Source organism: Hirundo rustica, chromosome 10 (assembly GCF_015227805.2).
Source record: "Hirundo rustica isolate bHirRus1 chromosome 10, bHirRus1.pri.v3, whole genome shotgun sequence".
Lineage (NCBI taxonomy): Eukaryota > Metazoa > Chordata > Aves > Passeriformes > Hirundinidae > Hirundo > Hirundo rustica.
Window position 1 is genome coordinate 16,181,737 of NC_053459.1, and position 230,723 is coordinate 16,412,459.

Consider the following 230,723-nt stretch of genomic DNA (forward strand, 5'->3'; position numbering starts at 1 on the left):
AAAACAACTCAGCCGAAGCAAGATGCTGGCCCCAGCCTGCCTGCAAGCTCTTGTCTGTGCTCCACAGGGGCCAGCACTGTCTGGAGACCCTTGTGCCTGCAACTCCTGCCCCTGCTGTTCCCCAGAAACACCCATCTCCCAGCAGATTCACAGAGCTGACAAACACTCATCCCTCTGCTCAGGCTTTGGCACACCCTCCCAAGAAAGCCCAGAGCCACCTCATCTTGAGGACAGTACCCTGTTACCACTCTGGGAAGGGGCTTTTTATTGATTTTTTTGCTGTGTCTGAAACCAAGGTCCTGGCAAGGCGCTGGTTCCTGTAAGAGTCATTAATCTGCTGTTACCGATGACCAAAGCATCATGTGGGCACTGGAGCCCTTCAGGAGCCTGTAGCCAAGGGGCAATTCCATGAACCCCAGCACTCAGGGGCTCTGCACCATCCAGCATGGCAGAACATGGCCCAGCACAGTGCCTTATCGGCTTTCCTGGAATTAATGGGCTGGTTGTTCCAGTCCTGTGGAGAACACAGCATCTCCTGCTGGCTCCCCTCCAGCCTCCTGGCAAGGGCATTTGGAGAGGGCTCAGGGGTAGCAATGGGGGAAACCAGGTTATCCATCAACCCCACAGGTTCTGGATGACTTGGCATGCTGGGTGTGTTGCAACACCCTCCTGCCAAAGAGTGGGAGCTGGGCTATAGCCATCAGCAGGGGTGAAGGGAAGGGGGACACTGCAAGGAACACCTGAGTCACAGGGGACTTGAGACACGCCCCATGATGCTGCCAGGTCCTCTGAAGGTGACAGTCATGTTGGACACAAGATTTGTTCATTTGGACGGTGCTGAGAGATTGGAACTCTTTTGTGGACTGGGAAAGCAGCAGGACTTGGATCCAGCTGCCCCAGCCTCTCTGGTCAGCGCTCTCTGTCAGGCGAGCAGCCATGGGGTGAAGGTGGCACCTCAAGGACAGCAGGCACGGAGAGTATGGGCAGTCAGGGGCTTGTCAGAGCTCTGTGACACCACTGCCTGGGCAGTGACACCACTCCCATGGGAGCCACATCCTCCCACTGTGCCCCTCTTCTCCCTCCCAGGCTGGTGGCAGAGGGGACCAGAGCACCACCTCCCCCCAGAGCCCCCAACCACGATAACGGCTGTGCCAGCAGAGAACAGTGAGTACCCTGGTCACCTTTTCATCCCAGCACTTCGGGACCTTTTCCTCCCTTTGTGACGCAGTTTGGCTCCATTACCCCGGTCTTGGCACCCTGCCATGTCCCGGGGTCTGAAGTTATGGATTCAACAGCCGGAGAAAACAGCCCAGTGGGACGCGATGTGGGAGGACTCCTGGCCCAGCTCCAAGGCGTAGGCAGACCACAAGGATTTCTTTCCCAGCACCCCACCAAGCAGCCGGCACAGGGACCCCTTCCAGCAAGCTTTGCCCTGCTCCCCAGATCCTTGTCCAGCTGCTAAGGGACCTCTCTCAGCCTCAACGGGTCCAACAAGCGCACAAAAGTCAGGCAGCATCCTAAAAAGCAAAGGGGCCACTCTGGAACGCGATGGGCACCCCAAATGGGAGCATCCTGACGAGCCGCCTGGGCACAGCCCCCAGCCCAGCCTCTCCCAGGCCCTGTGAACTGGCAGGCAGCTGGGTGATCCCACGGTGTCTCTCCCCATCCTGTCCAGCTGCTGGCTCCTTCCCGGCCGGCTGACAATCCAGGCAGCCTGAGAGGAGTCCCCAGGTTAGGAATCCTACAAGCCCACACACCCCCTCCCAGCCCTCCCTGTGCCGGGGCAGTGAGAGCTGCCAGTGAGCAGCAGGGATCAGCCAAAAACAACCCCTGACACGCAACAAGGCTATTTTGCTAATTATTTCAGTCTTCAATCTCCAGGCGAGGTGGCTTGCTTAGGCTAATAATTGCTTCAGTTGGATTTTATCTGGCTAATTAATCAGTTAATAAATGACTTTGCTGCAGGGGGACAGATGTTGCAGCCGTCTCCTTAGTTGGGGACTGGAAAAAACAGGGAAGGAGCACAGCCCGAGGGATTTCCACAGCCCCACATTGCTGCCCCTGTAGCGGTGGGCTCTCATGGGGCAGGGACCACCAGTCTGCCGGGGTGCTGAGCCATCCTCAGGAATGTCTGCAGCAGCCCCTGGTGGGATGGGACAGCGCTGAGCCCGTCTCTCCATGCAAATCTCTCGGGACTCAGCTTTCCTCACCGGTACCGCCAATAGACGGCAAAGCTGAAAATCGGGAAAGGCAGCTTGGAAAATAAAGAAGTCATCACTTCAACACAGAAAACGTGGAATTTCTTTTTACTGCCCGGCACGGGTGTTCTCCTCTGTCAGCAATACCACAGGTGAGCCTTGGGCACAGCAGTACTGGGGGCTTCAGGTCTCCTTCCTCTCATTCCTCTGTCCCCAGGGTGGCTTTGATGGCAGAGCCAGCTCAGTCCCAGGTGTAAAAGCCCCATCCCGTGGGGTTCCCTTCTCCCAGCCCCCAGCAGAGCTGGAGGGGGTCCCACCACAGGAATCAGGTCTGGAGCAGGGTGGTGGGAGGGCTCGGGCTCTTCAGACAGGCTGTGGGAAGGGGCAGGAGGGGCACAGATTGAAGGACAGGAAGCCCCAGGTAGAAGAGGAGCTGTATGGGATTCCCAGGGGCCTGCACCACCATGGAGTGAGGAGCTGGGAGCAGCTGTCTTGGCAGTCCAGGCGGGAGCAGGCTGGGTGAGGGGCAGCAGTCAAGTCCTCCTCTTCCCTCGCCACGCCAGTGACAGGCCAGCACACGGGAATGCTGTCTGCAGGTCCTCCCGGAGCTGGGGGAAAGAACAGCCATCAAACTGTGCCACAGGGGGCTTCCTACCCCCTGTCCCACACAGAAAGGGCCTGATCCTGGACTGTGGCAGCCAAAGGAGGGTCTGGATGACATTCAATGCAAGATGCAGCCACTCCCCTCCCTGACTGAGCAAGCCGCAGCTGGCAGGTGCAGAGTGAGATCTCTTCCTGCACACCTCACCTTGGACAACACCAGCTCCTGCACCGTGGTGTTCCCCAGGTCCAGAGGGGTGCTTAGCCGCAGTGACAGAAAGAGGTGAGATGCACCTATGGATTAAAAATAGGACTCTGGTTATTGCCTTTGAACCCTGGGCTATGCCAGAGGACCTGGGGGTCTCTCCTCAGGGTTGCTGGCACAGATAAGGAACATCCTCCCAAGTTAATTGTGTCATGGACACACTACACTCTCAGAAGAAGCCTCCACAGCAAACCACATGTACCCCAAAGCATCAGCACCTCCACACTGAGAGCACAGCAAGAGGAGGGGGGCTCCAGCAGCCCTGCACTGGCCCCAAGCCCTGTTGCTGGTGGTGGTGATGCCCACGGGCACGGCACTTACTGGTGTTGGACGAGCCAGAGGGGCAGACTGGCACCATTGACAGGTCTGTAGGTGTGCTGAGGGTAGTAGTCTCTGAGGTCTGGGCTGAGCTGGTGGCAGGGGAAGAGGGCTCAGTGCCTGGACAAAGCAATGATAGGTTAGTGCTGTCTGCAGAGTACAGGGTGCTCCTGCAGCTGGGGACAGCCCCAGGTGAAGTGGCCTATGTGAAGCCACCCCAGCACGTGGGATTCCCATGGGGATTTGTCACCCTGACCGTGTCCCTGCCTTCCAGGTGCTCCCCAGCTGAACCCACCCATGGCTGCACCAGGGGTCCCAGATACTGTCAGGGTACCTGCAGTCGACTCCAGAGTGGAGGGGAAGATGTCAGGGGTGGTCGTGTCTGGGTAGCTTGAAGAGGGGGTGCTCATGGGGTCTGATGTGCTGATAACAGGGCTGGCTGTGGCGTCTGCCAGCGCTGTCGAGGACTCTGCCGAATCTTCTGTAGTTGTGGTGGGAAGAAGCTCAGTGGGAGGTGAGGTGTTGCCAGTCTCTGCGGATGTACTGGACTCCTCCGAGGTGGAGGCCTCTGTTTCAGGGCTGGAGGAAAGGAGGGTGGCTGTGGTGGTGGAATCAGTGGTAGGCAGCAGTGTTGAGCTCTCCATAGGTGTTGAGGAGGTAGGGAGAGCTGGGGACACGGTTGCTGTCACACCCATGGCCGTGGTCTCTGCAAAGAGTTGGGACAATGAGATGCACAAGGGTTGGCAATGAAAAGCTGAGTCCAGGGCTGTGCTGGGCGTGGTGCAGCATCACCACCACCGTGAGCTCCCCGAGGAACTCAGAGCTGCACATGAGCCACGGAGCATTGGGAGTGGGAGCTCACTGTCCTGCAGGGATCAAACGCACGGATCTCTTCAATGGGTATCAGCCAGGCAGACCACGTAAATCCCCAGCCTGACAAAGCAGGAACAAGCCACGGCCATCGCTGGTTTCAGGGCAGAAACTCCTCTCGGCGCCAGCCCTAAGACCCATTCCACCATCTTCACCCATCCCTGGAGGAAGTCAGACAAACCCGTCCGACAGGAAGAGCCGAGCAGGAACTGGTGACCGTGAGACGGTCTGGAAATGCAGCAGCAGCAGTTTAAACAAACCCTCCGTGCTGCAGATAGCCAGGAACTGATAGCGTTGGGTGTAAATAATGGCAAGGGGGGAAGCAGCCCCACAAAGGAACAGATCCCAGCTTGCAGCTCAGGATGAGCCGTTAGAGACGTGCTGTGACCCACAAAAGATCTGGGGGAGGGGGTGGGACACAGGAGGGCTGCTCTCTCTTCCACTATGGACTCTACTGGAGCAGTGTGCTGTCCCCAGAAAAGCCCAGGGATCTGGAACCCTCTCCATAGGATAGGTAGGACAGCCTGGCTGCCTGGACCTTTGTCTATGAGGTGGTGGCTTTGGGATATCAGAGTGGATTCCCCAGTGATCCCAGTACAAACCCAGTGAGTCTGGGGCTCTGCTCGCATGAGGATGGGAAAGTGAACCACAAGCTGCCTTCTGCTTTCAGCCAACCCAGCCAGAAACTTCCAAAACCCCTGGCAGCCACGCTCTCCTGGTTAAATAAAAATAGAGAAGGGCAAAGAGCTGACCCCAGCCCTTGCCAGGTGAGTGTCTGCACAGAAGGGCCTCATCCTGACAAAAGGAGAAGCAGCCAGCCCACCTTTGCTTCCCATTGAAGAAGCAGAAAACACAACATTCTACCCCACAGCATTCCACCCCCCTGCACCCCACAGGTGCCGCCCCTCCTCCCTGGGGAATGATGCTCCCCGATCACCACCCACCCTGTGGAGAGCACCGCATCCCACTCAGCCCTTACCCAGAGCCAGGTGCAGCACAGCCAGGCAGGTGAGGCTCAGCAGCAGCAGCAGCAGGGACCAGGACAGGGGCAGGGACAGCCCTCCTCTCTGCCCAGCCATGTCCAGGTGAGCAGGAGCTGACAAACCTGCTCTGAGTGCTCCCCACAGCCCCAGCACTGGGGTTTCCAGGTCTCCTTCACCCAGCAGAGGAGGAGCATCCAGGTGGGTCCTTTTACCCTCCAGGTGCTGGCAGCGAAGCAGTGGGTTCCACCTGACACAGACACTCCCAGGGACCGGTGCAATGCCCAGAAAACATCAACTGCCCGGCTGGACCCAGAACAGCCGCAAAAAGTGGGCAGGACAGGCCACCACTACCACAGACCTGGCTCCTGTGGCCGTCCTCTGCCTGCTGCGGGGAGGGTGACAACGGAAAAAAGCCCAGGGATGAGCCAGGCTGCCTGGAACCCGCAATTCACCACAGGGGTGATGTTTGGCGGTGGCCCCCAGCACCAACGCCCTCAGGAGACAGCAGCCAGCCCTGTCCGAGCGAGTGCGAGGAGCTGGCCGAGAGCACAGGCGGCGCTCAGGAAGGGCGTGCTCCAGGCTGAGGGTTTGTCCCCTGGGCTGTCTGTACAGGCATCACTTCCCCGTGTCACGGCGTATCGCGGCGAAGCGCACTGCTGGGGCTGCTTCCTTCTTCTCAGGGTCAGGGACAAGAGCACTCGGAGGCGCCTGGAGGCACCGGGCCAGGTGCTGGCGTTCCACAGGCAGGCAGGCATGCAGGAGGATTGTCAGGGCACAGCCACCCCGCTGCTGAACAGCTGCCTGGGGGCACTGCCAGGGCACAGGCACACAGAGGCCATCACCGGGGTGCCGGCGCTCTGATGAGGCGCTCTCACACCAAAGGCATGGGGCCAGGGTACTCTGTGAGGGTACCGTGGCTCTGCTGGGGTACAGGGACACCAGGAACACGTGCATGGCCAGGAGTACCGGGGCAGGGTACGGTCTCCCTGTCCGGGTTGAGGTGCAGGGAGTGGGCTGTCACCAGGGTACATCTGCAGTGCCAGGATTAAAGCTCCTGCAACAGCCACACTGACAGGACACGGGTGCCCAGTAAGCAGCACTGCCAGGGGACAGCGGCCTGGGGACACTGCTGGGGTACAGCCACACTCCTTGGGGTACAGGCTACAGAGATTCTCCAGGGTGTGTGTGTGTGTACAGGCTCAGTGCAGGGGGCACAGCCACAGGGCAGTGCTGTCACAGCACAGCATAGGTCCCCAGCCTGGGACCCACCCACCGGCCTGCAGGGCCTGGGGACCGGGCGGCCCCTGGGGGAAGAAGCCAAGTGCCTGGCTGAGCAAGATGGGAGATCTCGTGGGGATTTACCACCCTGACCCTGCCCTCCGGGTGCCCTGTAGCTGTACTCACCTGCAGTGTCACTGGGGGTCTCTGGTTCTGGTGGGGTGGAGGTACCAGGGGTGGTCCTAGGCATGGTCCCAACCAGCTGGCTGGGGGCAGGGGTGCTCCTAGGGACCTCTGTGGTGGTAACAAGGGAGGCTGTGGTGTCTGATGGGGTCTTCAAGGGCCCATCTGAAGTGTCTGTCACTCCTGGGGTGGTGGAAGAAGAGGTAGTGCTGGTCCCTGGGGATGTGCTGCCAAGCAGTGTGGTCATGGCTGGCCCTTGGTGGGGACTGGTGCCAAGTGTGGTGCCCACCCCAGTGGAGGAGAGAAGAGTAGAGTTGGGGGGAGGCAGCGTGCTCATTTCAACTCTAAATGAGCTGGCAGCCAGGGCCGTGCTGGTCCCCACAGACGTGAAAGCGGTGGTCTTGTCACAGGTGGGTGTCGTGGCTGTGGAGGTTGGAGTTGGCGTCCTGCTGGTGCTGGGTTCCAGCCCTGCTGGGGTCCTGCTGGTGGTGGGTTCCAGCCCTGCTGGGGTCCTGCTGGTGCTGGGTTCCAGCCCCGCTGGGGGCCTGCTGGTGCTGGGTTCCAGCCCTGCTGGGGTCCTGCTGGTGCTGGGTTCCAGCCCTGCTGGGGTCCTGCTGGTGGTAGTGGGTTCCAGCCCTGCTGGGGTCCTGCTGGTGCTGGGTTCCAGCCCTGCTGGGGTCCTGCTGGTGGTAGTGGGTTCCAGCCCTGCTGGGGTCCTGCTGGTGCTGGGTTCCAGCCCTGCTGGGGTCCTGCTGGTGCTGGGTTCCAGCCCTGCTGGGGTCCTGCTGGTGGTAGTGGGTTCCAGCCCTGCTGGGGTCCTGCTGGTGCTGGGTTCCAGCCCTGCTGGGGTCCTGCCGGTGCTGGGTTCCAGCCCTGCTGGGGTCCTGCTGGTGGTAGTGGGTTCCAGCCCTGCTGGGGTCCTGCTGGTGCTGGGTTCCAGCCCTGCTGGGGTCCTGCTGGTGGTAGTGGGTTCCAGCCCTGCTGGGGTCCTGCTGGTGCTGGGTTCCAGCCCTGCTGGGGTCCTGCTGGTGCTGGGTTCCAGCCCTGCTGGGGTCCTGCTGGTGGTGGTGGGTTCCAGCCCTGCTGGGGTCCTGCTGGTGCTGGGTTCCAGCCCTGCTGGGGTCCTGCTGGTGGTAGTGGGTTCCAGCCCTGCTGGGGTCCTGCTGGTGCTGGGTTCCAGCCCTGCTGGGGTCCTGCTGGTGCTGGGTTCCAGCCCTGCTGGGGTCCTGCTGGTGGTGGTGGGTCCCAGCCCAGGCGACACAGGAGTGCTATGAGTTGTATTGCCCTTTGCCTGCGGTGTGGTGATGCTGGAGGCTGCCAGGCTGCTCCGCTGAGCTGTAGCAGCATTGGATGTGAAGGCATCCATTGGCATCTGTGGGGTGGAGGTTGCAGGACGAGAGGAAGGGAAGGTGGCTGCAGCGCTTGTACTGGTGTTGGGCAGCAGTGCCATGGTCTCTGTGGATGTCAAGGAGGTTGGGAGAGTCAGGGATGCAGAGTTTGTCATATCTTTGACAGTGGTCCCTACAAAAAGGTGGGAGACGGCACACAAGGGCTGGCAGAGAAAGGCTGGGACCACGGCTGTGCCGGGCATGCTGCAATATTACTACTACCATGAACTGCCCCAGTCTTGCATCAGCCATGGATCATCAGGAGTGGGGATTCCCTGTCCTGCATGGATCGAACACGTGGATCCCCTGAATAGCAGGATGACAATCAGGCAGGCAGACCACGTAAATCCCCAGCCTGGCAAAGCAGGAACAAGCCACGGCCATCGCTGGTTTCAGGGCAGAAACTCCTCCCGGCGCCAGCCCTAAGACCCATTCCACCATCTTCACCCATCCCTGGAGGAAGTCAGACAAACCCGTCCGACAGGAAGAGCCGAGCAGGAACTGGTGACCGTGAGACGGTCTGGAAATGCAGCAGCAGCAGTTTAAACAAACCCTCCGTGCCGCAGATAGCCAGGAACTGATAGCGGTGGGTGTAAATAATGGCCACGGGGGAATGCTTTGTGGAACTAGACCCACAAAGGAACAGATCCCAGCTTGCAGCTCAGGGCAAGTCCATGAGAGACCTGTTGCAACCCACAAAAGCTCTGGGAGGGGGTTGAGGGGTGCAGCAGGAGGGGACCCACAGCTCTAGTTTAAGGCTCTCAGGAGGTATAAGCTGCAGATTAATTCACAGCACTCCGCTCAAGACTGCTCTTACTTTGCATCAAGTGCAAATGTTGGGATGGCATTTGAAGTTTTCCAGGCCAAGCACATCCCAGTGAGGTTGCCATCTGGGCAGGGCCATTTGGTGCTGCTGGGCAGGTTGTAGCAAAGGCAGTGAGCCCAGCAAGGCTCAGCAAGGGGGTGCAGCTGGGCCTAAGGTCTTGTCTCCCCAGACAGAGACCCACATCAGAGACAAAAGAAGTAGAGTTTGTTGCTTCTGTTCTATAAAGCACTGCCCCGTTTGCTCACTAGGACAGGGCCAAGATGCTGGAGAGCAAATAACGCCCAAAGTGTTTCACCTCTGTGGGTGAAGTCACGCCAGGGCCACCCTCCACCCTGGAGAGCGATGCTCCTCGCTCAGCCCCCACCCCAAGGATAGCTCCACATACCGCTCCACCCTTACCCGGTGGGAGATCCAGCACAGCAAGGCTCAGCAGCAGCAGGGACAGCCCTCCCGCGCCCCGAGTCATGTCCAAAGCCAGCACCCCAACGCTTTGCAAGGTGTGGGACCTGAGCACACAGGCCGTGGGGAAGGTGCCAGCAAGGAACTGCGCTGCCGAGTAATGGCTGAAGGCAGCTGGAGCTGCTTCCTCGTTCCCGGGCACAGGGAGGGGAAGCAACAGAGGGCATTGCCACCCCTCCCGGGGCAGGTGCAGCGCCGGGGACATCGGGCAGCACCCGCGCCCGTGTGCGGGGGGCGGTGCCGGCGGCGGAGCCGCGCCCCTCGGGACACGGCCACGCCCGTGGGCACGCCCTTCGCACCCGCCCACGGCTTGTGTAACACTCGGGGCCCGCGTGGTTGCCAGGTAGGGACCGGCACCGGCACCGGCACCGGCACCGGCACCGGCACCGGCACCGGGATCGGGATCGGGATCGGGCCCGGGCCGGGGACAGTAACACCGTTATTCCCCGGTTCCCGAGGACCAGGATGGGCAGGGGCCCAGCATCGCCCGGGCTCTGGGGGCGGACCGGGGCCCGGGGTTCGCAAGGAGGAGCGGGAGCTCAGTGCCGCCCGTTCTCCTCTCGCAGCGGCCGCACGCAACCACGCTGCTGCGGGCGGTGCTGAGGATGCGGCGGGGACAAGGGAAGCGAAAGGCCGAGGTGAAGGAGGAGCCGTGCGCGTCTCGGAGGAGGACGGAGGAAGAGGAGGCGATACAGGAGGCCCGTCGGAGGGCGGCCCCGTCCGTTCGAGAGTTCAAGTACAACAAGAAGCGGGTTCGCCTCGTCTCGCAGGGCCCGGACCTGAAGGATGATGCTCGGTGCATCCTTTACTGGATGTGCCGGGATCAGCGTGTGCAAGGTGCGAACCAGCTGCTGGAAGGGGCTCCCATGGGTGGTAAAAGCGCTGGGACCCTCCATCGGTAACTTTGGTGCTGGCCCCACTCTCTACAGGGGGATCTGAAGGGAAACCTGTGAAACCCCATCCTGTCAGTGAAGCAGCCTCCCGACGTTGCCCTGTGTACTTTCTACTTTCCCCCCAGATAACTGGGCGTTCCTCTACGCCCAGCGCCTGGCCCTCAAACAGGAGCTGCCTCTGCGCGTCTGCTTCTGCTTGGTGCCCAAATTTCTGGAGGCCACCATCCGCCACTACAGGTTCATGCTGAGGGGCCTGCAGGAGGTAGCAGAGGTACAGCCAGGGGATGTCCGTGCTGGGTGGGACAGGGCTCCTGGGGAAGGGGGGAGGCAGATCCATCTCTTCAGCAGATGGTGGTTGGGTGGGGTTTGCAGAGCCAAGAACTGTCCCACAGCCATTTCCCTGTCACTGCAGGAGTGTGCAGAGCTGAACATCTCCTTCCACTTGCTGCTGGGCTATGCCAAGGACGTGCTGCCCACGTTTGTGGCGGAGCACGGCGTGGGTGGGCTGGTGACAGACTTCAATCCCCTCCGCCTCCCACGGCAGTGGGTAGAGGACGTCAGGGAACGGTTGCCAGAGGATGTGCCGTTTGCACAGGTGGGTGCCAGCACTCTGGGAGTGGAAAACGGACCGGTGAGATTTGGGACAAACTTGTCTCCTGTGTCTCCTGCGCTGGATTGACTTGAGTAGAGAGCATGCCTGTTGTGCTGTCAGGATTGTTTGCTTCTCATACCTTTTCCACCGCTTTGCTTCCCAGGTTGATGCCCACAACATCGTGCCCTGCTGGGTCGCCTCCCCCAAGCAGGAGTACAGTGCCAGGACCATCCGGGGCAAGATCCACGCTCAGCTCCCCGAGTTCCTCACCGAGTTTCCCCCTGTTGTTCGGCACCCACATCCTCCCTCCTGCCCAGCAGAGGTACCAGCAGGAGACACTCCAAACCCATTCCTGGGCAGGTCTCAAAGTGTTTCGCAGGTCCTTTGTGATCCTGGGAGGGGTTGGCAAGGAATGAGGACAGTGACCTGCCTAAGGTCACACACAGAGGGTGTGAAGATGACGATGCCCTGGGGAAAGGGAGGTTCCCATCTCATTCATTCATTTCCCACATCTCTGCCATGCAGAGGGCTAGTTACGAGGAGGAGGCTGGCATAGACTTGGGGACTTGGCTGGTTGGGGACATAACACTCAGGGCAGCCCTCGCTGCAAAGATTCTACAGATGCACTCACTGCTTGATTGCCGCCCAGCCCATCGCTTGGGAGGCCTGTTATTCCAGCTTGCAGGTGGACCACACTGTGAAGGAGGTGGAGTGGGCAACCCCTGGCACAGCTGCAGGGATGGCTGTGCTGAAGTCCTTCATTGCAGAGCGGCTGAAATCCTTCAGCACCCACAGGAACGATCCCAACAAGGCGGCTCTCAGCAACCTGTCCCCGTGGCTTCACTTCGGTGAGTATCCCAGGCTTCCCACTGCAGTAGGACTGAGCACTGTGGCTTGGACCAGCAGCTCCTTTCCCGTGTCCCCAGGCCAGGTTTCCACCCAAAGAGCCATCCTGGAGGTGCAGAAGCACCGGCGCAATTACAAGGACTCAGTGGATGCATTCGTGGAGGAGGCTGTGGTGCGGCGGGAGCTGGCTGAAAACTTCTGCTACTACAATGAGAACTACGACAGTGTGCAGGGTAACATCCTGGGTCACACGGGCAGTGCTGGGAACTCCAGCTTGGCAATCCCATTTCTGCTAGGAGAAGGGCTGTGGGGGCACTAATGTGCCATCATTTGGTCTCCTCTGGAGGTAGGACAGAAGGTGGTGAGTGCCCTCTTCAAGACTGGTGCCTCCAGGGCACAGTGCCCTCAGTAGCCCGGCTCTCAGGACCCTGCAGAACAGGTTGCTCAGTGTTGCTCCTCATCTCTTGCTCACAGGTGCCTATGACTGGGCACAAACCACCTTGAAGCTCCACGCCAAAGACAAGAGGCCTTATCTGTACAGTCTGCAGGAGCTGGAGCAGGGCACCACACATGACCCACTCTGGAACGCTGCCCAGGTACTGCCCTACATCTTCCCCACAAAATGCCGAGCTTTTTTCCGAGGCGCGGAGGTGCGCTGCCACGGAGCGACCCTTACAGCTGTCTCTATCCCCGCAGCTGCAAATGGTCCGGGAGGGCAAAATGCACGGCTTCCTGCGGATGTACTGGGCCAAGAAGATCCTGGAGTGGACGCGCTCCCCTGAGGAGGCCCTGCAGTTTGCCATCTACCTCAACGACCGCTACGAGCTGGACGGGAGGGACCCCAATGGATACGTAGGCAAGCTGCAGGATGGGGGCACGCCATGGGAGGCCTTAGCTGTGCTGGCCAAGGCTGCCTGGGGGCTCTCTGCGGGCAATTCCAGCCCATCCTGCTTTGCACCCACATCCCACTAGTGCTCTGGGTGCTTTGAGCAGGGGGGAGAGCTGACACTTTTGTCCCTGTGCCGGGCAGGCTGCCTGTGGTCCATCTGTGGCATTCACGACCAGGGCTGGGCGGAGCGGCCCATCTTCGGGAAGATTCGCTACATGAACTACGCCGGCTGCAAGCGCAAGTTTGATGTCGACTGGTTCGAGCGTCGCTACGCCCCCACGCACTCCCAGTGACCCTCTGTGCTGGGGCAGATGTGCCTTTGCCAAGTTGCCAGATTGCAGGGATCATCCTGGGATGTTGAAGGGCTCCCTGTAGCAGCAGCAAGCTCCAGGGTTTTGCAGGTCTTTGCCATCACTCACTGCTCAATTTGCCACACTGGGGCAGCTGCTGGAGCCCTTCTGCTGCCACAGGTTTGCTGGCAGCTGTGAGAGCCCATCCTCAGCATGCCTGTGCCTGCCAGAAACCTTTTCTACGACCACTGTCCTCAGGAACAGCCCAGGTCACCATTGCTGCTGGTAACCACAGCTGAGCAGGGTGTTTCTAAGGAAAAGCCCCCAAGAAGAGGCTCTTTGTGGAGCCAGTGCTGCGCTGTCAGACACATCTTTCAACAGCTGTTTTAAAGTTTACACTTTCTATCACCTGTGTTGATGGTGTTTATGGGGAGATGCGCAACACTGCTGTGAAGGGAGAGCCGGATGGCGTGGAATGGGGATGCAAGCTCGGATGGGGCAGCCAAGGCCAGGCCCCTGGGCCCCACTGCCAGCAGCACAGGCAGGCTCTGGGAAGGGACAGGCACTACAGTGAGCCCCTCACTCAGTGGCTTGTACCTCCTGCTCTGAGTCCAGCAGGCAGTTTGCAGGGGGAGGCCACAAACCAGATGAATTAGTCAGGGGTAGTGACAATAATCCCCTCGCAGTGACTGCACCACCAGCTGCACAAGCTGTCCCTTCCATTGCTCCTTGCCATCAGCAGCACACCCTGCCTGCCCCATCACCTCAAGGTGCCATACATACCATGACCCCACCTGAAACAACGTCACAACACAACCAGACTCCTTATTAACTTAGTTTATTAAGGACGGCGTTTTAATTGCTGTGCAATAATAATCCCATTGTGAGGGCTCCAGTTAACGGCCAGGGCAGCCCCCAGCTCTCCCTCCCAAAGAGCTCCCTGTCTTGGCCAGTTCCAGTGTTAGTTGTAGCAGTCAGTGCTGGGCAGCAGTGTCAGTGCTGGGCACAGTCTTGCCCTGGAGACCTCTGCCAGGTTTGTGAGTCCTGCTGCTTCCACACACAGTCCATGGCGGTGGGTGGAAACCATACCTAAGCCAGAATTCCTTCCCTCTTCTCAGAAAGTACTCAGTGCTTCTATAAAGGGATCTGGGCAGCCTCTCAGCTGCAGTCCCATGACATTAAAGTGCTTCAAACAAAATAGGGTGGATGGAGGTGTGCTGCTGAGGCAACTCCAGGGAAGGGGGTCCAGGGAAGACTCCAGGTCTGAGCAGCAGCAGGAGGATTTGGCCTGGGCCTGGGGACAGGCAAGACCAAGGCAGAGCATTATCTGGCAGCCCCAGGGCTAGCAGAGACAGAGTCAGCAGAAGAGCAGCTGCTCTGCTGGGGAAAACAAGCAGAAGCAAGACACAAGGCAGCACAAACCCCGGGGGAGCATGTGGAGAAGTGAACCCTGCTTCCAAGAATTAGTCAGGGTGCTGCAGGCAGAGGAGATGCTGCTGTGCAGCAGCCTGGCCCCCAGCAGCAAGGCTTGCAGCCACCCTCCATGACCCAGCCCTGCAGCCACCTCTCCTGGTCCCAGCCTCTTCTTCTCTCCCCAGCCCTGCCACCCCCACAGGGAAAGCTCACGAGGGGTCACATCCAGCCTCAAATCGGGGCATGCACTGGAAGAGCCACTGCCCCCTGAGGCCTCCTGCCAGCACATTGCTCTCTGGTCTCTCAAAACCCTCCTTGCACGTACACAGGCCACACCATCCTTCCTAACACCCCACATCCCACCTGTGCTGAGGTGGTCTGGACATGCCATGGCTAAAGCATCCCCAAGATGCAGAGCCACCTCCTCGACTGCGCACAGAGCTCACCTTGTCCCAGTGGGTCTGACCCTGACCCTGCACAGCTGTCACTTGTGGCAGGTGGCTCTGCACCAGTGAGGAACCAGTCCTTGGCAGAACCCCAGTGCCAAACCCCTCCCCTCTGGGTATCCCCACTGCAAGCAGCCTGCCTGACCACCCCACCACAGCACAGCTCGGAAGCTTCAAGGCTTTGCCTGGCTCAGGGACCCCTCCTCTCCCAAAGGAAGCAGGAGATCCTGCTGGGAGAGGGGACCAGCTCCATCCAGCGGTGAGGAACCAAGAGCAGGATAGCCTTGGGGATTTTATACTGGTGAGCCCCAAGCAGACCCAATGCCCCCTAAGAAGGCATTTCCAGCAGCACCTCCTTGAAAGGGAACACACAATTAAAAATACAAACAAGAACATTAAAAAAATGAAACCAAGTCCAGCAGATTAAAAAAAAAAAAAAAAAAAAAAAACTAAAACAAACCGAGACAGGCTTGGGGATGCAGCTGGAGGGATGAGCCTTCACCTGCATCCCGACAGGTCTCAGGCAGAGAGGCAGCTCCACACAAGGCAGGTCCTGGCACCACCAGAGTGAGGTCCCATGTCATCCTTAAAGGAGGACACATGTCCCTGGTAGGACAGATTGGCAGCATGAGGAGGAAGTAGGGTCAGAAGCCTCACCGTATCCCGTGGAGGCAGATTTCCATGGAGCCATGGGGATCTGCCTGCCAAAAGTCCATCAGCACATCCACTTGTGCAGCTGCTCCAGGGCCAATGTCCCTCTGCAGCACAGGGAAATTGGTATTTTCACCATTGCCACCTCTTCTGCTCTGATTCTGGAGTGAGAGCAACTGCTCTCCAGCAGAGTCCCACAGCACATTTGAGAAAAGAAGCTATTAAATACACAACCAACCCCAAACCCCACCCTCCCTCCATGCACACAACCCCCAGCAGCAGAATGGAGGATCAGAGGACTGTGATTCCCTCCTCCAAGGAGCAGATGTGACCAGAGCCTCCCAGTATACAGCTGATGAGCAGGAAGTGCTGACTCTTCAGGGAACCCTGTTCATCTCGGAGCAGGGCACAGGGATAGACAGCACAACCCTGCCAGGTCCAGGCATGAACAGCTGCTCGGAAAAGGTCCCTGCTGTACCTGCAGGACAGGCAGGAGCAGCTGCCTCCCCCCGTAGCAAAGGCATCAGGGAGTGGGAGTGGTACCCGGAGCAGATCCACATGGTGGAATATGCTCCTTTCCCAGCCCAGCACAACTGCATGAGGGAAGAGAGATCCCTCCAAGGCAGTGCTCCAGGCCTCCCAACAATCCTCCTCATCCCCAGCCCGTGTGGCTCAGTCTCTGGTGATGAAGGCCATGCACATAAATAAACCCATGATCTGCTCCTTGGCTACAACATGCTCATGTGGCCGCCGCTGCCTGCGGCTGCTCCAGCTCGTCGTCGCAGTCCGAGATGTAGGACTCAGAGCTCTGCTTGTCCATCAGCTCCCTCCGGGCCTGAAGACGCTCGCAGCGGGGACAGTGGGTGGATTTGAAGCAGGATTTGTGGTAGCAGGCTTTGCACTCTGTGAGGGAGAGCATGGCTGAGTGCGGGTACAGAGTGCCTGACACTCCACACCCTACGTCCCTGCACTAGCTCATGAAGCTTTGGAAGCACAGGAGGGAGGATTTCTGCTCCGCACAAGGTCCCTCCCCAAGCTCTCCTGATACTCCAAGGAAACAGTGACTTTGCCCCAAGTTTTCTCTGGCACTGCACCTGCCAAACCAAGGCTTGCATGTTGTCAGGAGCCACTTTATGCCAGTTCAGAGGCTGGTCCCAAGATGTAGGGCCAAGCTCTACTCAGCCATTAATACTGGGCATTATCAAGGATGTCTCCTGAAGGGGCCTTGGGATTTCTTAGCAGGCAGGAAGGACACAGAGATAAAGCATTCAGGCTCTCTCTGCTCTGCAAGGTCGGCTCCAGCCATCCAAGCAGGGGCAGGGGAGCTGTGTGCAGGCTGCAGCCTGTCCTGTAACTGCAGCAGGAGGGAAGCCAAGGCTCCCAAAAACCCGCTGGCAACAGTGACAGCCTGACTGCCCACAGCTGCCAGGGCAGGTAGCACACAGCGTGGTTCTACACGCTTTACCAGGCCAGCAAAAACTGTAACAATCATGATTTGCTGCTGTTTTAACATTGCAGACATAGGCCATGCACAGGGGCACTCTGGTCTGGCTGGCTAGGACTCTGTACCTCTTGCTAGCACAAATGCCACTCAAACTGGAAGCAGACCTTGGTGGCCCCAGGGTCTGCCCCCTCCCTGTTTTTCCCTAGTATCTCACCTTCACATGTTTTGCACTTGTTGAGCTCAAAGGGGAAGATGATGTCATCCTCATTCTGGCAGAACTCACAGATGAAGCCTTTGGCTTGGCACAGCTGGAAAGAGAAAAGATGAGGGAGAAGCAGCTAAATGCTCATCTTCCTGGCAAGTAGGGCAGAAGGAAGAGTAAAGCAGGACAGCAGGCCACAGTGCCCTGCTCTAAGCATGTGGGACAGCCCTTCCCCAGCATGGAGCACAGGAAGGATGAATCAACCTGTGTCAGGGGCAGGGGAGAGCCAAAATGGGGTAGCAAATATCCTATTTGGGCTGCGTAGGAGCTCTGTGAAGCAGGCAGGAACAGTCAGCATTGAATCAGTTGATTTGGTGGCCACCCTGCACACCAAAGCCTCCCCATCAGTTATCTTTGCAGCAAAGCCTGCTCCCAAGGGTCCAGAGCCATGCAGGAGGCAGGAGAGGAGGCCTTACCATACACTTGTCAATGTGCAGGCTGCCTGCCTTCAGGAGCTCTGCCAGGCGAGGCATCAGGTCCCCTTTCTTGATGGCACTGAAGTCACTCAGCGAGTAGAGGTGCAAATCCTCTGTCAAGTGGCCGGGCACTGTGTCAAAGGAGTCCAGGAGGCTGCAAGGACAGAGAAACCAGAGCTCAGAGCAAAGTGACTCTGCTAAGACCCCTCCCATTACTCCTTATGCTTTCTCTCCCCCTCCAGCCCCTTCTCTCCCCAGAGCTCAATGCACAAGCTGCACAGATTCCCAGGGCAATTGCAGGGGACAGAACCAGGACAGCAAAACACCCCAGGACTCACTCTTTAGCGAGCCGGCACGTCTTGAACATGTTCTTCATGTGGAAAAGCTGGATTCGCAGCAGCTGGAGAGGAAGGGGGGGACAAAGAATCAGTAAACAAAAGACAGTCCTTGGCCAAACAGGTCTGCCCCATTCCCTATGCTGCTGAAACAACTGCTGCTCCTCAGCTGCTGCTCTCCTGTTTCCAAAATGTTTACATCACACAGGGCAAGGTGAGCACAATCATCATCACGTGCTCCAGGAGATAAACTGAAGCCCAGCTGGATACGAGCCAGAAATTCCATCCGACATTCCTATACCACTGAAGCAATCAGAAGAGGTGATTGGAATGACACAGTGACGAGGTTTTAAGCTTCCAAAACTGAAATATCTGCTTCTCCCCAGCTTCCCTGAAATGCGGTTTACAGTTGGCAGCCACCCACCTCACCCAAACTCCACTCAGGAAGGCATGGAAAGGGTCTTACCCGCACTTGGTTGAGAGCCTTCACTTTCTGGTACAGGGCAGGATTGATAGCTTGCACGTTAAAGAGTGGGTCACTCCAGATCTTGCTCAGCAGGTCTTTGGAGAAGTTGCTCACATAGTACTTGCTGAAGTCCCACTTGCGCAGGATGTGGCTGGGGATGATGGTCTGGGCGTTCTCATGGCAGCACTGGCAGAAATACCTGCCCAGGTACTCGCAGTACCGCATCCGCTTGATGTAATCTGCCAGGCAGACAGGCAGGGTCAGCCCAGGCACGGCCTCTGCTGCACTCCCAGCATTGCTCAGCATTTCCAAGCAAGGAACTCTGCCCTGCTGGCATCTCCACCAGCCCAAAGTGCTCAGCACTGGGGTCTGCAAGCACCCCCCGACTGCAAAAGCCTTTGGGACCAATAGTCCAGTCTCATGCAGCCACATCTACCTACCCATTCAGGGAAGGGTTCTGCAGCTGCAGAACCTGCTGGGAGCTTGAGGACCCAACAGAGGACTTTGCTTTACAAGAGTCAACATCTGAAATGCCCTCCTAAGGGCAGGCTGGCTGCTCTTTGCCTCCACCAGCCCTGTGACCTCCTAGAAGAGGAAGCTCCTCTGTGGATGGTGCACACCAGTGTCCAGGCAGAGCTGGCAATGGCAGTGTAGCACTGCTCCAGGCACCTTGTGCTGAGCTCTACCACCACCCACTCACTCAGCACCTTCCCACTTGTCTGTAGGTTCTTCCCCGCCACTCTCCAACTACAGGTCAGGCTCCCAACACTCACCAGGATCAGTCCGGATGCCACAGCCTGCACACCGGTAATTCTGCTTGGCCACAGCCACCTTCCTCCTGCCAGAGACAGAACACAACATGCATGACCCAGCCCTGATGGTGCCTGGCACCACTAGATGGGTGCCAGCACAGGCCTGGGAGGTTTATGTGGACAACACATCCAAGGGAAAAGCCCCGCTGTGTCATGGGTCACACCAAAGGCACTAACCCCAGGCACCGGCCATCTCACCATCTCACAGTGGTGACCACCATGGATTTACCAGGCTCAGAGCAGGGAAACCCCAGCAACCAGAGGATAAACAACCTCGGTGCTGATGGAAAAGGGATGGAAAGGGCAGCTCCCCTGAGAGGCCCCAGCCACACAGGTCCTTACGCCGGGGCTGAGTGAACGTTGAAGATGATCTGCGGTCGCGGCGGGGCCCACTCCAGGTTTCCGCGCACCCGAATCCTCAGCTTGTAGATGTCGGCATGCTCTCCGTCGTCGGGAGAGATAGGCAGAGAGTCAGGGATGGGCAGGAGCTGGGAGAGGCAGGCAAGAGGGTCAAATCTCTATCTTGTAGTGCAAAGGAAGTGCACCTGACTGGACTGCCAGAAACCTGCAACTGCAGGAAAACTGCCAGGCACCAAGTTGCCCCTCCAACTGAATTGGGGGCTGAAGATGTTTGGAGATCTTTTGGGCTTTCTCCACAGATCTGGACAATTATGTACGAGGCTGCAGTGACACAACATTGCTTGGCTGCATCCATCTCCAAAGCCCAGATAAACCCCCTCCCCAAGATCCACAAAGGGAGCACTGGGGCAAGCAAAGCTCCCTCAGCAGTGCCCTGAAGACAGGGGTCCAGGGAAGATCAAATGTAATCAGTGACAGGAACTCACAGCCTTACCTTCTGTGGGGCGTCATGCTCAGGGACCAGCCACTCCAATTCAGAGGCAGCTGGGAGCTGCATGCCCTCAAACTGCTTCAGCAAGCCCATGGCCACTGCCTCTGCCGAGTTTGAATTGAGGAAGGAGTGGGATCTAGACAGGAAAGGAATTGTTAGTACTGGATCTCACAGCTGTGCCCTTCCTGCAGCCCCATGCCAGTCCCAGCTCAAGTCAAAGATCTTCCCTCTAGTACCTTAATTCTGCATTGCTAGCCAGGCTTAAAATTAGTACACATGATTGATTTCTGTCTTTGCAGCTGTCCCCAAGCAAAGCTGGCTAATGGCACCACAACTCTTCGGAAGAGCAAGCAGAACTTAACTCACTTGGCAAAACCTGTGCCTGTTTGCAGGGGAAGCTGCAAAGTGACAGCCAGTGCCTGTGTAAGTCAGAAACAACTGCTCTCCCAGAATGAACCTACCCAAGCAGCTGCCAACCATGGACACAGCTTCGTATTTCATCACACAAAGCAAAGGAGTCCCCACAGAAGGAGGGAGGGAGGGATATCTACTCCAGTGCAAAACAGAAACTGATGCACGTGGAAGAGCACAGTTGGGTAGGAAAGAGAACATGGTACCAAGATGTGTCACCATGAGGTTGAAGACATACACGGAGTCCGAGGAGAGAAAAGACCTCCTGCTGGAGTCTGGGTTCCTCTTGATGTCTGCATCTGAATCACAAACAGACAAGGTTGAACAGATGGGACAGGGCAGGGGGATACACTCATTTCAAACCAAAGCTTCAAGGTAGAACTCATCAAGCTGTTCAAAAGCACGTGAACTACAGCATCAACTTCTACCAGTGGCACTGAGCAGCAAGGAGGGGTGCAGTCTAATCAGTCAGCTATCAGAACTACAAGGGAAGGGCACGGTGGGATGCTGTGAACAGCCAGCCTGAAGTTTGGGGAAGACAAGTGGCTGCTGGTACAGGTCACACTCCAAGTCCTAGCAGTAACATGGCCTGACACAGAACACACAGGAGCCTGAAGAGCAGGACTACAGGGTTAGCAAGGTTTAGTAGCTCTCTCCACACAGTATAGATGCTGGAAGGAATTAGCAACGAGATGCAGAGCCCTTCTCTCTATTTGGCTGTAACCTGTAAGGTCAGACATTGGCCACGCCACAGCTTGTCAGGGACTGCACAGCCAGGGCTGGCAGCCTGTGCCCAGCACTGCCCAGACACATCAGCATCCCTGCAGAGAAAGGGCCAGCAGCCATGAGGCCAGCCCTCTGCAGAGGTCACAGACTCATCTCCTGAGGAGGGAGGGGTCCAAGACAAGGTGCAGGACATCGCAGTCCTGCTCCCTACACCCCTCCATCAGCTCCCAAAGAGCCCTGGGCTGCCCTGCAGCTCCGGTACCAGGCAGTACCCAGTGGTACATTCACCACTTATCCTTCTTTCACTCCAGCAAGCTAAACCCCAACAGGAAATCCATCTCAACAGTAGAAGACCCCTATGTCAGGACATTTCCAGCTGTACAACGCAGATGGAAGCAGGCAGAAACCTGCTTTGTGGCAGATAAGGCTCCCAGAAAAGGCAAGAAGGCGTGCAAGGGGAAAGTACTACAGGTCAGGACAGAAGAGTGGCCAAAGCCACAGCCTTCATCCCAGTAGGTCTGCTGTTTCATACCTCTGGGGAGCTCTAGGAATGCTCTGCAGTGACCACAGCACCCCCAAACAAAATCCCCTGCCCCAGCGCCTGGCATGGGGAGGCACAGCTCAGGGTTCCTGCTCCTGTACCCCAAGCAGGCTGACTAACACCGATCTGCAGAGAGCCCACATGATCCCAGCCAGGCACCAACTGCACACTGAGGCCAAGGGAATCACAGCCTGTGATGCAAGGGAATCACAGGCTGAGCAAAGAGTGTCCCCTGCCCCAAGCTTTTCTACAGAGAGCAGGACTGCCCTAGCAACAAAGGAAGCAAGTCCTGCAAATTTACAGACTCACAATACTGGAATTCAGCTTGGACACTTGACCTTCATTGTTTGACATCCATTGCTAAAACAGACACAGGAAAGCATCCTAATGTTAAGGAATCCACATATCTACGTCATGCAAACTGAATTCTAGCTGCAGAAAACAGGAAATTCAGGCAAACAGCCTCATGACCTTGTAGGGCACCAGCCAGACACACCTGCCATGCTTTGGTGCCCTCTGCTCGGCACAGGAAGGTCTCACATGGTCCTAGACTACGATGAACACGGGCAAAGAGGGGCACACACAGCACAGAGCGGGCCAGGTGCTATGGGGAGGCAGAGCCAGCATACTCAGGCAGTGACATGGTCTCAGAGGTGGCAGAGGAAGCCAGATCTGACCCTAAGCTTCCACAGGAGCTAACACTGGGATCCTAACACCACTCACTTTCCAACATTAATTGTAAACACACCCCAAATCCTCATTAGCTACCCAAGACATCTCTGCTGCCAATGCTACCAAGTGGGATAGTCCCCAGGAAGTTTGTGAACAGCCCCCAAATCTAAAGACATCACCCCACGCCCCATGTGCCAGCTTCAGCCAGGATCACAACAAATGTGGTCTGTGAACACAACAGGGCTGACAGGAAAGATCCAAACCCAGCAGGAGCAACGTGCTGGTGCTGAACACCTGACAGGAGACAGCAGCAGCAGCCCAGCAGGCTGTTCCCTTGCTAAAGCAAACAGGGAGCACATGAAGGTTATTTAAACACGACCAGCAGACCAGAAGGATTACCTAGTACTACTGTAAACAATAAAAACACTAAAGCTGCATGTGATCCCACGGGATTAGGACCTCCAGCATGAACAAACTGCCTGTGCCCTGTCTGATCTCACTCCTTCTCCCTCCAGAACTTCTTTCTAGAAGGATTCCACTCCAAGTCAAGTCTGAGCAGAACGGGAAGGCTGTGGTTCAGAATAAAGCTATGGCACACCAGCTCTGCCAAGTCAAGCAGGATAGTGCTCTCCAAGGCACTTGGGATGGAGACCTGGTCCCACATCGAAGAGGACTCTGCTCATTCAGCCCAGGCTCAGCCTTCAACACCTAACAGAGCCTCACTGTCCTGTGAAGTCCTACCCCAGACAAGACAGCTCTTCACCACAGCAGGCACTTTTGATACATCCAAAATACTGCATGGCAAAATGCACTTGGGGATGGAGCCCACAGCAGAACTCCTCTGCATCCACTCTACTCAATCCTGCGACATCATTCTGCCACAGCTTTTCCTGCTGACATCTGGATGATACTGGAGCTAATTCCCAACTCTGAAGCCAGGCGGATTTCGAAGAAGTGTGCCCGTGCACACACACACACAGCTTGCACACACACGCGCGCGTGCCCAGGGAGCACGGCAGGGTACCTGAGAACAAGGAAGCCATTGACACTGAGAGGCCGCTCTTGGACATTTGAATCAGGTTAGATCCATCGTTACCATCTGTATGACATGGTGATGACAAAACAGTTGACTTCAGTGCTTCAGCCAGGCCAGAGAGAAAGGGCATAAAACAAGAGCAGCACTCACACGAGGAGAGCCCAGAACTGAATTCACACACTCCTCCATGGGCTACAAAACTGAGCCAAAACCTCACCCTCAGGGACTGAGAGGTTGCTGTCAATAGTCAGGAGACAAGAAGTTTAAAGCTGAAGACCAGAAAACTCCATCTTTTTAACATAAGAGAGATGGAGGTACTGCTGAGAAGTAAGTCATCCACTTCAGAAGATGAACAAGGCTCTGAAGGAAATGAATACCCAGGGACTTGGGATGGTCTCCTGTGGGTGATAAGCTCAGCCACCCAAGCTGCCAGGAGCAGAGGTTACAGGTATTGCAGGTCGGGATGTGACCAATACCCACCATCCAAGAGGTAAATGGTCAGAGCTATGGCTCCTTCTGCCTGGGGAAGAGAGGATGGCACCCCTCCCACCTCTCTAGCTGTGACAGCAGCTACGTGTACCAGGCAATGAAATGAAAACCACCTACCAGCCAGAGGCACAGATTATGACTGAGTTACACAAGATTTTGAAGGAAAGTCATGCCACAGAGGGAAACTGATTGCTCAGCTTATACTCAGAATTCAGCCATTTGTTTGGGAAAAGCCATCCTGAAGGCCAGAGGGACAGGGTCTTCTTCAGCAGGACTGACCCCAACACAACCACACCAGGAAGCCTGTTTTTATGAAAGAAGCCAACACAGCCATTCCCTCCTACCTCGGATCTCATACTCTTCCACATCCTCGGCAGAGCCAGAGTCAGAGAGCCGCATGGAGCCGTGGGAGCTGAACTGGGACCCACTGTCTGTTGCCAGGAGACCTGGAGAAAGGCATCACAGCCAGGTCATCAGTGGAAGTGCTCCAAAGGGTCACTGACAGCTATGGGAGATGGGGATAGACAGCTTCGGCCAGGGTAAGGAGGGATGGAGCTCAAGGATGGAAAACACTATGGGTTCAAAATGAAATGACATTCCATAACTCAGCATCAGCAGTGTTACCAGTGGATGGTAGCTGTCAAATTATGGTCTTCAATACAGCAGTTTCACAAATCTTGGCACCACCTTGGTAGAAATTAAATTGTTCCCTAGGAACGGGCAGGAAGGTAGGCAGCTATAGAATAGGCAATGGACAGAAAACCCACATCCCACTAGCTGATGAGCCCAAAACACATCACCCACCGTCTGAGCCCATCTCCTGGCAGGTAGGGAACAGGTGCCTGGTGCGGATCTGCTGGCGCCGAATGCGAATCTTTTGTTTAAGCTCCTGGATCTCCTTGTCACTGTCTTCTTCCTCCTCCTCCAGCTGCCGGCTCATCATGTTGCACTTCATCAGCTCAATGGCAGCGATCAGGGATTCTGAGATGCTGAAGTGGGCGTTCTCCTGCAAGAGCAAAAGCATTCAAAGCTATGCCTTGGACAAACTAGGAAGACTTGGTAACATTTTGCTCCACACCTATGCCAGGAAAGAGCTTATTACTCATGGATGGTGGCAGAAGGATGTTAATCTCTGTCAAAATATGACTCTTCTATGAGGACCTAGAAAACAAAGCCTTCCTGGGCATCAGTATATTCACGAAACACAGGAGACATCCCACAAAGAGGATGTGCAACACATCCACTCTGGGGGGTCAGCACACGGCCCTGAGGGGCCCTAATATGTTGCAAAGCCGCCATGTATATGAGAGATGGACAGATCCCAGCTACCAGACACCACTGAGGAGCTCAGCCTTGGAGTTCTGTGCACAGGTCTACAATAGGCAATACCATGGCATGATACTGAACCTGCAGTAAGATACATTCCCCAATGCACACAGGCTGCTGCTCCTTCCCTCACCTTCTCCAGGTCTGCACAGCTGCCAAAGTCCTGCTCAGAGAGGTAGCTGATGAGGGACTGCCCTTCTGAAGGTCTCCTGAACATCCCTTCCCCCGAGCTCAGGTACTGTCCAGAGTCTAGAAAAGCAAGAGACACAGGTCTGAGGGAAGGACCTGCTATCTCCATGCCACCAAGCCCTGCCAGCCCCCAGACAGCATCCCACAAGCAAGTGCCAGCACTAGAGGCCACTGCAGCTCATGGAGGAACCTGACCAAGACTGAGTGTGTCCCCCTGAGGCTGGCTGTACTCACCATACTCCATGTAGAGGGAGCTGGGTGTGCTCAGTTCACTGCTCTGTGTGGAAGCAGAGACCGGCCCTCTCCCTCCACTTGGATCACCATGGGACTCTGGAAGGGAAGATGACATCAGGAACACCTCAGTAACTCAGAGGCAACCTGCCACTGCACAGGGTGAAATGAAAGGGGCATCACACACAGAGGCACAAATGGATGGAAATAAAGAGAGACATCTTCCTGCTCCATGCCACAGCTGAGGGCAAGCCCAGGAGACAAAACTAGAAAGGCATTTCAGGCAGGAGAAGGGGAATGAAGGAGAGAAGATCACGAGCGACGTGGAACAGTCCTGAGCCTTCCTCTGTTTACCCCAGAGTAGACTTTAGTGATAAAACAGGCTCCAGCAAGTACCTCCTGCCAGCCCTTTCTTCCTGAGGGCAGAGTTATCCCCCAGAACAGAGGAGACAGGGAATTAGGAGCAGCTAAAGGATCTGTGCGGGTTCCTGCCCTGCAAAGAAGCCTGGACCCCAGTGTAAAGAGGCGTCCGAAGGACATGCTCCTGCTCCACTATGAGCAAGGACTCCCCAGACACAGCACTGGAGCCTGGGTGCAGTGCTCAAGGTGACCTACACGGGCGGTGGGCAGGGCTCTGCCCCACACACACACTGTGCTGCCAGACTGAGCCAGAGGAGACTGCCGGGAGCTGGCCTGACCGAGACCAGAACGGGTGGTGCTCTGCAGAGCCATGGCCCCAGGGAGCACCTGGGTGACAGAGGACTGCTGAAGGAGACTGAAAACACCCAGCCTGGAGTGGGACAGGAGCATACAGCTCTGGATACAGGACAGGTGCCAGCTGACAATCCTGAGCATAACAGAAGGGCAATCCTGTCCTCTCAACCTGCTACTTGCTTTTGCTCCCAGCTTTGTGCCATAACTCTGATGTGGCTGGAGGCCCCTGAGCCCACCAATACCAGCCTCTCCCTGTCAAGCCATGAAGCAGCAGTCACCAGGATGGAGCCTGGGATCAACCCACCCCACAGGCTGGGAGACAAGAGACTTGTCAGGGTAGGAGACTCTCACAGCTACTCACTGCAGCCTGACAGGGTGTCCTGCAGCCACCTCAACACAGAAACCACCTCATGGGGTGGATGCCTAGGGATGCCACATACAACAGAGCCTACTGCTGAAAGGCAAAGTGAGGCAGTGCTCAGCATCATCTGTTGGAGCAGGACACACCTGTTGGGCTGGACACATCTCTCTGAACACCCATCACCCCCAGGGAGAGCCTTCCCAGACACAGAACCCTCAGCACCCAGATGTGAGCTCAACAAATCCAGTGCCACTGTTCAGTGGATGCAAAACAAAACAGCCCTTTTTTTTTGAGTTGCTGACTTCTTCTGCACATTGGGCAAAGGGGTGGCAGCACCCCAGCATTTCTGCTCGGGGTAAAACCTGCCCTGAACCCAAAAGAGCATCCAAGAGCCTCAGCTGTGGGTATATACACTGCAAATAAGTCAACATTGAACCTCTCTGTGCCACAGATCCATGAAATAAAAGGAAAAATTAGATGCTCAAGCCCATGCCTGGTTAGCTGCCAGCCCATATTCACTAGGTAAGAGATGAAACCTCTCCTGGCTTCTGAGACATTGGGTGGAGGGAAGGGCAGGGGATGCAGCTCAGAGACTTGGAGGCCAGCACTCCCTAACGCCATGCAGGGGAGCTGGACACACTTCTGGGCCTGGTCCACTGCTTCCACAAACCAAGCTGAGATTTTTGGTCAGGTCACATGCATAAACCAGACCACACTTCAAAGCATCAGCTGGGACACAGCAAAGGGGTTTTTTTGTTTGTTTTCTAAATGAACACTAATGGATTGATGGCAGTCCTGAACTTGATGCAATGATCACTAATGAAGGGCTGTTATACTGGCTCCCAAACCTGCCACTGGATCTTCTATTATAATGGTGATATCCCTGAGGCCTCCTGGGCAGACAGAGGAGGAGGAGGGCAGCGTTAAGGGAGAGAAAACAGAGACAGACTAGTTACTACTCAGCAAGGACCTCCACTTCTCCAACGAAGGCAGCATCAGGGCAAACTCCCACAAACTGGTTGTCCCCTCACACCCCTGTCTCCCCATCCCCATGTAGTCACTCACTCAAGACCAGAGGAGAAGCCAGCAGGTTACCAGTGGGATGAGCCCAGGCCCCAGTCCCATATCCCAGGCAAGCAAGGCCAGTGCAGAAAAACAGCTGATGCCACAGCACTGCTGCCATTTTCTAAGATTTTAGTAAAAGCTGGCAATACCAGCAACAGTCCAGCCCAGGGCATTCTGGGAAGCAGGATGTGATCCCATCATTCCAAATTGGAGCTGAAAAGCTAAGGGAAAAGACCAACCACTTGCCCCTTGCCCACTGTCCCTCTCTCCAGTGTGATCCATGGAATCAAGGGGGTGGCCAGCATCAGCCTTCTGGTACCAGAGACTCCCACGCCCAAAAGCCACCCCAGAAAAGCTGTCCCCTTACCGTGCAACTTCCCAGAAGTCACATTGGTGTCAGAGTGTGAGCGCACGTGGCTCTTCTTGAGGATGCCCTGTGGAGCTGAAGACTGTCCCTCTGAGAAGCTGGACCGACGCAACAGGCTCAGGCCCCTGCTGCCACCTCCACTTGCCCCCTGCTCCCCCAGGGATGACACTGAGTCCAGCTTCTGGGAGCTGCTGGAGGAGAAGAGTTTGGAGCTACTGCTCTTGGTGCTGCTGCTGCTGGTGCTGCTGCATGCCCGGCCCCGGCGTCCCAAGTTCCCAATGGCCAGGTACTCTGGCCCATCATTAACATCACTCTGTGGATCATCCTGACTCCCTGTCCAAGTATCCTCGCTCTGGCTGGTGGTGCTGGAGCTCATCTCGCTGGCTGGAGAGAAGGGGTCTTTGGATGAGGGGACGTGGAAGCGGGTGACAGAGTTGGGCTGCTCCAGAGGGGATCTGCCCTCGCTGAAGGAGGAGGACCGGGTGGACGGGCAGCGCTCCTGAGCCTGGCTGGAGTTGGAGCTGCTACAGGAACTCACTGGTCTCCTGTCTGGACAGAGGCAGGAGCATGATTTCACACACTCCGGCACAAGGAGACAAGGAGACATATCCTGTGGCAATAACATTGTGGCTTCACACCAACATGCCCACCCACCACAGGCAAATCCCTCCCTCCCATCACGGGCAGAAGTCCTCCATACCCATCCACCCCAACAAATACATAGGCAGATAAAAAGGTAAAGTCTTTTCTGAGTCTAGTCTAAGCTCCCCAGCCTACCCTTGATACCTGAGAGGCCAGAGGAGGCTGGATGTTGGAGGCTGGAGAAAGACCCAAAGCAGCGTTGCTGTGTGCAGGTGGCAGCAGGGACACAGGGAGATGCAGCGAGGGCAGTCAGGCTCTGACTCTTGGTCACTGGAGACGGATTGTCACTCTTCCTGGTAAGCTGAAGAGAGGTGGCATCATCAGTACATCAGCATCTATGGGGCTACACATCAAAAGAGCAGCAACAGAAAGGGATCCACAGGCAAATGCCTGGTCACCAACCACAAACGATGCGGCAGCCCTGGGAACGCGAGGGCGAGGCGGGAGAAACGCGGCAGCACAGAAGGGAAGCAGCTCTCTGCTCACAGGACAGCTTCCCACCGGGAAATTACCAGGCTCTCAGAGAAATGATCCAGGCAGCCCAGCGCTCCCGGCAGACGGCCTTTGTGTCCCTCACCACTGCCATCACACATCTCTCTTGTCCCAGCAGAAGGATCTGACGCGCACAGGGATGGCAGTGACGTGCCGGCCAGCTGAAAGAACACAGCCCCTTTTAACGAAGCCTCACTAATTGCTCTCCTCTTGGGACTGTGCAAAGAAGGCAGCTGCTGTTTCCCTCCTCTGGAGAGGGGGCAGCTGGCACAGGGCTGCACAGGGGGTCGCTGGCATAATGAGCAGGAGTAGGCACCCAGCTGTCCCGGGGAGTTGCCCATCCCCTCAAGAAGGTGACTGTCCCTCATGACCAGGCAGCTCTGCATGCCAACCCTGACGCCTGGGACTGTTGGAGAGGGCTTTAAAGGTGCCTCTTACAAGGAACTGGTCCTCAGGTCCCTACTCAAATCCTTGGTGCAAGCCTGAACCAAGGTGCCCCACTACAGGCTCCACACAGCCATCTCCCCCACCCTGACCCCTTACAGGTCACACAGGATAAGGACCAGTTCCCCACTCTCCTCCCCTCTTGGAGCAACTTTTACTAGTTCCAAGTCCAGCCTCTCATCCAAGAGCTCCACATGCCATGAATGTGACCTTGAGGGAGCAGCCACAGCCAGCTGGCATCTGGGGAGAGCCAGATGTAAAAATCTGGTACCTCAACTCACCATGGAGGTGTCGATCTGAGCCAGAAGCCTGGGGTTGTTCTGCTCAACAGCTTCCAGGCACTGCAGCATGGCCGTGACGTGGGCGTCACTGAGAAGGAAGGCAGTATCTGGGGAGAAAAAAATGCTGCTCAAGGGAGTCCCTCTCACCCACACAGTTCGACGCACCGGTTGCTCACATGCAAACCAACTTTTCTGCTGTCCTCCCTCACTCCCACACAGCTTGGAAATGCCACCAGCTAGATATTTTCCTAGCGAGAAGGAAAAGGCCTGTTGCTCTTTACCTGTGTAGAACTTGCGAATGTACTGCCGGTTCCCCAGGAGCGGCCTCAGCTGTGCTGACAGGCAGTGGCACTGCAGGCTGTGCTGCAGCCACAGCTGCGCAATGGCCTGGTCCCCTGCGCCCTCGGGGTCACGCTGGCCGCTCTCCTGCAGGCTGATGAACTGCAAAGGGACGTCAGGCACAGGTTAAGGCAGGCAGCGGCAAGAGGAGCAGGGCTTGTCCCACCACATGGCTCTGGTCCCTTTGATAACAGCAGCTTTCCCATGCCAGTCACCGTCAGCAGGAAAGAGGGCATGCCCCAGCAGCTTCCCAGCCACCAGGCAGGCAAAAGCACCAGGCAGGAACAATGTTCAAAGGTCAGCCAGTGACCAAAGTCCTCTGACAGCCACCAGCACAATGAATTTCTCGTGCACACTCTCCCATCCATGAGTCTTGCCCCTGACCTGGAGGGACCCGACGCTCCCAAACCCAATCTGACCCCGGTGGCGACAGTCATTTTCTTGTTGATACATTAACTGGGAAAGGCTATGGCAATGCCTGAGCTGCTGCAGCTTGCAGAGCTGGACTGGAGTTACACCCCAGCAGCAGGGGGATACAGGCACCACCAGTGGCCAGCCCTTTGTGCCCATCCACAGCAGGAACCGTGGATGTCAGTACAGGGCAGCCGAGGACCAGGAGCATCCCCATATGCCAGTGGTTGGCACAATTCAGGAATAGGAGAATAAATGCATGAAGTCAGATCCCAGAAATGGGATGGCCCAGACCCTTAGAGATGTGCACAGACACTTGAATTACCCCTGCACACACACGAGCACTGCTTGTACCAGTTCCCTTGGTGATGCCTGCTGCACCCAGCCCAGCAGAACTGGAGACTGGCCTGGGAGAAATAAGCAGCCAATTGTCTCAGCCCAAGCCACACTGAGCTCCCAGGACACAGCTTGTACCCAAAAGCACAGCTGTGTCAGCTTCCACAAGGCGTGGAGCCACTTTACTCACAACAGCCCAGGCACCACTGTCCCGCGGGTGAGGCTCCAGCCCAGCTGCCCTCTCCCCCCACACTGGGAACACAAGGCCACCCCACGAGAACCCACCTTCTCCAGGTGATGAGCAGAGCCTGGACTCAGCCAGCGAAAGTCCTTCACAAACTGCCAGTAATCCTTCTGTCTGCAGCACACCTGCCCAGGACAGGCACAGTCAGGTACCACCTCCCAAGTGCCAATTAAATGAGCACCTCCCTGTTAGTCCTTGCTGCCATGAGTGGCCATGCTGTTTGCCTCAGCTTTATTCAGACAATGAAGGGTTTTCTTAGTTATTCTTCTCGTTAGAGAGGAACTGCAACAGAGTTTCTGTTTTCCTCTCCATCCTATTGGTTGTAAACACAGACCCAAATAGTGTCTGTTCACCAAAAAGCTGATTATTTTTACTTCCATCCCTATTTCCTCTTTCACAAGTGACAGAAGAATGGCTTCTGTTTAGGTGGTTTATTTGGTTTGGCGAGGAGTAGTTTGTTTTATAAGACTAGAAAACTAACATGGCAATTTTAGTTTTCTAGACTGAATTTGGTTTTCTGGACAAACAAAATTAACTCTAAAGTTTCAAAACCTCTTACCCTGGTTTTCTTAACTTACATTGTACATATGTAATCCATTGTACATATGGATTTTCTTCACCTTTTTTTTCTAATTCCCAACTGTAGGCAAAAAAGTTGCCAAGAAAATAAAAAGTAAACGGATATGTTTTGCTGGAGCAACTATGAGCCAACTGCTGTTTGGGAGCTGTATTTTTACATGCCTCTTTTTGCAACTCCTGTTGCTTGACTGGTGCCACACATGCCTGATCAGAGGAGACATTCCTGAGTGGAAGAGCTATCTTTGCCTATAGTAAAAGCACTGAGGAAGGTAACACACCATCCTCCTTTGCAGTTCTGGCATGAACTGCTACCAACAAACAGTTGAGTATAAATCATTTAAACCTCACTTCCTGAGGCCTGTGAATAGCAGGTCTGTCAGAAGGGAGCGCTTCCCTCCTCACATGGAAAACGTAGCTCCTCTCTCTGTCAATCTCCCAGAGAAGGTCCCTGGTTCACGCAGCTGGGGACTAACAGGAAGAGAGCAGCACCTCAACTAATGCTGTCTGCAAACTTAATAAATCCAGGGAGTAAAGCTCACTGCTTGGACAACCTGCCAGTCTGGCTCTTCCTGGAGGTTTATTAGCTTGGGTGCAGCGCTGCATCGGTGCAGTTTTCCTGATCTGGGACGCAGCTAGCCCATGCAAGCTGCCTGGGGCTCTTCCGCGCTGTTCTCTTCTCTCTGCATGGCAGAGCCACTGATGGGAAGCCTGTCCCCAGGCAAACCCTGCAGCCTTGCTTCAGCTTTCCACTGTAAATTAATTGTGCTGGTAATTGCAAGCTGAAGGGGAAATCTTCAAGCCTCTGCACACAAGTGGGAAAGAGAAATTCTTCCAGGCAGCCATGGAAGAGGGGAAGGCTGGGTGAGCAACTGCAGGCACAACAAGAGCCTGGAAAGAGTGATCCCATTCACGCAGAGCGCGGGGCTGGCTGCCAGCTCCTGTTACTAACACAGCTAACCAGAAACAGTAAAGATGCGAGGTTTCTCTTGCCAGGCCTCGCTGGGGACTTGTCCAAGTGCAGATGATATGGGGCTGACTCACTGCAAATGCAATTTAATCACTTGGCTGCAGCAGAAAGAAAGGAGAGAGGGGCTGGCCTCAGCACGGGAGGCACAAGTACTTAGAAAAACCATATTGAAAGTAGATGAGATAGAAAGAACGTGCACCCAGGTCCCTCTGACAAGCACAGCATTCACCAGGCAAGCTCAGTCCCTGCTTGGGGCACTTCCCACCCTGTTACAAGCGCTGTGCCCACTCTGCTATGAGCACAGAAGTGAGCTCTAGCACCTGCTTGTGACAGGCACTGAGGCCATGGCAGACAGCCAGTCCTGCTGGCAGGACAGAGCCATACCTTGTCATGGATGAGCCCATGGTAGAGGATGCTGTGCATGTCTCTGCAGAGCCGTTCCAAGCCGCCATACTTGGACCAGACATTTGGGTTGCTTATGGACACCAAACCTTCCACTGTGGTCTTCAGGTTGCCAAGGAGCTTCCAGTGCTCCTTCCTGCAGAGGAACACAGCAAGATATATCAGAGATACAGCAAGAGGAGCTTCGCAACAGGAACATGGCATTGCACTCTCTCGAAGGAAACTCTATTCAGGCTGAAACCTTTGGTGGTCTAAAAGCTAGCAAAGGTGAGCTGAAGCACTCTGCACATCCCTGTGGTCTCCCACACATGGTTTGCGGGCAACAGGTCATATTGCAATGATTCTTCTCATGAGCGGTAGCCACCACCAGGAGACAGAACAGACTGTTGCCTCCTGCAAAGTACTACATGCTCTGTCTGACCAAAAAAGCTGGGGCTTAGCTTTCTAGCAGGCTCTTGCTTCACTGACATGTTCTCCCTAAGGGAGCAGCAGCCCACAGGAGCACAGCAGCTGTGCGGAAGGGTGTGAGGGCTGCCACATCGAGCAGACCCCGTGTTTACAGAGCAGCAGCCCCTGAGCAATGCACATCACACCGAGAGCTCCAGCCCTGTCAGGATGCAGATGTGCTCCTCTCCCAGGGACGAGACCCTTCACCTGCATCTCCAGCTGTGCAGCCGCTGTCTGGGCCCTGACCTGCTGTAGGCACAACTTGCACAAACAACATCGTGTTATGGACAGAGATTAGCAAACTGCTGGTGAACTCTAGAGTATGCACAACAGTTCATCAGTACCATCCCCCTTGGCTGCCCTGCACGCAGCAAGAAACCATCATTATCTAGCACAAAGCAGGAGTGATGGTGGAGACAGGGAACATCATTTGACTATGAAAAAGCAGCTTTGGGGGAGGAAGCTTTGGATGACTGAGGTTCCTACTCCAGCTGCTTGACAATGTTGCCAGATGAACAGCACCTGTCAAAAACACATATTCAAATAGGAGACACTCTCTTAGAAGAACAGGAATGTTGCAAGGTAAAGTTAGGAGTATAAATAACAACAACAAAAAAATGTCTCTGCAGCGTTTGTAACAAAAGCACCCTCATTGACACCTTAGAGTGAAAGTTCAGGTTTTCAACCGGCAAGAAACAAGATGGTGTTTCAGCAGTTAGAGCTTTCCACAGCCAAAATCAAACTGGATTTCCAAAGCACAAGGGGAAAAAGAAGGAAAAAAAACTTAAAATAAATAACTATTTAAAACTGCTCTTGTTTTCATCCCTTGGGGATCAAAGTGTGGGCTGCATATTTCTGGTAATTAAAACAAAGCTTTTCTCACCAATATTCTCTTTTTGAGACCTGCTCACTACTGCCAAACTGATTAGTTGAACAAGCAGATCATTAATTATTGGCTCTACTTCAAGCTCCCCATTCACTTCCCTTTTTCATGAGGGAAACATCACCACTTTCAGTGCCCACCTAAGCTTAAACCACACAGAAGCCAACCCATCCCACCAGCAAAGCCTGTCACCCTGACAGCACCAGAGCTCTAAAACAGACCTGCAGTGCATGTGGCAGCATGTGTATGTTTGTGTTGCACTTAGACTAATAGGCACAGGGCTTTATCTCAGAAGAGACTGAAGAAAAATGCAAAGGCAGCTTCCTGAAGGAGATACAGCTTGGGGAGACACAAAGAAATGATCCAGCTCTGCTGAATTTATGGTCTTTTCCCATCCCTGCCCTGAGTGATGCAGATATTTGTTGTCTGTGAATGCCCAGAGAGGAATGGGCAGTCCCTGGTCAAAGAGCACCTGCAGCCACTGAGCTCAAAACACCAGCAGCTCCTCCCTAAGATATTTCTAACACCCAAGAGTTAGGAAATGCAAGTGAAAGCTCAGCCATGCCACTGATATTCCAAGTCAGTGAGTCAGGGGAACTCCCTCCCATGTTATTTCATGCTATTAAAAGCAGGTGATGCACACAAGGATGTGAGGGTAGCACACGCAGAGATGTGCCTTTCCAAATGAATGGTCTCATCAAAGGACTTGTGCATCTCAAGAGCTAGGAAACCAGCATCCATGGCTCTTTCCTAGCACAGGGAAACTAAAGGTAAGCAATCCTTGAACAAAATAATCTCAAAATGTTAAAACATTGAACACAGAAGCATAGAGAACATAGAGAATAAGCTGCATAATTAAAGCACCTTTGTAGATGTGATCTTGAACCCACCAAAAGTGAGTTAAATCCTGGTAGGACAGTAAGTATCCTATGGGACTTGTCGACCTAAAGCAGTTCACAAGTTGGACACACAAGACCTTTCTGATACACAAACTCCAGCTGTTTCTGGGCTGGAACATGCTGAAAAGCACACAGCGACACAAGGCTGAAGAAAGGATGACCCATATAGTCGGCTGCAGGTGGCAGAGAAATTGAGAGAGCACAGCTAACCACATTTCAGCTTTGAGTGGACTTTGGGGCAACCCTGAATTAGCAGCAGGGTTTGCTCCCCACCCACTGACAGAGCCCGGGTTTCAGCTGCCAGGAGGGATGGAGAAAGCCCAAGTTCCCTTTTCTGCTGGTGTTGAGAGCATTATTAAGAAGTCTGCTTTTTTTTTTTCCTGAATAAGGAGAATTCTCCTTTGCTACTGCTACAGAAAGCCTGGCATGGAGTAAGGCCAGTTCATATTATATCATGAAAACACCCCAATTTACCATAAGGGCAAAGTGAGTAATACCCCAGAGGGTCACAGAACAAGACCAGAGCTTCCCCTGCAAGAACCACACATGCTTCTGCTCTCCTGATCTAGCAGAGCTTGGCTCCCCCAGCCAGAAGGGCCAAGGGTGCTTGCAAGTGCCATGGAGCAGCAGCGAGATCTCAGCTGCATCCCTCTCCTCCCTTAAAGACAACCTCTGATCCAGCCTCTAATTTTAACCACCAGCTCCACAAACTTGCCACTGGGTCTCCTTTCTTTAGCACCACAAACTCCATCTTCAAGTACAGCAACATCAACCTACCATCGAGAACTGTCCCAAACATAACTGAACCTTTTGCACTGGAGTGATAAAAGACAAAATCCAGCCTTCTAGCAAAAAATGGTTTAATGCTGCCACTACTGACAACAGGGAATGCTGCTTGCTCTTTCAAGGCTTTCTCAGCCCATCCATGCCAGCAAGGGTAGGAACTTCTTTTAGTCCAAGTCAGCAAATGTGACTCACAGCAGAGGCAGGAAGCCATGCTGCTGATTTTTTCATTTAAAATAAAACCGAACCCTCATTACTTTCTGAAACAGAATGACACAGGTAGCCAATGTTCAAAAATGAAAAATAAAAATGAAGCTCATCTTTCTTGCCAGAAACATCATCTGCTGTGCATCTCCTGCGCTCTGCAGGAGGCACCTAGCAATGGCTGCTTGAATCCTGACCTCCACCTGGAAGACTCTCTTGATCCTTCTTAGAACACTAAAGAGGTTGGGCGAAGGATGCTGAGGTTATGGAGGGACTTCTGACAAATCTCCGAGGACACTCATTCCTGTGCTGGCTGTCAGTTCCTCCTGCAGAAACCGAAGATTCCACGTAACCTGCCCTGCACAGAGCCTGCTCCCGCCTCGTTGTCCCCAGATCTCCCAGACAACCAGCAACCCCTTTCCTGGACTCCCCCGCCTGCTCCTCCTCCAGCAGGCTCAGCACTGCTGGGAAAAAGGATTAAAGAAAGCCAGGCTTCGTGCAATTCATCTGCAGTCGCAGGGAGTGGCTGACGAGGCAGAGGAAGCCAGAAGAGCTCTGCCAGCCCAGAAGGGATGGGCAGGAATAGCTGAGCGGGCTGGCTGGAAAAGGGACACGCAGGGTAACTCGCATCTACGCCAAAAGCTGGCACTGATATAAAATGGGGGCATAACCACGAAAGGTGCCCCCAGCAAACACAGCCCAGAGGTGCTGCTTGCTGATGCATTCTTGCTCTGCACTGGCAAAGGATGAGGGAAGAAAATAGGGATTAAAGGTGTTTTTTAACCTTCCCATGGCAAATAGCTTTACCTGTTCATCTGGCTATGTCTCTCACAAGCAGATGACCAAAACCTGCAGACTCGGGGTACTGTCCATTGGGCTTCACACTGCACAGGACCTGCCTGTGACAAGCGTGCAGGCAGTGAGAGGCAGTGACAGGCAGAGCAGACCCCCACAGCAGCCCACCTTCCTGAGAGCAGCTGCTCACACCCCTCCACTGCCCACAGCACAGGTTCCCTTTAGGAACCTTGTCCTCTGGCCCTGTTGTCCCTGAGGGTCTTGCTGGAGCCAAAGGTTGCCACCTTTGGTTGCCGCTCTTTGCTAACCTGCCCAGCTGACCACTGGTCCATCTGCTCCCCCTAGGACTGCTGTGTCCTCTGCACCACCCCAAAAGCCCTGCTCTCTGCCCAGCAGGACAGAACTAAACCTCCTGCCTCCAAGGACAATGTCCTCCCTGGATATTGGCATTACAGCCCTGCTGCTAGGAGGAAAAATCCAGCACAAATGCCTCATTTTCCTCTCCTGTGCTGGCAGAAGGATGGACTTCAGAAAAATAACTTTTGCTTCTGCATTTTCTGTAATCCACATGAAGATAGATCCAGTGATCTCTATCTTATTACTTATTGGTAACTGCCACAATTCAGTGTGAAATGGCACCTCACTGGGAATAAAAATGCTAACCACATCACACAAAGGACAAGACAGCGTAAGGCCCATACAAGATCCTTCCCAAGGCATTTGTGCCAGCCAGAACAAGCAGGCTCCTGCGTGTGCCAGCACTGGTGGGGGACGATGCTCTCCTTCTCCCCGGGGGAGTGCTGGGGGTGGCACCACCCCAGCCCTATTAGTCACACGATGACAGAGTCTGGTAGTGCAGAACTTGTGCCTGCAAAGGCAAGAAAATGCACAAACATGAGCCTGGAAAGACAAAGCCGTGAATGCAGTCAACTCCTTTTACCTTTTGGAACCTGCTGTGTCTGAAACATTAGTAAAGAGGGAGAACAACTCGAACCGTGCAAATCAGAAGGCACCCCAGACCTGCGCTATAGCTTTAAAAGCACCGGTAGCATTTTCCCTGCTGATATGGCAAGCAGGAATAGAGGGCTGAACCCCTTAGATAAGGAATGCCTCTCTCCCATATCAAGTTTCAGCTGCTCCTTCCTCTCCAGCCAACACTTCCAATTTCCATCCAACATTCACCCCGTGTTTGTGAGCACCAGGGCAAAAACAAGGCACATGTAAAAACCCAAAGTAAAGAGGATTCGCCATCAAAACACCTCCAGGAAACAGCCTCTGCAGCTCATAAATGCTAACAAGAAAAACCAGGCCTGAAGCACATACGAAGACCACACAGCCGAGGTCACCATGCTCCCTGTCATGTGCAGGCACAGAGCCTCGCCTCCAGGAACAAAGAGATAAATAAAGAAATTTCTGTTCAGCACCTAGAAGAGGGGATGCAGATGACTGCCAGGAAGGACAGGAGATAGAATCCCAGAGAAGCAAGCTGCAGAGCCACTGGAATGGTGGCAGCGTGGCGTTAGGGCGGGGTGGTTTCGCCCTTAAGCTCAAGTGTGAAGCAGAGGTCCGACAGCTGCTGTGCTGGCCATGGCTGATGGGGGATAGAGTGGGCACAGAGCATCAGATCCTGTGGGCACACATCCGTGGCTGTCACTGCCCCTCCAGGGGCCAAGACCCCTCCCCAGGGCATGGAATAGGGAGATGTGCTGGCTCTGGGAGGGTGATGGCTCCGATATCCCGGCCCACTGTGCGCTTCCTCCCACGAGAGACCGAGCCGGGGGCAGTGTCACGTTCTGCAAGCAGTGATCCCACTCACGAGGGGTCTGTTCATCCCCTGCTCGCCCCCAAGCACCGCCACACCTGTGCCCTGGCGCTGGCTGTGCACACACTCCCACTCACCCACGAAGGACGTGAGCCCTCCGGGAGCATCCCCTGCGCATCCCTACTGCTGCCCAGGGCACTGCTGCCGCCCGCGTTCCTGCACGCACATCCCGTGTCCCACATACATTTACACACACACACGAGTGCGCGCCACCCCACGCTGTACACGCAGGACGCTGCCGCCCCCAGGCGCGCACACGCTGCCCACAGCCCGGCACCGGCGCCGCGCGCCACGCCCGCGCCCCGTGTCACGCCTCCACCGGGCGCCCACGCGGGCCGTGCCCCCGGGACACTCGCGCCCGCCGCCCCGCCCGCGCGCCCCGCCGCGCGCGGCCCCACCTGCTCTCCGCGTGCCCCGCGTGGGGCCCGATCTCCATCCCGGGCGCGCGCGCGGCCCCGCCGCCGCCACCGCTGCCACCGCGACGTCGTCACGCGGGAGGGGCGAGCGCCCGCCCCGCCCCGCCGCGCCCACGGACTACAGCTCCCGGCGCGCACCGCGCCCCCCCTGCGCACCCGGCGTCGCGGCGGACTACAGCTCCCGGCGTTCACCGCGGCGTTCGGGCGCCATGATGGGCGGTTCGCTGCAGCCTACCCGGCCTGGAGCTTTCGGTGTCCCCCCGACTTCAAAGCGCTGGTAAAAAACCACAATGATGGCTGAGATAACTCTCACCAAATCCTGTCTTGGACGTGATGAGGAAAATGCGATGGCAAGGGGAAAAAAAACAAACAACGTGTCCCTGAGGGACGGCTCATGCACGGATCACACCTGCAGAGACAGAAACGGAAAGAGGGTTCTGTTCTACCGCCCACTGTGAGGAGGATGTCAAAAATACAGCAGAAATGCAGTGAAGTGAAACTTCAAAAAGGAAAAAGTGATGCTGCAGTCTTTCGACTGAGAATAGTCAATGACAAATTATTGGAGATGAAACCTAGATACGTCTCTGGAGTCGTCTGACACCTCAGAAACCAAAGCCAGGCATTTGCACAATGGAAATTCCCTATAACTGTTATTTGGATTGATAACTATATGCTGCATACATGAAAAAACACCCCTTGACCTGACTTTTCTATGTGGTTTATTTTACCAGTACAGTACTTCTGCAGCACATGGGGTACATGGTTCTATACTGCTGTTCTTGATAACAACAACAGTAATGTATTTTTCAGAAGGTGCTTAATGAAGAGACAAGGACTGCTCATGCCTCGTAATTGTATACAAGTGTGGAACAACTTAAATCCAGTCATCAGGAAGAAATTTCCTTTCATAGAGCCTCCTGCACTGATTAAAAACACTGCCTGTACATGGCATGATAGGTCTCAGGGCTTCAGACTGTGTTGACTCTCACAGTAAACATATTGTAGGAAATCAAATCATCCGGACTATTGCCATTGTTAGATGATAATGTCTGGTGAAATGGAGCATGAAGATAAAGCTAACAGATCTAATTTAGCTCCTCCATCAGGAATTACAAGATTCTTCTAGCTCCACAAGTTAGAAATAGTCTGGATATTGCTCAGCAGTGACTTTTTAAAATTCTTCAGGAAAAAAAAACTTCATTTCCCCTGCTTCATTATGTTGTTTTGCATATGTTACTTATAGTCATTGTTTACTTAACTATTGTCAATGCCCACATCAATTTATATGCCCACATATAAAAAACCATCAGTAAAAAGCTTGTGGTCACACACAGATGTGAGCTTCTGGGTCTGCACTGAGGTTAAACTGGACATTAATCCTCCAGTGTAAAATTTAAGAAGTGCCAATAGAAGTCAACAACTGTATGTTATATATATATCTATAAATATGAGATCAAAGTAGGTTTGATATTCCACAGCTCACCACATTCAGCTTGGACTAGACAGTCCCCTCTGGCTTTAAATCTTTGAGTACACTTAGCATTTGATCCTTTGGGTGTTGTTTCTGCTTGGTAATTTTAACACTTCATCCCAGGAATTTCTACATGTTCAGCACAGGTAATCTACTCTGCAATTCCTCCACAATTCCTCTGCAACTCCTCCTACTGAAACATCAGGGGTTACTGAGCAGACAAGCCATGAGGTCTTATTTTTGTGACGAGACAACTGGTCCTCCGGAAAAGTGTGGGAAAAGCCCAGGAAAGAACCAGCCCCAAAATTTACTACAGCCTGTGGGTGTTTTAGACACACTCAGCACAACTGAGTCATTCTGGACTTTATATGGAGTTAAAATATTGGTTCTTTGTAGCTCTCAGTGCCACATGGAATCTTTGTCACTTGGCTGGATGCTGAGAGCCACATAGCAAACCAAGAGCTGATGTTTGCATGGTTGCCTTTGTGATCCCCAGCCATTTTGAACACAGAAAGAAAACACTCTTCAGGATCACAACTTGTGCCTGGTTTTCTGTTGTGCTGAGCAGCAGACAGCTGGCGTCCTGTTTGTATAATAAACACAACTCATGGATGTGTTTATTATGTAAAATCTGGATTTTGTCTGATTTCCACTTGTCACGAGGACAGGTAGCATCTGCCACCCTTGCAGTTCATGTGTTTGTTTGGGGTAAACAGACCATTTATTTATTAATGTGACGCAGTCCCCAGATGGAACTCGACCCTACAGCCTCGTGGGAAGTTGACATAATGCTTTTTTAAAAATACATCTTTTCACACCTCTATTTTTAGTAGCTCTTGGTAATCTGGCAATAGCATATTTGCTTTAGAAATGTAGCCTGATTAGAAGAACTTCCTACTCATCATCAATCACTTGTCATCTCATCTCACCTGGGGGAAAATGTTATCAAAAGTTTTCAAATCTGTGGGTCCAAAATTCCACATCTGAACTTCTGCTGCCCACGGAGAACACAGAAAAGAAAACAGAGTGGAACTGTCAGCCTCCGGCACTGTGGTCACGAGTTTCTCCTGCCTGAAGGGAAAATCTCTCACTAGCTAAAGGTGTCCTGTGACAGTAACCGAGCCATTCTCTTCTAGACAGTAGGAAGCAGCAAGAGGAACATCCAGAAATACATTTTTTGCCTTATTTAAAAAGAAATGGATAAAGAGTGTAAATGGAGAGAGCAAGGCCTCGTCAACAGTACAGGACACAACTGAGGATAGAAAGCCTCAACTCACTCCTCTTATTCTTGTCTTTCACAGTAACACTCCTAGAAAGATCTCCCGTTCTTAAGGCCTGCACAGTATTTCAGTGCAGGTAGCTCCTGGCACAGCAGGACAGAGCTGTGACAGGGATTACACACACCGGAGCTCGTTGTGTGTCAGGTACTCAGGATATTGCACTTGGCACAGAGTGTTTATTTTAGCAAATGTACATATGGAATATCTGGGCAATTAAAGAAACATGGTAGTGTTCACGCTGGAAGGAGGTGTGTGCAAGGTCAGGTACGGAAATAATCATCCCTACACAAGGGCATTTGCAGTACAGTCCCTGCAGTCTCGTATGGAGCTCCCCCTCGGGAGGCAAGCAGGCAGACCCTAAAACAAGCTATCCTTTGGTCAAGGGGAAGGAAGGCACCTTTAGGATGGCAGCCTCAGCACAGCTCCCGTAGAAAACACAGGGAGATGTGGACAGTAACACCAGGTGACCGTTGTGAGCAGGGGAAAGGGATGTGGGCTTTCCTATCAGCATTTACTGCCTGGCTTCTGAAGGAAGTTTGTCCTTTATGATCACCTTGTCAGTCCATCTGCTCATTCCTTTTCTGCCTCTGGAGCTCAGTGACAATTTCAACCAACCAGGAGCAAGATGCAGAGACTCCAGAGATAATCACTATCCCTTAATTCTAACAGAGTATCAAGTGAAGAAAGTGTTGTTGTGTAAAAAAAGCCCTGTTACATGTAACTTGTTTAGCAGCAGCCAGCTGCCCACTGGGCACCTGTGTACTGCTGACCCACCAATACCCACAGCTCCAAAGAATGCAAATATACAGGGAGGAGGGAAAGGTTTTGCTAGAGTCCATGTTTCAAAAAACAATTTCTCAGTCATGTGATTCTGACCAAAAACTGGCGAAGATAACAACTCTGAAAAAAACCAAAGGAGAACAAAGTCTCTATGGACACACTGTTCTGGGTTTAAGTAGTAATTTTAAGCTTTACAGGGTATTTTGAAATAGGAACCTAGTTTGAACTCTGCTGTTTGACATTTGAAAACATAATTCTGCTCAAAACCACTCCGCATTGGTGTTTTTGTTCACGGAACAGATTATTTCTCTCAGTTGCACAAGGGTCACAGGCAAGGGTATCTCATAGTCAGCTTCTCAGCTGAACACCCTTTCCTACTCTGCAACATAGAATGGTTGAGTTGGAGGGGTCATTTAGAGGTCATGTGGTCCAACCCTCCTGCCATGAGCAGGGACATTTTCAACTAGATCAGGCTGCTCAGAGCCCTATCCAACCTGACCTTGAATGTTTCCAAGGATAGGGCATCCACCACCCCCCTGGGTAATCTGTGCCAGTGTTCTATCACCCTCATTGTAAAAAACCCCTTCCTTATATCCCGTCTAAATCGACCCTCTTTCGATTTAAAGCCAACACCTCTTGTCCTGTTGCAACAAACGCTGCTGAAAAAATCTGTCCCCATCTTTCTTAGAGGCCCCTTCAAGTACTGGAAGCCTGTAATGAGACCTCCCGGAGCCTTCTCTTCTCTTTGGCTTCCCCAAATCTCTCAGCCTGTCTTCACAGAAAAGGCGCTCCATGCTTCCAATCACCTCCGTGGCCCCTCTCAGCACCCATCAGCTCTGCAGCCAGCCCAGGATTCCGTGCCCTACGGCACAACTGCCCCGTCCCCCAGCCTCCTGCACCCTGCCCGCAGCTCTGCTTCCCAGCGCCCCCCGCCACTCCCCGGGCCAGGCCGATGTGCCACTCATTCCTCCCAAGGACACTGTTCCTGGAGAAGCCGCTTCTGGAAGCGGCCGCCAGCACCCAGCGGGTCCCCGCGGCCCCGCCATCGCCCCCCGCCATCGCCCCCCGCCATCGCCCCCCGCCACCGCCCCCCGCCATCGCCCCCCGCCATCGCCCCCCGCCATCGCCCCCCGCCATCGCCCCCCGCCATCGCCCCCCGCCATCGCCCCCCGCCATCGCCCCCCGCCATCGCCCCCCGCCCGCTGTACCTGCTCCTCCCGGCCGCCAGGAGGCGCGGTGCCAGACGGGCGCTGCGCCGCTCCCGGCGCGGGCGTCGGTGCCCTGGGCTGGGCGGAGCTGCTGCTCATGCGCGGGCCCGGCTGGGGGCGGTCCGGTCTGAGGGAGGGCGGCCATGAACGCGTTCGGGGCTGCGGCACCGCTCTCGGGCTCCTCGGCCGCGGCGGGGGCCCGGCACGGCGGCGGCGAGAGCCTGGAGAAGATCGACATGTCCCTGGGTGAGGAGCGGGGCTGGGGCGGTCGCTGTGGCCGACAGGGCGGGGGGCTCGGGCTGACGGGGGCGGGGGAGGGGCGGAAGGAACCAACGGGGCTGAGCCGGGCACCGGCGCGGGCGGAACCAACGAGGGCGGGGGGGTGGGGAGGGGAAAGGACGGGACCCTCCCACAGCGACGGCGCAGGAAGGACGAGGGTGGCGCCGGGGGCTGGGCACGGGGGCGAGTCCCGGGCGTGTCACCGGGAGCAGCGGGAATCCGGGGATCGCGATCCTTGGCGGGGAAGAGCCGGGGCCCCTTTGTGTCGCTTGGTGGTCTGAGCAGGCCGCAGACAGGGGCACTGCCTCCTTTTGGCCCTGTGAGGCCCTCAGCACTCGGGCCTTAGCCTGGGTGACCCTCGAGGAGCGTCCCAGGGCCTCGCCTGGCGCTCATAACTACAGAGATGGGTTTGGTGGTCTCTCAGCAGGCCTGGCATTTTTATTCTTCTCAGGTTTGGAAGTCGGCAGTGGCAAGTCCCCCGTCTAACCTCTTTGCAGTATAAGACCAGGCACACCAAGCATGACATCACCTCTACCACGTAGTTTCCTGTGACAAGCTGCCCCATTTTTCCCCTGCCCTCCTATTGCGGGGTGTGTGTGTTAGGAAGTTGCACAGACTCATTACAAACCTGCAGAGCTGTGTGTCTCCAGCGTGTCCAAGAAACTGACATCCACACTGTAGATACTTCAGTGAGGTATCTCAGAGAAGTTCTGTTCTGGTGCTGTGTACTGAGTCCCCTTAACAGTCAAGGATAATTTGATGTGTTCGTGGACTGCATCTTCCAGTTTACTTCTATTAAAAAAAAAGAAAAAGTTGGTTTTGTACACTCCAGGACTGCTCTGTGGTACTACCAGAGCATGATAGATTGGTGCTATCAAGAGACGTTGTTCAAAAAGCAGAATCAATGTGTGAACTGATATTATTAATGGTGGACTTGGCTTCTTTGTGGGCTACTGTAAAATAGGAGGATTTGTACAATTTCAGTAATTAATTCAGTGGAGTTCTTTGTTTGGGCAGTGGAGGTAACTTGTGAAATGATGTTTAGAGTTTGTCTGAATGTAGAGTAATGCTACAGCATTCATTGAAAAACTAAATCTGGTTTTTACCCATTGCAGACAGTCTGTGTTTTCAGGGTTGCTAATAGAGTTATTGATCCTGTTTGTTGTACTTTCACATATTGTAATGTTTCCTGGATGAGTCAAGTTTTCAGTCAGTCATTGCTACATGTCCTGGCCATTAATTAATAACTGATTGCAAAGGACTGTTGTAGTGTCATGAGGATGTTGTTTTAAAGTGCTGGTGTGAAGTGGCTGTGTCCCTCAGCTTCTTTGGGTGTATGAGAATGTTTTCACCCCAGCTGCTGTCTGTGTCAGGTATAACCAGAGAGAAGATGCAGTCCCACATCAGAGTGTGTTATCAAAGAAATTGACATGATCTTAATCTAGGAAACTTAAGATTGAGATCATGATGTTGAGTAAATTCTCCTATAGTTAAGATTAAACCATGTTTTGATTGTGTTATGTGCAGATGAGCTCCCAGTTTGATACTGTTCCCTGAGAACTCTGCTGTTCCAGCTGTAATTGTGGTCTCTGGTCACAAGATAGAAGACTGTTTCAGTGTGTCTCCTCTAACAAATGCATGAAGTCCCAAATGTCCTTCATTTACCCAAATAAGAGAATAGCTGAAACTTAAGTCCTTTTGTTTAAAAAGTTGTGACCTTGTGTGCAGCAACTTGCAAAAATTGGATTTAAGACGAAGCAGATGAACTGTGAAGCGTGAATTCATGTTAGAAGTGGCTTTGGTTTCCTTTGTGTATAAAAGGCTAGTTTGGAATCCTTGTTCCAGGGCCAACCCCTTTGGTAACGAAGATTCAGTAGAGATCAAACCCTGAGTGAACTGTATCAGTATTCTTGTCCTAGTAGATTTTTGCAGCAAAATGAATTAATTTTCTCTTAGCTTTGCTTTGACAGTGTGCAAACCATTGGATAACAGTGTTGTGATTTTGGTGGTTTGGTTTTTTATGCTGTTCTCTCTGTTCTACCACTTATGAGTCCATTTGAACTCAGCCACAAACACAGTAACCGATTTCCATCTTTCCTTGACTGAAAAAAGACTGTCCACGTATTTGGGGAGGCTACCTATTGAAACATGACATTTTTTATCTGTTGTACTCTCATGATAAAGATGCAGTAAACACAGTTTAAGAGTTTCCTTTAAGATGTTCTTGTAAAGAAGCTGACAGTCAGATAAAAGCTGCCACACCTCTTGCTTTACTCTTCTCTCCTGAGCTGGCTACCAGGTCATTGAAGGAAATCAAACTGGTGTAGCATAATTTACCCTGGAACCTGCTGTTCACTTTTCATCAGCTTGTTTCTTACACATATTTTTGAACTGATTAATAACTTGTCTGAGATTGTTTCCCTGGATTATAGATAAGGTGATTGCTTTGGATTGTAGATTCTTGGGGAGAGATGTCTTGCTTTTTTCCCCATCAGTCCTGGTGAACATCTGAAGATAACTGATGGCCTGAGTTGTCTCTGTGTGATCTTTTTTAAGTAGCTTAGGATGAAAGAACTAAGGCTGGAATTGATGTTTTATCTGAATTCTTCAAAGTCTGGGCATGAGATTGGATTTTCTTTAACAGTGTACAAAAACTAATGGAGTCATTCAAATTAAAATTTAATGCTGGGCTGAATGCCATGATCTTACATGTGTCTTGCATTTTCTGGATATATGCAGCTGCTTCCCTTTTGCTGGGGCATTGTATTATAAAGTTCTATAAGACTTAACAGGGACTGGATGTTTATAGTGCTAATGTTTCTGGAACCTTAACTTGTATGTACTGCCTTTGCAGGATTGATTGGTCTGTCTCCTGTGACTCCAGGCTGTTTGTAGTTTTTATTCAGGATGTTAAACTTTATACAGTATGTCAGTTTTTCCTTTTTCTTCTTGTAGATGATATAATCAAGCTGAACAAGAAAGAAGAGAGAAAGCAATATTCTCCCAAAATAAAAAGAGGGCTTCAGCAGAATCGAGCTCAACAGTTCAGTTCACCAGGCTCCAAGTGGGGAATCCAACAGCAGAAAGGTGTGTGCCAAACGTAACACAGATTCCACATTATCCTTTTTTGAGCTGAAAAGTAGCATAATGCAATGTGTGGATTGACATGGTCGGTTCACGTGTCTTTCAAACAGTGTCTTTTGATTATAATTCAGGGGTATTTTTAATCTCTTTATACTTGATTTTGTTTCTGATTCAGTGTGAGAAAGTAATTGACGTGTTTGGCCACCAGGGAGTTTAGATGCTTGAGGGACCATCTTTGAGTCAAGAATGAATTGACTTGCCTTCTGGTTCTTCAATTTGATTTTAATTTTGGAAATTGTGGTGATACCTTGCCCTTTCTCAGAGATGGATGGAACAAATGCTTATGCCAAAGCCTGTGTATTGGGAGATGTGGAGGCCTTGCCAGAGCTCAGAGCTTTGTGCAAAAGAAAAGAATATTTGCTGGTTAGAATTCTCTTTTATAGGCCTCCCCAAAGTATCTGTTACTGCAGGCTGTGGTCCTGGCTCAGGAACATTTAAATGGATAGTGCAGAGTGTGAGTTGGCTTTTCTTGGTAAGAGCTTGAGATGCAAAGGAAGTACTGTTTCAGCCTTCTTAAGCCAGTGTTTTTACAGTGGAATACGGAAATGGGAAGCCAGTGTTTTTACTGTGGAATACAGAAAGGAGAAGAAGTCATATAGGCAGGGAGTGAGGAGAGGAAAAGCGTGCAATAGCAGCTTTGCTTTAGGTTCCCCTGAGTAACTCAGTTTTTTTGATAAACAGGAGACGTTTTACAATTATTCCCAGGCTTTAATTCAGTACATGCATGGCTCCTGCTTGAAGTGCAGACTGGTTTTGCTTGCAGTTGGTTTTGAAAAGTATCTGTTTAGTACAGGATGATCAAAATATGGAAGAATACTGTCTGATAAGAAAGCTTACCACCTCAGTGTGAGGTAATTAGGTGTTTAGGTTAATACATGTAATTTCTTGTTTAGTAGCATTCCTTTAAAACAAAGACACATCTGTCTGGTGTGCTCACAATGATCCCTGTATTATCTTCGTCTTGCTTAGTGTTTGTTGTAGCAGCAGCTCCTCCTTTGTGTCTTAGACACAAATGTCTTTAGGGATCAGTGGAATGTTGTGTTACTCAGGGCTCAGAGGAGTTTTGGTTTCTATGCAGGCCCTCACAACTGGGTTACTTGTACATCTCTAATAAATTGGTGACAGGGCTGGAAAAAAATTTACATCTCTCAGCCCAAGTGTGTGAATATTTGTGTGGGTGAAGAGTAAGTGAATTTAAGTTGTAGATTATCAAACATGTAGGCTCTGTTTATAACTGAAATTGTTTATCATCAAAAGAGCACAAAAGAAACAAGTCTTAGGATTTAGAAATTTAGGAGAAACTTGATCTGTAAACATGAAACTCTAAATACTCCTGGTTTGGGCAGTTATCTTTCTCTGCTGGATCCTTACCAGCTTGCCTGCTTGTGTTCTAGGAAAAAGCAAACAATTTCTTTAGAAAATTTCCAGCTTCACGATGTCTTGAAACATTGGAAATAGTTTCAACTGCTCCTTCCTATATAGCTTGGCATATTTTCTCCCATTGAAAACAAATCTCTTACCTTGTTTTTGAGGAGAAGGTGTCATTAAATAGTTGTGAGCATTCTGGTTATTAGTAGAGTATAGGTGGATTTGTTGCTACTCTGTTGCTGTTGAATTTGCTCTGTTAAGTAGCAAATCCTCTGTGGACAACTGCAGAAACCACAGATGATCAACAGTGTTCAGTTCCTTGTGGTTTTAGAAGTGGCTGCCAAACTTTCTGGAAAGAAGCGAGGACCTTGAGCTGGGATTCTATTCAGCTTTTGGTGGTAAAAACAGAGAGATGACCATTGTTCATTTAAATAAAAGTTGTCCTTGGTGATACACAGAATGCAACTGCACAAAGCCCTGTGCAGCCTCAGCCAACTTGGAGGTTTTCATTTATCTGAGCAGGGGTTGGTTTAGAGAGCTCATGAGGTCCCTTTCAGCCTAAGCAATCCTGTTTCTCAGCTTTTCTCTTGGAAGAGCATTTGCTAACCAGACACAAAATGTGTGTACACAGCAGTTCTCCATGGCAAATTGATCTGAGCTAGGTTCTGACCAGTGGCTCATGGCTCCTGTTTCATTGAGGAAGCACAGATTTATTATCAATGCTGTTAAGTCAAATATGTTAATACTAACTGTGTCTGTTGCTGGAGAGCTGACTCTTCAGTCTTAAATTTGTTTTGCAGTCTGAGGTTCTAGAGGGAAGGGTGCTTGGAGACAAAACTGGGGCATGGTCTGTATTCATAGCATGAATCTAAATGACTCCAGACAGGGTTAATCAAACCCTGCTAACTGGAGATACTACAGACCTCAGGCTTAGAAGCCTTTTATATTCAAAAGCTGCTTTCAGTCCTCCGTTTGGCTGCACTGCCATGCAGACTTCTAATTGAAAACACTTCAAATGTGATATAATTCATGTGCTGTTTAATGTGCTTTTGTGGGCCAATTGCTATGTTCTTTCCTCCTAAGTCATGTCTTGGGAGTCACTGATTTAAATAAATAATCTTTGAAGCTGTCTTGTTTTTTTTTTTACTTTTAAATTTAGCAGGTAATTAGAAGTGTGCTGAGTGGGTAGGAAGCTGAGGGACTGGTTTGGTTTTATGTTGTTTTGATGAAGTTCCATTTCAGAGTATTTTGGTATTTTTCTGTGCTAGAAGAATCTTAAGTTCTCCTGCAGACGTGTCAAATCAGAAATTTTCAACAGAAAATAATGCAATGAACTAGAGCAAAACTGTGCTCTGTATGAGAAGCTGATCATTGCTGTACTGGGGCTTGGGCCAAACCTGCTAAATAATTGAGTGACCAAATTGTCTTCAAGTGTAGTGGTGTCCTCTGCCCTAAGGCTTGAAGTGTGCAGCCAAATAACTTGTGCTGCCTGTAAGGCATCTGAAAGCATTGATCTTTTTCTTTCAGGAGGAATTGTTGAGCTTTCTGTGCTTATTGCAGGTTATGGTAAGAATCGTTTGGGGCGCAGAAAGAAGATAGCAGGGAAGAAGCGTTCTTATGGAGTTATAACTGGCCTGGCAGCCAAGAAAGCTGTGGGTTCACGCAAAGGAATCAGTCCTCTGAACAGGCAGCCACTGAGTGAGAAGGTAATTTATGCAACCCTGGTGATTCCTGTCAGAAGAGGTTAAAAAATGAAACACGAGTGCTTCAGAAGAGTGCTACTGAAATACAAAGTGGATACAAATGGTGCAAGCTGTTATCAAACTGGGAATGTGTTACCTGAGTTCTTGTTTGTTTTGAGTGGGCTGGATCATGCCTAAGTGTGAAAATAGTTTCTAACACTTCATTGGGTTGCAAGTCATGAGAGTTGAAGTACAGAAGTATATTCCCTCTATATGGAGGGAGTTACTGTATTTTTACAGGGGAAATTGGTTTTCTTACAGACCAGTGATTCAGCCAACCTGCAGGTGCTAAGCATGTGCTGTTACAAAAAATGAAAGTTTTTGCAGAATACTAAACTCCATCAGTAGGCTCCCTTCTCTGTGCTGCTCCAGTGCATTGTTGCCTGCTTCATCTCATTCAGTATTGTAGAATGGGGATTGTCTTTGGATTTATGAAGAGGACTAATTTTAAGACATGTGAAGCATGGTTTTTTTCAGTTTAGGGAGATACGGTAATGAAAAAAATTACTGCTAAGGTCTGCTGCTTTTTGTTTTCTCCCGAGGATGCAGAGAATACAGAATTCATGAAATTGTAGAAGGTATTTTCAAATTACACTAGATTGTGAGAGGTAGGCAAACCCAAGTGTATTCTAATCACCGTTTGTAAATGGAAACTGAAAGAAAAATGTTTGTGATGTGTACAGTATACATTATGCTGTATATGTTTATTTTTTTTAAGAATGCACAGCGGAATTACCAGGTCTTGAAAAGGAAAACAAACCTGCAGAGACAGTCTGAAATACAGAGAAAACAAGCTTCTGTCCTCAGGAGGCCTACCCTGCTAAACAGGAGGTAAAATACCAAGTCTGCTTTCTGAACACTACCTGGCAACTTTCCATAGTGATCTTGTTTGACAGGGCTGAGGCTAAGAGAAGACAGGAGGTACAGTATGGGCAAGACCCCCTCATATGTGAGGTTCTACAAATGTGGAAACCAAGTATGTGGCAAACATGGTTTCCATGCAAAGCCAGATGTTTGTTATGATGTAGGGCACTCAGGAAGTGCCTCTGTTTGTGAGCACCTGGTATTCTGCCTTCAGTTAAATTACAGGCAGCCAATATTTGAGCATCCTGATCTTGTGGAAGGTGTCTGTGCCCATGACAGGGGGGTTGAATCTGGGGCATCTTTAAGGTTCTTTCCAACCCAAACCATGCTGTGTTTTATGATTCTATGTGGAAATGGCCGCTGGGGATTTTGATAGCTCAGAAGCATCAGCCATGGTTAGGGAACTTTCTAAACACTTTTGTGGAAGCTGGTGCCATCTGCAGCTTCAGGGAAGCCATTGCATGTTTTATTTGTGCTGGAATTAACACGTTATAAACTGCAACTGAAATGGTCTTTATGATGAAAGGTTTGACTATGTGACTATATCATGAAAACTGTAAGCAAACTTCCTTTATATGTGTTTTTTTTTTTTTTTTTTTTTCATCTGACCAGCAATGTTTAAAGTACTGGAGGATACTGAGCAAAGGGAAAAGCAGAAATAATGACCATATTGTCCTGTGATGTGTGATCATTAGGCTTCTATATACCAGCAGTGATTTCTGCATTTATGAGTAATGTGTTTCATTCCTAGTGGATGAGGAGCTTATCCCAACTGAAGCATTCAGCCTCAAAGAGGCAGCAATACTGATGTCTTTATGGATGTTTTGGGCACTTTTTTGACTTTCATAATTGTCTCTCTAAGGTGTTCCCTGTGGAGCCTCTTATAACTATATTTTTTAATAAATATTACAGGAATAACATGCCATCTGCTTTTGTCAGAATTGGAAACAAACTAAATCAGCAGAAAGATACTCGTCAAGCAACTTTCCTGTTTAGAAGGGGCCTGAAGGTAATACAAATTTTCAAAAGAACAAGGCTGTTGGGCCACAGGTTCTAAGCTAACTTGTAACACTGATAGTAATGAATCAACTTCAAATATCAGATCTGAGTAGAAACTTCAGATGCACTGGAAAATAGCTACAGGTTCTTCTAGGGAAGTGCACTCGTTCTCTTTAGTTACTGTAATCCATTGAGTCTGGCTTCACAATCCAGTGTAATTGAGCAATTCTGAGGGGCATGGAACTTGTCAGTATTTGAGAGTAGTCGCAAGAGATTAATTTTTCCTTTTAGAAGTTGATGTCAAAAAGCATTGTTGAGCTTTCAGAAGTTGCCTTCAGGTGAATAATAGAGCAGAAACACATTTTATAATTTGATTATGGTTTGGTTTGCTTTTTTAGTTATTTTTGGGTTATTTATTTCAGTTATTTTAGTTACTTAAGAAATTTTTAGTTATTTTTAGTAGAATGGAAAGATTGGAGAGTGCACGGCAAATGAAAAGTGGTGGTTTTGGGTTTTATTTGTGCCCTCATTCTACATCTGCCATTATTGTGACTGTAAGTAGCTGTTGTCTTCCTTCCAGATGGATTGCAAAATTACAGACAGGATCAGGAACTAGACAGACTTTTCTTGCTAGGGTAGTAACATTTTGATGTGTACTCCAAAATGTTGCCATTGCTCTGTTGGCAGTTTTGTTTAAATCATTTTTTGTTCTTAAAGTAATTTCTTTGAAATGTCTTACCAAGGTAATAGGGCTCTTATCTTTGAAGTCCCTCTGAAAGTACAACCCTGTTTGTGCAGAGTATACAAACAGCTTTAAACTTCTGGTTTCGAACTTCTGTATTTCCAGCTGCTGCAATAGGAATTGAAAGAGTATTCAAATCTGGTGTCTGTATTGATGTGTTTTCAGGTGCAGGCCCAAGTGCAGTCAGCAGATGATCTTGATAATCAGACAGTAAAGAGAACTCGTCAGTAAGTATCTAATTTAGAAAACTTCAGTTTTATAACACATAAGATTCTCATTTTAGCTCAGACTTCCTGGCTATGATAATAGAGGGGGGGTGGATTTTTTCCCCTCTGGGCACATCAACTAGAGTGACAGTGATCCTCTCCCTATTCTCAGTTATTTCCTTAATTATCTTCTAATTTATCCAGGAGGAGTTGGTTTGCATAAGACATTTGCAGGAATGAGGGGGAAGGTGGTAAGAGGATCAGACTAATCTCTAGCACTCATGAATACTGCATAGACTGGAAGAAAAATTCAAATGTCAGTGTTCTCCTGAGCTGTTGTTGCAATTTTTCTTTTATCTAATATGGATATAAGCCTGTGAAGCAGTTTAGAAATGAAAAAGGCAGAGCCCAATGAGGCCACTTGGCTCTTCCCCCATGTACTCTGCCCATATCGTTCTGTGCCTGCTGGGCTCTTTGCAGGGTGTTTCTTGGGAACACAACGGGCTGAGGAAAGCAGCAGGTGCCACAGAGTGTAGTCTGTCGCCTCTGGAATTTGCTATGTGGGCCATTTTGGCCTCATCTGTGGCAAGGAAACTGAATGTTTTAAAAAAGTGAACTCTTGGGTCAGTGCTGTAGTTCTGGTGTACCTGGACAGTGTGTGGATTTAGTGCTGTCCTGAATAGGTGTAGGTAAGGTAAAAGTACAAGAATCAATAGCCAAGTGTCAATAGCATGAGCTCTTCATACTGGCCAACGTTCCAAAAGCTTGCATATTCTTTGCTAGCTAATATTTTGGACATACCTTTCAAGATAACCCTGACTGAAATCTCTGCACAATTTTTGTAAATGATTTTTGTGTTTTCAAACCAGATGGCGAACTTCTACCACAAGTGGAGGGATCCTGACTGTGTCTATTGACAATCCAGGAGCAATCATAAGCCCAATGTGAGTTTTCAATTAAGTTCTGAAATGTTTGAATATAAGTGAAATTGTTGTTCTGAACCATTTAGTACATTCCTTGCAGGTAGTGTTTCAGGTGACCTCAAAGTCACAGCTTCTTGTGAAGGCTTTTAAGTCTGGCCCCTTTCTGAGTGTTTCTGAGCAGTGTTTGAATAATGTCACAGCTGGATCTCACACATCATCTCCCAGTTAGGAGCTTGATGTGGTGGATAGAGTGGAAAAGTGGTGGGCTAGTAGATTTTCACCTTCTCTGTCCCTTCCAAATCAGGCCATGTCACAGCTGTTTTCCACCTCTATCTGAGTGGAAATGACTGAGCACCTACTTGATGAGTGATGGTAACAGTTCCTCCCTGATTCATAAAATTGCTGCTGGACTTAAAGAGAGCATTGCTGTATTTGTGTTTGAGAAGTTGATGGTACTGTTGTTTATAGGTGATATATTTTAAAAATGTCTTGAGTAGCGTTTCCTTGGTAGCATTTTATAAGTAGGGAGAACTGTACCAATATTTTTTTTTGTATTTATAGGATTAATTAACTGGAAATTACACACTTGTCAGTAGAATTGCAGATAAAAAATTAGATAGTTTGCTGCTGGGACTCTTCCTGTCTGGTAGCAATAGCAAATGGTCTCTTTTTTAGTTCTGCCTGATTACCTTCTTGATTTTGTGCCCTCCAGCCCTTCAGCCAGCCTGGTCAAACGGCTTGATGAAATATTCATACCTCTATCAGCATTAAGGCTTTCTTGCATAAAACACATGTTCATCATGTCCTTTGTAACATTCTTTCACAGTTCCCAGAAATTACGATTAACTCGTAGTCCTGTGCCACCATTTCTGATGAAGAGGGACCAATCTGAAGAGAAGAAGATTCCAAAAGGGGTTCCACTGCAGTTTGATATAAATAGTGTTGGAAAACAGGTAAATGCAATTTTCCTCTCATAACTCTGGAAGTAATTTCAAGACCAATAAAAGCCAGTGAGGCACTTTACTCCTAGACTCGAAAGTGACAGAAAGAGAGAACAACTTCTTGTTGCCACTTCCAGTCTTTCCGCTAACTCACTGTGTAACTTCAAGCAAGTAGGTAAACTCACTGTTCCTGTTTTTCTAGTTCATGCCTTGCATGCCCACATGATTTAAATGGGATTTAAAATGTTGAGTATTTCTAAAAGGCTTCTGGTGTTCCTGCTGTGCTTGAATCAGCAACGGTGAATAATTCAGGGATGAGCTGCTTTCAGCTGTGTGACCTGCCTGGAACCCTGGCAGCTAGATTTATAAGGCAACTTTTGCTCTCCATCTAGGAAAAAAAAATTAAATGTGGTCTTGTAGAGGCTTGAAAGATGAGCAATTTGGCGCAAGTTTCATGAAGACAGGTGATTTGCTGCAGCAGTCTTAATGCTGTCATTGAAGGAAATGTTGCAGGGTGACAGAGTTAGATGCTGTTCTCGTAATCAGCTCCTTAGTGCCAGCTGTAGAAAACTCCATGGAGTCAAGGCACTGATCTGCATTTGTTCCATCCAGGAATAAGAACCATGTCAAAAATAGTCTACTACTATGGTGTCAAATTAATGGAATTTCTGGATTAGACTCCAGCTTGCTGCCTTAGTTGAGTAAACTGGAAAGCATCCTGCATTAAAATGGTGAACTTGTTGCTTTTGCAAAGTTGCAGAGAGTCTGTGTGGGGAAATGTGTACTGAAAGTTCCATTTTTCAGTCTGTCCTCAGTTTAACTTACAGTATTTTGAGTAGACTTTGAGTATTGACATTACGTACCGTGTGCTCTTAATGAATTCTGAAAATGTAAGCTCTTGATGTGTAGTCCAATCTGATTCTTAAATGGTGGTGTGGGAAGTGACAAAAAAATCCAAATGAGGCAACTAAGGAGTCAAGTGATGATACAGACTGAAGAAAAAAGTATTCTGTCTCCATTACTTTGATTAAATTAACCAAACACCTTTAAAGTTGTGGTTAAATTACTTTATTTTTCAGACAGGGATGACGTTGAACGAACGATTTGGGATCCTGAAGGAGCAGAGGACAGCACTGTCTCAGAACAAAGGAAGCCGCTTTGTAACAGTGGGCTAACCTGGCAGATGGACTTGGGCACCAAGCCCACCTACCTAGGACACTGAGCTAAAAGTGGGCAGAATAATACAGCATATGTCACTAGAATTGTCCAGACATCTTGCTAAGATGGTGGCAGAGCTATCTCTCTTTATTACTTTTACTTGGAATAGTAAAAGACTTGATGCCCTGAGAGAGAAAAAGTGGAGAGAAACTGTCCAACGTAGTGGCACCATCACCTGGTTGGAAAAGATTCTGTTGCCCAGCTGAGTTCTTTGACCCCTCTGTTATGGTAAAGATTAAGTTTAATTGTTTAATTACAAACCCATTTCTAGGGTTTTTAGGGACTGTCTTTGAGCTTTCTTTCAGACTCCAGTTTAGCACAGAGCCCCAGTCCATGGATACTTTGGTAGCAATGTAGCGGCATTTTTCATGGGAGCATTGGTTCTGTACTTCTTTGTGCTTTTAAAGTTCCATTATTTTCCTTTCTTGAAAACTGTTTTACATCCTCACATTCACAAATAAAGCTGTTAGCTGAGACCCAAATCTTTTAACTGGGATGGAGACTATTCTACTCTTACCCTTACAAGTGGTCAGATCATACACCATATTGGAGGAATACTGCAGAGGCAGTGTGAGAGTCATTTATATTCCAAATAGTTCAACTTCATCATCCTCCTCTGTAAAAGAAGTTTATCTGTCTCCTTTTCTTTTTAAGCTTTTGATTTTTATTTATTTTTTGAAAAGTTTTTCACAAAATTAATGCAATAACTTCACGTTTTTGAGTCATTTGATCGGAAAAGATTAGCAGTTCACAAGGAAGTCAGCAGTATGGTAGAGTTTCTTACCCTCCCAAATACAGGATTCTCATCCTGCATACCTTGCCCCAGAGGACTTTCTCTAACTCTTAAAAATAGCTGTAGGCAAGCAATCTCATGGCACTTGTTTGTTTTTACCAAAGAGAGGTAAGATGTGAAGCTGATCTGAAATCTGGAAATTGTCTGAAACTGAGGAACATTGCTGGAGGAAAGCCCTCAATTTGCCAGCATGTGTAAGGCATTAGGCAGGAACATGTAGCCACCTGCTTTAAGCATAGTTCTGTGCATCAGAATCTGCAGGACAATAACAACTGGGGCATCCTCAGTCTATATTTATATGAACCCTAAAACTGAGGCATCTCTTCAGAATTGCTTCCAGACCAGGCAGTGATGATCTTGGCGCTGCTTTTTGGCAAGGAGGGTTAGGTACAGTCAGCTAGGAGAGTGGCTGGCTTATGGCATCCGGGAATGTTCATGGTGTCTGAAGCAGGTTTTACTCCTTTTCATGTTCTTGAGGAATTTACATTTGACAGAGTTGGTTTCTTTGCATTTTTATCTCAAATTCCAAGTTAACTAGCATATACTGGCAACTGCAACCTTGAAGAGCACTTGACAGCAGAAGGGCTTTTTTTTGTTGTTTTTTTGTTTTGAAGTCAGAGTGCATTCTGATGCTAAATAGGACTTAAACCCTTATTTTTAATGTTGGAAAATATACCTTAGCAAAAGAAAATTAAATGTAATGGTGTTAAGGTTTCCTTCTTAATTACTAGTAGGATTTCTTTTTTAAATAAATGTCCCACTGTTAGAATTTGAGTAGGTAAAGTGTAGTTAGTCATCCTGTTTCAGTGTATACGTTTTCCATGTGCCAGGATGCAACAACAAAAAAATTCTTTTGCATCAGCCTAGATGCAAAACATTGATGCAGTGCATCAAATATGCTAGTTTGTATTTAATGAGAAGATGCTTTACACTGTACCTTTTGGTATTTTTTGGAGAAGTTACTACATTTGATCTATTCTGAAGCTGTTAATTTTTTTTTAAATAAAAAGTTACAGGTTTTATATTGTCTTGTTCCTGTTATAACCACCTGGGCAATATATTTGTTATGTGAAATTTCTAATAGCCTGCAAGGGATTCTTATTGATCAAATTCTTATGAAATATTCTGAAGACCACAGCAGAAAGCAACCTAACTGAACAGAGGGTTCACACTCTTTACTCTTTGACAAAGGAGCGCTTCTTGGAATGACACCGTAGAGGCTCACCTGCGTTTGAATGTGTCAGCTACTAATTAATGTTTCAGCAGTGGTTTGGTGCGGTGAGAGCACCAGCTGTGTCAGCCCAAGCACGATGGTTGCTGTGACATGTCTTGATAGCGAGAATCGCTGTCATCAACACCTGCTGCTGCAGGAACAGCCCGAGCAGCTTCCGTGGCCGCGTGTGGGAGCGCTGTGCCAGCAGGAGGCACAAAGCGGTGGAAATGCTCCTATTGTCAGTGCAGGACAAAATACTGCTTGTACATACATTTGATAAGGTGTTAAATATTGTGATTGTTTTGCTGCTTGATTATTGACAGCCTTTGTTCTTCATCATCAGCTCAGGTGCTGGCTGCAGCTTCAGGTGGGTTCAGTGGAAGCAGCTGGACAAGATGGCATTTATTAAGATGTCGCAAAAAGTGTCGCCTTTTCATGTCATCAATCCTTAAGTTAAAAAACGTGAGAGCAGTTGTTACCTTTCCCACTTAGCGGAGATCTGTGCGCTCTACCCTTGTTTTGCTGCTGGAACCGACACCCAGCAGCTGTGAGCGATGCTCACCCAAAAACCAAGCCGCGACATCCCGCGTTGGCGGGAAACGATAATTTTTAAGTTTCAGCAGGTGTCCGGGCGTGTCCGGGCCGGTGGTCCCCTTGCACGCCGGCCGGTCGGAGGCGGGCGGGAAGGTGCGGCCCTGAGGGGAAGCGGGCTCGGCTCGGCTCGGCTCGGCTCGGACGGGCGCGGGAGGCGCCGGGCGGCGGCCGCGCATGCGCCCCTGCCGCGCGCTGTGGCATGCGCCGTCCGGCCGGGCTGTGGCGGGGAAATGGCGGCGCCGGAGGGCGGCTCTGCCGCGATGCCCGCGGCTTGTCCCGCTCCGCCTGGTCCCTCGGCTCCCGGCTCCTGGAGCCGCTCCTTGGACCGAGCCCTAGAAGAAGCGGCGGTCAGCGGGACCCTCAGTTTGAGCGGCAGGAAGCTCCGGGACTATCCGCGAGCCAGCGCCGCCAACCACGATCTCAGCGACACCACCCAGGCTGGTGAGGGACAGGGCGTGAGGGAGGCGAGGCAGCGGGGAATGGGAGCGGGGGCTCTCGGAGAGCGTCCGGTGGTCCTGGCTGCCCAACCAGCCCCCGCTCAGGACTGAGTCTGAGGTGACCAATTTGCTGTCTCTTCGTTAAATTGAAGCTGGTTTCGCCTCCTTCCTTCGCTCTCCGCCCTTCCTCTCTTCGGATGAGGCAGGATGGAGGAGCTGTGGCAGGGTTTTTCCTCTGCCCCTCTGATGAGATCTCTCCCATTTGAAGGGGTTTTTTTTCTTTATCATCTCTGCTGTAAAATGTTTCCCTTATGGGGAACTGTTTTAAAAAGCGTTGTGAGGTTTTTCTCAGTATTGCTGCTCGCTGCTGTGGTTTTAGCCAGTCTTGTTCTTGCTGTGATGTGTCTCTATGTGAATGTGTGTATATACACATACGTGTGCACCCTCACAATCTCTCATCTTGTCCTGCTGACACGGGAGAACAACTTTCCAAGAAGGGCTGTCAGGTGCGTGTATGCTAAAGAAACTATTTCTTATAAGCTTTGTAAGCTCTTATGCTTCTATTACTGTAATTTTGAACAGCCATAAGAAGCTATGAAAGATACAGTGAATATAATCAGAGCCCTTTACTTTTTTTCACCTGTATAACATGAATTTAAGGATATTAAAGGTTATTAATTACTTTACAAAGTACAGTAAGCACTAGGATTTGTACTTTCTGTTCCTTAAATATATCCATAAGAATAGACTAAAAATGTATGCTTTGATTGTAAGTACCTTGATCAGAAGTGAAATCACATTTGTGTTTGCGTACTACTGTACTGAATAGAGAGGTGAGACTTGGGAAATGAGAGGTTGTGCAGGATGTAGAAATCTTACATGACATAGATCAGATTTAGTTTATTTTGATTGTGCAGTTGGATAAGTGAAGTCAAAGTAACTTTAAAAGGTGTCAGCATGCCATCTGCTTGTAGTTTTGAAATCTAATCATTTAGACTTTTTAGTATTGAGGTGTAGCTTGAAAGCTTAGAAATAAGCTTCCATCATCACTTTTTTTCAAGTTACCATGTTTGTTAATAAGTGTGTTTGCTACACTGTCAGTTAAGCAATTCAAAATGGAAACAACTTTGAAATTGTCTTGACTTCATATTCTGTCCTTTAACATCCTACTTATGCAAAAATCTGTCACTAACAAAAGAAACATTCATGAAAACGCAAGCAAACCTTGAGACAACAGTGGTTTGCTTGTCTTGAACACATCTCTACATGGAAAACACTTCTTGTTGTGATATAAATTTTGGGGGTGTTTTTTGTTTGATTTCTACAAGTGCAGTTGCACAATGAATGTGTAGGGGACTAATGTGTAAGCAAATACAGTATACACATTTGTGTGAGATTTGGGCTTTTTGTTTATAACACTATTCATTTACTGTACTCTTAAACAATTTGTGGGAATTCTTGTTCCCACCAAGGTTCCCATCTATTGTGATGAATATTTGCATTGTAGTTGTTCAAGAAGCATTAAATGCTAATAAGCAGCAGTGCATGCCATACACTTTTGTGCATTTATCATCACAATGAACCTTTAAAAAAGCTAGAACTGTTCTTAAGTTGTAAAAAGCAAAGCTTATTGAGAGTGTGTGGGGACACACATTATGTTTAAATTCTCTGTTTTGAAGGCTGCTGTGAATAACTTCATCTTGTGCTTTTTTTTTTTTTTTTAAATGTGGTCTGTTCTGTGACTTTTTTTATTTTAAGTAAGGCTGGGATCGGTTTTGTTCATGGGAAGACTTAAAATTCTTTGTATGGGCCTAGCCACAAATAATATGATACAATGTATTTGTGTGCTAGGTGTTGTAAACTCTTTAAACAACACCCCCACACTCTAGACTCCCAAGAGCCTTCCTACATGCTGTGCCACAGACTCCAAGCACCTGAAGTGCTGCATGTCTGTGTTCCATAAAAATGACTGGAATTGCTCACAAATTACAGGTACAGTTACAAAACTGAAGATGAAGCAAGGATGTACAAACCTTCCTCCTCATGCATAGACACCTCTCTAGTGTGAATCATATACTGGTACAGCTCATTCCCATTCTTGTAGCAATAAAAGTAACTGCGTGTCAGTGTAACCACATTGGTGCTTACGAGGTGGGAATGAATCACATCCCTCATTAAGGTAACTGCCCTGCCGGAAAACCAGGATCTCTCACTGCCTGACTGAGCCCTAGCAGAGCCGCTGGCCTTGCCTGGAAGCTGCTCTCAGCGCAGGTGAACCAGCAAAGCGGGTCAGTAGGAACAGGGTGTTGGAGATCAGAAGTTTGATCGAGTTTAGTTGGCTGCTCTCTGCGGATTTTGAGGTTGATGGTGGGTGATGTCAGCCAAAAGGTGCATTTCCAGACGTTATATCAATGGCAAGATCACATTTCTTTGGACCTTGTATGGGTTCAGATTTGACTAATACTAACCCTGGTGCTTAAGCGCTAATAGCTTCTAGGTACCATTCTTAACCACTTAGTAAACAGTCACCAGAGCAACAAAACCAGGTCAGCTTTGCTGCACTTTACTTTTGAACTTAATACAGTATTTTTTTTCGGTGGAAAAATTAAGTTCCTCATTAATCATTTTCTTCAGTCTCTAAACTTGTCACTGGAAAGTGGATTCTCTAGTCACGTCAGAACCTTGGCTGCTTCTGGGCATGCTGTCTTCCAGATGAAAAGCCACATGTGACTTTTTAAACCAAGATCAATGCTCAAGGTTACTCTCGGGACTGAGCATGTAACTTTAGCAGGCAGTAAAGCAGTAGTGAGTTTCTAGTTGTTTTGTACTTTGACTGGAATTAAGATCACATATAAAATCAACTTGAAGGTGGTATAGTCTGTGCTGGAAAGCTTTGGTATGGATTAGCAGGAAGGTAACTCCCTACAGTGTGTGATGCAGTTGTCCATTTCATGTTCTCATATGTGAGGGATGGTTCATGGGTAGGAAATGCAGAGGCAGCAACAACTAATAACTTAGATACTGAAAAATTATTTCATTCCTTCATATTCCTCCCTTTCAGATTAATTGGACTTTTAGGAAGTGACTCAGATTTACAAAGCTCATCAGTGGTGAAGAATGAGTAAACTTCTTCATTACCAAATGAAGGATATGCTTTTATACTTTTTGTTTTCTTTCCTACTTTCATTTAACATTCATTATCTCTCCCTGTTTTATCTGAGTTACAATGCATTTGTTCATTCCACTCATTCTTGACCACGGAATAGGAAAAGGAAGCGCTATAAACCACCTGAGTTAAATGTGAAAGGAAGCCCGGCTGCATTTTGCCAGCATTAATGTAGATTCTGATGTCATTATTTGACAGCTTTCCCAGTGGCCTAAAGCATACATTGAGCAGAGAAGTTATTTGTCAAACCCTTCATGACAGCTGTAATTACTTAAACTGCTCACTGTCTCCTTTTTTTAAAGGAGAAGATGGGAATATGTGGGTTTATGCAATAAAAGAAATGTCCGTTATATGGAAATTGAGCAAGATAATTACATGCAGCTCACTATGTCTTGTTTCTGGAATATATTAGTAGTAAAAAGGGATAGAAAGACTCTGAACATGAAGAATAAAATGGTCTGCTGTGCCTTTTCAATGGCTTTGCCAATAAGGCATCTCTGTAGTTTTGTTCTTACTCGCTCTCCACAGAAATGGTAAAATCTAATTGTAGTGTCACTAAAATTTCTATATGCCAAGTTGTTGCATGCATCTAGAAGGACTGCAGTATGTGAGTGTTCTGCAGTAAAGAGTCTCACCGGTGTTTTTCATTCCTGCTGGAAGTTCAGTTGATGCTGCCTAATGAAATGTAAAATGGCTTGAGAAGCACAGCATGGCTCAGATAGCAGTGGCTCTGTTACCCAAACATTTGTTCTTAAAGCCACAACAGCACAGTCAAAACCAGCCTCAAAGTAAATATTTTTTTTTTCCATCTCTTTGAGTTACTGTATTTTGAATGTAAAATTATTGTGATCTTTAAGGTAACGTGGAAGGAGTTGGGACTATTGTTTGCTCAAATCTCAGACTATTTGTCAGCAGGATTTACAGTTTTACAGATATTTGAATGATCTAAAGTTTCAATATTAAAATCCAAAACCTTTTATTTTGGTAGGGTCATTCAGAGTCTTGTGATTGTGTTTGTGTCCTTGTCTCTACTCTTACCCAAACCCAAAGAGAGATGCCCTGTACATAGGTTCAAGTAGCTGTAGGAGTGAGAAGGAGAGAGGATCACAACCCTTTCCCTGACTTTGGACAGTAATCCAGCTTGTTCCATTCAGCTGCTACTTGTGTCAGTTCTTGTTTAATTTGATTATTGCTCCCTTTTGTTTTTGTTCTTGTTGTGTTTCTGTTATTGGGAAGTCTTGATCTCTGTGTATAAATACTGGCAATTTTTGGTCTAATGGAGTAGTCTGAGAGTAGTGCTTTGGTAAATTGCTAAATTGAGGTCAGTTCTCTGGCTTTGTTTGTTTGTTTGTTACCCTGAAAACACGAGAGCAGTAGACTGTGGTAGTTTATAGTTAATTTTCGTTGGATGTGTTGGGTTTGGATGGAGACGTGAGGACTGCAGTAATGCTCAGCTCTTCTTGGCACACAGGAAATCTTTTTTGCCTAATGTTTTATGGCAACTGGGAAAATGCAATCTGAGCTTGTAGTTTCTAATCCTTGTGGCGATAAAAGCAATACGTGACATTCAGAATGCCTTTGTTTAGTGAGTTTATCTTTTAAAACAAACACTAAAGTCCCACCATTAAATTTTACTACCAGTGAGCTCTTGTAAGTAGTGTTCAGTGGTGTTGCACATGTTTCTAGTTACTTCCTTAGTCTTCTCCTTCCTTGACTCCATTATGATCAGATTTTTTTTTTTTTTTAATACTATCTTGTCTGTGTATGCCCTTGTAGTTATATTTATGCAGATAACTGTAACTACGTAAAAAGTGAAGAGAATAGGAACTCAGAGTTGAATATATTGAGCCTTGCAGTCACATGAAGGACAAATTAGAATTTAGGAAGAAAGGAAATGTCTCTGTTTCTTTCATGGTGTTTCCAGCCCTGTTCTCCTGTGGTTGTACCTATGCTTGGAGGTAGAAGATTTATCCTGGTTAAATACTCCCTGAAGACCATTCTAAATACACAGCCTAATGTGATCCAAATTTTATGCTGATGCCAAAAGGGGAAGTTCTGTCTTCATCTCCTGCTACGCAGTCAACACCAGCAGTCCTAGTGCCTTCCAGTAAGCTGTTTCATACTTATCTGGCTGAAAATCCAGCCAATAACTACTTGTTTCAAATCCTTGGACAGCTCGCTACATTTTCAGGCATGTGGATGCCAGCAAACAGAAAGGATGGAAGCACTGCATGGATGGTGAGAAAGTGAGTCTCCTTTGGCAGACGTGTACACTTAAATTGACTTGCGCCAATTGTGAAATCACACCTTAACTCTGTTTTGTAACCTTTTACCACTGACCTGCTGTAAATTTGGTAATTATTTTCTGTCAAACAATGTGCTGGCCTTTGATTCAGCGAGTGTAAGAATTTTTTACTCTACAATATGGGTTACAGAGTTTAATTTCATTCAGTGAAACTTTACTATTGATAGGTTTGGCTCTTGGGCACGTTCATTTGGCAAACTACATTATTTTATGTAAGTAGTTTTAAACTGATGGTTCAAGTTTAGAATGCAGTAGATGTAATTAGTTTACTCAGCAGAAGAGCCAGCAGTAAAGAATTAGTTACAACAAACACGGCAAATTATGTAGCATGTGTTAAAAATAAAACTACATGGTAGCTAACAAAAATGCTATAACTCAATTCAAGGGTTCTTCTCTCTGTAATAACTAATCAGACTTGGATCTTGTGGTTTCTCATGTTGGCCAAACAGCTTGAATGAATTGTAGTTGAGTACTTATCTGAATCCATGGGCTGTGCAGGGTGGTTTCTTCTTCATCTGCTGTGTCCCTCTCTCCAAAGTGGAGGGGTGGAAATCCATTCATGTTAGAAATGTCTTGTGGTTTGATTTATGAGTGCATCAGAGTTAAAAGTAAGTATTGCCTTAATTCTCTGAATTACAGATACTTAGGGAAGATGCAAAGGGTACAATATTATGGTCTTTTCTTTTTAGGACTGTTGTGCCTAAGTTAGGACTTCTGTATATGTGCAGGAAGAGGGTTTAATGTTTCAGCTTGAAGTCCCCAAAACTGTCCCAGCAGTCCTTGACTTCAGCCTCACTTAAAATTCTACACTATAAACTGCTGCTTCCACTGACAGTCCATGTGTCTTTCTGGAGTGAGGAGCCTTTGTTCTCTTCCAGCTGCTAATGTTATTGATTTGAAAGTTAAAGTATTTGCACTCATAACCTCCTCCCAATGAGCTTCAGGCGCTCCAAAATAAGAATATGCCAAAACCCCCGAACTCGCTATGCAGCCCAGGTGTTGGCTGCTGGAACATATGGTTTGTAACCATAATGTGCTGTGTGCAGAGGGCAGGAGGATTAGGGAGCATCTATTCAGTTCCACCCACCACCCCCACATTGTTCAGTGACCCATGTGAATTTTAGTTTCTTTATACAGCTTATTGTTGAAATTTAGCTTTGAATACAGAAACGTGTTATTGTTGCCTTGGGCTTTTGGGTAGTGCTCCAGACTGTTGAAAAGTTTTCAAACACTGTTTTTCATGTAATCTCTGTGCAGTGAAGCATGGTAATGTTACTGCATTTTATATATGTGAAGCTTGGAATGGTACAAAGTTTGAAAGAATCTCTTCTTTTGGGGTACCAAAATTTAAAATACTTAGGGCCTGAACTTATAGGCATTATTTTTAAATGTAGCTTTTAATAACTTCAGATGCTTTGGTGACTCCTTAGAAATACTGGGAATCAAGCCCAACAACTGGGAAAAAAATGTGATTAATTACTATCTTTTTGAAAGATTAGTTTAGAAAATTTGCTTGGTATTATGAAAGAAGTATATGGCACTGACAGTTTGCAATCTGTTTTTCAGTGTTCGCTTCTTTCAGGTTAACCGGCCCTTTTACTTTGTGTAGTTCCCTGGGCTTTTTCCTAGTGGTTTTTCAACAACACTTTCTTATAAAAGACTTCAACTGTGATCAGTCCTGATTCTTACAGTAATTTTGTCTCATCTGAAAAAGTCTATTTGAACAGAAGATTTTTGAAGAAGAATGAAGAGTGGTATGTGGTTTTTAATTAAAGACGTGGACAGTAGATATGCACAGGAAATGAGCAATTGAAGTTCTGTGGGCATCTCTGATGATAGACTTTATCGTCCTTGTGCTTGATTTAGCAGTGTTACGTGAGTTTTTAACTGAGCTTTCTCTTTACAAAATATCAGCATGTTTTCCAGGCTGCTTTCCTGATGCTGAATTCTAAATTCAGGCTGAGTTTTAGTCAGAGATGCAGTCTGAATTTTCTGGAATGGTTAAGTGGAATAAAGCTGGCATCTGTGTTGCTCATCAGGACAGTTCAAACCTTTATGTTTCTCTTACGTAAGCCAGCAAGATAGCAGGAGGTTGTTGTTCCCTGGAACCTGTTTGTAGGGTGGGATGCTGTACTTCCAAGTTGTACAGATGTTTGAGGGCAGAGGTGATGGTTTGAGCAGATCTTACGTTCTGTGTTTGGGTGTTCTGAGGTGATTGTGTTCTGCACAGGTTCCTCCCTATGTTCATGTCACGTGTCTTGTTCCTAGCAGTGTTTGTTACCTCAGTTCTGTCTCTTTTGCCCACATTTATTTTCGTCTCCTTGTTCCCAACTTCCATATCTTAACACTTTGTTCTTTTCTTGTTAATCTTGCCTAGTCTCAAATGCCTCTCTCATCACCAACTATAGTCTTCTCATCCAAGTTGTCAGCATGATAAAAAAATTTAAAAATACCTTTTCAAGCCAAGGAGAAAAATAATGTTAGGATGCTGATGAACCAAGTAATAATTTGAACATGGTTAATTCATGATTACTATTATTTATGGTCACATATATTACCCTTTAGTTCAGCCATAGACCAAGGCTTCTCTACTGGTCTTTGAGCTGGTGTCAGTCATGCTGTTCTCAGGGACTCACAGTCACTGGGAACAATAACAGCAGGACAATTAGGAGCTTGTCATTGCCTTGGTCTCAAGCTCAGCTATGGAATAAATGTTTTTGTAAAGGGCCACGACTGAATGTGGTTATGAGCCATAAAATATCTGCTATTTCCTTTCATTCTGCTGGCTTGCAAAGGACTGGGGAGATTTGTGCTTAGCAAGGTAAAAAAATTATCTTTGGAACCCATCTATGCTAAAACAGCAGGTCAGCCATTGGAGCTGTAAACTTATTGCAAATATTCAGATGTTAGATATTTCATGGCTCTGTTCTGCTGGGTGCAAATTGTGTCACATCATTCAGGGATGGCTGTGTGTCAGAAGATTGTTATAATTACCATTAAAAGTTAGTGTGGAAATCCCAGGAGCTTCACTGTTGGTAACAGTCATCAAACCTTCATTGGTGATTAGCTCAGAACTGGCATTGTGTTCTGAGCATGGTAGAGGAAATCACACGCACACACATTTCTAGTGCTCATGATCTGGCTGTGAATTATGTAACTGAGTAATACAGATGTGATATTTTAAACATCTGCCATCTCTGCTTTCACAAATACAGTAAAATGAGAAACCCATCTGTTAGGTTCTTTAGTCAACATTATTGCACTGTGATTTCTGTTCAAAGCCCCTCTATTGCCCTGTAGTGGTTAAGAAATAAGTCTGCAGAGATTCCATTTGATAAATGTTATCAGTTTGAAAGCAGACTGCTTAAGTAGCTTTCCACATATAAATAAAATTAAATACTATTTAGTTCATATTGCTTTCATTTAAAACACATTTTTCCTCTTTGGATGCATAAAACAAAAGGCAAAAATACAAATTTTCATCAATAATGAAGTTGTTGCCCCAGTGCTGTCAGATTTCCAGTATATAAATGAAAGAAAAACGTTCAACAGTTTTAATAATGACTGTTAGGGTTTCTAATTAGATTTTCAGAGAGAACTGTGATTAAAATAAATAAATAAATAAAATCAGCTGTATCCTTGCTGTATGATGCAGTTCTTTTCAATTCGTGACCATGCTGAAAATGTTATAAATAGAAATACAGGGGTTTTTAGAAGTGTGCATTGCTTCTAAAATGAACGGATTCTGGGATAACTCAAATTAGGTGTTGTTCTCTCTGTTTTGGGGAAGGGGTTTCCTCTTCTAATGGATGTCCACAGCACATGTCCCTTGGTGGCTCTACCTGACAATTGTTAGGGATAACAGAAGCAAAGAAACAAATAAAAAGATTTGAGTATAACCCTGAGATTTTCTGTTCTCCAGTCTGTGGGCTGGCTGCCACTTCACCCTTGGACAAGTACTTTATACTTCTGTTTTCCTCAGCTGGAGGTGTTTCAATCTGCTGAGCACTGGTCTGTGTTTTTTAATTATACTAGAAGATCAGTGTGTTCATACCTATAACATGCTTTTTAGATTTGCCTGTTCTATTTCCATTCTGGTTTGGACCATAAAGAAATCCTTCTATCACTGCATTTCCCAACTCTTTGTGTGCTGCTTTCTCTATTTTGTGTGGCACATTCTGCTTCCTTCCTGTGTGCACCGCGGCACATCCTTACGTCAGAGGCATTTAGAGAAGACCCAGTTTGGTGTATTGTTTTACTTCTCAGGCGAAAGCATATGATTTTAAAGCTGAAAAGCACAGTTTGTGCTCCATGAAAACAGGAGGAAAAAAGAAATTACAAGCCATCCACCTTACATGGGATGGGGGACTTTTTTAATCTCATTTCAAGTTTTATATCACATATAAGAGGTTTTTCATATGCCTTTATGTTTTATTGCCATGCCAGATGATTTGAAGCTATGTGACTACATTACGTAATATCATAAAATTGCATGTTGTGCAGAAGAGTCATTCCGGGGGTAATGCTGATATTCATTTTTTTTAGGTGATGTCAAACTCCAGTGGCAATCTTTCATTACCAAATTTTTTTTCTCAGTTTATGGCAACTTATCTTATGAACCTGCCGCTCTTGCTATCTCACTCTGCCTCAGTGAAATGCAGTACTGTATTTCTTTTACTTAGCATTTCTTGTCAGTTACAACAGTTGTTTCCTCCTTGGCTGTAGGTGCTGTTTAAATAAAAAAGTCTTGTTTGTTAAATAGTATCAGGAGAAATACAAACTAAAATAATTTTATTTTCAAATATAGTTTGTTGTGATACTTCACAAGTTTCCCATTCTTTCTTTCTATTGGCAGGGAGTTTTACTTTACTTCTGTTAGAAGTAGAGATGCATTTCTGTGCCTCTGCTGATCTCAGGATAGATTTTCTTCATCATATTGTGCTTACAGTAATGAACTCAATATTACTTTCAGGGAAAGATAAATACTCTGTACTGCCACTATTGTCAGTGCTTTATCATAAATTTTTTTTATAACTTAAAATATCCTGCTTGACTTACATTTTCCTAGCCTTTTTTTTTTTTTCTGATCACTTCCATATTATACTTAACTTAGATGAGTCTTTTAATGTTGTGCCATTTTTATTATGTTGTTCAAATATTGCATATCAGGGCCAATTATTTTCAATGTATAACCAGCCCTTCCAGTGTGCTGTGTGTGGTTCAATGGCTTATTTGCTATTCAGTAAATATCAATTCTGTAATTTCAAGACTCTAAAGTTTTCCAGTACCCTTGCTGCATCAAAGCCCTTCTCTCTTATCTCCCCCTGTGCAGACTCAAGGAAGTTGTTAAAGCTGAGTTATTTCCATTAAATCTATTGACTAAAATCCAGGCAGTGATTTTTGCATTGGACTGTTGTTTGGGGTTAGATTTCTTTGGGATTTTTTTGCAGTCTCTCACTATTAATTTGCCTCCTGTTCACCCAAGTTGGAGGCTGTTGACTCTGTACCCAAGCCTGTTATTCTAGTGAGGTTTTGGCAAAGGTAAGTAGATTGAATAAATAATGTATGTTTTAACAATACTCATAATTTTTGATAGGAAGAAATAATAGACGGATCCAGAGGTTTGCACACGGGCTTACAATCTGGCAATAGTTTTTACTCCATTTTCAAAGCTTTTTAATGTGTTTTGCTTTAATTTGATGCTTTTAAAAGTTTAGGATTTTTTTACTTGGATAATTTCCTTTGTACCTGAAGGAACTTTATCTAAGCAGCTGGGGGGATGAGTTCATTTACTGCGCACTTTCCCTCACTGCAAACTTTGTGAAGCAGTCTCAGAAAATGAAACCCTGCTCTGCTGGAACTCGGTCAAGTATTTCAGGAGCAGCGGGCAGAAGGCAGTGTCGTGTTGCCGAGGAGCAGTGAATGCTCTCACACATCTCGAGTGTCGTGCCTGTGGCCCTGTGTTAGCAGGGTGGTGAGGCAGTTTCTCTGTAACTTGGAGATTTTTCCACTTGAAATTCTTACATGCTTTCAAATGAGCACTTTTTAAATTACAGTTTTATATGCATGTACAGCTAAAAATACCAGCAGTTGAAGTAGCCATTATGAAATGGAATAATGGAGGTCTCTGGAAGTGGAATTCTCATCGTTGTTGTGCAGTGTGGGCAGTGGCTGCACAGCTTCTCTTCTGTGGCTCAGTGTTTGTCAAGAATTTTCCTAGCTAGGCAAAAAGCTTTCATTTTCATCAGTTTGCACTGAGCTGGTATAGATAAAAGTTGTCACAGAAAACTGTTTCAGAAAAATCTCTCACTGAAGGAGCTGGAAGGATAGAACCAATCAGCCAAAAATTTTCAAATTGACTACTGCAGTTTGGGATTAATTTTCATCATGGCTTCTTAAGAGCAATGTTTACTGTTAAACCTCAACTTAAGCATTTCCCTGAAGAGGAATCAATTTGGTTTGGATTTGAAAAAAAGTAATTTTCATTGTGGTCAGATGAGTTTGTATTTTGTTTTATAAAACGTGTTTGCTTCCAGTGTTCATAATGTTAATTTTATTTTGTGAAAAGAAGTGCATACAATTCACTTCAAATACTAATTGAAGAATGTAGCAATCATTTTTATAGCCATGCTACTAGTTTTTAGCAAGCTTGGCTTTTAAAAAAAAAAAAGTTAAGATGTATGAAATGGTGATGGCCAGTCCTTTAGCCCTTGATCCCTAGTAATGTCTGCATGGTGTGTTTTTGACTGAAGGTGACTATTATGGTTTCCAGAGTCAAAATTTATTTCATACTTTAAGCATGTGTTTTGGCAATTGCTGCCATTTGTCTCCTCGTTTGGCTGTTCCCTCTGATACGATTTTCCATGGCTAGCCTATCCTGTTGTTTTATTTCTTGACACTAAAATGGCTTGTACTGCACAGATGACTTTGTAAGACTCCAGCTCTCTTCCTAGAATTCTGGCAATAATTGTCCTATTGAAATTGAAACACTGGTTGTGTAAAGTGTAACAGTCTTTTTTTTGTTTGGGATGATGTCAGCATGAGAGATGGCCTCAAGGAGCCATTAAAAGAACATAGGACTTTTGATTGTTGGACTTCATTGACTTTTCTCCTCAGTAAAATGCAGTTCTGCAGAAGATGGATCAGTGTCTGCAGTGGTATGAGACATATTTGGTGACTTTACTGAGAAGTCTGATGAAGCTGTATCTGAGTGCCATAAATACAGAGGCACTCTATTAAGAGTGTCAGAGAAATGCAGTAATAACAGGCATAAAAATTTATAGAAATGCTTACCTTTCTCTGAAAGTAATTGGCCTTTTTATGTGAAATTACTCACTTTGCTTTTTAGGCCTGTTGAATTTTCAGTTCTGGTTTGTTTCTAACTCTTCTCTTAAGATATTTTGAAATGTATTTGCAGCTAGTGCTTTTTTCCTTTATTGTCTGTCCATCTATTGCAGACCTTATTCCATCCTTCTATTTAAACTGTGGGGAAAAAAAAGGACTGTAGTAATACATTTGGGTTGGTGAAATATATTGGGGGAATATGCAGAATTAATGTGACAATAGGTAAATAGCAGCTGTTATATTAGCTGACATATTTATATGTGAAAGTGCTTGGGGATGGGGAATTTTATGTCCGGTATTAAGATGAATTGAGTCTTTTAGTAAAATAAATAGATGAATGGTAGAAAAAGAAGTCTTTGTTAGTTGGATTTTATGTTTCCAGTTCCCCTGACTGACACATTCCTCCTGCTTTTATTCCATGCCAGGTTGTCCTTCCCCAAGTTAGTTTACTCACAGAGGCATTAGAATGGGTGAATATGAGGTATTTTACTGATTGAGATGAAAGCCAGGGCAGAACATCCAGCAATGACAGCACCACACAATCTTCCCCACTCACAATCTCTTCAGGTGTGACTCCAGTAGCCGTGGACAGATTGTTGTGGGTCATTTATCATTGTAGTTGATGTATCTGGGATGCCCTAAGCTGGGTGTGGAGGGACCACCTTGGACAGTGTAAATGTATTCAGAAGGCACTGTGCTGCCTTGCAGGGTTTTTCTAGCCTGGCTCAGTCCTTCGTAGAGGTCCTTGACACTCTTCTGTTAGCAGTGTCATTGTCTATGAGTGTACACTCTGTGCATTAAGTTTTTTACTAACCTGTGGTAATTGCTTTGTCCTGGTTATCTTACCCTTCTTTCCCCTCCTTTTTATGAATAACTGAAGGTTGGCTAAGGATTTTAAATGACAGACTATGGTATCTAGGGTAGTATCTGAAAGTCTTATTGTGGAACGGAAGAACTAATATTTATCATATTCTTGATTTCCTGTCTTTTTTGTGAGGAGCTGTATGTGCAGCATAGTGTCTTGGCAGGAGTCTTTTCTATTTTTCTAATCTGCTTCTGTGCATTGCCTTTCGTTCATACTGAGTGCCCCATGTTTTCCATGTAAAATCAGAAAAGTGAGAGAAATGGGTTTGAGGAGGTGATAATGTGTGTAAAGATCTTGAAGCCGTCTGAGTGCTTACTGACCAGTCTCTGGACCTTGAGAAAAATGTGGTACTTTTAACTTGTAAGGAAATGTAAAGTGTCCCCATAGAACACAGAGCCTTCTCTCCTCTTGCTGAGAGCAGACTTCTCCCTGTTCCACTGGTTCAGGCCTTGCTCTGGAGATGGCAGTTTGCACTGTGTCCTGTACTGAAGTTTATTTTTGAATACAATGTACCATGATGTGAGGACAAGCATAACAACATTAGCAAGCTTTTAATTAAAAACAAGATAAAAAATAGTAATAAGTGGCTTGACTTTCAAATTCAGCATTCCAGCTTGAGCCTGCAAAAGAATGTCTTCAACTGAACTTTTTTGTAGCCATTTGCCATATTTGTTCCTGTTTCTGCATGGCAGCTCAGCTCCCCTCTGCACTGCAAGCCAGATCACTGAGAACAAGTTGCTGTAAGTTACGAACTGACAGCCAGGTTAGTTCTGCCCCTGTGAACATGACAAGTTATACTCAAGTCTTGAGCCATCAGTTGTATTCAAGTGTTCATGGGAAAGTGACGAGATGTCAAAGAATGTGAGGAATTGTTTTGTGATTGGGGGAGTCCCTAGAAGGGAGGTGTGTTGATGTTTTTGGAGGGAGTATGTCCCTATACTGGTATTTATTCTCCATGGTCCTGAGTGTGAGAACTGAGAAAAGCAGATGTCTTAGATAAAAATAGATGATGAAGAAATACAGAAGAGGTAAATTTTGGGTTTTGTGTGTTGGGAATCAAAGCAGCAAATCTGAACCATGTAATGATTTTAAATGATTGTGTTGCAGTGAGACATTTACAGAATGAGCTTAGTCTCCTTTGTTTTAGCCAAGATGGTTGCATAATGCTACAAGAAAGTGGAATGCTTAAGTAATGAAGACTTTGATCTGATTCAATTCAAAGTAATGTCTGCTTAGAATATCCTGATGAAAGATTTTCTTTCAAAAGTTGTTTTTCTACTTCTCCTTTTTTCAACTCTTTGTTAAGGCAAGACTTCAACTTATTTGTCAAAGTGCTGATAACAGCTAATTTAAGGAAATTGTGCTGCCAAAGGAAGTCACTGCCCTCATATATCCACTAGAGAGATAGTTCATGTAAGTCCTCCCCAAGTTAGCTTCAGGCAAAATTTGCAAGAGTAGTTTAAACAACTTCAAAAATCATGTGAGTTAACTTGACGGTTTTTCTGCCTGATGTGAATTGGGAAATGCTCACACAAGCATTGCAGAATCAGTAGCTTATAGCAAAGAGCCAACAGGGAGGACCCAACAGAGGGGATAATTTTAAACCAGTAAAGTCAGATCCCAGAGGGTGGGGATCTCCAAGGCTTTTATATATCGTTAAACTGTCTTTGTTGCACTGTATAAAAGGCTAGACATGAGGGTTTCATGCTGTGATTTGACACTTTTTTTCTTTTTTAATTTTAAATTGGCAAGGAGTGAATTTGGGTCATACCTAAACAGCTCCTTTTAAACCAGTTTTATCACTGAAGAGGTGTATACTGCTATACCAGCTTTGTAGGTGTAGTCCAAAGGCTGCTTTCCTTGGAGATAAATACTGTGTCTCTGTTTCTGCATAAAAAAAGCAGAGGGGCCTGCAATGCAGCTAGACAATGAGGAACTGAGCTTCCCCCATTTAACCAGCCTTGGTGAGCTGGAGACTCCAAGTCATTTACTCAGTGATAGATCTTTTGCAACATTGCTTCTCCAACTTTTGCTTAGTTTAGTTTGGCTTTAAGTTTTAGAGCTGTTTGAAAGAGAAGCATAATTGTGCTGTTGGGTGGGTGCCAAGTTTAGTGAGGAAAGGCAATGAAATTGCTAGGAGAGAGAAGATTGGGGGGTGTCTCTGGGAAGTTGGAAGCAGAGCACATGTAAAAACTTCTTTAACAGCAAAACCCCTGTGAAGGGATTGGAATTAATTCCTGTTTTCAGACATGGATGAACAGTTCCACTTTGCATCATCTCTGCTGTAGCAGTCCATGAGTTGCAGTTTGTATTCTGCCTGTAATCTGTCTGTTGTTTACTGGCCAGTCATGAGGTCCAGCTGGCAGGTCACCTGACTTCCTTCTGCCTCCCTTTTAAAGCTACTGAAAATCTCTCCCTGCTCATCTGAAAAGTGCTTTCATCTCACTCCCAGAGTGTTTGCTTTGTTCCACTGTGTGCCATCCTTAAAACACCGTGGTGTTCACACAGGGATAGACCATACTCTGTACTGAGGTACATATCTCTAATTAGCAAAACTTGGGAATAAATCCCTGATCACAGCCCTGTATTTGCTATGTGCTACTCTGAAAAGACCTGTTGTATTAGAAGTGTTTGTGAGTTAAAAAAAACAACCCAAACAGTTTCATGGTTGTTATTAACCAGCTAGTACAATCCCAGTTACTGCCAGAAGTTCCAGTCTTATTCTTCAATACTTGCAAAGCCACATTCTCGTCCTCTCTCTTGTGTTGATATTAGAGATTACTCAGCTGCAGCAGGAACTGGATCATGCCTCAGAAAGGCTGAAAACTATTTGTGGCTTTGGTTTTTTTCGGGATTTGCTCTCAGTAATGAGACCCAACTGGCAGTGTGGCTGCATAGTCGGAAATGCTGGTGCAAGGGAGAGGATAGTAACTCATGGCCAGTAAGGAATTGCTCTGTGAGTTGGAGTGGCTGACTGTGAGGACAGGGTCTACATTGAATAATGAATAAATAATAGTTGACCTAACAGTTTGATCCATTCAGGCTACAGATTTTTCTGCTCTGGAGCCAACTAGAGGAAAAGCAACTTGAGTTGTTGGAATATGAAGTTTTCAGTTCCTTGCAAGGACTGAAGCTTGTCACTCTTGCCTGCTCTCCAGTAACCACACAAGACCAACTATGTAATGATGTTCTATATTTGTCACTGTTTTTTTTGTTTTAATAAACAAACAATATTCTTCCTTGTGAAAGGAAAATGGAATCATTTTGCAGAGGAAGTGGCATTGTATTCCAAGTTGTTACTCTCGTTAGAACGTGTATTCTCTTGCAGTACTCAGGTGGTTCTGCTCCAGCGAGACATCATGCTTTCCTTGGAAATGTCCTTTCTTGTCAGTGGTCATACAGCAGCTTACATTAAGGGAAGGACTGTAAAATACGTGCTTGTGTTTAGCCAGTGTTTTTTATGGTGGCACCTGCATGGTTTTCCTTCATGAGTAAAGGAGAAAGCTAAACTACAGCAAATATGCATTAAAATCATGTGGAGAGAAAAAAGGGAGTTGGTGTTGGAGTGGTGTTTAGCATCTTCTGAATCTTCTATTTTCCTCTTTGATGCCAGGTATGATTGAGTTTTCTTATTTAGTATAATAAAAGGTCTTACAGATCTTTGTATATCAATTTTTTTAGTCTTAAGAGCAAATGGTGAATGTTGCAGAGACTAGGCCAGGTAAGAAAGTTGTACTTGTTTAATTTTTTTTTTTGTAAATGTGATATGTTTCAACAGAAGAGAGTTGCTAAAAAATCCTAGTGTAGTTCAAGTAACTTGGAAGCCGGATTCTGCAAGTCTCCCTTGTGTGACTGTTCTTAAGATGCTCCTGAGTTAGGAAATTAAAAAGCCAGCCAAGTTTCACTTGGTAATCTAGGTGTTGAAGGAAAAGAAAAGGTAACGGCTTTGGCTAGAGTTCTCACTTCATTAAAACTGCTTCAAGCAAGGGATTTGTGGGAGTTCTTCAGAGAAGTGAGGGGTTTTCTTGTTTTTTAAAAGCTTTGGCGAGAAGCTTTGTTATTTGTATTGAATGTTCCAAAATAAAAATGTAGCCAGAGGAAATAGCATCTGTGAAACCTTGATTCACACATGTAAAACTTGACAATGATTTGGCAGTGATTTGAAGCAGGTTTTATAAAGGACAGTTAAGGAACCTTGGTTAAAAGCTACAAACCTTGTCTTTAGCACTCGAGGCAGGAAATCCAGACGGCCCATTTCAGTGTGATGTGTAATCTTCCATTCGTGTTTTGTGTCATGCAGTGAATTCTCAGGTTGGTGGAGCAAGTTTTGGTGGCCACTCTGCATTCCAGATGTAGCACCACCAAATCAACATTTGGAAGAAACCAGCAGGTTTTTCTCTGGAACTGCAGAAATCACAGCCTGTGCATCATACCAAAACCAGCAGGTTGGAGATTCTTGGTTACAAACTGTTAGTTCATGGAAATGGTTAAAATGCAATTTAATGCAGCTGCTGCTAAGTAGGAATGTGATCATGCATATCAAGCACGGATCTGCTGAGAATTGAAATGTGATAAGTGCATCAAGGATGGATCACGTCTGAACCTAATCTTCCCTCATGAAATGCTGGAAATTGAAACTGGGAATTCCCTGTTTCATTACAGGGCTAGAGAAATATTGCTGATGAAAGCAGTCTTCATTAAATCTGTTCTGTGGGTATTCTGGCTTGGGCAGTGGGGCTGTCCTTGGCAGTTTACCTGGGGAAAACACAGAAGGAGCAAATACATTTTGGTTCAGTAAATGCCACCTTAACTTAATAGGTTTACACAAAGGGTATCTTTATGCCTGGGAGAATAATTGGAAAAAGTTCAGGTTTGACAGGGCTGGCAGGTAGAAGGTGAGTCAGGAGATGACATTTTTGAGGTTTGTTTTAAATTAGAGTATGGCAGAAGTGGTAGTCTTGTATCACAGCAGGCAGGAAGAGGTAAAGTCACCCCTCCTGTGTCAGGAAATCCTCCAGGTGTGAAATGAAGCTCAAAGGATGCCAACATTTTCAGTGTTTAGAAAGAAAAACACTCCCAGTAACTGAGTACAGGGACCAACAGCATCAGAAGCATATCACAAGGGTATTCTGTATTCTCTTATGATGATTTCTGTCTAGTGCAAGACAAGTCAGTACCATAATACAAGTAGCTCATCTGCTTGGGGCCATGCTTTCATTATATTAATTTTCTCTTAGTAGCTTTATGGGAATGTTTCCTAAAAGTCAGTAGAATCACAAGGATTGTTGCTCTTAGGTTATCAAGTCCTGAAGTGTTTGAGAAGTGAAAAAAACCCCTGAATTCATAAAACCAGGATACATATATGTATGCATTTATTTAGCTTATAGAGTGAGTGACAGGCTAAAGGTGGAGCTGAGGTTTGTATAACAATGTGCCTCAAATCCATTTGGAAATGTTATTGTTCTAATAGAGTCGATTCTAAATGTCAGAATTGAGCAATCAGATGGCATCAAGTTCCTCTAATGAGGGTTTTAGTGACATTATCTGAGAGGTGGCTGTACCTGAGCAGTCACTTTTCAGGGAGCTGTAGCTGTAAATGAGCTGTTCTAGTGAGCTGCTTTCCATGTCATCAAGATTACATCACCCAATCCAAGGATATTCTTCAGTGCTATGGTGGTTTTGTTATCAGTGTGAAACTGTGGAGTTTGCTTCTGGTCTTTAAGTTGTGTATGTGGGGGGAGAAAAAAAAAAAAGGCTGTTCACACTGTTCTAGATTCTGGTATTCTTAAACAGCTGTACCTTCTCCTCAAGCAGTTCATGCTGCCTTTTGCTGCTACACTGGCTGTCAGCCTTGTGGTCATTGACTGACTTCTTTAATTATTCATTAGAAAATATATTTTCCTCTGTCAGCTGCAAGCTCATATGTCTTAGATTTGTCTGTTATTAAAGGAAAACCATGAATATACTTTCAAGCTACAACACATGTCTCACAGGTTTTGGGAAAACAGAACATTTGCTTGCCATACAAGTGAAGTCCCTAGCTAAGGGCAGTCTGCAGGCACCAGTGTCACTACTGGGATTCAGATCAATTCACAGAGTCGAGTTGTGGGGTTGATGCATCAAGTTCCTGGCTGACATCACACAGCTGCAGAGGGGTTGTTCTGGAGCCGTGTTACATCATGAGTGGGAGCCCACAGCTGACAGTGTCACGATATCTCTTACATCAGTGTTGCCAGAGGGTCTTGTGACGCTTGCAGACATTTGGTTTTGAATAGACAGCCAAAATCTGGGTTTTGCTGGTTTAAATTTAAAAAAAAATAAACGTTCAGGGCATGTGGGGAACACGTGCAGATCTCTGATGACAAAAGGCAGATTTTTATCAACAAAATTTTGTACCAAAGCCCAGGTCTAAAGCTGTCTGCCTTTTGTCACTGATTCTGTTCAAAAGCCTTACTGCACCACCTTTTGACACTGATCCCATTAGCATCTGGTGATGAACTGGAATTCACCACCACCCAGCTGGTCTGAACCATTGAGCTGCAGCTCCCTCTCTGTGTAGTGTCTGCAGTGGGTACCCCATACCTTGCACAGTGCATCTTTGTGCATCACTGATTGTCCTTTGGAGACAAAATTTGTGTTAAGCTGAAGTTAAAAATGTGTGAACACAGCCCTGCTAATGTTTGATGTTAGAGGAATATTCTTCTTTGATCAGGAAGAGTTTGCATTTAATGCTAAATGATGCAATTTGAAGCATAGGGTGTCTCTAGTCACATTTAACATTGAATTTGCTGGCTTTCCTCACAGAATCCCAGTTAAGATGGAGAAGGTCAGTGGTCTGACTCTGCTCTGAGATTTCATTTTGTATCTGTACTGTTGGCTTTTTTATCTTTCACGAAGAGCTTAGTTTCAAAGAATGCTTCCCCTTTGCCAAAATTCCACATGATCTTGCCTTCAAGGAAACACATCCATTTTTAGTAAACTAGGAGAGCCTCTTTTTTTAAAGATGATTTCTGGTAACAGTGGTTTCAACCCATGAAATATGGACACAAATGAGTTAATCCCAGTCCAACTTTATAACAGCTATATTTCATTCAGACATATTCATAGTGAAATTCAGTATTTGTGCTTTTGGGTGGGAATTAGTCATGGGGTTTTTTTGCAGTTTAAGGTATGAGAAGCAGCAAGGCTGTGCACCTACATGTTAAAGAAAATAACCTGCATCACATTGATTACTTCTTGCTTGTTAAAAATACAAGAATTTAAATAATACCTCACTACAACATCTGTTATTTTCTCTGAGAAATAGAAATCGTTGCAAAAATTATAGTTTACACAATAATTTTTACTGTAATGTGTTTCTGTTTCTTGGTTATTGAAGTTATTTCAAGCATACAGTAGCAGAAGAATATGACCAAAACAAGACTTAATTGGCAGGATATTAATTGGGTATTTAAAATAAAATACCTTTTTCCTTTACCTCACTTCCACTTTCTCTTTTGAAAAAACATCAGCTAGTGCTGTGCTGCAGGGCAGCAAATATGTGAATATATAACCAGTCACTGGAATGCTTTTGTTATCTTCTGGTTTTGTTAAAGCTGTGCCTCTGATTCAGGTGTTTTGAGGAAGATGATGGGAGAGAGGATGGAATTGCTGAATTGTTTCATGCAGTGGCCACTGTGCTCTGCCCTATTTTTGGTCACATTTAAGGTCTACTTTTCTGGCATGGGAGAGGATTCCAGAGAAATTGAACAAAATAAAAAAAAGTCACCAAATCTTAGAGATGCTGTATTCTGGACTTTGGGTAATTTAAATACTTACTGAATTTTTAGAGGGGACAAGGCAGGGATTGCAAATAACGAAAAGCAGTTCTTGAATTTGCAGATTCAGAATTCATACTATATTTTGTCATATGTTGCTTCTGTCTAATTCTCAATTAAATTCTCAATTCTTGTTTGAGCTTAGTTGTTCTTTTCCTAGTGCTTGCCTGTTTGTATGGTCCTGGCTGACCCTCCCTCTTGGCTCCCTGTTTGGGTACATGAAATCACAGATGCTGTGTATAAGACAGCATTCTCGTGGCCATCATGAGTAAAAATGCTCTAAACTTATGAACAAAACTTGCAACTGGTTAGACCCATTTTGAATGATTTGAGAGATGATACTGCAGCATCAAAATTCAGCTGATTTAATCTGTTTTCCACTGAATGTCTACTGCTAAATAGGAATGCCAAGCTTTAAAAATCACTGTAGATTGAGATAAGTCTGCAAAACCCTATTCATTGGTGTTAGCCAGCTTCGGTGTCTCTTTTCTATCATGCTCTGAGCCCATTTGTTGCTTAAAAATGTGTATTTTCATTTCTTCATACCTAATGTTATTTTTGCAGGAAGTTATTTCTGTAGCAATACTAAATCATAGTTCAGAGTATGTGGAGTTCTTGACTAATTCATGCCTTATGGTCTGCACAACATGTAAAAAATAGTTTTAAATTGTTCTTTGGTAAGTTAAAGTGAAACAAAAAGTGAAGGAGAATTCTCGTATTTGTGGTTAAACCCTTTCCAAAACAGAGTAGAAAGAAACTTATTGTCACTTTTCTGCCAGAAAATAGGGGTCACTACTTAGGAAGCCTGTTTCTCTGTTAAAATGGGTAGAATTCAAGCTGTCTTTGCCAGCTGTGTGAAGGAGGGACAAAGCTGTGAGCTGAGGGACGCTTTTACGTTGTGGAATTCAAAAAATTTTACACCTTATACATAAAACAGTGTTGTAATAATTCTTTAAATAGGTGGTTAAACATCCAGTCAATATGAGAAATAAGTATCTTTTCTAAATTACTCTTGCTTGTTTCTTGTCTTCTCTGAAATAATTTGTATTCTCTCTCTCTTGCATGGTAACATACAATTGTATTGTGAAACCTCTTAGCAAGTGTGGATGGCAGATAATTCCAGTGTGGTTAGTTGTAGAAATGTTTCAGGATACATGGTTTATGTTGGGACAGTATGATTGAAAACCTCTCTTGTTAACGTTTTACAACAATGTTGGCAGAGAGGTCCCACTAGGAATGTCACAATTTTGGACACCACATTGTAGCACAGCACTAAAACTCTGCTTTAAATCTGCTACAGCTCTACAGCTTGGAGGGGAGGGCTGGAGTGTGCTGTCATTTTCCCAAAATCATTAATTAGAATTAAACTATGGAAATAAAGCAGAAGGGACCTTAGACTAGAGCAGTCTGGGAGATGGTTAGTGCAAAATAAGTGTCCGTTGCATAATTCTTGGAAGTGTATGCTGTGTCTGCAGGATATATACAATTACTTTATTGACTCCTTTGTTACCCACAGGTTCTTAAGCAGGTTCTGATCAGTCCAATAAATTTGCTCCTTACACGTAAGCTGGAGATCAGTGAGGGCTTTAAAATGCCAGGAATATTCTCTGCCACCAAAATAGGGATTCTTCTGCCTGCACCAATATTTTTCCCTGATTCTGAAATAGGGTTTGTGGGAGAGGTGATCAGAAAACCGCTGTATTCCTGATCAGTTTCTCTCACACACTCTGGCAATGCAAAGCACCTGGGACAAGCTGTAGAGGTAGGAAAATTCTGCTTTGGCAGTAGCAGGAAGCAGGATCCATCACAATGATCTTTCTTTGCATCGATGCATTTATCTGATGTATTATCTGGATTAGCAAATGGTAAGATCAGAATGTTTATAGAGCCCATCTTTAGCAATCTGTAAGTGCAGGGGTTTTTTCATTTTAGGAAGAAAAGGGGGGGGAAGGGAAAAATGTTTTCTTTTTCACAAAAAGTGCACAAGTAGGGGAAAGATCTCTATCTGCTGTCATAAAATAATAAAACTATTCTAGATATGCAATGCAAACTTATTGCTGACTTCTATAATTTTGTAGTTTTAATTCCCACTATTAGAGCTGTCAGAAACATTCATTTAAAGTGGGGTGGGTTTTTTTCAAAATCAGGTTTGCAGATGTTGAAGCTGGGGTCGTGTTTGAGTCTGATTCCAGCTGGAAAGAAGCACTTGTTGTTTTTGTATGGGGTGGTAATTTTTAATTTATTTCCTTTTTAAAAAAAAGTATTAGTGAACAGATGAGGGATATGTTCCCCATTACCTTTTTGTATTGGTGGATTAGAAGTCTCCATGACTTTCACGCTTTCTTAACTTGTGTGCACCCTGCTGAACTTTATTTCCATTATAGTCCCTGTTGTGGTGAGCTTTTGTCATATGTGGAGGTTGGGTAATGCTTCTCTCAGAACTCAGAATTTTGGCATTTATAAGCAGCAGGTTTCCTTGACCTTTAAAGAAAAAAGAACCCTTTGCATCTGCATTATTTATCACAGTGCAGCTTGTGAAGGAAGTAATGTTCATGGATATTTTGTTCCATAGACTGGTAATTGGAACTGTCCAAGGAAAAATACTGATTCTTCAACTATAAACATTTGGTAGGGTTTTTTTGGTTAAACTTGTTTAACCAAAACAACCTTGCCAGGCAAGGAACTTAGTGAATTTTTAAGGCAGCTTTACTGAATCTTTCTCTCTTCCCTCCCTTCAGACTTGTCACGGAACAGACTGTCGGAGCTTCCAGCTGAAGCCTGTCACTTTGTCTCCCTGGAGACTCTTAATCTCTACCAGAACTGCATTCGATATATCCCAGAGGCTGTTTTGAACTTACAGTCTTTAACGTTTCTAAATATCAGGTAACCGTTGTCTTACAAATTTTACTTTAGCGTGAGTAGTCTACGTTTATACATTTTGGTGCATCCATAGGTAATGCTAACTTGTTATGTTGTATATAATTTGATCAAGGCAACCTGAACCAGTCTTATGCACTTAGGTGGATCAGGGAACACGAGGATTAAGCAGCAGCTTGTAGAAGAGTAGTATGAAGAAAAAAGCAAATTCCAGCTTGAAGGAATAAATAAATTCCAGTAGTTTCCATGTGAAATCTCACCATGCAGACTGAAAAGAGATGGTAGAGCTTTTGCATAGTCTTTGCAAAGCAGCCCTCAACAGCTGAATAAGGCTTAGGCAATATCCTTTTACCTTCACTGTACTGATGGCTTTGGAAGATCTTTCTCAAGCATTAAGACTTCTCTGCCAGCTTTACAAGCAAATTGCTGCAGCTTGGCCTTTTGATAACATCCAAATGTTTACAGCATCCTCCATTTGTAGAGGGTCTTTTAGTAAATGTGGAAAGTTTCTCTTCAGAAATTGGCAGAGATACTAATAAAAAAAATCTCAGGCTATTTCTTTCTGGTGTTATAAGCACGCTAAATTGACAACTGTGTATTTCTTCATTTTCTTTTTTCTATTGATGTGAAAATTGTATGAATATGATACAGATTTCCTAATGCTGTATCTCTAGTAGGTGCAGTACCGTTATGATCATTACTTAACCAGAAATACACTTTAAATATTCAGTGTCTGATGACTTTCTCTGTGGCATTTCATGTGTGCTGACCTGCGGTACTACACATGAGGAAAGCTTTTGCACTCAGCAAACACGCTCCTTTGTGACAGAACATGGCCAGTTACAGAGGCACCTGAAGGGGCACAAAAACATCACATTCCTCCACACTGAGTTCAGAAGCCTCTGATCAGACTTGACACTTGATATTCAGAGTTTGTTCACACATAACTAGATAAAGCAAGTAATGGAGAACAGCCCCATGGAGCTACTTTTGTAGTAATTGCATAAAAACTGATTGGTTCATCTAAATGGAGTGTTCTTTGTGTATGTGTCTTTCATTGCATGAATATTTCTCATTGGACTTCTGATTATTTTTTCTTTCTGTCCAAAAGTCGAAACCAGCTTTCAACATTGCCAGTACACCTCTGTAGTCTACCACTAAAAGTTTTGATAGCAAGTAATAATAAGTTGGTTTCAATACCTGAAGAAATTGGACAGCTCAGACAGCTGACAGAGCTTGTGAGTATGCACTTGATTTCCAGCTGTTACTATTCTGCTCTTGGCCTAAGGATGATCTGTGTCTGCCACAGTGTCTCTAACTGGTTTTGTATAGAGCTGTTAGAAAAGATTTTTAAATACTCTGAGATTTTAAAAGAATTTTATGTGAGAGAAAGATGCACTGGAGAGCAAATGATCCATGTCAATTTAAATGTCTTCTCTGTTCTAGAAAGGAAGGCCTGGTGGAATTAGAGTTCTTGCTATGTTTGTTTCTGGCAGAAGGCTTTTGTACAGCAAGTTGTGCTGTCTGAAATTCTGTGGAGTAACTTGAAATAAATTTCTACATCTGATAGCTTAATCTTTTAAAGCTTTTATTTCCCCTTGAGTTTAAAATGAGAACAATGCTTCATATCAGCTGTGAGATTGAATGAGTATACGGCTCTAAGGTGTTATATAAATAGCTGTCTTTTTCTTTCAGTCCCTAAATAGAGCTGCATATTTGAGTTAACAGAGACTTAGTGGTAACTCATTCTTTGCTCTTTTTTGTAGGATGTGAGCTGTAATGAAATACAGACAATACCTCCACAGATTGGCAATTTGGAATCCTTGCGAGACCTAAATGTCAGAAGAAATAATTTGGTGCATTTACCTGAAGGTGAGAAAAATGCTGTCAGTTATAACAGCAGAAACTTCAAACACTACTCTTTTTTCAGTCCCCTTTTTTACCCCTGAGAGCTGAAAGCAGCTTAATTGTTTTGTGAAACACATATTTTTATATTTAGATTTTTCTCACACTCTTCTAATCTTCTGAATTGTATCTGTGTTTTCTATCTCCAGAGCTTGCTGAGTTGCCTTTGATTCGATTAGATTTCTCCTGCAATAAAATAACAACAATACCAGTTTGTTATAGGAACCTCAGACATCTTCAGACCATCATGTTAGAAAACAACCCTCTCCAGTCCCCCCCTGCACAGGTAAACTGCAGCTACAAAATCAGACGACTAGTTCAGCTAACAAGGGCAGAACTAAGTTATAAACTGAAGGATTATATTGTGTATTTGTTATTTAGGAACAAGAGAACTTTAAATAAATTCTGTTGTCTAAAATTGTTAAACATGCAGCACAGCTTGAAAAATCCCTTGTATTCTCTTTTCTGTATTAATAGTCTCTGCTGTGGAGTATTACAAAAATTCCACTAACATTGGCTTGAATATTTCTGCTTTCAGCACAGGAGAGAGGAAGCTCTGTTAGGCAAGACTGATTTTCTGCCACTCAAATTCAAAATTTTGACTGAGGCCTCAGTGCTGCAGGTTACTGTTCCACTTTGCAGCAGAGTACTTAAATTGGCCTTTGAGCTAAAAACTGCAATATTGTTAGTGACTAATTTGATTTTCAGTGTGGGTATACGAACCCCTGAGTATTACAGGTTCTACTGTGAGCTGCTGCATCAGAGTCGAGAGGGGCACTTGCTGAAACTTGTAGTTTCAGTGGGGTTTTTCTTCGCTTGTGAAAGCAGAGACAGCTGTTACTGCCTTCATTGACTATAAATTTGAGCTGGCTTTGGCAGGCTGCCACTGCCATTCAGATCTGGGCACGGGTGGGATGCATCTGTTCTGATGCCAGGGGTATAAATTCTAGTACTTGTAAATGCTCATGTCTTGTTTTCATGATGAAATTTCAGCATCCAGCTGACAGAGTTGCCTGCAGACCAGATGTACTTGGAGGACAGCTTCCATTTGTCTATTACAGGCATCCCATGATGCTCCACTGTAGCTGTTCCTCTAAAATGCAGTGAGATTAGAATAAAAGATACATTGGTTGATGTAAATGTGCTTATTTATTATTATTCTCAACTGCATCTAGAATGTTTGCAGTGTACTTTGAAAATATATTGTCAAATTATATACTTACTTTTTTTAATTTTTTTTTAAGATATGTATAAAAGGAAAAATTCATATATTTAAATACCTGAACATAGAAGCATGCAAGATAGCTCCAGACTTGCCTGATTATGATAGGAGACCCATGGGATTTGGATCATGGTAAGTTTTGCACAAGCCATGTTCCCTGTTTTAACGGCATTCAGGAAAATTTTGTCAGTCTACCTGAAGTTTATTAAAAAGAAAAACAGATCAAGGATTTTTCTTTGGCAAGTGCATTGAGGTGGCTTTGAAAAATATTGTTTATGGTATTTCATGGTGCATTCTAGGAAAGTACCAGTGTGTAAGAAATGAGAAGTGGTTCAGGAGGTGACCTGGGCAGTGTCAGAGCTGATATGCAGTAAAAAGAGAGTAGTAATAAACGATACAGGGGGTATGCTCTGGTGTTGTTAACATGTATGTTCAGTTTCCAAGATCTTAATATTTTCCACGGACTTAGTGGATCGTGTTCCAGCTGTGATTTTTAACCTTTTGTACAGAATTTTATAACGGCTCTGCTCAAACCACCGGTGTAAATGCTGATCTCCACCCTGTTAGTAAACTGTTATTTTTGGCAAGCTTTCACTTGGCACTGCTGCTTGGCATTGTAATACAAATATTGGAGTATCAGCTGCTAAATTAAGTAAAAGGCAGGAGCTAAGATTTATTTCTGTTACATGATACAGAAGAAAGGGAGTTGGTGAAGTATGAAACTGAATATGTATAAAAATTACTTCAGTCAGCCTGGAAGGTTGTAATAACGTGTGGAGGAGTAAGTTGCTGAAGGATGTACTGCTGCCTTGGCAGCAATAAAACACAAATCAGGGGACTCCACAATAAATCATCATGAGTCACATTTATGAAGAAGAATTTGCATGAAGGACTGACAGAGTGATTCCTCATCAGTACTGAATGTCATAAATTACTGCTCTAGATGAGGCCAACATATGAGCTTGTCAAGGGTTAATCAATTTCCAGTACAAGCTGTTGCAGATGGTTTCTGCATAATACTGGAGAAACTGTCCTTTTTCTGGAAGGAAAAGGCTCTAAATGAGAAAATGTCATGATCCATTTAGCTCTAACAGAGGTTGTTTTTAAGAGAAATTCAAATTTGAGTGGACTGTGTGCTTACTGATTTTTTTGTTGTCTGTAGTTGTATATTGCTTTGGAAATTTTCATAAATTGCTTTCCTGAAATGAGCAGAAGAATTAATGTATTTTATTCACAGCTTGGAATTGTAAAGGTCAACATAAGGGCCAAAGTAGTTGAGGATGCTTTCTCTAGAATTTTTACCAGACTCAACAGTATGAAATGAGCTTCAACTGGCTTTGCTTTAGCTCTGTTTCTGTACCCAAGAGGAGATAAGAGTTGGTGATATAATTATTTGTTGGTACTGTGCTGTTTAGGGCATTTAGTGTTGCAGGTGATTTCTAGAATGAGGAATGAGGGAATCCCCAGTTATTATACTTTTATGTAAGTTGAGATGAAAGAAATCATATTCTTCAGCTGTGATGCAGCTAGGCACAAGAGCTTTGTGTCTGTTATCTTCAAAGGTGACCAGTAGAAATAAGGTATCAGCCAGTACACCGAGACTTTGTTGCTGGTTTATGTGATCACCTTGGTGTAATACTGTGCAGATTGAGAGTCTGAGTGGTGGAGACTTTTAAAGTGTAAGGAGGTTTGTGTCATGCTGTCAGTTCACTCTTGATCAAACATTTTTAATAGTAAGGCTGTTGATACTGCTAATAAAACAAGATACTCTGAAACATCATGGCAGGAACTATGGGTTGGAGGTTCTAGCACAGCAAATTGGTTGTTGTAGCCTTGTCAAATTATATCAAACTGTTTAACCAGAGTGAAACCCTGTACTTTTCAATCCTTTTCTAGACATGAGCTGTGTGAAATTTATCTTGCAGCAGGTTTTGTTCAGCTGCAACAAGCCAGTCTCATTTGCAGCAGTGAAACTCAGAGCATCTCAGGTTGGTGCTGGAAGGAATGAGAGTGAGAGGAGGCAGAGCTTCTGAAGCTGTGTAGCAGTTGTTGGCAGACTGGCATAGTCTGGAGCTAGAAGGGTTAAAGTCCTCTCAGGTGAACCAGTGTAGTTCATATTCTGAGACTTGGACAACTGTTCTTGCTTACAGGAGGTAAAGATACAGGTTTTACTGTGGCTTGGAAATGGCAGCAAGTATTGTCTTTCATAGCAGGGATTTGGCTTCTCATCCTTTGATTTCAAGTTTATATTATACAACTTCCTATAAGCTGTGGTTGCCCCAAATGCTCTGATCTGTCCAAATGCCCTAATGGTTGTTCCTTGTGGCTTGTTGGTCAAGGAAGAATAAAAATCTTAAGTCTCAGCTGATTTTAGGATGGCTGCTGTATATGTATGATTATAAACGTGTAAAGTGTGTAGCATTCGAAAGGTGGGTTTAGTTGTGAGAGTTGTGAAGACAGAAAGCAGCTGTCTTGTTAAAAAGGAGAAGTCCTGGGCACAGCATTTACATATTTTTGAGCTTGCAGCTAGCTTTAGTGTTAGATGTAAAGCTTTTCAAATTCTCCAATTGAAAAGGGAGGCTAAAAGAAAATTTGTATCAAAACACTTCCTCATTTTTGAGCCCCTTAATTTGCAGTAATTGTTCAATTTACAACAGGGTGCTCAGGAGATGCTGAAAATATTGATTCATTTAAAATGGAATTGTAGTGCAGATGGATTTTTCTTTGACCATGTTTTAAAAATATATGTAAGTTCTATGAACTGTTTAATATAATTATGCTTCTATTGTTAGTTATTCAAATTAGTAGCTCTTTAACTATATTGGGTAACTTCATGGTCATTCTTTTTTCTTCCCACCCAGAAGGGAGTTGGTTTTTTCTTTGGCTTTTTTTTTCTTTCTGATGGTTTATTATGCAGATGATCTTCCTTTTCAAATGCAGGGCTGTAAAAGTGGAACTCCTCTGAGAAAATCAAAACTCCATGCAGATGCATGAGCTTGTCTTCTGCATAGTAACAGATGCATAGCTTAATGTTTCTCATCTGTAGCCTTCATCCCTCCTGGTACTTCTTTGCTATTTCACGTCAATCTGAAAACTAAAATGGGTCTTGATTGTAGTCTGTCAGTCTTCTAAGAAGACGATGATAATAACAATAACATCAATAACAATATTAATAATAATAAATTTGAAAATAAGTATTTCCTTAAAGTGGAATTTCAAACGGAGCAGCAACTTGAGATCGATGCCAGTGAGAAAATGACCTGCAATTTAGTTACGATGGGGTGAAGCAATTAGCTTCCTGAAATTCATTCTTCCTTGTGCATTATGTAGTAATTACTGCTGCAGTTCTCCCTGGGGCATCGAGTGCCAGTAGGACAGTTGAGCCATTGTGAAATGCCATCTGCAGTGCATCAGACAAGTCCCATTGTCTCTTTTACTGTAGCTATCTGCAGCAGTTGCCAGAGTTGACATCTGTGATGGCTATAGTGCTGAATTACATAGTTTCTAAGCCCAGAAATTTAAAGAACTGTATGGCTGTTTGGTTATATGTGTTGTAGCACTGGGCACATGTCTAATGCCTTTGTCTAGACATGTCATTGGCAAAGCTCAGTAAATGAAAACTGTATTTCTACAGTTATTATGAGATATCTGAAATACAGTTCAGCTTACTGCAGTTTCTTAAGTAATTATGACACAGAAGACATTCATGTAATACATGCTGCATACTTTTGAGTAGAAGTAGTATATTCTGTATTTTTAGTGATTCTGTCTTTATTTATGCTTACTTACATAAAAGTTTGTTTGACAATGTTTTTCAACCAATGCATGAGTAATAGAAAATGAAAGTTTGACTTGCTAAACAGAGAGATACGAGACCACTTTGCAGTTTGCTTTGCCTTGATTTCTCTTTGGGAAACATTTGAAGAGTGGATCTATCCTTTGAACCAGCTTAGCTCTGACGGCCAGGCAGTGGCAGGTGACAGCTGACTGACAAGGATGGTGAGCTGTCAGCAAGTACCTCCTGCTCCCTTGTAGCAAGTGCAGTGTGAGGGTTTCAGACATGCTGAGTTTGTGAACATGCTGCATGTGTGCTTGGTGGCTTTTGTTGCTTTTGAGATAGCTGCGAAGTGTTTGGTGGTGTTTATACCACAGTAACTAAAACTGTGTGTTTGGCAGCCACGAGGAACTCTATTCCAGTCGTCCGTACGGAGCACTCGATTCTGGCTTCAATAGTGTGGACAGTGGAGACAAAAGATGGTCAGGGAATGAAGTAAGTGTTGCACCTTTATTTTTGCTGATGGCACTGTTGTACAGGAAAGAGAAGTAAATGTATGCATCTGGAAGCACATTCCATAGGTAACATGCATGTGCTGGTGTGCAGGTTGTCTTGAGCCAATATTGTTATATTGGAGAAAAAATAAGGTTAATTTTATATGGGACAACCCCAAGTTGGAAGTATTAACAGAAATGTGTAAAAAAGTGTATGAGAGGTTAATTTACTGGAGCATAAAAAATGAGAAAAATAGGGTTCCTTATTTTAAAATCTTTGTAACAGTATCATATTACAATGCTGAGTCAACTGTAATTATTCATGAAAAGCTGTTTCAGTAAAATAAATCTGAACATGAAAATTGAGCTTTGGAAATCAGCTGGAAATTTAGTCTTCTTCCTTTGTTTAAGATGTTAAAATCTGTTTGCTATTTAGAAGCAGGAAAATAGGATCTCTTAGCAAAAAGATTGTCAATTAGTACTGCCACAAAGAAGTTCCCTCTTCCTCTTGGGGCAGCTAGAAAATAGCCAAGACCTAAAGTGTAACAGTGAGCTATACTCCATACTTGCACTCTTGATTTTAAATAAAGTGCTAAGGTTTTCCACCCTAGGATGTTTTCAATCACATGCAGATACTGCAATCAAAACTGTAGGCAGCTGATTTCCAAAGAAAGCTCAACTCTATGTTGTTTGGGGTTTTTTTAAAATACATTATAGCTGTCTTTTGCTTTAAGTTAGTGTTTTGTGGTTGTAAAACAGGGCAATCGAAGTACAAATCAAGGACAAATCAAGAAGTAGTAGATTACAAAATTGTGGTTCTGAAGAAAAATGTTTCCGTGCTTCACTTTTTGTTTTCCAAAGCCAACAGATGAGTTGTCAGATCTCCCATTACGTGTGGCAGAGATCACCAAAGAGCAGAGACTGAGAAGAGAAAGTCAGTACCAAGAAAACAGAGGGAGTGCAGTTGTAACTAACGGTGGAGGTGAGTAGTGACCTTTGGCTAACAGTATTTATTGTCACATTATTAAAGTTCCAGAATGTTTCCTATAGATAGTAGCTTGTTTAGAGAGGAAAAAGAAAAAAACCAGAAGGGTCTAGGTGGAATTACACAAAAACAATGTGTGGAAATTGTAAAAATACTGTTGTTTTAAGGATGTTAAAAAGCAAAATCAAATAGCAGCAGAATTGGTATTTTCTTGAAAAATTTGTCAGGTTTTGCCTATATCCCATGTTAAAGTCTCCAACTGCTTCAAATGGCATTTTGGAATATTGAATTTCAGTGGATGGAGTTTTGCTGTTCGAGCTTCTGGGGAAAATTTACTGCAGTAGTAAATTGCTAGTGCTGTGTGCTGACTGCTGTCAGAACAGGATGAGCAATTTTGTCAGGGAATTTTATATTTCCGACTACTACAAGTGATTCATTCCAGTTTTGGATTTTAATCCAAACTTTATCATCCAGGAGGGGCTGGTGTTTGTGAGTGGCAGTGCTTTGTTGTACTTTCTCAGCTGGTGTCCTCCAGTCTTACAGAATGACCCTCAAGGTTGTTCAAGAGGTGATTGTGCTTTCCATGTTTCTTGATCTCCACAGTCCTTTCATTTTTAACTTCTAGTGATCTGCTACTACCAGTGTCTCCTTTTGTTTATATGCCTTAATTTTAACAGTCTTTCTGATTTGTTTTTTCAGTCATTCCTTCTTCTCCATTGTTCTGCACTACTTACTATTAGATCTCATATGCATATACTTCTATTGATTCTTCTTCTTTCTCAGTTGCTCCCTGTTTTTCATTTTCCCTGGTGGCTGCAATTCATTTTTTTAAAGTGTGGCTCTTCCCAGCTACAACTAATCTCCTGTGCCCAGTTCCCACTTTTTCTTCTCTCTTCCCTCCTCCCCATTTTTATCTTTTGCCATCTTCTTTTCTTGGTCTTAGTCTTCTGTGCTACAATTTTTTGTTTTCTCTGCCGCCTTCTAGAAATATCTGAAACTTTTTAGTTGACTCACACTCTTTCACACATTAATGGGGAAAAAATTCAGTTCGAACAGTTAAATTCTGGCAGTTAGAAGAATTGAAGACATGGTGTCACAGGGAGCTCTGGGCAGCCTTAATAACAGGTAGTGCTGCCAGCTCTGCCTCCGCGACTAACTTTATTTTGTTGTTTGAGTTCTGTACACCAGGGATTTCAAAATGCCTCGCAGACTTTTAAGCTGGAGCATGATCAGTTTATGAGTAGGTGTAAAAGAGAGGGGCACAAACCATAGCATGTGGCTGTCAGAGGTCCAGATGCTTTGCATTTTTGTGCTCATAACACAGATACTATTATCTTTCACCTTTTTCTGTATTATTGTTGTCATTATCATCATCATTATTTAATAAGCAAGCCTTGAAAGAAGTGGAGTTTGGGTTTTGGGGGATTTTTTTTAAGATTTGAAACTTAGGTGGAGATTTAATGAAGCCACTGTATATAGGAAAGTAATTTTTGGATGGTTGTAGTAGCAGAGGGGGTGGCTTTGGCACTAACAGTTGCTAGATTGTGTGGTGAGGCAAAGAGAAGTCTGTTTTAGACAAGCAGGAAAGGGATGGGGGAGTAAAGAAGAATGTCTGCAAGAGTCTGGAACAAATTTGGGGAGAGTTTTAAGAAAAAAGAAAGCTCTAGCCCTCTGAAAAGGAACTTAATGCTTTCCCCTGCATCCCTGGTGCAGTATTTTTCACCAGGGGTGTTTGCTCAATGTCATGACTCTCAGAATCCCTGGGCAGAATGTGGAAAAGCAGTGACAAGTGAAAAAATTGCCCTACATAATATCTCCCACACAAAGGAAAATCAATACCAGCTGAACTGTGCTGTTTCTTGCTCTCATTTCAGTGATTCCTATTTTCTTTTTTCATTCTTCTTTTAAAATGAAATTGCAGGTGCCTTATATTGTTTTAGAGGTGTTTGCAGGTGCCTTATATTGCCAAATATTGTATATTTGTTGTTTTCTGTAGTGTTGTTCATTATTCCCACATACACTTCTTATATTTATTGTATTTGCATCCAGATAAGTTTAGACATGCTGCTCTCTGTTTTGTTGTAGTAGTAATACTAGTAGAAGGATCTGTCATATCCATTCTGATTTTTCTGACAGAGAACTAAGAGAAATTATTCCAAAATGTACACAGGTCATTGTACAGTCCTGATATTAGCTGAAAGATTTTGATATATAGCTTTTAGTTTTGAAAAGGAAATCAGAGTATTTACTTTTTCAGTCTCTGCATAAATATCTGCAGCCAGCAGTATAGAACTGCCTGCCTGATACATGTTCCTCATGGCTTTTTAAAAGGCATAAATTTTATCATTATTTCAAAAATTTTTTATCTAATGTTAGTGGGCCTGGCAAAATCCAAGAGCTTTCAGGCTGAGCTTTCCCAGATGGCAGAAAAAGCAGGGCGTTAGTTCCTGACCTTGCTGTCCTGGTGGGTTTTTCCCTCTCTTGTGGGTTGTCTAACTGTGGGTGTTTTCTCTGTGTATGTTTGTCAAGTGGAACACGATCTCGATCAGATCGACTACATTGACAGCTGTGCTACAGAGGAGGAGGAGGAGGAGGTGAGGCAGCCCAAGTGCCTGGACCCAGACAGCCTCAGCTCCCAGTTCATGGCGTACATCGACCAGCGGAGGATCTCCAATGAGGTGGTGCTTTTACTTGCATTCGTTCAATCCACACACCCCAGCAAAGCCCTGGGGAAAACTCTTCCCTGTCAGGTCATTTGGATGTTACCCTTCTGGAGAGTCCAACCTATAGAAACAGGTTTTTAGCCACATCACATTTCCTTCTGTGTTCTGTCAGTTGTAATTAATACCGAAGTACGCAGTTCCACAGTTCAGTGGCTCGCTGTACAGACTACATGAATAACTTGTCTGAAAAAATCTTTGTGGCCGCCCTGCTTAAACAGTAACTATGGTGCTGTGATTCAGGTGAGTCCTTTCAAAGTTCTGTGTGTTTCGAAGCAGAAAGATATTTGCTATTTGAAGAAAGAAAAAAAGAAAAAGTGGATCTTTAGCTTTTATGTAGGAGCTTGGCCCCTATCTTGTCAACTTTATATTACTGTGTTTAAAATCAGTCACACTGATATGAGAGATGCATTCATTTTGCAAAGCTCATGAATTCAATATCAGATCACAGAAGCTGAAGCACAGACACAAGAGCAGAACTCAGAAAAATCCACTGTAGGCAATGCAACCCAAGGACTCCTCGCTCTAGACAGGGAAAAAGCTTTGGTCAGCATCACAACAGCTATTCCTTGGGGTCTGTCTTGTCATAAAAGTTAAACTGCTTTTAGCTGAAGGAGTGGTTTCTCTAAAAAGACAGTCCAAAATACTCTACTGCTTGGGAAGGCTGATTGCATTATAGCATCATGCATGCAGGCATGATGGAAATGGGCAACTTAATCTTGAAGATTTCTATTTTCCTATGTTAATGGGTGTCAGTGGAAGTTCTTAAATAACACCAAAGGCAATATGTCTCTGTTCTCAATAGATTATTTCACTGCTCAAATTAAACCTAAAGAATTCTTATTAATCCCTTTTTTTGCTTTCTTAGTCCTTCTGGGACCTGTCTTTAGAATGTCAGAAAAGACCATCAGCCTCTTTATTCTGTAGTTCTGAGAATCCAGTCTTCACTGCTGTACACTTGTAGAGTTAAACGTCAAAGAATATATTTACATTTCAATACAAGTTTTATACCTTCATGGACTTCTCTGCATGATTCTTAATACTGGGGGTTTTAAACTCCTGAAGTCATCAGCAGGCATATATAATCTTGAAACTGTTATTTATTTAAATTGGAGAAACAAATAAGAGTGAAATTGCTTGGTTGGAAATGAACATCCCTGACTTGTGTTTTGTGCTTCTTTGTCAGGTGTTTTAAATACCAGTAGTTACAAATGAAGCTCTACAAAGAGATTGTTTGGCATTTATGTACAGTTTTCTGAATCAATTGCTAGCTTAGTCTTTTGTGGGTTTTTGCTTAGAGCTCACCAGTAAAGCCTGTATCCATCAGAGAATTTCAGAGAACAGAGGATACAAGACGACATTTACATCAAAACAGGTAAGATTTACTGTGGTAACAATAATTTTATCCAGAATTTCATTTTGAATGCAGAGCATGTATTTACTGAACATGTTTAGAAAATGGCATTGTTTTCTGTTGCTTCACCAGAAATGTGTATGGCATTTTTTGATGAGTTATTGCTCCAAAAATTAGGCATTGGAATTCTAATAATGGCAGTGAGTGGCAAAAGACGTAATTATTCTATGCTAATGCTTGACTTTAAATCAGTTGGTTAAATAAATCTGCATAATTAAACTGCATCTTTTTAAACTGATTTAATACCTGCTTTTTATGATTTAATTTCTGCTTCAATTAAATAGTTGATTTAAGCTGTGTTACATAGAGGATAAACAGGATAAAGGTACTTGCAGGAAGGATAGAGATACTATGGAGTAACGGATGTGCCATGAGGACACATTCTTGGTTGACTCCTACTGGTTTTGATATTGTAGGAGATTCATTTATTTTAAAAGACCTTTCTGGGCCATAATCATGAGCTTACAGCAGCAGAAGGGATAGAATGGGAATCAGTTCTGAAAACAAGTTGCTTATTTTGATAAGTATGCCCATGCTCTTTAAGGATTACTGGGCTTATCAGAGAGAATGTTTTTCTGTAAATTAAAGGTCAGAACGGGACAGAGTATCAATAAGGGGTGGGTAGGTTTCTGAAAAGAATATTGGATGTCTAGTTAAAAGAAAAGAAAATAAGCAAATAAAAGATAAAAAACAAGCGAATTCTTGCAAGTGAAAATTGATAGAACCTTTATTATACTGTTGAAGCACTTTAGTAATCTGTGGAGTGAAAGTGACTCCACAGAAAAACAGCCCAGTTGTACTTGGAATGTTGAGGGGGGGGCAGAGGAGTGGAAAAGACAACTGCTAGTCCTAAGTATGTCATTACTTACGCTGTCAGTAGAAACCAATTTATAATGGATTCTAAAATGGTATTGAAAGAGCAAATGAAACGAAGATTAGTGTGTAAATTTTTCCAGAGTTTTGGCAACATTTTAACAGGCATTCTGAAATGTGCAGATACAGTAGCTGTTCTGATATAAGGGAGGGTAACTATTTCAGCATATGTCAGCATTCCTTACCCTGTCCACAAGTCAGGTATAAAGTGATATAGCAGTTTTGCCATGTTCTCTGCCAAAAAAGTGAGTGTTCTTGGTTTGAAAAATTGATTCTTTGCTTGTTTGTTTACTTTTTATTTGAATGTTTGTGGTCAACGTGGAAATAATTAGACTTTACGAACCCTGATTTATGATAAATCTGAAGGAAATAGGAGAAGGCTGGTTAGCTGGGGAGAGCTACTGTTTACACAGACAGATGTTAATGATAAAGGAAGTTGAAGTTCAGTAAGGTATCCAGTGGTTTCAAAATTTAACTGAAGGATAGCTGCAGATCTCCATGAGGAAGTACTTAATCAACAATCTGGATGAATAGGAGCTTACTATGCTGCAGCAGAGTGAAATTATTAAGGCACTAAAACCAGATCATCTTGTTATTGCCTTCAAAATTGTGTAAAAACGGCCATAAGACAATGAGTAATTTCTTTATTTTAATCTGGCATTAGTCAAATTTTATTTTGTGGCAACCACAAGCTGTAAAGTGTTTCCACAGTAATTCTGTGCAAATGCCTTGGCAGGCAGCCTTTTTTTTTTTTTTTTTTTCTTTAGCATGCTGGAGCCATTAAAATTCTGAAAGTTGGATGTAACACAGACTTCATTTCAAGAGTACTTACATTAGTTGATTCAATTAAATAAATACAGTTTATGCCTCTGGACAGACTGTGGTGCATTCCTGATGCAACAAAGCTGTGTGTGCTCTGCTCTGAACACACTCCTTGGCACTGAGCTGAACTCAGTCTGTTCAAAACAGCTCTAAGTAACGGGTTTGTCATGTGCCTCAGTGATAATTTAAGTAACAGAAGAGACCTGTAACATACGGGTCTTCCACATCTCCTCTCCATGAGGAAAAGGCCCTAAGTGAGCACACAGCCAGCTGGACTGATATTTTTTAGAAATGCATGGTTAAGTGGGTCTGTGTTCCATGGCTGCCCCAGGAGCGAAGGTCGCAGAGTTGAGGCTGTCAAGAGTAAGATCCTCGATTTCCATCAACTTGTTTTCTAAGCAGCAGCATGTCAGGGTACTGCTGTGGGCTGTGGACCTTGGGAATTGTTTCAGTGCTAATAACAGCTGCCTTCTAGCAAAGAACTGACTGCAAAATTTCTCTCTTATGGTTGAAATGATGGATAAGAGCCAGATGGGTTCTTGTTTACCTTGTGACTTTGAGGGCTTGTGTCACTGGCAGTCACCTGATTGCTGAGGTGAACCGGTTTGTGCTGAAAATACCAAAGGATCCTGATGTTTAAAAATAATTCTGCTCTTTCCAGAGCAAAATAAGGTCTACAATAACCCAAATAATGTCTTAAAAGAGAGAATACATCTTCCTGTGATTTGAAACCATTTTTGATTAGTCAAGTTTTGTTTAAATACGAACTGCAATACTTGTAATCTGACTTGGTATCACAATGTGATTTCTTTAGTCCAAATTTCACTTTGTGATTACGTGAAGCTAATTGTTTGGACATTTCTCTTACAAAAACAGTTGTAATCTAGAGCAGAATTAATTTGACAGCAGTCTATATGCATCAGTGGCCAAACCCCCTTCCACCTGGTGTCTTACCTGCAGGGATACAGATGAATTACGGAGACCTGAAACTCTAAATTTGATGCAGGACAGAGAGCATCACCAAGTACTAAGGAGTTATGTGGACAGGACAGAGAGGTAGGGAAAAAGAAACTGAATGTTTCTGCTGATTCACTTTATTATTTCACCCTCGCTCAAATAACCATACTATCCAGTTGTTCCTCTAAATGAGGATCATGTGAAAAACTCCTGGTCTGGTTACTCTTAGAGAATGGGTATGAAGTACTGAGTATCTCAGTGTAGTAGGCCAAATGTACAATCCCACTGGTACATCTTGTGCTGTAAAAAATGTTATCACAACTCAGGAGAAGAAATGGAAATGACTTCACAAAATCTGTCATTCACAGTGAGTTAAATCGTCATCACAGCTGTTAGTGGACAGTTACTCTTCTGATTTGATCAGATACTTGTGTGTCACTGACAATTCATGTATGCAAAATGTTTAGATTTAAGATTAAAAGTCTGCTTACTCTCTGTTTTTGCATTTGTCAGACCCCTGCCTGATTCACCTTATTTTCTCTCGCTATCAAGTCACCTCACCCAGGTAACACATAGAATTCCAATAGTTTTGAATGAGTTTGATGCAGAACCAAACTGATGTTATCCATGAGACGTGGGCTGTTTCTCCACAGCCCATCTGCAGCTCTGAGTTCACAGCCTGGTGCCCTGTTTGACTGCAGGTGCCTAACGCGGATTCGGAGCTGCACCGCCGGCACATCGAGCGCACCCGTCGGGAGGCGCAGCTGGCAGCCCTTCAGTATGAGGAGGAGAGGATGAGAACGAAGCAGATTCAGAGAGAAGCTGTCTTTGACTTTGTTAAGGTACCTCCTTTTAGTACCTACTCCATACTTTATCTTTTCTAAATCCCTTAATTATAACTAATTGCCGTGGTAATTACTGCTTGTACGTTACGCTCCTAGCGCTTTATAAAGAATTTAGACAAATAGCATTTATGTTCATTAAGTGTTGGTGCTGTAGCTTAACACAGGCAAAGCTAGAACTGGGGAGGAAGATGGAAGATTTACCTAAAATATGATTGTTGCAAAGAATTCTGATTTTTGCGTATTTCACCTTATTTTCTCAATTTTTATTTGCGTAGATGTTACGGGATTGGTTTAACAAAGAAGAGGCCTCTATCTGAGCAGGCATAGAGGCAGTTTAATTTTGAAGACAATTTTGGCAGGTAGAACATAATCATTTGCACAAAAACAATATGCTGCCTGATCTATTTTGCTATTTTTTGACAATAAAATTAGTTGATTCTGGGTAAAGCATGGATGCAAACCTATGGTACATCAGGCACTCACTCTGAACACTAAGTCTTCTCTGTCTCTGCACTCAATATGAAGTCTTCTGCTTAACATGCCAGTCTATTTATATGATAGTTGATTTAAATTTGTTTTACTGATTGCTGCTCTGGTCACTTACCTGAATCTCACCATCACAGATTTAAGAAATGTTATGGTTAATATTTATTTTGGATTTAGGCTGGTCTGCAGAGGCAAAGAATGGTTTATTGCTTATATTTAATGCATTTAATGTATAAAGTTAGTTTAGAGAAAGGGTCATAGCTGTCTGAAACTAGGCTTTTCATTAGCAATAACTATTCTTAGGCCTCAAGCACTATTTTGTAGTAAAGCTGCTTATTAAAGATTCATCTCAGTCCTTTAGTTAAATATTAAGCTTATAGGATGCATGTTGTTCATTGATGAGTCTCCTGGGTTTTTTGGTTTGGGTTTGATTTTTTTTTTTGATATTTTTCTTCTGCTTCCTTTGTTATTCATGACCACTTTTTTCTCAGCAGTTAAATTCCTGCCTTGGGTTGTATTTTGGGTTTATTATGCGTCTTTGATATGTGTAATTTGAAATTTTTGCTTGTTTGAGTGTGGAATAAAGGCTGATTTTTTTAAATAATATCAGGGAAGTTTCAGCTCGGTGAAATTTGTGATGTCCCCAAAGCATGTTCTATTTAAAATCTAAAACTTCTGATTTAAACCACTTTTAAATTATGCTGGTTTGTTCTGAGCTTCTGTCTCTCTGTGACATTATTTTAAAATTAATTTTTTCTTTTTCTGTGTAGCAAAAAGCCTCCTTGAGTCCTCAGAAACAAAGTCCAATGGATAGTGAGGTAAGAGTCCAATAAGAGCATGAATAGGGGTGTCAGCATTTAAATTCTTAGCTCTCCATCAGAGTTACTTTCCTCATTGTGGAAAATACCTCAAAACTGCGTTGTAGCATAGTTTTTTATGTAATATTAAGCTTTGGGTTGGAGGTTTTTAATGGGGTCAGTCTAGTATTTTCTTCTGTTCATATAGATTGCCTGTCCAAGTGTGTTGTTTTATTGTTTTTTGTATATTTTCTATGTTCTCTGCAGAAAATACATTTCATGTTCCATTTTAACCTGCTCCTTGTGAGCAGTACAGTTGCTATTCTAACAGGAGTGTTTAGTCAAGTTCCAGTGTTACTGTCATCCTTTGCTGATCAGTTTTCTCCCAGTTTCCTGTTAGTAGATCGCCAGTTGTCCCAGAAATACTAAGCTTTAGAATTTTGAGGGCTGTCAGAAAAAGGAATAAATATTTTTATTTAAATAAGTGTTTTTTTTCTACTATATTTTATAGTAATATAGTTTTTATAATCAAAACCAGGAACACAAATCATACAAAGCTCAGCCTTCTAGAATATACCGAGCTGAGTCAATGACATCTGTTCACTCTCTGCATCGGATTTCTGCGTAGTGACAGCTCTTCCACTGCTTCCCATCCCCACTTTTGTCCTGAGAAAGAGAATTCCCTTGGTAGTGTTAAATCAGATCAAAACTTCTAATATTATAATGAATATGATAGTTCTTTAGCAGCATTTGCCAACTAACTCTTCTTGTTAGAAAATTATGAAATACGGGGTAATTGAAATAGTTTTTGCTCCTTTTTCTTCTTATTGTTTTTCTGTTCCTAATTTATTCTTCTAAAAGGTTCTTTGTTCCGGCAGAGTAAGCGCTATGAATGCATAGTGTTCTGTATTTGCTTGACACAACACAGAAAGCAGAATAATTGATTCCTTAAGTGATATGACTGCACTGTAATTCCTGGGTCATGTGGCTGTGTATCCCTACAGTTACAGATAGTTCATGGATTGTTTTAAAGAGCCTCACAGTGCTGTAAGCAAGCAGTACATTCCGAAATGTCTGTCTGTTCACATACCGTGTGTTTCTGACATTGTGTGTGTTTCTGACATTGCTCCATCTCTCCCACCTCCCAGTGTCCCTTTCCATCCAGAAGGTCTCAGCATACTGATGATAGTGCCTTGTTAGTGGTAAGATCCTGCACGTAATGGCCTTTTTCTGTGGCAGATTCTAGAGCATAGAAATGACAACATGTTATGATTGTCTCAGATTAGACCAACTGTTTTAGAGCTAATCTAAATAGCATAAAACATGATGATCTTCTTTGGAAAGTAGCTTAGCTGTGAACTATGATGTTATGAATACGTTGACACTTCTGCTGACAGACATTTGCTAATAATACAATGATTTTTTCCTCAAAATAATTAAAGCTTATATTTTGTTTGAGAGCAGAAGAAAATTACTGATAGTAAAGAACAGTTTCTAAAATGAAAAATTCACCTCTAGTTGTTCTGGTTTGACTTCTTCTCCATTCAGCTTGCTTCATAATTGATGTGCTCTTCAGTGTCAAATAAGCAATTTTCATGCTTAGTACACCCTTCTACTTTAACTTGTCTGTCTCCTGCACATGCGGGTTAGAAATACTTGGCACAAGAAAAAAGTGTTCTACTTATGAATGTTACAAATCATGAAATACTGCTCATACAGTTTTATTGTTTGTTAGTCTTAAAAATCATCTATTCTGAACACTTACCAAAAATAAAAACATGTATGGACATAATTCATGTTTTATGCTATTTCTTCCTTTGTAGCATCTTAGCAATGTAGCATAACTAAAAAATCTAATTAATGTCATAATCCATGTCTAGAAAATTAAAAATACACCTTATTTGCCTGCTGTTGCATGACTGCATGCCTGGAATTGGTTTTCTTGATTTATGTGTTTTCATTATCTGCCTAAATTTTCTTTAGGCAGTGCTCTTGGTTAGTGTGTCTCCCTCCTGAATGTGCTGGTCAAGATATTTATTGTGTCTTTATTCAGACTTTCTGAGATTTCTGCTGTCATAAGACTTTGTGGGTGAGAAAAAAAGCTTAAAATGCTAGAGAGAAATTTAATAATCATGTGTCTGTTTAGAGAAATCATAATCAATGAGCATATTAAAATCTGCTTTCATAGTTAGGTCATAAAAAGCAGGAGAACAGCAGTAGTTTGGGTTGAGATAATTCCCTGTTGTCAGTGAATTCATCTTTGGAATGTATTTTAAAGACACCTGTAAGAACCCCATTTCTATTTGATTGTGCGATCACATAACTTCTGTTGTAAATTAAGATACAGAATTTTCAGAAATTATGTCGAAACTGTCTTCCATTGCTGTTTGTTTCCTTTTTTGTCTTTAACCAAGTTGCATCTTTTTACTTCACAAAAAGAGTGACCAGGCTGGCAGGGAAGGATTGAAAGCAGTGATTTCTCTGTTCGTTTTTCTTTTCGTTCCTCACATTTTTCAGCAGCACTAAATTATAATAGTACATGAAATGCTGGGGTTTCTGATGTGCAGCTCTCTTCTGTGGTGGAAATCCACACTGTGCCTAATGATCACACATGCCAGGGCAGCTGTTTCTGGCAATTACTGTAACTGGAACATTGAGCCCATACTAGCTCATGAATTTGTATCTTTTTTTTGTTTACACAAATGTGTCTTGTATGGTAAAAACTTGCTTAACATCAAGGAAATGGTCATTAGTTTGCTTTAAAAAAAATTGTAAGTGTTTACATTGGTTTTACCTTTCATATTTTATTGCATTTCATTTGACATTTTCCCTATCCTAATGGGTTTGAAATTTAGCTAGGTTTAATTTCTGAGGACATAAGGAAAATCTTTTAAGAATACTAAATCTAATATGTAGTTAGAAAGCAAGTGAGCTTTTATTTTACTACTTTGCTCTTCTGGCATTTTTATTGCTTTAACAAAAAATTTAAATTGTGAATCTCCTTTTTAAAATCTTCAGTGTTTCTTTTGGTTGTCTCGTTGTCTTTAATCACTAATTAAAATTAAAATGTATCCATGTTGCACAGGTTGCTCTGACAAGGAAATGGTCAATTTCCTTCTGTTTATAAACAACGTCAGGACTGTTGGTTTGAAGTCCCAGAATGATTGCCCATATCTTCTGTGAATGTTAATGGTTCAGTTTAGTTGTAGTTCCTCCTGCATATCTATGATTTGAAGTGGGTGTAAAACTTCATTGCACACAGTGGTGGATTTTTTTGGGTTGACCTGTGATAGATAACTAGACTAAAATGTTGAAGAAATGTAATCACTGGCCTGTCTGAGAAAATAAAAGTTTTATGTTAGTCAGAACCTCTTGCTGTTCTTGCAAGGATAGTTCCATTCATTACAATGGAGATCACTTGTAGAGCTGATATCAAGCTTTCAGACTCGGTTAATGATTTCAGCCTTCACTGCGTCTAAATCTCATTTTTCTCTAAATATCACCTTCTCTTCTCCTCTACTATTCCTTACAACGTTAGTGCTATCAAAGGGGGGGAAAAAACCCAAAACACCCTCTCTAGCTGCTGCTCCGTTTCTCTGCTGCAAAGCCCACAAGGTACTTCAGAAACATCAGGCAGCCACTGTGACCTCTTCCTCTCACAACCATTGTGTCATTGCTGCCTTGTGCTCCCTTCCTTGTGTTGTTTACTTGTTGTGGTCTCAAATGTGGCCGGAGGCTGTCATATTACTGCTAGCACATAGAATCTCTGAAACCTTTTAAGTTCAGACTAAATTTGAGTTAGGCACCAGAGTGTTACAAATAATAATGATATGGGTAAACTAAGCAGGGCTTGACTTAGCAAACTTGTGCCCTGGAGTTTTCTCTCAGACCGTTGGCATTCAGTTGTGTATTCAAATGTTTAATAACAGAATTCCTTTAAAATATCCCTATTTGGTTCATGGAGAGTTCTGGTTGGGCTCTCCTTTGGCACTGCCTGTATCTGCAGTTGTTTCTGGCACAGGGCAGTTTTTGTGACTTCAGTGCTAGACCTAAAGACTGCGTGCATCATGTGCAGAGGGTGGTGTAAGTCTGAACTGCAGCGTCCTGGCTCCATTAGTGCTGTGGCTGCCTTTTCTTTTCTCTGCCTCACTTCTTCCTTTCTTCCCTCTTTTTTCTTTCCTTACTGCCCCTGACAGAATGGCTTTGAGCCTCTCTTTGTGTTTGAGATTGACAATAACACCAATACCATTAAAAGGAGGCCAGGCACTCGCAAACAGGTGACGAGCATGCGGTGTGTTGGTGTTGTGATTGTCCCTCCCTGTGCTGTGCCGTGTCCCCTTCCCTCTGCCCACTGCTGGGTGCCTGCATAGTGGCCGCTTCTTGTTAGTCTGTGTCAAGCTTGCCCTGCTCTTTTCATACAGGAATAAGCAGATATATTGATGTTACAGCCCACCTAGTTCTGGTTTATTTTACTGTTCTCATGTGCAAGCTAATGTGTTGTCTAAGTCAAGTGATATTTGAAGCTCTTAAAAAATAATAAAAAACCATATCATTTTGGCTGTGTCCTGCTCTGGAGAAAGAGGTAGTCTCGAGGATCAGCTGTAAGTCTGTACAGGGCCTAAAAACATTCGTGTTTAAGGCTTGCCCTGAGTGTAAGCCTTCCCTTCTAGTCCCTCTGGCTGTGCTGTTCTGAAGTGGCAGAATAGTTGCAAATGTTTTAAAAACTAATTCCTAAATGTATCTTTCGCTACCTGTAGAGTCTCTGGGTGTCATTTGATGTTCTTTCCTGTGCTGAACTGTCACTTTGCTGCTTGAATGTTGTTTCAGAAAGCATAGTGAGCCATTCAGTCCTCAAATGTTAAAGTTTTGATGGTGCATTCAGTAGGATTTGGCCTTCTAGATCCACTTGTCCGTGACAGAAGGGCACAACTACAGCCCCTGTTCTATAAACAGGAAAAGTTGTTTATTTGGCTGGTTTTGATATTGGCCATAATTGAAATATGATTGCACTTCATTTGTGGCAACACTGTAAATCCTGACACTGATCTCGCTTCCCCAAGAGTGAGATTCTACCCACAGAATCTCATTTACTTTGTGTGTAATCACAAGGACCAGTTCTTAGTGTTTGTAGCATATACAAAGTGTGTTTTACTGAGCCTCTTGCATGTGGGTTTCTCCGATTTTTCAGACATGCATAACATCCTCAAAACATTGAAAAGAAAGCTATTTATTTTCAATGGTGGCCTAGAATGGACTGTTGTAGGTAGAATTTCCTTTTTTCTGACGGCATAGGTGTTACTAAAGAGGCTTTTGCCTCACTTACTGTTCTTATTTCTGTTTTTAATGTCACTATATTATATGTAAATGAAGCACTGTACCTCCCAGAAAGTTCAGGAGGGTAGGAAGGTTTTAACTATAGTTCAGCAAGTATTTCTGTGTTGCTTGTCGAGTGTTTCTGAGAATGTGATCGTGATCACCTCTTCATTTTTAACTTTGCTGCATTCCACCTTTGTGTATGACCTGTCAGCTACTCACTAACTCTGCTACTGCCTTCTCTTTCTTTCTGCATTCAGTCACTCTCAGGGCTGAACCAAGAAAGCTGTGCTACTACCCTGCCTAGTGCCTCTACCTTCAGTCCTGTCAAGGTATCTCTTGCTATTATCATTCACCACTAGAGCCAACAAAAAAATCTTGGATCCACACATCGGTTTTAGCAGGTGTTAGTCTGTCAGCATCTAATCAAAAGTTCAGGTAGGGTATGAACCTGATTCACCTGATTAAACTGTAGTAGGTATTACCTCATCTTAGCTTTAGGCTGTGTCTACAGGAGGCCTGATTTATAAAACATTGTAACCGGTCTCTGCTCCAAGGGGTTCTTGGTTGTCTTTGATGTTGCTTTTTCTGTACAAGTTCGTTTACTCTTGATAAAGTTGAGTTCATCGAAAGTACACTCGTATTCTTTGCCTGTTTCTTTCTTTCCTGTGGAAACTGCTGTGCTGAATGCATTCCTCACAAGGAGTCCTTAGTCTGTGTAAGCACTGTGATGAAACCACAGTGTGTTTCACTGGGGACAGATGTTCAGTAAATAGCAGTTCCGCATTAGCAAAGGTGTCAAAGAGGAGTATCCTTGTTGGGGCTGTTGTTCTGCCAGTTCTGCTTGTTGCTTAATACCTGTTTTTTGGTGTCCCCTTTGCAAAGAGCACTCTTCACAATGATCTGTCATTGCATAGTCAGTGCTTTTTCAGCATATTTTTTCCTAAGGAAAAAAAGCAGTTGTGTCATTTCTGTAAAAGAAAAAAACTGTTTCTGTAGAGATAAGACTTGGGAAACAACATACAGTGGTTTTTCTTATTTCTGGTTATTTATCTGAAACATGTTTAGATGGATGGAGCTTTTCTTAAAACACAGCAAATTAAAATATAGTTTAAGCTTTTCCAGATTAGGACCATTCATACTCCTCTGCTTTTTCATTCACAGAGTGATGACAGATCTACCATCACCCCTGGCTCACCTACCGCTCAGACAGGTAACAGGGACAGGAAAAGAGATTCTGAAAAATAAGATCAAAATGCCTGCTTGCTTATTTGTCCTATGAAGAGAGGAGAGCATCTGTTCCCACCTCTGGCACTGCTTTGTGTGAGAATTTACCCAGTTACTTGGGTCTCCTTAGAAAAACACAAGGGAAGAGGCAGCAGGGATGAAGCATGTCCTTAGGCAGAGCACAGCGTTTGGCTGGTTTAGGCCTTTATCATAGAGGCTTTGGCACAGAGATGCATTCAGCAAGAATCAGAGCAGTTGTTGGAATTGGTATGTGGAATGTGCTTTGCATGCAAGTGTCCTTGGAAGTTCCTTTTCCTGCTCTGCTTTTATCATGCATGGCTGTAATTTATTTTGTCATCATTACATTAAAATTTTTGGTTTGTTCTTTTTAATTACCACATTGCTGTACCCACTTCCTATTTAAACTCTAACCATTTCCTTCTTCCTCCTTCCTTTCCTGTGCCTTTCCACATTTGTTTAGTCCACCTTTCCCCTCCATATCCTGGCCATGCAGCCCCGCCTTCCTATAGAAACCCTTCCCAGCGACCTGAGAGTTTCCTTTTCCGAACAGCTGTCAGGGGTGAAGCCAAGAAAGGTAGGTTATATAGCTCAGAAATCAGCTAGTTTTGCTACATTATATTGATATCTGCATTACCTGGGGCTTGCAGTGCTTTTTATCCTCAAACTACTTTTAGAGTTCCATTTGTAAACAGGCGTCATATACATTGTGAACAAACAGGGTTTTATTTAGAGCTGTTCAATATTCTTTTGTCATATCTCTGGAAGCGTGAGAATTCCTGGTCTGTGCTTACACCTTTGCCACACAAACCTTCAACAACCTGATAATTCTTGCATTGCCCAGTAGCCTGTAACAGAATTGCAATTTCTGGAGAACAATAGAACTGTTTCTAGGTACTCAGTGTGGCAAAACTTTGACATCATTTGTGCATGACTATTACCCAACAGAAAGATCAGAGTTAAACAGTGAGGGAATCGTGTTTACATCTCATTTAAGTTGGTAGACCGTTAGTTTGATTAATAATCAAAGGTAAGAAGGAGATTTGTGAAAAGGAATGGACTGGAACTTTGTGTGCAGTGCAGTAGCAAAGAACACAGAGCCAAATCATGCTTAGTGATTTTCTTTCCTTCATGCTACTGTTTTAGCTGTTGCTTCATCCTCTGCCTGTGCCTTGTCTCCTGCTAATGATTCTGCAGACCCTCGAGTGAGACAAAACTCCAAACAGCGGGAGGAGGAGCTGGAGCTGATAGAGCAGCTACGCAAGGTAAGTGCTCCAGGAGCCAGAACAGACAGCAGGAAATGTGTTCTGTGACCCTGCTAAATCTGCCTTTGTCTTATGGACCAGTTTCACTGAACCAATATGGGGAACAGCTGACCAAAATTAAATGGTGTGGTACAGTCTGTGTACTTCTTTCAGATGGGTGCACTTGATTATTTGTGGTAGATAAAGTCAGCTTCAAATTCTGTATAATAAACTGTGTCAGCTCCTGCTCATAAATGTCTGGTGAACTCTGCTTTTATGTGTGCTTCCTTTCTTCATTATCAGCTTTCACACTTGTAAGGAGCTCCCTGGAAAGTTGTCTTTACTGTCCCCTTTTAATGTCTTTTTTTAAAACTCTTTTTTGCCCATAAAGCTGACAGAAAAGCAGATGGAGTGCAGAGACTGCTGCCAGTCATTCTGCCATTCTGGTTTCCTCATGTGCTCTAGATGTGTCTGTTGATTCTTACCTTATCCTTAGTAAAGTACAGAACTTTTAAGCCCAAAATGTTTCTAATATTTATCCTTTTGTCTGCCATGGGGCACCACTGGTGCACACTGGGTTTGTGCCCAGGTACAATGACAATAAACAGGAATATTGGAAATGCCACGTGGCATTAGGGCACTGCTCTGCTTTGCCCCAGACTTGTTTCTGCGAAGCATGAAGGGATTTCTTGAGGTGCTGTAATTAATTGTTTGAATTTTTCCAATAAATAAGAATATACTTACTGAAGCTAATCTCAAAAGCCATAAGCATCCCAGATAGAGAAAATTCTCTCTCTTTGGGGGGGAGTGTTGAAGTAAGGACAGTCTCCTTTCTCTAAAGGAGAAAGGTTACCTTAGATAAAACAAAGCTTGGTGGTGTTTGCAGACCCTGTCATGTTATCTCAGATTGCTTTCTATGTAGTCTCTCTCTTGTTCTGTTCCCCGGGTAAGCTAAGTGTTTTTTTAATACTTAAAATTTTGGATACAGCATTACAACTCAGTGACATACACACAGCATTTTAAATTAGTTGGAAAGCCTGAAGTGAATTTTTATTCATTCTCTTAAACAAATGCTAACTACCTTCTTTTTAAAGGACTGCTTATGTCACAAAGACAATTATTTTCACTTCCCTCAGCAGAACCATTCTCTGAGAATATGCAGGGTTAGGAATACTGTTCCTAGATCCTGGTTTCCATTATTTTTGAATAATGGTTGTATTAGTCCGCTGTGCTGTACAATGAAAACTGTTTTCCTTGAACTCAATCGCTCCCAGACTGTGGCCAGCCCTGGGCCACAGCAATGCGCAGGGCTTTCCTTGGGGTTATTCAGAAAGCGGGTTGGAAATGCCAGGAGGGCGGACAGAGTTGTGCTGCAAGAAGTCTGCCTCATGCAACTTGTGCAGAATGGAGCAGCTGGAAGGATGCAGCTCTCAGCTCCCCTGTGTGTGTCCCTGTTGGTTTCCCACAGAACATCGAGTCACGGCTGAAGGTGTCGCTGCCCAGCGACCTCGGGGCGGCTCTCACGGACGGCGTCGTCCTGTGCCACTTGGCCAACCACGTGCGGCCCCGCTCCGTCCCCAGCATCCACGTGCCCTCACCTGCTGTTGTAAGTGTGTAACTGACTGTGACACTACTTTATAGCTGTCCAGAGTGACATCCTACAAAGTCCTGTAGTCCAGATGGTCGCTAAACTCAGCATTCTCCTCAGTGAATGTACATGACAGAAAATAACCATCTGTAGTGTCACTAAATGAAATTCTGTTTGGGTTTGTTTCATCTAAAGGAAGCTGCTTCTAACAGCTTGTAAGCAAATGTTAACATTTTCTTGTCCTCCCTAAGCACGTTACCTTCAAAACTAGTGAAATACAAGACAGTTCGGCACGAGAACTGAAACAGGATATTTTAAAAGATCAAAATGTCTGAGAAGTTCAGGAAAACATAGTAGGGAATTACAACAACTAGGATCCTAGTACACAAGACAGTGAAACCAAGAGACCAAGTTGATTCCTGTGTCCACAGCACTACAAATTCCTCTGCTTAGGAATTTTAGCAGAACACACTCAAGATACTTGGGGAACAGCATCTCCTGGAACAAAACAAATCCCATCATACCTTTGTGATAACAGGAAAAAAGGGTGGCAGTGTCAGGGGGCTGTTGAGTGCAGGGAAGTATTGCAGTCTGTTTTGTAGGGAAAGCACAGAATTAGAGAATGGTCAGAATCTTTGAGATAACAGATTATTTATCCAGTTTGTGTTTATAGAAGTCAGAAAGTTCAGTGAAAATATTTAGGATCAGCTACTTGAAACTAATACGGACAGGCAGATTGCTTGTTATGCACCTTTAAATTGTATGAATAAGGAACAAAATCAGAAATTGTCCCTTGGGGAAGAAGTTGAAACATGCACGTAGTCTTCCCTTATCCTTTTGGAGTGAGTCTTCGTGTTGATTGGAACCTGACCTGGCACTTCCAGGGCTGCCAAGTGTGTCATTGTGGTTGTGTCCCTGGGAGTCGATGTGACCAGGCAGATGGCCCTCTTACTTTGAGAACGACTGAACTGGACACACCAACATTTTAGGCAGATTGTGGGATCATTCCAAGCAAAGGCAGGGAGCCACTGCTCAGGAGACTTGCGTCAGTGAGCTCTTTTCAGTGGGCCAGTTTGATGTGCAGCTGAATGTCCTGTTAGGAATTAAATCATGGCTTTGTCATGTGAATCCCAAGGAAGAGGCAGCCTGGAGTCCCGTGGCTCCAGGAGCAGGAGAAGCATCACTTCATGCCCCAGGCACAGTGGGATCTTTGTATTCCCGTGGTCCTTTGGGAGAAGGAAGCCAGTGCTGCCTTTAACCTGCTTCCTTGGTGGGGAAGCACAGCACATGAAGGGGACAGAAGAAACCCCATCACTTACAGAACTATTGAACACCTGGAGCCTGCTGCTCCAAAGTGTGGTCATAGGAGCAGGGAGCTTGTGTCTCCTGAACCAGAAGAGAATAAGCTTTGGGAGCAGGAACAAGACAGAGCCTGTGCTGTGGTATGTCTGAAGAGGTGTGAAAGCTGACTGCAGGAAAAACCTCAGCTGAAAAAATGCCACTGAGTGCAATTCAGACAGCTGCATTAAACACATCTGGAAGAGGCTGACAAGCAGCAAGCTTCACTTCCAGTTTTCTGCCATTCATTTTTGGTTTCGTCTAGCCTTTATTTTTTTTACCTCTTTGTTAATTGAAGTTTTGTTTGATATTTGTATTGTTTTGCATTATAGTAATCCAGAACAGACTCTAGATTGCTTTATGTCATGAAATTGCTCTGAAATCACAGCATGGAAGCCATGGATGTGTATTTCATCAAAAGATATTTTTTAAATGATTATACTGTACTCACTAAAAGTGTTAGCCAGTTTTATATAACACTGTGTATATAAATATTGCATGGCTTAGAACAGTCCTTTTTTAAAATCATCCAGCTTTCATAACTTAGCTTTTCATAAAACAGCTTTGAAAACTGGGATGGTTTTCTAAGAAAAGCAAACTTCAGCAGAGCCTGCTTTGAATTAGACAAGCTTATGTCAGCGCAGTGTTTTTGGCAAAGAGATTTATTAAGAGTTTTATTTAAATAAAAAATAAATTTTTTTTAAACCTTGCCAGTTAAGAACACTGTATGCCTTTGCTTCTTTGCAGCCTAAACTTACAATGGCAAAGTGCAGACGAAATGTGGAGAATTTCTTGGAAGCTTGCAGAAGGATTGGAGTGCCTCAGGTATGTATTTCTTCTGTCCTGATATAATGTTTCAGATGCAGTTTTGCCTGGTGCTTCAGAAAATAAAACATTCTTTGGAATATTGGATTAAAATGAAATGATTAAAAGTTCAGAAGGTTCAGGTACAAGCTATCCTGCAGTATAGGTCAGACTTACCTTGCATGGTCTTCCCAAGCAAAATAAAGCCAGATATAGTTTTAACAGAGTGTAGTTTATAGATTTTATATTTTAGTACAGGCTCACTTAAAAGCTGTGCATCAAATTCACAATAGCTGATGGACTTCGAGTCTGCTTTTAGAACTGACAGGTTCTATAAAACCAGTTACATTTTCTCAATATTAGGTATGTGACAGCTTAAAAGTGCGATAAAATCTGGATGATGGTTTGCATGTGGCTTTTTTTATCCCAAAGCTTTTCATGTTCCTTCACAATAATTTTCTTACATGAATGTCTTTACTGTCTTAGCAACAAGTCACAGAATTATTGGCCCTTTCTTTGATGGTAGCTGTCTTTCTATAGTCCATACTTCTTTTGTTATGTCAATGACAGAAGTCTGTCTTCCCTTGTCCCCTTTTGAAACTTTGAAGATCTAGGAGGTGGACACATACTAAATAGTCCATCTTATCCTGTTGGTCCAGTTATCCTGTTTTATGCTGTCCTGTCCTATGCACTTTGTCTTATTCAGCAGCTGTCTCATTAGAAATAGTTTTAATACGTTCTATTTTTCCTAATTTCCCTTCCAGTGCACTAATTGACCTGGGTTTTTACATTGCTGAGCATTGGTGGTTCCGTTGTAGGTGCTGGTTTCTTTTGTGTTCTGAAAGGGAGAAGTAGACCCCGTGACTCATTTCCCAGCTCCATCTAAAGGCAGTTCTTGAGTCAGTCATGCAGGATTTTCTGGTGGTTTCAGACCACTTGCAGACATTTGAGCCAGTGGGATTTTAGGATGACTTATTTATTGAGCTGCCTGGCAATTTCACATGGCTCAGTGGTGAAATGTGTTGGAAGGGGCTAGGGAGTTGTAAGTGATCATTAATGCTGGGAGAGCCTGCACTGCTTTGGTCCCCTAAAAAGCTTTGCACTTTCAATCCCAGCAGAACTGCACAATATAAATTCATCTGGGGCATTGAGCAATTTCATCCCAGCTTCCCTATTTATAGCTCCCTCAAGTATGAAGATACAACTTTTATGGGATTGCAGTACAAAGAAGATCACTGGAATGACCCACAGTCAAAACCAAACAAACACAAAGGCCAACCCAGAAAAAGTCCCCTCTAAACCCAGGCTGCTCCATCTGCTACCCCCACTGTGTAGAGCCCTCCTGGTTTTTTCATATATCTTGTTTTAATGTGAAAGAGTTCAAGGAGGGTCTCTCTGAGAAAACTTAGTAAAATACCCCCTGTGAACTCGGAAGCTGCTCTCACATGTCTGCACTACATCTCTACTGGGATGTGAATATAACATACCTGTATGTAAGGATGGCATGGCAGCCTAGTATGTTTTTCTTGAAAAGTTGCCTGCAGGTTTTTCATTTCATTTCCATTATAATTACAAAAACAATAGGCTTTCTGAAAGCATGGATCCATGTAGGAATATGTGTCTTTTAAGGGGAAGGCTACTTTCAGAAGGGGCTAATTACAGGCACCACAGCAGAGCAGCAATTTCTGTAGGACTTTGGTGGTTTTAAAGCCCTTGGATCAAAAGAAAACCTCAGCTGAACAGGTTGATCCATGCATCTAGATTTCACTGATTATTAGCAGTTACCTGTGGGAAAGGGAGACAAGAGACACACAATGGGAATAGTTATAGAGCTCTTAAACTCTAATTAGTAATAGATATTTCTGCAGGACGCTGCATTCAAGCATCAGTTACACATAAATAATTCCTTGTCCTGCTGTTTTCATTAAGTTACATGTGGAGGCTGAACTTTGTTGAATACTCAATGCCAGCAGCATCTCAGATACCTGTAACCTCTTCTCTTCTGGAGAAAAATGGGTTTCACTGAGGCTTGTGTAAACTGCTGTTTTCAACAACAAGAAATAGTTACACGTTGGAGCTGGAGACGTGACAGGCACCTCACTGAACACTAAGCACTGATACTGAGTTCTTTGCAATGGGAGTCTTGGAGATTTCTATGTGAGAATTAACCAGGTGTGATGTGCTTCTCAAATGTGTAGGTTGTATCTGAGATGTCTGATAACTGCTTCGTGGATGTTGCTATGGCTAACTGACTGACCTTTTTTTTCTGTCTGTTTTCCCTTCCTGCTCACACACTCTGGACAGGACAATCTTTGTTCCCCTTCTGACATTCTCCAGCTAAACCTCAGCGTTAAAAGAACAGTTGAGACTCTTCTTTCCCTGGGGACAGATTCAGAAGAATCCAGTCTTGTGTCCCTTTCCGTTCAGCTCTGGGGCTTTGTGGTGTTTTACTGTACTCTAATGCTAACGCTCTGTATGTTCTATCGCTGGGTCTTTTTTCTCTAGTGAAGGATAGTGGTGCTGCTTCCTCCCTCCGTCACTCCAGTGCTTGGGAACAGATTCTGGGCTTTGCCAAGACTGTGTGTGTGAAGTGCTTTGTTTCCCACGGATGGGACAGAGGTGACAAGTACGAAGTGCAAACACGTTGGTGCAGCCACAGCACCGTCCGTGACCCAGTTCCCATTTGTATTTGCTGTGTCACGTTGAGCAGATGAAATGCTTTCCAAGGGAGGACGTGCTGTCCCTGGGCTCCAGCAAGGGCTGAGGTCAGGACACGTGGTGCGTGCTGTAGTGAAAACTGCCGTGTCACATTGTGCCTCTGTTCTCCCATCTGTATTATGGGAAATGCAACCACTTTGGTCAATTGCTTGAGGATTACCTGATAAAAAATGTTAAACAATGTGAAGTATTTTTTCGATGTCAATGTTCTTGATGCGATCTCACAGTCTCAGGAGACGTGGTCTGGTGTCATCCACAGAGCTTTCTAACTGGTTTGGTTTTTACCCCAGTCCTTTATCCTGCTTCTGAGAGCATTTGATTTCTCAAATTTATAGACTCTGCGGTATTACTTTGAGTCAGGATTTTTAAAGCAACTGTCAATGAATCCTGAGCTACTTGAACTTTATAACTGTTCAAGCAGAAAAATTTCAGAGAAATTAAGCTCTTCAACAGCTTTAAGAGAAAAGTTTTCTGGCACAGGAAGAAAAATCTTCCTGTCAGATCCTGTCAGATGCTACAGAATGTCATAGCATTTTACTGTGATCTGGATAAGACTGACCAAAAACTTGTTGAATTGTCACTGGATCTTGGGCACCCCACCCAAACCTTGGTCCATGCTTATTCCCTTCCTCTTATCCTGTCATTTTCAGAAACACTTGTATCATACAATTGCACAAATATAAGTCCCAGCTGCACAAGCACTGTTCACTGTTCTACAAAACTCAGGTGGTCTTCCATAAAGCTTCACAGCCTTTCCCTCCCCAGGGAAAGCATCCTGGTGCTTTAACGCTTTAATGTCTCAGGGACACCTCAGAACTTCAGGGCACTCCCCATGTGTGTAACAGACCGTGTCTCCTCAGAGTGGAGATCCATTCAGGGAGCTCTGCTCAGAGACCAGTGACAGGTAAGTGGTCAGGAAATGGCCGTTCCAAATGTGTCTTCAAAAACTTCCTGTTATATCTGCAAGGGCAGTAAATGGCTTGGAAGCCCAGTGCAAGTGGTGTTGGCATTCCAGCCATAACCTGGAACACCTCTGAAGCACAGTTTAAGGTACACAGGAGTTCAGTTGCAAAATGTGGTCACTAGCAGTAAAAATGTGTTATGTGTATGTGGGTCTCACAAGCTCTTGTACCGTGAAGTGAGTATTTATCAAAGGAGCAAGTAAGAGCTGCTGCCTTCTGTCCAAGTCACACCAAGTGTTCTGTCCAAGCCAAACATCACTGAGTGAAGAAGGGACTTTTGACAGGGGGAGATTGTTTTATTTTTTAAGTAAGCTATTTTTGCACTGCTTACTGGTATGAACTAAAATGAACTCTGTTCCTGTGTTTCTTAACTTCTAATGAACACTGTGATAAAAGCTGCAAGGGGTTTTACACTAACAGTGCCTTCCAGTTTTTAAATTTTGTTTGTCATTACTGTCTGTGGTATGGAGTCATTCCAAAGCCTTTCCCCCTTATCTGTTTGCATACATAACAAAAAAGATAAGGCATATTTACTCAAGTTTACAAGTATTTTCTCAAAAAGCACACTTTTTTCAAAGTACTATACATTTGCTGGAAGAAAAATGTATTTTAGCCTGAGCATATGGCTTTCTATGAGAATTTCAGTCGGGGCTCACTTGTTTTCTCTCTGCTGGGAGATTTTTGGGAGGAATGTTGGCTGCCACTGTCATGAAGGATTTCTTTAACCTCAAAAATCAGTAAAGACTCAAGGAGTGGAGAAATGCCAGTTGATGTGAAAATAGCACATGAGAAATAGTCTCTATAGCTCTATAGGAAGGACACACTTGGGTTATTTTCTGCAGATACAGAGAACTGTTGGACATGTATCCTGACTGTTGTGGGAGTGAGGATGGCCAGGAGGTGCCAAAGATTTCTGTAGGATGAGGCTTTAAATACATCTTAGACTGAGAATAGCACAACTATTAATAAACAGTTTGAAACCTCTTTTTGCATGTTGCGTATTACTGTTATTCCTCAGGATGATTTTGGGAGCCACCCACTAAGCAGGGGAGCTTTGGGGAGGTGAGTGAGTGGTACTGACTGATTCCCTGCTCCCCAGCAGAGCTTCCCTCACAGCTGTAGCTGTGCAGGTTTGTCCCAAGAGACTCTCTCCAAAAGGTGTGATTCAGAAAGGAAGCTGTGGTTCCTCTCCTGCTCTGTGTTGTAGCACATTGATCGTATTGAAGCAAAGCTTCTCCCTCTTCAACTTCATCTGCTTTGGTTTCATCAGCTGCTGCCATCTCAGTGTGGGCAGAGATGGAGGACAATTTGCTATTCCCCTTTTCTCCCACAATCCCTTTTCAAATTCTTATTTGTAGAGTTTTCTAGTAAAAGAACACAATACATTCGTCCAAGGCCACCTTTCTTGAGTAGTCAAGGTCATGGTTCCTTTGTGACAAGCAGAAATCTCGTGTCCTACCCCTATGTGTGTGTGCTGCCTGTCCCTAACATTTCATATTTCAGTCACCTTTTGCTTAATTTTTTTTTTTTTTTTTTCTTTTCAGTTGAGTCGTTTTCATCCATTTTGTTTTTTGTCTTTGTTTTGTTCCCCATTCAGGAGCAATTATGTTTGCCTCTGCATATTTTAGAAGAGAAGGGTTTGACACAGGTAGCTGTGACTGTCCAGGCGCTCCTGGAGCTGGCACCCCCAAAGCAGCAGCCACTTCACCACTTGTCTGCTGTGTAAAGACCTCCGGGACCTTTTGGGTTACCTTGGCTAAAGCAGAAGGACCTGAAGACTTTACTGCCCATGCAGTGCATCCAAACACACAGAGCTCTGTTCTAAGGAAATGAGTTTCCGTGATTCCTGACAGGAATGTTTTACTTCATTTCTCCGTTTTTTTGGAGATCACAACAGTTTCCAGTAACATTTTTTACTACCAGTATTTTTGCCCCTTATTTAAAAAAAAAAAATGAGAGTTTGTTGGGAGGAGGGCAGGGAATTCCAGTGGCTGGCTGTTGGAGCCAGCTCTAGAAACTGACCTTGCAGGATGAAGAAATGGGTTTAGAGTCTGAAAAGCAATTCCTAGGGGAATTTGTTAAAAAAAAAAAAAAAAAAAAAAAGTTGCTGCAGTGGGCACACGGGAATTAAATTTCTTATACAGGGTGCAAAGAAATGGAGTTTCTATTATAATATTTTAAAAATTGCATCACACAATCTTAACCTGCAGTATTTGATAACAGGGTCAAACCTCACACAGCTGTCACTTGCCTTGGCAGGTCCTCATTACTAAAAGTTGAAGAAAAAACCCACTTTTTTTTTTTTTTTTTTCTTCCCCAATGGAAAAATTACTGTATGTTTTCTCTGCCAGAAACACCTTTAGTAAAAGATGCTAAATCCCATCTGTTCAAATGGGATTAATCCCATCAGCATTCTTGCTGGGTTCACTTTCAGTTTGAGTTCTAACACGTCTTTATCTGAACACTTTTGCAACAGCAGTGGAGGGAGATTGCCCGTGTCCTCACATCCCCTTCTGGCGGTTTGTGGGATCACCAGGATCCCGTACACTTCCCTGCAGTGGGAACGGTGCCAGCCTGCCCTGCTGGTCATTCGAAGCCCTTCCAGCTAACACGTTTCTGAGGGGCTGAAGCATCCCCTGCAGGCACAGAACGGATCATGTTAGAGCGGATCTCAAGTTCCCCAGGTGGGCTGGGTGTTGTCAGAGCAGCGTCTGTGCTCAGGCAGCTCTGAAGGGTTAGACAAGGCTTTCAATAAAGCCCTTTATTGGAGTTTATGTAGAGAGATGTGCTGGTTATACAGAACTGCTATTACTTCATTCCTCTTTCCTTAAGGTAAAAATGGAAATTCACTGTACAGAAGTGGGAGAGGCAGCTGACAAGTTTTGCATTTTCCTGGAAAGCTGATATGCAAAATGGAGACAGGGCTATATGCTCTGGTCCTAGTGCCAAGGCCGAGCTCACTACCAGATCAATTAAGAGTATTTTTTTCCCCCCACAAAAAGGCTTCACAAAATCCTGCTTTCCACCCCTGCGGTTTCTTTGTCAGGTGTTACCCAATTTAAAGCATCCCTGAACATTATGCTACTACTGCATGGTACATGAGGTTCTGAAAGCAACTCCAGGCATCAGCCATATTCTGTCTGGGATATATTTGAAGCAGAATACACCAAGAGAATTGTATGCAGATAAAGGAAGAAGAAATGGGAACAAATTAGCTAAAAGCTATTTTTGCAGAAGTAAAACCTGCTGTGGGAGCTGCCATGGACAGGTCTTAGCTGCATTTGCCCCCTTTTGATTTGCAGTTTTGTTTCTGTTTTGTTTTGCTTTGTATATTTCTTTCAAGGGCCATTGTGGTGATTGTTGAATCCCCTGTTTCTCATAATTATTCCAATTGTTTCTTATTGGCATTGGTTGGTCACATTCCAAGTGAAGAACACCTGGAAGGTGTTAAGAGTGCCCAGCTGCAAAGAGAAACCTCCTCGTGCTGGGCAAATGCAATGCCCTGAGCCCTGCAGGGAGTGCCAGGAGCAGCTCCACCCAGGCATTCTCACCACCGTAAGCAGTTTTTGTGTTTCACTTAATGCCGTTGGTGAGGAGCTTTGGCTATTCCGGGGTTACACAGAGGTGTCTGAAGTGTCTGCTGCAGTTTGCTGAGGGGAAGGTGCTGCCACTCACAGGACACAGAGTGTTCCTGGTTCCTCTGCTCGTAATTGGAGAGACAGGGAAACACTGAATTCATCGTGGTTTCCAGCATTAGGTCACCTGTTGTTACAGGGATAGTTGCATTTAGCAGCACACCCATCATGGACTATTTAAATACCCCTGTTTGAAGAAAACCATTCCCTTCATGGAATTGCAAGGGTGTGGTGATTGCTCCAGCACTTAAGGAAAATGAAACTTAGCAGTATTCAGGTTGGTGGAAATTTTGTCATTTAATTAACAGTGGTTTTTAATGGGGTGGGGCTCGAGTCTGGCCTGCCCTTTCCTACTGCCATGTGTGGCTCACAGCCCTGAGTGGCTCGTGGCCACCTGTGGCTGGGGGCCAGGCAGGCAGCGGGACCCTGGCACCAGGTACTTTGTTGTGAGCAACGTTCACTCTGGCAGTTTCAGTGTAGGCAATTGTGTTAGTTTGACATTTGTAATCTTATGTTTTCAGGCTGGCAAGCGCTAAATCTTGTCCACACGCTTAGGTCAAAAATACAAACCTGAAGTTTCATCGGACGGTTTATTTAACGTGTTAACACCAAACCCGCTTCAGTTCTCTCTTGCAAAATGGGTTGGGATTTTTCAGTGTAGTTATGTGCAATTTTTGTTGTATCCCATGAGAAGAGTATTTGAAAGAAAACATGTATAAAGTTCTATTCTGTGTGTTAAAGCAAAGAAGAGGCTGTCCTTCCTCTTGGGGGCATTTGCGTTGGAGAATGTAGGAGGGATCCACCTCAGTGCTGGGTGCTGCTGCTGTTCACTGACTCCATGGTGTCACGTTCCATCCTCAAACCTGGTGAGCCCTGAGCAGTGTCTGAGGCTCTGCACAGCCACACACTCCAGGCACTCGGGAGCCCCTAATGGCACTGGGGGGCCAGGGCAGAGCAGCTGGGGTTCCCCCTTCGGAGGAGAGGCTTTTGTAAATGCCCCACATCCTGCTTAAAGTCCACCAGGGACAACTCTTTACAGCACCGGAGCACCTCTGTTGTTCTCGGTAGCAGCAGGATGGTGTTCATACCCCTTTATGACTGTAAATGGTTCTTTGAAAAACGGTTTTAGAAACAGAGGACTGGTAAGGTGAATTTGGACATCAAAAAGTTCTTTTGTATAGATATTGTGATGTTATACAAAGTGATCTAATTTTGTTATTTCTGAAAACAGTGTAAACGTGTAAGTAATAGAGTAAAGGATTTTAAAGCTTCATCCCATGCTGTATGTCTGTAAATACATTCCATCCTTTCTGTTACATATAAATGTGTCTGAATATTGTATATTTTAAATCGCCTGTATTCTGCCAGTAGTGTGAACTTCTAGCACATTGATAATATAAAAGGAAACCATGGGTATTTGAAATAAAGTTTTAAAACTTATGTGAAGTGCAGTATTTCTTCCTGCTGTTTTTCTGTTGCACCAACAAATGTCACATCTTCTGTGTCAGGTGTTCATTACCATTCCACATAATCCCAGTTGGAATTTGATGGACTTACTTTGATTTTCTACAGCACAGGAAAATCCCAGTATTTTTACACAAATTTTGCAGCCACATCAGAAGCTTTTTCTTGGGCCTCATGTGGGAATCTGATGTTCAGCACCCCAACTTCATGGCAAAACCCTGTTCCACTGTTGCCTCTTTGTTTTGGTTTCCAGAGCTGCTTCATTCTCCGCTGAGGAGCAAGTGCAGCCCAGGGTCAGATTTCACTTGTTTGTTTTCATTAATAAAGTGTGCCCGGAGTTTGACATAAACAGCAGAGATCTGCTGCCTCCATCTCATCCTGCTTTCCTTAGCTCAAAGCCTCTAGAGAGTTTTATTATCAATTTCACTCCTTCCGCCCAAGCAGGTCACCTGTTAACTCCCCTGTCACATACAGAAAACACAGGTCTGTGGTGAAATGCAGAGTCAGCAGCACATGAAGAGCTAGAATTAGGAACTCAAGTCCCGGGTTTGCACTGAGGCACTTCCTGCAGTGGGGTGCAAGCACAGTCCTGGCTCTGTTCCTGCCAGCACCGAACTGGAGCGATCCCTGCTCTTAGTGCTGCGTGGGGAACATGGGAAGAGAGGGAATTCGTTCAGTACCAGTGCTGGGATGAAAACTGGTACAGGTTTCAAACAAGTGTCCATGCTCCAGTGGGAACACAGGCTCTTCTAATGGAGTTTGTCTGGAGAATCAAACTTCAGCACTCCCCTGACAACCAAGTCTGCCTGATAAAGCACCAGCACCTTCTGTTCAGGGCTCAGCCACAGGCTCTCATGGTTGCAGCCATCTCACATGAACTTCAGAGCTTTTGGCCCAGTTCAGGTTGGACACGAGGAGGTTTGGATGGGGCCAGCACGGGCTGGTCACAAAGAGCAGAGCAGACTATGGTTTGAGATCATCTCCCATGTGAGAGAGTCAGAAACCAGGCAGCTCAGCCACAGGGCTTTGTGCACAGACCTGCATGTAGACTGACAGTGGTGTCTGGAGCAGGGATTCCCTTTTGGTTAAAAGCTCCCTGCCTTCAGCCCTGTCCCACTGTGCAGTGGTGCTGGCTGGGGCGGTGGGGACGGCTGTGACAGAGCAGCTCCTGCCAGCAGCATGGCTGGCTGCCTTTTCCCTGTGTTCCTCCCCTTGGTCAGAGGGTGTGTGGAGCTGTTCTGTCTGTGCACTGACACTGTGCAGGACTGTGGGAATGGAAACCTGCATGCTCTGAGTGCTCTTGTGTTTACACTGCAAACGGCCCATGTTCTCCCCTGCTGAGCTGATGCCAGCGCTGGAGGCATGGAGAGCACAGGGAGCCCAGCTGGGGTCCCCACCTGACCCAGAGCCATGGCCGGTGCTTTGGGGCTGGCAGAGGAGGTTCTGGGTGCAGAGCATCCCATGCTGCTGAGTTCCTGGGCTGTAACAGGATTACTTCCCACTGTTCTGTTCCCATAAAGCACTTTGCAGGGGATATAGTGTTTCTCACTGCTTTGAAGCAAATCCCCTTTCTGCTGGGAAAAAAAAGCTGTGCAAAGGCAGCTTTAAGATCTTTAGTGCAGCTTCACCTTAACTGTGTTCTCCAGGATTGCCCAAGCTCTGTTACATGGTTTATTTTGTCCTGTCAGACATACCACAGTGCCCTGCCCAGCAACAGTCCTGGAGTACCTCTGTGGCCACTTTCTTACTTCTTTGCTCCAGATTTTCCCTTGCCTCTTTTAACTGTTCCTTTCTCTGCTAACTGTTCCTTCAGATACTTCTCAAGCTCCTGGTATTGGCCAAGGAATCTGCGGACCATTGTACCTTTCCACCAGGCCTGCACCTGGAAGTGAGAGAGAGAGAGAGGCCTGAGGGGAAATCACTTGCTGGGGTACCTGGTACAGCTCAGTGCCTGGAGATCCTCTCCCGTGCTCCCCAGCCATGCAGCAGCCTTTGGGCCTGAGCTGGTTGTGCCAAATGCATCCACAGCTGGGCTGAGGGCAAGCACAAGCAGGGGCACTACCCCATCCTCCCTGCATCACCTGTGCAGTGATATTTGCAGGGCTGGCTGCTCCCCTTTCATTTCCCATCTCAAACCTGCAGCCAGCTCTGAGTGTGCCCCAGCAAAAGGAACAGGCTTTGTCCTTTGCTTGTGCCACACACACCAGCCAGATTTTTTGGGCTGTTTTCTGCCTGGACAAAGCCTGTGACATGGATTATTAACTCCCAGCTGCTGCTGGAGCAACACTGCCTCAGCTTTGCTCCCCTTTACCTTCACAGCACTCTTCAGCTCCAGGGCTTCCTGCTCTCTTTGTTTTCTCTTGGCCTCCTTGTCTGTCCGGTCAATGATGATGGTTGCCTGGAATGTCAGGCACTGCAAGGAAGCACAGGGGTGGGAAAGCTGTGACAAACATCCCCTAAATTGCAAGGCCAGCCTTCAGTGTGCCCAGCCCTTTGCCAGAGCAGGGCTCACCTGGACCCGGGTGCGAGGGTTCTTTCCCTCTGCTGCCTACAGGTTTCATCCTTCTACACACTTCCCACAGCCCTGCCAGGACTGCTCAGGCCCGTGGGTTGTGGTTTTCCTCTGCACCACGGAGCTCCAGGGCAGCCCAAGGATAATGTGTGAGTGGGGGTTTTCCTCCCCCCTCCATTATTTGATCTTTCCTAAATCCAGATGGCAAATGTTGCTCATTACCACCGTCAGTCCTCAGGCACTTGGAGCTGCTGCCAAAGTGAAACCTCTCACGGCCTGGGTGTAATTAACCCCCTGATCCCGTGCTGTAAAATGGCTGGCTGATGACTTCCCAGGCAACAGCTGGTGGTGGGGAGGACACTTGGTCCCCCAGGCTAAGCAGCAGATGATGTACAAACACACTTGGGACACTGAGATGACAGTGTACAGAGTGAAAAATGAGCCCACAAACAGGGAAACATCCAGCTCCGTCCCATCATCTCCGGCCCATGGACAGCAAGGAATGTTTACAAGTAAATTCCTTCTGGTTTTAAAACACGCAATTTTCTAGATGCTTTTTTCTATTCTGTGCTGCTGTTCTGCTGTGATCGGAACCCAGCAGTTAACCACAAACCCAGCAGGGCAGGAATGGTTCTACCCAGGATCAGCTCCCTGATACCAGAGCTCTGTGCAGCTGGGGATGTGTGTCTGCAGGAAGGGATGAGCTGCCTTCTCCACTCTCAGCCTGTGGTACCCTGATCTTCCCAGAAGGAGCAGACTTGTTCAGACTCAGGCAGAAAGTAAGGTGAGGCATAATGATGGGATGGGACAGTACCTCTGCCCCTCACAAAGGCTGTCAGTAGCTCTCTCATTACTTGCTGGTATTTGAAAACAGGGAAACATCATCTTCCCTCCTTGATGTCACAGGTGGCAAATAGAAGATGACATCTCAGCCTCAGGTGACATCTTCCTAAGACAAGTGCTCTAATCACAGCCTATGCCTCAAAATTACTGATTTTTTTCTCTGTGGTCCTGGTTCCTTATCCAAATGAGTGTAGGAAAAAGCCCAATGCAATTTTGCATGGCTGAACATTGAGATGCTGCTCATGTCTTACCTCCTTGGCAAATCTCTGCATCGTTTCCAAGTTCTCTGCCTTTAATGCTCTTAGATCATCCAGTTCTTCATCTATTGCAGCAGTGTCTTTATTATACTTCTCCATCCAGTATTCCAGCTTCTCCTTCACCTTCTGCATGGGGAGAGAGTGGTGCAAAGAGTGCACAGGTGAGAGGTTTGCTGCTGTTACATGGCCTGCTTTCAGGATGGTGGTGAGAGTCCTGTAAAATGTGCATAGTCAATGTTTTCTTCTCATCTTGAAAGGATCAAACCCCTCAGAATACTCACAAATTACTGCAGGGCTAGTTTTGTGCAGTCAGTCCTGATGAAGCAACCGACAGCCAGAAGCCATTCTTGGTGTGCATACAGAAGGAGGGGGTGTTAAAAAGCACAGTTTGTCAGTGGGAGAGCTTTTATCCTCTGCCTGACTCCCTACCGCTCTCTGGATTAAGCTCAGCACACCAGGAATAAGGTCCCAGGGGACAGCACTTCACACTATTTCAGGCTGTGAACTTGGCTTTGTGCTCGTGAATAGGGCAGGTATTTCTGAAACAATCACCCAGATGACTTCCTCCTATTCACCAATAACTTCTCCATAGCAACCACCGTGACTGCTTCCACGGAAAAATAATCTGAGGAAAAGCATCAATCTCATTACTGCATCACAGCTGGACACACAGCGGGGATGAGGCCATGGTCATCCTGCTGTCTGCGGGCCCCTGCAAAGCCACCAGCTGCTGTCTGAGCACTGAGGGGCCGCTGCTGGGCCGGCTGCTGGAGGTCAGCCAGGCTCAGCATGTACTTGGGCAGTCCCCTCGCTGGGAGCATTGATCAGACCCAAGCTCTGGGGTGCAGAGCACACTGTTCAATTGCTCATAAGATGCAGCACTGGTTTGCACTCAAATTACATTTTTAAAAAGCTGTTATCTCCTATTGAATTCTGTACTGTCGGTGACGTCAGGTACCCTGCAGTAGTCTAGGTTTTCTTCCCATCATACCATTTCTGAGAGGCTTTGCAGCATTATTCACTGTGGAGTTATTCACTGTTAATGAGAGGAATGCTGTGAACCTCTGAATCAACGCCACAAGGAAGGACATTCATGCTGCTGAAAATGTGTACAAGAGTTGTGGGTTAGCAACTGGACAGGCAGTTTGTGTCATTCCCTCTGCAGTGTCCCTCCCCTCTGTGCAGCCCTTGGGTCTCTGAAGCTGCTGCCCTTACTTTGGGCTCTTCACTGGGGTGCTGGGAGCCCCAGTGACTGCCAAGGAAGGTCTCAATAAAATTCCAATTAACAAAATACAGCTATCTGAGAGAGAAAAAAAATCCCTAACATGAATAAACAATGTAATTCATTACATGAACCCTAATTTTAAGGAAATAATATCGATATGTAGCAAATCCCAAGCCTGGGAGAGCTGTGTTAATTAAGATTTGAGGTAATCATTCAAACTGCAGCAGTCATGAACCCAGTACATTTGATGGAGCAATAACTGTTTTCCTTTAGGCACTAATCGATTATATGCTGTTTATAGGTTACTACTTTAAGCATTAGCTGACAGTCACACATACCTGATATTGCTGTGTGAGGAAATTTTCAGTCTCCATATGGAGTTGCATCTCCTCATCAGTTATGCTCTTCAAATTCTGTGATCAGAGCAGACAGAACATGTGTGAGACAATGTTGGTGTTTACGTGTGTGCACACACTGCTGCTGAAAGCTGAATAAAAGTGCTGGAGCTCTGTGTAGTCCACAGACATTTTTTTCCAGTGATAAAATCAGACAAGTCCCTGCTCCGGGGCCATCCATGAAAAAGGGACAATTAGATCAGACCTGATCAGTCAAAAAAAGATGCTTGCAGACCCAGAAGAGTTTTGTAGTCCAGTTCACCTTATGGCCACACAAGCAGCTCTGTCTGTATAATCTGCTGGGAGCTCAGGTTGCTAATGCCTTTGTAACCAGCCCTTTGGCTATACTTCTGGGTCTGGGTTTTCTGACCATGGCCAAGTCATCCTTGTTGTTGCTGTTTAAAGCTTCATACAGAGAAACAATAGCAGAGATAAAGGTGTCTAACCCCAAGGAGTTTCCTGATCCAGTTAAACAGCTGTGCTGCTGACTATGATGGAGAACAGAGAGGGCATCTGGGCCGTGAGGGAGGGCTCTTCCCTCATCTGATGGAGAAGCCTTCCAGTATGGGCCATGGGGAAGGGCTTACCTGGATTTCCTTCTCCAGGGCATTCTCTGCACTGCTGCGCTTTTTCTGGGTCAGTTGGATCTGGAGATCTGTGTTTTTCTTCATGTAATAGCTCTCTGTGTTCAATTTGGCTGTTCTCTCTTGAAGCTTATCTTTGAGGCAATCAATAACCTTATCTCGGTTCTAGTGGAGACAGAAGCAGCAAAAAGCACTGAGGTTAGCTCATGAACTCACTGATAAGGTCAGAAGAGACAAAGCTAAAGGCTTCACTTTCCCTGAATGTTGCTCCATTTCAAAGAGCATTTCAAAGGTTAGTTTGATCTGTAGCCCATATAGACAGCAATAAACCCATCAGCAAGGAGTGATTGCCTCTGGAGAGGGTGGAGGAGGAACAGAGTGGCACAAGAAGGCAGGACTGCTCTCTGGTCAAGAAATCGATTCAGTCATGCTTAGGATAAATATGAAAAAAGCCAAAGAATTTTAACCACTTAAAGTTAGGCTTTACTTTTACTAACACCTTGCATTAGACCATCTCAGTGCGTAAGCGTCTGTAAGAGGAGGATAATGCCTCAGCCCCATAAAAGCCAAAGTTTCTTATCTTAAAGTATACTCTATTCCTTGGATTTATTTTTTTTTCCTAATTATTCAGCAACTGTATAAACACAGCCTCAGGAACAGGTGCAGATCTAATCCTGACTTGCTCATATTTTCAAATAGTTCTTTCTTGAAATCTTACCAGGTAGATGGTGCCCACTTTGTTATGAAAACATACACCCAAGGCGAGGAAGCAGCGTCAAGGAAAAGCAGGCTATGAGGTCCCAGCCTCTCCCCATGCCTTGCTTTGCAATGGAGCTGAGCTTTCCTGGGGCAGAAAGCTCAGATTTCTGTTCCCTGGAGTTCTCCCATAGGCCAGAATCCTGAGAGGTTTGTCCAGCTTTTGGAGCATGCTCAGGAAGCAAAGTGCATTTGCTTGATTTGGGATTGCTGTGTTGTTTACTCCTTTTTAATTAATTTATTTGAATAACAGATAAAGGTTCATTACCCTGGGGTTGGAACTTGGGAGAAATGCCTGTAAAATGAAGACTTTTTTATCGAGTTAAAAAGGTCATCAAAGCTTCCTGTGTAATTATGCAAGATCAATGTGAATACACACAACTGCTCCATTACAGCCTTTCTCTTTGCTTCCCTGCCGTGCTGTGGTGGGTTTGATGTTCATCAGCCAAACCTCCACAGATGAAGATGAAATACCAAACTGCTGGCATTTTTTGAAGCCCACATATCTTATCTCTGAAGCACCTCACATTCCTTAGCTGTGTAAACATGGAAAAATGCCCCAGGAAGAAGCCAGCTCAATAGTGCTGTGTTTGAAAGCCCTTGCAGCATGACTCACTTGGAAAAGGTCTCCTTATAAGAAGACTTTGGAACAGTTAAAAGGAAAGTCCTTCCTTCTGCAGCCCCTGTCATATAGAGGAGGAGTAGAGTACATTTATGAGGCTCAGGATTATTGGGGCCTTGGCTGATGCTGTTTTGTGGGTTCAAAGGTGTTCACATGTACTTGAAGGTTTCAAACACCAGGTGCTATTTTTATGGCCATATCGTCATATGACTGCAGACAGCTATAGACATGAGCTCTTTCTGCCTTATTAAGGTTTCTGGTCATGGTCTTTATTTTCCCTGGCATGGAATTTTTTTTTGGTGGCCATTGGGAAGAGTTGTGTTCCTGGTGAGTAGACAGGGGATATGAGTGTACCACTCTATTTTGAGATTGTCTTCCTGGGTCATAGTGGAATCGTGTCTAAATTGAAGAACCAGCAGGGAGACTGAGGAGATGCTAATTAAAATAAAGCAAACCCACAGCTTTTTGTGGCACTGAGGCTCAGGAAAGTCAAACACTGCTGATGTGTGTTAGTGCTATCTGCTCAAAAACTGAAAACTGGCCAGAAAAAAAAAGGTTCAGCCTAGGTTACAAAGTACTCAGAGAGTTGGGGCAAAGTATGAACTTCTCACCGGGTTATTTTCTTTTCCATTTCACATTTTAGTAAAGAAAAAAGTGCATTTGATTCTTGTGTCCCAGGCCCCAGCCGGGATGAGAGCCCATCTGCTCTGTTGTTTTCTCGGTTGAATGGCATGTCTGTGGTTTGGATTTGGTCTGTGGTGTTGTAAAACATCCTGGTTAGAGGTGAGGAGTCTGGGGGCTTGGTTACACAATCCAAAGCAGACGGGAAGTGAAATGCAAAACCCACTGGTGGTTTACAGCAGCATCTGCCTGGCCAGGGAAAGCCAGCTGCAGAATTGAGGGCACCTCCTGCTGCAGGACCTGGTGCTGCTGAGCTGGGACGCATTTGGGATTTAGCTGAAGGCAGTAAATGCAGCAGCAAATGGCCACAAGCTGTGGGTACCATCTGCAAAGTGTGCTGTTCCCTGAACTTCAGGGACAGTAACTGGGAAAATGAGTTAATATTTATTCACTCTGGTTTATCATAGCAAAGGTCCATGCCAGGACACGGAATGCTTTCATAGCTGATGCAGTAAATCTCTGGGCTGCTTATTTGGGATGACTTCAGCGTTGAATCTGCCAAACCAAATCATCCCTCGTGTCCAAAAGTATCGGAAAACTGGCAGAGACCAAGATCAAAACCCAGGAAATAGTTGTCAGGAGCCAGTCTGCTTCATGAGCAGGTAAACAGGCTGATTTTCTCTGATCTCTCAGCTTACAGACAACAGCTCAGGGGCCTGTCTGCTGTCACCTGGTGCCACAGGAGTCTTCCCCACAGATGCTGTTTGGCTGCAAAAGCAGCTGCACTTAGCTGGAGACCTTATCCACACTCCTGTGTTTTCATTTACTTCGATTTATCTTTCTTGTAAGTGCCACCAAGGTCTCCCAGCTCTTCCACAGCAATTAGTGTTTACAGTCATAAAATACAGCTGGTTACAAAAATAGCCCACAGGAGTAAACAGTCTGAGGAATTCTCCAGCAGTGCAATGCTGCCCTTTTGGCAGGGGAAGGAGTGCTGTGCTCTGTGCTGACTGAGAGCCCTGCTCTGCCTTGCTCCCACACGGAGTGCTCAGAGCTCAAAGCCCTTCTGGCAGCTGCAGCATCTCAGTTTGCAGGGCCTGGAGATGTGCTTGGATGCACACACCTGCTGCAGCCACCCCTGCAACCACAGCGGGCAGCCCTGCAGGCACTTCAGTACGGCTTTGCCTGCATCAGTGTCCCAGCTCCAGAAGGCCCTCGGGAATGTCTGTGCCCAAGGGCCAGCAGGGCTGCCTGTCACCTGGCATTGACAGAGCGGCTCCTGCAGCCCCTGGCCAGCTCAGCTCTGATTCTGCAGCTGCGGGAGAGTCCCAGGAGGGGCAGTTTGCTGGCAGAGGGAACAGACCTGTTGGCAGCAGCACTCCTGTGGAAAATCCTGCCCCTCTGGAGCCAGGTTTGGATCTAGTGCACCAGCTCCAGGTCCTGCAGTGCTCCTTGGGGCTCTGCCAGCAGTGAAGCTCAGGACCATCTCAAACCTTGTGCCTTCTACTGTAATCATCCTGTGCATATCTCCAGTAGAAACATGCACCAGTGGGTGTGTACATGCATTTAAAACATTCCACAGAACACTCCACTGATGCATTTGTCCTCCTGGGAGAGGAAAAGGGAAGAAACATGATGGGTTTTAATCTTTAATCTTAAAAACATGACTGAGTGATGCACTGATAAGGTGGATCTGGGTGTGTTATGACAACTGACAAAGAATTAAAGTTACAGACCTGTTTTCACTGGTACTGTGGTGCAGTTGCTTGGATTTCTGTCTGTTTGGTAGCTGTAATATTAATGCTTATTATAAAATCACATCACTACCTGCACATATGTATGAGTACAGCCCAAAACCTACAGGACATAAAAAGTCTTCTGGTGAAGAGCAATACAGGAATGCTAAATTTTACATTCCTAAATTTTTATGTTAAGCAGTATAATCCTATATTAATCTGCTTCAAAACCTGCACAGACTGCTATTACTTGTCCAGGAAACCAGAGAAAGTGAGAATTTTTAATAGAAACTAGAAAATGAACTCTGCAGAAGCAAACAGACACCCTGCAGCCAAACCTGAGCTACCAGTGCTGCTCCTGCACAGAGAGGTAAGAGCAAAACCAGATGCACCATTTCAGCTCCTTTAGAGACAACAGTGCTCTCCGAGAGAAAACAAAATAAAGAGCATTTAGCATTTGATTTGTGTTCCATTAGAAAGAAAAACGAGCTGAGCAGGCTAATACACTGTTAATTAGCATCTTATTAAGAGGTAGAAAGGCTGAAAATAAAAATTCACGGCAACATGACTGAGACAACGGCCATGTTTTTCTGGTTCCAGGATTAGATTTACTCGCTTTTGTTTTCTCAGCCATGTAGGCTTTTGTCTACAGGTCTGTGCATTATTATTGTTTTTCAAAGTACTCCAAAGTCAGCAAAGCTGTATTTTTATTTTTAATTAGTTGGCAAGGTGACAATTCATGCAAGTGTCTGTAAAACTGCCTATGGGAAAATCCCATATGAAGCTAATAGAAATTATTCTCTCTTGAGAGACACAGTGAGACACCATTATTTTTGGCACAGGAGGAAAGCAGTGCTTTAAAGTAGTCTTGTCTTTGATTTGTTATCAAAGCTGAAACTATAAGGAAGCTCAGAAAAGAACTTTAAAGCTGGAAATATTAAAAAAAAAAAAAAAGTGCAAATCCCACTTGATGAGGCAAAACCCAAGAAGTGAATTAGCACTGAAAGGACAAAAAGAAGAGCCCTCCCTCAGCACAGGAGCTGCACACATTTTTATGACTGCAGGAGGTAGGAGAGGTGCAGGGCAGGATACAGAAGTGGCCCCTGACTGCAGAGTGCCAGGACATTGCTGCTGGTACAAGACAGGATGATGACAGCCCCTGGGAAGGCATTAAACCAGGACTGGGTATGTGTATTGTGTGCATGGACATGGTGAGGGTTGAAGAGATGGAGAACTCATCATTCACCAGCCTGGGGAGTGGGAGAGCAGGAACTTCCCAGGAGCCACCAGAGTCTGACTGAGAAAGGACAGCGTGAGAAGCAAACAGGTTCCTCACATTTTTACAACTGTCCTGTATTTGCAATTAAACTTTCCACTGCACATGCATCCAGGCTGCCAACACAAAACTTTCATGTTCTACAAACCAATCTTCACCAGCATGTCTGGGGCTTAAAATTCCTTTCTGTAATCAACTATATCCTGGCTTGACTACTATCCACACTTTTGTCCAAAGACAAAACTCAGTGAACATGCAAGGACATTCCTTCCTCAGATGTCCTTGCTGTCTTCTTGCTCACTACTGAACCAAGTGTCAGACTCTTGTTTCTTCCCCTGTACAGCTCTGCCCCAGCTTGCCCTCTGCTTGTTTGCTATCACACATCTCCTGCTTCAGCAGGGCCAGCTGCATTTCCATGTTGAATGAGCATCAAGTCTGAGCTGTCTGGTGAGCATCAAAGTGACCAGTGATAAGGCATTCAATTGATCTGCACTTGTGTAGCAAGTCTGACATTTCCAGAATGCCCCCTGTTTCCTGTGAATGCACACACCCTTGGCATGATGCAGACAGAAGGGCTGAAGCTTTCCAGAAAGATTAAGCTGACAGCATATGTGCAATAACATTGATCTGCCCTTGTGTAGGCATGTTTGGGATTTTCTGATGTCTGGAAGCCTAGAAAAATAGACAAATAGAATGTTACTTCCCCCAGATGAAAATATAGGTGGAAAAATGGCCTGCCTCTATGATAGGTGTCTGTCTTTTCTCACTCCCTTTGGCATACTTTCTTCTGTGCCCAATGATCTGCCATGACTGACTATGACAGAACTTTTAGATACTGTTATCTGCAGATAACCTCTTTCTTACTGATTGCAGGTATCTGTGCTTTGTCACTCCTAGCAGAGTTTTTGGGATATTCTAATTTCACCACAGTCTCTCATGATTATGAGGATTTTGAGCTTCCATTTGAAAACTATCAGACACTGCTCTTGATGTCATTACTGAGCTTATTCTAAATACAAATCTTTATTGTAATTATTCTACTTCTATAGTCCTGAGTGGTGGCTCATTGTGTACGGCCATGGCCTCTCCAAGTGCTAGTTCCTGGGCAGCAGAGGCCAGCTTCCTAACAGGCTTCCCCCTGGCAAGATGCCCGGTGCTAAGTGTTCTCACCTGAAGGTCTTTATCAGCTTGTTTCTTGACATCTTGCAGCTGTTTCTGGAGTGCCTTGATCTCCTTCATTCCTTTTTCCTCCCTGAAGTGGGAAAATACAATCACTTGACTATATCAAGAAAGCTGTTTACCTAGAAGGGGAACTTCCTGTCTCCTGATACATTGTGGTAAGATAAACAGAGACTTCTCACCAGAACTACTGACTTGGTCAGTAAATCCTGAAAGAAAAGGTGCACAGACTGAGCAAGGCAGATGGCAACAAAAGGGAGAACAAGGTGAAAATCCAGGGGATGCTCTTGTTGAGATCCATGAAGGGATCTGAGTGAAGACCAAAAGTTAGAGAAGTGTTCATCTATCTAAAACAAAACAGATGCAGTAAATATTCTAGGTATTATTACCTTATTTCATTCAGAGTGCTTCTCTAAGCTTTTATGCTTATTAGCTTTAAAACCAGTAAATACTACAGTTGGCCCCTGAAATTTTGTATCCTATTCCAACCTTACAATCACACATGCATTTCATTTTCAGGGTCCTTATGTGGGAAACTGACAAACAAAACTCCTGATAAGGAGTCCCCATTGTCTCACTGCAAATGTCTTTCACAACACTATATTTACACAAATCCAGACAAGTGTTTATCATCTCAAAAGACAGATCAAGTTCATCCCATGAAAAGAATGTATAGTACAATATGGCTAGATATGATTGACAGAAGGGGATAAAAAGGATTATGTCCTCTCTGATTATAATTTGTCTGGTCTATTCTACCTTTCAGTATTGGATAGTTACTCCACAGCCAATTGCTAATCTCATTCCTGTTTTCTGTCCCTTTCATGGATAAACAATAAATCCCTTGATTTTAGGCAGTGGAAGAGTTGGGTTTCATGCTTGAAGTCACACATTCCACTGAAGCTGAGGATTTGCCCTGGAGTCAGATCCCTGAGCCACCACAAGAGCTGTTCCAGTAGGTTGGACTCCTGACAAATCACGACTGAGAGCAGCTTTGCTGTGCACCCTCAATGAAGGGCCGAGCTGCGACACTGAGGCAGCTTTAAAGTGGTCAAATATTTGTCTGATGACTTTCTCTCTGACAGTCTTGGGACTGAACCAAAGCTTTGCATACTAAACAACCACCAAACCTCTAGAGCTCAAAGGTTTGAGCTAAGAAATCACCAGTTTGAGCTGAGATGATAACAAATGTGTACCCTAAAAGATTTGGACAGAAGAGAATCACAGCACAGTGGCTGGTGGATTAGCCTTAAATAAGACACCTCTGTCACCATCTGTGCTAATCCCTCACTGCTGCTGGGAAAAGGGAGCCTATTGACATATGGGTCAGAGCAGGTTCTCCTGGGCATCACACAGCCTAAAGGCCATATGCTGCTGGCCCTGATTTGAACAGATTCTCTGCTGCTTTGGCTCTCACTGAGGACACGAGTTAAAGATCAAGGAGCTCCTACATCACATTATGTTTTAATTGAAATGAGGCATTTGCATTAATTCAGCCACTGGTGTTCACCAAGGTCAAAGCTCAGGCAATTCCCAGCTCAGATCAGTATCAGACCCATTCACTGTTTCTTTTGGAAGGGAAAAATTGCAGTTTGCAAAGCAAACAGAATAATTCAAGTTTTAAAAAGTATCCTTTCTGTATTTTGGTTTTATTGGATTTTATTTCCTTTTCAGCATGTACTGAGTGGGAATGGCTTTCAGCATTTAAACAGGGAAGAACTGAACACAACACTGACCTGACGAGGATGTCAAAAAACTTGCTTTTTTCTGCCTTCTCTCTCTCATTAGCGTCTGTTAGGCTACTAAATGTTCCTAATTCCTCCATCTTTTTGATAGTGACTGTAAGTACATCACTTGCATACTGCCTGCCAGGAAGAAAAGAAACACAACAATACTTTACAGGTGCTGGTAGTACAGTGTCTGGCATTTTTATCCACTATTGTTTACAGTAAAATGTAAGAAAATAAAAGATCCCTTTTCTAGTCTTATGTTCTAGCAAGCCCAGGAGTGCTTCTCCCATGGTATCTGCTAATTGTCTGGAGAACTCAGTATTAGGAGTTGGTTGAAGTTTATAATTTTAAAATGCTGCCCTGCATGCTACTCTGAGAAATTGCAAAGAGGCACAAACATATCCATGCTGTGCCAGACTGTGTTGCCATTAAGTTCTGCAGTAGTGATGACAGGTGGATCTTGGAAAATGAGAGCTGGCGATGCAGTACCTGGTCTTGTCCAGTTTATTGAATGTCATGATGCATGTGGCATTTACACTTTAACTGCATTTCCCTCATCTCTGTTCGAATCTTCTTTAAAACCATTGTTGAAATGACATTAAATGACAGAAGCCAGGATGCAGAAAAATGCATACTGAGCATTCAGCTCAGTAATCTCTTTCAAACCAAAGGCTGCTGGTATTGCTGCAAATCAGGGCACTGGTTTAGGTGCAGGAATAAATTTTGTTTCAAAAAAGAAAGAAACTCTTTAGTCTTTATATACATTATCTTTTCTGTAATGGCTATAACTGCCACAGAAGCTCTGTGTGACCTGCAGAATGACTGAGTTCAAAACTAAGACTCAGATCTCCTTTTGCATGTGGGATCTGCTAAAGGAACCTGACTCCAGGGGCCAGAACATGAGCACTGATTGGTGCCTGGCATGATTTCTACCCAGGCAGCCATTATCAACAGGCTAATGTTTTCCAGCTCCATTCAAAGGAAAACTGCTGCATTAGGTAGTCCCAGAGGCAAGCAAAGGCTGGAACTAAATGGTCTATGAAGGAAACCACTGCCATCCTTAGAGGAACTCCTTCCAGACAGAGACTGATGTACTCTGGCAGTTGGACAGCGAGGCATTTGTATTTTTGCTTTCAAGAGATAGACTGAGAGCTTTACAGCTCTGAGCATCCCTCATAGGTGCTTCACTCACCTGTCAGCATAAATTTTTTTGAGCTTCTGTGCAGCCCGGGTGGTGCGTTTCTTGGAGCTTTTGGAAGAATGGCGAGTGTTTTTTTGATCTTCAGTTTTCCCCTGCTGCTGCTTGTGTTCGGTGTTTTTCAGGGTTGTGGAGGTAGCTGTTTCCCCACTCTCTTGCTTTGCTGACATAAGCTCTGGGGAGTTAATATCCAGCTCCTCCTGGGTCATTTCTTTCATTTCCTGGATGGGAATGAAAGGGGATAAGGGAAATAAGAGAATATGGGAAGAGGGAAAAGGGAAGAAGAGAGACCTTCTTGCACATTGCACAGCAGTACTAAGCCCTCTGCAAAATTATGTGAGAGGAAGGAAAACTAGTAATAAACTAGAATGAAGGTATACTGAGAGCAGCTCAGAGTCCATGTTACATTCTGCAAAGAGTGGAAGATCAGAAACGTTTATGTTGGTTAGTTTTGAGCACACAGTGTAGCTCATTGAAGTTTATGGGCTCAAAAGTCCTAAAGTGACAGGACTAGAAAAGGCCTAAAAAGATGAATTCATCTACTCCAAGAGATGGTGGTTCAGACTGTTCTTAACCTGACATGCTCTTAATGGCCTCTAGCAGTAGAGACTACACACACTCCTGTCAGTGCCAGCACCTCACAACTTTCTTTACCATAAGAAAATTTTTTTTCTCCTCAACAGCATTTGAACCCCGGGCTTGTTCTGGACTCTGTTGGCACAGAGAACAAGTTGTTCCCTCCTTTTTTTGCAGCAGGTTTTGCAAACTGGAAGACTGTTAGCCCCTTTCTCCTCCTCCTCTCCATCTTAGACATTTCCCACTGCCTGTCACCACAACCTTTCCCTACAATTTTATTGTTATAACTAGAGGTGTGTGGAAATAAAGGTAATAAAAATATTTTAAATAATAATTTAAAAAATATTTTAAAAATAAAAGCAGACTTTCTGTCTGCTATATGCTTAGCAGTTTTTTTGAGAGAGTAACAGCAGAGGAAATATAACATGAATTCTAAGGATAAATTCAAAATATTGGCAGCTCTCTCCTTCATGGAAAAGTATCTTGTGACTGAGTTATAAAATTATAACATTATAAAATCAGCTAAGCTCTTACTTCTAGGAAATTCTCTGCTTTATGTGTTATGGATAAAATGCAGGTGTATACACTGGGACATTAAGAGAGAACATTTTCTTGCCTGCCTATCAGCATTTCTGCGGCTGAACCCTTCACAGCAGCACTGCTGACTGCAGCTAACACAGTCTCTGCCAGCCCCATCTCTGTCTGCAGCTGCCGGCTCCCCACCCCAGCTGCTTGGGGAAGTGGACAGAGAACTCACTGTGATGAAACATTTTCCAGCAAAAAGGAAAAAAAAAAAAAAGTTATTTTTAGTAGCAGCAGTTCTCAGTCCAGATCCTTCCACAACCACACATACATTTGTGCCAGCAGAGCAGAGAGGGCAGAGTTAAAACAAGTGGTCAGGGCAGCAGCTGTGGATGCCAGGAGTACTTCCAAAAATTTACTTGTCAGGCAAGTCAAGCAAGGCTCTGTCAGAGGTCTGAGGCGCTGCTGCAGTCTGTGAGGGCACTGCAAGGGACTGCTTCATGCTGAGTGTTTTGGACAACTCTGGATTGGGATGGATCAGCCTCTGGCAGTGCCTGACTCGTCAGTGACTAGAGAAGGAGACTGAGCGACTGCATACTTAATTTTTGGACTGTAAAATTTACATTAAATGAATCACATGCAAAGCATACACAGACCAGTGAAAATTGCAGTGTTAATTAGAAAAAAAGGGCTTTAATAACTGGTTGGTGACAACTGTACTTCAGAAAGAACTAATTTTGGCAAACAAACTGTTGTAATATTATGTAGATTTTATGAACTGATAGATTTTTTTAATGTCTGGGAAAGTTCAAGACAGGCAATAACTGAGTTGTCTGTAAACAGCAGGGCTTTCCACACTAATAGTCAACAAATAACTGTGTAAAAGCAAGAAGTTTGTAAACTGCATGTGTTACCATCTGTGTAGTCTGCTAAGTGCTTGTCTGTTGCCCAAAATTCAGCAAATAGAAAGGCTGCCTCCCTCTGGGGTATGCACTGTGTGAAGCAATGTGCAAGAGAATCCAATCTGGAAAATCAGTGAGGTGCTGCCCAACACTGTGATTAATTCTCTCTAAAATGTCATCAACTGAAATTTAGATGTCAGTCTTTGAAGATGCCATTGATTTGTCTGCCTGATAGTACTCCAGGGTACTTTGCAAATACAGATCTTGTATGAATACAATGAAAACAGCCAAATGTAAACTGAGGAACAGGGAGGAGTAGCAAATTACAGAGCACCAAAGTCAGCGAGCAGCTTCCCTAAGCCATTTTCTTGTTTCTAAATTGTTTCCCCCTCGATTTTTTTTTTTTTTTTTTTTTTTGACATCTTTAACAACACAAGTAAGGTTTATAACCTGTGAGAAAGTTGTGTTCTAAGAAGTGAGTTGATGAAAATGAGAGTCTGTGATTGAAGAGAAAAGCAAAGGTGTTTTCTCTATAATTTGTGTGTACCTTCAGTAGGTCAATCAGCCTAAGTCTGTGTCTGAAGAGGACAACTCCTGCTGTCCCAGAAATATGCTCTTTGTGTTTTGCTGCTGGCACCTAAGAGAGGGAGAAGCATCCTCTGGGAGCAGACGAGACGGCTCCCGGGAGTCTTTCAGGGGAGCAGTGCCCTCTATGGCACAGTCTCAGCATCGTCCCCGCCCTGGACAGGGGAATTCACTGGAACTCCAACTGCTGCTGCGGCTTTGCCATGGGTTTTTTGAAAAGGTAGTATGGAAAGAAAGCACGTAGAAAAAAAAATATTTAACTTCTTCTGGCATTCTTAAGTGGTGCTTCAGACAGAGTGAACATCATTAGATGTCAAAACTCAGATCCCAGTTTTAATTTTCCTCCTGGTCGTGAACGTTTTTCATGAGTTCATCTTAAAAAAGTTTCAAACCTGCTAAAACTGGAAAGAGCCTCCTGTGTCACTTATAGACCACAGTACTTAAAGCCATTTACCCCTCAGGATGGTCCCATCCTGATTCCCGTCGAACAGCTACCAGAAAAGTCACAACACCTTTCTCAACAAACCCCTGCCTGAGCATTAGGATTTCTCTGGTGCCCATATCTCTGCTCAACCATCTTAGCTATATAATGATGCCTATTAAAAATCAACTAATGATCACTGAGAAAGGGTAGTTACGAATACATTTTGAAGTGCATCTTTTTTGTGGGATGTGAGAACAAAAGGAACTTTGGCATGGACTTAAAGAAGAATAGAATTACCCTGGTTTTGAGTACTTTGAAATTACCTATATGTTTCTACTTTTAAAATAGCTCTGTATCTACCAAAGAACCTACACATTTTGCTTCCTCTTTCCTGATTCTTCACCTGTTGTCTAACCACTGAGATTTAAAAATTATAATCTCAGGAACCTCATTTTGGATCAGTAGGGTCTTTGGCACAAATTCTTGACCAAGGCTTCTCAGTGATGCTGCAGTATAAATATTAAAATTAGGTCACTTTCATTGTGTTTCTTCACCCGTGAGTCACAGAATCACAGAAAATACGTTTGAATTTTTTAAAAATGCTGGTAAAAGATATAAAACCAAGACAAAGAAAAAAAAAGAGATATTGTATACATCTTTTTAAGCAGTGGCACATACATTGTTGATGTCTGCCTTGTCCTCGTGTGGAACCGGCATGATATATCCAAGAATTGCAAGTTGATCCACACAGCTCTCCAGCACAGCACTAAACATCAGAGCTTCCAGATGAGTGATTTTTTCCATTTGTTTAGTCTCTGTGTTCTTGCTAGGAGGAACAAAGATAAAAGATACCAATCAGAAAAATGCTACGGTGTTAGTAATGCCAGTAACAGTAGTTTAAACTAAAGGTAGACTCGAAATAGCCTTATTGCAGCCTTACATATACTTCCCTGGCTTTGTTTATAACCTTCCATACACTGTTTATAAGAGGAGCTGTGCTCTGCTAATGGCTGCATTCAGGGACAGTGGGAATGTTTAGCTTTCACAAAACAAAGAGGTCCTGGTCCCTCCTACAGCAGATCTGGGCAGACAGGCTGAGAAGGGAAGGGATATGGAGGGTACAAAGTGGGTGAGGTGCCTCATTATCCAGTTCAGGGGGGAGCACTGGCTTATGGTGGACTTCAGGAAACAACAGAAGAAAGGTGCCTTTAAAAAATAAAAAAATAAATGTCCTATAAAGTCTCAGATGGTGAACCTTCATGCTTTAATCATTCCTCAGTATTACTGTGCAGCCTTCACACTTTTATGATCCCAGTCCCCTCTCAGCAGGAACTGTTACCATTTTAAGATGCTGCAAGTTAAACAAGAACCAATACCTGGACTAAGTAAACAATCTTTAACTTTCTGTATTGTTTTATTTTAACTTGCACTTCAAACATGAAACTGCTCTGACATACACTTAAGCACCCTTTGCCTTGCCTACAGATGGAATATTGTGAAAGCATATCTAAGGAAAAGTGAAAATTCACAATTAATCAAAAAAAATCTAAGAAAAAACCTGCACAACAATGGAAAAATTCTCTGAGGATTTTAATGTTTTGATATACCATTGGACAATCCCTCCAAAGCCTGTACATACAAACCAGGTATTTCTTGTACAACACGTAGCACAACTGCAGTCCGAGGTGGCTGAGATCCTGAGTGTCAATGGAAGCATCAACAGTCACTAACAAAATCTTCATTTGGCTGCTCTATCTACAACTGGATTTGTGCCATCTGTAAAACCCTTGCATAAACACATCCTAAGCCTGCAAAATATTACAGCCCAGCCGCTAAGCATGCCAAGGAAACACATCAGGCAATTCCTGTTAGCATAAGACATGGCCATACTCTATGAAAATTAAAGAGATTTGGATGCAGCCGTGCTCTGCATCACGGGAAATCAGTGATATTTCATAAGCAAGTGTTTAAAAATATTCATATTTGCTATAACCTCTCTGAAGCTGTTATTATTTGTCCTCCTCCTTTTGTGTTGTTTTTGTTGAAGAAAATATGTCATTTAATGTTGGACCATGAAGTTAATTTCACTTGGCAGAAAAGAAGGGCCACTTTTCAGTGCAGGTTTATTTGATGTCTGTTAGTACAGAATAGGTAAAACAAACAAAAGTTACTTAGAATTCACATGTTTATTTCCTGATGTCCCTGTCTGTTGCAGGAAGTTGTTTAATGCAACACGTGTTGAAATGTGCTGGAAGAGGACACGGCTCTCCCTGGAGATGAGATTAGAAAGAGTGCACGGGGCAGTGGCTGGGATTGCTCTCAGTAAATCCATAGGAAGGGCAGATACCAGCGAGAGACAGAGGTATTTAAGTTAAAGGATAGTACTGCTCTGGCTCAAAGGAGAATAATTCCTCCTAAACTAGGCAATTATGATAAGGTTTCTAATTCCTGAATGAGAAATGAAAATACAGAACAGCCTTTCAGACAAGGTAATGGTAGAGACACGCTGATTTATTTCAAGAAGCTTGTTTAAATCATGGCAGGAAAAGATAACAGGAAAGTAGTGACTCTGAGAATTATCAATATGTTCACTATACTTGTATTGTTGGTACCCACTTACCTCTAATTCCTCTGAGAAGGGCTTTTGATGGTCACCTAGGATGAAGAAGGAACTGATTTCATACCTTTGCTTCTGAGGTTTTTTCTCTTTTTTATCTTAAATTTTAAAGAAAATGTAACAACTTGAGATAGGAATCTGATAATAGCATTGACAAAAAAAGGCAAATGATCTGCTAATGTATAATACACTAGACCCATCACTTTTCTTTTCAACCTTGGAATAAATTATAGAAGTGGAGATGCAGTATTCTTACTTCAAGAAAGGCAGTGTCTCCAGTCAACAGGCACTAATAAAATATTTTTCAATGTTTTACTCATTTTGATCTTTTTCAGAAATCCGTGATCGGTATTTTGAGTCTAAACAACCTAAGAATAATCTATTGCATATGGAGTCCTGATGCTAAAAATATGGTGAAAAAAGATGTGTTGAGAGATAGCTGTGACAGATGATTACAGCAGCATTTTTGGAAGAAGAAATAACACATGCAGCTCTCATAGGAAAAAGGGACTTATTTGGAAACAAAGGAGGATGCAGCAGCTTCTCCTCCTTTCTATAAGCAGCTTCTAACCAGGAGAGAATTAACTGAGGATATTAATATGTTTTGAGAAAAAAACACTGCCAGGGGCATTATCAAATGCTACAGATATGAGCTGCTTGCTCTGGATTTTAGTGTCAACACAGTGCCCTCAGACCATCCATTGGCATCACCCTACATTGCTGAGTTTGCTGAACTCCCTCATTAAACTCTATTAATAATAATTTTTTTAAAAAAATAAATAATAAAAAAAGAAAGTATGTGAAGGATTCAGCTTTCCCCATGAGTTTTGAACTACATTCTTTCCCCACTGATCTAAAGGGAAAGAAAAACATATCAAGTAATAATTTTTTTAAAACTGTATAAAAGGTCTGGCCTCCTGTTCCTCTGGGGATTGCAACTGCCTCTGCTGTGTGAGAGTCCTGGATGTACATTTCTCCCACCCTGCTGCCTGATAAATGAAAATGGATTCAAGAGCAGCATTTTGTGCAGCATTCCTTGTAGTCAGGCAAAGAGTCTCCAGTGAATTCCAGTGAGAAAATGCATAGCTGAGAATATCACATCTCCTTTAGCTCTGTTTGGCAGATGATTGGCAAGGAGAGATTCTGAATATCCACAGGAGCAACAGCTGGGCCAGAAATCACAAGTAACTTCATTTTTGCCAAAGAAACGTCTCTTGGAAAGCAAAATAGCCACATCTCTTGGCCTTACCTTACACAGCTCTGCATATCCTAGACAGATTAGGACAGCAAGGTGCTCATTTTGAAAAAAGCAAAGTGTCGAGGGGAGGACAAGGAAAGGAGAGGAAAGGGGAGGAATGGAGAGAGAAAGAGGAAGGGGAAAGGGGAAAAGGGAAAGGACTATCAAGGTACCTCAGTGTTTCCGCTCCCCTCACCTTTCTTCCCCTAAATCATTTCAAGTGCTCTGAAAATGCACCTGAATTTCTGGCAGTGTGAGGGAAGTGACAGAAGTCGGGAGTGAATAACCCTGACGTGAGCAAATAACTACATGCTTCCAGATCTTATTTGGGAAAATAAAGGAATGTGAGACTTGGTTACAGGTATTTCAGTATCAAAATATGTTTTTTGTCTCCAAGACGATATCGGGAGTAAAATAAATGTCGAGATGATTCACTGACTCTGAATGAGAACACAGGACGACAGGGGCAGAGCCCGGAGCCCAGCCCGAACACCAAGGGCTGCTCACTCCCTCCGCGCGGCCCGTTTTCATTCGCCTTGCCCAGACCGGCCCGGGCTCCCCTCAGTCTCTCACCGGGATGTGCCCTCATCCCCCCTGATCCCGCTCCCGATCCCGCCCCCGGTCCCGGCCGCCCCCCGCCTTCACCGGGATGCGCCGCCCGTCTCCACGGCAACCACAAAGCTCGGGGGCCTCGCGGGGCTGCCGCTGGGTGCCTTAGCAGCGGGGCTGGGGCCGCCTCTCCCGGGCTCGCTCTTGCTGGGATCGCCCCCAGGGAACGCGGGAACGGAACGCGGGACCCGGAACCCAGGACACGGGACACGGCACGGGCGGCGCGGGGCCGCTGGAGCGCCTCCATCAACTCGGTGCTTCTCACTCAGGCAGCGCTCGGGCGCCCGCTCGGGTCCTGGCGGCTCGTTTCCCGGAAGGCAGCGCGGCGCGGGTCTCTTTCGCCGCCATCTTGGGGCGCTGGGGGTGAGGCGGAGCGGGGCAGCGGGCCGGGAGTGGGGCTGGGAGGGTGCTGCTCCCGCTGCAGGGCCGCCGGCGGGCTCGGGGCTCCTGAGGCGCTGCGGATGGCGCGGTCCGGGACGGGGACGGGGCGGGATGGCGCCGATGCGCGGCGGATGGTCCCAGTCGCGGCTTGGGGCCCTCGGCTGGAGCGGGGCTGAGGCGGCTGCGCTGTGGGGGAGCGGAGGGTCCCGGGTAGCCCCCGGCTGTTCGAGGTCTCTCTCGCCCGGCCGGGCGGAGATGCCGGCCCGAGGCTCATGGCTGTATGTCGTTTCCAGGCCTGCCGGGACCGGGTCTACGAGAGGACGCCATGACCGGGAGGTGAGTTAATGCCTGAGGTGGCTCTCGGCTCGGTGCTGTAACGCTGTTGAAACATTCCCGAGTGCGTTTGTTGAAGCAGTAGGCAATGAGCAGTGTTCCTCTGCCCAGTGTCCTGCTGGGCCCTTTGAACGCCCACAGTTGTGTGTCCCTATTCTGATGTCTCTTGAGCTGGTTGTAGTTGCTGTTACTATGTGCCACGCTTTCCCTGGCCTGTTAGTAAATATCAATCAATGTAAAATTTACAAACTCTGTTTGTTAGCACAGTGTTTGTGACTCTCCAATGTACAGTGGAGTTTTGACATACACTGTTTCCTTGAGTGAAGGAAGCAACGTGGTTTTACCATGGGTAAATTCCCTCTTGTGCCACCGAATTTTCTTGAGGATGTAGGGATTGAGTTTGTAAGTGGAGGATTAAATCTGGATACTCTGGAGTTGGCTGGAGAAGCTGTGGCTGCCCCATCGCTGGGGCTGTTCAAGACCAAGCTGGATGGGGCTCTAAGCAGCCTGATCTAGTGTGAGGTGTCCCTCAGGTGACAGGCAAATCAGAACTGGATGGTCTTTAATATCCCTTCCAACCCATACCATTTGATGGTTCTGTGAATCACAGCTTCATGTCTTACTATTTTTCTCTGGAGTTGATGTCCTGTTAAATGTGTGGCAGGTAGAACTGGATATCTCAGTTTGATCCTCTGTGTCCCAGAGCAGATGCTGGGTGCCCTTGGACCAGAGGTGCTGTCTATTCGTGTGTGGGCCAAGTTTTATAATGCCTTTACATGGGCAGTGTGGGCAGGACTTCATTCTGAAGAATTGCTGGGGCATTTGTGTAATGGCTGTGTCCAGTGGATGTCAGGCTATTGCTCTGGCTGTTAACTCCTTTGAGGCTGGAAGCCAAGGGCAGTTCATACCTTCTACAGCAGTTACTGCAACACAGTAGCATGTAGAAAAAAGCAGTGTTTACTCATAAGTGTTAGTAGACATTTGGAAGCTGAAGCATTTGAAACTTAGTGTGAAGCCTGTTCTGTAGTGCCAGGAGTTTATGACAAGCAAAAAATGTACTGTTTTTATAAATACTTCATGTTTCACGTACTCAGCTTTCCTCTGTTCATTGAACGTAAGTATTTGCAGTGATCTTTAAAAATTAGCTGTTTCCACAGGTGTGGAATTAGTTTCTGCTGAAACAGCCTGTAATTTGCTTTTTCCTTACGTTACTTTGGAGTGAATTGTAATTTGCATATGTTTTCCGTGTTGTTAGGCTGTGGTGCAAGGCCATTTTTGCTGGCTACAAACGTGGCCTCCGAAACCAGCGGGAGCACACGGCCCTTCTGAAAATTGAAGGTGTTTATGCCCGTCAGGAGACAGACTTCTACCTGGGCAAGAGGTGTGCCTATGTGTACAAAGCTAAAAAGTAAGTAATGTTTTATTCCTGCGCTGAATTTGCCAATTCCTGTATCGGCTTTTGCAAATGCTAGGAGAGAATGATATTATTTGATAGTTAGAGAGCAAGTGGGATGGGAAACAAGTTTTGCCTAAGATTGACAAAAAACTGAAGGTGGGTTGATAGAGTCAATTGAGGTGGGTGAATTTGCGTTAAATGCTATGAACTGTTGAGTTACTTAAACAGCAAAGTGATTTTGTGAAGCCTGGATGAATTTGTGTCCTGACTGTTGTGCATCCATGTCTGAGCGCTGTCTGTCACTTCTGCTCTGCTGCCATTGGTATACACCTTGGGAACAGCTGCTTATTACGTCCGCTTCCTTTTCTTTTTTCCTTGAGTACTGTTGTTAGAGTTCAGAATTGCCTTGAATAAAATTGGTCAGACTGGTGACTTGACCACCATCATTTCCAACATGTTTCTTCATTTAAGGCAATTTCTGCCACTTATCCCAATGGCCTATTCTTCTGCCTTCAGTGTGTTTGGAGAAATAAGGAGTTGGCAATTCCATGTTGTTGATTTTTCAGTTTAATCATATTCGCAAAAGTGTTTTCCAAATTTTTGAGCATTGTAAGCTGTTAGTAGTTGTCCAGTGGAACTTCTGATAAATTACAAGCTGTAATTATCAGTTTGAAAGGTGCAGTGAAAATATCTCAAGCCTGGAAAATTTCACAAATAAAGTGGACATTGGTCTAGTTAAAGATGGCTATGGAGCTAAATTGTTGAGATGCCTTAGAGTTATCACGTTGTCACTGCTGGTGACAGCAGAGCTGTGACTGCCCTGCTCAGCTGTTGTTTGCCTCTTTTTCCCAGCAACACAGTAACCCCCGGAGGCAAACCCAACAGGACACGCGTGATCTGGGGGAAGGTGACCCGCGCCCATGGGAACAGTGGCATGGTTCGTGCCAAGTTCCGCTCCAACCTTCCTGCCAAGGCCATTGGACACAGAATCCGTGTGGTAAGTGGATGTGTTTCAGCAACAAAGTATTTTTTGGCAGTTTTGGGGGTGCCTTTTAATTTCACATACTAGGAGGGAACATTTGAACTCTGGTTTTGTTCTCTTGCTGTTGGGTGTTCAGCATGGCTCATGAGTGTTATTTTTGGAGCCTAGAGAGGCTTTTTTCTGGCTTCATGTGCTCAGGGGGTTTGTCTCATTGTCAGGGGTTTGTATGCTTGCTCAGGTTGTCTGGAAAGGCTCGTCAAGTTCCAGGACTCAGCTCCTTTCTAAAGCTGCCTTGATTTCTTTTCCACCAATCTGTTCGGTGTATTTTTGCACCCTTCTACTCCTCTACCTGTTTGACTTTTCTCTTACCTCCCAAATGTTTTAACTGAGGGTGGGAGTGTCCCTTTAGGTCTCTCACCCAGAGCTGTGATGTAATATTTTCCTAGTAATGTTGTCAAAAGGTACAAGAGGGTTGCAGTCCTTTCTTTCTGTCTTTCTCCTGTACCTTAGAAAAAGCACAGTAGGAGCAACACAGGTAATTGCTGAAATCCAGAGCCATGGGAGGTCTTCTTGGTGCACAGGAGGGCTGGCTGCCATGGAGTCTGTGCCACCAGCAAAGTGCTTCTGCAAGTCCCTGAACCTGCTGCTGAGCTTTTCCATTCTCACATCTCTTCTGTATAAACTGGGGATTGCTTTTATAGCAGTTGAAGAGATTCACGGTCTAGATTGTAACTGCAAAAGCTCAGGTTTGAATACAAGAATTCTAACATGATTCTGTTTGGTTTTGTGTTTTACAGATGCTGTATCCATCTAGGATCTAAATTTTTATTGAAAATAAAATTGAGAACCTGTTTAACTTTTGTGTATTTCTGGTTTTATTGCCTTCAGCACTTCTGAGAGACTTCTTTCTCAGTAACATATCAGAGTTGACAGCACAGAGACACTTAAATCCTGGCAGGTGCAAAGCCTGTCACATCTCACAACTGTAGTTCTGGTGGAATCCCAGACAGTGAGTCCATGTGTTCCTGTAGTGTCTGCCCAGTTTAAATTATTTAAACACATATTCATTGCATGGCTCTGTGGTGCCCAACTGTTAAAGCTTTTTTCTCAGCCAGCCTTGTCCCAGCATGTCATGTAGGACACTGAGCATTCTCACAGCCCTTCTGTAGTTCTTTTAGGTTTGCTGAACAATGAAGTAGTGAAAAATGAATTTACAGTCTTGAAGTGCAAGGCTCAGAGTTTCTTATCTCTGAAAATCCCCCTCAAGATACTGGGTAGTTTAAAGGGAGCTTTGAGGTAGGTAAAAGTTGTCACAGTTGGTGCTTATGCCACAGTCCCACAATGACTTGTGGGTACCCTGTGAGGGCAGTTCCACATACACCAAGTAGTTCCATCATTTTCAATGCCTAGTTGGTCAGGCAGGTGAGTGTGTTGGCCGAACCACGCCTTGAGGCCACTCCAGTGCAGTCCCTCCTCAGGGCATGAGAGCTTCTTTCCCCCTGCCTGGTCCTGCTGCCAGGGTGTGTCAGGGAGCCTTTTGAGCTGTTGGCTTTGTCTCCTGCAGTGGGCTGGTATTTCACAGCTAATCCTCTTCTGAAACAGGTGGAGTAGTTGTGTGTGCAGAAAATGTTGCGTAAATCAAAACTTGACTTTGAATTGGAATTAAAAAACTTCACCCAACTACTCAGCTCTGGTATAGAAATTATTTTGCTGGACTTAAAAGACCTAAGCCTGCTGCCGCTGCTGTCCTTCGCAGCAGGAGAGCCTTTGCCGTGGAAAATGCATTTTTTTTTAGCATGTGGAGAGAAATTGCAGCTTATGGGATATTGGGCCCGGTCAGGTAGGGCTTTTAGTCTTCCACAACTGCCAGCAGATTGGACACACTGGATTCAAGGAAGAATGGATGCGATTTCCAGCTTTAGGCATTACAGAGGAAGAAGGAAGAAATGTAGTGACTGAAGTGGACTGACAGGTTTGTAAGCCTGTGGTCATTATATAGGTGAGTTTTGCTGATTAGAAGGTAGTCCTTTTGAGTTTGATACAAGGTGCCCAAAAATATGTATTCATTCTTTCTGTCTCCCCTGTCACCTCTTTTATTGTACCAGACTGCCAAAGTACAAAGCCTTTTTCTGGGAGGTCCACCCACAAATAGCACATGGCTGCAATTTGTGACTCTGTATCAAAACTGCTATTTTCACATTTGTTTGGTCCTACCCAACTGGATGTTGGCTGCTCAGAGCCGCAGGTGTTGCCTGTTTTGAGCCTCTGCTGTGCAATGGCCTTTGTTACTTCCATTCCTTTCCCCAGCAGCACAGTAAACTGAGTGTGAGAGGAAGCTGTGGCATCAAAGGAGCCTGTCTTTTGTGGACAGAACCACCTGGGATTTCCTCACCTGGGATTTCCTCAACCTACTGGACATGCTGGGGCACCAGAATGGACGGGTGGGTGTGATGGAAGTGGACCATGCTGACTCAAGAGCTCCCTCATTGCTGGTGGATTTTACCCGGGACCTGTGTGGCTCAGGGGACATCAAGCACAAACCACAGCAGGCAGAGAATGAGGGAAAGGAAGAGGAGGACCTGGTTCCCCCACATCTGATTTTTATGCTACGGCAAGCCAGTGTGTTGAAAAGGCTCATGCAGTGGGATCACCTGAAGGAGGCTGTCCGGGATGTGAGGAACCTCCTCCCCTGCCTGCTAGATGTGCTGGTGCTCGTGATGATCTGTCCTGACTCCCAGGAGCAGCTGGATGAGGCAGTGAGAGCGCTGAGGAGAATGCAGTGCGTGCTGGATGGGGTCCTGCAACTGACTGTGGCAACTGCAATCTACAGCCCAGGCCAGTCTGGAGGTATCCTGGAGGCAAAGAGAGCTGCCTGTAGGGCACTGAGGGAAGCCCTGAACTGCCATGAAGGTAACCGGGTAACACAGCTAAACACAGGGGTGAGGGACACAAAAGCTTGCCCAGGGCAGAGTCTGAGGGGTAGTGTAGATGGAAATGGTGTTTGTCAACTGGATTCAGATACAAGAGTGAAGACAAGCTGGACCTCACAGGTAATAGGAGTCAGAAATGAGAATGAGAGTTTACATGCTGGGATGGGGATGGACAATGTGTCCAAGCCAAGTGTGTTCCCTCTTCCAAGTCAGATGGTGTTGGCTCTTCCTTGCCCCAAAACACACATGGCAGTGAAAATGCTGCTCAGTGTAAGAGTTGCAGTTCTGACTCCCTGCTGGAGCTTTCTGTAATGATGTTAACTACTCCACAGCCTCACTGACACTGAGTTCTTCATTGGAGGGATGTGCCAGTCTTTTCAGGTGGCCACAGGCCTTAGCTTTGAAAGGATGATGCCAGGTGTTCTGCTCTCATTTGTGTTTCTTCCCCTAGAAGTTGACTCCTAGGAGCCATTTGTTATTTCACTCCCAGAGCTCAGATACTGCCGAGTTCTGCCTGAATGTAGGCAAGAGAAGGTGTCAAAGAGAGATGGAGAATGAATTCCCTTGGGCAGCAGAATCTGTCAGGTTGGTTTTAGCTAGATGCCCTTTGCAGATCACTTCCTTCCTGGTGACTTGCTTGTCTGCCCAGGCCTTCTGCGTGGATGAAATTCAGTGCGTGGCTGTTGCCAGAAGGGGACACTGCACCCTCAGCATCGTACTGTCCTTGCCACAAATCTTTGCTGCATTGGCTGAACAATCTGCCCCGGGAAGCTTTTATCAAAAATCACTGAGTTTCTGCTTTGCATTAAATGTTTGATTATCAAAATGTCCCTAAGAAACCTGTCCCTAAGAAAACTGTCAGCAGAGAAGGAATCAGAGCAGGCCACAAACCTCTAGATTTTAAACTGTTCCAAAACTGAGGCAGTGAGAGAAACTCAAGACTAAGGCCTCAGACCGTGTTTTCCCAGGAGAACCTGGATACAGGAGCCTTTGGTACATGGTTCTCATCAGAAACAAAGCTCCTGAAACTCCCCAGGGTTCTTTGTAGCAGGGAGTTGACCTTACATACAAGCGGGTACACATCCAGCAGATCAAGTTTCTGGGATGGTTTATTTTGGATGGGAGGAATTGTGGGAGCAATAGAATATTTTTTAGTCCAATTACATAATAGCTGAACTTATTTCCTATCCTCTCTGGACATGGCAAAACACTATAGGTAGCTGCACTTTTTTGCATTGGGAGTTTATATGTATTTTTTTCTGGTGTTTTTTGTAGATCTTTTGTCATCCTAAGATCTCCATTATCATCAAAAGAAGGATTAAAATCCTGATATTTATCTCATTTCTTTGTGTCTCTGTGTAACTATAAGCTTTAAAGCTTATATCTAAGACTGCAAAATTTGCTGAAGCTGCAGGTTTGTGCAGTATGATACAGAAAGAGTGGGATTTGAGGGTGGTACAGATCTTGTAAACCAGTGTTCACCAGAGAAAGCATTCTCCAGGTTATTTTTCAAATACGGATTCTTTCCAGATCCTTAAGGATGTGGCTTTACAAAGCAAAACAACCTTGCTGTAAGTGTTGGGGTGATGCTGGTGCTTGGCAGACTTTTGGATGAGGTGACCCAATTCCTCTTTTGTGGAAGAGGCTTTCCAGGAGCATTTCCATGAGATGAATTCTGCCTTTTGTTTCTGAGGACACTGTTTTTTGGTCAAGCTAGTGAAGAAATAGCTCCCTTGAGTGAAAGCAAGACATGTACATGTTCAGGCAGTTTGTGAGTAAAGAAAGTTTGGCTTTAAAAATCAGCATATTAGGACATCCTTAAGGAAAGAAGCCATAGTGAGGTCCTGTGTCCCTATTATTTCCTGTACCATCTGAAACAGATAACCATCCAAATCCAGGCATAGTCCATGAAGCTCTCAAGTTTCTCCTCTGGCAGCATGTTTGTACTGTGTCCAGGCACTTCTGTGCAGGGTGGTATGGGGCACTGTCAAGATGAAAGGGGGAAGAAACTCTGAGACATGGCTGAAATCCTGGCCAGAGCTTGGGAGCATAGAAATGCAAGGGCAAGTGATGTAGCCACAGGGTTGTGTGGCTGGGACAATGAGGAGTGTGGTCACTCAGAGAGCTGAGGAGGAGAGGAGGCAGAAGGCCATCCATGAGTGCTCTCACGCTGCACCCTTGCTGCATTTCCACCTAATCCTGTGTGGATACAGAAGAGTCTTAAAGTGCCCTGTAGTGTACCAGAAGGGCCCCTTGGTGGCCTCTTTCAGGGCTAGCAAACCAGGCAGATCCACAGTGACCTACTCTGCTCATTCCAGCAACTCCAGGGAAGCTGATGGATCTGCCCTTTGCCTTATAAAAGAGAGCAGTTCTGAGAACCTGGGAGCTTGGCCATGCCAAGAAGGGGCTTTGTGAGAAGGAAGTAGGAGAATGCACGAAGCAGGGTTAGGGAGGCAGGAGGGGCTGTGTCTGCATCCAGTGGTCTCAAACATTGCCCCCAGCTTGGTGAGGTCTGAGGTGATTTTTAAGAGGTACTGCAAACGGTAAATGCAGATGGTGTCAAAAGCATGTATGTACTGGGAAAGAATGGAGACCGGTGGCTGTGAACAGCTAGTCTTGGATCCTAATTTCAAACCAAAGGTGAGGATCCAGCTGAGGACAGCCAGAAAAAAGGCCAGAAGACACAGCTTGGCCCTTTGGTCTGATTTCATACTCATTCCTACATCTTTAACATCTTCCAGTGGAGGATCCAAGAGTAGAATAGTCTTATGGGGCACCTCCATCTGTCTCTAAGAGAGCAGGGAAGGACATCCCTCCTATTGTGTGACCAGGACTGACCAACACTTTCGGCACACTGCATATGGCTCTTTTCCAGGTTTCCATCCTCCTCTTCAGCCTTCCTATGCCCTTCTGCCATCTACAGGGGGATGGTGAGGAAACTTAGGACAACTACAGAGATGGGCAACTTTTAGAGGGAACAGAATTTTGGAGAAAAGCTGCTGAAGGGAAGAATTTAAAGAGCTGGGCTGGGTCATTGGACATTGGGCTCAGAACAGTTCCTACATATTCCTTCTTGCTTATTCAGTCTCTCTGCTCTTCTATCATTGAAACTGGCACAAGAATCCTTCTTCCCTGTCCTCTTTTTACTCTCTTCAGAAGAAAGGTTAAACTTGGTAAATGCAGGCTCTAATGCATTAGACTTTTTTGTTGTTGCTGTTTAGGCTTCAAGGAACTACTAATACACATGCCAAATTTGTTTCTCTGAACAAAGCATTTTCGCTCCTCTTTTGAAATCAAAAATGAACAGATGTTTTGTCTTCTCTGGACAGCTATGGGCATATGTGATGACCCTCATTTAGGGCTGTCCATAGTGATTCTTTACAACTGAGACTGTCAGATGGATGTTTGATGGAGTGTCAGGTCTTCTAAATACATCTGTGCTTTTGCTCAGATTCCTGACAGGGCTCTGAAGACATTTTGTGGGGGACTAAAAATACTGCTGAGCTCATGACTGCCTCTGAACTGTTTGAGTTGTACCTCTTTAAGTAACACAAAGGGAGTTGTATGTGTTAGAGCTTACCCCTGTTAATGAGTAAAGAAATGTAAACAAGGTTGTTTGGGTATTGTGGGTGACATTCACCTTTCCAACCAGCCTCTGCTGGCAATGTTACATGTGTACCCAAAATAAACGAAAGAATTGCAGTGGTCATGAAGAACAGCTCTACATGGTCCCGAATATTCGTTTTTAGTGGCTATGCTGGCAGTTTGAACATCGAGGCCACTGCAGAGAATCAGCCAGTGGTGTACCTGAGTTAGGAAGAAAACTCCAATTTTTTCTATGCCTTCTTTGCAAGAATTGTCTTCATAAATCTGGGGAATTGCCAGCTAGAAAGCCAAATTCCCAATGCCTGAGGCATCTTGGCATCTCCAGGCAAGTCGCTGGCATAGTGCTGCTCCGGAAGCCCTGGGAGCCATGCTGTAATGATCTGCACATCAGTCAGGCTTTAACCGGTACCACCACACCACAGGCTGTGCTGGCAGCTCATGAGGAGTTCAAACACTCTGTAGATCTTTTGGCAGTTTTCCAGAGAGATGAGGATTTCTGGGGACCAGCACGTGTTCCTGCCCCCTCCTGCTGCTGACACAACTCATGATGCTGATTACAACCTGGGTTTTTGTCAATAGGACCGTGAACAGGATTCTGAACAGATGAGAAAAAAATCCTTGTGAATACAAAATCTGGACAACACTAAGGCCAGACCTGGCTGCTGTATTTTGTCTGACTCTGTAGCCCTTCCATGTTGACAGCTACTCTCAGGGCTACCACACTGGCATGGGAGTCTGCTCTTGCAAACCCTGATCTTTGGAAGAGGACCCTAATCTTTCTGTTTACCTCCCCCTTTTCACCCTGTCCCGTTTGCTTATCAGCACTTCTCCATGAGTAAATTACTTTTGCTAGCAGCCAGGGCAAAAAGTTTCTCTTGAAGAAGCCCTCATCCATGATGCTAGCCTGAGGCAGTGTTTGCTGAGCCTCCCCTACTGGGGGAAATATTTTCCTTGGATTAAAATTGGTGCCACACTGTGACCTTCCTGAGCTGCCACACCGCTGTTGTGCCTGGGGAACAGCGTGGGGATGGCACATCTCATCTGCTGTGGCTGCTGAACTGCGGGGCTCCGGGACAGCTGGCCACGACAGCAGGCAGCAGGCATGAGACCTCAGCCGCATTTGTGGCACAAGTGTACCCAAACACACCTGTTGGGAATCACTGATCCACAACAGACACTTGGATTTTGTTTCTGCTTTCCCCCCCAGTACACTCAGAGACTCCTCCACCCATCTCACAAGAGATGGTTTGGCTCCAAAAATCCCCAGAGAGCAATTGGCCAAGGTGACTCTGGCCGTTTACACCTTTGAGCTCTTTATCCCTTCCCAGGTTCTTGTGATAAGATGTTACTGGTTTGGAGAAGCCTGCTTTGATATGGCATAGGGGAAGTATTTACTGCATGCCATGGATTGGAACTTCCCCATGCAAGTGTCAGGGCTGGGCACAGTGGCTTTCATTCACTGGCGGCTGGCAGAGTGACAATATACATGTAACAAGTGCCAGCACTGAAGCCCTGACTAAAGCTCCGATCTTATCCCTGGAAACATTTGTGCTTTGATGGGATGTAGTGATGTTGATGCTCGTGGGCCTATGACTGTTTTGTGTGGATGTGGCACAGGAGAAGTCAAAGGTCACTGGCTTGGGAAGGGACTCAGAGATGCAGCAAGTGGTGTGGGGGCTGCAGCTCAGCTGTGTGCTTGTGAGTGGGGATGTCCTTTGAGGGTGGAAGTGTTTCCCAAAGTGGAATTGTTTCCAGGGGCCTGGCCATGCTGTGCAGCAGCATACTGCACATGATGCCACAGAGGCCACTCTATAGCTGCCCTGGGGTGTGAGATGCCATACCATAGGCGACACCGTGGGGATGCATGATCTGCCGCTCCTCTATCATAACCTCGTGTGCGTCCCACTTTGCCTTTCCTCATCCCCCTCTCACCTTCCAAGCCCCTCCACGGTGCAGTTTTATGCCTGAATTTTGTCAGCTCCTCATTGGCAACAAGACCAGCCTGTGCGAGGGCTCTTAGTCTGGTTGTGGGGTAATTTACTACCCTCTCTGCTGTGCCCACCCGGCAGCAGGCAGGGGCTGTCCACCGCGAGCTTGTGCGGCTCACGGGACCGGGCTGGAAGCGGGAGGCTCCTTGACACCTTCTCGCCCCGCTGCTCCGGGGTGTTGCTTTTCGCGGGGTCGGGGTTGGTGTCCGGGGCTGGTGTCGAGTGGCGGGGCGGGTGCGGGCCAGTGGGCGGCGCGGAGCCGGGGCCGGGGAACATGCGGGTGCGGGCCGGACTGGGAGCACGGCGAGGGATGGCGGCGGCGGACCTGCGGGAGCTGCGGACGCTGGTGGAGCGGGCCGGCGGCCGGCGGGCAGTATTGCTGGTGGCCGAGGTGGTGGAGGGGGCCCCGGCGGCGCCCGCGCTGGCCGCCTTCGCCCGCGACCTCCTGGGCGACGAGGCGCCGCGCGCACCGTGCCCGGTGCCGGGGTACCGGGCGCGGCGAGCGGCGGGCGGCGGGCGGCGGGCGCTGGGAGCGCGGCTGCTGCTGGTGCTGTGCGGCGGCGGGGCGGCGCGGGGCCGCGGGGCGCGCACCCGCCTGCGGGAGGTGGTGCGGGACGTGCGAGGCCGCCTGCCCGCGGGGCCGCCGCCCGCCGTCGTGGGCGTCCTGCTGCCCGGTGGGGACGGAGAAGACGCGGCGGTGCTGGACGCGGCGCTGAGGCGGCACTTCCCGGCGCCCGGCACGGTGCAGGCGGCACGGTACAGCCCGGGCAGCCCCGGCGATTGCCGCGCCGCCGCCTGCCGCGCCCTGCGGGCCGCCCTGCAGCACCCCGCAGGTACCAGGGTCAGGGTATCCCTCCGTCACCGGGGCCCGGTTTTTACAGCGGGATTTGCTCTGTTTTCCTGTGGCATCTTCTCCCCTTCTCAGTGGAATCTACCCCATCCTAATGGGTTCTGATCTCTCCTCATGGATCTCCACTGCAATGGGGTCAGGCTTTTCCTATTAGGATCCAACCACTCCTGATGGGATCTTCTCCTCACCCAGTCGGGGTTTTCCATTGGGATTGGACCACTCACTACTAATGGGATCTTTACACATGCACAATCTGATCTGCCTTTCCCCAGTGAAATCTCTTTCATGCTGGTGGGATCAGAGCCTTTCCAATGGGATCTGCCTGGGTGAGGTTCACCAAACCTGGCAGCCAGGGTGGGAAAACTTCCCAGCAGTTTGGGAAACACTAGAGTAGCTCGTGGATAACAGGGATGTGGCAGCTGACAGCTGTGATTTTGTGGCCATTCATGACACCGTGGCCTTCCATGCTTATTGGATATGTGTTCTTGGGGTAAACAGTACTGGGATGTCCCTGTGCTGTAGGGTGCCTGAAGGACCTGACCTTCCTGCACAAGGAAGATGCTTGTGCTGATTTTACATAATTAATAAGTAACAACAGCGAATCGTTGTTTGAGTATGTCAGGGTGAGGGTGGCAAGATGAAAGCTGGGTGTCAGCCAGGCCTGAGGAACAGCATTTGCCCTGGGGCAAAAGGGGAGTCAGGTTTGTGTACATGAATGCAGGGTGATGGGCAGTTTGGCAGGCTCTGCTCTCACAGCTGCCACATAAAACACTTTAATCTTTGGCACTGCTTGTCTTGGGCTGTTTCCCTTTCCTCCTCCCTTTCATTTTTTCCCACTTCTACCTTGCTCTCCAGGATTTCCAGGAGCTTGGGTGTTTTGCTGTCTTGCTGGCTTTACCTTGAGGGACCCTGGCGCTTGCCTTCAGCACCACAGGGTTGACAGGGTCTCCTGGGATCCCTGGGACATGGGGATGATTGGCTGCAGTTCAGGTGCTTCTTTCTATCAGGTCAGGACAGAATCCTGGATCTGAATGTCGAGGAGCTTTGAGGTGGCTGGTGATGAAGGTACAGGGCTATCTTCTGCTAGTTCTCTACTGAGGCACACAATCCTCTTTCCAGCTTCTCTCCTTTCACATGCTTTTTGTTTTCCTCACATTGTTCCTGCTGCAAGAATTTCTGGTGTGCTCCCAGACTCCAGTTCTGGTCGCAGCAGTCTGGTGGGGCAGCAGCAGAGGCACAAAAGCATCCCTGCATACCCTTTTCTGCCTTGGCACTTTGCAGGTGCTTAGCTCAGTACACGTATTTTTGTGGTTGGCTGCGGAGAACAGGGAGCAGGAGGAGTTGGATCGGGTGTTACAGCCTGCTTGTGTGTGCTCATTCACTTCTGATGCTCTGCCTGGTGCTCTAAGTCATGTAAGTGTCCCAGGACCTGTGTGTGTAATGAGGACACTCATCACCTTCAGGGTTCAACCTTAGGCAGGGACAACTTGTTTCCATGCTTCTGTGAGCTTTGCCTTCCAAAATCTCCACCTGGACAGAGGATCCCAAGTGTAGCTGTGCCTCCAAAGAGCAGTTAAACCCCGCAGGCAGTGCACCCCAGGCAGTGCACTGGAGTTCTTTGTTTGTTGACTGCCAGACACTGAGCCCTTTAGTGTTGCAATGGCTCGATAAACTGAAGGACACTGAAGTGGTTTATCATTTTTTATCTGATTAGGAGGTGAAAGGCTGGATGATATTTCAGTGGGGATGCTGAGCTGCTGCTGTTGGAGACCATGTTAAATACGCTGCTGGAGTATTTTACAGGCTGCTGTAGCGTTTTACTGAAATGGCTTGAAAGTCTGTAGTAAGTTTGTTGTCTTCTAGAATAATTACCATGCATTGACCACATGCTCTCTGCAATTTGCAAGCAGTTACAGCTGCAGTTTTCAGTGTGCTGCTGCAAGACAGTCTGTCCAGCAGGTCTCCATGGGAGGAAAGAATTGCTAAATAAATCGGAGCAGTAAACAGGTTGATGTGGTAGAAGCTGTGTGACAATGCAAAAGAAAAACTTTTGGGAATTCTCTAACTGTGTCAGTCCCTAGCCTTGCCACGTGTGCCAGCTGAGCTTCTGCCAGGTTTCTTTTGTTCACTCTTGGCTGCCACATCCAGGTTTGGCAGCAAGGTGGCAAAGTACAAACTGACACCAGGGACAAACTTCCAGGGTGGCAGAGAGGTTTCAGCCAAAAATATTGATTGCCAGGAGTTGTTTTCCAGTTTTGTGGAGTGGTCCTGGTTTTGTTGCTAGGACTTGTTTTTGTTGCAAGGACCTGTTTTTGTTGCAAGGCTCATGGAGGGAGAGGTGAAGAAGCAGCAGGGCTGACCTGCTACCAGTCTGAACTCATCTTCTCTGGTTTATTCAGAAAACATGAAACACAGGGAGAGGTGGAGGCTCCCATCCTTCCTGCAGTGCGTTTCTTGGAACCAGAGGAGCTGGAGAAAAGATTACAAAGAAAAAGCTGAAAACAACATTCATGAAGGTATGCCCAGCTCCCTCCCTTGTACTCTGCTGTGATTGTCAGAAGTTCCTCATGATTCCCTGGTGGTTCTGGTGCCCAAACCCCTTGCTGGTAGCCTCTTCCAGCTATTTCCAGCTCTGCAGCTCACCGTGCTTCCCTGGCTGTGGTTTAGCCCAAACCTGAAGACAACCAGCACATCTGTCTGCTTTGTTGCTGTCTCCTTGTTTTCTGACCTTTTGCTTGTCTAAACAAAACCATGCTGAGTCTGGTGCCCAAATGAAAAGCACTGAAAGCACCCCTGAAAGCACTGCTGAACTCGGCTGCACTATGTTTGAATCTCTGGAAGCAGAACTACTCTCTGTCTAAGCAATGACACGGAAGCACCCTGATATTATGTGATATTTTCTGCAAACATGGGTGGAGGGAGTGTTCCCAAACCATTTGCTTTTGGGGCTGGCAGAGAGAAGGGGGAGGGCAGTCAGCTGTGCGCTCCCTGATTCTAATAGAAAACATTCAGGTAGCACATAGCATAGCATTCAGCCTTTGTGCATGATTGGCACTTTGGCTTGCACTTCCCAGCAGTGATTTTCTTTCTGCAGGAGTGCTTCATGCAGGAGGCTACAAGGTGTGTGGAGATCCAGATTGTACTATGAAGCACAAAGAGAAGGGAAAGCTCCTTCACTGTAAAAAGAATAGAATATAACAGAATAGAATAGAATAGAATGTTATATTTTCACTTGAAAGGAACCTACAATAATAATCTAGTCCAACGGCCTGACCACTTCAGGCCTGACCAGATTTTAAAGGACGTTATTCAGGGCCTTGTACAAATGCCTCTTAAATACATAGAATACTTAAAGAGCATAAGAGTCAAACACAACAACTGAAATAAATGCCCAATTTACACAGCTTTCAGACTTGTGAGACCTATGGGACTTGTGAGATCCAACTCTCCGTGATCAGAAAACTGTCAGTGCCAGGCAGACAATACCCGGTGGCCATGCAACTTGTTTTGATATTGCTGAAACTTCAGGAGGCCAGGAGCTGCGTCCTGCGCTCCTTTGCTCTATTTGCTGAAGCGATGTTGAGTTTTTAAAACAAAATGAAAATCAGTTTGGCAAAAAAAAATCACCTGTGTTTAGGTTGTGAGTATATATCAATAGCTTCAGCTCATGCTTCCTTTTCATTTTAAGTTGCATTTTCTGGGAGGAGGGGTTTTCCATTCAGGTCTGCCTTGACCCTTCTCTGCTCCCTGCAGATGACCTGCAGGACCCTGAGGAAGAAGTGGCTCTGGCCAGCCTTTCCCCCAATGGAAACTGTGAAGAAGCTGCTGGAGGTACAGGCACCTAGAGCTGCTGGGCATCCAACACAGTCCACATCCCAGAGCTGCCCAGTGGACTTGGAGCAGTGGGAGGAGGAGCTGGTGTGGGCCCTCTCCTCCAAGGACGCAGAGCTCCAGGGAAAAGCTGCTTGGCTGAACTCATCAGGGTCCTCTGTAGCTGCCACCAGCCCCGGGGGTCTGTGCCAGAGTTATTCCCTCCTGTGCCCTGCTGCCCTGGGCACCTGGAGCTGCTGCTGGACACTGGGCTTCTGAGAAGTCCTTCGGGTATGTACCCCACATCCTGCCCAAATTGACACTGGGACTTCGAGTGTGAAATGCAGTCACCTGCTTGAAGAATGAGAAAAGTTTTCTAATTCTGAGCAAAGTTCCCTGCCGAGGTTGCTGGGGCTGGCTTCCCTGACAAGACTGATTTTGCTACCTTGTTTTCCTGCTTTATTAGTGCTTGAAAGTTCCCACACTATTTTGGGGGGGGGGGGGGGGGAAGGAAAAAAAAAAAAAAAAAGAAACAAAGAAAAAAAAAAAGGCAAGTGGCTTGGCGACTGCAGTGGGTCTAAATGTGATCTCTTGGATCTACCAGCTACTGAAAAGGCTTGAGTGTAACAGTGTAACATGAAGAATACAGTAATAGCCCAGCTTGAGTGGCAAGAATAACTGAAAGATACTGATGGTACTGGCATCTACATCAGAGGGGGGTTTGGGGGCAGGATCTGTCCCTCTGGCTTGTCCTGGTTAACTGAGGGATGCCTGGATTGGAGGGGTGGCTGGTGCTAGACGGGGCTACAGGACAGAGCCATCTTACCTGGGACATCTCCACAGGCATGGTGGCACATCTTGGAGGTGGCCTGCAGCACAAGAAGATGTGGCTGTTTCAAAATTAAAAATATAAAAATTATCTATTCAAGTAGTTCCAAAGGGCTGTCTGTAGCCTATGAGGCAACACAACTAACTAGAAATCTTTGGTTTACGAGGAATATTACTCTAATGCTCAGAATATCTTTTAAATTCTTTATGCAACATAAAAGAGGTCTTCTTTCATTTTGAACACAAACATGGGGCCGGCTTTTCTTCAGGAGTTTCCTCCAGCGCAGATGAGAAATTTCAACCTGCCTACCTCTACTTTGGGTTAGCTACCAAAGTGCATCCTCTGTGCATGTCTGTCCTCTCTCTGGCTCTTCGTTCTCCACTGGCAGCAAAGTGTCTGGAGTCCTGCCAGCTCTGGCCAGCATTCTCCCCCAGCAGTTTGCGTTTGGCATCCCTCTGGCTCTTACCTGGAGCAGGAGATGCTGCTCTGCAGACAGGGCACTGACCCACTCTCCTTCCAGCCTTCAGGACTTCTGTAGGATTTCTGTGCTTATGACCTGTGGAAAATACAAATGTAAACAAGTGACTTGGTGGGGGTTTCTGTATCACTGGCCCTGAGTTTCAGCACTCAGTGCATCTTGCTGAGATTAAGGTTCCCTTCTGCTCCATCCCTGCACAGCCCAGGTCCCTGTGCAGGTCTGTATTTCCCAATAAAGCCCTTCTTTAGGTGGGTCAAGCAGAACTCACCAGTAGGAATCTTTATTTTCTTGCAGCATTTAGCCTTTGCTCCTAGGCATTCTCCAATGAAGAGGTGGTCCAAGAGCACAGACTGGCAGTTAAACCTCCCTTAGTGCTGCAAACCCACTGGATTTATTCACCGGTAATTTTTAGGTAAATCACGTAAGTTTACCCCTGCAAGAGGCTGGTGGAAGTGGATGAACTGCCCAGGCTTTAGGAGATGTGAGCAAGAATTTGACCAAAAATATTGTTTATCTTTGACTGAGGAATAAAAGTGATTTTTTTTTCTTTTTTTTTTTTTTTTTTCTTTTCTTTTTTTTTTTTTCTTTTCACTGTCTGTGCACTTGGAGGTGTAAGCAGGTAGTTTTACATGTTTAATTGATTGAATAATTTAAGGGCACTATTACGTGCTTGTTGAATAAAGACATTTAATTCCTGAATTGGAATGTGCTTATTTGTTCACCATGGTGTTATCCTTGAAGTAGCATTATGCATAGCTTAACTCATATTTATCTTGGCTTGAAAAAAATGGATATTGGGATGGAATGGAAGTGACCCCAGGGTCTGATATGCAGACGATCAGCAGAACTAAGTGCAGCCCAGGTGGAGCAATGGAGAAGGCAAGAGATCTTCTCAGCTGTCCAGGAGCAGAGCAGCCCCTCTTGGCATTGTGGGTAGCTTGGCATTGTGATAAGCTTTCATTAGTAACTTTCATTAATTACTTTCACAAAATGACGCCAATATGCATCCTCAAGGAATTGAAGACCTTCATAGGGTATTTCTTCCTATTCTGTAGCAACAAGGTCAAATGAATTCTGCCGAGGTCTGGGCACTTTGGTCTCTTGTGCAGTAGTATCGTTGCTCCTGAGCTGGGCTTTCCCTGGTGCAAATCCAACACCCTGGATACCGCATCTGTCCTGTGCAGCAGAGGCGCCGGCAAGAGCCGTTAAACCCATGGGATAAAATCGCTGACCCTTGCCCTGCCATGGGACACGCTGTGCCCCTGAAGATGCCCGCCCACCGCGGGCGGCCAACCTTGGCAGGGGAAGCAGCCGCTTCTCTGGGCACGGCACAAACGCGGGCTTCTGGGGAACTCACAGCTCCGGCCCCCGGCCCCGTTGCCCAGGCAGCGGTGTGGGGTTTGCGGGCGCGGGAAACCGTGAAGGGCGCAGGAGCCCGCGACGAGCCCGTGAGGGCTGTGGGGTAGTGGGGCGTCCGTGAGGGGCCGCGCGCGGCACAAGGCCCCCGGTGCCAGGGCCGTCCGCTTCCTGCCTGCCTGTTTCTCCGCCGTCCCGCGCAGGCGATCACGCGGGCACCTTTCCCGGGCGCAGCGCGGAGCCGCCGGAAGAGGCCCTTGGCGGCACTTCCGGGCCGGGCAGCGGCGGCGGCGACGGAACCGCGGTTGGGCCGGACCGGACCCGACCCCCCCCCCCCCCCGGACCCTTCGGACCGACCCGACCCCCCCTCCGAGGGCAGCCGGGCGGCACCATGATCACCTCGGCCGGTGAGGCGGCGGCGCGGGGCGGCGTTGTCCGCCGGGGTTTCGCTGAGTCAGGGCCGTGACTGAGCGCCGCCGCGGCTCGGCGGGGCCGCTCGTCACGGTGCTCCCCCGCCCTGCTCACCCCCGGACGGCAGAGAGAGCCCCCCCCGGTGCCCGGCGGTCTGGCACGACCGGCTCTTGAAGCCCGGTGCCGTGTCCGTCTCCTGCCGGTGGCTCATGGGGGCTCCGGTGGCTCTGCGGGGGTCCCACGGTGTGAGCGGGAGGGTTCAGCTGCTTCAAGTGAATGGCGTATTTTCGGTGTAAAACCGGAGGGCGCTCGGGAGGTGCAGCAGAGACTTGAGCGGGGGAAGAGGAAGAAGTTTGGAGCTCAGAGACGCAAATAAATGCTTGCGGAGGAAACGTCGGTCTAAGGGATGCGGGATAATGAAGCGTGTGAGGAGTAGGAGGTTTCACGGTGTTTGTGCGCCTATTGTGAATTTGAAAGTGTAAAAAAAAGAAAAGTATGGAAGGTATTTCCAGAAATACTCAGGCTAGAAATTAACATGTCTCCGGTTGTGGCTTGGCGAGGGAAATAGTGCAGAGGGTGGCAGTGGCCAGAGAGCTTTTTCTTCCTGAAGTCTTTATTTTGGTTTTTATTTTAATTGAGGAAAACTAGAAAATAATTTTAGAGGTATTTTTAAAATGGTATGTAGGAGCGAGATTGCGTTCTCCTGATAGATCAGGTAAATGCAGGAGCTTATTTAAAATAATAATTTAGAACAACCAAACACAAAACACACCAAAGCAAACATTTTGAACAGAGATGCAGGAAACAGCTGGAAGTGGGATGACTGCTGAATATGCCTTCTTTGCCTGAGAGCCACTTTGGTGTTCCTTCAATTCCTGTTGCTGATGGATGTGTGTCTAACCTGGTTTTTAAAAACAATACCTGCTAGCAGAAACTCTGCAACTTCATTAGGCAAAGGAATAAATGTGTTCCTGGGAGAAAACTTATCAGATCAGCATACTTCAATCTTTGAGGCTTCACTAAAGTTTGGTGTCACTGTTCCTGTTAATATCTGATACAAAGATCAGATTATTCCCTTCCTGCCGGCAGCTGCCCTGAACTCTGCACCCTCCCCAGGTGTCTGTAGACCAACCAGTCACAGACCTCCAGCCACCCTTCAGGAGCTGGCTGCCAGAGCTCCCTGTTCTTACTGCCCAGCTCCAAACACCCTGGTTTGCTCAAGACTCAACCCTGGTGCCCAGCACTGGGCACAGGCTCTGGCCAGGGGGTGCCAAGGGAAGGTGCCTCATGGGTCTGCCAGGAACTGCTCTGAATTACACATCTGTGTGAGGTTTGGGTTCTCTGGCTCCCACTGCAGCCAAATGACGTTATTGATCATATTTCATCCTAACCCTCTGTACTGTTCAGAATCTGTATTTGTACATTTTGGCTTGGACCTGCACATGCTCTTTTTAGATATGTCAAGATCTTTTGGAAGCCCAGTTCAGCCGTCCAAAGGCTTGCTGGTCTTTCCAGTTTCATGTGTTTTTTCAGATTTAAAGAAGTTTTCAAGCTGTACAACAGATTAAAGATTTAAAGCAGTGAATTGTGTTGGACTTTGATCAGATCATATTCCAACCGTTTCCGTTGCATCTTTGCAATCTGACAATGAAACCACCTATCCCTGTTCTTCAGATTAGGTTCCTGTGAACCTCTCAGTCATATCATTTAAACAGTATTTCTGTAACTGTACAGATGTTCTTGGACAGGATCAGCAGTCAGAAGCATAAAGTTGTGAGATGCATCTCCTCTTATCCATGAGGCCAATTTCCTTGGCATGGAAAAATTCTTTGTTTTCACCTATAAATAATGTGCCTTGTCAGTTATAAATTCTGAACTGTTTTACCTTATATTTTTTACAAACTTGAATTTGATCTTTGAAGTTTAATACTGAAGATGTAAAATCAGCATTCCAGAGACAGCTTTCCTTCCTGTTCTGTCGATTTTGAACTAAATGACAGGCTTACTTTTGATACAGAGAAACTGAAAGTAACTATGATTTTGTTTTGCAGCTGGAATTATCTCTCTTCTGGATGAAGAAGAGCCACAGCTCAAGGTAAGCTCTTATATCTGAGGGCAAATAACAGCAAAGGCATCATGTGGGCAGCTTAAAGTCAAAAAGGAGTAGATCTTGATAGTTTATGGTTGGACAGCAACAGGTGGGCACCAAATTGTATTTAGCCTGAAAGCTAAAAGAAAAGGCTTAAATAAATGATAGCAGATTGCAAACTTCCTTGTTTTGAGCATGGATCAAGCAGGAGCTTCAAATGCAAAAATCTCTATTCATGGAAGTTCCCATCTCTCTGGTGGTAATGGGGCTTTGTTACTTAAAATTGTTCCAGAGACTGCATTTTGACTACGTAAAGTTCAAAGCTGAAGAACAGCTCAGATTTTTAGAATAATTTAACCAATGTAGAACAAAATCACAGTTACAGTTTTCACTTGGAAAAATATCACAGTAATAGTATGAGAAGAAGAAAACAGCAACAGAAACTTTCCAGTGTACAAGAGGGTATGAATCCATAGAACACCAGCACTTAGCGTGGTGGTGTGTTGATGGAACATGCACTTTTCAATATTTGTAATTCCCTAGTTGTGTTTTTTGCATACAGACATAGATAGTGATGGATCTGAATGATCCCTGATTTTGCTGTGAACGATTACAAGTGGGCTGATTGTGGTTTGTTTATTGTCTGAAGTACTGTGTCCACGTAGATAGAGTTGGCTGCTGTAGGCCATAGGGTCATTCCATGTGCTACACAAATGTTGTCACAGTTTCACCAATCAGACACATCAGCCAGTCATTCATCAGAGAGAGGCCATGGAAAGGAATGCTCGAGTTGTCTTACCTGTGAAGTGAACAGCTCTTTATTTGTAAAGGACTTGCAAAGATTAGTGAATGCTTGCAAAGATCTTTTAAAATAGAATTTGCTGTTGAAATGGGTCAGTCTTCATGATATTAATCCTAGAATGTACTTAATTTTTACTGGGGAAAGGTGGTAAATGCATTTTTCATGTAATATTACCTTTTTTTTTTTTTTTTTAAATAGGAGTTTGCTCTTCACAAGTTGAATGCTGTTGTCAATGACTTCTGGGCAGAAATCTCCGAGTCAGTGGACAAAATGTAAGAGACGACATTTAATACTGCTGAAAAAGCACATGAGATATGAAGTGGATATAGTACTTCTGGTTTCTTGACTATGGCTAATACAGCACGTAGCTCCATATGTTCTAGAAAGCTCTAATGTGTGTGGATGTGGGGTTGGAACTGTGGTCCCAAAGATGCAAATTCAGTCAAACTTATACTTGAGTCATGTGGCCTTACAGAGATCTGAGCATACAGAGCTGATGCTCTTCTCTCCCTCCTCTGCAGTGAAGTTCTGTATGAAGACGAAGGTTTTCGGAGCCGCCAATTTGCTGCTCTGGTTGCTTCTAAAGTGTTTTACCACCTGGGAGCCTTTGAGGAGTCCCTGAACTATGCCCTGGGAGCTGGTGACCTCTTCAATGTCAACGACAACTCGGAATATGTGGAGACGATCATTGGTAAAGAACTTTTGCTGCAAAGGAAAAGCTCTTGTGCTCTCAAAGCTGCTGTAGTTTAGAAATTTTACTTGGATTAGCCTTTTTCTCTGTGTTATTGCTGTCTTCATGCTCATTTAAACCAATTCTGCAGCTAATTTTACCCAGTTTATTTGTACTTTCTTATATTTTGGGATTCTGTAATGGAACTGACTTCAGAGTTCTGGAGTTTTTTTCCTATTCTTAATCCTTATTTTGTAGTGAATTCCTAATAAGAAAATTACTTTGGTTGTTTATTGTCCTTTCTCTCATTTGTGTGCTGATGTTGTTATCAATTTCAGCATGACTGGAAATAATTCATTGGTAAGTGTAGCTGCACACCTAATTGAAAGGGACAGTTGTGTTTATCCACCAGCAACGAGATGGCAAGTCAGCAGTTGACTGCAGGTATAATTTTAATGCCTTTTAAGAATCTCATCTGCTGGAGTCACTTGCTTTGTGCAGGATATGACAGAGCTGGGCTGGCTTTCAGTCACCCCAGCTGGTGTTTGCAGTGGAGCTAGGAAGTCTCTTAGTGCTGCTTTCTCATTTATTTAACATGATACTGGAATAAAAAATCATATCCTTGATTTAATGTTTAAAATACCTGCTTGATTTCAGCACTAAAATTAGAGTTTGTTAGGAGATAATAGAAGTGTTTTCCACTATTGTCTGTGTATGACTACACAAATGTCTAATTTCCCATGCTGTACGTGCTGGTAGAACATGTTCGTGTGCATGCTGGTCTCTTCACCTGTACAAAACCGCAAAAATCTGGGAACTTGAACTTTTCCCCCCATATTTATTCATTATCTCTTCAGCAAAATGCATCGACCACTATACCAAGCAGTGTGTGGAGAACGCGGAACTGCCGGAAGGGGAGAAGAAACCGGTGGATGAGAGGCTAGAAGGGATAGTGAACAAAATGTTCCAGCGGTGCTTGGATGACCACAAGTACAAGCAGGCCATTGGCATCTCTCTGGAGACACGCAGGCTGGACATCTTTGAGAAAACCATCCTTGAGTCGGTATGTGCAAGAGACAGGAGGTGCCTGTAGCTAGGCTTTTCCAGGTATGGATCCAGAAGTCAAGTGCAAGATCCATGTTGCTGTGGAACTTGCTCTGTTTTGTATGAAAAGAGCAAAAGATAAAACTCAGGTGTTCAGTTTGGCATGTTCATGGAAAGCAGAGCCACTCAGGACTATCAAGTATAGGAAGATCCCCCCTCTGCCTTTAGGAGGGGGGAGTTTATTTCCCATAAACTTAAGTTACACGCTTATGGGAAACTATTCCCAGGAAGCTTGGCTATGTGCCCTCTTCTTAAGGTATTCCCTGTCAGCTACTGGTGGAGATACAATACTGGCATAATGTAAGAACAGCGCTTTTATTTAGTTGTGCCTGTCATCTGCTGTAATTCACTGTGGGAAGGGATCCTTAGGACTGGATAAGTGATTTGTGAATGGCAAGCAAAAGCAAAAACTCGCGTAGGTGGATGAGCTGCTCTGATTTTCAGTGACTTTGTGCAGTGTTGGCTTACCCTGACTACAAGATGGTGCACCTTGGTTTTAAAATCTTTCAATGAAGGTGAAAGGTTTAAGGTAAGTCATGTTACTGTTAGGGGCAGTAAGAGAAGCAGGCCTGTAGTCATCTGCAGCAGCTCAGCAGTTGTGTGCAGTCTTGCTATTCTGTAGTATCTCAATCAGGTGCCAGACACATAGCTTGAATCCTTTAAATTTTACTGCTTTTCAGTTTAAAACTTTTACGTATGTTTCGATGTCTCCCATATCAGTATGAGTGATAATCATAAGGCATCCATCTTGCTTGCTTTGTTCTGTTTGTCATCCTATGCATTTAATAACTTGCCCATTATAAATCCCTCATTCTAAATTACCTTTCTGAGGTCTAGTAACCAAATCAGTTTCTCAGGCTTGGTCTTTTCTAGGTGCATGGTTTGTTTTGCTGATATTTTATGTTAGTGCAGGGAATTTCACTGCATTCAAAACTGATTGTTTGAACAAGAGGGGTGAAGGGAAGATGGGTATTGTCCTTCTGAGTTAATATTTTGCATGTCTTAATTTCTGAATTAAATATTGTCCCTGCATGATTTTGATAGTGTTTTTTCTTTAAACTGCAATACACCTGTATATAAGCTTTTCTGAAAATAGAAAAGGAAACGGTAAAGATTTATACGCACATTTCGTCTGCTTTTTAAAATAGAGAAAGGATAGCTTTATTTTCCTCTCTAAATCCTGCTTGTCAGTCTAAACCCATGCTTGATATCCCTGAATTTTATTTCAGAATGATGTTCCTGGTATGTTGGCCTACAGCTTGAAGCTCTGTATGTCTTTGATGCAGAATAAACAGTTTCGTAATAAAGTCTTGAGAGTTCTAGTTAAAATCTACATGAATTTGGAGAAACCAGACTTCATCAATGTGTGCCAGGTAAACTTTTCAAAGTAATGTTTAAAGATAATAAAAAGTTACTCTTCTTTAGGTATATTTGGTGTGACATCTACCTCTTCTCTGTCTTTTGTTCAGTTAAATGAAATATCTTTTCCTGGTTGCGTGCTTCCAACATATACCAGAGTGAGACCAACTTGAAAAAGAGATATAAAGATTGTATATTTGGTCAATTTATAGAGAAAGAAATCCATTCAAAGGCAGTTTGAGGACACAGACAGCTCTGACAGAATATTTTAAGCCTGTGTAGGGAGTATCAGATGGTAGGTTCACAGCTTGGAATTTTATTTATTCCTCACGAGAATAATTCTAGTGCTTTGTTTTTTTGGTAAGCCATTGTCTGAAAGTGTTTAGACAGCCAGTTTTGAAGTTACTCAGATGTTCTCAGATCTTTGCCAGTCTTGTTATGCCACATACACGTGACTCAGTGTTACGCCTGTTTCATTTCAGCTGAGACATCCCTACAGAATGACTGGTGCTTCTCACAATGTACTTCTGAAATTTCTGTGTCTAGTAGGACAAGTCTTGTTTTTCTATGAAAACTCTTCTGTTTTCTCTGTTGTCCTCAACGAAAGGAAGAAAAGTTTTCTTTCTTTGAAGGGGGTGTTCTGTGGAAGCAGCAGATGAGGGCATTGGAGTGCAGCCTTGGGTAGTGTTGCTTTCTCATTCTGAAGTGTCTGATGTCTTCTATTTTTTTTTTCCTTGTTCTTCCCTTCCTCCTGCTCAGTGCCTGATATTCCTGGATGACCCACAGGCTGTGAGTGACATCTTGGAAAAATTGGTGAAGGATGATAACCTTCTCATGGCCTACCAAATTTGCTTTGATCTGTATGAAAGTGCAAGCCAGCAGTTCCTGTCTTCTGTCATCCAGAATCTGCGCACGGTTGGGACTCCCATCGCCTCCGTGCCTGGATCCACCAACACCGGCACTGTCCCTGGCTCAGAGAAGGACAGGTGGGGAGGTTGGCTTGGGAGGTGCTGGAGTTGTTTGGCTCCAGTCCTGCTCTAAGGGAGCCTCATATTCCATGTATGTGTGCTTTTCACAAGCTAGCAAGTTACTCTCCTTTATTTAAGTAATAGGAAAGGCATGCTATTTGCTCAAAACAAAACTGTGTATTATCGAAATCCACTGGTTTTTAAAGGGCTTTTTCTTTGCAGTTGAGATAAGCACAGAGCAGTTATAATGGGGCTCAGCTAATGAGCAGTAATTCATTAAGCCACAGCATGAGTTGCTTGTGAATTCTGATTCTGTGTGGTCTTTGCAGCAACTTGCAGAGCTGAGAAAGGAGGGAGTTCAGGGAAAAAGCTCATCAGAGCTACGTGCATATTTGGTTTCGCATAACAGCTTGTGGGAAAAGTGAGCTCAGATGATCCTGTGACGTCAACAGACCCTATTCTACTTGTGGTTCAGAAGAGCTACTTCAAAAGTTGTTTGAGCTTTTAAAAACATGTTCAGTGGTCAGTATCACAGATCTCAACTGCAGGAAGCTGCTGCTAAGAAGAATCTAAGTTGGCACTAACCATTCTGTCATCCTTATTTCTTCTTTTGGTGACTTACAGGATAATTGGCCAATCTATGCTCAGGTTGCTGCCCAGCTCAGGGCATGGAAGAATTTTTTTCTCTCATCTGTTCTGTAATCACCATAAAATGCTTACTGCTTTCACCAGAGCTCTCATGTCTGTGCACAGAGTGCTCCCTTGCACTCTCTTTGGTAGTGTGTGGTGGAGGGTCCTACGTGCATCCACGCTGGTTGAATATAAGGATTTATCCAGCTGTGGAACTGAGTATAAATACTTGTGAATCAGTGACATAGGCATAGCAAGCATTTTCCTCTTCCTCTCTTCTTTTCCGGTGAAATAAAAGGAAAGACACAGAATAGTTTATGTCAGCCTGTGAAGCATTAGAACAAGGTGCTAACAACAGCTTAATATGTTTAATTTCCATGTCAACACTCTAGGATCCATGCTAATAGTGACAAGCACAAGGCTTCTGGGGGAGGATATAATTGTCCTTGATGCCTTGTTTATTTACCTTGTTTTCTCACCAGTGTTTGTTCATTCCCTACAAGCATCTTTATTTTTGTTGTTTCTGTAGATGGAATAAGAGAGTAGGATTTTCCAGGCCTTTGTCTTCAAGTTCCCTGAAAATTGAGTGGAGGGGGAGTTTTCTGCTCAGCAGTAAGCTCCAGATAGTCAACCCTTCTTCTATCCAAGTCCTCTTTTCCAGTCATCTCCAAATCCCAGGCTACACCTTCAGAACAATGTTCAGCCATAATTACAGTTCTTGACTTGTTGCAAGTGATGCATTTTTAATTTTTATTTTATTTCAGTGATGCTATGGAAGCAGAAGAGAAACCAGGAAGCACTTGTGCAGCAGGGAGGTCTGCAGAAATTGTGAGTGCTATTTCTGAAACTGACCTTAGTTAGTTTTTTTCACGTGTTCTCTTTGGCTATCTAGGATTTCTAAATTGTTTTGGCTAATAAAGAATGGAATTCCTTTTCTGTCTTACCTGGGGACGGATGATCTCTGAGGGCCAAATATCTGACTTAATGTCCAGCAGTTCAGATACTGAAAGCTGTATGAGAGTGGGAAATGGTCAGAGTTTAGTAGGAGTTACTGAGTTCTTAAAGAGGAGACAGAAGGACCTAGCTCATGTGTTTGCTTTTTATGTTGAAAAAATTAACTCATCCCAAAAGAAAGAGCCTGAAATTTAACTGCTGCTTAGAACCTTAGGGAGTGAATTAGCTTGAAGCTTTTTTTCCCTCTCTTTCAAAATTCCAGCTGTAGTTCTAGTTGGATATAATTGATGCTGTTCTGCAGGAATGGCAGAAGGAAATGCTGATGGTTTTTTTTCCATGAAGGCATAAAGTTACCTCGGGCCTACATGTGTTGCTGGGCCAGTTGGTTGGAACCTTTTTGTTTAGTTTCTTTTCCCAAGTATTGGAGAAAGTGAGTTCACTTCTAACATGGGCATACAGTTGCATTTCAGCATGTAGATAGTTATTGCTGTTTTGACTTCTTGAAGACAAGAAGTGCTACCAGAGAGGAAGGTAAAACCCAAGACAAGTTGTTTTCTGTTTTTCTTCTTTTTCCCCATGGTTAATGTTTGCAAACAAAACTTTTGAATCTTTGAAAGATTCTTGAAGATCGCTTCTAAATTTATTAGGGGCAAACAGAAGTGTTTTCTTCAAATTATATTTCACAAGGAAAACAAAAGGGGTTGAGTTTCTTGCTCCAGCAAGGAACCTTGACAGTACAGGAAAGGTGTCTTGAATCAGTTTCTGCTGCATTGGCTTTGCTGATTGTGCAAAGTACACAAAAACAATCTGTGTGGCCAGAAATGTTCTTTAGCTTAATATTCCACAATTCAGAAGTCTGACTACAAAGAAATAATTGAGGGAATTAGTTAAAGGGCTGAACTACTCATACTTGTCTGGTCTGTGACCAGCTAACAATGTCAGGACAAAGAGCTGCACTGTACTTTTCACCTTGCTCAGAACAAACTTCAGTTTTTCTAGAGATCCATTTTCGACTGTTCCATCACGAGAAAGAAGGAGACTTTTCTCAAGGAGTTCTTGAAGATGAATGTTATTAATTTCCTAGATCTACTAGCTGTTGTTCTAAGTAAAGCCTGTAGCTTACAAGAATTATGCTGCAGCTCAGCACAGGGTCATGCAAGCTATTGTAGCTTTGTGGCCCTGTCTCTGAAAGCTTCCATGGAAATACAGGTTCATTTATAAAAGGGTTTGCCTCTGGCTGGAGGCTCTGTCTCTGTAAGGCCAAACAGCAGCTTGCAGGATATCAGGTGTCACCCAGATCCTTTTGCTTGCAATGAAATAATACATTTCTTTTTGAAGAGTGTCTTCCCCCACCTGCACTGCTGTGCACAAAAGATTTGATTTCTGGGAGGTTTGGGCTTGTGCACCAAGGACAGAAACAATGTCTTTTTAGTCCTAAAACCTGATAGCTTTTGTATATGATGATGGGAACATACCAGAGCTGCTTCTCATGAATTGTATTTTAACAGAGCCATAGTTGGGTTCTCATTGATTTTTTTTTTCCTTTCTGCTTGTATGTGAAGAACCCAGAGCCTAAGGATCAGATCTCAAAAATGATTAAAATTTTAAGTGGGGAAATGGCCATTGAGTTACATCTGCAGTTTTTAATACGAAACAACAATACAGACCTCATGATCCTCAAAAACACAAAGGTAAGAGTCTTTGTGAAATATGGTTGTCCTGTATTTATCTGATTCATCCTGTGTTGGGTTTGACCATGCTGCTGTTGTATTTAATGATAAGCTGCTATTAACATGTTGATATTTTAATTAATTTTTTTCTGATTGCTTATAGCAATTCATCCTTTTCTTACTTTTTTTTTTTTTTTTTTTTTTTTTTTGGTGGGTGTGTTTATTATCTGTTCAGTAAGATGGGCAACATATACCCTTGAGCTGCATGTTAGATCCATTGCAAATGCTGTTGCGTGGGAAGGGAGGAGTCAGCCAGGACTGTAGGTTACAGTATGTTAGTGTCTTGGTTGAGATGTTAGGTAAGCCCACACCTTCAGCTTGTCAAGGGAATCCTGGTATGTAGTAAAATACCAATATTTCCACATTAGAGACAAAACCAATCAGGTACTGTAATGTAGACAGAGTTAGTGAATGGAGTAACTGGTTTTTTTTTTTAAGATGTTACTCAAGGGTGGGCAAATGAAAACTTACAGGTAAATTAGACTCTTAAATACGTACTAGAAACTATAGAGAAGTTTTTATTTGTGAAATGAGATGCACATCATCAGTAAAAGTAGTAGGGGTTGCTTGTTAGTGAGTACATCTATTTCAGATGACAGTTCGAATATATTGGAAAATCTTTGCTATCTGCTGGTGAAGTGTTCAGGAGTGATCCTGCAATAGAGTTCTGGGAAGGGCCTGGAAACATGAGCAGCGCTCTCTGTGCAATGCTCAGTTCTGGGAGGCGGAGGGGGGGGTGTTTCTCCAGTTAAATGGCAATTGGAGTAATCACATCTCTGAAAGAAACTCACAGAAAGGATCATTTTGCATGGGAGAGATGGCTTGAGGATATGTTAGAGTGTATTAGCAATCTGTTAGCTGATTACAGGGAAATCTCTGGTTAAATTTAGAATCATTACAGTCCATTTTTCTAGTGTAGTGGCAAGCTTGTTAGGTGACCTTGGGCAGATGTTTTGCTGAGTAATGCCACTGATTGTTCTTGTTCTTTCAGGATGCAGTGAGGAATTCCGTGTGTCATACAGCAACTGTTATAGCAAACTCCTTTATGCATTGTGGGACAACCAGTGACCAGTTCCTTAGGTAAATCTATGGCAAGGAAGCTCCAATGTCATTTAGAGGTGTTTGAACAACATTGATGTCCTCCTTGATACTTCCAGAGTGGTCACTGCAGAACTCTAATGGTGTTGAGAATTGTTTCCTTCTCTCTGTTCTCACAAACTGGCTTTCTTTGACTGCTAAATATATGAGCAGCTGGGAGGGTGAAGATCTGGAATTTCTCTTCTCTTTGTTTACCAGTTAGAGAGTTTCTGAGATGATGGATCTTTTTACAGTGGAGACTGACAGTACTGAATAACTCTTGTAGGGGAAATGCCAGGGCTGACCTTACAAGGGACTTAAGGAAAGCTGCAAAAGTATCTCCCAGAGAATTGGTGGGCTGAATATTGAGCAGTTCTCTGTCTTTCACTGAGATCACCCTTGCCTAGAAGCTTGACTACAACCAGGCAAAAATCAGGAGTGATGAAGGGGAGAGAAATGTAAAGTGGAAATGTGGTTATAGCTGCCTTCCCTTTTGGAGCTGCTTTTTAGTGTGAAAGTAGTCTTCAATGCTCTTAAATCCTGCTTGCAGGATTAGGAACAGGCTGTATGAAAAACCTTTGTATAACCTTTCTCTTTTCATCCTCTAGAGACAATTTGGAGTGGCTGGCCAGGGCCACTAACTGGGCTAAGTTTACTGCTACTGCCAGCTTGGGTGTTATACACAAGGTAACATTGCTTTCATTTCCCTCTGCTCAGTGTAAATGCTTGCCTTGTGAACACTGAAAATGTGGAAATTGGGATTCTGAATGGTGCCTGCACTCCAGTGTGCCTGGCACAGCTATAACATATTTTGTGTCTTTGCACTAAAAAGCTGTGTTTATATTATTTTTTCTGACTTCCAGTATAATTTCTGGTATGTTTGGCTGAGAATCAAAAAGGTGCTAGGATAACGTGGCTCAAGGAGGGAGTATTTTTTCTCTTCCTTTGTGAGTTGAACAGATTTAATAGTTTCTAGGTACTAAAAATGCAGGTGGTTCATAAGTAATTTTGGGACATACCAAAGTTCCTTACTGTAGTGACTTTCAGTAAGTTTGAGCGATGATGTGTGGCACTGAAACACTGATTTTAGTGGGTAAAGTAATGGCTATAACACGTGTCAATATTACTTTGCTGTTTTTTCACATTTCCCTTCCCACTGTCTTCCCTTCCTGCTGGACACTGGACATGCAGGGTCACGAGAAAGAAGCGTTGCAGCTGATGGCAACCTATCTGCCCAAGGACACGTCTCCAGGCTCAGCCTACCAGGAGGGAGGAGGCCTCTACGCCTTGGGTCTCATCCATGCCAACCATGGCGGGGACATCATTGACTACTTGCTGAACCAGTTGAAGAATGCCAGTAATGATGTGTGTACTGAGCTCAGCAGTGAGCCTTGATTTTGTTTGGAATATGCAGGAGGGTGCTGGCTGGTTTAGTAGTAGGGGGTAGAGGTAATTAAGCAGCATTGCGGTACTTAGACCTCCTCTGGGTCTTAAAGATTGGTTAAAGGTTGGTTTTAACAGCCTGTTGCTTGAGGTTTAGGTAAGATTTTTAGGAAATTCTTATGTACTTGACAGTGACTGTAGCTTCATCATATTTACGGCTTGTTATATCTGCTTTTTTTTTTTTGCTAGTAGACCTGCAGCATTCAGGCAGTGTTACTGTTTACAGCTTAGTTGTCAAGAAAATAAGCCACAAAATGTTTCTGCTGACCTGACATGTAGTTTTAATGCATCTTAAGATGCATTAAATGCACAGTAAGAAATATTTTACTTCTGTGCTTAGTGTTTGTAGATCTCTAAGAAAAATACCTTTTTAAGTTGGGAATAGATCATTGTCCCAGCATGTTCCCTCTTTCTCCTTGTGGAATCTCAAATTACTTTCTTTTAAAAATTCTATGAACAGATCCCACTAGTCTTATTGCAAATGTATGCATTGTTAGAATAAAAGAGGTTGTAGACTGTTTCTAAGTGGGTACCTTTTATTTAAAAGTTTTAAACCCTTTTCATTTAAAAGCTATTAGCTTTTACATGGCAGAGATTTATGGTTTTACATAAATCACTCAGTGGGGGAAAAGATCTTGAAGTTACTACATGCTACTTCGGTCCTGTGTGTTAAGCTTCTTTTAATCACTGTTTATGGGCTTTTGGACTGGTTTTCTTCTATTTTCTGCCTCTTTCACTGGGCCTGCTGCCTGAGACTGTGAAAGTGGTATTTTTCACAGGTCAAGAGATCATTTTGGGTTGGTTGGGGGCTAAAAGGTTGCAGGTTTATATTGATAGAAAGCTGTTCACTTCAGCTGAAGCCATGCTGTTCCCTGTTCCGTGACTGAACTTGCATATGCTTCTCTAGATTGTGCGACATGGTGGCAGCCTGGGCTTGGGGCTGGCTGCCATGGGGACAGCACGTCAAGATGTGTACGATCTGCTGAAAACAAATCTATACCAGGATGATGCAGTGACAGGTAAATGTTCTGCTTTCAAAGCAAATAACCATCTGAGGCCTTATCAGGCACCTGGGGGTTTTTGTGGTGGTTTCCCCCCCCCAGCCCAGGTTTTCTGTTAGCAACACAGATTGTTTCCAGTTGTGTTTTATTTACTGACTTTTTCCAGATCATTATGGTTTTTTAGTTATTATCAGTAATGTTGAGAGATCCTGTCATGACTAGCGCTGTGCCAGGTTTTGATAGGACATGCTAGGTCTTTAAACAGCCCCTTCTTTTGCTCTGCTCTTTTCTTTGTCATATGTTTTTTCTTTAGTGTGGCTGATCTCCAGAGCCATGTGCTTTTTTGAGCTGAGAGATTTGCCTGGAGAAGCTTGTGGGAGTTCCTGCTGCATTGGTGGGGCTCGTAGGAAAATGATCTCAGCAGCTCTTGGCCCAAGGAGGAGATAATTGAGCTTGGTAGAGAGTAGTACTAAATTGTGGTTACAAACACATTTTGCCATGAATAATGGAGTTTTGGGGCATGGTGATGTCCAGAAGTGATCTATTGGCCTACATCTGGTGTGATTCTCTAGATACAGTATTTCTTACTTTTGGAAACAGAGTTGATGACTTTTTTACTTTTCTGTGCTTTTCAGGTGAGGCAGCTGGCCTAGCACTGGGGTTGGTTATGTTGGGATCTAAAAATGCCCAAGCTATTGAGGACATGGTTGGCTATGCACAGGAAACCCAGCATGAAAAGATCCTTCGAGGCCTCGCAGTTGGAATTGCTCTGGTCATGTATGGGAGGATGGAGGAGGCAGATGCTCTCATTGAGAGTCTCTGCAGAGATAAGGTAAATTGAGCTGTGACTTAATCCCTGACTCTTGTGTTACACGGCTGACTTTTGTGAATCTCCAGCTGTGGTGGGTTGGCTCTTTTGAATGAGAGAGTTTCTTACATAGATCTGAAGTAGGACTATTTCACAAGTTGCTGCATTCTGATCAAAAATACAAAAACAATACTGCTTAGTTGTGTATTTCTTTAGCCTTGTACTTAGTCTTCTTAGTTATGTGAGCAGCAACAGGGAGTAGAACAGGATGTAGTGGTTAAAAACACACAAGACTCGCTGTAGATGGGTCATCTCAAGGCTGTGGTAGTGATCATTGCAGATAGCAAGTAAGAAGCACTATGACACCTCTGTCTGTACTCTTTGGCAGGCTATCTGATCCCTGAACTCGGTAATGACAACCCTGCTTTGGTGATTGACCTGTTACTTGTCCCAAATAAACAATTAAGCAATGAGGGTGACCTATGACCTGTTTACAGATTCAAGCCACAGGAGTGGAACAGATTTAGAGTTAGAATTACTGAGTCACCATTTCGATGGATGTGAAATGTTGGTGCTTTCTCTTGCAGGATCCAATTCTCCGTCGTTCTGGCATGTACACCGTGGCTATGGCATACTGTGGCTCAGGGAACAACAAGGCTATCAGGCGCCTGCTGCATGTGGCTGTAAGTACTGCAGCCTTAGGGGCACGTGGGAGGAAATCTGTGGACAGGAAGCAAAGCACATCACTTTGTCAGGCGTTATGTCTGCAGTGTTAATATTCTGGTCCAAATCAGAGATTGTGAAGTGATGAAAACTTTACTTAGTAATATGAGTAGAATTAACAGGGCCTTCTGACAGGGTAAGTAGACTTTCAGACTTTCAACCTGGTATCACCAAAAAGGACCCTGTTAAAAACTAAAACATGAACCTACACTACCCAGCTAGCAGGTTTGCAGTGAATAGTGCATGTGATGATGGGCTGGAGAAAAAATAAATTAGATTCTAAAGGATGAGGTCTGTCTGTTCTTTGATCATCTTGCAGTTGGTGTGCAAACATGGGTGAGGCTGTCTGGACTAAGGCTGAATGTGATTTTAACTAACTTTCTCTATAATCCTGTCTTCTTGATTAGCTGACATCTGTCCTGAAACGTTGCAGAGTCCTCAAGTGTTTTAACTGTATTCTGAATGTCCTGTTTTTCCTTTTGTAGGTGAGTGATGTGAATGATGATGTGAGGCGGGCAGCTGTGGAGTCACTTGGTTTCATTCTGTTCAGGTAAACTGCCTTCCTCTTTCACTCCTGCAGCCTTCAATTTAATGTTGTTACTTTTTCAGAAAATGAGTATGCTACTGTTTTCACAAAGTGACTCAACTGCTAATTGAATGGATTTTGAAAGTTAAAAACCTGAGAGATTTGTTTAGAATTAGAAATCTTCCTTAATGTTCAGCAGATGTTTAATGAGGTTTCTGTAGGTTTCCAGACTTGAAGCTTAATTGTCTGAACAGAGCTAGATGAAGTTGACAAATGGAATGAAAAATTAATGTTTGCAGGATTGACAGTTAAATAAAAATTAAATATACCGTGCTTGTGCCAAGCCTCTTAAGGGCAGTAGTACTCAGACAAATATATCTGCCTAATGGCTATCTAAAATGTTGTGATTTTGATTAAAAGCAGGCGAAGGAGGACCTTGAAATGACTTTGTTTCTTAAGTATCCACTGTTAAACTGTGAAAACTCCTGGGTTTACAATGTAATGGGCCCATCACAAAGTCATCACAATGTTTCCTTTGGTTGTCTAAAGTGAAACCTATTTCTGAAACGGTATTTTGTGGTGCCCTACAGTTCCTTGGCTAAGAGGTGGCTGGGGAATTAGAAGGCTCCCCAAGGACTACACCTGCATCTGTTAATACGATAATCTGTGTAATCTGAGCACTGAGCCAAACTGCAGCCTTTGAGTGTGGCTGAGAGGGGCCGGTGCATACTTGGGTCCATAATTGTAATTTAACAATAATTCTTCACATCTTCTTTTGGGTTGGTAGCTGTCCTTAAAAGCAGGATGAGAGGTTCTTAAAGATGGGGTTAAAACTTGGGTTACTGATGTGAGCAGTCAGCTTGTCTGTAACCAAGTTGTTCCTCACCTGGAAGTGATCTGAAGGATAATTGAATGTGGCTTGCAAAGAGGACAGATTCTCTCAGTGGGCAGCAGGTGTCTCTCGAGTGCTCCTGCTCTGTTACTTCCAAGCAGCACAGCTCGTTCCTTACTTCTTAGGGATCTCTGCTTCCCCTGAAGCCAAGGGGTCTGTTTAGCTGCCTTCTGTATCTGTGTACAGAACGAAAATTCCATGCACGCCTTCCATAGTTTTAGGCATCTTTTTTCAAAACAGGTTGTGACAAAGCCCTTTAGAGCTCAGATTTCAGTGTAAGTTTTCTTTTCAACAAATGCAAAACACAATTGGACATGGATAGCTCTTACCAAAATTATAAACTTTCAAGGCTCTGAGCTAAACCATTTACCATGTCCTGGCATCTTGCTGGAACAACATAGTTCAGGGCCTGTTCTCTCCATGTCCAGCAATGAGGAAATGAGTGACATAATCTTTGACTCTTTCATGTGCTGTGCAGTGGTTCAGATGTTACCCTGCCTCTTCTCTTCCCTTCCTGGAGACTTGCAGTCCAGAACCTACTTGTGCAATAAGGAGGAGCATTTCCTTGTAAATTCCAGTGTCCATCTTACTTGGCAGTCAAGAACTAAAACTTTTTAGCTGATTAACACTGGCTCCTGAAGGCAAAAGGTTTGTGTTAGGCTGTGGTAGTTGCCAACACTTCTCACTTGATAACCAGTCGTGTGCCCTGGCCCAGCTCAACAATGCCAAGCATAACGACCAAGCGAGTTGTGATTTTGTCAGATTTCATGGCTTAAATGACATTTCTTTCTTAGGACTGTTGTTTGTTGAAGTCTAACTGGATTTGCTTGTAAAGGCCACTAACACAGCATTGAATACTGGCAAGAGTCAGTGATTTGTCAGCTGCTGGGTATACAGAGCTTTTGACTGAAGTGTTTTGTGATGGGAGGTGGGCAGCTCTGAGACACACTGGGCTAAATCCCAGAAATTAATCTCATTTTAGGTGAAGGAAACACGACTGAAGGTCCTATGAAAAGAGTTCTCACTGAATTCTTTGTGTGTGGTTCCAGAAAGGGAACTGTGAAGTCAGGATTGAAATAGGAGAATACATTTGTTTAATGCAGTCTACATTTTTCTTGGGGAATTCATGGCATTCATGTAAGGTTGAGTATACTGGAGGTGTGAGTTTGTCTGCTGGATTGTGCTTCTGTCTGTTCCTCCTTATAGGAATAGTAAAATCTATTTAAGGGTGGAGGTTACACAGTCAGTGGATGATAATTTCCTTAAAACACCATTGTTTGAGCATGACAGAACTGCAGCCCACAAACTCACGTTGGTCATAAATATCCAGTTTGTTTTCTCCTGTTGTTACAACTATCTGTGAATAAATGTTCTTCCTCTTGGATTTGAACTAAAAGCGTCGTAAATGTCACAAAACTGCTAATTTTAGATAACACAACTGCATAGCAGAACATTCTGTAAGGCTTTGCTGTCCTTGTTTTCCTCTGTGAGTCTTCCTTGCTATCACATACATACAACCCTGCATACACTCACTCAAGAGCCTATGTTGACTTTTATTGTTGGTGATGAAAACAGCACAGTATCAAAGTAAAATGTGATAGAACATAACGTAATAAAACATGACATTTAATTTTTAGAGCAACAAAGTTTTCCTTGAACTTGAAGATTTCTTCTTTTATATATTTTTAAGCATGGTAGTTTTTTTTTTTCCATTGGGCTTTTGAATTATTGGGAAAATCTACAAAAGAATGTATGTGGCTTTTTTCATTATTCAGAATTCATGAGCCAAGGTTTAGATAGAATATTCTAGTCTAGGTTGTTAAGTTTTACCTAAGAATTGCAAGATTAAATTTTCCAGTGTGTTATGAAGGATAATAAATCACCCAGTTACAATCCCCCTGAGGGATGGGGGAGCAGGGGTTAGTGCTGCTGTAGCGGTTTCGCTCTGGGATGTTGGATACACACTTGCCTGGCTGTGGGAATGTCTGCAGGCAAGTCACCCAAGTGAGCAGAGCAGTATCAATCACACTGCTTGAAGTGCAGAATGCATCTCAGGTCCTATTCATAGAGCACAAAACTTCCTTGTCCTGTTCTTGGGCTCCCCAAAGCTTTCCAGGGGACCCTGTATGTAGAATTGAACCTTGACCAGCAGCATTGCTGCTGTTAATTCTGGTTTTGCTGACTGTTTAGAAGCAGTCCATAGGTTCAGACTGGGGATGGTAAGCACAGCTTGTTGGCTGTAGGACTTGGTGTGGCTTTTTCCCCCTCTTGGCTTAGTGCCATACAAATATTAGTCACTAATTATGTATTTTGGAGCAGATCATTTTCATGCCACTATATTAAATTATCAGAAGATGATCTGGTGCAAGAAAATTGTTTCGAAACTGCCTCCTTTTTTCTTCCTTTTCCCATCCAAAAAAGCAGTCAAAATTGTGTGTTGCAAAAACCCGAGACTTTACATCTTCTCTCTTTTTAAAAAATGGGCACCTTTTACAGGAGTCGCTTCTGAGTAAAATGTTATTGTGAAGTGATACAAAGGCGCTAATGAAGCTGGGGATGTTTGGAGCTTGCAGTGTGGATGCAGGGCTGAACAAGAAGCTGTATTATGAAACAGGAAGAAAAGAAATGATGTATTGACTTGGCTACTGTCAGGTGTCTCTGTTTTCCCAGTCCTGATCCTTTTGCCAGTGATCACAGATAGCAAACTTACCTTATTGTTGATATTTATGTACTGGTGGTTCTTTCTAGTGAAGTGGTTTATGAAATATTTACGACTGTTGGAAAACAGCGTTTAAAGTGCCTGTGATTTCTGGTCAGCTTTTTTTAAAGGCTATTATGATGAGATGGAAAACATGATAAATTTAAAGTGTTTTGCTTTTTAAAAATGGAAAGACTTATTTTTATCATCATTTTTACCACTTTAGATCATTAATTGATCTTTGTAGGTACTGCAGTACTGCAGAGTGACATGTGGTTGGATTAGGTAGTCAGCCTTATTTTTACATTGTTAGAGCAGTGCTGCAGAGTATGTAAACACTTTATATACAAAATAGGAGGTAAATATTTTATGGGTAGAACAAATCTGATTGGGAGAGGAGAAAGATGTATTCCTTCAATGTGGGATGGAGCAGTGCTTGCAAGCATGAACTAAAAACATTTAATGCTCTCAGAGCGGTTGTTAAATCCAAGGGAATGAGAGTCATGGGGAAGTGGAACTTGAGTTGTAGGATGCTGCTTTTGTCTTCGTGCAATACTGTTGGGAAAAGGTTGAGGGCAAGAGAGGGAACAATGCAGCCTCTAGAGAGCCCCAAAAGGAAGATGTAGTCTCAGCTGATAAGTGTAGGCTACCCAAACATGAAGAACTCTGCATGGCTTCTGTTCAGTTTTTCATTTTGGGATGATGCAAGTGAAATAATAATGTTTCCTGCTTTTGTATTCTTTGTGTTTACATAGCCTTTGGTATTTTAAAGCTATATATTTGTTTTAAGACAAACAGATCAGACACTTGGATTTTATTCCGGGAAAACTCAGACAGTTTGTTTCCTTTATGCCCTCTAACCTACCTTTATCCAGAAGGCAGACAGCAGATGATCTGGGTAATTGAGTGTGAGGCTGACAGTCACTCTAATGTGATCTGCACCAGTGACTTTTAACATTTTAATTGTGAAGAGGAATTTAGTGAAACATATCTGCTTCTAATTCTTGCATAGGAAAGATTAAAAGGGTTTTGTTTACAATCCAACACATTTTATCTTATCTTATTCAGTCTTCCTGGGAGAGGAGAATGAAGATCCCTTTCAAAGAAATAGTAGATTGAATCTTACTATAATCAGAAGAAGCCCTAGACTTTCACTGAAGTTGTGGAGGGTTTAATGAATTTGAAAATGAGTTGCCATTACCTGTGTGCAGCATTTGTAAAGAGGATCCTTTAGAGAGTAAAAGGTCTTGATTTTTAAGAGCATGATGTTGTTTTTCAGAAGTTGGAAAGGATCTGAATACCTGGGTGCAAGGAATCATAGCTGTGGCTTGACAAATAGGGCTAACATGAATTATTAAAAATAAGAGTAAAAATGGACAGTTTTAGTAAGTTATCTTACTTATTTTTGTATCTAGCTTCCCATTGTAAAATGAAAGGGCTTCCTCTCCTCTACAGGGCAAAATTCTTCATTTTCCACTGGAGAAAACCTTGTTTCTCATAGGAATGAACATTGATAGTAAACACCATGTTGTTATGCCAAGGCAAAATTGTGGAAGTTATTTCTCTGCTGACTATTGTTTTCGCCATGTTAATGATTGCCCAGAGAGCCAAAGGGGGAGTGAAACAAAGGGGGGCTTCTGAGCGGTTGTACATAGGCAACTTTATCAATATGAAGAAAAAAGTCTAATGCTTCATGGTAATATTAAGTTAGTGCTGAGAACTGTCCGGAATTCTGGGGCTCTTGGCTTCAGCTTGCAAGGCAAAAAGCCAGAAGAGCATTCTGGCAGATGTTCTGCCTCTTTGGGCTCCAGTGTCCTAGTTGTTCAGTTGTTCAGCATGCCTTTACCTGGTTTCCTGTGCCTACATTGCTTTGCTTTTTAAATCTGATGTTACCTACAGCAGCCTCAAAAAAGATTTAGGGGAGTTATGTTTTTGTTTTCTTTTACCAGCTCGCAGTGATGTGGGTGTTTCCACAGTATGAAAAGAGTGTAGAAAAGCAGCACTTTTCTGTGAAGCACTATAAGAAAATCCTATTTGCCTCTTGTGGGCAGGTGATACAGCACCAGTTTGTAGCATCAGCCTCTCTTCTCAGAGCCTCTGCTTAACACTTGATTTTAACTGTGTTTGCATTTGAAAATTGATACTAGTATGCCCTAGTGTGATATAGTCAGGAAGAGTTCATACTTGTAGAACAGAAGATAACTGAATAATACATTTTTCTAGCTTGCCTGTAAGTTTCCTGCTCTCTAAAGGCCTGCAGGTTATAGATAATTTAGCACTGGCTTCACAAAATGTATTTTACGTTGCATCACTAGCTGGGATTAGCTGAATTTCTTGCTTCTCTGTTTCTCAGAGTAAATTAAAGGTTGGGATTTTTTTTTTGGTTGATTTTTCTCGTTCTATGTATTTTGTTGTTTTGTGTGGTTTTTTGTGAGTTAATCCCTTTATTTGCATTTCAAGACATTCTAATATGCTTCGAACTCCATTATTTTCCTCTCTGCAAGACTGCTGAGTCCTTACGTCCATGTCTGTGCTGTAATTTTTAATTAGATAGGCAGACAGAACATTGACTAAATATCTCCTAATGTATTTTAAATAATTAAACAACAAAACAACTACCATATTTGTCCATTATTCTTCTAAAGTGTTCTTCCTGTAGTGTTTGGATGTTGCAGATCAGTTCGACTTTTATCTTGCTTTTTGGTAGTTTAAAAAGAGATTAAATATGCCAGCTAAAGGTCTTTGTGATAATGAGAAAAGTTGAACTAGGTTATTATTTTATGGACTTTATTTTTTTTATTTTATAGTTTCTATACAATAATAATTCTAAGTTATGACTGTATAGAGGCTATAGAGCTGGCCAGGTGGCTGATTTGGTGTGGTCAGATTCAGAAAGAACTGGCAGCATTTTGCTCCAAGGAAAGGAATCCCTTTTTTTGTTTGTGTGTGTTAAGTGGGAAGTGCATGACCCCTTCCTTCTGTAAAAATGTCTTGTGTTCTACAGCCAAACGACTGCAAAGCTTTATCAGTTATTATTTATACTGCTCTCTTTATGAAAAAAGCTGAAAAATATTATAATGCTATGAAAATGCTCCTCGCTTTGCAGACAGCCTATAAAAATACTTTTTATAAATTTGTGCTACCTAAAGGCAGTACTCGTGGATGTAGTCCTGTGCTTCCTGTTGTGCTTGTTGATCCCACATGAGCAGTGGTGTCCGTGGTTACCATACAACAAGCTGCTGCTTTCTTACAGGAGCCTGCAGTGATCTCTCATCATGTCTTACTAATGAAGGTGATGTCTTTGTTCAGCTCTGTTCTTGTAGATACAGTTGCTAAAACAAGAACTCCGCTGTCCATTATGCTTTCTTATTTCATAGTTCTGCATCTTCACCTTTTTTTCATGCTCTGTCCTGCTTTCCAAGGCTGTCACCTGAATTCTCAGCTTGTTTGCTTTGTAAGGGGACAAGCTCTGAGCAATGTCTTTGTGCACCTAGCATATTAAGCAGAACATTTTCCACTTGTAAAGTGGAAGCATGGAATGTGCACGCTTTCTTGGCTGATGTGTTTCTGTCTATGGAGAAATTTTCTTTCCTGGTAGAAAGACTGGATTTTTGATTAGTGACTAGTACTTTAGATTGAGGTTTGTTGTTGCTGACTGAACTCAGTAACTAGAACATGCTGAGCTGATTACAGTTACTAAAATCCCAAAACCTATATACTGGCTTGAGAAAATACATCTCTGTTGGGTGAGACTTTTTCAAGGATTATTTCCTGTTGGTGGAGGTCTAAGCACTAATTACAAAGAGGCCTTGAAATCTTTCTCTGTGGGACATTTAGGGTAAATTACTCCTTGTGTAAGACAGATTGCAGACTTGACAGCTACACAAGAACAGGGTCAGACAGAAAAGAACTGTTACCTCTCAGTCTTTCTAGATGCTGTGAGCCACCTGTGGTTTTTCTGCTGGAAAGGGAGAATATAATTTGCTGCTCAAAGTAGATGATTGCTGCTGAAAGTAGGTGATTGCTGCCTGCTATATGATTTTTTTTGTTGTTGTTATTTAATATGGATTTATTTAAGTATCAAGAGAGTTTTCAAAGATGACTGCTTGTTGGTTTCTGTCTGCTGGGCAATTACAACTCAAGAATGGTGTTTGCCTTTTGGTGTTACTGCTCATGAAGGCCAGTTCCTGCATTGCAAATTATGCTTTTAAGATTTTTGCTGTGGTCACTCTGTGCGTGGGTTTGATTGCACCTTCACCTAGTTCCAGAGCTCTGGGTTAAGTAAGGCACTGCTCTGTGATGTTTACAGTGACATACCTGGACATTTAAGGGGGTTTGGGGTTTTTTTTTGTTCCTATTCCGTCCCTGTTTGAGTTTCAAAGTGATCTAGGTCTTATTAAAAGCACTTGATTCTCAAATATTTTTAAGGGTAGGTGTCTTTTACAGCTATTGCAGTCCATTCTGGCATTTAACTGCAGAATCCTCTTAAACAAATTTTGATTAAGTGAAGAGGAGGGAAAGCAGTTAGAATTTACTCTGATTTAAGTGGCTTATGATTATCACCAAAAAGGGTAGGAAGGAGACAACTTACTGCAAGTACTACAGATGTATTTTTAATGCTTTCTCCTGAAACTCTCTGGCAGTTGTTACAGTAGGTTCTGTTTGAGCTTGCATATGTTTTAAATTATATATATATAAATAAATGTTGGAAGGACATGTTATCTTTAGTACTTTCTGTTCTGCAGATGAAAATATCCTAAGCCCTTTGCTGTACATAATTTTAGTGTAACCGAAGAATGCTGAAAACATTAAAAATGAAAACAAAACCCGAGCTGAAAATTTTACTGTAAATGGAAACTATTGAAAAAATGGTGAGCTGGCTGCTTGCTGTAAGAACTCCTGTACTTTGGGGAAATCAGATTTCCTTTCCCAAAGATTCTGGAGCTGTCAGAAGTTTCTGATTTCCCAAATAACAGACTCTGGTAGCATTTATGGATTGTGAGGACCAATTCTTTCTATTAATTTTGTGCTCGTACTGAAGTCTTGAGCATGTGTGTGTTTGAGAGTGCAAATTGGGACCTGTAATTGGCCACTAATCCAATTAAATCATTTTGAGCTCAGCTAAACTGTGAATATGTGCAGGTGTGGGCAGTACTGTTGTCTCTTGCTGTCTCTTAAATATTTGCTTTGGTTTTCTTGTGAAGTAGCTGTTCTGTCTGTGATTTCTCTACTTTCTGCAAACTACATTAGATGAGGGGAGGCTTTCACTGAAGTTTCCATGGTCATTATAAAGAAAGCTTGTTCATATTAATTATAGGGATGTTCCAGGCATTGTGTTTCCTGTTTTTCTTGTGATCATTGATTGTGTATTGTGTTGCTTTGATTAAATAATTAATTTTCTTAGTATGAAAAGAAAAAAGGGCAGTTTTCTGTAAATAATCTGGCAATGCTTAGTTTATGCGTATGTGGATGTAATGGAGATGAAATTCAGGTGGATGAAATATTCTGCCCGTCCCTACAGTAAAGGCATAATTTCCATACATGGAATTTTTAATCATGCCTTATGGAATGCGTTTGTACATTGGTCTCTGGAGTGAGTGATTCTGCTTTGATTTCCACACCCTCAGAGGACAAGGAAAGCTCCTATGTGGATGCTCAGCCTCAGCAGAGGAATGTATCTGTGGGAGGGAAAGCAGTGAGCTTGTGTGCTGCTCTGTTTACAGAGATCTAAATTAAAACCAGTGAGCTTGTATCCCTCTGCTACTTCCATTGTAGAGCATCAACCTATGAAGCTTTGTCTTCTTGCCAGAGCAAATGTTAGAGTAGTATTTGTACAGAAACACTTTTCTCATAAGGATGTGCTTTGAAGAGACTGATGGTGATGAGAACTGAAGTCAGATACTTAAACTGATTTAGCTTTTATTTATTTCCTTCTTCCTTAGGCTATAGTTCTGCATGAGTCATTTGTCATGGAATGAAGTTCTAGTTGCCACCATTGGGTTGGGGTTAAAGTAGAGGAGACTTTGGAGGAGAGGAATTAATATAAATTTATAAGATATTGCTCACATAAATAACAGAAAACAATAGTATTTATACCCTCTTACAGCGCAGTTATCTAGAATAATACATACAGTAATGCTGTATGGACATGGCTGCCACTCCACTATACATAGCTGACTTGTTCTTCTGTTTTATCAACCTCATTCTCGGTGAGCAGCAACGTATCCAGCAGAATGGCTGATGATGCCTGGATGGGTGAGCTCTTCAGCCTCATTGGGCTCTGGTACATAATGGGGTTAATCCCATTTCTCATCCCATTCATGACAAAGAGCTTGGAATTTTCTGCCACAGAGCTTCTGAAAGAGATCCTGCTGGAGCGCTGCCGCAGGGCCTTGATAGGCTTTGTGGTCCGATAGTTGCAAGTGATGTACCTGCTGAAAGCCTCCCTAAACGTTTTGTTGAAGAGTGTATATACAAGAGGGTTCACTCCTGAGGACACATACCCTATCCAAACAAATATCTCCAAAAGCCTTTGAAAAACTTCCTTGTTGCAGGAGTTGCACAGAACCGAGCTGATGTTTGTTATGAAGAACGGGCACCACATCAGCAAGAAAAGAAAAAATACAATCCCCAGAACTTTTGACGCCCTTTGTTCATTGGTTATCGTTTGCATGGACTTCCTCCCAATCGTGGATGTCCTGCAGATAGGCACGTCACTGGACAAAGTCTGGTCCTTCCTGGAGCCATTTAGCATGGCCACCTTTTCTGGGGAGGAGGCAGGTGTCGTGTCACGCTGAAAGACCGTGGACACCGTTGACCAGGTGAAGCGCTGGGGCGGCTTGTTGATCAAATAGGCCTTTTTGCGCAGCACTTGGATCGTCAGGAAGTAAGTGACGATCATGATAGCGAGGGGAATGAAGAAGGCAGCCACTGAACCATACAGAATGAAGTCATGAAAACGATCAGGCATCAGGACACACGTGATGTTTGTAGAGTTGCCGTTTTCATCCTCAATGCCTCTGATAGGGATCGGAATTGCAATGCCTGTCGGAGAAAAAAAAACAAGTGCTTCAGCAAAGGGCAGTTGCTTGCAATCGCTTCACCGCGCCTGAAGCCTCGGGGTTTCTAAGGAAAGGTAATTCCTGAGCACAGGGTGATGGACGCAGCGTGAAGTGTTGAGAGCATCACGTGGGGAATTGGGCAAACAGTGCTTTGTAAGACTTGGCAGGCTGAGCTTTAACAGAGTGCCCTTTCTAAGGAGATTGGGCGTAGTGATTGAGGAAGCAGTATAAAGTTGCCAGCTTTTCAAGTGTAAAACACATGAATTGCTTTGACTTTGGTTATTAGAATTAGTATGGCTTTTCTTCCAGTGAAATATGTTTCCCTAATGCCATCTTCCCTTTTTTTTTTCTTGTCCCCAGAGTAACATTTGCATGTTTTGAAGGACAGTTTTGTAAATACATAAATCTTGTCTTTCCCTCTTGTATTAACCACATCGAGTGACTGGACACAGACAGCTGATTTTTTTCAGCCTGCTTGACTCTTTCATATATACAAGTAGCTAAATAGTTGCCAGAATTATGCAGTGTGTGTTTGAGATGGATTTGTTGTTTAAATTCTCCTGCATATTTAGGAGTGTTTAAATGAGGCTGGCTAGCTCTGTAATTCACCACTAGTTTAAAAAAAATGTTAGCAGTCTTGTCTTTAAATGATTTTTTTATAACCACTAAATTACAGTCAGCAATTCATTTGCCAGCAGTCTGACTTTACAACAAAAACAAGAGGTTCCTTGCTGTCTGGTGAAGCTGATTTGTGCTGTTTTCTGATACCACTTAATGAGATATAGGGATTTACTGTATTCCTCTGCTACTCTGCTTACTGAAGTTGGTTGCAAGTAGCAAGAGCAAAATGGGTTACCCTTCAGCAACTTGATCCCTTTCTTAATTAGAAGCACACCTTCAGCTACAACAAGCATTTAAAATGAAGATTGAACCAAATTAACCTTTGATTTGGAGAACCTGGCTCAGCTGCAGAGTAGTTTTATGTTAGATGAAAAGAAATTGAAAAGTACACACTGTTTAGTGGCAATAAATCACACATTAAAAGGTCAACTTGTGAGTGTCTTGTCATGTAAGTTAGTTTGGGGGGTTTTTTTGGTGAGAGGGTGGTGATAGCATCTTTTCTCCTATCATCACAGCTCTTCCAGAACTTTTTTCAGCTCAGAAATTTGGCGTTTGCCTCAGCCAAGAAGGTGAATGTACCCATTCTCCTGCATCATTGGCCTTAATAGTGCAGCATAATTTTGTTTGGTCTTGTACACAGACCATACAGCAATAAGGCTGTCTGGAGCATGTATTAAGTTATTTGAATTAAATGTTTTCACTTCCTTAGCTCATTTAACAGGCTCATTTTTTTAAGCATTAAAGACAGATGAGGTGCCACATGCACATCACAGAGACACTAATATAGAAATTTGTATGTTGGTATGAACTTAATGTTAACTGTTCAGGGTTTGTTGTTGTGATTCTGATTTCTATATGCTGTCTTAGCATTTAGTGTTAGCCTGGATGTTACCAGCCACTCATTTATATCTTTGCTATAAATAATTAACCCTTTTGTACTTCCTTTATGTGGCACAGATTTTTACCAACATCTATTCAAGGCTTAGAATTGTGTTTGGGACAAAACAAAGCCCCACGGGAACATGAATTCTTGCTTTTCCGGGAGGCATACTATCCATGCAGATACTGTCTTCTGATTTTTGAAATTTTAGGACCGTGAAGAAGAGTGATGATTAATACTCTGACTCAATCCCTGGCCTTTCTGGTGAGCCTAATAAGGAGCAGTGGTTCAGGCAGATTTTTATGATGTAGCTATGTATGATCCAAGAGGTGGACTTCGGCCAGCCTGAGTGTTATGGTTCTCCAATCAATAGTACTTAGCCAAATTTTCCATTTTCTCTATATTTCACCTATTGTTTTGGACATGAAAAGCTTCTGTGTTCCTTTTCCAGTCTCCAGGTCTCACATACCTATTGAAATGAGCCAAACCACGATGATTTTGATGATTGTTGTAGCCCATGAATTGTACTGGCTGGCCTGGATTGGCTTTTTTATTGCAATGTAGCGGTCCAGGGAGATGGCACAGAGGTGCATGATGGAAGCTGTGGAAAAGAGGACATCAAGGAACAGCCAGATGGGACACAAGGCAGTTGGTAAAGGCCAGGTATTGTCTGAAAGAGAACAAAAAACTCATTAGAGTCTAAGCTTTATGAAAACTTTCAGTGTGTCATTTTCCTGTGGCATCAGTATCTTTGAAAAGTTCATAGTACTACAGGAACTGAGCTTTGTCACTGCCTCAGATGAGTTCTGTCTTATATTTTAATTAGCTCCTAGCTGCCATGGTTGCTGCCATCATATTCATAAGGCTGCTTGTGTACTATAAACCTTTCCCTGTCTTTTTGTCCTTTTGTGGCAAGGACTCTGGATTAAAAAGTTTGTAAACAATGGACCGTGACTAGTTCGTGGGAGCCTGCTGTTAAATTATTATTTTCAGCTGTTTCCACTTGATAGTCCTGTGATTCAAGATAATGGGTCATAACCAAAGTATTCATTATTCGTTGTGGAACCACTATTGAATCTTAGGAGTGATACTGCGGAATCTTGTTCACACATCTTTAAAATGAGTTTGCTTTGTCACTTGGCCAGATAAAGTGGAACACTAAAGTGACAGAGTAATCAGTAATGATTTTATAAAAATTGAACATTTTTGTGCATGTCCTTTTTTTTTATTGTTTCCCCAAGAACCATGGCTTGGATTTTAAGTCTGGCATCCTGTTTCTTAGACTAGTTACCTGTCCTTAATATTAACCTTTATAGCAAACATAGGGTCTGTCAGCTGTACTGTGTGCAAGATAAAGGTTTTATAGTGTTCAGATTTCCAAAAGGCTTGTATTTTTGGGAGCTGTATTTCCCCTATCAATGTCTGCAATACCAGAGTTCCATTAATGAACTTTAGCGGAACTGGGATTATTTTTTTTTAACTGGTCTATTTTCACTCAGAAGTAGCTTCTATTGCAGTCCAGTGTGAGCAGTGTTCAGTTTGAGGTGCACTTAAGTGTTCTGTGTCTATAAGGATGTTCTGTAGTCTCAGGAAAGAATGTGTGAACGAGGAAGATTTTTCTGTTTCTTATGGTAGAAGTTGATCTATTAAATGTATTTTCCTCCTTTATAAAATTCAGCTGTACTCAATCAGTAAGTACATTAATAGTATTGCCAGGGAAATCAGTTCTTTGTTGAATGACGATTAAGGGGAAAAAACTGCATTTCTAACAAATCAGATTGATTTTCATTTCCTTGGTCAGCATAAATAGACCTGCATGCTGAGAACACCAGATGAGCTGGACTTTTGTAATGTTCAGTCTTATCAGCATGGTAACATTGAAATCATTTGAGATTAAAACATTTTTTCGTAACATGACTGATAGATGGAAATGATAACGGTGCTGCTTTGACTTTAAACTCCAGTGGATGGAAAATTTTATGAAAACAAACATACCAAGTACTTGTCTGCACTGTTACCTATGCTGGGAAACCTTCTGTGTTAAACAAAGAGAATGGATGGAGTCCTGAACTGACCTTCAGCTGTCCCCAAAGTAGAGGACTCCAGGTGAGGATGACATAGGCAGTGAGGCAGATGGGAAAGAGGCAGTCTGCTTTCAATTTATTAACCAGAAAATTTTACTATCCACCATAATTATTTCCTAAAATAGATCCTATGGTTGAAATTATGCTTCAAAAAACTTAATCTGTCAGGCAGGTGGGAGAAAGTTGTAATTAGTAAATGATGAAACATTTACTCATCCTTAATTTTCATGCCTAGACTTTTAGCTGGCAGTAAGGTACGGTGCATTTCTGAAACAGATTTCCTTTAAAAAGAAAAATCAAAATATATTGTGGCTCATGTAACCAGCTGTAATTAAAAGAAAGTAGAGTTAAAAGAAGTAACTGCTTTGATGGGCTTGAAATGTTTTTCCTCACTCCAGAAAACTGACAGCTTCTTTTGACTTTGTTATAAATTATTACTTCAGATAAAACATGAACAATAGAAAGTGTGTTCTACAACTTGAAGGATGGCAGATAACACAGCAGGATTTGAAGTGAGCAGCTCATACTTCTTTGGATAGTACTCACATGCCATTCCCTGGATTATAACTGCTTTGAGATGTGGAGAATCCCAATGTAAGAAGTCTTTCTTTTTTTAGTTAATTTACTGTTTGCAGAAGAAAATACTTTGCAACAAAAGGCCCTTTTGCTTCTTTGAAATAAAGATACATTTAAACAGTGATCTGATATAAAGCAATCTTGTACATTTTTGAGTTTTATGAGTTGACAAGTGCAACTGAACAGAGAAAGCTTTCTATTTTCTTTATTTTTGTCTAGTTCTGAACTGGCTGCAGAAGTAGGTTGTCACATTCATGGTTATAGCATTATGTCCTGCTGTACTTGTGTGTAAGAGATGCTGGGTTTTGTCCAAACAAAATCAAAGTAAACTTCAAATGCAGTAACTGATAAGGACTGAAGATGATGGTTATTATTTAAATGAAACAAATATCACAAAACTGATAAAGTCCAGAAGAGTCACACAGTTATCTAGGATTCATTCTGTGGTGTATTTTGCTATAACTTACTTTGATTTGTAGGTTACACCTACATTAGAAGCTTTGTGCCTGTTGTTTGAGGCAATGCTCTGGGCTGAGTTCTTGTCCTTTTCTGGTGATGGTGGTGCTGTCTGTCACTGTTGGCCTATCCTATTCATTTTGCAGTAGGGAAATAACAGAATATTAATTTCCCTTCATGACTCAGAAAGCATCTCTGACCCTTGAACATGATGGTGACTTGCTTGGTTGTTGTCCTGCTTTATAATTCAGAACATAAAATGAATATATCCTGCCACGTAGTCACACAAAGCCGTTAGCAGGCGGTGCTTAGTTTGGACTGTTCTGATGCTCCTGCTATCGAAACCTTGCCTCAGATCCTCCCAGCACTGCAGCAGTGCTGCTGTTGCAGATTTTGCTTATTTTGAGTCAAAATAAGACCGAATAAGTGCTTTAAGATTTGCTTTGCACCTTAAGAGAAGTAAAATGAGCTTTTACCACAACTGTCTGCCCTTGATTTATCTTTATTTAAGAAAAGCTTTATTTATAGGAAATACCTTGGAAATGTGTAATCCTTAAAACAAAGTACATATAGAAGAGCTGCTCTTGCTTTAAGCCAAAATATTTTTTGAAAGCTTGAGAGAAAGCACTGCGTGTGTACGTATGTAAGTATGATTGAGAGAAGTCTTTAAATAGAGTTGGAAACCAGTTGTTTTTCTGCTGTAAGGGCTGCAGAAATGTGTTACCTGTAAAGGGTTTGTTGTTGTATGTAATGATGCTTTTGCTGAGGTGGAAATGGATATTTTCAGCTCTTTTCACACTGGTGTATGTGCCTGTAGCTGCATGTGGGGTGTTCACCCTCATGGCGGTACTTGGCTCCATGGGCTGCCAAAGCCTGGTGTCACCAGGCTGTTCTCTAGGTTTTTTTAATTTATTCAAAGGATTTTTTTCAATTAGGCTTACTTTCTGATAAACCCTTGTTTTTTTTACTTATCTTGAGATTTGAGATTTTGGAAAGTAGTCTGTGATTAAAATTTTCTCTGGCAATTTGCACAAGCAAGAAGGGAAATTTTGTTGTGGTTCATTGTCATTAATGGGGGAAGATTAGGATTGGTTCCATGCGAAAGATTAAAATAATGGTTTGCAATGTAGGATGATCAGCATTATTTTCTTATTTTAAGTGGACAATTATTGGGAAGAGAGAATGTTTTTTAAAAGATGGTACATGTGTTGTCTTCAAGTAGCCCATTGCCCACCAAGCTGTGGACATCAGACTTGGTCCTGCTGCAGGCTTTGCAAATGGGAGGCTCTCTCAAGTTTGTCTGCTAATTTCACTATTCAATGGATGTCAGTAGTTCTGAATGTTATAAATTTGGGTAACTTTTGAAAGCTAGATTTCAGAGAATGCAGTTATCTCCTAGTGGGCCCTCCTTGATTTTTTTTTTTTTTTTGAGAAATGAGAATAATTTAACAAGCTATAAAAACTATGAAATGTTTATGTATTCTGACACTCACACTCCTAAATTAAAATTGCTGTGTATGCTTCTATCAGAGTACATTTTGATTGCTGTGCTGAGAATAAATCATGTGCTGCTCATGGCATTACACCTGCAAGTGAGTTTACAGATTCATTTATTTACTTACTTTTAAAAGGGGCAGCTCTTTATTACAGACACAGTCCTTTCTGCAGATTTTTTGGTGAATGTTCTGTCAGGGTGTGCTGCCAGTGTCTGTAAAAGGTTTTGATTTTGAACACCCTGTGACACATTAGTTTGTACAGCCAGGATCTTAAATGTGACCTCACTTCAGTTCACACCTTTTCCTTCAAATCTTCTCCACATAATTAGATATCAATCCCAAATCGGAAGCATAATATTTGTACTCTTTTTCTAGAAGCTGCTTTCATTATTATGGAAACATTCCTGTGTGGAGGTGCCAGGAGGCTGGATTTAGTTTGCTGTCTGCCTGACTATTCTTTGTTCAAGTAGTTATCTGGCTAATGTAGCTTCAAGATTTAGGCTTGTTATGTATTAATGTCTGTTCTGTCTTCATTCCAGTAACTCCTCATGTTTTGCTCATGCTTTGAACTTCTATAAACACCTCAGCATCTTCTCCCAGTTGGTGAAGAGGCAAGGCAGTTTTTATGGTTGGCTGCCAAAGAGAGATTTGTGTGCAAGAAATTTCAGTTTTAACCACTGTTGTGTGGAAGGCGGGTTGTGGTCTTAACTAATTATAACTGATTTTACTACTTTCTGAAAGATGTTTTTGTTTGACTTTTGAATTAAGATTCCTAGCATGCTTTAAACTGTTGTAACCAGGGTTTAGCAGTGGATTAATTGAGAGATTAAGGCGCAATAGAGTCCTTACAAAGTTATAAAGGAAAGATTTGTTAGTCTAGCAGAATGAAAATAATAATAAAAAAAATCCAAAACAAGAAAACTCCACCACTGCCAAAAACCTACTCCATAAAATCCAGAATTTGCCTTCCCTTTATATTGATTGCTAGTCCATACTAGTATTTTTTATGGCTAGTAACTTTATTGTTGTCAGTGATGGGATCTTTGATCGGCACTAAGCAGTTACGGCATCCATGTGTAAGTATGGGGATACTGTCTGCTTCTTGTGTCCCACACACATGCACATACAGGACATACCAATGTTTTCTAGAAGTAACTGTTTTTTTGAGTTAGAAATCACTGTCTCAGTGATGTACATTCAGTTTTCTTTTTAGAAGCTGTTGCTTAAAAAAAAATCCCCATTCTATGGTCTCAACGCTGATTTCTGACCTCTTGTTCACACTTCTGTTTAGAGAGAAGTCTGTAACACACAGAAATTCACAAGGCATTTAATGAATAAACACATTTGCAAATAAAGTGATACCAGTTTACTGTAGCAATCAGAAGCTACTGATGGCCTTTCTGAAATAAAGTTTATGATTGTGTTTGCTTGTTGCTCAGGCAAGTCTTAGAGTCTAGCCTAGGAAAAATGAACTCCTGCAGCCTTTCTTAGGACCCAGTGTACCTTAAAGGTAATTATATAAATCTTTAACTTTATTGAAATACCTGTCTCACTGATTTTTTCCACTTATGATATGAAAATGAACAATTTAAAATGTATTCTTAAAGAAAAATTGGCAGTAAAAGGGAGACTTTCCCATGGAGCTGCCTCTAATTAGTTGTCAGAAGCAGTATCTAAAATAAAGCTGGGTATGAGAGACTGTGGAAAAATCATCCTTGTTCTGTAAGGACTAACGAGAAAGAAAATGTCACATCCAATGTTTGTTCATGTGAAAAAGACCTATTTTATTTCATATGGAGCAGACTAAATGACAAATATGTATCTCGAACATTAGGTACACGCACAGAGGCTTCCTTGGCTTGACAGATGATTTCATTGTGATGTCTTATGAACCTGTGGCTTTCCCCAGGGTAGGAGAAAATCAGTTTCTCTGAAACCGGTACTGGTAAAGTCTGCTGTCACTAGTGGTGCAAAGGGACCAACTCTGACCGACCATGTAAATACCTGACTGCTCATGGAGTCAATACTCAGGTAACATCAGGTGCATTACTCATAGAAAGTTCAAAACATGTTCAGTGTACTGAACAGATACCTAGCTTTGATTTCATGTTTTTTAAGAGAATACTGCCTGCAATTAGTGTAATGTAATACCACAAATACCAGCATTGTGCTGATGTTGTTAAAAATTGTATTACATTGTACAAAATATAATTCCCTGTACTTAAGCTCCTATTTGAATATTTTTAAGTCTTGGATGATTTTCGAGTGGCTTATTTCAAAGGAAATAATATCCACATAGTTGTACTTCCCATAAAGATATTAGGCTTTTCTGAGGGGAGAGGGAAAGAAGATTTAGCAGCGCTCATCCTAGTGATTTTTAAAATTGTAATGCTGAAAAGCAAACAACTTTTCTGTTTAAATTAGACCTCCCAGAATTGTACCCCATACACAAACCTGACGAAACAAACATGCTACACTTACCAAATAATATTATGAGAAGGGCAATTGGCATCACAAACAGACCCACGAGCAAATCTGCCACTGCCAAGGACGTCAGAAAGTAGTTGGTGGCATATTGCAACTTTTTCTCCAAGGACACCGCCAGAATGACGAGTATGTTCCCCCCAATGGTGGGGATTATCACCAGGAGGATCAGCAGTGCTGCCCAGTGCACTTTGTTTCCTTGTTCCTCGCTTGGGTAGTCCTGCTTGGGTGCTCCTGTCACTGAGAGAGGCGACAAAGATGCGCTGCCAGCTCCAGATCCGTTCAAGGACTGTAAAGGATGGGACATTTTTGTGTGCAGCGGGATGTCTTCAGGAGCTGTATTTTGCGCAGGAGCTGCGTAGGATGTAGGAGTTCTCTGTTCCTCTCTGGTCCAGGATGGTCCTGAAGAAAGGCCAGCATGGTCAGTATAGTGAACTGGTCATCTGCTATTTTGAGATGCTATAACCATGTCCGAGCTGCTATCCAGTTTTTTTTGTTCTGTGCCTTGCTGGGTGCAAAAGAGCTTTAAAGATGAAAGTCCTGTCTTGTGTCCATCTCTGGTTGGTAGGGTTCAGGGGTCTGGTCTCCCCTTTATAGTGAAGTCCAGACTTCAGAAAGTTATAAGGAAAAAATCAGTAGCTATCAAAAAGAAGCAGTGCATTAGCTTCCTTTTTTTTTTTTTTTTCCTCCTCTAGCAGTAAAGAGTGATAGATGAATCTGAATGCAGAATGATTCCCTTTCGGTGCTGTCTACGTAGATTTGCTCCTTCTGAGTGCAAACTGATGCAGAGGCAGATGCTGGAGTTGTGTATGTGCAACTCCTCCTCTCCTGAGTGTCTAGTCTCTAGCAGCATGTGCGTAGGCAGACAGCAATTCCCATATTTCCCCTTATTAAGAATCCTATTTCTCCTCAGAGGGTAACCCCAAAAATATCTTCAGAAATTATGTATGAGGTTTCCGTTTTAATCTCAGCACATCCTAATTTATCAGGTGAGGGTCAGGAAGCTACAGACAATAAAACACTGCTGACAGTCTCAAGGGGACCGTAGAAATTTATCGAACTGAGACATCTAAATTTACCCATTACTTGAAGGGGTGGGGGTGAGTAAAATGCTTGTTTTTGCAATTTGAACAAGGCTTTTATTAAGCACAGCCCGTTCTCTCCCTCTTTCTTTCTCTGTTAACTCTGCTAAAGACTTATGGCTTGCATTTCCCCCTTCAAGCAGAGACTCAGACAGCTGTCCTGACATTAAGCTGACATGAAGCTCAGTTACTGACATTTGATGTGTTGCAGTTTTCAGGTGAAGAAAGCCTTACCTGTTTCTCTTGCATTTTAGTAGAGTTCACTTTGCATCCAGGAAGTTCCTTTATAATTTTCTTTTTCATCATATGGTGAAAGTTGAGATTTTTCACTACTTTCTGGAAAAGAATTTTTTCATTTGCTTTTGATTTTTATAATATTTCCAAGGTTTGTCTCTTTGTGTGCTTTTTTTTTTTTAGCACATTTCTTCTATCACGAAGATTAAGAATTTCTGTTTTGGGAAAACTGCATTTCTTCTCATCCAGGTATTTTCTCCAACTCTGAAACAGAGGAAAAGAATAATTCTTACCACATGTAAAAAAGGATAGAAATTAGGTTGTATTCTCTTTTGTTGTCCTTTAACTTCCATTCTTTGTTGATTCTACTGAGGTGACCAGCAGAGTCTGTGTGCAGTTCTCTCTTTGCTCATAAGCAAAGCTCGCAGTTTGCTGCTGTCCTTGTCCGTTGATTGACTCCTTCCAGCGGATCCAGCTCCAGGGTTGCAAAAGCAGGGAAGTGAGTGGGTGGGAGGTTTGGCTGGAAAAGAGACAGAGAGGGTTAATTGTTTCACTGCTCCAGCACTATGTGTGCTCCCTGTAGCTGTATCAGGATGTGCAGGTCCTGGAAATGACCCTTCACACTACACCAGTCTGTCTCTGTGCACCGTAGCGTGTCTGTCTGTCTGTCTGTTTGCTGCCTGCTCTCTGGGCTCTCTTGCTTTCTGGATGGAAGCACAGTTAACCCTGAAAAGTTCTGCAGCCCTGTAAACACTCCGGGTTTTTTCTTGCCTAACTTGATAAAAGTATTGTCTAGCACACTTATTTTAAGTGTGTGCACTGTTACTTTAAAACTTTCCTTCTGCAGCTGCATTTTATTATCCTGAGTGTTCTCTTTCCTTACCTTCCAGCTTTCAGTCAGATGTGTGTATAGCCTCAACGTCATCTTATAGTTCTGCATTAAAATGGAAATAGAGTTCACTTCCAAGGACATTAGCTGCAAAATTGTGTAATAAGTCCTTGAGTAAAGGCCAGAAGAGACCAGGAGATCATGGTCTGACCCTCTGTATGACACCAGCCATTACATTCCATGAATTGCTAGTGCTCACTAGCCTTGAGCTGGAAATCAGGTCCTCAGTGAATTGTACATCATTTTATATTTCTTTAAAAAAGAAAATTACTGTATCTCTAGAATGCAGGTATTGTGGGGCCAAAGGTATTGTGTGCTGTCAGAAATTAACAGAAACTTAAAGTGTATTCAGATCATACAATAGAATTTTCAGTAGTTTTCATTTGTTCCTTAATTTTCCTGTTTCAAGGAAACTGTCAGTAAGATTCCATGCTGTATTACTTAACAATAGAGTGTTGATTTCTATATTCATCAGAAAAGTATACATTACAAAAATAAAGATTAATTCAGCTATTGTAATACTGTTTCCTTATCTGGCTACCTCCCTGTTGTCACCACAGACAGTACTGAGGGAGCAGAGCACAGGAAAACATAAAAAGTGGAAACTGAGACAGGATAATACCTTATTTGGCTAATGAGCATTTGGGTTCAGTTTTTCTTAAGCTCCACTATGTCTAATCAACTTCTGGTTTATATTTTATAAATCTTGAAGGATATCCTCCCGTTAATCTAGCTGTAGTTGAAGTTTTTACTGCAGATTGTTCTGATGAAAGCTAATGAATACATCTATATCTAATTGAAAAGGAAATTATTTTTAAAATAAAAATAAACCAGTTATCTTAGGAACTTGTAGAAGATGATACAAGTTTAGTGGTATGTTGGCTTGCAAGCATTTTTACCTCTTTGGTGCATTGTTTAATTTCAGAGAGTTGAAAAACACCTGCCTTTTGTGATGTTTTCTGAACTTTACCAGGTTTGAATCATTTGAGAAGCACATCCTCCTCTATATCTATTACAAACCTGCAGCAGGTTCTTCACTGTGTCTTCTTGTCACAGGCTTTTTGTGCAGGTCACTGTCCTGCCCCTCTTCTCCTGTGTTAAGGAGGGTAAACCTTAAATCATGCTAGACCCCACTCCTGGTCCACTGTAAATTGAATATTTGAGCCATACATAGATATTATTTTTGTTTCCCATCCCTTGCTGTTACTTCTGTTTTCAAATTGCCAGTGTTATTTTATAGAGCCATGTCTCCATCAGATATGAGCTGTCTCTGGTGAGTGCTGTTCAGTCAGTACATATCCCTCAAGTTCACTTGCTGTATTGTACGTGAGACAGTTGTGGGAAATTCCTGGTTTGGGAATAGCTGGGATCATTTTTGTCCAGAGAGAGAGATGTTTAGTCTACACTGAATATATCAGTTTGTTGCATTTTTCTCTGCAGGTTTTTCTGTTTTCTGCATGTTTCCCTTTCTGTTGCACATCCCCTCCTCCAGAAACGACCACAAACTGTGCAGTTAATATCTGCATTTCTCCTTTGTTAACTCATTCATGGATGAAATGAAACTTCTGTTAAGCTTTTTTTTCTTTTTTCTTTTTTTTTTAATTGCCACTACACCACTAAAACAACTTGTGGAAATAGTTCTGTAGAAAATGATTAATTCATGACCAATAGTTTATAAAAGTTATAAATATTTAGAACCTTTTGAAATATGACTGGGGACACTTAATGAGGAATTTAGAAGATATATTTGACATTGTTCTTCAATTCTCTGACATTTCATTTTTCAATGACTTGTATACTCCTTAAATATTTAGACTAAAAAAGAAGTGCATGTTAGTGATGCTTCAGATGCTTCCATTTTTAGTCTCAATCACGAGACCAGTGTGATGGGTTTTTTTCAGTATTCTGTATATTTACTTACTATGCTACCATATGTATATATATATATATTTATGTGGGGTTTCAGGTTTAAAAATTGTTGAAATATAAAGAAAAATAGCAGGAGTGCATTAACCTTGAAGGTGTGCAGCTTAGAGGATTGGAGATAAATTGCTCAAAGAATGTGCTTTTAACTGGTCTGTGATCTAAGACACTTGTGAAATGTGCTCCAAGATATGGCAGTCTGAGTTTTTAGTTTATGTTGGTGCATAGCTCGTGGGGAAAAAAGATTAGAGTGGATTGTTAACAGCTAACGCACCTAACTGTGATACTCAACTTTCAGAAGCCCAATAAGGCTCTTGCAGTCAAAGCCTCGTGAGAGCTATGATATCTGCAGATGTTGCAATTGTAAAAACATTCAGAAAAAAAAACAATTTAGGTCAAAACCATGGATAGAAGGGGAATCTGACCACCTTCTGTGTCCAGCTGACCTGGGTGGAGTTTTTTGTATTAGTCTGTGTTAATAGCATCCTGGTTTTCATTCTGTTAATTTTTGCACTGGAGGATTAAGAAAAGTTTTCCTTCATCTCTCTGTGAAAGTAATGAAGAGTTCAAAATTATCTTTGGTTTCTCCGAAATTCTAAGCTACTTTCAAGCTAAGTATCAGCTTTTTTAAGGAGACAATATGACATATTTTTATATATATATATATCTCCAAGAAATAACAGTCTCAGGATTCAGAGTTGAGGCTAAGGCAGTTGGGCAGGAGTCAGGGAGCTCCTCTGTGCTTTCACTGGATTCAAAATCCATAGTTTAGGGTGTTTGTTTCATGTGGAGGTTTCAAGAGCAACCAGTTGGTGAGTAAAACTAATAAAATGCCAGCTGTTATGCTTTGCTGAGAATCCCTTATTGCTGTCTTGGTGCATCTTTATTTTTCTTTATGATTTTGTTTGACTTTTGAAACAGACCAAACTCAGTCTTGGAGGAAGTCCTTCATCTGCAGCCCATTTCTCACAACAGTAAAACATACCCTGATGTAGGGTAGAAACAAAGCTGTAGCTGACTACACTATTGAAGTCCCATGGAAGAAACTTCTTGAGATTTTTTGCTTCTTTATCCATTTAGTTTCCTGGTAACAGAACAAAGTTGAAGGTAGTTATGATGTTGGCTTTTTTTGTGTACAGGTCTGGGTTCACTGACGTCTGTGGTTTCATGGCTTATGTAGGAGCAGCTGAGCAATTTTCAGATGAAAATGAAGGAAATAATTGAGCCATTTTTTTGGCCTGATTTTGCTGTTGTAGTAAAGCGTAATTGCAAAAGCAAACTGCTTGAGTAAAACCAGTGTTAGGAAAAAAGGAAGGAACCAGTGCATTAAAGATAATTTGGTTTTCATAAATAGACATTGCCTATCTTTCTAGATACACAGCCCAGTTTAGAGACGTGCCTTAGGCTTTAATGTAGGAATTTTAAGATGAAATTACTGGACTGTGTTATGGGAAGATCGTGCTAGAGGACTATGGTGCATTGCTTCTGTCCTCTGAATATATTAAATCTACTCCAGGGTTAGAAATTTTACTGTGACTTTAAAGAGGGAGGAAAAATTTGTGTCTGGAGATAAAACCTCTGCGCGCTCAATCTCCAGATGATATTCTGGTGTTTCATGTGACGTTATTTTCTGTGTTTAACTTGCAGTAATGACAGATATCTGTATTAGCACTGAGTAGGAGTAGCAGGTTGATGAGTGTGAGTTGTGACAAACCATTTCTCTTTTTCAGTAGTGTTAATAAGATTTCTCACACTCTTCATTATATCTCTTCATCTCCCACCAGAGGTTTCTACTCTGTAACCACGCTGATTCAGCCATCAGCAGTCTACAGCGGGGTGGAGGTCTCCAGCAGGGAGCCAGAGGGGTGGACTTGCTTTGGGAGCCTGTGTGGGGCTTGGTACCAGTGAAGCAGAAACTTCCTCCATCAGCAGGAGGACTGTCCCTCTGGACTGTGCTGAATGTCACATCAGCAGCTCCGGGGGCTGTGCTCTCACTGAAGCGCCAGGGGAAGGAGAACATGGTCATGTTTTAAAGATAGTCCACAACTGGATTAACAGATGGAAGTAATGCCATGGGAGCGCAATTGCAGCCTGTGACTGCTTATGAGGGCTTTTTAACTTTTCTTTTGATCACTTGACAGAATTGTTTTGAGTTCTATAAACTTTATGGAGCGTGGGTTTGAGTTTATATGGGCTGACCTTTGGCAACACTGTGTAGGATTTTGTAAAACATCTCAGCAATAAAGGAGTAAGCAAACGTTACTGCTTCAGCGATGATGCCAACAGTGCTGTTGTGCACTGAGGTCCTGTTCCTCTGATACACACTTTTGCAAGACTCTTTCCCACTTTTTGATCTGCCTTCTAGATCTCTGTTAAGTGAGAAGCCATTTTTTGAAGATTAAGGTTTTGAGAAAACAGAAAGTGATGGGACCCATTAAGTTGCTTCAACTCCCAAAGTGGATTTATGGAAGCCTCCTGTCAAAATGTTTGACTGTTTTATGGATAGATTTGAGATAAAAGTATTTCAAATAATGGCCACAAATAATTTAAATCTGGCCAAGAATTCAAAAATCAATTAGTTCACATTAATCCTGATTTTATTATAAAAACTGTGTTAGAACTTCTGTGCCTGCAGACACAAATATGTGTCCAAGTTAATGATTCTATAAAATCCAGCTTTCTGAACAGGAATTTAATGATTAATGCTCCAGAGGGCATAATGACATCTTTGCCAGAAAGTGTTTTTCTCTTCTTTGGCTCACAATCTGCCTGTTTAACATTATATGAAGTAAAGCAAACACAAAGGTGTTAAGGGTCTTTATGCAAGAGCTGAAATTGTCTTTGCAGCTGAATGCTTGGCCTCATTTATTATAGGATTTGTGTCTCCTGGTCTCCATTTTTAAAAAAACACCGTAATCATCTATGCTGTTAATATGAGCAAGAGACTGATAGGTAGTTTTAAATGTCTTTTAGTTTGTCATCTTCACTCACAGGGCACAACAGAATTGTTCTGTTGCCCAGATTTTTTCCCTTTCTTAACGTTTGTCATCATGGCTGCATCTTAGAGGCAGCAGTTTCCAGCAGCTTTGTGTTCCCTTCTCTCTTGTGGTTTTTTTTTTTTTGTTGCTGTTGAAGGCTGGGGGCAGTTGTAAGGTGATGTTGGTAGATGGAATTCTTTCCCCATGTGGATGCTTTGGGAAGACTCAGATGGAAGTGGTGGGTGGGGGAAAGATGTGGATGCTTGCTGCCATTACTGCAGAGGCAGTGAGTAGCCTGTGAAGCTGGCTGCCTTTGGGTCCCTTCAGCAGTTCTGGAGGAGGACTGGAGCCTGTGTGGTGGTGCTGCCTGTCTGTGATCAGCTGGAGTAGGAGAGAGGAGTTCAGCACTAGTCATCAGAGGAGACCGTGGGAAAGTGTTGAAATGGGAATAGCTAGAGTAGAAATTAATTGATTATGTGTGTAGAGTATAACTGAAGTATGAGTGTGTCATTATATGAACATGTCTTCTGTTCCTTGTCACAATGAAAGAAGAGAATGAGCTAGATTATTGCTTAAAGCCTTTTTCATTCCTGTTTTCTATTATTCAGCTATTCATTTAAATAAAATCCATGCTGGAGTATATTCCGTAGTAGTTTTTCTCTCTCTTGAGTTGTAGAGTGCTTGACAGGCAATGATTTTACACAATGCTGTAATTCCTGTGTACAAACAGGTACTGCTGCCACCCTCCAACTTCCATCTTTCAGTGTAGCAAATGTAAGAAAGGAACCTAAATCTAAGGTGCTCTTGGCTTCTTCCTAATTACATCTTAGTATGAAATCAGTTTATAGCAGAAGTAAATGCTTACAATACTGCTTATAGGATTGTGAATGTGACAATTAAAATGCTAGTCTAGACTGCAAGACAGAGTGAGATGGCATGAAGGGCCAGATGATGTTCACTCTATAAACAGATATAATGGAATCACTTAAAATTTATAGTTTTACATCTTTCTTATTCATGAGTGTGTACTTACCAACTGCATTCCTGCATTGCTCTCATGTTCATCGTGCCACGAGACTCGATGTGCTGAAATTGGCAGTGTTCCATATTATGGAGCGGTTTGTGTGGCATCAAAATTAAAGGAGGAATAAATATGACCATGAAGACAGGAAGCAAATCAATATATTAACACCTGTGAATTCTGTACGACTTCAGAAATACTCGGTATTTACAAAGCTGTTTGCATTAGCAGCAGCTGTGGGAAATGAAGGCTCTCTTTCATCTTCCAGCAGTGCGCTGGAAGTTTTGTTGCTGTAGTGCTCAGCAGGACACTGGTTCCCAGCTGGCAAGGCACAGAGCATATATACCCATTTCAGATCTCTTAAAAGGCAGCAGCAGTCCCAGCATGACACTAAGGAGGCAGCAGTAGTCATTGCTCGTAAACTGATTGCAAGTGTGTGTTGTACCAGCATTTCCTCCCGTGATGTGATTTACAGCAGTAGGTGGGGGTGAGGAGGAGTTGGCAGAAGCCGTGATTGCAAAAGGGAGTTTGGGACCCACCAACCTTGAAGGCTGATTGAATACTGGAGGTGAGTTTTGTGTCTACTCATGGGAAATTTAGTACTGTGTGTCTTGTGGAGGGTAAACCTCTGCTAGTGGAAAGCCTGTCAAAAAGGCATGATTTCTGGAGATAAAGACCTCAGCCTCAACAGATATATCATTCTGCTGGGTGATCTTTTAAGGGCAGAAAATAAGCATTAAGGAAGACTTCAGCAGTGGGAGTTCTGTGTGATTATCTGCCGTGATAGGGAAGTTTATTAATTTGTCCATTAATCTGTTCTCTTAGCCCATTTGTTCCTTCTCTCTGGTTAAGCTTTGAGAAATGAAAAAACACACAGCGTGGAAGAACAATTTGAAATTTTCAGGTATGAACAAAGTCCCCATATTTTGAAACACACTAATAATAATCAATTTATTTTTTTTTTGCCTTTCTCTAGGACTCCAGAGCAGTGTCCGAGTGTGGTTTCTTTGCTGTCAGAGAGCTACAATCCCCATGTGCGTTATGGGGCTGCCATGGCTTTGGGCATCTGCTGTGCAGGCACTGGAAACAAGGTGAGGGCCAGAAAGAAGAATCTGTGGCCAAGACTGTTCCTGCTCCCTCCTGCCACAGACACATTTGTGTGCAAACATCACACATGCAGATGGATTTCTCACACATGTACACTTCCAGCCAGCTGGAGTACAGCACTATTTTAAATTCTTTAACTTTTCTGGGCATCGAGTTTCTTTTCCTGCTTGTACAGAATGGATAAATTAGAATGTTTTTATACATTACTGCCACATTCTTGGAATTTTGTCTTCAAAACTTTTCGTAGAGTTTTCTTACTGTCAAGTTGCCACTGAACTTTAAATGTATGTTCAGTACTCCAAAATCGAATACTCCTTTGCCCTTGGAATGCCAGTGACAGGAAAACAGCAGGTGTTTTGCTTAACTTCTAGCTCTTTTCATCTTTCCTGTGATACACAATTCATGGAAGATCCATGTAGTAAAGCCAAGTGCAATGAAATTTAATTAAACTTCATGTAGTTTCAGGAGTACATTTTATTCTCCCTTTGTAAATATCAGTGAAGGTTAATTCTCATGGATGGTAAGAGACCTTTTACAGTGGGATTCTCACTTCTGCTGTGGCAAGTGAGCACTCACTGGAACAAGCAGCAAGTAAACTTGGGAATAAGCTCCCTCTGCTTCTCCCACATGTGTATAATAATCTGTAGTGGTACAGAACTGCAGTTTCAGGAACAGGTGCACAGGCAAAGTAATATGTCATGCTTCTGAGTCTTTGATGAATCTTTTGCTTATGTGTCTCATCTCTTCCTGTATTAAACACTCGGTCTGTGGCTCTTGCGTGAGCGCTCCCGAGTGTCGCTTCTGCTGCCAAAAGCACGGAATGCTGACGTGCACCGCCTGCCATCTTTAGTAGCTAAAGCATGCAGATTTGAAAGCAAATCTGAGAGTCCTATTTTTATCCAGGTTGCTTTATTCTCAAGTGGAAGGTGGAATCAAGGAGTTAGTTATTTTTAACCTGCTGCATCTGACAAGTTAATTTAAGTGGAAAGGCTTTTAGTCGCAAGAATGAGTCTTATTTCCAGATACATTGTATGATGACCTAAACCATCTGATTACAGAGACATATCTTCCAGAGCTTCTATTAGTAGGTTTTGAAGGCCCAAACAGATTCCATTTTGGAGATCAAAAAGTTCAGCATTTTGTCATAGTGGGTGTTTCATCCACGGTGCTGAATGCTTGCCAAAGAGTGAATGAGTCACCTTCAGGTGAAGAAGCACAGCCTCCAACACAACTCACATGGCAAAAGCAGTCCTAGGGAAAGCATGATGTTATTTCAGAAGTGGTTCTTTGAAACAATGTTCTGTATAAAATGAACTTGTTTTTAAAAGCCTCACCCTAATGGAAGTAACACCAAGTGGAGTCTCTTGCAGTCTGCACTCAGCTGTATTTGCTCAGGTCCTCAGTTTAAGTACGGACAGAAGGGCTGAACTCTGAACAAGAGATTACTTAAATTATGCTAAATACTACAGGTTCTAACAATAAAGTGCAAGGCCAGGAATTTGGAATCCAATGTGATGAATACATCTGTTGCTTATACCTGTTGTTTAGCTGTTGCCCTATTTCTTAGGTAGATCTTGTTCCATCCATCCATCACTTGTTTTAAGTGTTTGTTTTCTTTTTCTTCACAATTTTTAGATTAAAATCTACAGAAATACAGATTTCTGCTTCATTTGCCAAGAACAGGCAAAGCACTTTTTAAAGTATATCTGATAGCATCAATTTGATAACCTTCCATTGGGGAATTGAATCCTGGCATACTAAAAATAGTAGTATTAACTCTGTGACGCTGCATTTCTTCATTTCTTTAGGAAGCAATCAATTTGCTTGAGCCAATGACAAATGATCCTGTGAACTACGTGCGTCAAGGAGCTCTCATTGCATCTGCCCTTATCATGATCCAGCAGACTGAGATCACCTGCCCAAAGGTAATGTGTCACACCTCACATACCAGCCTCTCACGTGGGAAAATCGTCTTGGATGCCAAATCTTTAGTGCTTGGCACTGCAAGTAAGCATTGGCAAAAGACTGCACATGTCCTGTAAAGAGGCAGAGCTGAATGTACAGCAGGATCCAAGCTCCTGCTTGGATCAGAGCATGTGCTCTGAATGATGGGAACGTGCCTGATGGATGGCAGCGTTCTAACCCTGGGCACTACAAGAATAAATGCTCTTCCTTCAAAGGTCTCTTGTAATGGTAGGACAGTGACTGTAAAGACATTGGTTGATTTGATGATAGTATGCTTAGTTTTGGATGTGGTCACCATGCAGAGAGGTCCTATTAGAACAGTATTTCCTTTGTAGTTACTCTTTCTTACATTTTTCAGGTGAAACAACTTCAGAACTGTCAGAAGTGGCTTAGCGAGTTTATAACAAATACTCCATATTTTCATGGTGTTTTCTGCTCATAAGGCAAAAAGGGTTGCATATGCTGTGTTTAGCTTTTAAAGTAGGTTTCCTGGAAGTGTGTGACAGGTGATGATATGCAAACATTTGTACAGTCTAAAAGTCCACATTAGGAGAAGCTCTGAGGTTCCACATTTCACCTGCTCTGGTGAGTGCTGAGGCAGAGCATTAGCTGGCACTTTGCTACTCATCTGCTGCATATTGGTTGCTTTTATTGATGTCATTTTAGAAATTGAACTGTGATAAAACTAGACACTTTTTTTACTGCATTTGGATGAGAAGAAAGAAAAAAGCCTCTGTCCAGTGGAAAATTTTACTTGGGAAGGTCAGAGAAGGAAATCTACAAATGCAGGTGTTTGGGTATTTCTAAGTCACAGAACATGAAAATTTGCTGGCAGACAGTTTATTCCTTCAGATTGTTTAAAAAAAATAGAAAGAAAAATGTTAGTTTTCACTGAGCAGAATCTGGGAATGTTGTTTATATTATCAGAATTGTAGTTCAAGTGAATAAGCCAAGAATAGTGGCTCACTTGAATAAACCAGTGGAGAACACTAGACTTCTGTTGGATCCCCTTGTCTTCCAAGATACAAAGTTGTTGTAACGTGAAGTTGAATTATCTCTCCGTGGAAAGAAATTAATTGTTGTTCTTACTGTTTGTTCCTTGGTCAGGTGATTGGAATGCCAGGCCTCAATACAGGATATCAGATTTAATCATTCTGTGTTGCTCTAGTATTGGACAAATTATATAGCTCTCCCGTGCCTCAGTTTCCCACCAGAAAGGATTAAGGATGGAAGATACTTTTATATTTGAAAGGATGTTATGAGAATTGATTCCTTTTGGTTTGCAAAGCACCCTGATCCTTTTGGGATGGGATCTACAGTCTGCTCTGCATCAGTCAGCCATCCTAAACCATGGATCACTTGCTGAGTCTGCCTGTTGGAGTTTCTGATTTTTTTGAGATGATAGGTGAAAGACTCTGTCCTAAAGAAAAATGTGGGTAGGAAAATAGCTAGTGAAAACACAGATTATTTGAGGTCTCTTTTCCCAAAGATCTCTTTTCCCAAAGAGGCCTGGAAACCTTGACTGCCAGGTCATGGGTGGCACTTCTGCTTGATGAAAGGGTGGTTAAAATAGTTGGGCAGCAAACACAGGGTAAGATGTACAGTTTGGGAGTCAGTGGCTTGTTTAAAAATAGGGCCAGAAACTGAAACAGCCTGATGCCAAATTGTTACCTGATATAGATACAGAAGGCAATTAATTGTCTAGTCATAGAAGCACCACAGATATTAAAAAACAAACAGAAACAAAACTCCAAACTAAAAAATAACAAATAATACCTGAAATATTCTGCCAATTCAGGAACTAAGCACACAATATAAAAATTTTGCTTTTTATAAAAACCCCAAAAGTTAATTATAACCATTATTGTTTCTTGCTCAAAAATAAAATATTTTGAAGGATATGCTTCCAATTAAGTTATTTATTATCCATGGGAAACTTTTTTTTTGAGCTCTCTGCCAATCTGAAAAGAAATTACTTAACTGTGATGTGAAAGGGTGGAGTTCAGAAAAGGAACCATTTTTGGATTGCCAGGGCATATTTTGGTCTGATTAGATTCCTGAGTGACATGCTGGGCACTGTGTGCCAAAGGGCCTGACTTGATGGATGTGGGTATTTGCATTGCTGAATAAGCACCCAGGAAGAGGAGTGTGATGATTTTTGTATCCCACAAGCTGTATGGTCTTGATGGGGTTACAGAGAAGCTAAATTTTATGTATCGTCATCTCACTGCTTCTAAATACTTGGTGATGTCTTGCATGTGAGAGATGGTGATTTTAATAAAAACTGTGTCATAGAGCCTGGCCAGATTCCTGTCATTGCTGCTCAGTTTCGTGTCTTCTGGGATTTTAGATTTTTTTTTTTAGTTAACATATTATTATTGAGCTTTGGGTTAGAAATACTTTCAATTCTCTGCTGATCATTTGGAGAGAAGATGGTAGCAAACAATCTTCCTTAAATAGTTCAGGATTTTTTCGGGAATACAATGCTGTCAGAGTTTTGAGAGCTGAGCATTGCAATGCTGAAATGCCAGGAATAAACAGAGATTTAAGAATCAAAGTATTTTGGTTTTAAAAAATTTTTATTGTGAGCAAAGGGTAGATGTACGCCTTTGAATTAACTTCATTGTGATCTTCTTTGTGTTCATCCTCCTCTTTGTTGTGCTCAATCTTTGTTTAAATGAATAATTCAAAGAATTTATATTTAAATGAAGAGTTTAAATAAAGGATTGTGAAATAAATAATTGTAATTACATGAACTCCTTGAACTTGCAAGTTGCTTAAGGGACAAAAAGGGATAGCAGGTGTTGAGTAAAGGTGGTTTGGTGTCTTTGGAGTTGAAACAATTCCTCCATGTGCAGCCAACATGATTTTTCCTGACCTCTGTTGATAGATTTAAGAACCATATTAGTGCTGGATATAAAATATTTACAAGTTTATTTTGTGAAATGGAATGCTAAATTACAGATATGATGAGGTGATGATAATAGAAATCAATGACAACTTCATTATGTGTTGGTGACCTGCAGGGCAATTAAGTCAGCAGTTTTGGAGACAAACTACAAGTAAACTCAGTTCCTGGTTTGTGTTAGGATAGTCATCTTGGCAAAATGAGAAAATAATAAGCAAGGTCAAGCCTTTCCTTCCATCCTCCTTCAGTCATAATGGCCTTTTTCTCCATCCTCCTTCAATCATATTGGCCTGTTGTTTTCAAGATGTGAAGAAACCAGGACCAGATTGCTGTTGGGATGTTTTTCCCCCATTTACATTAAATACTAGGTCTTGCTAGGGTGAAGAATGATTTTGCAGTATTCTGGTAACACCTTTACTTTATGAAAGCCCACTACTGTGAGATGCTTCTGCACACACCTTCAAGAGGGCAAGTGTAGGGAGAATAACTTTATCTTTTGAAGAAGATAGATACAACATGCAAACAGTTTAAAACCTATTTTATTAGATTTCATTAATGCTCTTGTTCTTAAGAGCTCGCATTTGCCAGAAGCATTGTGCACATCACCTGCCAATATTTCCTGTAACTAACTGTTTATAAAATCTTGTTCTTGACAATCTCCTGGGCTTCATGTGCATGAATACTGACTGCTGGAGGGAGAAGTGGTAAATAGCCTGATAAATGACAGCCCTTTGTGGTAGGAAATGGTGCTGTATCATTCTCCTATCTCAAAGTCTCTGTTGTTTCCTCACTGTTTCCAAGGTTCTGTGTTTGGCTTCATTTGAACTCAATGCCATGTCACTTTGGCCAGCATTAATTATCAGAATGGGGTGTGTGTGTTGTTAGAAAGATGAAGTGAGCCATTGTCTATATTTTAGTGTTCCTCCTGGAAGTTGCCCAGATAAATTGCTTGGTAGCATTTCCAAATGCTGTAGAATTTTTGAAGTGCTTGCAGATTTCAAGGGAGAAACAAAGCTTGTGGGTTTCATAGCATATTAAACTTACACAGTAGTTTGGGTCATGCTTGTTGCTGTGGTTTGAAGGAAAAGTAATAGCAGATGAAAGAACTTTACTAGACAAACTATGGCAGGTTTTGCTTCAAGAGCCTAAGAATGGCTGACTGTTGACATCTTGCTCCATTTTGTAGGAGGTGAGTGCCCCAGCACCTTCTCCCAAGAGATGGAGCATTTGGCTCCATGTGAGGTTAATACCTTCCTGAACTGCTGCAGCCAGAGCTGCCAAAGCAGGCTTTCCCCTGCACCAAGGAATTTTTCCAGGTGGGACCTGATCCAGTCAAAATTCCCATTCCTGGGAAGCATTTGCTTTGTAGGAACAGCCTGAACAAGTATGTGGTCCTGTTGTGCATTTGAGTGTAGAGACCATTGGTCTCACACCTTTGGTCTGGGTTTGCCTGGTCCCTAAGGCTGAGCAGGATAGTCTCTCACCCTTTCATAGAATGATTTTGCTTCCATTGGCTTTAAACTCTGGAAAGGGCACACTTACTTAAGTGCATGTTCCAGGCCTGGCAGTGATCAGGTAAGCACAGGTAAGCAGAATTCATATGAACACAGAATGCTCTTGAGATGGAAATACAGGTTTTGTATTTTTATAACAGATGGCATAAGGACTGTTCCTTACTGCAGCTGTTCAGTGCTTGTTCGTTGAATGCTCTCAGCTGATCTGCTGTAACTGTTCCTGTGGCCTGGAGAGGTGGCAGTTGATCTGCTCAGGTTGAGCAGCCCGGTTTCTGTCCTTGGTCCCTTGTCAGTGTCTCAGACACCTCACTGCCCTGCACAGGGTCCTGGTGCCAAAGGTGGCAGGTTCCTGGTGGGCTTGTTTGCCTAGGTGTTGGGTTCATGTGCTCTGGACTAACATACACGAGTAGGAGCTGAGGAAGGTGTATCAGGGAAAGGGTGCTCACAGGGGCAGTGCCCCATGACCAGGGAGGGGGATGGACCAGTGTCTGACCCTACTGCCTTGAGCTAGAAGTTTGTCCTCTCCTTTGTGTCTGCAGATGTAGACAGAGAATTTGGAATAGCGGGAACAAAATGGACCAGTAGTGGGGAGAAGCTTGTTAAAGACATCTTGGAAGAATTCTATTCAAAAATACCTCTTTTGCTTTTGAGAATGTCAAATTAAGTCTGAGTATGTAAAGAGAGAGAGAAGAGAAAAAAAAAGACAAGATGTACATGAGTACATTAAAATTAATTTTAAAAAGAGATAAGAAGTACTCTCCCAGACATGCTGTGGGTGTGATGCAGCTTCCCCCGTTTTGACTGGATTACAGACCGGGATTGTCTGGTCTGTTTTTTCAGCTACAAATATTATACTTGAGCTATATTGTTGCTCCATTGCATATATTAAAAGACATAAGTTATTAATTTATGGTAGAGCCCTAGATATTGCTGGATGTGATACTGTTCTGTCTCTTCGATACTGTTCTGTCTCTTCAATACTTGGACTATTTGACACATCCAATCAGTTTTATAATCTCTTTTTTTCCCCTTTTTGTTATTTTTAACCAGGTCAGCCAGTTCAGGCAGCTCTATTCCAAGGTGATCAATGATAAGCACGATGACGTTATGGCAAAGTTTGGAGCAATCCTGGCACAAGGCATTTTGGATGCAGGTAATTCTCCAAACATTTAAAGCTGCCAAAATTTCTTGAACTTGTTTGGTTGCAACCACTGTAGCAGCAGATTTCATTTGGGCAATGAGGTGCTGGTTTTATGCCTGTCATGTCATGGTAGCAAGAAATCTGAGTTTTCAAGGAATTTTAGCTAATTGAAGAAATAAACCCTGTTTTGTAGTTTCAGCTTGTATCAGCATGTTTCTGCTAGGAGAGACTCAGCCCAGTCATTGAGGCAGAATTCATGTCCAGAAGTCTGGACAAATACAGTATTTTTTCTCTGTTTTGTCATCCTGAATATTGATTTATTATAGCACAATAGGTTGCTTCTTTATATTTCTAAATCATCACCTGCTCCAGAAATTTGGGAATCATGTGATATCCAGTCTTCATATTTTTCTTTTTCTGTTAAAACTTTACATAACCAGTTTTTAAAATGATATCTAAGTTTATATATATATGTCTTTAATAACTAATTTTTTCTACTTTCATGATTATTAAAGAGGTTGCTCAAAGGAGGGAAGCACAGTTAACGGCATCAGTGTTTTTTCAGCAGTTAGTTTCACAGACTACTGCTACCTTTTTTTAGCAAAGAAAACATAATTTCATGAATGTTAATGACTAAATGTTGAGTCAGGAATAGGTTTCTCTAAAGCCATCAGCATTTCACGAGGGCTGAGTTGCAGAGCCTATTAGGGAAGGTTTCTGTAAGCAAAGAGGACAGACAATGTTTTGAATTTTTCCTTCTGCTGAGGTAACACTTGTAAAGTGCTGTGTCCATCAGTGCTACCTCTTTTGCAAGTTTCCAAACACAATTTCCCCCACCTGATCTCTTGTGCTGAGGCCTTCTCTTGCCATGCACCTCCTTATCCTGTGTAACAGGCAGAAACAAGCTGGTTTTTCCTGCACTCTTGAGATCAGGATTAGTCCTGAAGTGCATAAGCAAAGGAGCCTCAGAATTTGTGCTGTGGCTCAGGCACAGCAGCCTGCAGTGTGTGTATGAAACCTCTGCATGTCCAGGCAGTGTGGGTACAGTGTGTGTATGAAACCTCTGCATCTCCAGGCAGTGTGGGTACAGTGTGTGCATGAAACCTCTGCATCTCCAGGCAGTGTGGGTACAGTGTGTGCATGAAACCTCTGCATCTCCAGGCAGTGTGGGTACAGTGTGTGCATGAAACCTCTGCATCTCCAGGCAGTGTGGGTACAGTGTGTGTATGAAATGCATCTCCAGGCAGTGTGGGTACAGTGTGTGTATGAAATGCATCTCCAGGCAGTGTGGGTACAGTGTGTGCATGAAACCTCTGCATCTCCAGGCTGTGTGGGTACAGTGTGTGCATGAAACCTCTGCATCTCCAGGCTGTGTGGGTACAGTGTGTGCATGAAACCTCTGCATCTCCAGGCAGTGTGGGTACAGTGTGTGTATGAAACCTCTGCATCTCCAGGCTGTGTGGGTACAGTGTGTGCATGAAACCTCTGCATCTCCAGGCTGTGTGGGTACAGTGTGTGTATGAAATGCATCTCCAGGCAGTGTGGGTACAGTGTGTGTATGAAACCTCTGCATCTCCAGGCAGTGTGGGTACAGTGTGTGTATGAAACCTCTGCATCTCCAGGCAGTGTGGGTACAGTGTGTGTATGAAACCTCTGCATCTCCAGGCAGTGTGGGTACAGTGTGTGTATGAAACCTCTGCATCTCCAGGCAGTGTGGGTACAGTGTGTGTATGAAACCTCTGCATCTCCAGGCTGTGTGGGTACAGTGTGTGCATGAAACCTCTGCATCTCCAGGCAGTGTGGGTACAGTGTGTGTATGAAACCTCTGCATCTCCAGGCAGTGTGGGTACAGTGTGTGTATGAAACCTCTGCATCTCCAGGCAGTGTGGGTACAGTGTGTGTATGAAACCTCTGCATCTCCAGGCAGTGTGGGAACAGTGTGTGTATGAAACCTCTGCATCTCCAGGCTGTGTGCTGGGGGAGAAGAACGTGGTGCTGCCTGCACCTACCTGCATGGGAGCAGGGTAAAAAAGCTTTCCTGGGGCCATGTGACTGTCAGGCTGCTCAGTAACAGGCACCACCTTGGTGCCTCCTGGGTGCCCCTCCTGGAGCTCACACTGAGCAATGTTCTTGGCACGAGACTCTTGGAATAATTTTGGTCATTCTCATACTCAGTTGCTGGGAAGCCAGAGACAGGCTGGCTCTGGGATTTTTCTCTCGGCAGTACAGACCTGTTTTGAATTCTGACCCTTAAGATTAAATCATAAAAATGCAACTAAAGCCTTATTTGTTTGCTGTGTCACCCGTGTATTGTACAATGATTTAGAAACCAGAAATGTCCTGTTTTAATAAACTTTATGGGAATTTGTGCCAACTTTAACCTCATTTTTTCTTGCTGAGAGACTCAGGGAAGGCTGTGAACTCCTTTTTTTTAAACTTATTGCCACTTTCATTAGAGCCTCCTAAAAGAAGAAATTCTTTTATCCTTCCTATACAATGAGTTACAGAATTTAATTAGTACTACAGGAAGAAAAGGTTCTTTGTGTTATCTGCCATGGTTGGAGCAATTGAATTTAGTTTTTTGTTGTGTCTTTTTTTGTGGGGCGAGGAGAAAAGTCCAGTTCTCTTCCAATGACAGGGATCGATTAGAAGGGCAAGATTTCCAGTGTACAACTGGGAAATGATGCGCTGGAGGTGGGATTTTTGCTCTGACAATGGGGCAGCCATTTAGGCTGGTAGTTTAATGGAAGGAGTGGGGTACCTTGGGAGCACTGAAGTGGAAATGAAGAATTTGGTCATTGCCTAGTTGATAAGCCCCAGAAGCAACATTTTGACTTAAATAAACTAAGAAAAAAGTAGACACTAAATTTAACTTAGTGTTTGGAGATTTTCCCCAAACCCCCCTTGCCCTAGTGGCAGTGTGAATTTTGGGAGATGGACCTTATAGTACTACACAAGGATCCCTGAGATTTTTTTTCTTTAGTGTTTTTTGAAATTTTTTTCCAGGCATCATGTCACAGCTTTTTTTCATCCAGCCAAAGATCTGGAATGTGTTCCCTTCCAGTCAGGGTTGCCATTTATTTATGAATATAAATCACAATTGTGCAGTATTATGTCTCCCCACCTTTCCTGCTCCCTGCAAAATCCTGAGAGCGAGGGTGGACTGTTAGTGGGTATAAAACAGCAGAAAGAAGTAGCATAACAGCATCTTTTGAATATTAAATCTGTTGTTCATTCAGGAAATTCCATAGTTTGGATAATTGTAGGTTTTATCTGAATTATAGGTTAAAATTCTGAAAATTAAAGTGCAAAAGTTTGATAAAGTCCAATTAAGCTGCTTGTGCAACATTGACTGGGGGCTGCTTGATTCAGAATATCTGCTGATAACCAGGACCTGGTCCTTACACAGTGATGCAGTAAAATAAGTTCAAAGTAAAGATGGGGGAGAAGACCAGAAATTTGAGTGTGCAGTGCTCAACATGTTTAAGGATAGCACAAGACCTCAGGCAGTCCCTTCACAGTGCTGTGGCAAATTCAGGTGAAAGGGTAAGAGGTTGCTATCAGAGAAAATACTAAGCAGTAGAGCAGACCTAGCAGTAGAAAAAGACAAGACTGTATCTTTGTCTTTCTTCAGAAATGTAGCAGGAAGTTTTCCTGTCATACAGCAGTTCTATTACTACCACAAAAGGAAGAGGAAGGAGATAGAAGGTAGGCAGAGCATCCTACAGGAGGGCATCAAAATGTCCCACCTTCCACTGCCTCTCCTGGGACTAAGCCAGATACCCAAGATGACAATACTGCTTTAGTCAGGGCTTTCATTAGTTTTGGCAGCAAAAGAGAATTCTCTTTGTCTTTAAAACTCAGACAGCTCCATTGCTGTCTGGCCCTGCTGAGGTGGCTGCTAGTGCGAGGCTGGGAAAAGCGACTCCAGTTTGGGGTTTTCAGCTACAAAGTGGCCTGAGTTTGCAAGGAGTGGGTGTTTGTATTTTAACAAAGTTAACCTCCCTGCACTGGGTCTTGTCAGCAGTAATGGACTTGCCTGGTGCCCTCTTCAACTCAATGCACTGTGTTCATCAGTAGACAGAAGATCAGATTAACACTTTCTCACTCTGTCTGCGAGTCCAGTCTCTCAATTTTGTTTCTAGCTGAATGATTCTGCACTACATCAACATATGGAGTTGTTTGGGTCTCTGCTTTGCAACTACAAATCTAAGACTTGGTTGTCTGGCAGAGATTTTGCTGCAAAGGCTGCAGCAGCTTGTCGCTGTGCAGCTTAGATTGATAACGTCTAGAAACAATTTCTGAAGTTGCTGCTGTTCACGTTTTTTTCCTACTAAGATGGTGTAGGATAAAAACCTAAGCGTATTTCTTCTGAATGAATGATAGTCCAGGGAGGCAGAAACAGACAGAAAGAAAAGTTTCTATATGCTCAGCTGTATATGTACTGTGTTCCTCCCAAACCTTGTCTTGGGGATCATTTATATGCTGTGCTTTAAAATTGTTTATGGCAAAAGTTTGTCTTTTTCTCCCCCTCTCACTGCCTGTACTTTTGTCTAACCTGTATCCTGGCAAAATGAGCATGGAAGAAGGGCTGCATTCCCCAATTGCGTTTGGGTACTGCACAGCAGCGCGCTGTCTGTGCTGTACATCTGTTTTACTGAGTAAGGTGAGCTCACAGTAAAGGAGGGAGGTGTGTTCCAGAGGAGGAAACTGGCTCCACTGTGGCCTGGCTTGCCCTGTGCAGCCCTGTGCAGGCCTTTGACAGCAGCTGTTTGAGATTCATTGCTCAGGTGTCTCTGTGGAGTACCCAGAAATGAATAATTCACTGACTTTTATGATTCCTTACAGGGGGCCATAATGTAACCATTTCACTGCAGTCGAGGACAGGACATACTCACATGCCTTCTGTGGTGGGGGTTTTGGTCTTCACCCAGTTTTGGTTCTGGTTCCCTCTGTCACACTTTTTGTCACTGGCGTTCACCCCAACCTGTGTCATTGGCCTTAACAAGGATCTTAAGGTACGTAACGGGAAGAGACCGAAAAGTTGCTTGGACTATTCGAGTGGTCTGCAAGACGTGTTCATGGATTTGTTGGTTTTCTTTGCATGTTTCCAACTTGTTTGTGCCAGAAAAGGTACTAACTGGAAGAAATCTGAAAAACAGGCTTAAAGTGCAGAGCTGGTGGTGGGAATGGGAACAAGAAAAATGTTGTGAGCAGATACTGACCTCTTCACTTCAAAGCAGCTTAAAAAGAAAGGAACTCTATTTAGAGTGTTGGGGCAGAGGTCACCCCATTATCACTCTTGAAGGTCAGGGTTATTTTTTTTAAAAGTGTGTTGCCCCCCCTGGTCTTCCAGATAAATTATGTGATGTTCTCCCCTAGGAAAGCTAGCAGTGGGAAAAGAGGATTTGTTTGGATTCCTTGGGGAGTAAACATTAAACTGAGCAGTCATGGGTACGGCACTTTTCTTGTGCATCTGTTCTTGCAGCTATCAGCTGTGGTACAGCCCCTGAAAGCTGTGTACCATGCTGGGTCTCCTGTGCTGAAGAACTAAGCTAAGAATTTCCACAAAAAAGCTTCTGGATGTGGCAGCAGGGGGTGTTTAACAACTTGGATTGGCTATCAAAAGATGCTTTCTACCCTTACTTAAGTAGCCAAGAGTAAGAGAATGTGTGGCACTGGTAACTCACCCCCAAATGTACGGTCCTTTGGCAGGAAGGGAATGTCACTGCTTGGTCTGCCCTCGCGTGCATTGACAGAGCAGATCTTCACTTAGATCTTAAACCAATTGTGTGTTAATACACACAAACACAGCAACAACATCAAAGCCACAAAAGCTTTGAAGCAAAGAAAACAAAGCATGGTGTGAATAGGATGGAGTGTATGGAGAGGGCTAGGAGATCTTGCCAGAGTCAAATTATAGATAATTAAATAACATTGTTCTAGTTGAACTGCTGCCACTGATAAGTTTCTCAGCTTCCGGAGAGGGAGAAGGGAAGCTCGTATTCTTTAGAGGATCTGTGTTTGTCTCTGCTGGAAGGAAAATGAAGCTAAAGTAATTACTCTGCTGTGGATTTTTCCCCTGCTTTTCTAGCTTCTAACATTGTTTCAAACTCTTTGTCTTAGATGCCAAAAGTCCAGTACAAGTCCAACTGTAAGCCGTCCACATTTGCCTACCCCCCACCTCTTGAGGTACCAAAGGAAAAGGAGAAAGAAAAGGTATTTGAGCTCTCTTTCTGTGTAAAGACTAACCCTTTCTCCCTCCTAGTATAAACATTGACTTTGGTGGTACTACTAGAGAATCTAAAGAGCAAAGGAAAAATTGGCAGGTGCTGTAGTCTCTGAAAGAGAATTCTAGGTAAATTTTCCTACTGTGCCTGGGACTGTTGCCAACTGTGGTATACAAGTGCTTTGCTACTGAATTGCTGCAGCCTCCCTTGTCTGAAGTGGTCAAGCAGAAGTATTGAAAAAACCCCTGCTTTCCATGCCCTGCTGACTTGTGTGTGCAGCACCCAGCACAGCAGGATCCTTTTCTGTGACTTGAGCTCCAAATTGCTGCCCCAGTGCAGCCATTGAGAATATTAGGTGGGACATTTCTCAAATGATCCCATATGGAAGGAGCAGCGGGCCCATGTGCTAGAATAATAGCTCCATGGATTGCAAAAAGGTGAATGTGGCACTGAGAATATCTGGGTATTGAAAAGGAGAAGATGAGACCTGTGCGGTCACAAGTGGGACAATAGTGGAAGCAATTTGCCTCCTGGCACAGGATGGTAAAAGCTGTTGAACAGAGCACAGCAGTGGGCAGAGCAGCCCTTAGGGAGCAATTGCAGCAGTGGAGGCTTCAGGCATGTCATGCTGATGAATGACATGGTGTGAAAACTGTAAAACATTTTACCAGAATTCAGTGCTGGACCGGACAGATTTCCAAGCCACCGAGGAATCCAGAAATGAACTCTGATGGAAGGCAAAGCTCACTGCTTATAGCTGTTTTCTTGCCTTTGAATAGGATGTGAATTGGACAAATCCTTTCTCTTTAAACATCCGTGGCCGAAAGTTAAAATGTGCCAACAGCCCACATTTATTCTCAACAGCAACGTGACAAATGCTGTTGCTCCCTGACCCTCTCAGAAAGTTGCTGCCATTTGCTCCCAAAAGACTCCAGCCTGGGGGACTGAAACTCCGTATACAGTGCTGGGTCACACTGAATAAAATATGTGTTGCCGTATCCAGGTTTCCACTGCTGTGCTGTCCATCACTGCAAAAGCCAAGAAGAAGGAAAAGGAAAAGGAGAAAGAGAAGAAGGAAGAAGAAAAGATGGAAGTGGTGAGTGCACACATTGAAACTTGAATGTCTTCTTGCCCCCACCCTTATAAATGTGGAATATGTGTCATGAAGGTTGGCACCCACTTATCTCTGTCCTCTTGCCACCTGTGTTATGAGCAAAGCACTGACACACATTGCTGCAGACATTGGTTAGCACCTTTACTCTGTGTGTGCACTGGTAAAAGCAAGAGTTGTGAATCTGTTATTTCTGAGAAATAAATTGTCCTCAGTGTTGTTAAGTAACTGACTTCCCTAAAGGCAAAAGCTTGTTTGACAGGTTTATGTGCCTTTAACTGCAAGAATGAGTATTATATCATTACCTGCTGGTTTTAGACCCAGAGGAATTTTATCTCTTACCCATGTCATTTTCTTACTAATGCCGAAAAAGTCTTAGTGATTTCACATCCTTGGGACCTCTGACCTTTTTAAAAGATGTGTTGTAGCAGTTGCTTGATCATGTCTAATTCACCTTGAGAGCCCTGAAGAGTTTAAACTTTCTGGGTTTGCACATGCTTAACCTCCTATTCTGAAATGTTCACCTTTTTGGCAGCAGTCTCTTACGTGCTTTCCCCATCTAGCAAAATGCCAAACATTTATCCACACACAGCTCAGAACCAGCTGAGGTTTGAGCACAGGTTCCATATGCTGCTCAGTAGTTATGGTGATTGCTTTGGTGCTCTGATGATTTCTTTCAGCTCATAGACCTGACACTGGAGATTGTCATCCTCATCTGTGAATAATGTGTCATCCTGGAGCAAGCTGACTAATGATAAATGAATTTTTGTTGGTTGTTGTAATTTGGAAAACATATGGCAGCTAAAATTCTTGCAGTACTGACAAAAGACCATTTCTATTGTGCCCTGCTCATAGATGCAAATATTCCAAGAACAACTGTAAGTTGAAAGTGCATTGTGGACCCATAGAATTCTTTAGGTTTGAAAGACCTCTAAGTCCAACTTAACCCCAGCAATGCCAAGGTCACCACCAAACCATGTCCCCGAGTGCCACATCTTTTAAATACTACCACTTCCCTGGGCAGTCCAAGTGCTTGATAATCTTTTTGAAGAAACAATTTTTTCTAATATCCAACTTAGAGCTCCCCTGGCACAACCTGAGGTCATTTCCTCTTGTCCTCTGTCTTGTTACCTGGGAGAATGAGCCCCACTTATTTCCACCCCCCTGTCAGGGAGTTGTAGAGAGTGATAAGATCTCCCCTGAGCCTCCTTTTCTCCAGACTAAACACCAGCAGCTCCCTCAGCTGCTCCTCACAGGACTCGTGCTCCAGTTCTGCTGCCCTTTTCTGGACATGCTCCAGCACCTCAATGTCCGTCTTGTAGTGAGGGGCCCAAAATTGAACACAGGGTTCAAGGTGTGACCTCAGCAGTCCCAAGTACAGGTTGCAGTCACTGCCCTGGTGCTGCTGTCCACAGTACTGCTGACACAACCCACAATGCCACTGACTTGCTTGGCCACCTGAGCTGCCTCATGTTCAGTCACTGTCAACCAGCATCCCCGGGTTTTAATTTGAATTTTAATCTAACAAACCCCACACGTGTGGCCTAAGATCACTGGTCTTTGTGTAAAATAACCTTCCTAAACCTACATAGGTATTGCCACATTGTAGGCACTGAATGTCATGCAGCTGGCCCAGAAAATAAATCATCTCATGCATGCAAGATATAATCTTTGGCTTTTGGGGTTTTTTTCTCTTTTGTCAAGTTTCCTTGTCACCAAACATTGCCTTTTCTTTGAATTATTCTTACAGTTCTATGTAGGAAGCAAAATGTGCTGAACAGATGCATATTTCTTCTAAAATTGCTACAACCTACATTAAATTGCAGGTGTTGAGAGGAAGCAATATATTAGAAGGGGTTCACATGTTGTGTCCATGTGTGCGTCCACATTTTTGAAAAGTTTCCTTGGCTGAACTGAGCAGAAAAACAAGGATAGTAAACAGGGAGCTTGCTGCCACCTACTGTGTTGGAGTGTTTTGCCATTGTCCTAATGTTTAGAGGTATCATTGCTTTCCTGTTTTCCTCTTATGCCTGTTATATGACTAGAAAGCCATAGCTTCCAAGGGATCTGCACAGCAGTGAGCAGCTGCTGTGTCAGAGAAAGTCCTGTCTGCTGTTACAGGACGTGCCATGCATTCAGTGGTGTTCCTGATAATTTCCTATTGGTTGTTCCCATCTTTTCTGCTTTTTTTTTTTTTTTTTTTCCTGTTTGCTACTCAAATGTTTCTGAGAAAGAGGGAAAAAAATGACCCACTTTTTAAGTATGTAAAGGATTCTGGTTTTTTTTCCTTCTGCTTTTCACCTCTAGCTGCTGAGTCATAGGGTAAGAGAGGGATTCACTGTAATTCCCTAGCAAGTTGCTGAGGTCGAGTCATTTTGGGTGAACTGCTGTCACTGCCAGTAGTGTGAAATGTCAGTGGCAGCTTTATAGCTGCAAAAATGCAAGGGCAACTTCTGGCAATTTTCTTATGCTCAGTAATGATATTGAAGAATCTTCAGTTTTGACAGAAAGTGGTGAGTTTACAGAAAAGGTAGAAGAAAGGGGAAGCAGAGGTTAAACTGTTCCACTACTTCTCACTGAATTTGCTTTCATCTGCAGCTGAGAGTGAGGCATTGCTTTGTTGAGAGCACTTAGATGCACGCTGGCATTTTCTCTGCCAGCAGATAGATAAATATTAGCACGTTCCTCAGGAAAAGAAAGGTTTCTCACCACACGTTGGAATTGCTGCCTGACTGTACCTTACCCTGCTGAACTGTGAAATGCTAGAGATTGCTGCTAAATTCATGTGGATCTTCTCTTCTCCCTCCACAGGATGAGAATGAAAAGAAGGATGAAAAAGAAAAGAAAAAAGAGCCTGAACCCAACTTCCAGCTTTTGGACAACCCAGCCAGAGTCATGCCTGCTCAGCTCAAAGTTCTCACTATGACGGAGAGCTGCCGGTACCAGCCTTTCAAACCAGTAAGGGTCACCTTCCTAGTCCCTGTGCTTGGCAGAGTGTTCCCAGTGCTGGGCTTTTGTGTCAGGCCCAGAAGTTCTGTGTGTACATGAGAACTCACAGCTGGTACAGCACTGGAATGTGTTGCAGAGATTTGCAGCTTCGATGTTGTCATATTTCCTTTTTTAAGGTCCCTCTCTGCAAATGATCACGTGCAGTTCTAGCTGGGGGAAGTCAGAGTTGCTGCAACCTTTTCACCATGTTAATGCTGCTTTATTTTTCTTTTTTCTTGTACCTGTGTCAAATGTGTAGCATGAAAACCAATCAGACATACTCTGTGTATTAATGACATTGCTGGGAACATAAAGACCGAGCCGTGATCTTGAAAATAGACTGAGAAGTTGTACAGGTTCAGTGTCAAAGCAGTGAAATACATTAGGACTTGTGCTGCAGCTTTATTACCCTGCAGTGGGATTTATACCTAAATGGGAAGTTTTTTCATTGAACATATTTCCTATAGAGTTACACCTGGCTTTAGAAAAGTTCCTTCAGCTCTGTAAATATAAGGAGAATACGTGATTGTCAGATGGAGAATGAAGAAGGTCCTTTAGCACTCAGCCCAAGGGGTAACTAATGTCTCTGAGATGCTCAGATATATTGCAAATCTGATAAGCTGGCTCCTGAACTGTAAATCTCCTGAGTCAAAGTCTTCTGCCCTTTATTTTTGTTCAAGAAATAACATGCTTGACTTAACCCCATTTCCAGGATTACACATGGGAAGATGGTGTTCAGTGGTAGTAATACTTTTTCCTGGAAAATAGTAATGTTTCTAATAAATGGATTTCCTGGAATTCCATCAGCACATTGGAATTCTCTGTGCACTGTTCCCTTTTGTAATATCTCCTTTAGCAAAGCAGTGGAAGGGTTTTTTAGTTACTAACCATTAAAACTAGGTAACCCAACTGCTGTCTGGATTGGGAAGATCTGCTGTGTGTTCCAGTAAGTGTCCACTCACTGAAATGTGGACATACACAGCTGTTTGCTTCAGTTTCAAAAGAAGCAGAGTCCTTGGTGAGGGAGTTCAGTTTCCTGCCTTAAAGCCCCATAAATAGGTTTTGAAGAGAACAGAACAGTGCAGTTTTTGCTGGGATTAGGGTGTGTAACCAAGGAGTTTCTTGGAATGGAGCCATTCTGGACCTTTGCTCTGCTTTGGGGAATGCCAGAGTAAAAGACCTCTTTGAAATGCTGTTTATAGCCTGAAATCCTGCTGTGGCCAAAGCCCTGATCCCAGCCAGGCGTGACACAGCACTGCCTCTTTGTGCCTTGTGTTTCACTCCCAGAGGTGCTTCAGCCTGCCAGGATGTTTGGTTGTGATCTTTGTAATTAATTCCCCTTTGTTTTTGTGAGGTTCTGCTAATAGGATTCCTCACTTTGTAGAAGCTGGTGATCAGATTAGTCTCTATTTCAGAGATTCTCCTGGGAGGCAACTATACAGAGAGGCTTCACTAAGCATTGTAAACCTGAAAAGATGAGCCTTGTAAAGCAATTACAGTTCAATTAGTTTTCATGTGGAAAGCCCCAGACTGGGAATGGGGTAAAGCTGTGAATCCAGATGTCACTTTCCATTGAAATGAGACCTAGATAGAAGAAATATAAAAAGCAGCCTGGATAGACTCTGCCTGTTCCATGCCCTTATCAAGCAGAGAGCCAGGTGAGTGTCAGATGCTTTGCTCTCTGAAACTCATTCCTGCTGAAGAGTCTCATATGGCCTAGGATAGACTCTGTGGCCACAAACACTCCACCCTGAGGCAGAGGCAAGCAGCTCTAAATGCTCATGGCACTTGTCTTGCAGCTTTCCATTGGAGGCATCATCATCCTGAAGGATACCAGTGAGGATATGGAGGAGCTGGTTGAACCTGTGGCAGCTCATGGTCCAAAGATCGAGGAAGAGGAGCAAGAACCTGAACCACCAGAGCCCTTTGAGTACATTGATGATTAAGACTTGAGGTACAGTGTAGTGTGCAGAGTCACCTTCTTTAATCCAAATGAAGGAAAAGCCTCTTTGTACCAACTGAAGCATTTACCAGCACCCAGCACTCTTGGTTTAGCTCTTTAACAGCTTCTGTGTCAGATTTAGGAACATTCTCTGTCCTAATTTTAAGAGTTTGGCAGCTTAGAAGTCCACAAGTTCACTCTTTTGGGTCAGGCCTGACCCAGTTGTACTGGATCTGCTCTCTAATCTGGCAGGCTTAACTACTCTTGAGTAGAGCCTGGCTGGGCAGAGCGTAGTGCAGGGGTCACAGGGACTAGTCATCTCCTGAGAGATGGTCCTGAAAGAGGGGCAAGTAGTTTACACAACAAAGCTGTCATCTACTTGACCTCAGGGTGCCAGGATTTGTCAAAACAGAACTACTGTTCTGCTTCCCGGAGTTGCCTTGTCTTCCCAGCAGTTCTTAGCAGAATTTAAAGACACTTCAGTCATGGGTTCTGTGATTCTCTCTGAGCCCAACGTAATAATAGTAGTAGATATGTTTCAGGATATAAATGGTGAAGTTCTCAGGTTCTTTGGTTAAAGTGCCTGAATGGATATGCAAGTTTCTCACTGAGAGGCAGAATTCCAGTTGCTTTATTTCCAAATATGGGTTGGCATGTCTCAAGGCTCCCACGAGCAGAGATTCTGCACTTGAATTGGTGGATGGGCAGGAAAATAAACTCCTTGCTCAAAACTACAAATGTTGTGTCAGTGACAGGCTTGGGTGAGTGTGTGGGACCAACCACAAGAAGTCTTAGTTAAATACATTTGATTTTCTGGTTTCTCTCTCTCTCCTTCCTCCAGGGTCATGTCATCTAAAGAAGACACTATGCTTGATATCAGAAAGACAGGCATGAAGACCTTCCTATTGAGATCTGATGTTCAGTGCATGCAGCCCCAATCTGTGCTGAGCTAAAGCTGATAGTCTGTGTTTTATGGCTAAAGAACAGATATATGCTATTTAGTGTACTCTTTCACAAAACCTTGTTTTCAAATAAATATATTAAAAACTCTTGACAGGAAACTTACTGCTTAAAACATACCAAAACAAAACGAAAAGAAAGGAAGCCTAACAACTTTTGCTCTCCCCAGATTTTGAAAACTAGACTCAGGTTGTGCATCCTTGTCCAGCAGAGCTTGATTGACTGCTCCTCTGTACAATCATCAGGATCTGTGCACACCTCTGCACTTGTGGAAGCTGAGCAAGGTAACAACTGCAGCCTGGCCTAGCCATAGCACTGATGCCACAGAGGGCAGGTTTCTGCTTGCCAGCAGCTGCACAGATGAGTCTGCTTCCAGATCTTCCCCCTTGCTTATCCTGGTATTCATGTGATGGTGTGGGGCTGACAGAAGGGCTCTGGGTGTTAATGATGGGGAAATGGGGGGATATTTCTCCTTGTTTCACAGAAACCCTTTTCTTTTGTGTGTGTGCTTTCACTGCTTTCACCAAATATGAGCAAAATAGCAGATATGAGCAGGTTATGTTTCAGGCCTAGATGGAGTGGACCCAGACATGTAACTTGTCACACTGATGTGTATCGTTAGCTAAGGGGGGATTTTAGTCAGGGATATGGAATGAGGAGCAGTCAGAAGGAAGGAATGGTGCTCCACCATTCACTATCCAGCTGGCCCTTCACCTTTCGGGCTGTAACACTTCAAAGGGTGTCTCAGCAGCAAGCCAGAGACTGCAGCCCTGGTCTGCTGCCAGCAAATGCTGGGTGAAGCTCTATAGTTTGAAACAGCACATAAATGGAATGAGGTTTTTATTGTATGTGTGTGTGGGGAGAGTATTTTATCCACATGAACACACCACAGTCTCACATGCATTGGTAATAATGGAAGATAAATCTTGTCTGTAGTGCCTGGAAGCTTTTCCAGCAGATGGTTTATTTTGGTTAATGTTGCTACAGCAATGGGATAATCTGCCTTTGTTCTCTGCAAAGCTAAGGAATACTGGGCAGAGGTGTGGGACTGAAAGCCAGTTTTGAGTCCTAGGCTTCAGGCAGAGGTCCCTCAAGTTGAAATGTCTCAGGTTGCTGGTTAGAGCTTGCAGTTCTCAGCATAATCCAGATCTGTTCTCCAATGGAGTAGAGCCAAGAATGAACCTGAAATGGCTACAGATAACGTTATTGTCAGAAAAGCTGGAAACAAAGAGGGAATCACTGCTCCAATCCCATGGTCAAAGACCTGATATTGTGGTGCAAGAAACAGAAGCTGGACAAATGTACATTGGTGAGTCTTCCGGTGTTGCATTCCTTCCCTTTGAATGGATACTTGTATCCCTTAATCCAGCATGTTCTGCCAATGCCAACCAATATTGTGTGTGGTGTTTATCAGGTAATTTGTTAGTAATGCCTTGTGTGGTAAAATACTGTGGGGAGGGAAAGACGCTGGGAGGAGAAAAAACCCTCATTTCAGGTTGTTCAGCAACCTGCCAGAGGCCAGATATTGCTGGAGGATTTCTAAAGTCCAAGTAGCAATGCTGGGAACAGCTGGCTCAGAAGGACCTAAAGTCCTGCATTGGGGCTTTGGCCAAGCTGTGAACACTGCTCCTTTTCATGGGACTTTTGGCTGCACTTTTCATATTACAACAGATTTTTCAGGGTAATCAAAACATACCTGATGCTTGCTGCAGGTCCTCAGTGAGGCTGTGTAAAACTGTATGTGCAGAGCAGCTCCCCCCAAGCCACTGGGTACTGCCTGGGGCACCATGGAGGACTCCCTGATTCTTGTGCTAAATTATTCTCTTGTGCCTTAAGATCCCTTCTGCCTCTGGCAGTGATGTTTGCCCAGAGCTCCCTTACCACAAGCAATGTAAAAACCTCAGTCCCAAATGGATTTCTGAGCTGCTACTCTGGGGCCACAAGGTAAGGTTACACAGAGACAGATTTTTAGAAGAGATTTTGGTGACTGTGGAAGAAAAAGTTCATGTGTGCCAGGCTGGGGACACCAGGAAGGAACTGAGACTTGGCCTGTCCTCACTTCCCCATCTCTGCCACTCATTGTGTTTTTTCTCCACTGTGTAAATGTGTGTGTGGGAAGTGTGGCTTAGGATTGAGAACACTCATAGAAAAGCATCCACTGCTTTGGCTTTCTCCCCCAGGTGCTGCTTTTTGCTCCTTGGACAGGAAGATGCTGGTCTGTGTCTCATGAGAC

General features: G+C 44.3%; 11 protein-coding genes across 43 annotated transcripts; 6 read left to right on the forward strand and 5 right to left on the reverse strand.

Moving 5' to 3' along the window:
- Positions 1 to 2,289: 2,289 nt before the first annotated feature.
- Positions 2,290 to 7,380, reverse strand: LOC120757379 (mucin-2-like). 3 transcript variants are annotated; one of them, XM_040074666.2, is made up of 5 exons: positions 6,639 to 7,380; positions 3,716 to 4,087; positions 3,385 to 3,501; positions 3,007 to 3,092; positions 2,290 to 2,806 (listed from the first exon to the last, which is right to left on the reverse strand). In XM_040074666.2, exons 1-5 carry the CDS (start codon positions 6,970 to 6,972, stop codon positions 2,732 to 2,734), a joined length of 984 nt encoding a protein of 327 aa, XP_039930600.1. In that variant the 5' UTR covers positions 6,973 to 7,380; the 3' UTR covers positions 2,290 to 2,731. The 3 variants fall into 3 exon arrangements, with proteins under 3 accessions (XP_039930600.1, XP_039930601.1, XP_039930602.1); XM_040074667.2 differs by lacking the exon at positions 6,639 to 7,380 and adding an exon at positions 5,231 to 5,816; XM_040074668.2 differs by lacking the exon at positions 6,639 to 7,380 and adding an exon at positions 4,854 to 4,979.
- On the forward strand, positions 2,307 to 13,171 carry LOC120757378 (deoxyribodipyrimidine photo-lyase-like). 2 transcript variants are annotated; one of them, XM_040074665.2, is made up of 10 exons: positions 2,307 to 2,350; positions 9,875 to 10,145; positions 10,327 to 10,472; positions 10,614 to 10,796; positions 10,957 to 11,115; positions 11,443 to 11,641; positions 11,720 to 11,872; positions 12,114 to 12,235; positions 12,336 to 12,495; positions 12,670 to 13,171. In XM_040074665.2, the coding sequence occupies exons 2-10, from the start codon at positions 9,914 to 9,916 to the stop codon at positions 12,819 to 12,821; spliced, it is 1,506 nt and encodes a 501-aa protein (XP_039930599.1). In that variant the 5' UTR covers positions 2,307 to 2,350; positions 9,875 to 9,913; the 3' UTR covers positions 12,822 to 13,171. The 2 variants fall into 2 exon arrangements, with proteins under 2 accessions (XP_039930599.1, XP_039930598.1); XM_040074664.2 differs by lacking the exon at positions 2,307 to 2,350 and adding an exon at positions 9,611 to 9,651.
- On the reverse strand, positions 7,040 to 9,513 carry LOC131378618 (mucin-2-like). The gene is made up of 3 exons (XM_058421963.1): positions 9,249 to 9,513; positions 7,480 to 8,090; positions 7,040 to 7,156 (listed from the first exon to the last, which is right to left on the reverse strand). Exons 1-3 carry the CDS (start codon positions 9,511 to 9,513, stop codon positions 7,040 to 7,042), a joined length of 993 nt encoding a protein of 330 aa, XP_058277946.1.
- Positions 13,172 to 13,640: 469 nt separating the features above from the next.
- Positions 13,641 to 44,244, reverse strand: RUBCN (rubicon autophagy regulator). 8 transcript variants are annotated; one of them, XM_040073733.1, is made up of 24 exons: positions 44,167 to 44,244; positions 39,663 to 39,836; positions 33,161 to 33,314; positions 31,272 to 31,355; positions 30,182 to 30,341; positions 29,901 to 30,007; positions 29,196 to 29,336; positions 28,828 to 28,984; positions 28,042 to 28,590; positions 27,458 to 27,502; positions 25,538 to 25,633; positions 25,248 to 25,363; positions 24,593 to 24,794; positions 24,133 to 24,234; positions 23,288 to 23,362; positions 20,563 to 20,623; positions 19,917 to 20,049; positions 19,406 to 19,551; positions 19,025 to 19,089; positions 18,252 to 18,490; positions 17,789 to 17,850; positions 17,451 to 17,604; positions 16,987 to 17,080; positions 13,641 to 16,231 (listed from the first exon to the last, which is right to left on the reverse strand). In XM_040073733.1, the coding sequence occupies exons 3-24, from the start codon at positions 33,197 to 33,199 to the stop codon at positions 16,068 to 16,070; spliced, it is 2,991 nt and encodes a 996-aa protein (XP_039929667.1). In that variant the 5' UTR covers positions 33,200 to 33,314; positions 39,663 to 39,836; positions 44,167 to 44,244; the 3' UTR covers positions 13,641 to 16,067. The 8 variants fall into 8 exon arrangements, with proteins under 8 accessions (XP_039929667.1, XP_039929661.1, XP_039929660.1 ...); XM_040073727.2 differs by lacking the exons at positions 39,663 to 39,836; positions 44,167 to 44,244 and adding an exon at positions 39,410 to 39,481; XM_040073726.2 differs by lacking the exons at positions 39,663 to 39,836; positions 44,167 to 44,244 and adding an exon at positions 39,089 to 39,169.
- Positions 44,245 to 44,277: 33 nt separating this feature from the next.
- Positions 44,278 to 58,405, forward strand: FYTTD1 (forty-two-three domain containing 1). The gene is made up of 9 exons (XM_040073734.1): positions 44,278 to 44,412; positions 47,401 to 47,532; positions 50,518 to 50,663; positions 51,418 to 51,530; positions 52,476 to 52,572; positions 53,470 to 53,531; positions 54,380 to 54,454; positions 55,260 to 55,386; positions 56,454 to 58,405. The coding sequence occupies exons 1-9, from the start codon at positions 44,310 to 44,312 to the stop codon at positions 56,547 to 56,549; spliced, it is 951 nt and encodes a 316-aa protein (XP_039929668.1). The 5' UTR covers positions 44,278 to 44,309; the 3' UTR covers positions 56,550 to 58,405.
- A 999-nt stretch (positions 58,406 to 59,404) lies between these two features.
- Positions 59,405 to 121,582, forward strand: LRCH3 (leucine rich repeats and calponin homology domain containing 3). 22 transcript variants are annotated; one of them, XM_040074864.2, is made up of 23 exons: positions 59,418 to 59,633; positions 83,865 to 84,009; positions 85,115 to 85,241; positions 85,770 to 85,875; positions 86,058 to 86,194; positions 87,153 to 87,262; positions 91,307 to 91,400; positions 92,261 to 92,381; positions 94,914 to 95,062; positions 96,403 to 96,479; positions 99,174 to 99,269; positions 99,684 to 99,735; positions 99,872 to 100,012; positions 101,272 to 101,319; positions 102,447 to 102,500; positions 105,495 to 105,575; positions 106,872 to 106,943; positions 107,776 to 107,824; positions 108,320 to 108,433; positions 109,003 to 109,121; positions 110,569 to 110,706; positions 112,774 to 112,851; positions 118,108 to 121,582. In XM_040074864.2, the coding sequence occupies exons 1-23, from the start codon at positions 59,423 to 59,425 to the stop codon at positions 118,234 to 118,236; spliced, it is 2,448 nt and encodes an 815-aa protein (XP_039930798.1). In that variant the 5' UTR covers positions 59,418 to 59,422; the 3' UTR covers positions 118,237 to 121,582. The 22 variants fall into 22 exon arrangements, with proteins under 22 accessions (XP_039930810.1, XP_039930814.1, XP_058277995.1 ...); XM_040074861.2 differs by lacking the exon at positions 118,108 to 121,582 and adding an exon at positions 115,135 to 118,077; XM_040074871.2 differs by lacking the exon at positions 118,108 to 121,582 and adding an exon at positions 115,336 to 118,077.
- Positions 121,583 to 121,784: 202 nt separating this feature from the next.
- IQCG (IQ motif containing G) lies at positions 121,785 to 144,103 on the reverse strand. The gene is made up of 11 exons (XM_040074884.1): positions 144,052 to 144,103; positions 142,173 to 142,267; positions 140,231 to 140,378; positions 136,538 to 136,764; positions 135,352 to 135,480; positions 133,607 to 133,688; positions 127,429 to 127,590; positions 126,785 to 126,859; positions 125,216 to 125,347; positions 123,921 to 124,022; positions 121,785 to 123,491 (listed from the first exon to the last, which is right to left on the reverse strand). The coding sequence occupies exons 3-11, from the start codon at positions 140,354 to 140,356 to the stop codon at positions 123,354 to 123,356; spliced, it is 1,173 nt and encodes a 390-aa protein (XP_039930818.1). The 5' UTR covers positions 140,357 to 140,378; positions 142,173 to 142,267; positions 144,052 to 144,103; the 3' UTR covers positions 121,785 to 123,353.
- Positions 144,104 to 144,273: 170 nt separating this feature from the next.
- Positions 144,274 to 147,963, forward strand: RPL35A (ribosomal protein L35a). The gene is made up of 5 exons (XM_040074885.2): positions 144,274 to 144,378; positions 144,690 to 144,732; positions 145,985 to 146,137; positions 146,978 to 147,122; positions 147,905 to 147,963. Exons 2-5 carry the CDS (start codon positions 144,722 to 144,724, stop codon positions 147,926 to 147,928), a joined length of 333 nt encoding a protein of 110 aa, XP_039930819.1. The 5' UTR covers positions 144,274 to 144,378; positions 144,690 to 144,721; the 3' UTR covers positions 147,929 to 147,963.
- Positions 147,964 to 155,941: 7,978 nt separating this feature from the next.
- C10H2orf72 (chromosome 10 C2orf72 homolog) lies at positions 155,942 to 160,326 on the forward strand. Its single transcript, XM_040074463.1, has 3 exons — positions 155,942 to 156,464; positions 158,881 to 158,997; positions 160,235 to 160,326. The coding sequence occupies exons 1-3, from the start codon at positions 155,942 to 155,944 to the stop codon at positions 160,324 to 160,326; spliced, it is 732 nt and encodes a 243-aa protein (XP_039930397.1).
- Positions 160,327 to 163,225: 2,899 nt separating this feature from the next.
- On the forward strand, positions 163,226 to 228,591 carry PSMD1 (proteasome 26S subunit, non-ATPase 1). Its single transcript, XM_040073983.2, has 25 exons — positions 163,226 to 163,361; positions 165,417 to 165,460; positions 166,455 to 166,528; positions 166,778 to 166,947; positions 167,784 to 167,989; positions 169,260 to 169,403; positions 170,149 to 170,375; positions 171,752 to 171,815; positions 173,504 to 173,632; positions 174,663 to 174,751; positions 175,357 to 175,435; positions 175,940 to 176,113; positions 177,099 to 177,210; positions 177,828 to 178,024; positions 178,588 to 178,683; positions 179,209 to 179,273; positions 207,601 to 207,715; positions 209,540 to 209,656; positions 215,169 to 215,271; positions 220,108 to 220,277; positions 221,386 to 221,478; positions 222,493 to 222,585; positions 225,412 to 225,558; positions 227,388 to 227,542; positions 228,372 to 228,591. The coding sequence occupies exons 1-24, from the start codon at positions 163,346 to 163,348 to the stop codon at positions 227,532 to 227,534; spliced, it is 2,871 nt and encodes a 956-aa protein (XP_039929917.1). The 5' UTR covers positions 163,226 to 163,345; the 3' UTR covers positions 227,535 to 227,542; positions 228,372 to 228,591.
- Positions 188,734 to 200,271, reverse strand: HTR2B (5-hydroxytryptamine receptor 2B). 2 transcript variants are annotated; one of them, XM_040073984.2, is made up of 4 exons: positions 199,814 to 200,271; positions 198,495 to 198,899; positions 191,871 to 192,071; positions 188,736 to 189,883 (listed from the first exon to the last, which is right to left on the reverse strand). In XM_040073984.2, the coding sequence occupies exons 2-4, from the start codon at positions 198,802 to 198,804 to the stop codon at positions 189,003 to 189,005; spliced, it is 1,392 nt and encodes a 463-aa protein (XP_039929918.1). In that variant the 5' UTR covers positions 198,805 to 198,899; positions 199,814 to 200,271; the 3' UTR covers positions 188,736 to 189,002. The 2 variants fall into 2 exon arrangements, with proteins under 2 accessions (XP_058277888.1, XP_039929918.1); XM_058421905.1 differs by lacking the exon at positions 199,814 to 200,271 and having other exon boundaries at positions 188,734 to 189,883; positions 198,495 to 199,172.
- Positions 228,592 to 230,723: the final 2,132 nt, after the last annotated feature.

Excerpts from the sequence above, each read along its gene's own strand:
- LOC120757379 (XM_040074666.2), bottom strand. The coding sequence starts at position 6,972 with ATGAGCACGCTGCCTCCCCCCAACTCTACTCTTCTCTCCTCCACTGGG. Across the intron at positions 3,502-3,715 it reads CACTCTGGAGTCGACTGCAG|GCACTGAGCCCTCTTCCCCT; the intron begins GTACCCTGACAG and ends TGCTTTGTCCAG. Across the intron at positions 3,093-3,384 it reads CTCTGGCTCGTCCAACACCA|GTGCATCTCACCTCTTTCTG; the intron begins GTAAGTGCCGTG and ends TTTAATCCATAG.
- LOC131378618 (XM_058421963.1), bottom strand. The coding sequence starts at position 9,513 with ATGTCCCCGGCGCTGCACCTGCCCCGGGAGGGGTGGCAATGCCCTCTG. Across the intron at positions 8,091-9,248 it reads TGTGCTGGATCTCCCACCGG|AGACCATGGCACTGCTGCCC; the intron begins GTAAGGGTGGAG and ends TGACATCCACAG. Across the intron at positions 7,157-7,479 it reads CCAGCACCGGCAGGACCCCA|CACCAGCAGGACCCCAGCAG; the intron begins GCAGGGCTGGAA and ends GCTGGAACCCAG.
- LOC120757378 (XM_040074665.2), top strand. The coding sequence starts at position 9,914 with ATGCGGCGGGGACAAGGGAAGCGAAAGGCCGAGGTGAAGGAGGAGCCG. Across the intron at positions 10,473-10,613 it reads GCCTGCAGGAGGTAGCAGAG|GAGTGTGCAGAGCTGAACAT; the intron begins GTACAGCCAGGG and ends CTGTCACTGCAG. Across the intron at positions 11,873-12,113 it reads GAACTACGACAGTGTGCAGG|GTGCCTATGACTGGGCACAA; the intron begins GTAACATCCTGG and ends TCTTGCTCACAG.
- RUBCN (XM_040073726.2), bottom strand. The coding sequence starts at position 39,129 with ATGCGCAGGGGATGCTCCCGGAGGGCTCACGTCCTTCGTGG. Across the intron at positions 33,315-39,088 it reads AGGGCTCACGTCCTTCGTGG|GAAGGAGCACTGGAAGCTCC; the intron begins GTGAGTGGGAGT and ends GTTCCTCTGCAG. Across the intron at positions 20,050-20,562 it reads TTTCTCTCCTCGGACTCCGT|ATCCCACTCCTTCCTCAATT; the intron begins GTATGTCTTCAA and ends TTTCCTGTCTAG.
- FYTTD1 (XM_040073734.1), top strand. The coding sequence starts at position 44,310 with ATGAACGCGTTCGGGGCTGCGGCACCGCTCTCGGGCTCCTCGGCCGCG. Across the intron at positions 52,573-53,469 it reads TGTTTAGAAGGGGCCTGAAG|GTGCAGGCCCAAGTGCAGTC; the intron begins GTAATACAAATT and ends ATGTGTTTTCAG. Across the intron at positions 55,387-56,453 it reads TAAATAGTGTTGGAAAACAG|ACAGGGATGACGTTGAACGA; the intron begins GTAAATGCAATT and ends TTTATTTTTCAG.
- LRCH3 (XM_040074861.2), top strand. The coding sequence starts at position 59,423 with ATGGCGGCGCCGGAGGGCGGCTCTGCCGCGATGCCCGCGGCTTGTCCC. Across the intron at positions 84,010-85,114 it reads TTAACGTTTCTAAATATCAG|TCGAAACCAGCTTTCAACAT; the intron begins GTAACCGTTGTC and ends TCTGTCCAAAAG. Across the intron at positions 96,480-99,173 it reads CGACATTTACATCAAAACAG|GGATACAGATGAATTACGGA; the intron begins GTAAGATTTACT and ends TCTTACCTGCAG.
- IQCG (XM_040074884.1), bottom strand. The coding sequence starts at position 140,356 with ATGGAAAAAATCACTCATCTGGAAGCTCTGATGTTTAGTGCTGTGCTG. Across the intron at positions 125,348-126,784 it reads TCCTCACACAGCAATATCAG|AAGGTGAAGGAGAAGCTGGA; the intron begins GTATGTGTGACT and ends CTCCCCATGCAG. Across the intron at positions 123,492-123,920 it reads AGCTGAAGAGTGCTGTGAAG|GTGCAGGCCTGGTGGAAAGG; the intron begins GTAAAGGGGAGC and ends TCTCACTTCCAG.
- RPL35A (XM_040074885.2), top strand. Across the intron at positions 146,138-146,977 it reads TATGTGTACAAAGCTAAAAA|CAACACAGTAACCCCCGGAG; the intron begins GTAAGTAATGTT and ends TCTTTTTCCCAG. Across the intron at positions 147,123-147,904 it reads TTGGACACAGAATCCGTGTG|ATGCTGTATCCATCTAGGAT; the intron begins GTAAGTGGATGT and ends TGTGTTTTACAG.
- C10H2orf72 (XM_040074463.1), top strand. The coding sequence starts at position 155,942 with ATGGCGGCGGCGGACCTGCGGGAGCTGCGGACGCTGGTGGAGCGGGCC. Across the intron at positions 156,465-158,880 it reads CGCCCTGCAGCACCCCGCAG|AAAACATGAAACACAGGGAG; the intron begins GTACCAGGGTCA and ends TGGTTTATTCAG. Across the intron at positions 158,998-160,234 it reads TGAAAACAACATTCATGAAG|ATGACCTGCAGGACCCTGAG; the intron begins GTATGCCCAGCT and ends TGCTCCCTGCAG.
- PSMD1 (XM_040073983.2), top strand. Across the intron at positions 165,461-166,454 it reads AAGAAGAGCCACAGCTCAAG|GAGTTTGCTCTTCACAAGTT; the intron begins GTAAGCTCTTAT and ends TTTTTTAAATAG. Across the intron at positions 209,657-215,168 it reads CTGAGATCACCTGCCCAAAG|GTCAGCCAGTTCAGGCAGCT; the intron begins GTAATGTGTCAC and ends ATTTTTAACCAG.
- HTR2B (XM_058421905.1), bottom strand. The coding sequence starts at position 198,804 with ATGTCCCATCCTTTACAGTCCTTGAACGGATCTGGAGCTGGCAGCGCA. Across the intron at positions 192,072-198,494 it reads CCTTCTCATAATATTATTTG|ACAATACCTGGCCTTTACCA; the intron begins GTAAGTGTAGCA and ends GTTCTCTTTCAG. Across the intron at positions 189,884-191,870 it reads GGTTTGGCTCATTTCAATAG|GCATTGCAATTCCGATCCCT; the intron begins GTATGTGAGACC and ends TTTCTCCGACAG.